The sequence below is a fragment of the Dermochelys coriacea genome, chromosome 12, assembly GCF_009764565.3.
Source record: "Dermochelys coriacea isolate rDerCor1 chromosome 12, rDerCor1.pri.v4, whole genome shotgun sequence".
Taxonomy (NCBI): Eukaryota; Metazoa; Chordata; order Testudines; family Dermochelyidae; genus Dermochelys; species Dermochelys coriacea.
In genome coordinates, this window is record NC_050079.1 from 20,218,666 (window position 1) to 20,507,023 (window position 288,358).

Here is a 288,358-nt window from a genome sequence, read left to right on the forward strand (position 1 = left end):
CTGCCACTGTGCACAGGTGGGAAAATATGCAGGAATGAAGCCAAGAAGATTAACAGAGAGCAGAGTGGAAAACAAACTGCTCCTAGCTTAGTGGTGCACTTTCTTTTCTCTCCTGCTAACTGTATCATGTTACCAATCTACTCCAAGTAAAGGGACTGGAAACAATGTGAAACTGGAAGAGTTGCGCACTGCACATGGTGTACAGATGGGTGCAGCATATCTGGCATATGACTGTTGCTTTCCAAATATCCAGGAGCCTGTTTGGGTTTTTTGGGTGAGGTGGGAGGTTCAGACATGGTCTTTCTAAAGAAAGAGACAGTGATTCTCCTGCTTCACAAAGGCTGTGGGCACAACATGGGGACGGATCCTCAGCTGGTGTAAATTGTCATAGCTCCATTGCCATGACCATTTTATACCACCTGAGGATCTGATCCTGTCTCTTTGTGAGTAATGAGCTTGATAGAACTAACAGCTGGTTAGGATGGTAGTGCTTGATTGGCTGTGAGGTGCGAGTTTAGCAAAAGGATGAGTACTACAATGAATCAGCCAGTAGCCTTGACAGCCTTTGCCAGTGGGATGTTCAATGGAGTCCTGACTACAACCTAAATCTTTCCTCCTGGTGGAAGGCAGGGAGGTTATGTAAATCCCCCTGGGGTGCCCCCAGGATATGCTACTTGCACCCTTGGGCCATCTCAGGAGGGTCAAGACCCCACAGCATCCGAACTGTAGGATGCTTTCTTGAACCAGACCTCAGAACCTTTTGCGGTTCAAAGGCTCAAAACTAATCTCTGCAGTACACTTAGGGCCATTCACTATCCTGATGTGGTTTGCCCAGGGCAGCTTGCACTTCCCTGAAATAAGCAGGTGCAGCATTATAAGTGTAGATATATCTCCTTCTCCAAATGAGATTTTACTTATTGACATTTTTGTAGGTGTTTAGTGCTCATAAAAGTGAACCCAGACATAGCACGGCAGGCGCCTAGCAACTTCCTCAAACTTTCCTTACTGCTTTCCTGCCTCATCCCTGCCATTCCGGCCCTGAACCTCTCTCTCTTCAACAGAGATTGCCAGTGGTAGTTTAGTGATGTAGAGAAACAGAGTTCTGTGAACCTCACGTTATTTACTTACATAATATAATCAAGCTATGTTGATTTGATCAGCAGTCTCCATCAGTGCAAAACCATTGTGCAAGCCCATTAGGGTGTTTAGTCAATGTTTAAAATGTAGAAAAAATTGTTCAGAAAGGACCGAATAATTTAATGTGAGGGAGGGACATTGGGGGTGTGGGAGGGGGGTGTGCATAGGCACGTTTAAATGAAAATAATCGCATCTACCTGAGATTGATGCCACCTTAACTCTTCATTCATTTAGGCCTCTTATCTTCTCATCATTCTGTTGGTAATTTCTAACCCGTCTTGTGCATTGTGCTGGCTCTGAGCATCAATCACTATTTTCTCCGCTTCCTACTGAAGTGTACGGATGTGTGGTTGGGGTGGTTTCTTAAATGGGTGGGAGAACAGAGGGAAAAGAATCTTTGGCCTCAGATGGTTTAATTCTACATACAGCCATGAAATTCTGAAAAGGACAGTTACTTCTGTGAGGATTAATTAATTGATCTTTAACTATTCATGCTAAATAGGCCCAATGGCCTGTGATGGGGTGTTAGATGGGATGGGATCTGAGTTACTACAGAAAATTCTTTCCTGGGTATCTGGCTGGTGAATCTTGCCCATATGTTCAGGGTTTAGCTGATCGCCATATTTGGGGTTGGGAAGGAATTTTCCTCCAGGGCAGATTGGAAGAGGCCCTGGAGGTTTTTCACCTTCCTCTGTAGCATGGGGAAATGGGTCACTTGCTGGAGGATTCTCTGCTCCTTGAAGTCTTTAAACCACGATTTGAGGACTTCAGTAGCTCAGACATAGGTGAGAGGTTTTTTGCAGGAGTGGGTGGGTGAGATTCTGTGGCCTGCGTTGTGCAGGAAGTTAGACTAGATGATCATAATGGTCCCTTCTGACCTTAGTATCTGTGAATCTATGAATAAATGAGTGCATGCAGTTTTCCAGGTAATCTGTGCACATGAATCATTTTTGTTAGACTCTACAGTAAAAGACATGAAGGAAACCAGACAAATGGAGGTTGACTTGATAAAGGACAAACAGAAAAGCATTGGCTATTTCAGTCAACTTATAAAGCTGAGCTAGAAGTTGTACGGTAGGAACTAGGCTGAAGGAAAGCCAGCAAAGGCAATGATTGAGATTGACCAAAGAGCTCCCAGGGATGGAACAGTCCTTCAAGATTTGTTTAAAAGAGAGTGTCCTGAAAGGACAGCCCCATGCTGGTGTAGGGTAGAACTGGCTGAGTGTATGAGCAGCATGTTATGGCCATGGTGCGGACTCAATTTGCAAACTCCCCCTCCTCCTCCCCATCTCTGAAAAGAACAGTTTAAAAAGAGCTCCTTTAAAACACTGTGGGCCTGATCCTGTGTCATTAAAGTCAATGGGAATTTTGCCGCTGACTTGTAGGGAAGCAGGACCACGGCCTATCTGAGCGGTAAAAAGCAGTCATCCCAATGCAGAGCACTTAAACAGACTTCAGTGGACTAGCCCTGAGAGCCTTGTGTGCCCTTTAATTAAACTTTCTGTTGGTCCATCTGTGACAGCATCAAAACCAGTTGCTTATCACTGTAGCATTCCTATTCCTAAATTAGCTGCAACCACATCTTTGCGGGTGTGTTTTATGGGACCATGTGAGTTGCTTGAGCCTATATGCGCCCAGTATATGAAGCATCTATATTGTTTGCTTCCCCACTGTAGACTCTGTTGGAATAATCATTTTGTTGAAATTTAAGGAGATGGAAAGTGGGGCCGTGTTGTGCAGAGTTCTGCACGCACCTGCTGTGGGGTGCTATATGACCTAAAGTAGCATTGAAGTCAATGGGAGCTGACTGTAATGGGCACCTTTTGGGATCAGGCTCTTAATCTGTAGCTTGGAAACAACAGGAAATGAGCTAAATAAACACAGAGAGAAAAAATATTTTCATTAGAAGGAATAATGCTGAGTTAATATAGAGAAATTGTCTGATTGATAGACCAGTTTATTTGCTTTTTTAGAGCTATACATTTAAAAACAAACATACAACATCTTTGGACAGTTTCAAATGTTATATTGACCACCTTTGTCTAGAAATAACTTATTTTTTAGAAGGTGTTGCAGCTGTTTCACTCATCATGAATTGCAGCTTGGGGATTTTAAAGTGTTGAACCGATTATTCAAACTTAATTGGATCAGTGCTGTACATAGGTATGGAACAGTGGTATGTTTTTCCTTTCTGTATAATTAACCTTAAAATTTCTAAGTACTGTCTCTATGTTCAAAATTCAGTATCCATTTTGTTATCAAAGTGTAGCACAGACTTGAAAGAGCATAGTGTGTGTCTTCTACTTCTGGAAGCTCTACTTTGCTTTCTTGCTTTTGTTCCCTTAATCTAAAATAAATGTTGTTCTGATAGAAAGTATACAGGGACTTTTTGTGTTTTATCTGAAAAAAAAAGCGCAACTGTTACAATGCACATTTCTTGGGACTACAGAATCAGGCTGGAAATCTTACCAGAATAGCCTGATTTATGAAACTTTTTAGGAATTTCCACTTCTTGGCCAAAGCCTGTTTCCACTGTTGTTCTTATTCTTTAAACTCTTGTTAATCTGTTGGGTTTCTACATGGAAATTAATCTTTTATCTTTGCCAGAGTCTCAGACCAAGAGTGTTCCCCTGATTTCTATCAATTTGTCCCCTGTGGGAAAATCAAATCAGCTTCATAGTCTTTCCACTTACTAAAAGATTATTTCAAATTAGCACCCTTACATGGACATATGACCCTACAATCACTCAGTGTTCAAAACCAGGTGGATGGTAATTTATATTTCTATCAAAATATTTTTTATGAACAAAAAGGGTGGGGAGGCAAATTGTGAATAGTTATTTAATTAATTGGCAGTACTACGGAGGCACCTATTTTCTGTCTCATTAGTTAAGTTTTATTATGGAAATTCTGATAAATACTTCTACTTTTCAGGCAGTTCTAACTAGGCTGTAAAATGGGTTTCAGGCATAAAGCTGGCGACTGTAGTCATCAGCTAGGAACAAACACTTTTGCTGTCTTCCCTCCTTCCCATTTGATGATATCACGTTGGTAACTTTTATATAGCAAAGGGGAAAGAGTTGTGTGGTTTCAAAAGCTGCTTTGATATCCAGTAATTAAGAGATGGGATTTTCTGAAAATATGGGATTAGAGTGGAAGGGATTGTGATGAGGATGCTGGAGACTCAGAAAAAATATTCAGTTACTGGGTCTATCACGGACTTCCTCTGTGACCTTGGGTGAGTCATTTATACTGGAGTTCTCCATCTGTAAAATGAGGATCTTATTCCTTCCTTTGTCTATCTAGATTATAAACTACTCTGAGGCAGTGACTCACTCTTACTGTATGTACAGCACCTTGCACAACCTTGGTTGGGGCCAATAGGTGATTCTATAACACCGCTAATGATGTGTGGTCAATATCAAGACCACGTGGTTCATTTATACTGCAGGATATAACCTGAACTTCCACCGTAATGCATAGAGAGAAACCTATTTTTAACTTATTCATCTTCCCCGCCCTCCCCCAAAGTAAGACTATCATCAAGCATAGTGAACTATCTCAACAACTCATTTGCTTAATAATAGAAATTGCCCATTATTATTTTCTGAACTAGCTTATTGAGAAGCTTGCAAAAAGTTGTCTTCAAACAGATTTGTGTACTGTTGGTATTCTTGACCCACTATAAGTCAGGACACAGAACAGACATAGAATTAGCACAGCAGATGGTCTCAAACTATTCATGAATTAAAGGGCAAATATCCATTCTCAGTCTCCTGGTCTTCTCCATAGCATCCAATATAACTGATCGCTAGCTACTTTGAGAGGTGTTGCAGTGCTCCAAGAAAACACTCTGAAGTGGCTTGATGTCTTTTTGGAGGGTCCATCCCAGCAATGGTTGGAAACTGCTGCTCTGCCACCAAGCCCTATCTTGAGGAATACCACAAGGATTAGTCCTTCTCCCCCCCCCCCCCACCCACTACAAATAGTTACTGCAGCCACTAAGCTTCATGGGATCAAATGTTAACCATATGTCAAAGACAAGCAAGCTGTGTCTGTTCATAACTTTCAACAGTACCAGTCACCGAGTTATCCCGGTGTCAGCCCAGATCAGCACTTGAAGCAGGAAGTACTGGCAAGTTAAATCCTAGCAAAAACAGAGGTAATATCTGTGGGGAAAAGGTAATACGAGAGAGCTTGTGGCCATGGTACAGTCCTCTCTGATCAAGGATTTATGCCCAGACGTCTTCAGGCAGGTCTGTCGCTTAGGTGTTCTTCTGCGCTGCTTACTGATGCAAAGTTCTCATTCAGCAGCATCCAGGAAAACACCTCCTACTATCATTGAATAGCTAGGAGACTGCATCTCTAGTGATGGCCTAGCAAGAATGAGATGCATGCCACCTTCATCTCCCATTCAGATTATGCCAATGAAGTTCACTTTGAACTGAAAGTAGCAACCCTGAGAAAATTCCAACTGGTTAAGATGGCAGCAGCACATCTCATCAGAACCACAGGTTATTGAAAGCACATTGCCTCTGCAATCTGCTCTCCACTGGTTCCCTACAGAACACTGCGTTAAGTTTCGGTGCTCATTTTTAAAGCGCTAAACAGTCTGAGCCAAGTATACCTAAAAAATCCACTTCATCTTGAGCACCGTCAACAGCTCTGCTTGTCAGACACAAGAATTGTCTTCCTCGGGTGAAACTATCTCCCTCAAGTACTAAGAACTGCTACAAACCTCAGTATGTGCCAGTCTGAAAACAATGCCCATTTCTTCGACCTTGCCTTCCCTTAAAAGAGCACAAAGCACATTTTACCTTACTAACTTAAAACTAACACAAGCTTTTCCCACCTCTTTGACTGATATTAGTTGCCTTGTTTAATCTTCTCTGGAAGAATTTCAGATAACACAGTGATAGATGCAGAATAAAAGTCTGAATAAAATAGGATTATATTTCTCATGCAGATGTGTTTTTCTCCTTGGCTGTGATTTTTACCTTCATAGGAATTGATTGTATGTTTTTCTGTGTGCAAACTTCATCTGTATTTTTCTTAATGAGGTCACTGTTTCCCATAGCGTTCACTGCAGTAAATAGATCGAAACCCACTTTATTGTGAATGCTTTTATAATTACTTTTATACTTCTAACCTAAGTAACTATGCTTACTGTCCTTTAGTGCCTTCAAGTAACTGTCAAATCTTTAAGATATTTTTCTGCAGCTTACTGAAAGAATTATGGTGGTGCTAATGTAAAATATTGAGTTCAAGCTAGGTTTTCATGCAATTCACATTTTGACACAAGCCATTTGTGGATGTCTTTTCCTGTCTTGCTAAAATAAAAGGTCATGATAGTTCAAGAGCTTTCATGGGTCCAATATTCACTGTATTAACTAATAAAAGCACATGCATAAGAAATGTTAAGATTTGAATAGCCTATATTACCAAGGGACACCATGGCTATCTACCATAGACTAATGGCCTCACAGTCTTCAGAAAGTTGACATCTAACTCAATGTAAAATATTCTGAATCTTTTAACCCATTATCTCTCTGTATAATAGGTTTTTGTGTGTCTGTGTGCATCACCAAGGGTATGTCTACACTATGAAATTAGGTCGAATTTGTAGAAGTCAGGTTTTTAGAAAGCGTTTTTATACAGTCGAGTGTGTGTCCCCACAAAAATGCTCTAAGTGCATGTAGTCAGTGGACTGTGTCCACAACACCGAGGCAACCGTCGACTTCGGGAGCTTTGCACTGTGGGTAGCTATCCCACAGTTCCTGCAGTCTCTGCCACCCATTTGAATTCTGGGTAGAAATCCCAGTGCCTAATGGGGCTAAAACATTGTCTCGGGTGGTTCTGGGTACATATCGTCAGGCCCCCATTCCCTCCCTCCCTCAGTAAAAGCAAGGGCAGACAATTGTTTTGCGCCTTTTTTCTTAAGTTACCTGTGCAGACGCCATACCACGGCAAGCATGGAGCCCGCTCAGCTAACCGTCACTGTATGTCTCCGGGGTGCTGGCGGACGTGGTACTGCATTGCTACACAGCAGCAGTTTATTGCCTTTTGGCAGCAGACAGTGCAGTATGACTGGTAGCCGTCGTCGACGTAGTCCTGGGTGCTCTTTTAACCGGGCACCTGGGCAAACATGGGAGTGACTCAGCCAGGTCATTTCCCTTGTTTCGTCTCATGGCGATGGAGTCCTATCGGCAGTGCACTGTCTTTTAATCTGCAGCTAGCAGAAGACGATGGCCAGCAGTCATACTGCACCGTATTCTGCCGAGCACCCAGGAGGTGACGATGGCTAGCGGTCGTACTGCACAGTCTGCTGCCAGCATGATGTATAAAGATAGATGAAGTGGCGCAAAACAAGAAATTGACCAGATTTGTTTTGTATTCATTTTCTCCTCCCTCCCTCCCTCCCTCCCTCTGTGAAATCAACAGCCTGCTAAACCCAGTTTTGAGTTCTATCCTTGAGGCGGCCATTGAGTTTCTCGCAAAGCCACCCCCTTTGTTGATTTTAATTCCCTGTAAGCCAACCCTCTAAGCCATGTTGTCAATCGCCCCTCCCTCCATCAGGGCAACAGCAGACAATCGTTCCGTGCCTTTTTTCTGTGCAGATGCCATACCATGGCAAGCCTGGAGTCCGCTCAGATCACTTTGGCAATTAGGAGAACATTAAACACCACACACATTATCCAGCATTATATGCAGCAGCCAAGAGAAACCGAGTGAGTAGGCGACATCAGCGCGGTTACGAGAGTGATGAGGACATGGACACACACTTCTCTCAAAGCACGTGCCCTGGCAATGTGGGCATCATGGTGCTAATGGGGCAGGCTCATGAGGTGGAACGCCAATTCTGGGCCCAGGAAACAAGCACAGACTGGTGGGACCATATAGTATTGCAGATCCGGGATGATTCCCAGCAGCTGCAAAACTTTCGCATGCGTAAGGGCGCTTTCATGGAACTTTGTGACTTGCTTTCCCCTGCCCTGAGGCGCAAGAATACCAAGATGAGAGCAGCCCTCACAGTTGAGAAGCAAGTGGCAATAGCCCTGTGGAAGCTTGCAATGCCAGACAGCTACTGATCAGTCAGGAATCAATTTGGAGTGGGCAAGTCAACTGTGGGGGCTGCTGTGATGCAAGTAGCCAACGCAAACAAAGATCTGCTGATATCAAGGGTAGTGACCCTGGGAAATGTGCAGGTCATAGTGGATAACTTTGCTCCAATGGGATTCCCTAACTGTGGTGGGGCCATAGACAGAACCCATATCCCTATCTTGGCACCGGAGCACCAAGCCAGCGAGTACATAAACCACAAGGGGTACTTTTCAATAGTGCTGCAAGCACTGATGGATCACAAGGGACGTTTCAGCAACATCAACGTGGGATGGCCGAGAAAGGTACATGACGCTCGCATCTTCAGGAACTCTGAACTGTTTCAAAAGCTGCAGGAAGGGACTTTCATCCCAGACCAGAAAATAACCGTTGGGGATGTTGAAATGCCTATAGTTATCCTTGGGGACCCAGCCTACCCCTTAATGCCATGGCTCATGAAGCCATACATAGGCAGCCTGGAGAGTTGTCAGGAGCTGTTCAACTACAGGCTGAGCAAGTGCAGAATGGTGGTAGAATGTGCATTTGGACGTTTAAAAGTGCGCTGGTGCAGTTGACTGACTCAGTTAGACCTCAGCGAAACCAATATTCCCACTGTTATTACTGCTTGCTGTGCATGCCACAATATCTGTAAGAGTAAGGGGGAGACATTTATGGCGGGGTGGGAGGTTGAGGCAAATTGCCTGGCTGCTGGTTACGCACAGCCAGACACCAGGGCGGTTAGAAGAGCACAGGAGGGTGCGGTGCACATCAGAGAAGCTTTGAAAACCAGTTTCATGATTGGCCAGGCTACGGTGTGAAAGTTCTGTTTTCTTTTTCCTTGATGAAATCTCCCGCCCCTTCGTTGAGTCTACTTCCCTGTAAGCTAACGACCCTCCCCACCTCCCTTCGATCACCGCTTGCAGAGGCAATAGTCATTGTTGCTTCACATTCATGCATTCTTTATTAATTCATCACACAAATAGGGGGATAATTACCAAGGTAGCCCAGGAGGGGTGGTGGAGGAGGGAAGGACAAGGCCACACAGCACTTTAAAAGTTTAAAACTTATTGAATGCCAGCCTTCTGTTACTTGGTCAATCCTCTGGGGTGGAGTGGCTGGGTGGCCAGAGGCCCCCCCACCACATTCTTGGGCATCTGGGTGAGGAGGCTATGAAACTTGGGGAGGAGGGTGGTTGGTTACACAGGGGCTGTAGCGGCGGTCTGTGCTCCTGCTGCCTTTCCTGCAGCTCAGCCATATGCTGGAGCATATTAGTTTGATTCTCCAGCAGCCTCAGCATTGAATCCCGCCTCCTCTCATCACGCTGCCGCCACCTTTCAGCTTCAGCCCGCCACTTACTCTCTTCAGCCCGCCACCTCTCCTCCCAGTCATTTTGTGCTTTCCTGCACTCTGACATTGTCTGCCTCCATGCATTCGTCTGTGCTCTGTCAGTGTGGGAGGACAGCATGAGCTCAGAGAACATTTCATTGCAAGTGCGTTTTTTTTGCCTTCTGATCTTCGCTAGCCTCTGGGAAGGAGAAGATCCTGTGATCCTTGAAACACATGCAGCTGGTGGAGAGAAAAAAAAAAAGGGACAGTGGTATTTGAAAAGACACATTTTATAGAACAATGGGTACACTCTTTCACGGTAAACCGTGCTGTTAACATTACATACATAGCACATGTGCTTTTGTTACAAGGTCACATTTTGCCTCCCCCCACTGTGTGCCTAACAGTGGGGAACATTTCTGTTCAGCCATAGGCAAACAGCGCAGCAGGAATGGGCACCTCTGAATGTCCCCTTAAGAAAAGCACCCTATTTCAGCCAGGTGACCATGAATGATATCACTCTCCTGAGGATAATACAGAGAGATAAAGAACGGATGTTGTTTGAACGCCAGCAAACATACACTGCAATGCTTTGTTCTACAATGATTCCCGAGTACGTGCTACTTGCCTGGAGTGATAAAGTGTCTTATCGTGGTGGATGGAATAAGGCTGCCCTCCCCAGAAACCTTTTGCAAAGCTTTGGGAGTATATCCAGGAGAGCCACGAATGCCAGGGCAAATTAATCATTAAACATGCTGGCTTTTAAACCTTTTATAGTATTTTAAAAGGTACACTCACCAGAGGTCCCTTCTCTGCCTGGTGGGTCCGGGAGGCAGTCTTGGGTGGGTTCGGGCGGTACTGGCTCCAGATCCAGGGTGAGAAACAGTTCCTGGCTGTCGGGAAAACCGGTTTCTCTGCTTGTTTGCTGTGAGCTATCTACAACCTCATCATCATAGTCTTCCTCGTCCCCAAAACCTGCTTCCGTGTTGCCTCCATCTCCATTGAAGGAGTCAAACAACACGGCTGGGGTAGTGGTGGCAGAACCCCCTAAAATGGCATGCAGCTCATCATAGAAGCGGCATGTTTGGGGCTCTGACCCGGAGCGGCTGTTTGCCTCTCTGGTTTTCTGGTAGGCTTGCCTCAGCTTCTTAAGTTTCACGCGGCACTGCTTCGGGTCCCTGTTATGGCCTCTGTCCTTCATGCCCTGGGAGATTTTCACAAATGTTTTGGCATTTCTAAAACTGGAACGTAGTTCTGATAGCACGGATTCCTCTCCCCATACAGCGATCAGATCCCATACCTCCCGTTCGGTCCATGCTGGAGCTCTTTTGCGATTCTGGGACTCCATCATGGTCACCTCTGCTGATGAGCTCTGCATGGTCACCTGCAGCTTGCCACACTGGCCAAACAGGAAATTGAAATTCAAAAGTTCGTGGGCCTTTTCCTGTCTACCTGGTCAGTGCATCTGAGTTGAGAGTGCTGTCCAGAGTGGTCACAATGGAGCACTCTGGGATAGCTCCTGGAGGCCAATACCATCTAATTGCATCCACAGTACCCCAATTTTGACCCAGCAAAACTGATTTCAGCGCTAATCCCCTTGTCGGGGGTGGAGTAAGGAAATTGATTTTAAGAGCCCTTTTAGTCGAAAAAAGGGCTTCATCATGTGGATGGGTGCAGGGTTACATCGATTTAACGCTGCTAAATTCGACCTCAACGCCTAGTGTAGACCAGGGCCAAGACTCCTTTGTATTTCAGTGCAAAAATATGCATGTTCACTATTCTGATTCTGAGAAATAGAAATCAGCTTTTCACAAGGCAGGAGGTGAAAGGGAAGTTTCATATCAAGATTCCAAAAAGCCTGGTGTTTTCCTAGGTACCAGCTACTTTCCATAACAAACTAAATAGTTTATGTATTCTGTTCAAATCTACTTTACAGATCTGTTTTGTAAATATCTTATAAGATATTTACCAGTTATCACAATATTTAAAATAGCAGCCAGAGGTTGCTGTCATTATTTATTTCTGACATGTTGGAAAGAGAAGCCAAACAACTTGCTCAAGGTTGTACAAGAAGTCTTTGACAAAGTTAGGAATAGGCACCATATCTCCTGACTACTAGCCCTTACTTTAATCACTAGACCATGTTTCCTCTCATAATAAGAAAACCAGCGTGTGTAGTATCTTAGAGCAAATACTATTACATTTTATTCAGAATCTCTTCTTTTCCATTACTGTTTTGATTTCATGCACAACTGTGCCAGCCACTCTGAGCCTAGTTCTCAGTGAATGCCAAACTAAAGTAGAATATATTGTTCGACATTCTCACTGCTTAAACACACACATGCCCCAAGAGCATGCAATATTTATATATCAGCTCACATCACAAAAGCAACTTAGCTTAGCAGTAATATTTTCTCTCTTTTTCCTGGGAATTAGAACATCTCAAGTTTGTCTGCCTCTGATTGTGCTCTATATAATTAGGCTTACATACAGTCATTTATGTACCTTGTTTGTTCATAGAATATGTTATGTATGAGCACAACAGGTGGGCACCCACTTTTAAGCATGCAATCAGCTGTATGCAAATTCAAAGCATAGCTGAACATTTGGTTTTAACTGCTAGATTTTTAGCCCTCATCCTACACTTGTGTGCACATATTTATACCTGCAATTGTGTGCTAATATTTTTATGCATCCATATATTTGCGTGCACTCAGTTGTTAGCAAGTGGTCATGTGATGGACATCATCTTGGTCAACGCACCAGGAAATTCCAGACTAAAAAAACAAGCTATTACAGCTTGAATCAAAGAGTCAACGATCTCTATCTATGGCTGTAAAACTCATGTCCTTTGCAGAGTAGCACAGAAGAGGATCTGTAACACCCACTCACCAGTGGGGGGCATACACATGTGCACTCTCTAACATATGGGTTAGACTACTTAAATAACCATGTGCAAGTCTGGGAACTTTTTAGACGAAATTTGTCCCTGCAAAGTGCAGTGTATATGCATACGTATATGTGTGCACTTGTAATCTTGTGAGTGGCCAGTTGGAGCCAGATAGAGGCTGGCTAAAAGTTTACCCCTAAATGTGTGAATGTTAGAGGTGAATGAACAGTGAGAACTTCAGTTCTGTTATTGATCACTCCGGCTCCGATTCCCATTCCCATTAATATAGGTGGCAAAACTCCGCTTTCCTTCACTGGTGAAAAGTCAGGTCCTAAATTAGACAATTTATAGAACCTGAATCTAGTGTAGTCCTCCCGATTTTTCTAATGGGCTATAGAGTGCAGGGCTCTCCTTGGGCAGCTGCAGAGAAGTCGATATTGACTGAGGCAATGCCCTCCCACAGCCAATACCTGGTAACACAAGGGGCAAAATAATCTCTGTCCTTTTAAGCTTTCAGCTAGATCAATATGTGGTGGTGACACCTCTGCCAAAATCATTTGAAAATGAATAAACTCTAATAAAATTGGAGGAGATACCAATTCAGGTTGTGATCTTGTTTGGTATTACAATCTTAGGAAGGATAGGGCGGCCTAGTCTGTATTTGAATGGGAGACCTCCAAAAAATATTCTGAGGGTGGCTTTTTCTGTCCAGAGAAAATAGCCCTAAGGTAAAACTTTAATACCTCAGTCCCATTTTCAAAACTGACTTTTTAGTACTTAAGAGCCTCAGTTACATTGAAAGTCAATGGGGCTTAAGTGGCAAAGTCATTTTTGAAAATATGACTGAAGTGTTTTTTCAAAATGTTTTCCCCACTCTAATGACTTTGAGGGTATGTTACAAAGGTCATCCCCCCCAGGCATTTGAAAGGGGAGGAATTGTAAGGATGCAGAATTTTGTTTGAGGAGGAAAAAGACTGGTGTTTAAATTGCCTGGCTTAGTGATGGTGAGTTATCTTAAACTGAACTGCTGCACTTGTATTTTATAGTAAGGGCAGGGTGCCTAGAGTATCTGGATAAAATAGCACCTTTTCACAATTGTAGTAAACCTAAATAAAATAAAGGTAGGGTGTTTAAAACTTCTATAGAAGCCAAAATATTGATAATTCTAAAGGAGCCATGTTACTCCTAAAAATGTGAAGTGACTGGGGGGTTGGATACTTCATTTTTGTATTGAAGCTCTTAGAATTATCTCTGATTTTGGTATGGATTTATTTATGCTGTTTTCATTTCAAAAGTATCAAAACTTATTTCTGGACTAAATGTAAATAGGAAACTGTGAAATCAGTATTACAGGCAATCACAATAGGCAGAGCTCTGTACTTATCCAGGGTGTTTATAAGAGGAGACGTGTGTCCACAATGTGTGTCCACAGCTTCTGTCCCAGATTGACCTTGGCATATTTGCTCATCTGTCTGAAGAGCATTCCTGGCATGAGATTAACTGCAGATCCTGTTGTTTAACCCAGCTTCTGAACTGTCCTATATTAATAGCACGAGCGGTTTATTTAATAATTATGCAGTGTGAAAAAGTACATCTTGAAATTGTTGGTTCTTTTTGGAAAAGATCTCATCTGGCAACCTAAGCAAGAAAATTCACAAGGCCAGTCAGAGTAAGACGTAAAATACAGTATTAGTGCTCTCTGCTTTTAAATGTTAGAGCTGTCCCCTTTTGTGAGCAGTTGAAGAGGAGGAGGGGCAGGCAATGTGTAACATAAAACTCATTAAATGTGGACAGCAATATTGGCTGGGAGTAAAAATACTATTTTAAAAAATACCAGGGAGTAATTTTTAAAAATGGAGGGCACAAATATAAATCCTTTTGTGTAGAGCCAGTGGGAACTCAATATAACTTTTGTTTCTTGTGATACTGGTCAAAGATGTCCTCTTTCTCCATTCCTCTCTGCCTTCTCCAAAGTGCTCTTAGCTCAAGAAATTGGACAAAAAAGTATAAGATAAGAGAATAATGGTGGTGATTGAAGATGATGCAATAGGGCTCTGTATTGATACCATCCTACTGATTATGTCTAGCCATCTTAGTTCTCTCTCTGTAGTAATGTTGGACCTGCAAAACTATAGAAATATGCCAGGCCAAAAAATAAACAGATAAAACCAAGATCTTGCACATTTGTATCACTAAAATAAATAAATAAATAATATTTTTAAATCAAAATACATTGATAAATACAGGAGTATATTTTTCAATAATCTATGGCTAAAAATATCAGCCACCAAACAAAAACCCTTCAGTTGCAGAAAATTATATATTTATTTGACATGTTGTAACCAGGTCCTCAAAATAAACTCCCTTACTAAATTGTGTGTGTGTGTTTCTGTGTGTGTGTGTGTGTGTGAGAGAGAGATGCTTATTTAATTTTTTTTGGCAGAGAAAACATTTTGAACATTATAAAACCCAAGAGCTGAAATTAAATAGCTTCTGACTTTTCTGTAATGAGAATAATAGAAGAAAATGTTCTTCATCCAACCTCTAATGGTATCATGGTTTGACTTCCCTGAATGTTTTTAGAGAACAGTGGTGGTGGTGATGGTGGTATTCACCAAGGAATGGAAATTCTTTAAAGAGCACAGAAATAGAAAAAATTTAAAATGCAGTGATCCTAAAATATAGACACCAAAGTACTCAAACATCAGCTGCCTGAACTGTATTTTTTTAAAATATATTTAGGGCACCTTTAAAGCAATTGAAGTATTTCTCCACGATAAACCCCATGGCATCTAAGTAGCTGAAATTCAATCTTGTGTGTATTCTTAAGAATCCACAATGGCTGAAAGCTCAGTTAGGGTTACTGACTGTTCAGATTGTGTGGAAATAGTGAAAAAAAATAGACATTTGAAAGAAATGTGTGTTTAATTATAGTAATATTGTATTTTATATACAGCCTTTCATTCAAAAGTGCTTTACAACTATGTTCACGCAACACTATTGAAATGAAGCCATTTCTGAAGCCAGAGGGGGCAGCCAGCTGGCACAGAGCTCACTGCACAACACTAAAGATAAGGGAAATTCTTGTTTGAGTAGCTGCAACTGTGTATTCCATATTGGTGTGTGCGTGCCCAGCACACTGAAGCTGGAGAACTTTGCCTTGCAGAACCTGTAGGGGCAGCACTCACACCCTGTGGCCCAAGCTCCTCCCTGGCTATATAAAGGTGGCACCACCCTGATTTCCCTCTCAGGTCCTTCTCACCGCCCACGGCGAGAGTCTGAGCTCAAGGTGGTGTTTCCACCTCACATTTTCAGCCTGTTTCCTGAGAGTTTTTTCCCCTCTGGGTATGTTAGTTTAGTAGTATCTTAGGTTTAATTTAGTGTTAGCTACAATAGTTGTCTGCCTGTGTGATGCCATCCCCTGGCTTCAAGCATTGTCCATCATGTGTGGTGGTGGTGGTGATGGGAACCATCCCCAATAGTGATCGCCACACGAGGTGCTTGTTGTACCTTGGTGAGGGTCACATTAAGGAATGGTGCTCCATCTGTAAATTGTTCAAGAAGAAGACTGGGGGCAAGAGACTTACGGATGAAGCAGCACCTTCCAAGAAGGCCACAAGGCCCGCTTCCTCACTGAGGCCCTCATCTGCTCAGTAGTCACCTTTGAAATCTGCAAGTGATGGCACTCCATGTTTGGACCCTGCTGTCTCTTCCAAGAGAGAGAGGAGTCATTGTCCCTCCTCTGGTGTGGCAAGGAAGAGGTCCCAAAAGGCTAATCAGGACTGCTTCAGGGCCTGGAAAAACCATTCCTCATCTTCTAAGAAGAGTGCTGCCTGGCACTGTACTCCTTCCAGCACACTAGATGAAGCAGCTCCATCTAACCACTCCCCAGTATTTTGCCGAAATCAGCAAGAGCTTATATGTTGACTCCAGTTCCAGCTGTGGGGCATCCATTGAGTCCTGTGCTGACTGTCTCCATGGCAGTGGCCTATTAGGTGGCTACAGACCTGTTTTGCTTCTCAGTCTGTGTCTGTCCACTAGTTCTGGAGTTTTCCAGTGCTGTATTTTCTACTGCTTCATCCTTCATTGCCCCCGATCACCTGGTGTTACAAAGCTTACAGGTGTATCACCGCCCACGTCTCAGGCTGTGGAATTGAATTCGATGCTGTGCCCGGCACTGAAGGCTCCCTTGGTGTGGGAATGCCCCTTGGCATTGTCATTGGCCTGGCAGCAGATCCCATCATTGAGCTCAGTACCAGAGCAAGATCACTGGTGCTGTTGGTGGTTCCTGTTCCTGAAACACCACAGTGACAAGCGACTGCTGAGCCTGTTCCATATGGGTCTCGAGGGTTATCTCGACCAGATCTTGTGATTCAAGAACAGGATCCATCATTGGCATTGCAAACTGCTTCTTTGTCCTCTTCCAGCTGACCCTTCCGTACCAGCCTCCTCCTCTCCCTCAATGCCCAAGGACTTTAAGGCATATCAGGGCCACCTTAGGCATATGGCTGCTACCTTAATACCTCCTGAATTTCTGCAGGAGAATATGCATAAACTGCTGGATAGTTTCCAACTCTCAGCTTGAGGGAGAGTAGCCCTCTAATAAATGAGTCTTTCACGGAGGCTGCAAATGCCCTCTTGAATACTTCCACCTCCTAGTCTTCCACGTCAAAGCGTGTGGAGAAGTGATTTGTTCTTGAGGGTGTTATAGTCCGGACTCCCGGACTGGTGCTTTTCACCTGAGCTGGGAATCAAGACTTCTGTATGCCTTTCCTCCAATTTCAATCATCCCACAAGCCACTCTCAAGCTGAAATTGGATCATGTTAGGCCCATTCTTATTGCTCCAGTGTGGCAAGAAAATGTTGTTTCTCCAACATCCTCACATTATCAGTCTCCCATATCTTTTCCTTTTGACCCCAACCTCCTTACACAGCATCGGAGTCAGATTTCACATCCAGCACTCAACTCCCTGTATCTCACAACATTAATGCTGCATGGTTAGATGAGGAGGAGGGACAATGTTCAGAGATGGTCTGGCAAATCTTGTTTAATAGGCCGCTCTGGTGGACAGTTTTCTATTTGGCCAAATGGAAGTGTTTCTCAATGTGGTTGTTGGCCTGAGGAGTTCAACAAAAAATGGCTTGTATCCAAGACATCTTGGAGTACATGTTAGGCCTTCAGTCTTCTGGTCTGGCACTTGGTATGTTGAGCGCACCTGGCAGCGAAGTCAGTGTTTCATATACCCATCCATGGGAAGTTAGTACTTTTAGTGCATATAGTTTCATGGTAGTGAGATTTTTGAAACCAGTTACTCGTCTCCATCCAGTATCATGACAGCATACAAAGTAGCTCAGACTGTGCCTCCACAAAAGCTGTGAACTCATTCCAAAAGAGCTCAGGTGACATTAACAGCATTTCTAAATGACATTCTTGTATTGGACATCTGCACAGTGGCCACTTGATTCTCTGCACGTATGTTTACTTATCACTATACTATTCTACTGCTTCCAGATCAGCTACAAATTTTGGGAAGGCGATCCTGCAGTTCTAGTTTAAATAGATTATGTGCCTCACTTCCTCCAAGTATTTCTCGAGAGTCCCCTTCATAGAATACATGGCTGCCTCTACTTGAAGAAGGAAAAACGATTACTTAACTATATAGTAACTGATTCAAGACGTGATGCAGACGTGTATTCCACAATTCACCCTTCTTTCCCTCTGCATCAGAGTCTGTACTCTTGACATCCAGTGCAAAGGAACTAATGGGGGCTGGAGCAGCACCACCCTTATATATCCAGAGGAGGGGCTAGGACCACCGGGTTTGCATGCTGCCCTCACAGGTACTGCTTGGCAAAGTTCTCTGGCTTCAGTGTGCTCAGCACACTCACACCTACTCAGAATACACATCTGTATCACATCTCAAAAAACAATAGTAACAATAGGTTAGTAACCAGCCTTTTTTTGTTGACTGTAGACAGCAGGGCAAACACTTATTCTTCAAAAAGATCTCACCTAGAAGATGCACTTTCTTGTTCATGGGGAGTAGAATCATAGAATACCAGGGTTGGAAGGGACCTCAGGAGGTCATCTAGTCCAACCCCCTGCTCAAAGCAGGACCAATCCCCAATTTCTGCCCCAGATCCCTAAATAGGCCCCTCAAGGATTGAACTCACAATCCTGGGTTTGGTAGGCCAATGCTCAAACCACTGAGCTATTCCTCCTACATCTTCTACAGAATATCGTTGGAAGAAGAGTTGAATTGTTCATGATGGGACTTTCAGTCCAAGGCAGATTTGTGAAGTTGGGCCATGTGTACCTGTACATGTGCATTTGTGTGTTAACAGATGTTTAACTACCTATGACCGTGTATAGACAGTGAGAATGAAATCCTAGTCCCATTGAAGTCCATAGCAGAACTCCCATTGACTTTAATCAGGCAGGATTTCACTCCCAATTTGTGCTTACATGTTAGACACACAAATGTGTATGCAATTTTGTTTGCTTTAGATTAAAAATTCTGACTTGTGGGGTTTAAAGCCTGAAGGTTAGAGAATAAAGCTACCCTCCAATCCATCTTCTGTACTTTTTTCTCTTGTTTTAATTAATTTCTTCTTCTAGCTCAAGCAAACCCCAGTAATGAAGACCAGGATTTAATAATTTAGACGTGGGTAGAAACAGTGTGGGCTGCAAAACATTTTTGCCTTATTTTTAAATAGTTATTTTCCAAGGGCAATTTAAGTTACTACTTCCAGCAGCAACTTGGTATCAGATCCACTGTTCACTCATCACTAGTTATTTGAAATTTTTCAAATAAAAAAGTATTTTTATTGGAAAATGGTCCTTGTTGAAAAATGGAAAAAAGCTGCAAAAAATTGACTTAAAAAAATTCCAGGGAATTTTGCTGAAGGATCTCCTACCTCATTTGCCATTCTCTAATAGGCCTCACTATTACTGCAGCATCCAAAAGGTCCTCTTCTTCCCTCAAGGGAATCTTCTTGTGTGTATCCCTGCGCCCCGATGAATCTTTGTCCTGATGGGGAACTTTCCCTCCTTCTCCCTGGATTACATCAAAAGAGGTATCATCCAGGAGCAATTCAATAAATGTATCTGCTATCCACTTTTAAATTCAGCTGAAGAAGTCATTCCCATGTCGGGATGTTATGTGACAACCTGAATATGGAGAACTCCCTGGTAATTCCCAAGATCCCAGCTGACCAGAGTCAGATTCCAGAACTGGGAAGGGATGGTAAAAGAATGCAGTATTGCAAATCCTAAATACTCAATCATGTCAGGACAAAAATAAATAAATCATGAGCTTTTAAAAAAATAAATGGTGAGGGTCCTCTTTTGATGTTAGGTCTTTAGCTGCAACTGGAACTTGAAGAAAAACACAATTTTGTGAGACTTTTGTGATTCAAATAGTGAGATTTGGTGACACTGAGAATGCTAATGTTCTACAAAGCTTCAGTGTACTGCCGCTGGGACTGGGACTGGGCTTTAAGAAAATGAGATGGCATTCTATAGTTAGGAAATGTCCTGCTGAATGAATAATAAGTTATGGGTCTTCTGTTGAAAATTGTACTCATGTGAGTAATTCTTTTAGATTCACTGAGCTAGGCCAGTGACTATGGGCTGCAGAATTACACCATACATTTGAATGATTTTAATTAGTGACTTTTGGTGCATATCTACATCTATATAAAATTTAAATATACAAAATGCAAATTTTAGAGAAATATTTCAAATATCCCAATTATAAATCATTTATTGTGGTGAACCCCATTGCAGTAGAAATTATCTTAAAGAACAATATGAGGAACATTTTGTAATGAAGGATTCCATATAAATGTCTTTCCATTTATCTTAGCCCTGGGTGCATGTCTGAGCAGAATGTCAAACGGCCAAATTGATGCAGAAAAGCTATATTATAAAAAAAAAAATTCATATTTCTGAAGACTCCAATGTAGGCAAATGATTTTTTTCATCAACAAAAGTGGCAAAAGTCCTTGTAACTCTTCTTTGTTATATGTTTTGTGTGACATTTAACTTTTTTGCATCATTATATTGTATTTTACATTCCTCATTCTGAATGATGTTATATAGAAACTGCAGAAAACCCATATTTCTTCAGAGAGTGACCTTAGGTGGTGAGATTCAAAGTAATGAACATTCAAACACAATTTGAACTTTAACTTATAAGGATTGTGAGTTAATCAATATCACTTTCCAGAAAAGGTCATGAGATGAGGCAGGTGCTTGAATAAAATAAATGCATTTGGGTTAGCTGTATCTCATAATAGTCATACACTCTTCCACTTCTAGGGATTTTGTTAACATTTTTTCTAATAATCATAAATGTTCAGTTTTAAAAATTGGATCCTCTCTATGCCATTATATTATAGTGTTTCTGTATAACAGTGTGATGCTAGATAATTTAAATATTGTAGTTTCAGTTCCCTGCCTATGATCATCTGAAGATTAAGTGCAGCTGGAATTAAAGTAACATACCACAGTGATAAGAAATAGGTCTGACTTAATTTTTGTGTGTGTATTAAAAAGAATTCCATGCGTTTTATGATGCACAGTGATTGCACAGTGGGGGTGCACTCTCCCCAGTGTAGAAAGTCTGCACAAACTTTTGTATATTTTTATTCACAGATGTGTAGTGGTTTAGGGTAGCGCATGCCAAAACTCAAGTATTTTGGCTCACCAGAAGAATCTGCATTTTTGTCTGCCTTATTTTAAACCAGGGAGAGGAATCTGAGCAAGGAAGATGTGGAGACCAGTAGCTTCACAACTAGCCGCAGAGGGTGATCTTTGACCAAGCTTCCTAAAGCTTCATTTGACCAGTGTGACAGGGTGGGGCCAGATGGCTACAGGAGAGTAATTTTTATTTATTTATTTATTTTACAAACTGGTGGAGTTTTATTACTCAATATACAATAGCACATTACACAGTCAGAGTCTCAGCCCTGCCCTGCCCCCCACCCTCCTCAAGAGAAACAATTATAAAGTTCGTGGAAGGAAAAAAAGGAGAAACGGTTCTGTTCTGCAGTGTTGTAATGGCCGAAGCAGTTACCTACGGCTTTCCTCACAAGCTGCCAGTGGAGGTAACTGGAACACCGCCACCCGCTCAGTGCTTAGACACCCCTCCTCACCCGCTAAATGCAAGTGAATGGCGCTTCCCTTCCTCCCAACAGGCCCCACTGGGACATGGCACAGGCTCCGCTTCACAAGAACACATGCAGTTGGGTAGGATGGTTAGCATGAAAGTGCCATCTAGGCAATGGAAGGCAGGAACACAGCTAGTGCAGGTACCTGAAGAGTCCTCAAGGTTCAAGTTCTACCAGATAAACACACAGATCATTTAAGACGAGGTCACAGTGGGGAGGAAAAAAACCAACCCAAAAAACTAAACTAAACCCAGCACGGAGATCCCAGGTAGGCACGACGCTCGTCTGGTCTGTGGGCCGGCTGGCCCCCCACCTAGCACTTGGAGAGCTCGTACCATAGCCATTCCAGTCCGTCATAGAGACCAGTGCCCTAGGTTGCACAAGTTGCCTGTACATACCAGGTTCTGCTGTGGAGTGTCTGCAGGCCCAGCAGAGTAATAGAAGGCAGATATATTAGCCCCAGGCTAAGTAGGTCCCTTTTCCTTGGGTAAGGTAACAGGGAATGTTCCAGAACAATCAGGAACCTTCTGGAGACAATTAAGACAGGCTCATAAGAACACCTGCAGCCAATCAAGAAGCTGCTAGAATCAATTAAGGCAGGCTAATCAGAACACCTGGGTTTTAAAAAGGAGCTCACTTCAGTTTCTGGTGTGCGTGTGAGGAGCTGGGAGCAAGAGGTGCTAGGAGCTGAGAGTGAGAACGCAGACTGTTGGAGGACTGAGGTGTACAAGCATTATCAGACACCAGGAGGAAGGTCCTATGGTGAGGATAAAGAAGGTGTTAGGAGGAGGCCATGGGGAAGTAGCCCAGGGAGTTGTAGCTGTCATACAGCTGTTCCAGGAGGCACTCTAGACAGCTGCATTCCACAGGGTCCGGGGCTGGAACCCGGAGTAGAGGGCAGGCCCTGGTTCCACCCAAATCCTCCCAACTCCTGGTCAGACACAGGAGGAGTCAGCCTGGACTGTGGGTTCAGAAAAACAGCCAAGCTGAGGGCTGCAGTGAAGCTCCAAGGTGAGCAAATCCGCCAATAAGCGCAAGACCCACCAAGGTAGAGCAGGAACTTTGTCACACCAGACACACAGACTTTTTGGTTTGGACTTCTAAATTAGGGGTAATCAGTACCTGGGCTCTGAGGTAAGGGCTTTTAAACTGTTGTCTAAGTGCTCCTTTCATGGGGCTTTATTAAAGGGAGACTTACTTATGTTTTGGCTTCTGTTTGTGCTGATCTAAGTAAGCAAACTTGCTAAAACCCTGTTTGGGTAAAACAAGGTGAGATGCACAGGAGTGCCCCATCCCATCAGTACTTTATAAGGGCCAGCACTTACTCCCATTGTTGACAATTGGCCTCACTGACTTTAATGGCACTGTTCAAGGTGAGTCACTACTTGTAAATGTGAGCAAGGGGTTGCAATCTGGCTCTAAATGTTTGCTGGTTAATAGCCCTGAATGTAAAGTATGCTTGTTAATTTTTAAATATAAAGGGTAATCAAGTGAACATTAATAGGCTAATAAGTGTTGATAATATGTTTGCCATTTATCAAGTTAGTAGTAATGGTGTGGTGCAAAGAGGAGACATGCATATTAAAAGTCAGATAAAAGGAAATAATCTTCAAAACACTGTGTAAAGTCTATCATTCTGAAGAGACTATGATTAAATTCAGGACAATATATCTGTCACTTAGTTTTCTGTTGTATAAGCCTTCTGCACTTGGTGAGTAAGTATTTTAGAGTTTAAAAACAGAGACACATTTCGGAGATATCATTTTGGAGACTGTCAGCACATTTCGTCTATTTAATAGAATAATTCAGAAACATGCGTTATCAAAAAGTATATTAAAGAGTAAAAATCAGTGTAAACAATGCCCCTGATGTGCCTTGGCATGTTTCTTTTTTCATTATTGCAGTCTTGAAATACACTAAGTAATTTAATTCTTTCAAGCTGCATTGTTTAGATAGGATGATTGCATCAGATATTTTCTTGCCTTTAACGGCCACTGGGATTGCCATTGCCGAAGAGAACAGCCGTGCTGCCTGTTAAACAGTTTTCTTACAGCGTCTAGCTACCCACATGGAAAAAGTGTGTGTGTGTGTGTGTGTGTGTTCGTTCCTGATCTTTCAACCTAATGCTGGATCTGCTTTCATCTTCGAGCATGAATGCACAGGAACAAAATGAAATGTTTAACAAAAAGGTATTTTTTTCTTTCTAAAGCAAATTCATTCATCCATTTTCTTCTTCCTTCTCTCTCTCTCTCTCTTTGTATATCTCTTGTTTTTGTACCACTGAGAAGGAAAGGTAACATGCAGGCAAACCAATCCTATTCTTCTGATATTAACAATTATTAAAATGATTCATTCTAGTGCATTGTGTGCTCTTTTCCTTTTTCATTCTCTTATTTTTCAAACCTCTGAAAATCAATCCTTTAGAAAAATATTGAACACGACAAGTGAGACGATTCAAGAACTGTTAATTCTGATTTTTTATTTAAAGAGCCATTTAGTTCAAAATAGAGGGGAACCTGGTAGTAGTTGTTTACCTTTTAATGAGCATTTCTATTGGGAGCAGAGAAATTTAATATCCATCTTTGCTTTATTACTGAGGGAAAACAAAAGGTATTTAAAGTTTGGGTTTTGTGGGGTTTTTAAAGGATGTCACAAAAAGTGACAAAAGGACTAAGGAGCTCAACTGCCATAAGCTCTTTCCCGCTTTTAATGCTCATTTTCCTCGTATAATAAGTATTCATCATTCAAAGTATGGTAGAGGCTGAAGTGAAAACAGTAGAACATTCTAACACTGTCACTAAAAGGCATAGTCTCCGGTAGAGGGGAATTAGCATGTTGGGTGATTTTTGTTTCAGTTTTTAGTACACTGAAATATTACTACAGCTCCAGTTGTCAGGCAGCTTTGGACATCTGTCCCCTCCCTTCATGTTCAAGCACCAAACAGGTCACACAGAGATGGCAAGTAGAAAAGAAAACTTGTACCTGAAGTCACTTGAAAAGCGAATCTTGTAGCCCACACCTCTAATACAGCTCTCTGGCTCAAGAAAAAAGAATGGTTGATGAATTACCTGTGAGGTAGGCTGGGTGGGATGTTCATACGTCATTCATTTGGAAAACCTTAGCCATGTTGAGACAGCAGGGCAGGTTGTTGCAAATTTTTGCACTTGAATTTGGATTCCAAATAAATCAATACTTGTAATTGCTATCTATGAATGGGAAAAAGGGCAAGTGACCAGAAAGGAAAGATCCTGTGTTCCAATGCACTTGGCATCATTTTTGCTATCATTCGTTAGGGTATGGTAAATAGAAACCACTTGGCCTCATCACATTAAGAGACAGTTTGTGCCTTGATTGCGGGGAGGGAGGCATAAGAGGCAACTTTCTGTCTCGGAGCTGGCTCCTGCACAGAGGCACAAAGGTGCTGGAGTACTTAGGCCCCAAAGGATGTGTCTACACAGCCCATGGAAATGAGTCTCCTGGGCTCAGTCAACACCTGTGGGCTAGCAGGGCTAACGTTCTTTTTTTAAAAAAAAAAAAAAAAAAAAAAAAAAAAAAGCTGTGTATACAGCTCTTTGAAGTTGCAGTTCTGGCTCTGAAGTCTATGGAGGGGAGTGGGCTTCAGAGCCCATGCCACAATGTCAAAGAGTTGTCTACACAGCTATATTTTGAGTACTAGCACAAGCCCTATTACCTTAAGTCTGTTGAGCCAGGAGTTAAGCAGAGGAGTTGGCCAGATGCAGGGAGAGTTGATCATGCTGTACCCTCAGCAAAGCTGATGTGTTGCCCAGGAAGCTGCAGGAGAAATTGTCCCGGATGTGTGGGACAAAAGACATGAGGCAAGGTATGTGGTTTAATTAGGCTGCAACTTTAACTGAATTAATCGGGAAGTTAAATGTCAATAACTTGCAGAGAGCAGGCCATCATGTCAACTTTATGGGTTTCTATGTGGTGGAGAACTACCATCAGCTCCTCAGTCCTCTACACCTGGTTTTCAGCCCATTGGAGGGGCCCTATAGGAAGGTTAAGGACAGGGAAAGTGGGTTGTCTCCTCACTGTATTAGACATTAGGAGCCCTAGTCTTGTTCCCCAGCTGCTTTAGGGGATGACTTTCCCTTAGTTCACTTCCAGTTCATCAGGGACCCTTATCACATCTGTAATGAATATCTGTCCTGAAGAGGCCCCAGTAATTAGCTTGGCTCTCTTTCTGCCCCTCTTCCTATAGCCTCCCTATCCCTGCTGGGTTCCCAAATAGTTAATAATTTCCTCCATAACATCAGTCAAAAATCTATGCCATCCCTGGTTGGAAAAGTATAACCCATCATCCCCGCTTGGCTCTGGTACCAAATGTGATATTTTTGGTGGGTAATAACTGATCTTCCCCCTTCTGGGTGATTCACACCTCTTCTGGCCTCATCAACCTGTGGAGCCCTGTTGATGCCCCACTGTATCCTCTGCTGCATCATCTCAGACTGTTCACAATCACCCTTGGGGAAAAGGTCCTGGATCTGCCCTAAATCTCCCTGGGCCTGATGATTAAGTCAACCCCATTACAAAATCCCAAACATCACTTCAGATGGCTGCTTCATGGCACGCTCCCCTTGCCATGCCAGCTCAGAATTGCCTCACTTCTGAGGCCCGGTTGTAGACCTTCATGGGAGCTGGAGTGCATGATCCGAACACTGATGCTCAGGCCCTGTTCTCTTGTTCCTGAAAACCAGGAAAATGAGCACATTCACATGGCTGGACTCTCATTCTCACCTGAAGGCCTCATACATCCTGTATATATTTGAATACCAGGAATCCAATTACCTGTATCCCTCAAGCATGTGCAATTTCATGATGGGCTGTCACCAACCTTTTCCACTTGTGTAATTTAGCTCCTAGCCCAGGGGTGGCCAACCTGAGCCTGAGAAGGAGCCAGAATTTACCAATGTACATTGCCAAAGAGCCACAATAATACGTCAGCATCCCCCCAACAGCTCCCCCCATTCCCAGCACTTCCTACTCACCGGCAGCCCCGCTGATCAGCACCTCCCCCCTGCACCTCCCGATCCGCTGTTTCATGGCGTTCAGGAGGCTTGGATGGGGAGGGGAGGAGTGAGGGCATGGCAGGCTCAGGGAAGGGGATGGGAAGGAGTGGGGGCAAGGCCTGTGGCAGAGCCAGGGAGAGCAGTGAGCACCCCCCAGCACATTGGAAAGTTGGCGCCTGTAGCTCCACCCTGGAGTCGGTGCCTATACAAGGAGCCACATGTTAACTTCCAAAGAGCCGCATGTGGCTCCGGAACCACAGGTTGGCCACCCCTGTACTAGCTGATTTACCCATATCATGGCATTGTCCATGTGGCAAGGCCTTGCTGCTCCCCTGGGCCCGACTTCCCTTCTAATCTTTGTCCTACCCCTTTCTATTACAGGCAGCACCTTAAGGCTGCTGCATACATATGTTGGGTGTTTCCCACACTCAGACAGGAATCCCTCACTAGGCAACACACAACAGTAACTAATAATACCTAGATCTTGTAGCACTTTAATCAAACACTGTACAAAGGAGGTCAGTATCATTATCCCCATTTTACAGATGGGGAAACTAAGGTACAGAGGGGTGAAGTGACTTTCCCACAGTCACCCAGCAGGCCAGTGGCCAAGCTGGGAATTGCACTCAGGTCTCCTGAGTCCTAGTGTAGTGCTGTAATCACTAGGTCACACTGCCAGTTCCTCAATTTTAGCTGGGGTTTATCTGCAGCAACATTCAGCTGTGCCACAGTTTGCCCAAATTTGGTTGGGGTCTCCAAGCATGAGAGAGGATTCAGGCTGAAGATACACGGTTTATATACCTTCCTCGGATGCACAGAGACCAGTGGCTTTACTTGAGCCCTTCAGGCCTACCCACTGTTCAGGTGATCCCCCCCCCACCTCTTTTCCTCCCTCACCCACCCTGGCAACCCCTTCTCCCAATCACCAAAATCGTAAACACTTCACTACTCTTTTCCCCCATCTATATGGAGAAGGCCCCTCCTTGGTTATTACTGTGGGAGTCAGGGGAGGAGGATGCAGTCTGGGTTGAGTCAGCCAGAGTTCCACCTGGAGATTCCAGCCTAGCCTTTCCTTGCCCCCCACCCTGCCCCTTCACACACCTTTTTTAACATACCTGAGATCACCACTGCAGTTTGCATAATGGCAAGATGGTTTTAGTTTTAAGCAGAACTCCATAGATACAAGTGCATACTTCTTCACACTTGGAGCTACCTGGAGTAGAACTGTTGTTCTAATCTAAGTTAAAAAGAGTTTGTCTGGAATTGTTTAGAGGTGGACTTTTTGTGTAATGAGCAAGCCCACAAATATAAAAAGTCAACTTGAAAGCCTGAGATAAGGAGGGACACTGCTGGGGCACATTATGTGACAGGATATTTGAAGTGTACTTTTCTACAACATGCTATGCTATTAGATTTCAAGTTTCTTATACAAAGAAGGGCTGGGGAAGGAGGCCTGCTTTGAAGCTATTTCAGGTCAGAGCAGGACAATCTACTTTGAGCCTTAGGATACCCCTTTGAAGATTTTTGATCCTTCTGGTTGATAATTTATCATCAGCCTAGAGGCAGATGGAGAAGATTTTCAACTTAATGTTTCTGTTCCAGTCCAGTACTGATCCCTTTCAATCATGCTGCTGGTTGACGATGAAAGCTCACCATTTCTCCCTTGGATCTGCTACAGACTCTGTATCAGACACAAAGGGAACGGGACAGGCCTGGCATACGGTGTAAAGGGATGAGAGCAGTCCAACTTTTTAGGACAGCCTCAATATTGCAAAAGTAATTATGCAGCCAGATGGAACCTGGAAATGCAGTCAGACCGGTAGGCAGAAGTAATACTATTTGTTAGCTGTTCTTTGTTAAAACTCCTGTAATCCAAATGAAAACTTCTTCAGCAAACATACCTTCCAAGGATCATTTTGATTAAATACAGAATACATTGGAGAGCTACTCAACTATTGGAAAATATTTTAAATGTTAAAAAAAAAACCACCACAATTTCAAGGAATCAACTCCTAATTGATTGCTTAAAGACATTAGCATTAGTTTTGTTCATATCTACGGCAGTGCAGCGTATAATGGTGGGGTATTATGGCCACACAGTCCTGTAAAATGCAGTATTGCTAGCTCATTCACAGTGGTCATAATATTAAAAGGTGTACAAAATGGCTTGTTTTTTACTGTGAATTTTATGGGCCTTATTTTTCTTCTTAGATGAATCGAATGTTAATCATCAGTGACCTCCACTGGAGTTGGTACACAGGTGTGAGATGTAAGTAGGACTGGGGTCAGGCTCTATGTCTCAGGTTGACAGAATGGAATGAAACAGAGCTTCATCCTATACTATCAGAAATGTTGTAACCATCAGGAAAATAGTGCTTTTTTTGAATGTGTAAGACAATAGGCAAGGCTAGAGGTGATGCAGTGATTTAACACAGAAACCTACATTTTGGCAGAATGAGGTGTACATTTCATTTAGGTTACAAGTGAAATAAGTATATCATCTCAGTCTAGAATGTAGGTATTGAAAAACCCTTTACTGATATTTGATATTTTCCTGTTCTGTGGTGCATAAACGGCGCTAAGCTTTGGAGACGTTGTTTTACCAAGTTGTAAACAGCTTGTTGCACCAAAATTCGAACCTGCAATATCCCTGATGGGGCATATTCTCCTCTTCGTTACACTGGTGCACCCTTTTTGTCTTCACTGGAGTTACACTGGTGTAACTGATCAGAGAATTTGGCTCAAGGGGGGCATTTTTTGTTTGCACAGAAAATAAAAGTATATTCAATTATATCAGACATAATGAAATACAGTACTAGTATGACTACATTAATAACAAACACTGCAGCACAGAAGAAATATTACCTAACTCGATCATGCAGTGACAGATGGCAAAGTGATGTATTTGTTAATGCATATTATGAAATAGCAGTCTGTTTGTTTGTCCTAATGTATATACCTCATGGGAATAACTGTAAAATACAATTTAGAATTCCATTTTTACTTATGATTTAAAAAAACAAAAACCATGATATTTAAAAAACACATTTCAGTTATGTGCTGTTAAAGATGATGATGATAGCAGTAGATACAGTTTGTTGAGCAAGTGGAGATGGGGCTAAATAAATTGAAATGATGTTTGCGTACTCATTACTTCAATTTACCTCAATGAAAGAGGAAATATACATTGAAAAAAGGATAAAACTATGCAATAGCTGGATAAATTCCACACTGATAACATGTGATGTATGGGAAAGGCTTAATTAATACTGTAGAAGTTAAGAGCTAAAGACTTATAAAGAAAAGACTTCTAAGTAAAGATTGTTTGAACTATAAATTAATTGGTAAGCCTTGCATTAATTATTTCAAAATATGCTATTACTTTTCCAGAGCCATCATAGCAATAATTTTAGCATCTCAAACATTGGAAATATTAATGAATTTAGCTTCACAACACTATTGTGATGGTAAACTCCTTTTACTGATGAGTGAACGAAACATTGAGTGTGTGACTTCCCAAGGTCACTACACTGAGTAAGTGGTAAAACCACGAATAGATCCCAGTTATCCAATCAGTTGAAGTAAGTGAAAGTTAATTTGCATGCAATTGATCAGACCCAGGGGGACACCTGATCTCCAGTCCCTTTGTTCTAAGCACTAAACTACAGGGGAATGAGGGGAAAAAAATGGATGAAGAGGGGGACAAATAGGTGATTTAGTTGCAAGTAGGGGAAAAACAGTGATAGGGTAAACTGTAAAATCTTAAATCCCTAGGGGGAAAGACACCCCAAGAAAGAAAAATAGAGGTGAATGAAGAAAATAGAAAACCTGGACTGGTCCAAGGGTGTCTTTCCACAGACTTCAGCTGCATTAGATCAGGCTCAGAATAAGTTTAAAGAACAACAAACCCCAAAACAAAACCATAAAAACTATTGTTACATAGAATGTCTGGTGCTAAACTTTTTACAACATAATATACGTTGCCAGGGAGCATGGTTGCATAGAAAGAGAACTCTTGAGAGACCTGGTTATGGATGGTAGATGGACACAAGAGCCTAGTATTCTTACATATAAGAAAGGGAACAATCTGATTTGGTTTTATGAAGCTTTTAACATGATTAATTCTGGTTTTTAGTGTGTTTATAAATGTTTGCATTTATTCAAAAAACAAAAAATTGTCCAATGATGATGTTCACTTATCCTCAGAAACCATGAACCAATTGATGACACGACAGTAAGGAGTGGGTGGGAAAGGAAAGACAGTGGTGACGTTTCTTTTTGTTGTAACATGATTGAACATAGGCCCTGATTCTGCTCTGATGCTTGGACAGAGCCTTATAAATGTTACTGAAGTTTGGCCGGATATAACTGTTTATCAGTCATGGACTATAAGCTTTTTGGGGTAGGTAGCTGGGCCAAGATTTTAGAAAGTAGCTAGTAATTTTGAGTGCTCAGCACTTTCTGAAAACCAGGCCCCATTTAAGTTGTGCATACAAAAACTTAGGCGCTCAAAATCACTCATCTCCTTTGAAAATCATGTCCAAATTTCTTTCTCTGTACTGTAAGTTACCTGACACGTTTCTGTGTGCTACAAAATAATAATGTAATTTTAATATGGATGTCAGATAAGAAATATGGTGGGCTCTGGGCCTAGTCATTTTGAGACTTTGGTGCATAAAATCTGTGTTCTCAAATCCCCTTTGAAAGTGCAGAAAATGTCAAGGTATTTCAGAATTTCTGGCAGTAAACTCTGGACCACATATTTTTATTCCTTGATTTTTACATCAATCCACATACACCTTACTGGTCAAGACAACATTTGTAGGGGTGGGGAACATCAGCGGTGTGCTATTAAATAGTTCATTGTGCACATGAGCACATAGATGCTCTTGTTTGGTTGGCTATGGGTCTGTTTGGGAACATGAACCCTTGTTTATAGATTTCTATTCCCCATAGTCTTTCCCTGTTTTAAGTCCAAGAATCACAAGATGTCTACCTATATGCTGGGAAATAGTGGTAGCACTGGTGGTAGTTGTAAAGTTAGGCAGGGCTGAAACTTTGCTTTAAAAAAGTGTCATCTAACCCTAAAATGTCTGAGTCTTGTGTAAAACTATAGATGCTCCTGCAGCTGTCCCCAGTGTGCCAGTGTAGATGCAGAGGACAAAGCAATGTTATGTCACTCATGACAGTGAGAACCACTGTGGTGGCCCCAGATCTGATGCATTTTCCCTTCTGTATTTATCTGCTTTAATCATTGGTTATAGGTTTTTCACTTTGAGAACTGCTGTTGCTCCTTTCTTCCTTGCTGCATTACTGAATAGCTAAGAGGAAGGTCATAATTGCCCATCATTTACTATATAGCTATTCCACCAAGGTGTCCCCTTTGGAGATGTTTTGTACATCTGTACCATCCACTACAGCTCTTTTGTAACAGTGTCTTATGACAATAAAAAGGGGAGAATAAGACTGGCCAATGAATCAAATTGCAGAACACTGAAAAGGTCAAAGTAGTGTACTTTATTATTTTTCATACCATGTATGAGGCATTAAAATTCTGACACCTCATTCTCATGAAATAAGCACTAACAAGCATTGGAAATGACTCACAAACAACTAGCTCTCAACACAGCCTTAAAACTGCAATCTTGTAGTCAGGAGCCATACCAAAGAAAATGCAATAAGGATGGACTGGTGGGTTACAAAAGCCGTTTGATACAGTATGTGGCTTACCCAGCAATTTCACAAAAAGAAAAGGAGTACTTGTGGCACCTTAGAGACTAACAAATTTATTAGAGCATAAGCTTTCGTGAGCTACAGCTCACTTCATCGGATGCATCCGATGCATCCGTTAGTCTGTATTTTTGCGAATACAGACTAACACGGCTGCTACTTTGAAACCAGCAATTTCAGTTATTGTTTAATCTTTGACAGTAATGACACCATTTTGAGTGCAAAGAAAGATCATCGCTTCTCTTATACATAGCAATGAGATTTTTGCCTATTAAGTAAGGTGGGCTTATCTCTCACTGTACTTCCTGTGACAGCTACATGATTAATGAAAACACTGCCCACTTTGCCTTTTTTGAAGAGCCTGCTTTAGATCATCAGATTTGAAATCAGAATGTTACCTTTTTGATACATATGATGACCTGAATCGGAAAGCTCTGACACATCAGAATGCAAGTGGGATGGAGCTTTTGCCAGTGCTCTGGACTGGAGGTCATGGATTTCACCTCCCCATCCCACTCATACTTTGCTCACTTAGGCCATGTCTAAACTGGGGATTTGTCCTTATTTTAGCCACTGGCGGGCAGGCAGTAGTGTGACTGCACAAGTAGCCCAACTGAATGTAGATGAGCGACTGATACTGGCAGAGCCTTACCCTGTTTTGAAGCAGGAGTAGAGTCTACAGTACCAGTTGTGACTGCCTTTGTCTGCTTGTATGGTTTTGCCCTGATTAAGATACATTGGTATCGTGGCTGAAGCTTGGCAAATTTCTACAGTAGACAAGTCCATAAAGCCTGTTTACTCATCTTACATGCATGTGAAGTGAAGTTACCTTGGGGACCGACCTCCAAGTTTCAAACTGTACAGTCTAGATAGTTTCAACCAGGCATAGTCAAGCAACTGCATGTGCATCTAATCAGTTCAGACCTTACTTTATAATTCTCAAAGCAACAGTGATGAAGACATCTTTCCTTTTTGGTGTTAAATGTGATAAAAGAAAAGCACTATAATTATTGTCATTGGACAGAAAAGAGATTCTTTGACCTACAAAATGTGCCTTTTTTGTAATCTAAAGAATAATGTTGCTAAAACAGTAGTTATAAGGAAAGATCATTGGATTTACAGACAAATTAAAATTATTGAAAAAGGTGCTGTTCTCTGCCAAGATGCTGCCTTGCAGTGTTCACTTTACGTGCACATTTATTGTTGCACCTGTCAACCAAAGTATCTCTAATCTCTTTAGAAAATATTCCTTACTTTTCAAAGAACAAGCTCCAAAATGCTAATGTTACTGAGCATTCCTTTTTCTTTTGACCTTTTGTCAATGGCTAAACTGTGACATGTTGATACAGCCTTATTGGGATAATAGCATGGTGCTGGGGAAAACACTACACATTCTTTGCTGGGATGAAGGACAATTTCAGACAGCCTTTTAGGAGATGGAAAATATTTCACCTGCCCTTCTTGCTCCCTTCCTGTTGAGATGATCTCAGGGTGTCCCTGTGCTCTTGGATGGCTCTTGTGCAGGCTGTTCAAGGGTTGGATGTAGGCTTTATATTTCTGCCACCTCCTCTGCACAGCCATGCTAGGGCAGGGGAGACAAACTGGCCCTAAAATATAATGCATCAATATGCAATTACATATCTGGGAAGTGCCAGTTCCTGTTTTGCAGTTTTGTGTCTGCATGCGAGTGCACACCAATAGAGATCTTATTATTTTCAGTTCAAATTACTGCAACAAGTCAATTATTTTGATCTGTAATCTGGTTTGCTTCCCTTGCTATTTTTCTTTATCTTGAACTTGCTTGGTGAAATGCTTATGGACCAGAAAAGTGAAAGGCATCTTGTCATCTAGAGGTCAAACAAGTAAAGTTTTTATATCTCAAAACTTTAGCATTTTTAATATTCCACAACTCGAATACCTTTCTGTTGCTCTCGGTACTTTCAAGCATCCTTTACTGCTAACTTGAGCTATGTGATGGCGGCTCTTGAATAAAAAGTACTTAAGATGCCCAATACACACAAACTTACTTGAAACTAAGTGGCCATGGGATAAGGGGGAATGCTCATGGATCAGTAAATGGTTAAAATTTAGGAAACAAAGGGTGGGAATGAATGGTCAGTTTTCACACTAGAAAGAGAAACAGTAGGGTCTCCCACAAATCTGAACTGGGATCTGTGCAGTTCAACATATTCATTAATAGCTGGAAAAGGGAGTGAACAGTGGAGTGGCAAAATTTGCAGATGATACAAAATTACTCAATATAGTTAAGTCCAGAGCTGGCTGTGAAGAGTTACAAGGGGGTCTCACAAAACTGGACAATAAAATTAGTATATGAAATTCAACATTGATAAGTGCAAAGTAATGCACATCGGAAAGAATAATCCTAACTACACACATACAGCGATGGGGTCTAAATTAGCTGTTACCACTTAAGAAAGATCTTGGAGTCATTGTGGACAGTTCTCTGAAAACTAGCATATAGCTCAAGTTCATGTATAGTTAGGTAGAATTGAAACTGAGATTCACTCTGATCCCAAAACTTAAATTGTGCCCTAGTATTCTTCCTGGCAAACAGCAGATGACAAGAGAAAATGTAAACCAAGTTATTTATAACATGCAGTTATCTGTCCTCATGTCGCAATAGGAATGTTCCATCACATATACTACTATGTAGGGGAAATATTAGACATGCCAATTATAAATGATAAAATATCCATTTTAATGAATATAATTAAATCCTTATGGCCCTAATGTATAGGGAGCAGATGTGATTGCCATTCTAGTCTGTTACGTGGTGGGCTGCTGCCACAAGGATATGTGCTGAATTGGGTATTTGCGCTCAGAAATGAATAAGCATTTAAATAGTCTTTTGTGTATATGATCACAGGAACTGCTGTGCATTAATGTGAGCTTAAGTTTACCTGTGGGCTGTTCACTTCCTTTTGTGAAATGTTGATCTGTTATGTTCTTCTGATTCTTAGTTTTCATCATTTATTAATAAAGTGATTTAGGAACTCCTCCCTCCTCCAAAAAAAAACCCCAAATGGTTCTAAATATAATAATCTTTGGACTGCATTTTCTTTATAAAGTTTCTGAAAGTGAACATGTACAATGAATGCATTTCTTTTAGTGGATTAAATTGTATGATTGCTAATTAATGGAGACATTGCTTTCTCCTTCATGATATGATGGGTCTTTCCTGAACTCATAGTTAAAAAGGATTGTGTACAGCTAAATTCCCTTTAAGCTGTGTGGCCACCCAGCAGGCTATCAAATGCCATGCACCTTGGGTGCCCCTCCCTCCACTACCATGCTGCTCCTGCCCTCTGCCTTGGAGCTGCTCTCGGGAGCGGGGCACTGATGTCAGGGATGTCTCTCTTCTTCTCGCTCACCTTCCAGTACGTACTTGTGGTGGTGGTGTTACGTCTTGATACTATCTCAACTTCATGCTTATCCATATTCTGTGGTTGTTCACGGGCCTCAGGCTTGCTCTGGGTTACGTTCAGCTGATCGCAGCCCCAAGAAGTTACTGCAGTCACTGAGACTAGCCACAGCATAGTGAGCTCTGACTACGTACCCTTTTCTGAGACAGGCTGTTGGCATAGTCCTGTGCAGGGGGCATGGTGTAGAACCATCATAGCCAGTTCTGCGTTACCTGGGGGAAGTTCCAGTGCTAGGGAATCTGTGAGCAGATTTTTTTGCTTTTATGACACCTCTTATGCCCTGGGAGTGGTGTTGAGGTGCCCCAGGGCAATGGAAAATTGGGTTCTTAATCTTCCTGACTAGAGGTTTCACCAAACACACTGCAGTGGCGCAGCTGCAGCCCTGTATATGTATACAAGCCCTGGGTCTCAACTGTTGGAAAAAGATTGCTCCTTCTACAAAACGGTTTTATTCTGTTCCTATCAGATGGCCCAGGAAGCTCTTCCTCTCTATGAGAAGGGACCTAATGTTGCTGAAATCTTTTGAGAATCTGGGGCCAATTTTGGGCAGTGATCACTTACGAAAATCTGTCCATTGGTCAACAATGAAGCTTGAAGAACTTGCATCTCATAATTGGAGAGGTCTGGCCATCTCCATTTCTACACCAGCTGTTGTTTTTGATTTTATTCTTTTGTTCTGAGCTAGTTGAAAATTTATGAGTTGAATTAAAACCCCATTTAAATTAATTGGTGTAAACTCATCCTCCAATTAACATAACTTTAAGCATAAGCTCCCACCTAGACAAAAGGGGGGTGTGAATTCACCCAGGAGCTATTGACTGGGTATTGTTTTGGGTAGCAGCATGGGGATGTGGAAGAGAGAACACACACAAGCTGAGAACAGAAAAGAACAGAGGAAGATGGAGAGGCAAGAAAGCCGAGTAGGTACCAGTAAGAACAGTGACCATGCAAAAAACTAGAGAAAGAGCTTTTGGTGTTGGCTGAGGAGGCTTGAGGCTGTAAGCCAAGAAACTGCTCCTTTTATTCTTGGTCTCTTCTGTTTTCAGAGACACAAGACTTCATACATTTGCATAAAAGAGAATACCAAACTCTATCAAATTCTACTTCCAACTGGGGCATCCCCAGGGCCCTGAATTTTAACTAGCCCCATGAATCGAAAAGGGGCAATGATGTATTTTTTTTAACTGGTCCTTAGGTTTGTCAAGAGTAACTTTGTCCCCTCACCAAAGGTGGTTGAGCACAGGGGTGACTCCAGCTTCTTGACTAGGGTACTCCTTCATACTGCATGACCTTGGCTTTGTTTGTGACATTATGGAAACTGATAGGTGAGAGATGATTGCATAGAGTGGGAAACAGTATGTATGTGTACCTGAGCTCTCCTTCATGTTCCTCCATAACCCCATGGTGCTCAGAATTTTCTTTTGGATTCTCTGCAGCAGTGTGATTTGTCTTTTGAATATGCTGGCCTGCTAAAGAGCCAGCATCTAGCCTTCAACAGACTGAACGGCTCAGAAGGCCGTTGTACATATTGTGCATCAAGTCTGTCGTTAACATAGATGGCATTGATCCTACTCTCATTGAAGTTAATGGGAATTTTGGGAGCAGACACAAGTTCTCAGAAGGCCAAGTAAAACCCTTCTCGACTTGGAACAATAAAGAAATCCTATAAAGAAGAAGCATTACTTAGTGAAAGCTTGTTTATAATGTGAAACTGGACTATGTTAATGGTGCAATCTCAAAATTAATGGTGTTGTCTAATACAGATGAGGTAGCCTTGATTCTCACAATTTTTCTGATGAGAAGGACCAAGAAAATGCATCTCTAAAAGAACTGTCATCAATTAAAGATTTTGAAAACCCCCTCTCCTGAAAACCTGCTGCCCTCCAACTCCAGCCCCATCTAAAGAAGATATTAATACGGGTTGCATAAAGGAGAAGGTTTGTTATTCTCAGGTTTTATCTGCAGCAGCAGTGGGAAAAATAAACAAAGCTGATGAAAGCTACCAGCACTGAATGATGTAAATGAACGTTGTTTTGGAAGAAGCACCCTAGCTAAGTAAATGCACTAAGACTAGAACAAAATTTGACAAGAGCCTCTTGTCCTGTGTCTAGGAGAGAAGCTCTCTCCAAATAGAACCAAACATTCCATGACAAAAAATCTCAATAACAAAGAATTAAGGCTAAGGACATCTCTTTTTAAATAATGACCTATCCGATTCTGGGCTCTGCTGAACAGTCTGCCCCTGCAAAGTGGTTGGCAAATCTGGCTCAACCAGCTTCTAAGCAAAACCCCCAGCATAAGTGCAGTGTAGAGTGGGTGCCCATATCCCTATGCCAGCGCTGCCCCTTGCAGTTCCCAGCTCCAGCTACCAGTTAGAGCAGCTCTGGGGCGGGGATTTATGTTGGCCCCTGCACCATACCAGAATCTGAAGGTGAAAGATTATACAAAAGTCACCTTTTGCCCATTCATTCTGGGCTATACCTCTGTGCTGTGCTTTCTACTAGGGTCAGCACTGAATACGGCCCAAGAGGCAGAGGTTGGCTCCCAACTCAGGATTCTGAGGCCTGGGTAGATTCCTTAGCTGGGAAAGATTTCGTTGTTCTTTTCATTTGTTACTTTGTTTGGTTTGTGTTTATAAAGATTCTCTCCTGCTGAGCAGTCCTGGCTTCCTGATGCTGCTCTTCATTTCTCTTTCACCAACCCACCAGTTCACATAACTGAATTGCTCCCTCCCCGTCAACCCTACTAAACTTATGTTGGTGACTCTCACTTCATATGACATTGAATTATCAAGTAGGCACAAGGGACCTAAATTCTGCAAGATGCTGAGCACGGCTGGCGGTCAATGGGAGCTGAGACATCTCATCAATTTGTAGGATAGAACCCTAGTTTGGTTTCTGTTCTGAACTGGTAGCAGTGACAGATCCTGAAACAATATAAAGCAGCCTGCAATTGAACTGGGAATAATGTTTTGAAAAGAGAGCACAGTCTGGTACAAATACTCTCTATTAACATTTCCCTGAAAGTGCCATGCAATACAGTGTTTTAATACGTTGCCAATTTGTATCATGTTGTTGTAAGTGCCACAAAACCAGGAAGTGAGCTGTGAATTCTGTGACAGCTCCAAGATCAACAAGCTAGTTGCCTATACACTGTATATCAAGCCACTTTTTCTGAGGCCTGGACCTTATTTATTTATGAAGCATTAACACAAATTCTCTCTAATAAGTAACAACATTGCACAATGCTACTGACCATTGCATCTCTCTTCTTTGTAGTTTAATCTTCATGTGTTTTTCTCTGACAGCTGCTTTGTACATCACGCAGAAGGAAAGGAAATATAATGGAAAACAATATTAATTTTTCAGCACCAGTTTGTTTTGTGGTTGGTTTGCTAGGTAAAAGTTTCTTGTGGAACAAAGCAGAAAAGAGTTTTTGGACTGAATTCAATCTTACACCAGGGATGAATTATGCCTTTTGTCACTAAAATCTGGTGTATTATTCATTCATAAAGTAATCCTCTGATGTGACTCAGATCTTGTTTACATGCTGTGCTTCTCCTCCCCTCCTCCCCCGACAAATCCAACTGATTGTAACAAACAAGACATGCTTGATGTACATTTAATAATACAGAACAAACACCTGAAGCTATTCGCAATTTGAGGCTGGCGGTTTTGCTAATCACTCACGGGAGAGATTATTCCCCCCTCTCTAAATTTCCTTCTGACTCATTTAAAAATGTTTTTCTAATTTCTGATGGTTAATTATTTAACATGTTGCTGCCATTCTCTGTTTACTTTAGAACACTTAATTTAGAAGCACTTGAATGGTGTTATTTTTTGCAATCTAATTATGCTAGGATACATTGCGGCCGTCAATAATTACATAGTAATTTGAAAACGCATCATTCCGTGGGATACTTTCCCTTTGGGATGAGGCTGTTGTTGAAGCAGTGCCTGCTAGTGTCACTGTGGTTCAAAGATTTCCACTATTTTAATCTCTCTACCAAGCAGTTTGAATGCAATTAATTTTGCATTTCTTTTCACATTTAAATACATGTGTATTAGGACACTTGTGAGTGGTCAAATTGCAAAGAACAGCCATGCTGGACATTTCTGGTGACTGTCCATTAAAGGAAACTATGCTCCTCCAAGCTGCAGTTTTGTAAAACAAGTCCTACAAGTAGATAGAAGAGCCAGAGTCATGCAATTTTATACTAAAGGCTCCAGACATGTTCAGATGACAGATCCCAAATGCTCTGCATAACTTTTGGCTGTGATTATTTCTCTTACACCAAAGTCATCTGTCCTGCCTCTCATGCTCTCGCCAGCCATTTCTATATATTCCTAATACATATCTAAATGAACAGCTTTTCATTTTCAGAATTTAGCTCAGCTGATTACTTTTCTTCCAAACATCTAAACTTCTTGAGGTTTATTTAACTTGGTTTGTAATAGTAGTAATTATTATGCATTTTAAAGACAAAAATAGTAACATTTCTTTTCTTCAAAACTTGATCCTAATAATACCTAGAAGTTAGCCATTTCATCTGCAAAGAGGTTTACAGATAGTTTATTGTTATTTATAGGGCTTTCTATATTTTAATCTTTATAGCTATCACAAGATTCCAGAAATGGTCAGACTTCTTGGAAACTCAGAATTTTAATGTTTTTTCTTGTTAAAAAAAATTAAAACTGTTAAGTAACTAAATGGTCTCCAATTTTTGGCCCACCCTAATTATTGTTCCTATTTTAGAGATGGGGAAAATCCAGACCATGAAGTCAGTGGCCTGATTATAAAAACTGCTGACTCTCCAATTGATTTAAGTGGGCATTCTGAGCTCTTGGCACATCTGAAAACAAAGCCATACCTAGTGATGAGCTCGAGGCTACAAAGGAATCATTGCCAGAGATGTAATTAGGATTCAGAAATTCCTAGTCTTTGGTCTGATACTCAAGACCACAGACCTTTCTAGTATACACAAAGTAAGGTCCTGATTCATTCCCAGCTTGTGTAGTAGAATCATAGAAGATTAGGGTTGGAAGAGACCTCAGGAGGTCATCTAGTCCAATCCCCTGCTCAAAGCAGGACCAACACCAACTAAATCATCCCAGTAGTTTACACCTGTTCAAATTCTGATATGACAGAGATTTACACCAACTTTGCACCACTATAAGTGACTGCAGAAGTTGCAGGTAGTGGAGAATCAGTGCTTTTTGGATTGTAATACAGTTTGTTATGCTTCTGCATTCTTTGTGATAAAGTCAAAAACCTCATTTCACTTTGGATTTGAATTACTTGTGAAATGTCACATTTTCAACCATTCAAGTTATACAGGTTCTTAGGGTGAACAAATGCTGCCACAATGGAGAATGAGAGTCTGGATAGACTTTAAACTTTCTTTTTTAGTAGTAGTTCTTGGTCTTTCTTTAAAACCCTAGGATACTAGGTTGGCCAGTTTTTGGGTGTTTTTCTAAAGATCTCCTGTTAGGACCCTATATTGATGACATAGTGTATCTAAAGGAATAAGACTTTACATAGGCCATAACTAAGGGCCAAATTGTGAGCCCCTTTTCACAGGAGTAATTGCATTGGAGACAATGAACTACTCTTTTGAACAACTGCTCACCACTGTGAGTAAGGGGTTCACCATCTGACCTAAGGGAGGAGTTAAACTAAAAAAGAAATACCAGATTGAGGTAGATTGGGCACCTTGTAAAGCAATAAAGGTTGTCACTTTTTTTATTCTTGTCCTGCTATTGCAGCATCTCCTAATCAGAGCAGAGAAGGACATCACAGTCACTCTGAGTCAACAATGTAATGCTGTTACCGCCCCCCCCCCGAAAAAGGGGGAGGCAAATATAAGTCTAGGTTGCATTAACAGAGGCATAGCATGCAAGTTACGGGAAGTGATAGTACCTGTCTACTTAGTACTGGCCACATCTCAGCTAGAGCACTGGGTTCAATTTTGTATCGAATGTATAGAAAGGATGTAGAGGAACTGGAAAGGATCCAGAGACAAGTGACAAAGATGATCAAAGGGATGAATGCAAGCCATATGAGTGAAGGCTGAAGTAACTAGGTATGTTTGGTTTGAAAAAGAGGAGATTAAGGGGGGACATAGCAGTCTTCAAATATTTGAAAGGCTGCCATAAAAAAAAGGGAGAAAAGTTGTTCATTCTTGCCACAGAGAGCAGGACAAGAGGCAATGGGTTCAAACTACAGCATAGCAGATTTAGATTAAATCTCAGGGGAAAACTTCTTAACTGTAAGACCAGTAGGACAATGGAACAGGGAGGTTGTGGAAGCTCCTTCACTGGAGGCTTTCAAAAGGAGGCTGGATAACCATCTGTCTTGGATGGTTTAGATCCAACAAATCCTGCAGCTTGGCAGGGGGTTAGACTAGATGACCCTTGCGGTCCCTTCTAACCCTATGAATCTATGGTGCCTGAAGCTATAACGTTACATTTTTAGTTGCCTAACTGGCCTGTGGGAGAGGAAATCCACTTTGTCAGGTCAGCTGGGGAGGTGGAAAAAAGTGAGAGTTTCTGTGCTTTTGTGTATGAGAAATCATGAGAAGACTCCGTAAGAGACTAAGATCAATGTTTTTCTATTTTAATGGAAAATTAACTGATGTGCATCCATTTGTGACCTAGCTTATCTTTTATTTAATAATAAAAAATTTGTTATCTGAGTAGATTATGGCTGGCAATTTTTGTAGGGGTGGGAGTGAATCTACAAGTGCTGTAACATATTTACATTCGTCCAAAAGTTTTGTTTTTATGTTCTTGATTTTTTTAATTTAACTGCTTATTTCATTTAAACCGCTTGGAAATAAGAAATGCTGAGTTCCATAAAAGTTTTCATTATGAGGAATGAAAAAGGGTATCTGTTCACCTTATGTTCATCTTCGGGCATTCCATTGTTAGTAGTAAATGAATGGAATGCCCTACTCCTTTCTACTTATAAAATCCTTGTGCATCTAAGTGCAGGGCTGTGATAGACCCAATACTCATTTGTGCACCACACCAGCAGTCACTGGCGCCCCGCCCCCATCAATTTCTGCACAATTTAAGCCGTTTTAAAATTAAATTTCCAGCTTTGTGGTTAAAAGGCAGATGTCTGAATGTGACTCTGTGGAGTGCTGTCCTACTGACTCTTTCAATAGACCAAGCCAACTAACCGTTTAAACAACTTTTTTTCTTATAATCATCTCACAGATTGAGCTCAATAGAATGCCCACCCCCCACTTCTTTTCTGTGTCACTCCTTCATTCACATGCGGAAGGGAATGGAGTGAAGAAAGTTATAATCCCTTGATATGATAGCAGTAAAGAATATCAACACACGTTGTTTGAAAGTGTAAGGTAGTTTGAAAGAGGGTTAAGACTGGAAGGATGTTTGAAGCTTCAGTTTGCAAGGGTAAGTGCCTGAAAGTTAAAATAATGATAATTCCAGCTCTACCTTTTAATAAAGGATTATTTGAATAAATCAGTTAAATGTATTAGTGTTTAATATTTCTACTATCTGTACAAAAATAAGATTCTTTAGGAAACACTGATGCAAATAAATTACAATACCTTGCAAACAGGTGTATGCATCTATGACTATCTGAGTTTTTAAATAATTTCAGTGTGAGGAGAAAGGCAGAGGAGCAAGACTGTTACAGCTCACTTCATTCTAAATTCCTTCTGTGCACTTAGATAACCTTCTGTGAATCCCCAACATTACATCTTGTGATTTAAAAAGACATCTGTCACATTGATCTTTGTGGAAAATCTTAATAAACTACATTGTGTCACACACTGTACACTCCAATCATCAAACCTATAATAGAGTATTCACTAGCTTGTCAGTTTCACAATACGTGGCATTGCGTCCCCATTTTTTTTGTTACATATGGAGTCTTTTCTACCATAGAGATATTTACCTTGCTAACAACTGTTTGTACCTCCTCCAAAAGATTGTAACACACCTTGTGTCCAGATGCAGAAGGGCTCTGCGTGGTTTACAATGATGTTAAATATCCTTTGGAATAGACTGTGCTTCACTGGGGATAAATACTAATTGAATTTGAATCATTTTAGTTTATACTATTTTAGTGTCCGTGCAGGTACAGATGAGCTGAAATGGGGGACAAGAGTGGATTTGGTAACCTTTTGAAATCTCCTAGAATCTACTGCTTCTGGATGCTGTCCTGGGAACTATGAGAGAGGTAGGGTACCTAAGAGGCTTTACAGCTGAAATGATTGAAGACAGTGCTAATGTGGATGTAATTCTGGAAGCATTCTTAAAAACATTCAGCTGGAGTGGATACACTAAATGATTTGCAATAAAAAAAACCCAAACAGTGGTATACCAGTGGTTCAGTTCTCTGACAAGATCAAAATGATAGTGCTTGTACCTTCCAAAACAGAGCACACACTAGACCCCATATATTAATATGTATTATTCAGTATTCTAGTAGTTCCCAGAGGCCTCACTTAGGACAAGGTCCTATTGTGGAATACACTAAAAGGGACAGTCCTGACCCAAAAAGCTTAGAATCTTGGTGCAAGACCTTCACAGCGTTATCAGAACAAATGGCATTGTTTAAAAAAGAGGTTTGCGTCGATATTTATGTCAATACAGTGCACAAAGTATTAAGCTAGTTTTACTTTTCCAGTGCAGTTCTATGTCCCTTGTTAGAAAAATCAGTATTATGTTCATTGCTATGGAGTTCTGAGGTTTTGCTTGACTTTAGTAATTTCTTCATGCTGCCTACACATTTCTGTACTTTCGTACTCTGGGATAAGTCCCATGGGTCCTGGACACTGATTGTGAGTGTGTCATATTTAATATCTGCCTCACTAATTCTGAAGTGACTGAGGATGGTGGCTAAAAAGCCAATGCCAGGCAATGTGTGTTAGAGTTCTCCCAGTAATAACATTTGAGTCACTTATGTAATGTTTTATTTCTAAAGACATCCTTGATAATGTTGCTGTTCATTTCTCCCTGCAGTATTGTAAGTTCCTTCCTCTATGATTTATTACTCTGGGAATTCAGTACTAAAAATATTTCTTTGGAGTTACTGTCAGTAGCACTCACAACTATATATACACTTCTGTTCTGAGGTCATTCTGTAAGAGGAGGGTGCAGATATTGTTTATTGAGGCAATCAAATACTTCATTCTCTTGAGCTTAATGTAAATGTCAGTAAAAGCTAGGATTGGAGCTAAAAGTGGCTAATGTAGGCTGACAAAATTTGAAGAGATCAATATACAGATGTTTCAATTTTATAGATTTGTAAGATTTGTCTACACAAGGGTGCATAATGCAGGGAGGATGCTGATTGCAATGCTTTACACATATGTGAATCAAACAGAATTTGGGATTGGGCCCTGTAAATTGGTGTCCAGAAACACCAGATGATGAGTTCATATAAAGTCAAAATTCTAGAGAATTCTTGTCCCTTGCTTCAGGGCAAGCTTTATTTAACCTAAGGAAGATTCGAACTCCAGGCCCAAGCACTGGACAACCTGAATGCACACTTCCCTTAGAGTCCTTTGCAACTGTTTACCCTTTCCTTTTATAGCCATTTGCAGATGACTCATGTAATGGTCAGGGAACCTGGACTCTCCTTGGAACCCTCTGCAGCCTGGAACTTAAGGAGCACTTTTATGTCTTTCTGCAGGCCCTAAGGCACTCAGCAATTTCAAAAGGAGAAAGTAGAAATAATGATGGGTGAAGTGGGAATAGGAAGGCAAATGATTACAAAACACTAAATGAAAAGATAGTAGGAGATTTTACAATGGGATAAGGAACCGCTCACAGATCACAAGTTAAAATCCAACTGTGGTCTGTAACCGCCAAAAACATTACTCTGTGATGGTGAAATGTAATTATAATCTTGGTCCATTGTTAATCTATGGGTCACACTGTGGTATAAAAACACCTGCTCTGTTCATACCTTTTTCATTTTCACCTTGGAGCTAAGCCCAACTGGCTTATCATGGGTTATTTTCTTTCCTACCGCAGTATTTCTAGAAGTGTAAGATAACCCTCCTTAAACAGTTGTAGCCACTGGGAAAAGTGGAAAAATTAGTATTTCAATATTCTGTGCTGTAATTTCTGAAACATATTTCTTCATTGCATTTATTTTATATTCATTAGACATCGGTAGCTGAGCAGTGTCAATATAAGACTCCCCTGTGATATGTATAAAAGTCACCATTTCAATCAAAATTTACTGAAACCATGGTATGTGTTATGGGAGGAAAATGAGGTGCTTTCCTGTCTCCTGTTAATGCATCCATATTTGAGCCCACCTTCTGAGTTAAACTTGCTAAAGTCTTAACACTAAGATTTTTTTTTCTGTATTAAGAATTGCTGATACGACAGAAAAAGTTGCTCTGGAATTAGTTTCTTTACATACCGATGTTAGGAGACTGTTCTTACCCCAGGATAAATTAACATGTAAACTTCCAGGAAAACAAATGTATATTGAAAAGAAATGGCTGTAGGACACCATGCAAAGTATCAAGCTGTATAAGAAAAAGTTTGGTAATACATTTAAATGAAGGTGATAAATATTATATGGAGTTAAGCATACTTAAATACAAATAGCTTTATTCCATCATAAATTATACGATGGATAACAACATTGACCTAAAGAAGTCAATGGGAGTTGCAAATGGTCAGCACCTCTTAGGATTTGACATAATATATTATATACACATAATGCTTTATATCACCAGATTGGCACAGTATTTTATGGGGCATTCCCTGCAAGGTGCTGATCATCTATAATTCCCATTATTTCATTGGAAACTGCAGGTGCTCACCATCTCTAAGGATTAAACCCTCTCAATAAGATATTTGTTTGTTTTATTTGTATTGTGGTAGTAGATAGAAGCCTCCGTTATGGACCAGTTTCAGAGTAGCAGCCATGTTAGTCTGTATTCACAAAAAGAAAAGGAGTACTTGTGGCACCTTAGAGACTAACAAATTTATTTGAGCATAAGCTTTTGTGAGCTACAGCTCACTTCATCAGATGCATTTGGTGGAAAATATAGTGGGGAGATTTATATACACACAGAGAGAACATGAAACAATGGGTTTTATCATACACACTGTAAGGAGAAAAGGAGTACCGGTGGCACCTTAGAGACTAACAAATTTATTAGAGCATAAGCTTTCGTGAGCTACAGCTCACGCTCATGAAAGCTTATGCTCTAATAAATTTGTTAGTCTCTAAGGTGCCACCGGTACTCCTTTTCTTTTTGCGAATACAGACTAACACGACTGTAAGGAGAGTGATCGCATCAGCCACACTATCAGAGGCTCGTTCACCTGCGCATCTACCAATGTGATATATGCCATCATGTGCCAGCAATGCCCCTCTGCCATGTACATTGGTCAAACTGGACAGTCTCCACGTAAAAGAATAAATGGACACAAATCAGACGTCAAGAATTATAACATTCAAAAACCAGTCGGAGAACATTTCAATCTCTCTGGTCACTCGATTACAGACCTGAGGGTGGCTATCCTTCAACAAAAAAACCTTCAAAAACAGACTCCAACGAGAGACTGCTGAATTGGAATTAATTTGCAAACTGGATACAATTAACTTGGGCTTGAATAGAGACTGGGAATGGATGAGTCATTACACAAAGTAAAACTATTTCCCCATGTTATTTCTCCCCCCCACCCCACTCCCCACTGTTCCTCAGATGTTCTTGTTAACTGCTGGAAATGGCCTACCTTGCTTGTCACCATGAAAGGTTTTCCTCCTTCCTCCCCACCCTGCTGCTGGTGATGGCTCATCTTAAGTGATCACTCTCCTTACAGTGTGTATGATAAATCCCATTGTTTCATGTTCTCTGTGTGTGTGTATATAAATCTCCCCACTGCATTTTCCACCAAATGCATCCGATGAAGTGAGCTGTAGCTCACAAAAGCTTATGCTCAAAACAAATTTGTTAGTCTCTAAGGGGCCACAGGTACTCCTTTTCTAGTTATGGACCAGAATCCCATTTTGCTAAATGCTGTACAAACAGAACAAAAAAAAGATGCGCCCTGGCCCCAAGAGCTTACAATCTGTGTCCTCTGCCCTAAAGAGATTGCACAAGTGTTACCTTAATTTTTCAAATACTACTAAAAGAAATGAATTTAAAAATAGTTAGTGCCTGATGAAAAGATAATTGAAATCAGGAGGAGTCCTTCAGTGGACTTGGGATCTAGCCATCAATCATCCCTATCCTAAGTATCCCTTAGAACAAACTAGTATCAAACTAAAGAAAGGTGAAAAATGAAGATGTTATATTTCACAGGGCTGACATGCACTGACACTACATTTCTCACATGCTACATCATAGACCGAATTCTACCATCCAATATATGTGCACAACTGCCCTTAGCTTCAGTGGGAATTGCGCCCATATATCTGAGTGCAGAATTTGGCTTTCTCGGTATATTTTCCACATCGAATGTTGATACCTTTTTACTTATACTTATACTTCTTGCAATGCTGCTTCCTGTAATGTTCATACAGCTTCATTATTGTTTCCTAGCCCAGCAACACTCACTTTTCTAATCCATTTTTTTCCTTTTCTGTTCCTTCCACTGCACTTCCATTCTCTCCCAAACATCAGAGGTCATGGATTACAGGAAGTTAGTGGGTTACTGAGGATTTATACACAGAATCTAACATTTTCTAGAAAAGTTCAATTTTGTGAAAAATATTAACTTTTTGTTACAAAGAATGTTCTAGATTCTGGCTTGTTCTCACAAGTATTTCACTAAAACTTTGAGGGAAAAATGTTATCTTGTTGTTGAACTATTTTCCATTACTTAAGCCAATCCACATCTACTAATTTTAATTAACACTGCCTATAATTTTTTTTTTTGCATTAAGAACCATGGACCGATTATAGAGAAAGTAATTTCTTTCTCCATTGATTCAACATACAAAATTATATTTTTACATTTAACTACCAATGTTGATTAAAATTCAGCTCAGCTGATCAGTGTGAATAGCATATAGCTAAAGACATTTATATGGATATGTTGCAAAGTTACTATGAAAGCTTCCCTGTGGAAGCTTGGTTGTACTCTTGAAAGCTCAGTTCACTAGATGATTCTGCAGAGTAGTTTTGTTTTGGGTTATTGAAACGGAACTCGGGAATTCCTGTTGGCCATTCTCAAGCTCAGCCAACTAGACAATGCTATAAACCAATGTACATCGAGGGTGTGATTTCAATAGAGCAAAGTAGGTCAGTGCTCAGCTCTTCTGAAAATCCTATCCATAGTGTGTGTGTGTGCATAGACTTCACAGTCCAATTCTGGACTTATGTTTATGACATTCCTAGTTTGTGGTCTGATTATTTGCTTGCTATTGACATGCTGTGTGGTACCTGCTTATAGGAAACATAGTGCCTTGCATAATGACAGGTTTCAGAGTAGCAGCCGTGTTAGTCTGTCTTCGCAAAAAGAAAAGGAGTACTTGTGGCACCTTAGAGACTAACAAATTTATTAGAGCATAAGCTTTCGTGAGCTACAGCTCACTTCAATGCATCCGATGAAGTGAGCTGTAGCTCACGAAAGCTTATGCTCTAATAAATTTGTTAGTCTCTAAGGTGCCACAAGTACTCCTTTTCTTTTTAGGAAACATAGTGTAGCTGACAAAGTTTGGGAAGGGAAGCCTGACACTTCTGAGGTCTAATCTGGGTGTGACGCTGGTATAGTCGTTATATGTGGCAAGAAATGTGTTCCCTTTAGAGTGTCAAGCCTTGTCTGCACTAGGCACTGGTTCTGATTAGAGCTCTTTGTGGCTAGCCATTGGTGTAGATGTCCTGGAATAGACAGCCAAAGCCACTGTTGGCACTAATTTAGCTTACTCTGATGTCAAGATGAGTGCACATAGTGGCTTTGCCTACATGCTCTGGTGAAGGTGCAGCTATGTCGATGGCTGTAACTGAGGCAATGTCTCAGGCAATGTGTAAAATTTTCCAGTTCCTGTATCCTGTCTGTTTTCTCACTCCCCCAGACCCTTTACCTGTAGTATGTATATAAATGAATGCTCAGTCGGTGATTCTGACTTGCTGCTGATCAATCTTCTTTCAAGTACTCTTTTTCAGTTCATATTGTGTTTTTCATCTCCAAATGGCCTAGAAAATGTCCTCTAGTTCAGTTTTATGCATAAGTTATTAAAAGTTTTAAAGGAAAGAGCGCTAAAGCTGAACTATTTTAACTTAAAACAAACCCTGCAATCTCTCCAGAACTGTAGAAATCTGTGTTTAAAATGACCCCAGTCATTTTTTAAAAGAGGTACTTACTAATATAATGAGGAGTAGGTATTGGAAATTTCAGTTTAGAGTATAAAGGAGCTGATCTGTTGTATTTTATTTGTGAGCTGAGCATGGAACAATAGCTTAGAATGTATTTAATAAATAAGAAAAAAACCAGGATTGATGGGTTTCCTTTGTGTAAAATGTTAAAACTTTCTGGTACAAAGAAATTTCTTTTTTTGGTTTAAGGTTGTATTTACCTTTTTGTGACATCACAAAACCGCATTATCTTTGTCTCTCACAATCTCCTCAGTAAAACTGAGATAAGGCCATCTACAAATGAGGTATTTCTCTTGGTATGCAGGAACAATATCTAAAGCATTTTTTAACAATACAGTCTTTAACCAGCAATAGTCACTATTTTAGTGCTGTATGATAAGAATACTTATATTCATTACACTGTAGAATGCTAAAACATATTTTGAAATAATTTTCCTTGTCTAGAATTCCACTGAGTGGCATGTTCAAGTGAATTTTTATTAGAATGATTGGGCAAACTACTGCATCAGTGGGATAACTCATATTTTATTTAATTTGTTATTGTTATGGTATGTAGTGACAGCTGGTTAATACAAGGAAAACTTTACTAATCACTGCTTGTGATTTTAAACCCAGCTATACACAAGATCTTGTTAAAACAATCTCTTCCCCGACCCCAATCTCATTGAAATAATCTCTTCCTCTTCTTTCCCTATTTTCCCCCCTGCCCCAAGAACTGGAGGGAAAGTGCTTAGTTTATGAGTAGCAAAAAGAAAAGGAGTACTTGTGGCACCTTAGAGACTAACAAATTTGTTAGTCTCTAAGGTGCCACAAGTACTCCTTTTCTTTTTGCTTAGTTTATGTAACACATGAGTGATTTCTTCTAGGTTCTGTCTTGTCTCCTTCTGAGCACATATGTTTCCTTTATAAGCATTCCATATTTCTTAACTAGCTAGGGTGGAAGGATCATGACAGTGCCAAATCCTGCAGTTCTTACTCAGGCAAAATTCCCACAGACTGCAGTGTTTCTAGAGAATGCTGCAAAGATAAATTCCTGTCCATTTCAATATCACTAGATGGTGTTGCAGAGCAGGGAGATGGCTTTAGTGGGAATTTTGCCAGAGTAAAGAGTGCAGGGAGAAGCCCTGACACAATCCCACAGATTATTTTTTTTCAGAGTTTCCAGAAAGTTTGGTTAATATTTTAAAATATTTTTTAACATCTCTGTATTTGTTTGTGTCTTGGTACCAGCCGAAGAGGTTTCAAAAATGCTATGCAAAAGGTCTCCGTCATATGATTTCCAACTTGATTTTGCAAAGCAAAGAGGTTTGATGGTTTGGATAATGTTCATACCAATCTTTGGAGTTTCACACATCACAGTTTTTGACCTTCCCAAATACAGAGCCAGATACCGAGGTGCAATGTGGGCACTTTGCAGCAGTGCTGGTGTAATTTGGCTGAAAACTCTGCCTAATCAGCTCAGACCCAGTGCAAGACTTGACCCTGCAGTGTCACCGAGCTGATGTGGAGATTTGTTACCCCTCCTTGCTATCAGCCGAGTGCAGAAAACACCCCTCTTTGTTTGGTGTAGTGTAGGATTAATCTGTCTCCAATTGTAAGCTGTTTTTTCAACCACTGTTAAAGGTTGGGATAAATTAAACCAGTACTGCTCTAGCACAGTGCGGGGGACGAACATGCACAGAGCAGGATCAGGGAAGTACATCTCTGTGCACCCCTTATGATCTCTGAGCCTTTGGCAGTTTGGCTGTACCTGGTGTAAATCCAGATGACCCCACTGTTATATGATGCAGGTGGTGTATGTATTGAATACATTCAGTACAAAAGGAATTTACTACCCTTAGAGCTGATGTGCAACTTTATCACCCAGAATTAGTTTGGATTGATGTCATCAATATTTTCTTCTACAATAAAAACCACAGGTTTCAGAGTAGCAGCCGTGTTAGTCTGTATTCATAAAAAGAAAAGGAGGACTTGTGGCACCTTAGAGACTAACAAATATTTTCCTAAAGTGGTTAGGACTCAAATCAATGAGTTTGGTGGGGGTGATTTAAAATATAACCTTGCCCTTGTTGCTGTAGGGGTAAACTAATCCCATGGAAGGACAAGTGGTCAGTGTGACTCTTAGCATATTTCTCAGTCTCCCTCTGATTTCCATTTGGGGAAGATAGCTTTAAATCATGCTGAAGGTCTATAGGAGCCCTACCAGGACATGCTGCTAAGGCAGTACCCCTCCCCCCCAGCCAGCACTATCCATATCTGAAAATCTGGCAAAGGATAAGTTTTAGCCACTTCTTCCACCATAGTCACTGTTCCTGGCAGACTTTCCACTGCTGCTGGCCTCCAGGATCTATGCTGATGGAGGTATTTATAGACCATGTGGTGAGTTTAGCCCCTACGCTTTTTATTACGCTAGTTTCATCGATTAATCCAGAGGATAATGATCTCTTCTAAATTATTTGCTATACAATATTTTGAGGAAAGCCTAGTTTAAAAAAAAAGAGTCTAACTGGAGTTGCATATATTTTCACCTACTTTAGCTGGCAGTTCTTTTCCTCTTTTGATATAACCCAACACTTTTGATATCTCCTTCACTGTTGCTGCTCAGGGCTTTAGGGATTTTTCTGTAATAATTCCTGAATCCTTTTCTTGTTCATACTATTGAGGCTGCATTCCATTTCACACAGTTTCCCTCTCTGGGCTTTTTGCTCCAAGACTTGCGATCCCGTGCTGATCAGCATAGCAGAACATTTCGCTCTTTTCCTCCTTCTGCCTAGTCTGACAGTTTAAAAATCTGCACTGGCTCTTTACAGAATTGGGATTACAAAGAAGAGAAGAGAGCAAACAGAGAAAATGACACAGACAGAACAAGACAAAAATATAGCCATGATTGTGCTTTATAATTGTGAGATCTGGGAGAATGATTCACAGTGAATAATTTACTGAACAAAATTAACCTCTTTTTGCACATAGAGGGGTGTGAGTGTCTGAGAGAGCAGTTCATAGTTCCCTCAGATGTATTAATTATAGAGCTGTCAATTAATCGCAGTTAACTCACACAATTAACTCAAAAAAATTAATCGCAATTAATCACACTTTGAATTGCACTGTTAAACAATAGAATACCAATTGAAATGTATTAAATATTTTTGGATGTTTTTCTACATTTTCAAATATATCTATTTCAATTACAACCCAGAATACAAAGCGTACAGTGTTCACTTTATATTATTTTTATTACAAATATTTGCACTGTAAAAATGATAAAAAATAGTATTTTTCAATTCACCTCATACAAATACCGTAGTGTGATCTCTTTATTATGAAAGTGCAACTTACAAATGTTGGTATTTTTTGTTACATAATTGCACTCAAAAACAAAACAATGTAAAACTTTAGAGCCGACAAGTCCACTCAGTACTACTTCTTGTCCAGCCAATCGCTAAGTGAAACAAGTTTGTTTACATTTATGGGAGAAAATGCTACCCACTTAATTACAATGTCACCTGAAAGTGAGAACAGGTGTTCGTGTGGCACTGTTATAGCTGGCATCACAAGATATTTATGTGCCAGATGTGCTAAAGATTCACATGCCTTTTCATACTTCAGCCATCATTCCAGAGAACATGCTTCCATGATGATGACGCTCATTAAAAAATAATGCATTAATTAAATTTATGACTGAACTCCTTGGGGGAGTCTTGTATGTCTCCTTCTCTGTTTTACCCGTGTTCTGCCATGTATTTCTTGTTATAGCAGTCTCGGATGATGACCCAGCACATGTTCATTTTAAGAACACTTTCACTGCAAATTTGACAAAATGCAAAGACGATACTGTGATAGGGTCAGGCCAGATGGCTACAGGAGAGTGACAGAAGGTAGATGTATTAGCCCCAGATTAAGCAGGTCCCTTTTCCCTGAGTAAGATACCGGGCTGTTCCAGAAGAATCAAGACGTTGCTGGAACCAATTAAGGCAGGCTAATTAGGATACCTGGAGCCAATCAAGAAGCTACCAGAATCAATTAGGACAGGCAGGCTAATCAGGGCACCTAGTTTAAAAAGGACTTCACTTCAGTTCATGAGGCACGTGCGAGGAGCTGGGAGCAAGAGGTGCACAAGAAGCTGAGAGTGAGTAGATGTACTGCTGGAGGACTGAGAAGTAAAAACGTTATCAGACATCAGGAGGCAGGTCCTGTGGTGAGGACAAAGGTGGTGTTGGGAGGAGGCCATGGGGAAATAGCTCAGGGATTTGTAGCTCTCATACAGCTGTTACAGGAGACACTATAGACCGCTGCAATCCACAGGGCCCTGGGCTGGAACCCAGAGTAGAGGGCGGGCCCATGTTTCCCCCATCCCCCCAATTGCCTATTTGACATAAGGGGAGTTGATCTGGACTGTGGGTCCCACCAGAGGGGAAGATCTCTGGCCTGACCCATTAGGTGGGCCAGCAGAGACTGTGGGGATTGTTCTCCTCCTTTTCCCCATGCTGGCCAGTGATGAGGTTAGCCAAGTGAACGGCAGGTTTGTGCCACTAACAAAAGGAGCAAAACTGAGGATTGCCATGAACCTCTGAGGCGAGCAAATCCGCTAGTAAGCGCAGAACCCACCAAGGCAGAGGAGGAACTTTATCACAATACCAATGTGAAATTTCTAAATATAGCTACAGCACTTGATCCAAGATTTAAGAATCTGAAGTGCCTTTCAAAATCTGAGAGAGATGAGGTGTGGAGCATGCTTTCAGAAGTCTCAAAAGAGCAACACTCTGATGCGGAAATGGCAAACTGCAGCCACTGGGAGCTGTGGGTGGCCGTGCAAAGGTAAACTAACTGTCTGGCAGCCTGCCAGCGGATTACAATGACAGACAATGTGTGGCCCGTGAGCTGCAGGTTGCCCACCGCAGCTCTAATGTTTTACATTGTTTTATTTTTGAATGCAGATCTTTTGTACATAATTCTACATTTGTAAGTTCAACTTTCATGATAGAGATACAGTACTTGTATTAGGTAAATTGAAAAATATTATTTCTTTTATCATTTTTACAGTGCAAATATTTGTAATCAAAAATAAATATAAAGTGAGCACTATACACTTTGTATTCTGTTGTAATTGAAATCAATATATTTGAAAATGTAGAAAACATCCAAAAATATTTAAATAAATTGTATTCTATTATTGTTTAATAGCGCGATTAATCGCAAGATTAACTTTTTTACTCACGTGATTAATCTTTTTAATTGATTGAGTGCCATAATTAGTTATTTTAATTTGTATTGAGAAACATTGCTATCTTGAATAATCTCACTGTTAAAGTTTTGGGGGTAACCCTACTGGATCAATGGGAATTTTGCCACTGACTTCATTGTGACCAGGATTTCACCCACTGAGACTACTCATGGAGTAAGGATCCAGGACTGTGAATAAAGGTATCAGAATATGCCTCTTGATGACAGAGAGTACATGCCCTTCCCTTTTGGCTCTGCTGAGATGTGGGGGGAGCACTCCATCAGGCAAGTGCAAGATTCATAGATTCCAAGGCCAGAAGGGATCACTGTGATTATCTAGTCTGACCTGTATTGAACTTCCCCAAAACAATTCTTAAAGCAGATCTGTTAGGAAAATATCTTATCTTGATTTTAAAACCTCCTATCGTGATGGAGAATCCACCATCATGCTTGGCGTGTTGTTCCAATGGTTAATTACTCTTATTTCCAGCTTGAAACTGTCTAACTTCAACTTTCAAACATTAGAATGTAGCTGAAGATAATTAGAACCATAAAACATCTAGCCTTGAATGTGAGCTGGTCTACACTAAAGCTGTAAGTTGACCTAAGTTATGACACTCTCCCACTGGCTTACTTTTATCATCTCAAATAGGATGATGAATCATACGATCAGTGCAGAGGCTCCTATGTTGTTTATTTTGAAATTAAATGTAATTTATTTTACTCTTTCTCCCCACTTTTAGTTTTCAGTACACCACAGAGTTTTGCTCTCCTGGTGCTTAACTGCACTGTCCAAGTTATAAAGAAAAAGCTAGAGGTATTTACTGCTGGTCTTTTCAACACTTGGGGCAGCACAGAAAGCAGCTTGGGGTTATGGGATAAGCCCACCAGCTGACTCTTTCCACTGGTTAAAGAGCAATGAAATAGCTAACTGTTGGGATTGAAACCTGTAGGCTTCAGAGTGAACAGCGTACTGAGGTGAATGGGGCTGTTTATATAGTCTCAAAGCTATGGTTTCTGGATTTTTGCAGAACCAGGTAGATATCACTGCATTAGCTCTTCTTAACCTTGCAAATGCAAGCTATTTCCACAACCCAGAAGTCTACAAAGAATCTTGAAGTCTAGAATTCTGAAGAATAAGGCTGAGGTAAGGAGTGAATTCTGTAACAAATCCTACAGCCGTGTAATTGCCAGAGTGTGCAGAGCCCTGGGAATAATGGAAGAATCCTGTGATGAGGTTGGGCCCCTTTTGCTCTCTGTGGTGAACAGCTGGAGGAGCAATTCCATTAATTCAGGGCAATTCACCTTCCCCTTGCTCTGACATGTCAAGGCTACTTTAGCAGATGGGGCGAGACACTGTACTGCTGGTTGAGATTTACTCTTCAGGGCCTGGTCTTCCTCTCTTCTTTTTCATTATACAGGATTCGTCTTCTTTTCAGTGTCCGATGTCTTTCTGTCCATAATTTCCTTTTAATGGTGACTCATCTGTTTTCTCCTCTACCCAGATAAGGAAATAGAAATGTTGTCATTATAATCTAAAAAAGGGAAAAAGAAATACTGGAGTAGAGAGACAAGGAGCAAAGCATACAGTACCCAATGCGTAAATACTGTGGGTGGCTTGCAAGACACTTTCCTTTAGCTTTCTCTCAGATGGCTGTTGTATTACTGTCCATGGAGAGCCTTGTTCTGACACTGGGCATGATTCTTCTTCAAAGAAGGGGGAACCTCATGCCCAGAAAGGGAGGGCCTGATACCCTGTGAGATTCCATCCTTCGGACTCGATCCCCAGCTATGTCAGAGCTACCTGTTTACACTCCTGCTCTAGGGGTGCATGGATGCCACACCTGTGCCTGGAAAAAGTTAGAGAAATCACAGGGTCCAAACTGAACTGAACTTTTAATTCTTTAGGTCTTGTCCAGTCAGAAGTCTGTTGCTTTGAGGGCAGGGTGCCAGATAGTAAATATGTACCTCCAAAATGAATAACACTGATGAAGGGTGCCAGCACCGTCGTTAACCTGTGGTTTTCATGATCAATTGATATCTCCTTAAGTAATGGATATTGTAATACCCCAATGAACATAGAATTGAACTCTGCGTTCACTGAAATCATTTTGTATTTGGTAAAGGGCATTATGTTGGTAGTTTAAAATGAGCCAAACAGCTCCTTCCCTTCCTCTTTGCTCTTTGGGTGAATTAAATGCAGTGCTTTCAATCATTAAGTAGATTAAAAGGAATTGTATTGTTTCCTTTACATTAGAAATCACTGTCTTTCTAGGTTTGGGCCAGTTGTTTGAGGAGCGGTAGCTTTGCAATTGCCATATTGCACATTCTTTGGTCTGGGTTTGTTTGTAGTTTAACCATTAATTTTGTTTTCTTCTTGATTTGTGCCTTTGTTCAACTGTGGTACAAGTTGGTTATTTTCTCTCTCCGCTCTATTAAGAGATCATTACAGCAGCATTTCCTCTTGAGGTCTTTTTACCCTCCTATGCACTTGCTATAAATTCATTAACTCCAGTTTCACTTACAAAGATCTTTACATCACATGCACCATTTTCCTGTATAATTGAAATGTAAAGACAAGTTCCAATGCTAAGTGCCCATTTCCAAAGACCTGCTGTAGTTGAATGATTGCTGTACTTCTCACAATTACTGCCACTGAAGCAATGACATCATGATAGCAATAGTACTTAGACTAGAAATCTCAGTAACAGCAAAAAGCCTGAAGGGGAGTTTTGCTTTTCTGAACCTTCATTGATTTAATTTAATTTAAAGTTAGTTTTAATAAACAGTTTTGAACACAAAACAGCACTCTTAGTAGCAGGGCAAGCTGTACAAACAGTGCAGGTTCATTGTCACTGTGAATCCTATCCAATGCTCCTAGGGTACTCGTGCAATTTCTCACAAGTTAAGCAAAGTTGAGCCATGATCAGAATTTGGATGGGAGGTGTCCAAGGAAAACAGATTGTTGACTGAAGCGGTGCTGGTGACTCAGTGCAAGGGAGATAGTGTGGTCTAATAGCTAGAGCACTGAACTGGGACTCAGGAGACCTGCGTTCTATTTTCTAGCTCTGCCATTGGCCTTTTGGGTGACCTTGGAGATGTCAGTCCCCCTCTTTGTGCTCAGTTTCCCCATCCATACAATGGGGCTAATGATATTGACCTACTGTGGGAAATGTTTCGAGATCTATGGATGAAAGGTGCTATATGAGAGCTATTCAGTAATAATAATGTCGGTTTCCCAGCATGGTGTCAAGTAGCATTTTGCTGCTAGAGATGTTCTCTTCCAAGGGGCTAGCCACTAGCATCATTGACGATCATGTGGTACATTATGCAAGAACCATCTTTTACTGGCATGAATATTTGTGGAAAGTATAACTATGTAGAAAACAGATTTAAAATTTGTAAACATGAGTATTTGCACCAGAAATATTTGTCACTTACCCAGTGGTGGTACAGAAACAAATCCTACTCTGCTTCTCATGTAGCCCAGTTCTTGGGGATATTCCTTACTGCTGACAACAAATCCATAATGAAATGCAAACCCTAGCGTCCAGTTCCACAGTTCATTCGTGGTGACTGTTTTTCCTTCTTTCAAGGAAGATGTCCCGCTGCTCTGCAGAATACCTTTCATTTTGTGGACGCTATACGAATGATACATAGGAGAAATCATTATTAATAATTAATTGCCATTACAATCCTTAGAGCCAGTCCCTAGACAGACAGCGTTATGCAGTGCATATCGGTAAGGGCCTGATTTGGCCTGGGCACCTTTGTAGGTGGCCATAAGTTAGAACTTGCACAAGGAATGCTAATGTGGCTTGTCAAGGTTCCTTCCCCACTCTGAACTCTAGGGTACAGATGTGGGGACCTGCATGAAAACCTCCTAAGCTTACTTTTATCAGCTTAGATTAAAACTTCCCCAAGGTACAAACTATTTTACCTTTTGCCCTTGGACTTCCACTGCCACCACCAAACGTCTGGGTTTACTTTTGAGAAAGCGTTGTTTGGAAATGTCTTTCCCCCCAAAAATCCTTCTCAAAACCTTGCACCCCCCTGCCTGGGGAAGGCTTGATTAAAAATCCTCACCAATTTGCATAGGTGACCACAGACTCAAACCCTTGGATCTTAAGAACAATGAAAAGGCAATCAGGTTCTTAAAAGAAGAATTTTAATTGAAGAAAAAGTAAAAAGAATCACCTCTGTAAAATCAGGATGATAAATACCTTACAGGGTAATTAGATTCAAAACCTAGAGAATCCCTCTAGGCAAAATCTTAAATTACAAAAACAGGAATATACATTCCATTCAGCACAGCTATTTTATCAGCCATTTAAACAAATCAGAATCTAATGCATATCTAGCTAGATTACTTACTAAGTTCTAAGACTCTGTTCCTGATCTGTCCCCAGCAAAAGCATCACACAGACGGACCCTTTGTTTCTCCCTCCCTCCAGCTTTGAAAGTATCTTGTCTCCTCATTGGTCATTGTGGTCAGGTGCCAGCGAGGTTATCCTAGCTTCTTAACCCTTTACAGGTGAAAGGATTTTTCCTCTGGCCAGGAGGGATTTTAAAGGTGTTTACCCTTCCCTTTATATTTATGACATGGCTCTACAGCCACATTTACTAAGTGAAGCTCAGCCTGACTTGAGCATCAAAGCCAGAGTGCTCAAGAGTGAAAATCTACGTGCACTCACAGAAAACCAAAAGAAGCTGTTTGGTGTCTAGTACCAAAAATCCAGAAGATCATGTAATAGGGACCGTTATAAATATTTTATAAAGGGTAGTTACTCTAAGCTATTTTCAAAATGAATAAAATCCTCTCTAATTAATGGAGGCCAATAAGAAAACAGTGGTTTAATTCAAGTATTGTTTCTTTTTGTGCCAAGGAAAGGATTGCTTGAAAATCAAGGCTTTTAGAAAGGAATAAATACCCATTGTTACTGAAACATGCAGATTTGCCTCAATTTAAAAAGGGACAGTGAAATCAAGATTGTAGAACACTTAGTCTGTGATACTGTACTATGGTGCACACTGGGAGGAAGGAAAAGTCAATAAATGAAAGAATAATAGCACATTGATCAACTCTTTATCACAGCAGGGTAACTAAATCTGCTGTTGCCAAACGTCATCACATAGCCACTCAATTAAATTCCTGTAATAGACAGGGATGGATGCAAGTGTTTAGCTTTGGTCAGCAACTATGGACAAAGGAAGATAAGGGACACTATTGAAAATGAAAGGAGAGTTTTCAGCTAAAATGTTTGGAGAGTACCCCATTTATTTCTATAGGGGATTAGGTTTTCTGCTGTTGCTTTCAATATTAATAGCATAAATTGTCATCTCCTTACACTGTACGTACCACGTAAATAGCATAAATCAGTTTTCCTTTTGCATTACATCCTGCATAGCTGATGGTTCAGGGGTTGCAGCCAGCTCCCTTTCTCAAAGTGTTAATGGGAATGTTCAAAGCCGGGCTGTAGTCGAGAAGAGATGTCATTCAAAGCATTTGAATGCCACTAGAAATAATGGTCCAGAATATCCATAGGAGGGAAAAATGTCCTTTGGAAACTCTGAGGTTCTCTCTCATTTTAGTGTTCTCTGCACCTGCTCCTCAAGGGTACTTAGCCAACAATGATGGGGAAGAGGATGTGGTCAGAATGTGTCTTCCTATCTGTCTCATTGCATATCCAGGGACATCTGCACAGGAAACCAGCCTCTCCACAATTCTCTCTTTCCCTCCTCTCTCCAGTAGCAGCATCTTTTTCAATGGAACTGTGCCACCACTGACCGCCCAATCCCCCTCCCGCCAAAGAATCAAACAGGCACAGAGGAGATTATGATGCTTGGAGAAAGGTTAACTCCTGTGTATATTTCCGCTAGTAAATTTTATGGGTTCCTGCGGGAGTGTGCCATGCAGAGCACCTGCTCCTCTGCTCTCTTCTACTTCCCATCCCAGGGAGAATACTGGCTTTGCAGATACATAATGCCCTTCTCTGGTGGGTGGTCCAGAGAGAAAAAGGACCTACTACTACTGCTTTTTACCGAGAGTTCTTTTAGCTCAAGTTACAATATGTGTTTCTGAAGCTGAAGGATCAGGTTTCTAGGTGTTAGTGTGGTTTATGCAATAAATGTCTGTTGCCTGAAACATATGGATTCATGGCCCCACACCTAAGGGCCTTCTATGGAGGCACTTCAGCCTGCTCCCAGGGAGGGGAAATCATGCAGTGGAGTTGCTGCTGCTTCCCTCTTTGACACTCCCTTCAGGTTTCCACTCCTTTATACTCCCCGCTGCCTACAAAAGAGAAGCAGCAACTTCACAGATTGACATACAAATGCTACTGGAGTAGATGGGTCCCGGGACTGATATAGCATCCATTACAGTAATTCCTATGTTCCTGCATTCCAACATTTCTGATTTATTTTCAGGTAGCCTGGTCATGCTATAAAATTATTTATTTTAACAATGATGTTTTGCTCTCCTGTAGCATCTTAAATCTGCAGAGTCCAAAAAAATTTCAAAGCATTCATGAAGCCTTACAAACACCCCTGTGAGATGAGGAATTTTTTATTTCTGTTTGTGTCTAAATCAAAGTGATCACTGCACCTTTAGTATAGCTTTGAAATCTTACAAATGCATGCAAAATATATCAAATCCAGTGACTTCTTTCCTATATAGCCTGAATTAAAATTAATCAGCTGCCCTCAGTGCCTCCTCAGACAGAGAAAATAGATTGCAATCATTGCAGCACACCTGAAGGTTAATTTATGTGGGCTATTTTGGCCCAATGTAGGAAGTGAATTCAGAATTTGATCTCACATAGAGAATGTCCTGTTGGCACCATCTTACTCATCAAACTGGAGTTCTATTAGGGAAATACATTGGTAGCTGTGGTCTCCTGGTCCAGTTTGAGAGTCTTTATACAACCTCATTCCTCCCAAAAAAGCATTGTGTACTAAATAGTTTGCTCCTCACTCAGTCATCACATCTCTGAGATATTGCAGTATACCACTAGGGCACCTTACCGGTGTTTGCTTGGCTACTGCAATAGAATTTCAATTCAGTGTGCTGTGGCTACCTTGGCAAAGCAATTTTTTAAGCAGCCTTAGTTGCGTAGCCTGCCGATATAGCTATATAAATCCCCCCAAATATACAAGTAGAACTGAAACTGAAATAGCATCTGTGTACTTTCTGCATATTGCCATTCGTAACCTTGATGCACTGCAGTATATACAATATAGTTACTGTGTTGTATTTGCCTGCTCTTAGGCCAGTGAATGTTCATCAAGTAGCTATTAAGCCAAATTTGTTTGCTTTATTTGAACAGCTGCTATGTAATAAAATTCATTACACTTGGTTGAGTTTCTCCATAGCTAAATGTACTGTTTGAAGACCTACACTGTTCTCAGAAAAACAACAACAACCTCTGATGGTAAGTATCACTTCTAGTATGGCAAGGTAATGTTTTTGTTTTTAAATAGGTTACAGAAGCTCTGAAAACATAAAAGCAATGAAACATGAGGGTACATAATTCTCCACACGGTTGTTTATGTGGAAAGGCACTGTAGGAATTATAACTGTCTTTATTTTAATAGAGCATTTATGTCGTAAAAAAGGGCCTTATCTGTGTCCTCTGAAATCATGGGAAAACCTCCCGTTGACTTCACTGGGCTTTGGATCAGACCCCAAATGCTTCCATCATTTGTTTGTATAGGAAACAGTTAAAGCAGTGGCTAATACACAGTATTTGTTCATCTAATCTTTATGTATGGTAATAGAATATTTTGCTCTTTGAAGAAGATATGATGTCCTGACAGCTCAGATGAATTATATTATGTTCCTTTTCCTTAGAGTAGCAAAACTGAATCAAATCTAAATGGGCTGGAAATAGAAATCTCTGACACTCTGAACTATTGGATTTTATTAACTGTTCTTCCAAAGGAGGTCTTCATACATGGGTGATGTACATATATGTAACTAATTCCTAATCACCAACAGTTGATAGCAGCTACTTAGGTTTTCACCATTAGCACTGAATTTAAGTTAGTAGGGTTACAACATAAGGACTTGTAAAAACCTATGTAACAAAAATATTTTGGAATTGATCCTCATACCCTTCCTTAAGCAAAACTCCCATTGATGTCAAGGAGCACAAGACCACACCCTTTGTGTGTTTAAATCAGAGATCTCAAACTCAATTTACCTCGGGGCCAGTGCCTGTCCTCAAATCCTCCCAGCGGGCCAATAATGTCACTGAAGATGGTGTTCAGAAAAGAAAACATTTCTGTTGTATTTTTTATTTCTAATTTCAAATTTTAGTTTGAATTTGAATGTCTTAGAAACTGTCAGACAACTTTATACAATTCTTCATCTGCCAGAGAGTTTTTAGTGTTTGCCAGGCACCTGCCAATGCTTCAGTTCTGTCAGTTTGTTGATGTTTGGCCTTAGTGACTGAGCAGTTGAAACCTTCCGGATTGCAGCGAGGTGGGCATTATATAGCTGTGTTCGGCATTTTGACTTGTTTATTTTCATTGTGGGAAAAAGTGACGCTGCCTCCATGGCTGACTCTGCCCAGTGACTAGTGATGGTATCTCGGTCTCTCTCCCCCAGCCAATGGGAACAGCAGGGGTGCCTGCAGCAGATGGAGCCGGCCGCATGTCTGCCTGCATCTCTCCTCCACGGGCTGCAGTGGGGAGATTCTCGGGCCACAGATGGCCTGCAGGCCGGGACTTTGAGACCCCAGTTTAAATGGTGGAATAACCACAGCTCATTTCCGACTCTCAGCAATGGATCACAAAAAATTCTAAATGTGCCTCCTTCTGGATATATAGTCCTTTCAAATAGCTATGAGACAATGACAAGATTCAATTGACTCTTAGCCCTGTGTTGCTGAACTAGGCATGTAGATTAGAAAATGCATGCACTCTGAGCATGTTTTGTTCAACTGATTGGTATCAGTAAGAGAATAGTAAAATTGCCTGGATGTAGACAGTAATTCATAGGTTTCTTTGCAGTCTTTTTTCTCAAGCAGGGAGTCTTCCTTTCCAAGGCATTCTCCTCCCCCGCACCTCCTCAAACAATGGCCTTCCAGGGGCAGATCATGCTTTTAAGCTAATGCTATAATATCAATGACGCATGTGATACTAAATATGGGATTTGAAACTTTCAGCCAATTTACTTTTGCATTTCTCCTTCTCTTCCAAACCCACCAGCCACTATTTCCCTTTGCCACGGTTGCAGTACTGTAGTTACCTATAGCTTCTGGACAAGCATCTGTTACAATGGGATCCAGCAGCATACAATAAGTACCTTCCTACTCTGTTGCCTCCCTTCCCTCCATGGTGTCTGATATAAAGGGACAGTATTAACTTAAAAATCCTCTTCTGTATGAAGATTTATGCCCTGTTGTTAAAAGTAGCCCTGGGCATGATTTCAGGTTTCAGAGTAGCAGCCATGTTAGTCTGTATTCGCAAAAAGAAAAGGAGTACTTGTGGCACCTTAGAGACTAACAAATTTATTTGCGCATAAGCTTTTGTGAGCTACAGTTCACTTCATCGGATGCATTTGGTGGAAAATACAGTGGGGAGATTTATATACACACACAGAGAACATGAAACAATGGGTTTTATCATACACACTGTAAGGAGAGTGATCACTTAAGATGAGCCATCACCAGCAGCAGGGCGGGGAGGAAGGAGGAAAACCTTTCATGGTGACAAGCAAGGTAGGCTATTTCCAGCAGTTAACAAGAACATCTGAGGAACAGTGGGGGGTGGGGTGGGGGGGAGAAATAACATGGGGAAATAGTTTTACTTTGTGTAATGACTCATCCATTCCCAGTCTCTATTCAAGCCTAAGTTAATTGTATCCAGTTTGCAAATTAATTCCAATTCAGCAGTCTCTCGTTGGAGTCTGTTTTTGAAGCTTTTTTGTTGAAGTATAGCCACTCTTAGGTCTGTGATCGAGTGACCAGAGAGATTGAAATGTTCTCCGACTGGTTTTTGAATGTTATAATTCTTGACATCTGATTTGTGTCCATTTATTCTTTTACGTGGAGACTGTCCAGTTTGACCAATGTAAATGGCAGAGGGGCATTGCTGGCACATGATGGCATATATCACATTGGTAGATGCGCAGGTGAACGAGCCTCTGATAGTGTGGCTGATGTGATTAGGCCCTATGATGGTGTCCCCTGAATAGATATGTGGACAGAGTTGGCAACGGGCTTTGTTGCAAGGATAGGTTCCTGGGTTAGTGGTTCTGTTGTGTGGTGTGTGGTTGCTGGTGAGTATTTGCTTCAGATTGGGGGGCTGTCTGTAAGCAAGGACTGGCCTGTCTCCCAAGATCTGTGAGAGTGATGGGTCATCCTTCAGGATAGGTTGTAGATCCTTCATGATGCGTTGGAGAGGTTTTAGTTGGAGGCTGAAGGTGATGGCTAGTGGAGTTCTGTTATTTTCCTTGTTGGGCCTGTCCTGTAGTAGGTGACTTCTGGGTACTCTTCTGGCTCTGTCAATCTGTTTCTTCACTTCAGCAGGTGGGTATTGTAGTTGTAAGAATGCATGATAGAGATCTTGTAGGTGTTTGTCTCTGTCTGAGGGGTTGGAGCAAATACGGTTATATCGTAGAGCTTGGCTGTAGACAATGGATCGTGTGGTATGATCTGGATGAAAGCTAGAGGCATGTAGGTAGGAATAGCGGTCAGTAGGTTTCCGATATAGGGTTGTGTTTATGTGACCATTGCTTATTAGCACCGTAGTGTCCAGGAAGTGGATCTCTTGTGTGGACTGGTCCAGGCTGAGGTTGATGGTGGGATGGAATTTCCAATTAACTTAGACTTGAATAGAGGCTGGGAATGGATGAGTCATTACACAAAGTAAAACTATTTCCCCATGTTATTTCTCCCCCCCACCCCACCCCCCACTGTTCCTCAGATGTTCTTGTTAACTGCTGGAAATAGCCTACCTTGCTTGTCACCATGAAAGGTTTTCCTCCTTTCCCCCCACCCGCTGCTGGTGATGGCTCATCTTAAGTGATCACTCTCCTTACAGTGCGTATGATAAAACCCATTGTTTCATGTTCTGTGTGTGTGTGTATAAATTTCCCCACTGTATTTTCCACCAAATGCATCCAATGAAGTGAGCTGTAGCTCACGAAAGCTTATGCTCAAATAAATTTGTTAGTCTCTAAGGTGCCACAAGTACTCCTTTTCTTTTGACATGATTTCAGTGTTTCAGCCTATCGAATGTGTGCATTTCACATGACTTGGTGTACAGTTATTCTCACTGTCTCCCTCATGTAGCGAGTGTCGGACCGTTTCCTCTATTGTTTGTGCGGGTCTTTCACATGCCAATAATTAAAATAGGGAAATGTGACTATAAAAGCTGCCTAAGAGCTACTATAACTTGTGCTGGGAGCCAATTGAGCCCCAAGATCTGGGAAGCCAGAAAGCAGGTTTAGAACCACCTTTGTCTTCCCAGCACAAGCTCATCTCCAGCCAGCTGAGGGTTTCACCAAGGGTTTATTGTCTGTACAGTGGGTTTATATATAAACACTTCAAGTGTATGAGGGGTCAGTGTCCCATACACATTCCCAGCTCTTTTCTCATCTTGCACCCAAGCACCCACCAAGGAAATCGAAGTTTTCTCCCTTGTTGCTAAACCTCAGTTGATTCTGTCTCTGGAATTTGGTCATGCCAGATGGACTGGTGTTGCAATTGGAACACTTCTTAGGGTTTTGCTAAGATTGATTATTGGGTCTCAACAGATAGTATCATCACTGCTTTGCATAGCATTCTTTTGAGTTGTAGCTATGAGGAAATCCACTAAGAGTCTCTCAGTGGTTAGAGAATTAGTAGGAAGTGTGACTAAGCTCTGTCCTTGCCTCCGTGGGTCCTGCGTTTTCTGGCAGATTTCACTAGCCTCAGAGGCTCAATGTGACCCTCCACACAACCCTTCTTTCTCTAGAGACAAGGGTCACAGTCTACTGAGCCATTTTCATCATAAGCCAGCGAGGGAGGTGAGGAGAAGTTATCCTTCCTTGCACAGTCCCTGTTGTCCCCCAGTCTCAGTGGTTAATCAGGGGCAAAGGTTGGGGGGGGGAGCCCGGGCCCACCCTCTACTCCAGGCTCCAGCTCAGGGACCCTAATAGTATCAGCTATGGTAGCTGACCTTTTAGAAACATGACAGGTACAATTCCCTGGGCTACTTCCCCCAAAGCAGCCCTCACTAACTCAAGCTCCACTTCACCCTTACCTCAGGGCCTCCTTCCTTGTACCTGATATGGTGTGTACTACACAGCCTCTCCAACAGCACAACTTCTTCCCACATGCACATGCACCCCCACCTGACTGACTGGGAGGTTTTTAACTAGTTTCAGCCAGCCCCGATTGGCTTCAGGTGTTTCAATCAACCTAGCCTTCTCCCTGCCTTCTGGAAAGTTCTTAATTGGCCCCATGTGTCTTAATTGACCTGGAGCAGCTGTCATTTCACTTAACCTGGTACCAGGGATTTGTTTAGCCTGGAGCTAATATATCTATCTCCCACTACTCTTCCATAGCCAGCTGGCCTTGCCCCGTCACATATCCCCTCCCTCTGCTCAACACCATAGAGTTGGGCAACTTGGGATGCCAGGCAGTATGCTCGTGACAGACCATCAGCATTGCCATGGTGGCATCCAGCCCTGTGCCGTATGTGGAACTGGAATGGTTGGAGGGATAAGAACCACCTGGTGACCCTTGCATTCTTTTCCTTATTCCGCTGCATCCACTGGAGGGGTGCATGGTCCATCACAAGAGTAAATCGACGGTCTAAGAGGTAATAACTCAGTGTCTCCATAGCCCATTTGACAGCAAGGCATTCTCTCTCGACTACTGCAAATTTCTGTTCTCTTGGGAGAAGCTTTCTGCTTAGGTAGAGGATTGGGTGTTTCTCTTCTCCCACCGTTTGCGACAGAACTGCTCCCAACCCCACCTCGGAAGCGTCTGTTTGTAAAACAAATTCCCTGTTAAAGTCTGGGGCTATGAGTATGGGGTCATTACAGAGGGCCGTCCGAAGGTCTGTAAATGCCCCCTCTGCTGTGTCGGTCCACTTTACCATGTCTGGACCTCGGGCCTTCACCAGGTCCATTAGGGGACTTGTCCTGGTGGCAAAGTGGGGAATAAACCGTCGGTAGTAGCCTACCACACCAAGGAACAGACGGACCTGCTTCTTTCGGGTCGACCTGGGCCAGTTTTGAATTGCCTCTAGCTTATTCATGTGGGGCTTCACTATGCCCTTCCCACAATATATCCCAGGTACCTAGCCTCTGCTAGCCCTATGGTGCATTTAGCGGGATTAGCAGTGAGGCCAGCCCGTCTTAAGGTGCACAGTACTGCCTCAAATTTCTCCAAGTGGGTTCCCCAGTCTGGTGTATGGATGATGACATCATCTAGGTATGCAGCTGCATAACTAGTATGGGGGCGCAGCAGCTTATCCATGAAGCGCTGGAATGTGGCTGGGGCCCCATGTAGCCCAAAAGGGAGGATGGTGTACTGGAATAGCCCATCCGGGGTGGAGAATGCTGTCTTTTCTTTAGCTTCTTTGGTCAGAGGAATCTGCCAGTACCCTTTTGTCAGATCCAATGTAGTCAAGAATCGGGCACTATCCAGTTAGTCAACCAGTTCGTCGATGCGTGGTATGGGGTATGCATCAAACTGGGATATTTCATTCAGTCGGCGAAAGTCATTACAGAATCTCATGGTACCATCAGGTTTAGGAACTAGAACAATTGGACTGGATCACTGACTGTAAGATTCTTTCAGTAACCCCTAATTCTAACATTTTCTTTACTTTGGCCTTGATTTCCTCTCTTTTGGCTGCTGGGATTCGGTAGGGTCTCAATGTTACCTTTGCTCCGAGGATCGTGCAGATATGGTGATAGGTCTCAGTCGTCCGCCCTGGTTTTGTAGAGAACACCTCTCTGTTGCGATTAATCATGTCGGCTGCCTCGATCTTTTGGATCGGTGTCAAGTTGGATGATATCCTCACTTGCTCATGTAAGTTATCCTCCTGGGGAAGGGTCTCCAGCATGACTAAGCATGTCTCTCAATGCTGCCAAGGTTTTAAAAGATTGATGTGGTAAATTTGCTCCGCTTTCCGGCGGCCTGGCTGCCACACCTTATAGTTCACCTCTCTCACGGCTTTGATTATTTTGTAGGGTCCCGGCCACTGGGCCAACAGTTTACTTTCTGCTGTGGGCACCAGTACCATCACCCGATCCCCTGGTTGGAACCATTGAAGCTTCGCCTGGTGGTTATAATGGGTTCATTGGGTCTCCTATGCTCTCTCCAAGTGTTCCCGTACAATGGGCGTAACTCGGGCTATCCGATCTCTCATCTGCAATACATGCTCAACTATGTTCCTTCTTGGATTTGGCTCCTCTTCCCAGGCTTCTCTGACTATATCCAATATGCCCCGAGGGTGGTGCCCATATAGTAGTTTGAATGGAGAGAAACCCGTGGAGGCTTGCAGAACCTCCCAGATGGTGAACATGAGGTAAGGCAATAGGGTATCCCAATCTTTCCCATCCCGGCTCACCACTTTCCTGAGTGTCAAGTGTTCCTTGAGGGTCCTATTGAACCTTTCCACAAGGCCATCTGTTTGCGGGTAGTATACAGAGGTCCGTAGGGCTTGTACATGGAGCAATGAACAGAGATCTTTCATCAACTTGGACATGAAAGGTGTCCCTTGATCAGTCAATATCTCCTTGAGTAGCCCAACCCAGGCAAAGATCTGTACTAGCTCCTTAGCTATTGTCTTGGAAGCTGTGTTGCGCAGGGGAACAGCTTCCGGGTACCGGGTTGCGTAATCCAGTACAACAAGCACATGTTGATGGCCCCGAGCTATCTTCTCTAGGGGCCCTACCAGATCCATGGCTATCCGTTCAAAAGGAACCTCTATTATTGGAAGAGGTACTGAAGGATCCCGCAAGTGCGGGCGAGGGCTATGTAACTGACACTCGGGACAAGAGGTGCAGTATCGCCGGACGTCTTCATGTACTCCCGGCAAGAAGAACCTCCGCAGGATCCGTGCCTGGGTTTTCTCTACCCCTAGGTGTCCTCCAAACAGGTGACTGTGGGCGAGACTCAATATGGCTTTTTGATGTTTTCGTGGCACCAGAAGTTGTTGTATCTCTTGCTCCTGCATTTGCACCATGCGGTACAGGAGATCTTTCTTCACTATAAAGTAAGGTCCGGGGTCCCATCCACAGGTATCCCATCAATCTCGGCCACCTATTTCCATGGCGTTATCATATCTGCGGTCCTCCGCCTGGTCCTGCCCAAAAGTCTCTCTCCCGGGACTAACCTGCCCAAGCTCCCAGGGGCCGGCTTCTGCTTCTTCCAACGGCTCGCCGCCGTCATGGCTGGGGACAGCTTCTGGCTCACCTTCTGTGGTGGAAGTTTCTCTGTTGGCTGCTCGCGTCCATCTGCCTACTAGGGAGGTCTTCTGGCCCTGGGTAAGGATCTGGGTTCCCAAGGCCTTCGCAGCCTTCCTCTCCTTTTTTGTCTTCCAGGTCTTTTGGGGGGCTGAGAACAGATTCTGAGAAATCTTAGCGAACACCAGTTGACATTTCCCCAGTGATGAGTCGATGTCCTCAGGGTCCCCACCTCCCTCCAGCCTCTCCAGGGGGAGTAGATTATCAAACTCTGGATAGTCCCTCCCAATAACTACAGGGTATGGGAGTTTAGGAACTACGCCCACGGTCACCTCAATGGGGTTTCCCTGAACCTCTATCTCCACTGGGATGGTGGGGTAATGGCTCACGGCCCCATGCACGCATGTCACTGCTACACGTTTGGCTTGTAGCAGCTGACTGTTTTTTACCAGCTTACCCGATATGAGGGTGATAGCTGTAGTCTCTGCTCCATTTATCCTCACTGGCCTGGTGTAATTATGCGGGGCTAATGCGACCCCCGCGAGGTGGATAAGGGAGCATGGGACCTCCCAATCCCCCAAGTTACATTGCATAGGCTCCTCGGTGCTGGGACACTGTGCTGCTATGTGTCCCCACTCCCACATGCATAACATCTATAATTGCTTTTAATCACTCCTCTATCCCGGGGCTCCCCCCACTCAGGCCAATCCCTTTCTTCTGGGATCCCCGCTGGTTTTCGGCCCCCCCTTCTTCCACCTAGGACTCCTCAGGGGTTTGGCTGCCCAAACTTCCAGAGTTGGGGTCAGGTGCTTGCTTCGAAAGGGGCCTTCCTTGGGTAGTCGGGTCAGTCCCCTGGCTGTCATCCGTCTTTCTACCAGTGTTATCATCTCGTATATGGACAGATCATTATGGCCTACCCATTTGCGGAGATCTGGCGGCAGTCCCCGCATGTAATGGTCTATGACCAGGGTTTCCAAAATCTCCTCCGGCCTGCACACCTAGGGTTGTAACTACTTCCATGCGAGGTGTATGAGGTCGAATAGCTGGGACCTCATGGGTTTGTTGTCCTGGAATTTCCACTCATGGAACCTCTGGGCCCTTACCACTGCCGTTACCTCTGCTTGTGCTAGGATCTCTGCCTTCAGACGGGTATAGTCAGTGGCATCTGTGGCACGCAAGTCAAAATAGGCCTTCTGGGCCTCTCCACACAAAAAAGGGGCGAGAATGCTGGCCTACTGCTCCTGGGGCCATGCCACACACTGAGCAGTCCTTTTGAATGAGAGGAGATATGCCTCTACGTCATCTCTTGACGTCATCTTTGGCAGACAACCAGTGGCCCTCGGGGTTTGTGTCCCGTCGGACCCCTGGGCCTGGGTGGTGAGGATCTTCAACTGGTCCACCACCTCTCTCAAGAGAGCACGATCTTGGGTCATCTGGCTCATCAGTAATTGATTGGTTTCCTGCTGTAGCTGCATAGACTCCTCTTGTGCCATTGCCTGAACCCAGGTGGCCTCCTGCTGAGCTGCCGTGGCTTGTACCAGAGCTCTTACCACCTCCTCCATTGTGGTACAAAGCAAACAAACAAAACCCAAAACAAACAAAAAAATCCAAACCCCCAGTGCACTTTTTTTTTTAAATACCTCTTTTTTCCGCCACGCTGCGAACGAAATCCCACTCCTGACACTGGTTGTGACAAAGCTCTGTCCTTGCCTCTGTGGGTCTCGCGTTTCCTGGCGGATTTCGCTAGCCTCAGAGGCTCACTATTACCCTCCACGTAACCCTTCTTTCTCTAGAGACAAGGGTCACAGTCTACTGAGCCATTTTCATCATAAGCCAGCGAGGGAGGTGAGGAGAAAGTTATCCTTCCTTGCACAGTCTCTGTTGTCTCCCAGTCTCAGTGATTAATCAGGGGCAAAGGTTGGGGGGTGGGGAGCTCCGGCCCACCCTCTACTCCGGGCTTCAGCCCAGCGACCCTAATAGTATCAGCTATGGTAACAACATGACATGTACAATTCTCTTGGCTACTTCCCCCACAGCAGCCCTCACTTCCTCAAGCTCCACTTCACCCTTACCTCAGGGCCTTCTTCCTTGTGCCTGATATGGTGTGTACTACTCAGCCTCTCCAACTGCGCAACTTCTTCCCACAGCTGCTGACATGCACACCCATCTGACTAACTGGGAGGCTTTTAACTAGTTTCAGCCAGCCCCTGATTGCCTTCAGGTGTTCCAATCAACCTAGCCTTCTCCCTGCCTTCTGGAAAGTTCTTAATTGGCCCCAGGTGTCTTAATTGACCTGGAGTAGCTGCCATTTCACTTAACCTGGTACCAGGGATTTGTTTAGCCTGGAGCGAATCTCTCTCTCTCTCTCCCACAACTCTCCCATAGCCTTCTAGCTTGGAGGGAGGTGGGAAGCTGCTACTCCTGCTGCTAGGCCCTAAGCTCTCCCTGCTGCTCCAGCTGCTCCCCTGGCTGGGCCAGACACCCCTTGTTCTCTGCTACCTGGTTGCTGGACCCCCCACTCTGGGGGCTGCTACTGCTCCAACTGCAGCCCCGGGGGGAGGGGGGCTGCTAGCCCACTCCCCAGAGAGGAGGAGTGAGGGACCCCAGCCACTGCTGTTGTGGATACCGCCACCACCACCATCACCTGCGAGGGGTCCTTTCTGCCTGCCTGGACCACCACCTGGAGTTCCTGGAGCTGCTGCTGCTGTGGAGTCTGCTGGCTGGAGCTGCTGAAGCCCGAGGAGGAGAAGAAGAGGACCATCTACCAGTGGAGGAGCACCTAGAGACTTTGCAGACCACCGTGGAGGGGGCCTAAGACTGAGTAATTTTCAAACTGTGCTCTTGTGGTGGGGGTCTTGACTGTATTTCCAGGGACACAGGGGGTGTGGCGTGGAGCTGCCCCCCGATCCATCTGTGTGTCCCCCCCAACCCCCACCACTGCTACCACCACCGCTGCCCACTCCACCACCCCCACTCGCTCTATGCCATCTGCCTCAGCTCCTGCCTCTGGATTCAGCTGCTTGTTTGGCTTGCCACGCCCTATTTCCACCCTTTGGGCCAGAAGCAGCAGCCAGCTTAAAAAAAAAGACTTGTGGAAGTGCCCGTGGGCACATGTGCCCCCCCCGACTGCCTACCCCCCAGCTTTGCCCTTTATTACCTGCCCCATTTGCCACTTGTAGCTTTGCCCTCCCTTTTGTCCCAGCCCCCCAACTAGCTTCAGTTTGTTTGCCTTCCCCGCCCATTTCCTTCTGCAGCCTTTGTTTGTTTGCCCCGCCCCAGCCTCTGAAGCTAGCCCCTTGGTTTCCCTGTTGTACCTCCAGACTGCTTAGCCCCTCACTCCGTGTGCCCATGCCCCCTCCCATGCGCTTGTGCAATTCCCCATTTTAGTTGCAACCCTCTTCACTGCACCCGCAATGTTGTTGTATCCCCCCCTCCCCTAGTGCACCAAGAGGAGCTGGAATTCCACCTTGTGTCGGTGACTGACCCCTAACCCCTGATTGCCCCCCGTCTAGTCCACCCCTTTTGGCGCCCTCCTCCCCTGCCTGCAGCCTAGCGGGGAGGAGTGGTCGACCTGCTTCCCCACTCCCCTCCTCCCTCTGGTGTTCCCCCTTCCCTCCTTGCTCATGATGGCGGGGGATGAGACGGGTGGGACCCCTCCAGGAGCCCGAGCTCCCCCTCCCCCGCCTACCCCTCCGTCACCCCCCCAGGCTTCTACCTCTGCTGCTGAACCATCTGCCATCGCCTCCGCTGGGGCACCAGCAGCAACGGGCATTGGGGTGACCTCCACTGCTGCCACGTCTCTCCCCCCCTCAGATTCAGGGGGAGCCCCCCCAGCCGGCGGGAAGGGGAAAGGCCCCGCTAAGAAGACCAGGCCCTCCATGGCAGGGGCTGCCCCCAATGCCCCAGCCCCATCTCCAGCTGGGGCGCCCCTCCCCGCTGTTCCCTCCACCAACTCTGCAGGTGTCCCTCCCCCGGCCCCCAGAGCATACGCACAGGTGGCGGCAGTCCCCCCGCCTGCCGCTACGTCATTTCTCCAGCCCACCGCCTCCGCTACCATCTATAGCGGCCGGGGCCCCTTTCCCACCATGACCAGGAAGCACGGCGTCCGTTGCCTCCTGGTGCCCACCTCGCCCAACGTGGAGACCTATGTGCGGGCGTTGGCGAGGGTGGTGGGGCCCACGGCCATTGTGGCGGCCTCCAAAATGTATGGCAAGGTTGTCTTCTTCTTAACATCGGAGGCCGCCGCCCAGGAGGCGGTGGAGAAGGGCCTGGCAGTTGGGGGCGTGTTCGTCCCCTTAGAGCCGCTAGAGGACCTGGGCGTCCACCTGGTCCTGACCTCCGTCCCTCCCTTTCTGCCCAATGCCGCCCTGTTACCCGCCCTTTCTACCTTGGGGAAGCCTATCTCTGTCATCAGCCCTCTCCCGTTGGGCTGCAAAGACCCCGCCCTCTGTCACATCCTCTCGTTCCGCCGGCAATTGCAGCTTCAACTGCCGCCGGCGGCGCGTGACGGAGAGGCGCTGGAGGGGTCCTTCCTAGTCCCCTACCAGGGGGCCCGTTACCGGGTGCATTACTCCACGGGGGAGGCCCGGTGCTACCTCTGCCGGGCGATGGGGCACGTCCGGAGGGACTGCCCCCTGGCCCGGGAAGGAGGGGCATCCGGGACCCCCGAGCCCCGGCAGGGCACCGGCCCCGTCATCGCCAACACGCCTGGCTATCCAGCACCCGAAACCATCCCTCCTCCTTCCCAGTCCACCATTGCTACCGCTCGGACCCAAGGGGCACCTCCCCAACTATGCCCAGACGAGCGGGAGAACCCCGCCCCCGCTGTTTGCAATCTGGCGAGGCCTGTGGAGGAGGGTGTGGCAGAGACACCGCCAAGCATGGGAGAGGGCCCGCCCCAAGGGGAATCTTCCCTCCCTTGTGCTGCCCCACCGTTATCCCCTCGAGTCCCTGAGCCATCGCCTCTGCCCCCTGACACAACCCCTGCTAGCCAGCCCCTGGATGATGCCATGGAGGGCTGGGCCCTAGTCCGGGGAAGCGGGGCAAGTGGAAGGCTCGAGCTCCGTTCCTCCCATCTGACGCGGAGGCCCCCCCGAAGACCAGGAAGGGGGGCACTGATGCCGAGCCTTCCGCTCTACCCACGGGTGTGTTCCATCCACCAGAGCCGGCTGGGGAAGACGTGGCAGCACTGGAAGGCAGTATCTCCCCTCCACGGGAGTCCCTCCCCTCCAAGACCCCTGAGGCACCATCTGAAACCCCAGTGTGCCCCGAAGCAACTGTCGCGTCAGGTGCCGGTGGGGAGAATCCCGGGGTAGCGGAAAACAATTTCTCGTCTATATATGAGGAGATCGAGGCCCTGGGTCTGACCCCGGTCACCCAGGGGGAGGACGATCCTATGCCAGCGGGCCTCGATCTGGGCAACTTCACTCCAGCCCCCCTTTCCCCATGTTCCCTCCCCCTAACCGTTGCTTCTGCTCCCACCTCCGAGGAGCCCCTGGACTCCTCCATCAACCCGGCTGCAGAGGGCACCCCGCTGAGAGCCGCCGAGCCAGTTGAGGCGACGGCCAGTGCCACGCGGCTGGAACCTGAGCCACCAGGGGCATCCCTCGCTGGTGAGGAGCATTCGAGCTCCTTCTCGGGAGAGGACCCTACAGAAGAAAGTCCACCTCCTGATGCCGTGGCTGCCAAATCCACCAGAGAGCTTGCGCCCGGCATCAGTGAGAGCCCTCTCCCGACCCAGACTCTCACCTCTACCCCTGCCCCTGCCCTTATCCCGCCCACCTCCCGAGATATTATTGCCACCCCTGGGACTGTCTCCTTCCCCTTTCCAACAGATGACTCCCAGGGAGTGGCCTTTGTGTTTACCCGTCCCGACCCACCAGGGGCTGCTATCCTCCCTCCGCCGCAGCATTCAGGTCAACCCATTAGGAGCCCCGTCGGGGGTCCGCACCCTGTCTGCCCGTCTCGCTGGGCCACGGGGCTGTACCAAGGGCCCCGTCGGGGAGTAACCAGACCATAACCCCAGCCCCCTATACGCTGCGAGAGGAGTTGCGGGAGTTTCTAGAAGACGTCTGTGGCTCCCGCAACAAAGTCCAGCTTGCCCTCCAGCGATGGGGGGACTTTAATCAAATCCTCCGGGCCGCAAGGGCCCTCATGGGGGAGGGTAAAAGGACTGGGAGGCAGGGCGCCGCAGCCTATCAGCGGGTCCGCCACTTCCGTGACTCCTTACTCACCTACGGGATGGGTCACGGACTGCTGCGCGGCCCGCCGGGAGCCACGAGCATCCCTGCCGGCGAGGATCCCCCCCAGCCCTCCTCATGGCACCCTTTACCATCGCAACATTGAACACCCGTGGCTGTAGGATGGGTCTCCGCAGGTCCCAGGTGCTCTCCTTCCTTCGAGAGGGGAGGTATTCTGTGGTTTTCCTGCAGGAGACCCATACGGATCCGACCGCCGAAGACAGCTGGCGGCTGGATTGGGGGGACAGGGTGTACTTTAGCCATCTCACAGTTCGTACGGCTGGAGTGGCGACCCTGTTCTCCCCCGACCTACGGCCCGAGGTGCTGGGGGTCACCGAGGTTGTGCCGGGTCGCCTGCTGCACCTCCGGGTCCGCATGGAGGGGCTCATAGTCAACCTCGTCAACATCTATGCCCCAGCAGCGAGCCCGGAGCGGCTGCAATTCTATCAGCAGGTGTCCGCCTTCCTCGGCACCTTGGATCCTCAGGAGTGCCTGGTCCTGGGAGGGGACTTTAACATCACCCTTGAGGAGCGGGACCGCTCAGGGACCGAGTAGAGCCCGGCCGCCGTCGCCGTCCTCCAGGAGATAGTCGAACACCACTCCCTGGTGGACGTCTGGCGCGACCACCACCCGGATGACACTTCCACGTTCACCTTTGTCCGGGTGGAGGCCCATCGGTCGCGCCACTCCCGGTTGGACCGCATTTATTTATCACGCTTTCGTCTTTCACGAGCCCACTCCTCCAGCATCCGGCCGGCCCCATTTTCTGACCATCATACAGCCACCGTGACAGCCTCCCTCTGCGCAGAGAGGCCGGAGCCAGCCTATTGGCATTTTAACAACAGCTTGCTGGAGGATGCGGGCTTCGTGGCGTCCTTCCGGGAGTTCTGGCTGGCCTGGCGAGGGCAGCGGCGTGCCTTTCCCTCGGCGCGGCGGTGGTGGGACCTAGGGAAGGTGCGCGCCCGGCTCTTCTGCCGTGACTACACCCGGGGCGCCAGCCGACGGAGGGATGTGGCGATAGAGCAGTTGGAATGGGAGGTCTTAGAGCTGGAGAGGCGTCTGGCCGCCAGCCCCAAGGATCTACCCCTCTGCGGAGCATGCCGGGAGAAGCGAGAGGAGCTCCGGACCCTCGAGGACCATCGGGCCCGGGGTGCCTTTGTTCGATCCCGCATCCGTCTCCTTCGGGAGATGGATCGCGGCTCCCGCTTCTTCTACGCCCTGAAGAAAAAGAGGGGGCCTAAGAAACATATCATCTGCCTCCTGGCAGAAGATGACACCACCCTCACGGATCCGGTGGAGATGTGCGGGAGGGCGAGAGCCTTCTACGCAAGCCTTTTCTCCCCAGATCCAACCGATCCTAACGCTTGCCGAGTGCTTTGGGAGGAGCTCCCGACGGTCAGCACGGGCGACGGAGACCGGCTAGAGCTGCCTCTCACTCTGGCCGAGTTCTCGGAAGCCCTCCGTCGCATGCCCACCAATAAATCTCTGGGCATGGATGGGCTGACCGTGGAGTTCTACCGCGTGTTCTGGGACGTCCTGGGCCCAGACCTAGTCACTGTCTGGGCCGAGTCTTTGCAGAGCGGGATCCTCCCTCTTTCGTGCAGGCGAGCCGTGCTCACCTTATTGCCGAAGAAGGGGGACCTCCGCGATTTACAAAATTGGCGTCCCGTCTCGCTCCTCAGCACGGACTACAAAGTCCTGGCAAAAGCCGTCTCCCTGCGGCTAGGGTCCGTGCTGGCGGACTTGGTCCACCCAGACCAGACCTACACCGTCCCGGGCTGCAGCATCTTCGACAACCTATATCTGGTCCGGGACCTATTGGAACTTGGGTGTAGGGATGGTCTGTCTTTCGCCCTCCTGTCCTTAGATCAAGAGAAGGCGTTCGACAGGGTGGATCACGGGTATCTCCTGAGCACTCTGCGGGTGTTTGGCTTTGGACCCAGGTTTGTGAATTTTCTCCGGGTGCTGTACGCTTCCGCAGAGTGTCTGGTCAGGCTCAACTGGACCCTGACCGAACCGGTCAGCTTTGGGCGAGGAGTACGGCAGGAGTGCCCCCTCTTGGGCCAGCTGTATGCTCTGGCTATCGAGCCCTTCCTCTGTCTCCTCCGAAGGAGGTTGACGGGGTTGGTGCTGCAGGAGCCGGAGCTGCGGCTGGTCCTGTCGGCGTACGCCGATGACGTGCTCCTCGTGGTCCAGGACCCGGGTGACTTGGTGCGGGTGGAGGCTTGCCAGGCCATCTACTCGGCAGCCTCCTCCACGTAGGTCAATTGGGTCAAGAGCTCTGGCTTGGTGGTAGGGGACTGGAGGCAGGCGAGCTCTCTCCCACCCGTGCTTCAGGCCATCCGGTGGAGCACGGGTCCGCTGTTCTATCTGGGTGTTTACCTTTCTGCCATGCATCCCTCTCTGCCGGAGAACTGGCAGAATTTAAGGGCGGGGTGATAGAGCGGCTCCGGAAATGGACAGGACTACTGCGGTGCCTCTCCCTTCGAGGGAGAGCGCTGCTGCTTAATCATCTAGTCCTGTCCATGCTCTGGTACCGGCTCAACACCCTGGTCCCGGCCCCGGGCTTCCTGGCCAACCTCCAGAGATCGATTCTGGAGTTGTTTTGGTCAGGACTGCACTGGGTCCCTGCAGGGGTTCTTCATCTACCTCTGGAGGCGGGAGGGCAGGGCCTAAAATGTCTGCTCACTCAGGTCCATGTCTTCCATCTCCAGACCCTGCAGAGGTTCCTTTATGGTGCAGGTAGTCCGGTGTGGAGCATACTTCCTGCGCCGCTTCCGAGGGCTCTGATACGACCGGCAGCTCCTTTATCTCCATCCGAGAGGTCTTTCGCGAGACCTCTCTGGGCTGCCGGCCTTCTACCAGGACATCCTCCAGACCTGGAAACTCTTTACAATGACCAGGTCCGTGGCGGCCACCGAGGGGGCAGATCTCCTCGCAGAGCCCCTGCTACACAACCCCCAGCTCCGTTTGCAGGTGGCGGAGTCCCGCTCGGTGCGCCAGAGTTTGGTCCTGGCAGAGGTGTCAAGAGTTGGAGACCTCCTGGACTATGACCGGGGAGACTAGCTGGATCCCCTGATGCTCGCTCAGCGCATGGGGCTTTCCAGACCTTGTACTCCCCGGCACATACTTCAGGAGGTGAAGGCCACTTTGCTGCCCGCTGCTCGGGTTCATCTCGACTGGGTCCTGCACGACGGCACGCCCCACCCACCCTCTACCCCAGGCCCGCCGGATCTTTTAATTGGACCCCTGCCCCATGGACCCAACCGACCCCTTCACTAGAAGCTGGCTGCACGAGATGCAGCCGGTCTGCTTTCAAACCGCGCCAAGAAAACATCTGTACACACCCTTCACGCCTGCACCCTCGTGTCCCGCCCTGATACAAAATGGCGGGACCTCCTGCCACCTTTGGAGGGTGAGGAGCCCCAGTGGGCCAGCCTATATTCCACCTTAGTCCCAAGGCCCGCCGGGGATGTCAGTTGGCGGCTCCTTCATGGAGCCGTGAGCACGGGCGTGTACTTGGCGTGGTTCACTTCAATCCCAGACACCTGCCCCTTTTGCGGTGTGAGGGATACCCTGGCACATGTATACCTGGAGTGTGCCAGGCTGCATCCCCTATTCCGGCTCCTCACCAATATTTTATTACGTTTTTGGTTGCACTTCTCCCCTCACCTTCTCATTTATGCACTCCCTATCCATGGCCCCACAAAGTCACGGGATCTCCTGGTCAACCTCCTCCTGGCCCTAGCTAAAATGGCTATCTACAAAACCAGAGTGAGGAGGTTGGCCGATGGAGTCTCCTGTGACTGTGGGGCCTATTTCCGATCCTCAGTCCGTTCACGTATCCGGGCAGAGTTCCTCTGGGCGGCGTCCTCTGACTCCCTTGACGCCTTTGAGGAGCAGTGGGCGCTGTCCAGGGTTCTCTGCTCGGTGTCCCCGTCCGGTTCCCTTCGTTTGACCCTTTGACCGCACTCCTGTCCCTGTTATTTTATTAGTTGTCCCCCGGAATTTTTTGGCCATCTAGGTCCTGTGGATCCCCCTTTTAGGCTGGGGGGGATCCTTTAGCGGTGGATGGGCTTCGCCCGCCCACTTCCCGGATCCCAATAAGACTACTCTTCCATAGCCAGCTGGCCTTGCCCTGTCACAGAAGCTAAACTCCAAAGTCCAGATTCTGATCTCAGTTATAGCAGTGTAAACATGGAGTAATTCCATTGGAGATTTACACTGGTGTAGCTGAGATCAGAATCTGGCTTTGTCATTGGCTGTCCAGCAGGAGTTCACTAATCACCTGATCTCTATGCAGTCCACAATTTAAATAAGTGGGGTATGGACTGAGGGGAGAAAGCAAGAAAAATGTCCTAAATTTGTATAACTGAATCCAACAGTGAGGTCAAAGGAACTGGTTCAGAGCTGTTCAGTCCTAAATTCTTCCCTCCCTCCCTTGTTAATGGTTGGTTATGTTCAGAAATTATATGTGCTGTAAGAGGTAGAATGTCTAATTCAACCACTTTTGCTGTACACCATAGCAATTACATAAAGATTAATTAACAAAATCCCCAAACAGTAGTAAGCTGCAAAGTAGTTTAATTAAATATTATCTCTCGAATCAGTAAGTTAATAACAGTTGCAGCATAGCAAGAAACAATCCGACCAACCAAAACAGGAGATTAAAATAAGTAGTTTCTCACTTCGTAATTTTGCTTCTCAAGCTCTCATGTTTGCCCGTCTGGTTCATTTAATGGGTAGCATCATTCCAGCCAATGAGACAACAGTTGATAGGAGGAGTTTTGCTTCTTTCTATCAGTTTCTCAACTATTGAAGCAGCTGAGTTCCTGCTGCAACTCTGTATTCTACCAGTGAAATTCCTCTAACCCTGGATACCTAGATGGCCAAAGCATAACAGAGGAAAATGTCAGAGGAGATGCAGAGAACATAAAGCAAAGAACTGAGGCCCATATTCATTTCTGTGCTAATACTGAGCTTGGAACAACGACCAGAGGGGAAGAGGAAAGAGCAAAGGCCATCATTAATTATTCTCTATACTAGATTCATAGATTCATAGATACTAACGTCAGAAGGGACCATTCTGATCATCTAGTCCGACCTCCTACACAGCGCAGGCCACAGAATCTCACCCACCTATTCCTACAAAAAACCTCACCTATGTCTGAGCTATTGAAGTCCTTAAATCATGGTTTAAAGACTTCAAGGAGCAGAAAAGCCTCCCTCCAGTCACGCATGCCCCATGCTACAGAGGAAGGCGAAAAACCTCCAGGGCCTCTCCAATCTGCCCTGGAGGAAAATTCCTTCCCGACCCCAAATATGGCGATCAGCTAAACCCTGAGCATATGGGCAAGATTCACCAGCCAGATACCCAGGAAAGAATTTTCTGTAGTAACTCAGATCCCATCCATCGAATATCCCATCTCAGGGGATTAGTCCTATTTACCCTGAATATTTAAAGATCAATTACTTACCAAAATCCCATTATCCCATCATACCATCTCCTCCATAAACTTATCGAGTAGAATCTTAAAACCAGATAGATCTTTTGCCCCCACTGCTTCCCTTGGGAGGCTATTCCAAAAGGCTTCACTCCTCTGATGGTTAGAAATCTTCGTCTAATTTCAAGTCTAAACTTCTTGGTGGCCAGTTTATACCCATTTGTTCTTGTGTCCACATTGGTGCTGAGCTTAAATTATTCTTCTCCCTCTCCTGTATTCATCCCTCTGATATATTTATAGAGAGCAATGATATCTCCCCTCAACCTTCTTTTAGTTAGGCTAAACAAGCCAAGCTCCTTAAGTCTCCTTTCATAAGACAAGTTTTCCATTCCTCGGATCATCCTAGTAGCCCTTCTCTGTACCTGCTCCAGTTTGAATTCATCCTTTTTAAACATGGGAGACCAGAACTGCACACAGTATTCTAGGTGAGGTCTCTAGGGCTGCTGGTTGCCAGTTTGACCTCTTGTACAGCTCAGACCAGCATTAAGGACTGCACTCACTTGTGCCCAACTGCCTATAGCCCCTATGGATCATTCTGATGGTTGGGATATAGAAACACTGTGGGCATGCCTGCGGTGAATTTCATAGATCCAGATATGCTGGCCCAATGTCTGGTGGGGACTCAATATGTGAGCTGATACAGTGAGCTGACTGCCTCTTTATGTGTGGTAGCAGGCAGGGAGTTAGTACTGCACTAATTCTAATCTGTAGTGTCCAAATGTACTTGTGAAGTTTCCAGCAAAATCCTTTAAGAGGTGAACTGAAGTCAAGATTGTAGGGATAGCCATTCACCACCTAGCCATGTTCTCCTCTGGTTGTTCCCCTGGTCGCTACCCCGTGCGCATTTTGTCTTTGTAGAATGTAAGCTCTTTGAGGAAGGGACTGCCTTTCATTAGGCTTGTACAATGCCAAGCATGTTTTTGGAAACAAATTATAATTTAAAAATAAACATAGAAAGAAATTAAGACTGTAAATAATAAATTGAACCCAGGGATAGACATGAGTGATTAGTTAACGCATTTCAAGGTATTTGTACATGATTTCTTTCTGTATCAGGGTTCTGTGTTTCTCTTGTTAGGGGAGGTAATTTCATAGGCACTTAATCAAGGCAGATAGTTGCATTCAGCCTGGGCTGTTGAAGTGTGCAGCCTCATCAACTCTTGCATGAGGAACACAGAATACAGATCTTGTCAGCTTGGCAAAACAAAATAGAACAACCCACCTTGTGGGCTAATTTTTAAATTGTAGTTATTTGTAATATTAACGGGTGAGGAGGAGAATTTCAAAGGCACAGAAGACAGGCACCTTGGGTGCCTCATTCCACTTTGAAAGTCTCCCCTTAAGTGTATATTTGGATAAGATTCTAAGCACCTTTCCATGTGTATCAAATATTTACAATCAAATCTCAGTCCCTATTCTAGGCAACCTGAAAATAATCTTTTCAGAGGATTGTGGGACCATAATCCAATCCACAATCTCCACTACCTTGCCACTTTCTCTGACTGTATTCAGATACCTGGTCTGCAGGCCTACTGCCCATATGAGGTATGGTGGATCCTTGCATGTTCTCTCTGAGCCATGCCCCTCCCTGTTCAGTGAAACCACGCTGGTTCTGCTGCATTCAGAGACTTCCATAGCTCTCACTGGAACAAAAGAAGTTAAAGCTTTCCAGTTCACCCTTAAAACAGACTGATATGGTCCTTGAGTTGTGATCTCTGCTTTAGTGTGTGCTCTCTACATATCTTCATGTTGTCTTTATTCCTAGAGGTTTGAATTCTTTCCCTATAGTAATCCCACAGTTTAAATCTGGCATGGCCCTGAATGGTAAATCGGTGGTGCGTGTTTTATGTTGGAAAGATTTAAGCTGGTTATGGATTATAAAGTTTGGTAAATCTTCCATTTGGGATAATAATACTTCTCATTTCTTAAATTGTTGACTGGTTTTTACACACATTGGCAAACAATGTAATCTGAAGTCTCGGTGGATATGCAAAAAAACTGTGTTAAGTATGAGCTTCAGTTTGCTCACTAGGAAAAAAATGCATAAACTTAATCAAAATCACTCAGCACTCAAACAGGCATAAACACACAAACAAGAACACAGAACTGTAGTTCTGGCATGAGGATTAGGAGGAGGAGGAAAATGCAGATATTTTGGCATCAGATAGTACAACGCTTGGCAGAAATAGTGGAGGTAAGTAACTCATTAATTTGGTTGCAAAGTTTGCTTCTTGAATGATTTACAGGGGCATCATAGGGACCGTTTTCAAAAAAAGGTTCATGGGAATCACCTTGTTGATGTCTAAAAGATGTATCACCCCACCCTAGATCAGAGGCTTTATCCTGGCAAGCCAAGCAAGAACGGCTCCAGAGGGTCAGATCTGGTATGAGTGAGAGGAAAAACTCTGAGGTTATAAAATATCCAAAAAGCTAGAGATATTTAATAAATATTATCGACTTTACAGACTTATGGATCAATCTCAGCTAAAGCATCTGCCTACTCTCTGTCCCATCTAAAAAAACTTACTGGACTTTCTCCCTATAACTAATAAGATATTTGCATTGTACAGCACCTTCCATCCATGGCAACCTGGAGCAGGAGGGCAAAAGGGGCCCCCTGTTTGATAGTTCCCCATAAATGACAGAGGGGCAGCCAGATCAAATTTGAGTGAGTGGTATTGCAATCTGCTGCATGGGGCTGCAGTGCCAATCAGGTTTGGTACCCACCATCAATAATACAGGGAGCAAGATATCTGCCCCAGATCCCGCTATTGCAACCGCTGGCTTCACCTCACTGGGCCCAAGGTGACCTACCAGGTTGAGGGCTTGCAAGTGGAGTGGGGTCAGGGCTTGATTATACCACTCCCATGGAGAGTGAGGCCTGGAATCAGGAGTAACCCCCAAGACACACCAGAGCACCACCACAGGGAGGGGAGTGACCCCACAGGCTTGGGCCCTCTCTCACCTCTCCGTGACATCTTTTCTTAAACTCTCTTGTCTCTGTGGTCATTTTTTTTTAAGGATGTGGGTCTTCAGTTTCAGATTTTTCCCCAGGCTTCCAAAAACCTCTATGCTGTCCAGCTTCCATCTGAGGAGTTTAGTGCTTTTCGCCATGAATCTAGCCTTAATTAAATCTGGTGTGTTTGGGGTTGTTTTTTTTTAACCAACTGATGCTCTACATGTAGCTTACCCTACAACTTATTGCACAAAACTGTTTGGTTCACATTTTATACACTTGAGAGTGGTGTCTTGTCTTCAAATGTGCATATATGGCCCCATTGTATTTGTGGGCATTATGTGGGTGTAACTGAGGGCAGAATTGGACCCAAGGTGCTGGAAGGACATATCTAAGTTTCTCCCTGAAATTTCTGCTGTGTGCAGAAGGTGCACCCATGCAACAGAACTGTAAGAGTAGCTGTACACTCCCAAGATTTTCCCTGAAATTTTATGAAAATATTTTGTAAATAGACTCATAGATTTTCACACACTTGAAGGTTAGTAATCAATAATGTTTTAGTCTCTTTTGCGGGACAGATAATGATTAAGGGGGGCTAGTTTTAGTAATCCACGTACACTGTTTGCAGTGATTTCAAATGAAGACATGCAAGAGTCTTAACTGATTTAAGCCTAATGAAAACGTATTATTTCCTTCTAAAGAAGTCAGGAGAGTGGTCTAAAGGAATTCACAGTCAGAGTATACAATATATCTGCAGTAGCCTAGACTTGATACAAGCACTTTAAATATCACTAAGTTTTGACACATTCAATTTCAGTAAATTGATTTTCACAACTTTTAAAGGTGACCTGCAAAGGTAACGTCACCGCCATATAGTGCATATCCCCAATAGCCAGGTCAAGAGAGACAGTCAGTACATTATCACCAGAGAAACCTACTGTTGAGTAAAACTGAAAAAAAAATAGCAAGTTTTGGTGAAGAGAACCAAAAGCTCTTTTTTTTTAAGTGCTTATATACATTTTCTTAGACTCTTGGAAACTCCCTACTTTCAACCAGGCTTCCTCCCTACACCATCACCCCCAGACCAAGGCTCTCAAGTCTTAGTGTAAAGATTTCAAAATGAACTTGATATGAAATGAGGTTTTTGCCCCTGGGATTTTTTGCCCAAGATTTGAATCCTTGCCCCTGCTAATTATCTGCCCAATAATAATAGATGGCAGAAAAATGTTTCATTTATAAAGTGACCTGTCATTCAAGCAACACTTTGAAAGAAATCAAGAGTTAAGCAAAGATTCTGGTTAAGAAGAATGGTTCTGTGGTTAGGGCACTAGCCTCAGACTTTCCTGGGCCCCTCTTATGTAGAGACGAGTTACTTGGTCACAAACTATCACACTGAGTATTGGACACAAGTGCGGCTGAAGTACAATAGGAAGCCAACATCCTATGGTGCATGTTTTGGATATTCCTTCTGCAAAGAAGGAAAGAGGAGAGACCAGTGCCTCTAAGGAGGCAGAGTTAAGGTCATTTGGCTATCAAAGTCAGATTGGCCCAGTTCGTCAAAGGTATTTAGGTGCCTACCTCCCTTATCTCCTCTATGTCTCAATTCTCCATCTTTAAAATGGGGATAATAGCACTTTCCTACCTGACAGGAGAGTTGTGAGAATAAATACATTAAGGATTGTGATAGGCCCAGATGCTCCAGTAATGGGGGCCATAGAAGTACTTAAGATAGATAAGAAAATAAACAAGCCTAAGCTTTCAGCCTCTTCTTACAAGTATTGGTTAAGTCAGTCTCTTCTAATGTTAATAGCTGAATCCAAAAAAGAATGCCAATGAAAGAGTTCATTCGTCTATGAAAGACGTGATACCCTTAATGGAAGACATTGATTCTATAAGTGCAGAATATCTACAATATATAAGAGCTTTAAAGATATGACCAAACTTATCCTCATGCAAGGCAAAATGATCAAAAGGATCTGAAAATGAATTTTTTGTTTCACTCTGACAAACTCCCAGTGCTGTCATTATATGATTACGTTCCTGAGTGCTGGCGAAGCCCTTGGCTGCTGCAGTATTGAATAAATTGCATCTACTTAAATTATTTTTCTATCCTGGGACCCTCAAATAAAGATTTATAATAATCAGCATGGTCTATAATAAGGGCATATTTTAATGTGTCTTTGAAATATGGTGGTTCTCAAATGGGTAATACTTTACACATGCAAAATGATTCACTAATAGTCACAGATAGTTCACAAAATACAACTAGGGATGAATATAAAGACTAGTCAATTTCTGGTTGAACTCCTAAATGCTGACATTTACCATGATAACATTGTTTGACCTTGCTTCTGACACTGACTGGAGTTTAGCCTGAATTGATTTAGACTGAAGTATTTCTTATTGGAAAATGTGGAGATTTTTATCTGCTATTTTCCCCTATATTTTTCCCATCATTTCCATGTCCTTGGCAAGAAAGACCTATGATGGGTTGGATCACAGAAAACCCCTTGGGACTGCCAACTGATGTGCCAAGAATACTTCTGCCCCGCTTTCCCTGTCAGCTTGGGACTCCAGCCCGGTCTTGTTGAGCCAGACACACCAGTCTGCTCCAACATAGACCCAGGGTCTGAACCCTGTGCCCCAAATCTGCAGACTTGTATATATTTCATAAGCATATTTCCATAAAGCCTTATGGGGGCACCGTCACAAGACAGATCAAAGGCTTTGAACCATACAGAAAACCCAGTGTACACAAATGTGCCCAACTGCATTCTGTCATTTTCCACCATTTTCTTTATTTCAGGCAAAACAGGAACATCAAAATAAGGCTATGGCTTAAAGTTAAGTGCAGATGAAGAGCTGTCATTGGGTTTTATCCTGCCACTCTGACAATTGAATTACTTGTTTGGGTAAGAATGGCAGGATCAGATCTATTATTACAAAGAAATACATTTTGGGGAGGAAAAGCTTTTATCAGTGCAGATGGATCTCAAGATACAGGTTTATATTGGGCTGGTCAGAAGAAGCTGTTCCCTGAACTATTCTTCTCTTTGATCTTTTGAGTCAATATAGTTCTTTAAGGAAAAGGCTGCAGAAAGATACAGTAAACTTTTCTCCTGGTGAAAGGTATGAAGAAAACAGTACTGTGTATATTTTTTTTTCTCAAATTGGGTGGGGGTGGGGAAGAAGAAAAGTAAGTTTGCATAAAGTAAAATCGAAGAAGCTGAGTGAAATTCTGAAAGCCCTTTTTTCCAATGAGCCCCAAGCGATCTCTCCAGGGCAGCACTATCATGGAATAATTTGAGACTCTTGCAAGAGAGCTAATATTCTGGGTTCTATTTCAGCAGGGAAGGGAGAGCTTCTCTCCCCTCCACATTTGGGATGGGTGAAGAGAGAACGAGTCAGATCCTACTGTGTCTGTAGGTTTAACAGAATTGGCCCCAAGGAAAGGAGAACCCCCTTTTTAGGCTCCATGGTGTTATCTTTGCTGAGTTCCATCTCCACTTATTTTTTCACATCTCTTCCCTTCTGGGCTGTGCTCTGGACAGGAAGCAGGAGCGCTCTGAATCTCCTGAGAATCCCTGTCCTCTACTGAGTTTCCCATCTCCTTATACAGATGCAGGAGCTAATACCAGTTCAAATAAATATCATTCAAATTTCTGGATTATCTTATCTGTACTGAGCCCCAAGTGTTAGCCATCATTACTCAGGAAAACCGGCATCTAAGGAACAGAACAGGAAAAATCAGAATCATTCCAACAGAGGCTGGACAAACAGCCTGAGAGGTGGGGTTCGAAGTGCTCTTCATCAAACTTCAAACATTAAGGAAATGCACACTGGATCTCCCCATGTAAGAGGTGAGACTACTCTAGATACTAGTTCCCTTAGTATCTGAACACCTGCAGCGAACCAGAACATTACAGTATTAAACAGCTCAGAGGACCCTATAGCTACGTTTACTTTCTCCCATTAGCCTTGCTTTAAAAACAATCTTTTTGCAGGACATAATGACAGCTAATTTTTTTGGCTGCCTACTTTGGCAGATTGGAGCTTCTTGTCAGTGTTGTAATAGTGGGGAGGCTGGCTCAGAATCTGTGTGTTGTGAAGCAAAAGGAAGAGGATGCAGCATAAATTTAGTTTTCTTAGTTAAAGAAATTTAAAAAGCTACAACATGGGCAATAGTCTTACCCAGGGCTTCCTGTTAACAAGTGGAATTGTAATAGTGTCTGACAGGCATGGAATTAAGCCAGTGCTTTAAAAGGCAAAAGGATTTTTCTGCATTCACTTTGGCCTGTGCCAGAAGTCAACCATCTAATCAAGCATCAATATCTCTGTTTAGGATAGGGGCACCAGGAAAAACTGTAGAGAAATGTTTACAGCCAGGATCATACAACCATTAGAGGGAAACAATCTAATTTAAAGGCTTTTGTACAGTGCAGTAACAACATCAATTTAAATTGGTGGCACATTGGTAGCACCTTGACTGCTAAGGTATGGGGGGTGAAATTTTGTTTTCATTTTCCATTCCGTGGGCTTTAAAAATAATAGATATGGTGACACCGAGCATGATCAGACAGCTGATTTTTGGCTATTATCACCAGTTGTAAACATGGGACAAGATGACTTCAGAAGAGCAGTTTGGTTTAAAACAGCAGTTTGATACTAATGCAGCTGGAACTATTTGAATCATTCAGAATATGATGGTTCCAAAAAATCAAAAGTTCTGTGCTTACAGGCGGGCATCCTGCACTTTGTTGGAGTGATTGCCGCTCCTGAAGAAGCATGTAGGTACAAGAGTATATTCATGATCAGAGATGCATGCTCTTAAAACTACCAAGCTTCGGGACAGCCATATTAGCTACTGTACCATAGTAGCTAGCTTTATAATACCATTTATAAAATATTTCTGATATCTCAACACAACTGAGTGAGGCATAAGGTAAGTACATGACATGGGTAATGTAGATCATCATAAAACCTGGTATTTCTTTTCTAATAGTTCCCTATAATAAAAAAAAATGTGATATCTCAGTGTATAATATAATAACATATTTAAATGAATAAAACCATTTTAATTTCATTCAATAAATGAAATCCCTTGACATGTCTGTTTTTTACTGTGAGCTTGATTCTCCCTCTGTCTGTCTCCACCTGTTGTCTCTGGTTTTATACCTAGATTATAATCTCTCTAGGGCAAAGTCCACCTGCTCATTCTGTATTTGTGCAACACCTAGCACAATGGGGTCCTTGTCCACGATCAGAATAATAGTGGCAATGAGTCAATGTAAAGATCCCCAGGTCCAAAGCAAAGAAATGTTCCCGTCATGGGGACTCGTACAGTGAACTCGCTGCCGGTTGTGCTTCTTTCTTTCTAGACGTGGCCAAGTTTTACACCACTTTTATCAACGGATTTCTATCATGATGTGCAGATTTGGCTGTGAGAATGATTCGTTGATCTGTACTTGAGAAACACCTGGTGATTGTTCCAATGCAGCGTATCCTGTATCAGGGGTCACGTTGATCATGAATCTGTTTATTGGTTCTCATTCTGAATAACAAGGCAAAAACTCCCACTGACTTCAAAGGGGCAAGATTTCATGTGGGCACTAACTTTAAGATTTTGTGGAGCTTTGTCAAAGCTATTCTTGGGCCTCCTCCACAAACCGTCTCTAAACACATTGCTTATATAGTGCTGTTACTTTACCACCAAAACCCAGATTTAAATAAACCATCATATACTGTTGTATCGAAAAATGCTTAACTAAACAACCATGTGTTAAAACCAGCAAGTTACAAGTGTGCATTGACTTTGAAAAATCAATAACACCCGTAGTGCGTGGTTTTCTGAACTTCAGTCGTGCACCCAAGGGCACAATTACCATGGCTGCATGTGCAAGTTAGTTAACTACACATGTAGGTCACTAGTTAGAAACTGAACAGGTAACGTGTGCATGGAATTGTAATTGCACACCAAAATTAGGCAGACAATTGCATATGAATGTGGGTGAAGTATAGGAACCCTATTCTCTGATTCTTAGAATCCCATCGATCTAGTTAGGATCACTGCTAATTTCTGTTTCTGAATGCGTGTGTATGTGTATATGTGGGAGAAGTGATCCTTGGATCCTGAGAACAATGGGATGGCTGTGGTGGCATGTAGCAACTGTAAGGAACGCAGAGGTTGGGAGAAATAGGATTTTTCAAACAAGATCCGCTTCTGGTGAGGAAACGTTCCCAAGCAGGGATTGAATTTTGTTTAGAAACGACTCACCGTGGATTTGGGGCTGTACTGGAACTTTTTGCACAGGCCTAATACTCCCCGTATGTGATCAAGAGGAAAAAGAAATTAACATTAAAAACATTTCGTACATGCACGCACACACTCACACTCACATGCGCATGCACACACACACGCACACGCACAGTTTTCCTCAGAAAAATAGCTCTGTTGTTCTATTTATTGCAAGTGAAAAGGGGTGTCAAAGAAAAGTTACATAGTTGTGTACTATTCTCATCTTTCTGACTTGCATTATCTCCCTGTGCCCCTTGGATATTCCACACAACTTGAACATTTGTATAAACTGTATATTTTGTATTTCCTCTTCTTTGATGTGCTCTAGTTCAGCAAAGAGCTATGGGCTTGATTTCACTTGGTGAGAATTCTGTGACTTTGTGTTATGCACGTGGTGAGAGTAGATAATCATAATGATCCCTTCTGGCATGAACATTTATGAAAAATTTCTATTCTAGGGCTACAATTAATAACTCCAGGCACCTGTACAAAACCATTTTCATCCCGTTGTTTCTGCTAGAAATTGAATTTTTTACTCTGTGCTTTGTTTCTCACTTACTACATACTTTCACCTCATCTTCGAGATAATGTCTAGTTCTGCATTTTCTTTGTTATTTACTACTGATAATCTTTGACCAACTGTAATTGGGGTACTGTTGTGCTAGGTGCCGTACAACACAGGGGTAGGAACCATAACTGCCTCAAAGAATTCACAATTTATTGCCATAATCCTGAAATGGACTATAACTGAGTGCGCTCCTGTATCCTCATAGAGCCTCACTAAAGTCAATAGTACATACGGGCACAGCCAGTTGCAGGTTTGGGGCCTAAGCAATAAGGCAGCGAGAAGCAAGAGAGGCAGAAATGCAAGACTACAAAAGACTTCTGCTAATGAGATAAGAATATAAGAGCTGCCATACTGGGTCAGGCCAATCATTCATCTGTCCCAGTGTCCTGTCTCTGACCGTGGCTAGTAGCAGAGCTTCAGGAGGAGTGTACAAAATAGGGCAATTCTGGAGTGATCCACCCATGTCTTCCACTTCTGGCTTCTGGTAGACAGAGGTTTGGGGTTGCCCCAAGCATGGGGTGGCATCTCTGACCATCTTGGCTAATAGCCATTGATGGACCCATCCTCCAATAACTTATCTAGTTCATTGTTTTTTTTTTTAACCCAGTTATACTTTTTGCCATCACCATATCCCGTAGCAATGAGTTCCACAGGCTAATCATCCACTGCGGCATATAAGTACCTGCTCGTGAATGATAGAAGAGCAGATTCCTGAAACAAATTGATGTAGTTTACCTTTTTACATATGTTGTCTGAATCAATTACATTTGTTCCTGTTCTCTGTGTTTGTGAACGCAATATGGTTTTAGGTGTTGGCATGTAAATTCTAGTCCCACATAACTAGACAAAGCAAAATATCCTGTAAAAGAAACTAGAAGCATAGAAAATGCATGCTCAGTAAGTAAATAATGCATGATAGCTACACAGATGAGGTTCTCTAACAAAGTCCACAGTCGATTTTCTAGTGGACAGGTGGATTTCCTAGTGGACACAAAAACTTACACCCAGAATTGGCCCTCATTTTGGCAGTCACTGTAGAGAGGCTATGGATTTGAATAGGCATAGAGGCTGACCTTGTCCCCTCCTAATAAGGGTTTAGGGGAGGTAGGTGGGGGAGTGGATAAAAATAGTGTTTTTCAGTTCTGGGCTGTCAGACCAGGAGCTTTCACAAACACAGAGTTTGCAAACAGTGTCACCCATGTATTATACTAAACACTAAGGTAAAGAAGAATAATTGGGGTGGAGGCAAAGTGGAAAGAGAGAGATCACTCTCTAGGGTAGTACCTTCTTCTGGTCTCCCAGTGCCCTTGATGTTGGTTCGATGGGATATTCAAACCCCTCACTGGACAACAAAGTGTTAAGAACCTGCTTTGGGCTCAGCCAGCTTTGATCTGCCACACCTGCAAGGCATGTATAGGCTAGAAGAGGAAGAGCTTGAAGGGAGAGCAGAACAGCTCACTTGTGGGCAGACCAGGGAATAGGATGACCAGATGTCCTGATTTTATAGGGACAGTCCTAATTTTTGGGTCTCTTTCTTATATAGGTTCCTATTACCCCCCCACCCCATCCCGATTTTTCACAGTTGCTGTTTGGTCACCTTACCAGGGAAGAGAACAGATCTTTAACCCTCACCTCTTGAGGAAAGGGCTGACTGAAGGCAGGAGCTTCCCAGACAACACTGACTGAAGACCCACCCTGAAGGAAGGGAAGACCAGATCCTGATGCATTCTGAGAGCGATTCATTCCCCTCTATCCCTTATTAATTCGGTTTATTTGCATTCATTCTTCTTGCTTTTTTTTTGGCCACAGACTATCACAGAAGGGGAGAGACTTTGCAGTGACCTGGCCAGAAGGCCAAGTTACAGGAAGAGGCAGGCCACTGCAGAGACTAAGCAACCACTGGCAGTGGACCCTCAACAAAGAGAGTTGCTACACCACGCCCAGCCACAAGGAGGCACCAGCAGTGAGTTGACCTTTCACAGTTGGCCATAGAGTGAATTTAGATTGCAAACATTTCTGGGGAGGGGCCATGTCTCTATTGTTTAGTACACTTCCATCGCTAACAACCAACACCATATGTGCAGTGTTTTTGAAAGAAGATATTAAGGGTTGATTCTCATTTCATGCTTGTCTAAACCAGAAACAACCAATTTAGCTCAATGGATTCATGCAGGTATAAAAATAGTGTCTGTAACAGAGAAATGGCCTATGCATTCTAGGTCTCTGATACCATTGGCAAAATGAGGCTTTAATGCCTCATACCCTCTGCTTTCCAGTATCTTTGTTTATAAAGATTTTGGTGACAAGGAGTGGCCTTCCTTTTACTGACACAAAGATTGTTCTATTGACAAAAAGAAAAGGAGTACTTGTGGCACTCTGAAACCTGTCATTATGCAAGGCACTGAATTTAGCCGTATTGAGTGGAAATCTGTCAATAGTCTCTAAGGTGCCACAAGTACTCCTTTTCTTTTTGCAAACACAGACTAACACGGCTGCTACTCTGAAACATTGTTCTATTGAGTGTGACTTCAGTGGTGAAAGCCCTTTCCCAGACTAGAGAAGCTTGATTCTCATAGTGTGGATACAGCCAGTGTGTGATTCATTACAGGAGCTAAGTCAATAGCATGTCTCTGAAAGGCTAGTTGCAGTCTTGCTTCATTTGAGCACAACTTTCAAAAGCAAGAGAAAACGTCTGTTCCAAAAGCAAGTATAGCAGGCTGATAAATAACTCTGGGGGGGAGGGGAATGAAGGAATAGAAAAAGGCCATTTCATTTTAAATAAGAACTAAAAGTTTAGAAACTAATCTGAACTGTTTTTCTGAACACTCTGAAATTTTTGAGTCTGTAAAACTCAGGAGCCTGGTCTGAACCAGAATAATAGCTCCAAGTGCCTCCAGACTCTGGGCATGTTCAAATCTGGAGGCTGACCCAGACCTTGCAGCTTGGCCCATTTTCTATAATGGGTTGAACCAAAGCCACAGATCTCAAATCCCCAAACAATGGAAAATTTGGATCCAGATCTGGATTCAGAGCAGAACTTTGTGGCTTGGGCCCATCTCTAATGACAGCAAATTTTCTCATTAGATGTCAGGGCCTTTTCGCTTTTACTCAGACAAACTTTACTAATGGAGAGGACTCATTTCATTGAGGTATTTTGGCATTTGTACTTCTGCTTCTGACTGGAACCTGGAAGTGCCTGCTGCAGTTAAATCAAACTTTTTCAAACTTCAGAAAACTTTTGGTCTGAATTCAGGGTGAAAGTTTGACAGAGGTTCAGATTTTATCCTAAGTTGTCGTCTCTAGTGAGTGCAGAGACATTATTATTGGAGTAGCTTTTTACATTTTGTTTTATTTTTTTTTAGGCTAGGGTCCTAAGGGTCCAAAGCTACATGAAGTTATATGTAAAGTAATCTTAGATTAAAGCAGATTATGTCAGAAATATGAAAATGAAAGGTACTGTAGGCAAGGAAAATGCAAAAAGCTCCTTCTGGCTGTATATGATTTCTTTCCAATTCCAGAATCATTTGAAATGCACATCATAATTTATTATATACAAAGAAAAACGCATCTCATTGACATGTATATCTCTGCAAGCTGTTTACTTAATCATTGTTTTTCTTCAGGTCTACTTTCTGTTGAATAAAGATAAACAGAAAATTTGCTAAACTATCAAGAAGTAGAGTAGTTGGAAGAGTTGGGAACAGTGTGTACTTGTCATTAGTTTGGGATTCATTCAATAGTTGCTTCTCAGATGACTCAGAAGACCTGGAGCACAGGAACCCATATCTCTATTTCCATATCCCCTTTTTGAGAAGGTCAGTGTCATTAGCATCCATGCTCCTGTGGGAGGATTAATGAAGGGCTGTTCTCACTGCCAATCTCATTTGGCACACAAATAAGCAGTACAGTGAATATGTCAGGACTGTGAGTTTTAGGGCCTCATTCTCCACTGCCATGTACCCTTCACTAGCCCTTTATACCTATGCAAAGGGAGTGCAAACCCTATCAAATAAGAACGATGGCATTTTGCATGCACTTGGCACTAGTGTGTCTGATTACAGAAGAGGCAAGACTGCAGGCCTTGAGTGTCCATGGTTTTTATGGATATTTTAAAAATATCACAAAGAAGAATAAAAATCTGAGCTCTTTAACATATCTGTATGGTTCCTTCTATATGTGGCAGATAGACAAGACATTACATTGTGAAGCCATATTCTAACTTTAGAAATGTGCTTGACGTCTGTAGGTGTTATGCATGTTTACTGGAAGGCAGAAATTTGTTCATTGTATTTATTGATCATTAATACCCTAGCAGAGTACAAGGTACGTAGTCATCAGTTTCCAGAGGAAAGAAACACATATCCTGGAAACCCTTGCAGAGCCCTAGAATTTGCTGGTTTTCCATCCTTGTGAAACCTTATTCTTCTCTAGTATATCCTCATCAGTGCAACAAGGCATGATATGGTCAGAAATGTACAATAAAAGGTGCCCAGTCCCCTAGAGCTGTGCAGATTTGAAGATGATGTTACCAGGTAAATAAGGAAAGCTGGTGGGTGATGAGTATGCTGCAAAAGCTTATACAAATATTGCCAAGGATGACAGTCACCGATGGGAATCATAGGCGCCGACCCCGTGGGTGCTCTGGGGCTGGAGCACCCAGGGGAAAAATTAGCGGGTGCTTGGTACCCACCGGCAGCGAAGCTCCCACCGCCCCCACCTTGCCTCCTCCCTCCCTCCCAAGTGCACCGCTCCTCCCAGCTATTCCTACCCTCCCTCCTCCCACTGCCCAACAGCTGTTGGGTGGTGCTTAGGACTTTCCCGGAGGGAGGGGGGATGTGTCGCGTTCAGGGGAGGGGGCAGAAAAGGGGCGGGGACTTTGGGGAAGGGGTGGAATGGGGGCAGTGTGAGGGCCGTGCAGGAGCAGGAAGAGGCGGGCCAGGGTGGGGTCAGGGGCGGGAGGGGGTTGAGCACCCACTGGGCAGAGGGGAAGTCGGTGCCTATGACGGGAATGGAATGTATCCATAGAACTGGCCCAACAGTGAACAAGGAGCACAAGTTAATCCTGTCTACCCCCTTTGAGCACTACTGTGGCTGTAAAGAAAAGTAGGGCTAAGCTACAATGCCCCATCATACCAAGGCACCACAAGAGCATACAGTATGTTCTGCATACAAAAGACATTTACTCTCGGGACTGTGGTTATTGGCAGTGACAAAAAGTGATGTGTAATTATATCGCACTGTTGAGGTTACCATAGGACTGATTAATTACCAGGGAGCTAGGCCACAGACCACATTCCAAGATGCACACATTCCATTGTGGAGGATACTGCTTTGTAATCAATATCACCACTCATTGGCTGTGTCCTGCACAGGAATCTGCCTTCATGATTGATATTTCCATGATCAATGTGCTTCACACTCTTCTAGCCGTATATGGTAGAGCTGCCAGGGGCTGCTTTAATATATGCTCTTGTATATTCTTCCTAAGGCATGCTTACTTGGTGGAAAAGAGCACTGACACCCCCTGTTCTTGCAGCCATGCCCTCTTTCTTGGTGTACGGGTCTGACAATACAGTTAGCTGCACACAGCAGGACATTGTAGTGATGAAATGGATTTGCCATAGGTTGTACCTGTTTTGCTTTTCCCTAGCACATGTTGTGCCTTTTTGCTCTTGGGTACCATATGTGATAGGCTGACAGAGAACTATGACTTTAATTCAATCTCTCAGAGCTACGTTGTGACATTTAGCCATAGCTCTGCAGTAGAGATGTTGTGGAGACGCGTCAATCTAGGAGGTGCCTCAGAGGTCACTGCCTCCCAGAGTTCCCAATTATGTGGAGAGCGCAGTCTGCAGTATACTGCAAGGAGTGCAGTTTACCCCCTGCTCCCCCACATACAGCAATCCAGCTCCGCTGATTGATTGGTGCATGGCGTGAGGGGAGCAGAGCCCTATTTCCCCCTACTCTTTGCCTATCTTGACCCACTGTCAGGGGCAAGCAGCACCATTTCTGGCAATTCTGGTTATTCCCTAGCCCTACTGTGCAGGTGCATGAAAGGGAAAGCAGAATCTGGCCCTAATTAGTATGGAGTGTTCTGGAAGCCCTAGGGTCTCATTCTGATCTCACATCAGTTACACTGACATAGTTCTAGGGCTTCAATGAAAGACTCTGATTTACAGGGCTGTGAGAGTGGAATCGGGCCCTTTTCTCTTAGCAGATAGGGGTATTTTTTTATAAATATAATCCTGCCTTCTCCCTAACATGAAGTCAAGCAGAACAGAAGCTAGAAATCTGAAGGAAGGGAGAGAAGCAAAAAGAATGGTGGTAATTGTGTATCACGGTAAAAGTACACCTAGTATCACTTGCTCTATGCATAAATGTGATCTGATTGTGCGAGAAATGGAGGATTCAAGAGTTTATATATTAACAAGATGCGGGGAGGAGTTCTTCAAATGGGATTTTAAATATGCAAAATTAAGATCGAAAGGGGTGTATTCTGACATCAGTGCATAATTATCCTCCATTTACATTAATAACTGTTACTCCAGTGAATCAAGGATAAATTTTACCCTCAAGAATATAGTAGGATATCCCAAGGATATTACAAATACTATTCAACTAATTAATCCATTAAGTGAAAACTAATTAATATTTAGCCAAATAAAGTACTAATGATAAGGGAAATGCAGCAAAATGCACCTTTCAAGAACTAAGTCAAATGGAACTTGCCTGTATTTGAATGTATTGCATTGTATTTTCTTGTTCTTATAACATTTGTTTTTCAACTTCCACTTCAAAAAACAACAGGGAAATTATAAAATTCAAGTACCAGCTACTTGTATAGGAAATTCACTGCTTTTTTTTTATGGCAGCAAATATCTTTGTTACATAGCACATTTTGCTAATTAGAACATATAAATAACTTGGGATATGTAAATCTTTGCACACCAACAATGAATTCTTTTGCACTTGCATTTAAATATCAGCCAGGATGAAAACATATGATTCATCTGTTTCATCTACAATCACTAAATGCTTCCATGAATAATAATAATTAATAATAAAAAAGATGACCAATGCACAGAATTTGTTATACCTGTATTTGTTGCGTGGAGATACTCAAAAATAGCCAAGTGCAGTAGAAATCACTGGTTTTTTCAGTGCTGTTGCTTTTCCTTAGTAGGAAATCCATTGCTAATTATTGTATCCATTTGGGATGTATACAGAATGATTCTGAAACATTCCGAACCAAAGCTAAGTCTCCAAATGCGTAAGCAGGTAGCATTCTTATGCTGCTGACATACTAAACACATACCCTGAATATTATCCAAATTGACTGCTTTCTTGAGGTTATAATTCTTAACTTAAATAATGAGAAATATAGTTCTCAACCTGAACTTCCTTCTGAGCTTTTCTATTTTCACCATTTGCCCTACATTTCAGTCCCTCATCTTTTAGACTCTCCCAACTTTTTTAACACTTAATTTGGAGCTAAGAGGATCCACCTGGCCTGGCTTCCAGGGTGAATCAGAAAAATAACTATGTACAGCTCTAGAACCTGACACCCTTTTACAGTCCTCTTTCCACTTCTCATGAGTCTTCTCCTTAGTCTGTGTGTGCCATGCCTCATGTGGCACATGACCAGGATTCATCAATGAATGTTTGCTTGCCCGGCCCAGGTACTGACGGGGAGTATGATGTGAACGTTGATCCATGCTCCCCTTCTCGTGAATAAAAATCAGCTACACACACTGCATGGCTGGTAAGGGCACAAGAACTGATGCAAATTAATCCAGTCTCCCATGCATCATTGTTCATGATTCTCCTGATAGTCTCTCCTATACTTGGGGCCAAGCAGCCAATGGAAATTACTGTACCTCTGGGGCTGTAGTTAATTTCCTGCATGGCTAAGAGTGATTAGCTGTGAACCTATCCTCTGTTTTGTTGAGCTAACAAAAACTATCCCTGGGAGTGTAAACACACCTTTCCCCTCCACGTCTCCCCACAATTCATGGTTTGCTATTGGCAATGCTCTTCCATCATTGGACTCCTCATCTAGGTGAGTAGCACTCTTTCTTTTCCACTGACTCTACTCAGTGTTTTTGGTTGTAGGAGTGGAGTCTTCAGCCAATGGGTCCTTTTCTTTCCCTCTTTGGCTGACTGCTGTGATGGAGCTGTCAGATAGTAAGAGCACGATAACTTTGCCCAATTCCTTAAAACTCTTGCATTGCCTGGTTGATTGAAGGGAATAGTTGAGAGAGGAGATATGACTAAGAACTGACACAATACATGTAAAAATGGATGGTAAAGAAAAGGTTAAATGCTCGTTCCTGTTTGTGCTCTCAGAATTTATCAAATGAAATTGAAAAGCAACACTTTTAAAATAGAATGAAATACTTTTTCACACAATGAATAATTAACCAATGGAACTCACTGCCACAATATATCATTGAGGTAAATTGCTAAGTAGGATTAAAAAAAGAATTTGACATAGAGAAGAATAGTATATTCTCCAGGTACACAAGCTGAAATACAAATGTATAAGGGATGTCAGTGTCAAAAACTATAAATCTGACCACCTTCATGACAAAATGTAAAGCCCAGTTTTTTACTGTCTTTCTGTGATAAATAGGAAACACACAAAAGAGAGAACAAAACACCTAAACAAATACTTGTTATAAGATGAGAGGAAGCCATCTGTTTTACCTCTTTTAGTTTGTTAGATTTGGTATAAATAACTAAATAGATTAGCTAAAATCACCATTAACAGCCTACGATTAGGAAGAAACTTCCTCCCTATTCATTTGCTGAATATAATACCCCTTTCTAAGAGCTTGGCTAGACTTGCGAGTTAGAGCCATTAAAGGAGCCCCAGGCTGCTGGTACTCCACCTCGGCGAGTAGAATAACGTTTGCTGAGCCCCTGCTGGAGCGCCACGGCACCAGTGTGGATGCCCTGGTCTGTTAGTGCACTCTGATCATCCTCCAGAAGTGTCCCACAATGCCTGTTCTTGCCACTCTGGTCATCACTTTGAACTCTACTGCCCTGCCCAGCAATGATTCACCCTGGAAGCCAGGCCAGGTGGATCCTCTTAGCTCCAAATTAAGTGTTAAAGGTGACCAGCCATCAGACCCGCCCTTTAAATTCTCTGGGAATTTTGAAAATCCCCTTCCTGTTTGCTCAGCCAGGCGTGCAGTGCTCTCAGCGAATCTTTCCTGGTGACCATGCCTCCGCGAGCCCCAGTATGGAGCAATGGAGAGGTGCTGGACCTCATCAGTGTTTGGGGGGAGGAAGCTGTCCAGTCCCAGCTGCACTCCAGCCGTAGGAATTACGATATGTTCGGGCAGATATCAAGGGACATGATGGAAAGGGGCCATGAGTGGGACACACTGCAGTGAGTGTTAAAGTGAAGGAGCTGTGAAATACCTACTGCAAAGCCTGCAAGGCAAACATCTGCTCCGGTGCTGCCCCTGCAACCTGCCGTTTCTACAAAGAGCTGGACGCGATACGTGGGGCCGACCCCACCTCCACTCTGAAGACCACCATGGACACTTCAGAGCCCAGTTCAACAAGGCAGGAGGAGGAGGAGCAAAGCAAGAGTGAGGGTGCTGAGGTGGAGGAAGACACCCCGGAATCCCTAGATGCAGGCAGCCAGGAGCTGCTCTCAAGCCAGGAGGAAGGTGGCCAGTTGTGGCGGCAGGTGCTTGGGGAAGGACAAACACCAGAGAAGGTGCTCAGTAAGCGGCTTTTATTTTGGGAAGGAAATTATTCGGTGCGGGCTCCTGGGGTGAGGAGGGTTAGGGCCCCATGCATGCCTAGATGCGGAATAGGGCATTGATGTGCTCTCTCACATCATGGTAATCGGCCTCCGTGATCTCTTCAAAGGTCTCAGTCAGAATTTGGGCAATGCGCTTGCGCAGGTTCCTCGGGAGAGCCACTGTGGTCCTTGTCCCAGTCAGGCTACCTTGTCCACGCCACTGTGCCGTAAGGGGCGGGGGGGACCATTGCTGCACACCGAAAAGCTGCATATGGGTCAGGGCAGAATCCACATTGCAGTAGAAGATCCTCCCTTGCTTCCCAGGTCACCCTCAGCAGCAAGATATCTTCCAGGACTAACTCCTGTGGAAAATGTGGGGACAGTGTTCAATATAGGGGCCCCCTGCCTCTGTTGGCTCTCCCCAAGGCACAGAAATGCAGAAGACAGTACAGCCGTGAAACAATCAGTCCACTTGACCCTGTACTTGCTCACCATTTTGGGGGTCCCGTGGGTTATGTGTGCTTGCTTTGGCATGGGTAAATTATGCTATTGTGTAGACTGTACTTTCCCTTAAGTACAGGGGAATCATTGCTCTATCTGGTGTGAACAATGCTGCCTCTGTTAAGTGTTGCATTTTTGCCTTTACAGATGCAACCTTGAGATCTCAGCCGTCCATGTTATCACCACCTGAAAGACTCCAAAGAATCAGAAAGAGGCCACATAGAAGCAAGGAAGACATGTTGCATGAAGTAATGCAGCATACACGTAATGAAAATCGAAAATCGAAGGAGTGGCGGGACACTGAAAGGAAGATCTGCCAGCAGAATGAGGAGCACTGGTGGCAAAGCCCAGAGCTCCGGCAGCAAAGCACTGATTGGCTGATAAGCATAATGGAGCGCCAAGCAGATTCAATCCAGGTGCTCATAGCCATGCAGGCGGAGCACTATTGTGCCCAACCCCCCCTACAGCCCTTGTTCCAAAACTCCTTCCCTTGTGCCCCCATGTCACCTTCAACCCACTTTCCCCAACATCCAGGTTCTTACCGCCACCAGCTGCCTCCAACATCTGTAGCTTCACCACCCAGCCCTGAAAACTACAACCCTTACGCACTGCACTCAACCCCCATCATCATGCAGTATAGCCATCCTGAAGTGCAGCACTCATTGCACAGAATGCCCCACCCTCCCCGCCCCCTTTGCACAAGCCACAGTGCCAGAATGGGAAGAGGTGCTCTGTGGGATAGCTGCCCATAATGCACCACTCCCAATGCCACTGCAAGTGCTGAAAATGTGGCCACACCAGTGCGCTTGTTCCTGTCAGTGTGGACAGACTGCAGTGCTTTACCTACTGCACTCTCCGAAGGTGGGTTTAACTCAAAGCCCTCTACATCTGCAAGTGTGGCCATGCCCTAAGCTTCCTTTCAAGCATCGGATATAGGCTACTGTCAGAGACAGGATCCTGGATAGATGGTCTACTGATCTGGCATGCTAATACCTATATTCCTATATCATTCAAATATTTTAAGGTATCTTGGTAATAAAGAGCCAGATCCTTGAGCCTGATATCATCTCTGCACTGATGCAGCCATGCAAAGGGGAAGTGAAGTTGTGGTAACAGGCTTCCCAGACTGGAGGCATGTCTGGAGCATTGCTGCAATGTGGTGATCTAAGGCTGGCACAGCCCAGAGCAACACTGAGGCTACTTTAAGCTGTGCTGGGGACCAGATCAGCTCCTGGCAAAACCTAGCCTGGGGCCTATAAAGGTGGCAGAGAGCCACAGCTAAGGATTGAGCCCACTGTTTGTTGGAAGTGCTATGATAATTTAGGACTCCATTCCTTTTAAAAGCAGACACAAATTGATTCTTAAAAAAACCTCAATTTCCTGTACTGTGCCTGAGCACATTGACATGCAGGGTCAGCATAGATGATTGAAGGATTTGCACAGAGATCCCTGAATTTAGGACTGGGTGTCAAAATCCATACAAGAAGTGATCTCATTAACAGCAGCTGGAGTTATTGGCTTCTCATTTAATTATGTATTAGTAGCCATTCCCCGTTGCATTTTGTTAACCACTCCAAATGGTGGCTTACAGCAAAACTGTCACAAGAGATCATTCTACATGAGACACAGCAACCCTCTCTAGTAATTAACGAAATTTTAGCAGACCCTAAAGTTGTCAAAGTCTTCACAAAGTTCATCTGAAAGTAAGGATCTCATCAGACAGCCAGTGTCTCATGCCACAGACTTATGTTCTCCCTGAAAGCATTGATGAATCAATTGTATTCACTGACTTCCATGATTATTTGAAGGAATTGGCTGTCAGTAACATCCAGCACTGCATTTGCTGTAAGCCAAACTCAAGGTGGAAGGAAAGGCTTAGTGAATTATTTTTAGAGCTATGTGATTATTCAGAATATGCACTGGGAACAAAATATCATAAGCAATTGCTGGACTCTTTCAAGATCTACAGAATCACTCTGATCCTGGGACAGGTAAAATTCCAACTAAGCTCCTGCACAATGGGATTGCACTCTAAAGACTCTTTGCATGTCTCAAGACACCCCAACATCCTGTTCAGTGCAGAAAATCTCAAAATTATAACAGAAAAGTCAGCAGCACCAATATTTTGCTTTCTAAAGGTCTAAATCCAGACACAGACTGCCTTGTCTCATTTACTTGTTTCTGATTGTGGGGATAGACTCTAATGGGTGTAATCTTATCTGAGAATCAGGGTGAATTGTGAATTATCTTCAACTGTTAAATAGGTGTCATCTATCATCCAATATGTTGGACTGGAAACACCAATCTGAGGTAAAATCCTAATGAAGAAAAGACAGGTTGTAGTTTTCATGAGTTAGCAGGTCAAGGTAAACGCTATGGGGGAGTCTAGGGATTACCTTGACTTGCTGACACATGTTAATAGTGCAACTGCTTGTCTTCACCAGGATTTTATCATGTATTAGCTAACACAACGTAAGAACACGCCATTTTTCCTAGTGAAGACAAGGCCCAAGGGTGTTAGGCACCCAAATCCCATTAAAAACTGCTTACAAATCACTTTTGAAAATCCCTGCCTGGATGTTTGTTTGATTTACCTTTAAGGGCTTATCTTCACTACCGTGCTAAATCAGTGCCACGGACAGTAATGCTGGTTTAGTGTGTCTGGTGAAGACATATTATGTCAACATAGCATCTCCTGCCAACATAGCGCGGTGTAGACACTGCTTTAAGTTTATGTCACTTACGTTGCTCAGGGGGGTGGTTTTTCACACCCCTGAGTAACGTAATTTACATTGACTCTAGCGGTAGTGTAGACAAGGCCTTATAAAACAAGATGCCTTCACATTTCTTTTTTCTCCCCATACAATTCACTCAGCCTTTTATCAAGTAGATTATCAAGAAGTGACTAGTTAGTTACTGAAACAATCATTTTATGTGTGACTGATTACCATGGAGTTTTGGGGCAAGTGTTTTTACATCAGTGCACCGCATGTTAGCACTTCGTGGCTTAACTGAAAAAGGAGCTGCTCCTACTCGTTAACTGGAGCTATGCCACCTGATCATATCAAAATCACTAGTGTTGGGTTTTTTAAAGCCACTTGTAGCTACCAAAGGTCAGTCATGTATGAAATCAGCAATTCTTAAGGCCAAATCCTGAACCAAGGAAGCCAAAAGCCCACAGACAAAGATGCAAGTGGAATTGCACGGTGTACATTTTACTGCAATTGTTCATGCAATTGCTACTGTTGCACATGGGTATATAGATGTCCTATTTGCATGTGAACCAGTGATTATTACATGTGCAAGTATGGTAAAACATGCACACAATTGCTCATACATTTTGCAAATTGGGTTCTTTGGACTAAAAATATGACCCTTATTGTCTACTCTAAAATCTATATCCTCCAGGTAGAAATGCTGAGGTGCTTCTGATCCCCAGAAGCTTGACTGGATTTGTATATTCTGGCCAATTTTTCATCAAGGAAAATTAATAAGTAGAAAATTTATTAGAAATTCAGTATTTTTCAAATACCCAATGAACTTATTTTGTGTTTTTTCACTTACAGCACAATCTTTTCTAAGTGCTGTTATCTATTGTCTGGGATTTGATTATTTAGCTTAAGTGCTCCCAAATGATAGCAAAGAAAATACATAATGATCTCTCTCTAAATATTGGTTTAGAGTTCTGCAACTCTTTCTCTCTCCGCTTCCTCAAAAGCAGCACACACATTAAAGGCATCTTCAGCAGTACTGGGGAAGAGACATATATTTTTTTACAACTATATATATTTTTCATATAATATATTCTTAACAACAAGACTGCTTGCATAGGTTACAACAAACAATGTGTATTTTCTGTGAACAGTCTTGTGTAATATTGGCCAGACTGACCTCTCATTTATACCATGTTGAGTCAGTAAGCATAATTCCATAGATTTCAGTACAGTTGATCATGATTTACACGTTCTGGGTCTCATGGACCAGATTTTCTCCTGCACCAAGAACAACTCAGTTCATGGGGCAAATGGGAAGGTTCTGTTAAGGAGCTGATCCTGATTTGTTGAGTCTCTGGCTGATTTTTGTCTAGGGATTGCTTTAACCTACGGCTGCCTGAATCCTCCTATGCAGAACAGTAGCACTATAATGGAGATTAATTTAGAATGGATAAATGGAAGGGGCCACTACATATAAAGGAAATTGAGTGTATGGCAAAGCATTCGATAGAGAGCTCCTTGTCTTGGAAAGAACTTGCACCTGCACCAATTCAGTTTCTTCTAGTTCTTCATCAATGCTACCACCAGTTTGACTACTTAGACCTACTCTTTGACCCATCTTGTAAAGCGGTTGCCAACCCACCATCATTGGGGGTGCTTTAGAGATTTTCCATGTGACCAGGACATTGTTGGCCCATGACATAGAGGTCTCTTATATTTGAGAAAACCAAGTTTTTAGCAACTATGATATTCTTGAACAATAATACTATCAGCCTTTTGAGACTTCCCCTTCCCCCTCCACCTCCCATGATTCTTGCACAAGATGCTGTCCTTTGTGACATACTGTCATTCTGTTTGGAGAAAATGTAATGCATGATCAGTTTAACCAAGCAGCTCATCTGCACAGCACTTCTCAAGGGTTCATTTGGAACACGTCTCCAGCACTGCTGATTGCTAACTTGGTAATTAACTACAGAAATTAAATTTGGAGAAACAGAATGCTGAACACTATTTCATTTCTAAACTAAACTGAGCAACATTTCAGGACTACGTATATTTGTTTTCAATCATTTTTGACATGCTAACAGACAATGAGAATGACTGGTATGTTAATGATGCTCTAGAGCAATGCCTAAATAAAACAGCTAGTGAAGCTGATGCTTAATTGAAAGCTTATGGTATTGGTTGGTTAGTGTAGTAAGTAGGTCACTATTTTTAGCTTTAACCTTAAGTAAAATGAAGTAAAGTGAAATAAAAAAGTAAAGTATAGATAATACAAATACTATCTTCACAGTGTTCTAATTACAGTGAATCATATTTTCATTATGAAGTCTTTTTCCCCTAGGGGCTGTTAAATTCAAAATGTAGATATTCTCAAAGTATTGCATCAATATTTAATTCAGTCTCTGTTATGGGCCAGATTCTACTTTCAGATGTGCAAGGGCAGCCCACTGAGACATCAATGGGAACCAAAAGCACACAAACTTCACTACGGAAACATCCATAATTATGTGCCATGATTAGTAGTGACTCTGTGGGGAAGCCCTAATTACACTTATGCATTCCAATTCATCCTGGCTCAGAATTTTACTGGGCCAAAGCAGCACCACTTACACACTATGCTACGTTTCTAAAGTCAGTGGAGCTGTGCTGAAATTGGACCATAAACTATAAACCTTCATAAAAATGTATGCATAAAAATACCACTGGAAAAAATGTTGAGATTGTGACATAATCTGACCAAGTTCATGAGGTACCCCATTAAGTGAAAATATACCATATGTCCTCAAATACCTAGACACAATGGGGTGCCATCTTAATTACTTTTTAGTGAGCTCCATTCTTCCCTGGCACTGGAGGACATATGATGTACTTGTTGCTTAAAAGTGCATACCATGCTTTGCTGCTTTTGGTAACAACCTGTACTGTCTGTCAGTATAATTTCTAGGTGTGAATATTAAGACTTTTTAAATCAGCATCAGTTAATTATCAAAGAAAAAAGAAATGGACTAAATTAACTGTAGAAGTCCCATTGCCAGTAATGATTGATCCAGTCAATTGATGAGATCTAGACCACATCTTGGGCACAAGTAAAATCAGTGGGTTTGCAAGATATGACTGAGGGCAAAATTTGGCCCCTTACCAGTAATTTTCACTCTGTGAAAGTACACAGTGGCGGATATTCCTCCACGACCCTTGGTAAATTGTTGCACATTTGCTTTCTGTAGAGATCGTTTGAAAAAATAATAAATGTCTACATACTCCTGGAGATACCCTGGTATCTTCTTTTCTAGATACAGCAAATTCCAGTAATCAAGCCTAGAGGTTACAAATGTGTGGATCACCATGGTCAAGTCTGTATCTGATAGAATAGGGAGCAGATGATAGTTAGTTTTTTGCTGTTATTGCTAATTTGGTCATCCAGTTGTGCTGAGGAGTCCAAAGACTGAGCATCAAATTAGAAATCTGAGGACAGATGTCGTAAACAGTTATAGAGATGGCAGGCTCTTCACAGTGTTTGCCATGTCTTACCAACAACACATCAATCTTACCTGGAGACAGCTGCTCCTCATCCTATTTTAGCTATATACTGAGAGAATTGGGAGATGCTTCACCTTACAGTTGACATAAAGGAAATGGAGAGCTGAATGTTGTCTACTGGCCTTTCTGCCTGTGTTGTATCACCAGCTCCCCCAATGGCTTAATTATAGATTTTGAATAATGAGCAAAGGATTGAACCTTCTGGGATGCTACAAGTGAGCGCTCTGATGGTGGAGGGACAGTTCCCATTATGTTCCTCCAGGTTGAGTCTGACAAGTAGGACCCTGAGCCATTTGAGTCTTTCTGTTCACCACTGAAAGTTATTGGAGGTGGGACAGGAATATCTGGCAATCAGTAGTGTCAAATGCCACAGAGTGGCCCATTGGGGGAGCACAAATGTCCTTCCCTTTGGACAGGAGGAAGTCATCCATGAGAACAACAAGTGCTAGGTCTGTACATGCCCCAGCTTGAAGGATGACTCAGAGGGATTCAGTATATAGGGAAATGATAGGTGGTTTGGGGAGCTTTTTTTCCTAGCTTAATGGTTGGTTTGCTTAGAGAAGGAAGACTAGATACTGGGTGGTAGTTTTATGAGGGCTCTAGCATTGAGCAATGGTTTGTTTTGTATTGATAAGATGACTGAATATTTTAGCAGGAATGGGAGATTCTCTCATCATCAATTTATTTTAGTAGGACTCCCATGTGTTCTTTTTTTTACCATCCAGGAAGGCAAAGGGTCAGACCCATATATGGTAGCTCTTCTCATCACCAGTTTGTCCATGACTACTGTCTGTGTGTATACGCTGAATTCTTGGAAGGAGGGTAGTATATTCATGGCTCTCTTCTTGGCTTGTTGCTCTTGGTGGCCTAGAAGATTAGGACCTCCTTTGAATTAACTTTCATCAACAGTTTGTTACATTTTTGTCACTGTTTTGGGGCATCTGGTTTTCTAGGAGAACTTATTTGTAAATGGCAACAAACTATCTATTAGATTATTATCAACCTTACGTGCATTATCAACACATTTATTTTCCCAGGAAACAAAACAGGATAGCAGTCTACAAGAGTGAGTTTTGCCCAGGGCAAATTATTTTTCAACTATACAAAATATCCATGAATCCTAGTCCATCTGTAGCTGAGGACTTCCATTTCTATTATTAAACAATGGACTAGGTTCATAGATTCCACAGCCAGAGGGACAATTCTGATAATCCAGTCTGACCTCCTGTATAACTCAGGTGACAGGACATCCCCAAAATAATGCCCACACCAGATCTGTTAGTAAAATATCCAGCCTTCATTTTAAAAATTGTCAGCTGTGGAGATACCTCGATGACCCTTGGTAAATTGTTCCAGAGGGTAATTTCTCTCTCAGTTAAAAAGTTGGGAGATTGTATGATGGAATCAGATGCAACACATTCTCACCTGGGGTAAGTCAGTGTTGTTCTATTGACTTCAATGGAGCTGGTGCAGTTTACCCCAACTGAGAATCTAGCGTTATTTATTTTACCTTTTATGTTTAATATAAGCAAAACTAATGACTGTTTTTCTTTTGTATATCAAAAGCCTTGCTGGAATTTGAAAATAATAAACACTCAAATTAATAATTCTTTGGTGTTCTTATTTATTATCAATGAAAATTTCTCACAGTGTGAATTACTTGCTCCCTGTTCTGACAAGAATAAATTATTCTCGAACAATTTCTCTGATCTAAGAACAGCCATGCTGGCTCCATGCTATTTTGTTGACAACTCTTTTATTCTTAATCGGTCACATTTATGGTATCCATTGCAAGGAAAAGATGTCTGTTAATTTTTTCTATACCCCACATATGGTATTTTACTGTACACACAAGACCAGGAAAGATGGTTTCATGGTTAAAGTATCATGAGAACTGGATTTTATTTCTGGCTCTGCTACAGCCATCTTCAGATGCCTTGGGCAGGTTGCTTAATTTCTATAGGACTCAGTTAACCTATCCGTAAACTGGGTAATAATACTAATCTACTCTGCTTCAAAGGTCTTGTGTTTTGTGGCTTAGTTCATTAATGTTTACAAAGTACACAGACCCTCAGGCTGAACGTCTGTCGACATCCAAGTATTATTATATCATTGTTATCATTATAATGCTTATCAAGATTCCAAAGTGATAATTATTAGTCATTTTTTGCAATCTATTGGGCTAAATTCAGGGGGTGATAAAAACAGTATTATTATGATGGAGGTTGGCTAAAACATCATTGAAGCTGGTGGGCATGGTAGCCACCTTTCATTTGGGACAAATACAAGAAACAGCTAAGTTCGTTTTTTGAGTAACCTTGTGAAACAATAGGAGCCATCAATCAAAATACTGTCCACATGCAAGGCCAGTCAGAAAATGAGTATGTGATGAGAAGTGTTTTGCTGAGTAATTTTTGATGGAGAGGTCTGTGCATCTGGTAGAAGAGCAGCCAAAAACCTAAGCAGACCGAAAGAGAAGGGCTGAAAAGTATGACTTTGAGAGAAAGCAAAGCAAAGGAACTGTTTTGCTAGAACTCTGCCTAGAAAGAGGCTTGGAACTGTGAACAAAGAAACTGCTTTCTTACTGTGTTCAGGGAAACAGAACTTTGGGTACAGTCTTTGTAAGTGGACCAGATTGTATCCAAGCCTGACTCCATCATCAGTTTCTGCTCCTAACAGAAACAACCTGCAAGATCCTGAATATCGGCTAACTGCTTGGGCCAAAAGGGGTAACAGTATTAGACTGCAAGTTACATATTGCCACATGGGTGTAAGGGGGTCTGTGCTGGTGTAACGGACAAACCAAAAGGCTGGAAGAAGGTATAGAAAGTGTGAGTTAAAGTGCAGGGCAATGATAAATTAAACCTTTCTATACTGCCATTTTAGTTGCTATTCCATCTCCTCTGGGACTTTGGCATGCAAGACTCCCACCCAGTCACTTAGACTTACATGCACTTACCTGCATGTAACTTATATCACCTCAGAATTTGGGCCTGTTATTCTGTTTTATGCGAAGCCACATGAACATGTAAACTAAGGGAGTGCACAGTTGACTATCAATAGATGATGCCTGAGTGCAGATGGCCTGAAGTTATTTCCCCCTGAATAGTATAAAACCATGTTTTTCAATGAATAGTGTGCAGTGAATTCACCTGTCCTCCCACACCAATAATTCAAAACAAATTGAAGATACACCCACACAGTTCAAATATTATTAAATTAGTTTCCTCTGGTTTCCACCTTTTAATCCTCCTTTGAATAAATAGCAGCTGATCTCTTTCCTTGCCTAATCTGACAGTTTGTCCATACAGCTGAAGCAAGATGCTGAAGTGTTTACTACCTGTCAGTTGCTTGACATTAAAATGTCCACTTGTGACAGAACTTCCTCCAAATCAATTTATAGAGTTTTGCATGAAATGCTACAAACATAAGAGATGTGTCTTCAGCTGCTTACACTTCTGATTCATACACTCTGACTAGCAGCTTGTTCTTCCATCTGCTTTATGTTAGGTTTCTCCCCTTGATATTCCCCCTCATAGCTGGCAGTGCAAGTCAAAAACTGTTTAACTCTATAACATTGTTGTGGCGGTTGTTCTATCACCAGTCTAATTAGTCAAGGACACCTAATGCACAGCAGTTTCACTGCATTTTTGGATCTCTTGTGTTATCTGCAATGAAGTGGGAGTTTGTTAAACAGAAGTTTCAGAGTTCATTTGGGTCTGTCAGTTTCAGTATACTAAAGTCTTTCATTTTCTCTATAATGAGTGTCCGAAAAAGAACAGCTATAAATTGTAGTGATGTGCAGCACATTGTTCAGAAGGATCCAAAGCACTTTCAAATGTAATTTTTCAGGAAAGTTTGGAACTCCAGCACATACATTCTCACCATACTCTGGTGGCTGACCTTGCCATAACTGAAATTGAACTGAGTGGTTTAGGCTATGCAGGATGATAATATGTTTAAATAGCCAGTGCTGTCTAAGTTTAAAAGCTTTGTATAAGCATAATTTCTCTTAAATATCAATATGCAGTTATGACTAATTGGTTTTATGTTGTTTTAAAGGTGGCATGGGTGTACATTCCTAATATGATTTACTGCAAATGATGATAGATTTATGCAGATGTAATAGCACATGGGTCAGTATAGGCAAGTCTGGATTTATTACACAATTAAGGAAGGTCATGGCAAACCTTTATTTAATCATAAAATGATTTATTATTTGATTAGCACATGGACTTTAAATAGGCATTACTTTACATTACAATTATTAAATATCTGTATTATTTTTTTAGTATTGTTCCAAGAGAGCAAAGCAATGGCTCAAAATAGGAATCAGCCACTTTTCACCATCTTCCTCAAATATTTTGTTTTAATCTTGCCTTTTAAGGCTTGATCCTGCAAGATGGTGAGAGCTCTGGGCCCAATCCGGCATAACCCCTAATCGTGTGCTTAATTTGAGGCATATGGGTAGTCCCAGTAAATCATGTTTTGCTTAGAGAGGGGACCTCTGGCTGGATTGAACCATTGTGTTATATATATTTTTAAAAAAAGCCTGGGAGAGACAGTTCAGATACAGATCTGTGTCTGATCTTCCCCATGCATTTGTGGGGTTTCGATGTTTCATTTCAGGTCATGCTATACTTAAGTAAAGAATAGATTGAAAAATTCAGAATGGTGTGGATGTCTGAAAACATGGAGAAAGCCATCACATTATGGATATTTTATTCTAAAAAATCCCCACATATATCTGGCCCTTGTTGGGGGCGGGGGAGGAGGGAGAAGGAGAAGGGGCTTGTAGCCATCCCATAAGTAGCTGGGAAGTGACTTTATTCAGGGAGAAGTCTACAAAAGCTTTCATGTTACTTTTATTTTCATGGGTTAAGCTGTGACTCCAGATTCTTTCTGTGTTCATAGGTTTACACAATTAATAAATAAAAATTAAAAAAATTAAAATCAGTTTGTCTCCAAAATAAAAACATTCTCCCATAGTACTTGATGGAAAAATAACCAAGAACACAATTTCAAGGCCATTAAAAAAATCATGTGCTAAAAGTTAAATCCATATTAAAAAAGAACTAATGATGGTGTTCTTAGTAAGGTGTTATGGAATCCTTTCTGTCTGTAGAACATGCTATTTGCTTGATGTGGGACAGACTGGAGAGGATCTTTGTTGAAGGAACTATGCCTGATCTAGAGCTATTGGATTTTCCTTCTGAAAAATGTCAACTTTTCCCTTTTTCCTAATTATTTTCTACTGCTTATATACCACCTTTGATATATCCCCTCTTTCTCTTGGGCATCCAATATTTTTATGAGGCAGTGACTCCTTTTACAAATGGCTCTAACAGCAAGAATTGTATATATGATTTCTCTCTTTTGCAAATAGAAGTAGATGACTCCAAAAGGTTTGAGAGTTGGAAGGTTTGAGAAATATCACATTACCATTTTAAATCCATATTGATCGTTGCTAATCGAGCCATTTTAGTTAGCTATTTGCTGATTTATTTAAAATAATAATGGATTGTTTGAAGGTGTGTCAAACTTCTAATTTAAATTAATAATACTGTTTTAATGAGCTAGGCCATTTTGTCAGATGGTGCCATTCAAGATACCCAATAAGCAGAATTCAGTCATTTTATTTATTTTAGGCCAGTGGAGCAGGAAACTTGGAGAGCTAAATGGTTAATGCTTTTACCAAAACACTATAGAGCACAATTCCACAATAGCTTCTGTAGCTGCTGTTTATATCCGCCCCTGACCAGCAAGGCACATAAGCATGGGATTAACTTTAAGGAGAGGAGTCATCCTACTGAAGTCAAGGAAGATGTCCCATTCTGTCAGGTGGTATCATGCAAATCTGCCAATAAGTAGAATTCTGTCAATGGACAACTCACATGGCTGGCTAAAGTTAAACATGTTAAACTGCTTTGCTGGATAAGGGCTGTAGCATCTATTAACAAGTCAAGGTAGGGATATAGAACCATGGTGCAGGAAGCCTAAATTTATGGGCATTCCTTTTCAAAGCATTGATAACATTTTCTGTAACTTCAGTTCCTTTGTGTGGATCTGGACTTTGTGCAACATTTCCCTGACTGATGTGTTAATTTGTTTTGGAATTTACACAAGTCAGAAAATGTAAACACCTCACTTGTGTAAATTTGGGGGGAATGAAAAGCACGTATATGCTTCTCGTATTGTATCTAACAGGAAAACTAGGCCCTTGGGATTCAGTAATATATTGGTAGGCTTTTTAAAAAGGTGTTTACCTGTGAGAGAAAATTGTCTAAACTATTGACATTTTTTTCAAACGCTTTCTAAAACTAAACCAGACACTAACAGTCTGATGCCGTTTGCCTTGACAAAAAGTAATTATTCCATATTAAAGATAATATGATTGTTATAGGAGCACTAATTGAGTTTGGGTGTAAGAGATAAATCTAATTGTCATGTAAGTGACTAAAGTTAAAGAATGAAGAATGTTTGCAGAAGATTAAAAAGATTGTCCAGGCAAGTTAATGCAAGATCAATTACTTTCTAAATATACTACTTCCCATGTAGTGAGAAAAAATATGCTTACAAATGGTAATAAGAATATAATTATGGTATGCATTATTAAAAATTACAAATAAGTATTTTGCTTTTTATATTTAGATTAGGTTCTTAACTTGGTGCCTTTTTAAAAGTAGATTATGACAATGACTTTAGGACTGAGAACAGGGAAAACTGTACTTTTGTTCTTTGCAGTCCCACAATCTCCTTTGTTTGAAAGCAAACATAAATTTAAACTGAATTTTCTTGCAATTTCTTTTAGAAGGTAGTACAGTAAATATTCACATGTTTATACCACGTTATAATGATTCAGGGGGCAATTTTTTATAGTTAATGGAGCTAAACCAAGGATAATTCTGACCCATATTTTCAAATACAACCCCTGATGAATCTTTCATGATTAGTATTTCTGTATGACTTTGTGGTACTATAGCTGAATTTAACTATCTTGAGTAATTTTGTATCTTCTGCAAACTTTGCTACCTCACTGTTCACCCCTTTTTCAGATCATTTATGAATATGTTGAATAGCCCTGGTCCCAGTACAGATCCCTGGGGGCCACCACTATTTACTTCTCTCCATTTTGAAAACTGACTATTCCTACCCTTTGTTTCCTGTCTTTTTAATCAGTTATTAATCCATTAGAGGATCTTCCCTCTTATCCCAGGACTGCTTACTTTGCGTAAGAGCCTTTAATGAGGGACCTTGTCAAAGGCTTTCTGAAAGTCCAAGTACGCCATATCCACTGGATCACCCTTGTCCACACGCTTGTTGACCCCGTCAAAGAATTCTAATAGATTGGTGAGGCAGGATTCCCTTTACAAAAGCCATGTTGAGTTTTCCCCCAACAAATCATGATAATTCTGTTTTTTACTATAGTTTCAAGTAATTTTACCTGGTACTGAAATTAGGCTTACCAGCCTGCAATTGCCAGGATTGCCTCTGGGGCTTCTCCTCCCCTTCCTTCCCTCGTCTCCCCCTCCAACTTGGCATTACATTAGCTATCCTCCAGTAATTGCGTATAGAGATTAATTTAAGCAATAGGTTACATACCACTCGGCTGCTGTGCAATTTCATATTTGAGTTCCTTCAGAATTCTTGGGTGAATACGATCTTGTCCCCTTGATTTATGACTGTTTGATTTATTTACTTTGTTCTAAAACCTGCTTTATTGGTACCTCAATCTGGGACAGTTCCTCAGATTTATCACCTAAAAAGAATGGCTCCGGTGTGGGAATTGTTGTAGGAAGATAGCCTGAAACATAAGCCCTTGTATCAGAGGCCTGGTATGAGGCCTGAGGCCTGAACTAAAGTAATGGTCAAAACTTAGTGTGGTCCGATGTTTGGCTGCATGCGTGTTTTCCTGTGTGTTGTCCCAGCTCTGCGCAGACAGCTGGTACTGCAGTGTGACCACCCAATAAATCCACAGATTAGGCTCGTAGCAAAGGCACTTGGTCAGGTTTATTGCAAACAAAGCCCGTGCTAATGCCCCAGCTAAGTGGTTACAGGTACACTAACACATGTATGCCCCTGACAAGGAACCAGCTCAGTAAATGGCAGGACTTTCCATTCTCCCCTCGGCCAGACAAAGACACTCCCTCTGAGATACATCTTTATATACCAATACAAACAAGTTACACGTCACCCTTGACGTATCAGGGTGCCACCATTGCCTTGTACCTGTTGGTTTGATCAAAACATCTCTATTCATCATGCTGTCATCCAGACCCTATTGTTAAGATGGGTCAGCATGTTCCTGTTATCTCCTGTTGTTTATTGGGTTGTTCTGGTACCACTCTTCTGAAATGGATTTACGTGAGTGTTTTGTGCCTAGCACCTCTTAGGAGTATGTGTTTTTGCAATATCAGCACTATACTTGCCAAATTCTGTGAACAGGGCCTGCCTCTTGCTCACACCTTAACTTTGCTTTATATTAGCAAGTTTTGACCATTGCTTTAGTTCAGGCCTCAGGCTTCATACCAGGCCTCTGATACAAGGGCTTATGTCTCAGGCTCTCTTCCTATTACATTCCCCTACTTTTTGTCTTTTTATGGGGAAGATGTTTACCCATCATCCCTGAAAAGCATAGTGCATGGACTAAAAATGACCCAGTGGGCTAAACACTATTATGTGGCCACTTTACTTTACCATCCACACATTCCCTTAGTCTGCACATTCCCTCGTACGACTGATGGACAGATTTTTTTATTTTCCAGTTGGTTTTAGTCCCTTATGGTGGACCTGGACCTGTTAGGCCTGGGACCATGACTGATGTGGGGTCTAGAGTTGTGCTTTGATAACCTTTGATAACCATGAAGAGGCCTTTATACTTTGTTGGTTTTTGATGAGAAGGGCTTTGGTTTGGATTACAAATATATTGTGTTTACCTTATAAAATAATGTAGATGTGTATATATACTGACATATATGATGGATTATATGATCATTTTCTTGAATGGTTAAATACCAAATAAGTTTTTTTGAATACCTTGTGATGAATAATGTGGATAATTGACACACACATGCATATTATCTACATACATATATCAATTATCCACAAGTAGTGGGGGGAAAGAGGTTGTAGATTATTACAACAGTCTCCTCCACCTTGTATTTAGCTGTACAACTCTGACTACGTTTCCCAGACTTGAAGAAGAGCTCTGTGTAAGCTTGAAAGCTTGTCTCTCTCACCAACAAAAGTTGGTCCAATAAAAGATATTATCTCACCCACCTTGTTTCTCTAATATCCTGGGACCAACATGGCTACCACAACTACATACCATAAATTCTGTCCAGCAGTGAGGAAGGCCTATTCGGTGACCAAAAAATGTTTTTTTGGTTGTAAATTGTTACTGAATTATGATAATTGCATCATTTTAATTAATTTTTTTCTGGCTCATTACAGATCATAGAGATAAGGTGGGTAAGTAATATCCTTTATTGGACCAATTTCTGGGTGGTGAAAGAGACAAGATCATAAGAACAGCCATACAGGGTCAGACCAAATATCCATCTAGCCCAGTATCCTGTCCTCTGACAGCAGGCAATGCCAGATGCCCCAGAGGGAATGAGAAGAACAGGTAATCATCAAGTGATCCATCCCCTGTCACCCATTCCCAGCTTCTGAAAAAACTTTAGAACTACACAGAACTCTTCTTCAGGTCCTATTACAGATCACTTTATTACATTCATCCAAGACAATCCCAGATCAGGACTAGTTCAAGTAATTGTTAATGCTATCCTTCTGCTAGTTGAACATAAAGCCAGTCCTACTCAATCCAGCCTCGTGGTATCTTCTGACTTGATTTAACATTACTATGAGGCTTGGTGGGGAAATAGTGTTTTGCTGTCTCTGGTTATGTGATACACCAACAACAGATAAATGATGTTGTTCTCCCTCCCTTACCCAGCTCATGATTTTGGAAGATCATATTTGTATTGCATTGTATATAATGTCAACAATCAAGAGGCAGAAGTGAGGGAGTTAAAAATTTCAATTCAGCATGATATCAGGAGCTGTAAACCATTTCTGCAACAGTGCAGTGTAAATCTTAAACCCTCACCCTTCCCCTTTCCTATACTGAGAATTTTCAGGGAAGATTTCTCCCTTATGAAACACACTGAAAAAAATTAACTAGATACATGTCAGAAGAGCATATGACAGTCTATTCTTTATAAAGCGACTTACTGCTTGATTGGCTAGATATTATCAAGGGCCATTGCTGGGCATGAACGATGAGAAACTGAGGCACAAGTGCACCCAATTTAGGCTTAATCAATTTTTGCCTTTATTTATACAATTTCACATAGAATTATTGTCATGTATAGTGTCTGTACATGTAATTATACCAGATGATAAAATGGGGCCCAAGTTGCTGCATTCCAGGTTATTGGGAAGTTCTCCAGTACGTCATGATGGCTGTTGCTGTCTCTGATCCCTGGTCTAGTCCTGCATTCCCATTCCTTCAGTTACTGGTCCAGTGTTTCTCCAATTTGGGCTTTCTTCACTTCAGGTTTTTTTTATAAATTTCCACATTACATATTAATTAACCTTTATCCAATCAGCATTGGACACATTATGCATCTGTTTTCTGTTCCCTCTACTATATGCATGAACAAGTTTCAGTTTACACCACTTTTGTTGTTTATATAATTTCTATGCCTTTCTGTTTCTCTGCCACCCTGCTCCTGGGTTTTCCCAGCAAAGGGGACTTTTTTCCATTACAAGTTTGTGTTCAATTTATATAAAATCTTCCAATGCAACACATTAGCTTTGTCCTTTCTGCAATAATATCTTATGCAAATCAGCAAATCTATGTAAGAGAAGAATTCGCAAAACAACACTTATGCCAGGCAAGGCCTTGGCCTAAGTATTACCTCATCTAAACTCATTCATTATCCATAATTATAAGGTATAACTAATAAAACTCTTAAAACTTGCTAAAGGCGAAGCTTCATTTTTTATATTCCAGTAATTCAGCATGTATATTCTAACCCATAATCTAGCTGGGGTGAGGGAGTCTAAAAAGTATCATGACCTCAAAATGACAATATTCCCTTTATCTTCTTCAAACATGGGTTTTCAAAGGCCTTTTTCATTCAAAGTCTAGCTTTATGTTTATGAATCTTTACAAAAGAAAACTTGTTTGTTAGTAATTTTCCCTTGTTGCATTTTGAGGAGTTTCTTAATTTTAGGGGCTTAATAATAATCGTTGCATAACATCATATTGTAATTATGGTCTCATACTCCTTTCTCCTCTGGATATCTGTCATTATAGTCTGCATTAGTCTGTCTTATCATGCTTTCTTTTTTTAACAGTTAAATTAAATTTCAAAAGGAGAAGTTGTTTCAACTCAGAAAACCGGATTTTTTTTCTTTTGAAAATGTCAAAACAAAATGTTTCAACAATTTCAAAACTTTTTTGCTTGATAGTTTTTGGAGTCAGAAAATGTGTTGAACCCAAGTCTGGTTCATTAATAGTTTTGGTTTTAACAAATCATAATTGTTTGACCAAAAGTTTTTAAAAATCACCAAAAAATTCCTAACTGGCTTTATTCCACAACTCTATGAGGAGTTAAAGTGAGAGTGAAGTGGGGCTGTAAAATGACTTAGGAGGCAAAGGGGAAGATGGTACTTTTAATAATCTTACTAATTTTTTAATTTTTTCTTGTATATTTCCACTACAGTTGCTACTCCTAGTATCTCATAGTGTACAGCAAAGGTTACCTATATCTGACCAATATATATTTGACTGTAGGGTCTTTGGCATCTTGTGGCCTATGATGTTGCATTTGGTGAAGGAAAATATATCACCTGCTGTTTGTGGCATATGTCCTAGCTGAATAGTTATCTTATGACATGAGATGCAGTAACCTACTCTCTCTCACTGAGGCCTGGTCTACACTCAAAAATTAGATCTGTTTAATTATGTTGGTCAGAAATGTGAAAAGTCCAAACCCCTGAAAGCATAATAAAACTGACAGAAGTTCCCATGTAGACAGTGTTAAACCAATGGAAGAATTGTTCCATAAGCCTAGCTACCACCTCTCAGCAAGGTGGATTATCTCTGCCAATGGTAGTGACTATACTGAAGCGCTAGAGTGGCACAGCTGCAGTGGCGCAACTGTGCTGTTATAGTGTTTTAAGTGTAGACAAGCCATCAGTAACTTCCAATCTGTTCTCTCCCACATAGGTGGAAAACAGTAAAGTAAAATGAAAAATATCAGTGAATTTACAGGTGATGTTTTGCCACTCTGTAGAATGGTCTCTTGTTTACTTAATTGTTTATGTTAAACAACATAGATATTGGCATGATGGATTGGATCATAGAAACCCTCTTGGGAACTGCCAATTGATGTGCCAAGACTACTTCTGCCACTGCTTTCCTGCCAGCTTTGGACTACAGCACCCTGTCTTGTTGAGCCAGACACTCCAGTCTGCTCCAACCCAGACCCAGGGTCTGAACCACGTGCTCCAAAGCTGCAAGCTTAATTGAAAGCAACTTAAGACGTGTTCCTGTCTTTAACACTCAGATACCCAACTCCCAATGAGGTCCAAACCCCAAATAAATCCGTTTTACCCTATATAAAGCTTATACAGGGTAAACTCATAAATTGTGTACCCTCTATAGGTGAGGGTGATAGAGAGATATGCACAGCTGTTTGCCTCCCTTGTCATGTATTAATGCATACTCTTGGTTAATTAATAAGTAAAAAGTGATTTGATTAAATACAGAAAGTAGGATTTAAGTGGTTCCAAGTAGTAACAGACAGAACAAAGTGAATTACCAAGCAAAATAAAATAGAACACACAAGTCTATGACTAAGAAAACTGAAAACACATAAAAACCTCACCCAGTAAGCTTCCTTTTACAGACTAGTCTCCTTCTAGTCTGGGTCCAGCAGTCACTCACACCCCCTTAATTACTGTCCTTTGTTCCAGTTTCTTTCAGGTATCCTTGGGGGTGGAGAGGCTATTTCCTTAGCTAGATGAAGACAAAATGGAGGGGTCTCCCAGGGGTTTAAATAGACTTTGTCCTGTGGGTGACACCCTCCCCCTGTGTAGAATCCAGCTACAAAATGGAGTTTTGAAGTCACATGGGCAAGTTACATGTCCATGTATGCCTGAGTTTCTTACCAGCCAAGCCACATTCCTGGGAAAGCTCAGATATGGATTGGCATCTTCAAGATCCATTGTCCGTTAAGCGGTTCTTGATTGGGCATTTAACTTGCACATTCCTTTCTCAAGAAGCTGACCAAATGCTTACTAAGGCTACTTAGAAATCAAGCCAGTACACAGCCAATATTCATAACTTTGAATACAAAAATGATACATGCATACAAATAGGATAAATACATTCAGTAGATCATAACCTTCACAGAGATATGTTACATGGCATATATAGCATAAAACATATTCCAGTTATGTCATATATATGTACATTCATAAGCATATTTCCATAAAGCCTTATGGGGGGCTGTCAAGGTTCCTTCCACACTCTGAACTCTAGGGTACAGATGTGGGGACCTGCATGAAAGACCCCCTAAGCTTATTCTTACCAGTTTAAGTTAAAAGCTGCCACCACCAAAGTGTTGCACAAAGAACAGGGGAAGTGCCCACTTGGAAACATCTCCCCCCCAAAATATCCTCCCAAGCCCTACACCCCCTTTCCTGGGGAAGGCTTGATAAAAATCCTCACCAATTTGCATAGGTGAACACAGACCCAAACCCTTGGATCTTAAGAACAATGAAAAGGCAATCAGGTTCTTAAAAGAAGAATTTTAATTAAAGAAAAAGTAAAAGAATCACCTCTGTAAAATCAGGATGGTAAATACCTTACAGGGTAATCAGATTCAAAGCCTAGAGAATCCCTCTAGGCTAAACCTTAAGTTACAAAAAGACACAAAAACAGGAATATACATTCCATTTAGCACAACGTATTTTATCAGCCATTTAAACAAAACCGAATCTATCGCATATCTAACTAGATTGCTTATTAACTCTTTACAGGAGTTCTGACCTGCATTCCTGCTCTGGTACAGGCAAAAGCATCACACAGACAGAGAGACTCTTTGTTTCTACACCTCCCCCCCGCAGCTTTGAAAGTATCTTGTCTCCTCATTGGTCATTTTGGTCAGGTGCCAGGGAGGTTATCTTAGCTTCTTAACCCTTTACAGGTGAAAGCATTTTTCCTCTGGCCAGGAGAGATTTAAAGGTGTTTACCCTTCCTTTTACATTTATGACGGGGCACTGTCACAATTGGCACCATTAACAAATCTATTTAATTATGGTATATAATGAGGAGTATAATTAAAATGATGACCTTTGTCTCCCACAGTGAAATTAAGTTGTGCCTAGGTTTGTTTCCTACCTGCTGAATCAATGCTGATCAATGAACAGCATTGGCTGTGCATAATAATGTATCTGTACTCCTTTAAAACTCTAGAGGAAAGTGAGTCCATCCAAAAATGCTGTTGAGTGTCAGGGGATTATTTGCTACAGAAAGTAATGGAAGCTGATACCAACTGCAAGTAGGGAAGCAAAACTGACTTGTGTTGCTCAGAGCAAATTTACAGTAGCTGGTGAAGAGAACACTCTCTGGCTCAAATCTGGCTCTGGCTCAAATCAAGTTGCACAAAGGCTGCCTTGAGGAGCCTCGCCTGGCTGGAAGAGAAGACCAAATCCTGGTCAGAAATCAAGTCTGAGTCAGTAGGACTGATGAGGTCTCTCCATAACAGTCAGACAGAAGACTGAATCCTTCCCAAGGAACCACTTCTTGGCTTCTGCAAGTCTCCCTCCGTTTTGCGGTGCATGCGTGAGAGAATAAAAACAATGGGTGAGCTCAGTTGTTGGTGCAGTGGCCCCATCCTCTGCCTCATTCCCTAAGCCTCCTGTGCACTGATGCAGAAGGAGCATTCCTACCTCTTGGTGAGCAGAGGTGTGTGAAATACAAGGGCTGCAGACAACCCCATGGGGTCCCACCCTCATGCTGTGGAACAACACCAATTTAGGTGTGTCTAGAGCTTTCCATGTCTATGGAGTAGTAATATTTACCTCAGAACAGTTTGTATTTGGGTGTTGTTTCTGAAACTGGCAATAGATTGTGCTGTATCAGTTGTGATCTGATTCTGCATGATCTCTATCACTGTATCTAGTGGTACATTAGGCAGGATTAAAATGTAAGAGAGATAAAAAGGCCCATGCTACTTCACATCAGTCAATCATTTATCAACAGTTAGGGAGAAACTTCCCCTAAGGATAGGTTATTCCATAATTGTCCATTAAGGTGTTTCTTGCACCTTTGCTGAAGCATCTGATATTGGTCACTGTCAGAGATTGACTCCTGGATGAGGATGGGCCACATGTCCGATCCAGCATTGCAGTTCCTGTTTCAAAGCAGTGATGTAATATGCACACAGACATACACAAAACATATAGTAATAATGTATGTATATACCAAGATGTAGAAATAATGGAACATAATGGGCATCTGAATATATTTGTGATTTTATTGTGTGAATAAATATTCATATGTAACTAGTTAGAAAACTGTCCTTAATTTTCTTTCATAGAATATCAACTCACCAGCCAACGCTCAAAAACTGATTGGTTACTTTTCCTGAAAAATATATTTCATCAAGAATATTTTAATTATATAAGATGCTGATATACTTTCTATATAAAAGAAAGGGCTAAGTGTGCATGAGGGAGAAGCAAGGCTGGGTTGGCTTATTGCAGCTAACTAATAAACCAATTTTCCAAGCAGCACTTTGGGTATTAGTCAGTCTATATCCAGTGCTACCATAACATGGAGTATGACCATATTACCCACATTTTTGTTAATAATTCTACATTTCTTTTGGGAAAACAATTTCCTTATAGTAAAGGGACTGATCTTGCAGCCCTCCATTATGGAAGTAGTTCCATATTTTGAGGCTGATTCTGCTCCCACTGAAGTCGATGAGCATTCTTCAGTAGACTTCTGTGGGTGCCAGATTGGTCCCGTGAGAGGGTGTTCAGCACAAGAATTTTAGTTGCACAGCCCATAGTCACAGCCATTTGATCAGACTCAGAGCCCCCATTGTGTTTCACAATGATTGTCACTAATAGGATTTAAGGGAGCTGTTGACTTTGGGTGTGTTTTGCAGAATTCTTTTAGCATTTCATGGGGTATGGTGATGGGGGGAAGAAAGCGAGAGCCCAGGACTTTGTGAGAAAGACTTTGCAGAACACTTCATGGTTGATGCAGATGGGGAGGCATATTGGAGCTTTTTTTTTTTTGGCTTGGCTCGATGCCTGAGAAACTGAACGTTAGAAAAAAAAATCTATCCACCAGCAACAAATATAATGCATTGGAGCATGTGTGTGTGCTATCTGACCTGGTAGCATAATTGCTGGATTGTCTACAGTATTTCCTTGGGTAGGCTTGGCCTTATCCACAATAAGAATAAACTTTCCAATGAGTATAATGAAAAAATTGTAAATAAGGAAAGAAAGAGTCCATGCTGCATAAGAGCTGCAGCTAAGATAAATATATATTTATTTCTACCTGGTGAGAATGAATGGGCAAAAATGCAATCAGCAACCATACAACATTTGAATGGGCACCTCTGATGGGTCAGACCTTGTACTCATTGAAGGCAGTTGGAGAATGCTGGTTAACTTCAATGGGGGCAGAATCAGCCATAGGATTGAAACTACTCACAAAAGCAGCAAGGTCAGTACTCTTAATGTGTGAAAATTGTATAAAAGCAAAATAACAGAAGTATGAATTTTCTCCCTCAGCTGAAAAGAGAGGAAAGGAGGTTTGGTTTGGTTTGTTTGTTTCAATTTAACTTCCTGGTGCTGTACAAGGAGGAACCTGCTGTGACTGGGGTCCCAGTGGGAACCAGCTATGGTCACTCAATTAGGGTGAACTGCAAAGAATGGGGCAGACAAACCCCAAAGCTGGTGGATATTCCAATATTAGATTTACCAAGCCATCATAAAACAGCATCTTTGTTACCATAGGTTTCAGAGTAGCAGCCGTGTTAGTCTGTATTCGCAAAAAGAAAATGAGTACTTGTGGCAGCTTAGAGACTAACAAATTTATTTGAGCATAAGCTTTCGTGAGCTACAGCTCACTTCATCGGATGTCTGTTACCATCGGATGTTTTGTTACTATACTGGTTACTCAGAAGTCCGTTCCCTTAAAGTGATCCAGCCTCAGGCCTCCATCCAGGTACCCACTCAAATATGATGATTTCTGAAAATCTTATTTCATCATATAAAAGAAAAGGTTCTACCAGTCCCAAAGGATTGGACACATTACCTCCCAGGTTATTGAATATTCCAGATCTTACCCAAATACACGCTACAACCAATTCTTATTAACTAAACTAAAATTTATTTAAAAACAAAAGAGACAGAGAGTATGGTTAAAAGATACAGACATGAGTTCAATTCACTGAGGTTCAGATTCTTAGATGGTGAGCTTTATAGTTGCAAAGAGTTCTTTCAGAAATAGTTCATAGGTTGTAGTCCAATATCATATTCAGGACATACCAGCATAACTGGGACCTCAGTCTTGTGACTCATACTTCCCCTGATGAAGCTTAAGCATATCTGAAATGACAGAATTAGTACCCCAGGGTCTTTTTATACAGTGTTCTAGCATCCACTTGACCACACAGTCCTGGTTAATCAATAGGCTTTTGATGTAACCTTTTGCTTTCTAAACACCACCAGTAATTATTTATTCAAATTAACATAGGCAATTTATCCATTAGGCAGTCTATTTCAAACTTCAAAGAGACATATAGACAATGACATTATTTTACCCAAGATTCAGCTAAATGTTAATATTCCCTTTTGATCTCTGAATCAATAACTATAGTGACAGACTGGAACTGTCTGTTTATGGGTAGCATCAAAGATACATACAATTAGTATTACTTCTAACAATATAGGTTTGCATTTCAACATTCTAGCCTATTTAGCATGAATCATCATTCCCATACTTTTCTAACATGACTTTAAAGGTAGGCTTTGGGACATTCAGCCTGCAAACTCTTTAACCCTCGCTAGCCATGTGTCAATATGTAAGAATCTAGAAGATAATAGAATAAGTAATAGCCAGCATGGATTCATCAATTACAAATCATACCAAACCAGCCTAATTTCCTCCTTTTAACAGGATTATTGGCTAGTGGATGAGGGTAAGCAATAGCAGTAAATGTGATTTGATTTTAATAAGGCTTTTGGCACAATCACATGACAGTCTAATAAGCAAACTAGGGAAATCTGGTCTAGAAGAAATTTCTATAAGGTGGATTCATAACTGGTTAAAAGACCATACTCAAAGAGCAGCTATCAATGGTTTACTGTCAAGCTGGGAGTGTTTATTTAGTGGGGTTCCATGGGGGCAATCTTGGGTCTGATACTATTAAACATTTTCATTAATGACTTTGATAAAAGGGTGGAGAGCATGCTTATAAATCTATGGGTGACACCAAGCTAGGAGGGGTTGGAAGCACTTTGGAGAACAGGATTAGAATTCAAAACAATCTTGACAAATTGGAGAATTGATCTGAAATCAACAAGATGAAATTCAGTGAAGACCAGTGCAAAGTACTTCATTTAGGAAGGAAAAATCAAATACACATCTACAAAATGGGAAATAACTAGCTAGGGAGTAGTGTTGCTGAAAAGGATCTGTGGTTTATAAATTGAATGAGTCAATGATGTGATGCAGTTGTGAAAAATGCGAATATCATTCTAGGAGGTAATTGTCCTACTCTGCTTGGCACTGCTGAAGCCTCAGCAGGAGTCCTGTGACCAGATCTGGGCGCCAAACTTTAGAAGAGATGTGGACAAATTAGAGAGAGTCCAGAGCAGAGCAACAAAAATTATAAGTTTAGAAAATTTGAACTATGAGGAAAGGTTAAAACAAACAAACAAACAACAACAAAAAACAGGACAAGTACATGTTACTCCATCAGCACCATCATCAATGCCCCATTCAGCACCAGAGCTGTTGGCAAGATCTCCAACTCCCTTGGTACTGCCAGTGGCACTGAGTCTGTTAGTACCACTGGAATTCTGGTACCTGAGAGACCTCTGTGTATCTGATGTACTGCAGTCTCATCTTCTTGGTACTTGGTACTGAGACCTCCACACTGAGTCTTCTTCTGGCATGGAAGTCTTCCCCGCTGCCCTGCCATGCTCCTCCACTCTCTAGTGCCAACTCAGACAGTGAACCAGAGGAGGATATGTCACAATACTCCTTCTAGGCTCCCTATGGTGCCCGATACCAACCATAACATACCCAAACATACCCTCAGATATACCACCATAAACATACCACCTTGGTATGGCCAACCATGGGCACCACTACCCCAGTGGCCAGGATGCTTGGGCTGCATATCACCCCTATGCCTCTTGGGCTTCTAATCGCATCTGAGAGCCTCCAAGATGCTCCCCCTTTGGCCATGGTATCCAGAGCTTTGGACCCTCTAGAACAGATTGTGGAAGAACAGGAAGGCAGCAGTGTGGAAGAGGTGACCCCAAGGAGCAAGATATCCTCTTTCTCCCCATATGAGGCCTCATACCTCTGCCACTGTCCCTAGCTGATGGCTTCTGCCATTTCCCAGGACCTAGCAAAGAGAAGGCAGACACTTTCTAAAAATACCATTAGAAGAAGTCAAGGACACCCATCACAAGGTCCTTGACATACTTCACTACTTCTCATCCTCTAAAATAGATCTCCCTATCAATGAGGCTCTCCTGGACCTCTCAAAAACTATATGGCAGACCCCAGCATCAACCATATGGCAGACTTCAGCATCAGTGGTGCCTATCTGCAAAGAGGCTGACAAAAACTATTATGTCCCAGCAAGGAATACAAAATTCCTCTTCTCCCGTGCTCCACCCAACTCTATTGTAGTGGACACTGTCAACTCTTGTGGTTGTCAACATCAAATGAGGTCCACTCCTTACTATACGGACTGGAAACGTTTGGACTTCTTTGTGGGGAAAGCCTACTCCTTGGCCACATTATAGTTTCAAATAGCTAATTACCAGGCCCTAATAACAAAATGCAACTATGTTATCTATTTGAAACTTAACAGTTTTATTGATGAGCTGCCTGAGACACACTGCGACCAATTCAAAGCCATCATTCAGGAGGAATAGTTAGTAGTCAAGACATCGCTACAGTCTGCTCTCAACACAGTGGCCAGGACCATCTCCACGGTGGTGGTTATGCGATATGCATTATGGCTACACCTGTCTGATTTCCCTAAGGAGGTGCAGTCAACCATTTAAGACCGTTCCTTTGAAAGCACCAAACTCTTTGTGGAGAAGACTCATGCCTCTCTTCATATCATAAAAGATTCTAGGGCCACTTTCTGTTTACTGGGCATCTACATGCCAGGACAAAAGAGAAAATTTACTTCACAGCCCCAGCACAAACCACATACCTCCCAATACCTGACTCAGCGCCAATTTTGACATGTTGGTTGAGGCGTTGACAAACTACTCCCCCCAACTGTTACAGCTGAGCACTGCTTCCCACCCATTTGTCTACCATGTTGCAATGTTCCTCAGCACCTGGTAATGCATGACATCAAACCGATGGGTTCTGAAAATTGTACACAGTGGGTATTCCATTCATTTCACCTCTCTATGTTCTCTACAACACCCTTCCCCAACCCTCTTCAGGGTCCCTTCTCACAAGAGTGTACTATGACAAGAGATAGATCATCTGCTCCAGTTAAGAGCCATAGAACCAGTACCTCAACATCTACAAGATTGTTTTTCAGCCCTCAACCTTCACAACTCCTACTTCCATATCTCAATCGTACCGTCTAACAGACAGTTCCTCAGATTTACCCTAGGATAAGACCATTACCAGTACAGAGTACTCCCCTTCAGGCTATCATCTGCTCTGAGAGTATTCTCCAAGGTTCTCTCAGTAGTGGCTTCGCACTTATGCTCCCAAGAGATCATGATTTACCCCTACCTGGATAATTGCCTCCTCAGAGCCCAGTCTCTCCAAGAAGCTCTTGAAGTCACCAGATCTGCAATAGACTTATTCATGGAAATGGGCATAGCCCAGAAACGCCCAGAAATCAACCCTCACTCCAGTGCAGCACCCAGAATGAATAGGCGCTGACCTCAACTCGTTACAGGCCATAGCTCTCCTACCTCAACACAGATTCCTCTCCTGGGCCACACTCATAGAGATATTTCAAAACAGCCCACAAATATCATCCAGACACTGCCTTCAACTCTTGGGGTATATGGCAGCAGGCACGGCAGTAATACCACATGCCAGGCTTCACCTGTGATGCCTCCAGATGTGGTTCAGCTCAGTTTACAGACCAAACAGACAGACTAGACAAACCTCTTTCACTACCCACTAGGATCAAAAACTCCTTAGATTTGTGGAAAGACCCAGAAATCATTTGTAAGGGGATCCCCTTTTCAGAAGCCTCACCATCCTTTCTTCTTACCACCAACTCATCACTCATAGGTTCGGGTGCACACCCAAACAACCTCACAACAAAAGGCAGGTGGTCATCCACAGAGGTATCCCCTCGCATCAGCCTCCTCAAACCCAGAGTGGTCAGGAATGCCTGCACCCATTTCCTTCCGCTGATCAAGGGATCATACACGAGAGTCCTAACAGACAAAATGTTTATTTATGTAGTGCATATATGCTATGTGGGAATCACCTTCCCTCTGTGTGGAAGCAATGAGACTATGGAACTGGTGCTTCTCCCACAATGTCACACTATCAGTGGCTTACCTTCTGGACACACAAAACTCAATAGTGGACAATCTCAGTCACAAATTTCCACACAACCATGAGTGGGAAATAAACCAACAGTACTTCACAACCTATTGAGGCAGTGGGGGATGCTGACCACAGACCTGTTCACCATGTTACCTGAACAAGAAACTCCCATGCTGCTGCTCCAGAGCAGGAATAGGACAACACTCCCTGAGCGATGCTCTCCTTCTCCCCTAGGGCAGGTACCTTCTCTATGCCTTTCCTCCATTTTCCCTATTGTCAAAAATCTTGTTAAAAATAAAGAGAGAAGGAACACATGCCATACTGATTACTCCTACTTGACTGAGACAGACCTGGTACCCTTACCTGTCACAAATCGGCGATGTGCTCACCGATCTCTCTCCAATCCACTCTGTACCTCCTCTTGCAGAACAAAGGATGCACCTTACATCCCAACCTGGAGATTCTTCACCTCAAGGTGTGGCTCCTTCATGGTTCCAATACATAGAGAGCTCCTGCCCAAAGGAGTTACAAGAGGTATTACAACACGCTAGAAAGTCTTCAACATGCCTTATTTATCTGAAAAAATGGCCCAGGTTCCAGATTTGGTGTATTTCCCAACAAATCTGCCTAGCATCCATGACTCTTCCAAAAGTCCTAGACTATGTACTGACTCTAAAAAGATCAGGACTATCTCTCAGAGTCCACCTAGCAGCTAGAGCAGCCTTTCACCATCAAGTAGGTGTTACTCAGTGTTATCACATCCAGCCACTAAAAGATTCCTCAGGGGTATAGTAAACCTTTTCCCACCACCCCAACCTCCTACTCCCACATGGGACCTAAACCTGGTACTGAAAGGACTGACTAGACTTTTGAACCCATGGCCACCTGTTTGCTTACATGCCTCTCCAGTGAGAACAACCTTCTTGATAGCAATCACCTTGGATAGGAGAATAAGAGTAATAGTGGCTCTGATGGCACATCTCCTCTACACAGTATTCTTTTGGGACAAGGCCACATGCTCAGGCCACATCTCTACAGTAACCCTTCCACATGTACCAATTGATTCACCTTCCAACCTTCTAACCCAAGCCCCACTGCGACAACAGGGAAGCTATATTACACATATTAGATGTCAGGGGAGCCCTAGCCTTTTACCTGGACAGGAAGAAGGCTTTCAGGAAGTCTCCTAAGCTTTTCCTCTCTATTGCAGAAAGGTCCAAGTGCTTAGCAATATCAGCCCAGAGAACCTCCAAATGGGTCTCAAATTACATTAGACAATGTTATCAGGTTCGCAACATGACACCTTCAGATACTATTCATACACACTCCACAAGGTCAATCTCCTCGTCCATCACCCCATCTCGGAAATCTGTAGAGTGGTGACATGGGTGTCAGTCCGCACTTTCACAGAATGCTATGTGATCACTAAGAACTCCCCTCTGATGCCACCTTCAGCTCCACAGTGCTGTTATCAGTAACTGATCTGACTCCAAAGGCCCAGCCTCCCACTGGGGATACTGCATGGGAGTCACCTACGTAGGGACACTACTCAAAGAAGAAGTTCCTCACCTCGTGCAATAACAATGGTTCTTTGAGCTGTGTTCCCCTATGGGTGCTCATAACAGTGTACTCACTGCACCTTTACTTAGGATTCACAGTTGTGACCCCTCTCCTGGAACTAGGTGCCTAAGGTGTTCTTTTGTTAGAACCACTGAAGGATCAGCAGCCCTGGGACACAAGCAAACCTACAGTGGAGCACCCATGGGGGACACATCTTGAAGAACCACTATTACTGCACAAAATGAGTCTTTTTAAGGACAGGTTAGACAAACACCTATCCGGTATACTTGATCCTGCCCCAGTGCAGGGGTCTGGACTAGATGACATCTTGATGTCCCTTCCAACCCTTGATTTCTATGATTTTGTGCGCAATGAAAAATGCAGTAGGCTTTCAAAGTTGGAGATTCAGAGGATTTATAGCATCAATAAACAATTAGAATAAATCAAATAGATTCTCCTTTTGGTTTGTTTTAGGTTACTTTATAATTAACTCATGTGCTTTCCTGAAATCAGTTATATGTTATCCTAATGGCTACATAATGAGATCACCAACTAAATGACTGCATAACCACAGGGAATGTTAATGAACTTTTAGGAAGTGTTACATTACCTCAGGCTGAAAAATGTTCATGCTGTAAATATAATAAATTACTGAAATATTAATTAATGAAGGCTTTGCATAAATATTGAACGAGCATACATAATAAATGAAACACATCAATATCCTGAAATACCATTAATAAATATTTATTTTATGCTGCTAATGCTGTAAATGTCGGGAATCAAACATTGCTTTTAGAGTAGCAGCGGTGTTAGTCTGTATTCGCAAAAAGAAAAGGAGTACTTGTGGCACCTTAGAGACTAACAAATTTATTTGAGCGCTGTAGCTCATGAAAGCTTATGCTCAAATAAATTTGTTAGTCTCTAAGGTGCCACAAGTACTCCTTTTCTTTTTGCAAACATTGCTTTATTTATTTATTTTTATTTTTTTATTCTTTCAAGCCCTTGAGCAGTCTTTCAGGTCCCAATCCAGCAGTCCATCTCTATTCAGCAAAGCATTTAACCACATGTTTATGCCTCACTGGGGCAGTCGTCATAGCTCCATAACTATAACTATTTACACCAGCTCAGGTGTAATGCTTAAATGCTTTGCTAAACTGGAGCCTCAGGGAGTTAAATGTAACTTGTTAAGTGACTTGAGAGTATGATATTGCAAGGATGTTATAGTGACATCATTGTTTGTTCCTGCTAATTTGGGAAAAAATACAATGCACAAAAGTACACAAACAGACGTTGCCTTAGGAGATAGAACCCTTTAATTATTAAATTTACTAATGATCGAAAATGTCTCATGCTAAATCTCTTCTTTCACTTTCCAAAATCAATGGTTTATAAAGTAAATACAGCTCTGAACTATCAGTCCATTTAGTAGACCATAACATGTTGGTTTTTCTTTCACACTGGACAATGTAGTTTTAATTAATTATGTAGGACATTATTGCTTTTGTTATTTATGATAATCGAAAAGCTTGGGCCACTCAACTGTAATGTGTTTCTTTTAAATATAGTTGCATTGTATTACTACTTTCACTAAAACTGTATCCTGATAGCAATGCATTTAGAATATTTACACTGCTGATCAATAAACTTCCTGTGGCGGATGATAATCTGAAATCTATTTTTCAGGAACAGCTTCAGGATTGCCAAATATTTGACACAATATTTACAGCAACAAAATGTTTCCTTTTTTTAATTGATCAGAATTTGCAAGGACATTTTAATAGATCTTTATAATGTTAGAAGTGAAAACTCATTACAAAACAAAACAATTTGTGCCAAATGGCCTGTTTGTGTTTTTAACAATATGTCTTAGTCAACTGGTCCATCTAAGGCAGAGGTGGCCAACCTGAGTCTGAGAAGGAGCCAGAATTTATCAATGTACATTGCCAAAGGGCCACAGTAATACGTCAGCAGGCCCCCATCAGCTTCCCCCATTCCCAGTGCTTCCGGCTCACCAGCAGCCCCACCAATCAGCGCCTCCCCTTCCCTCCCCACACCTCCCATCAGCTGTTTCATGATGTGCAGGAGGCTCGGGGGCGGGGGGAGGAGCAAGGGCACTGCAGGCTTAGGGGAAAAGGTGGGAAGGGATGGAGTTGGAGTTGGGGCTGGGCCTGTGGCAGAGCCAGGGGTTGAGCAGTGAGCACCCCCCGGTACACTGGAAAGTTGGCGCCTGTAGCTCCAGCCCCAGATTCGGTGACTATACAAGGAGTTGCATATTAACTTCCGAAGAACCGCACGTTGCTCCGGAGCCACAGATTGGCCACCCTGATCCAAGGAATAAAAGGCACATTGGGCCACAACTTCAGTTGATCAGTCATCGTAGCTTCATTGAAGTCAATAAAGCTATGCTGATTGGTACCAGATGCCTGATCCAAAGCCCATTGAACTCAATGGGAGTCTTTTTGTTGACTCCAATAGAATCTGGATCAAGCCTTAGGTGACAATCTGACACATTGCATCTTGGACACAAAGATGTGGGGAGGGGAAATCTGTGCTTCAAAGTAATTTGCAACTAAAATTTGGAAATGATGTTTATAAATGTCTCGGCCCACGTTTGTTTTGCACCCAAATTTGGGGGCTGTTTGGATGTGTAGAGAATGCAGGGTCATGCATAAGGGGATGTTAAACTAAATGTAAGCATCTATATCTTCTTTTTAGAGAGCTTTTTTCTCTGGGTGACTTGGTATGAACTCTGATATTAATTGTTTCTTAGAGTCTAAAGTACATTTATTTGTATAAAAATAATGAACCGTCAGAGGATCTGGCACTGAAAATGCTTTTAAGGTTACAGTGCTGTAAGAATTCGTCGCATGTTCTTGGAGCAATATATTGTTTTTCATGACTATTGAGCAGCAGCAGCAATGTGTCTGTATGATTTATAGGGTAATTGACAGTCCTAGGATAGTTAGCTGGTTGTAGACATTGTCTTACTGTTTCATGAATGTATTATTGATGAGTTATGTGTTGGGCACTCATATTCTTTGGTTGAAGTGTAATGGAATTTTCTATGCAAGTTTAAGTGGGGGTGAGAAGTTAGAGAGAAGAATAAGGTATCTTAAGAGTAACTTAGAGGGTCAAATTTTCAAAAACACTTAAGTGATTTAGGAGCCTAAGTGCCATTTTCAAAAGCGAGGTAAGACTAGAGTCACAAAGGAACTGAGTATTGCAATACCTAACTTTTAAGCACCTTTCTGCCAAGTGGAATCCACTGATTTAGGCACCTAATACAATGCATGGGGAGAGTTAGGCACTTAAAAATGGGTTTCACCAAAACCAGCACACTGAGTGGGGAGCTGTCTAGCAAGTAGGAGATTGTAAGGAGAGGGCTGTGGCTTAAACCCTGCTCCTCAAAGGGTGCCTAACTTTACTTAGGATTCACAGTTGTGACCCCTCTCCTGGAACTACGTGCCTAAGGTGTTCTTTTGTGAGAACCACTGAAGGAGGAGGTGCTGGCAGCCGCACAAGTTGCATGCCCCCTCCCCCTATTATAAACTTTAACCTAATGGCTGGGGTACTCATTCAGGATGTGGGAGACCCACATTCAATTTCCTCTTTGCTTGATATAGAGAAGGGATTTGCACTTGGATCTCTCACATCTCAGGAAAATGCCCTGACCGCTGGGCTATGGGACATTGTGGGGCAGGACACGCACAGTCTCTCCTGTTGAAGCTTTTCCACTATGTATAAGTAATTAAATATGCATTGGACCAGCGAGGGAGAGTGAGAATGACACACTAGCCCAGTGGTAAGGGCACTGCACATGGAAGGTGGGAGACCCTGCTCCAACAGAATGGGCTGGAACTACCCTCTCAGCTCATCAATGAGGGGCAAGGCTAGCTCATTGTAGTTCCCATATTACCTGTTTCTGAGATTCAGGTGATAAGAACTTCTGGGAAATGTAGTCCCCCTCCTTCCCCCCCCCCCAAGTAGCTATGTTATATTCCTGTCTTGGGGGATGGTAATCTGGGAGGTGAGAAAAGTATCCAACCCCTGCCCTTTTCCCAAGTGGAGAAGAGTTGTGGACATTGTCAGTGGAGCTATGACCACTTACACCTGTTGATCTACCCCATGGAAGGAATCAAGTAGACCCATTTTCTTTTGTTTGTATAATCCATTATTTATTTATTGATTGATTGATTGATTGATTAATAATGGGATTCTAAGTCAGACACATCTGTCGATACTGCACACCAACGTCTGAGGGACCCTGGGTACATTTTACTGCTGTTTGGGTTTTATCAAATTCAGATAAAGCCCTGGACAGGGGAAAGCTGTTTGTTTGTTTGTTTGATCTTCCCACAACTGGAATAATGCTAAATTGCAGAATATTATTTGAAAATACTTCAGCTATACTCTGACTATATCAAATGCAGGCTATTCCAGAACTTTGGAAGATTCCATTCCAGGCTAAGACAATGATTTGAAAGGTGAACCTTTGAATAACAGCAGCAGGGAACATTTCTTCCTTGTTTTGTTGCTGTTATAACATTGCCTTCCTCTTGCTATTATTAACGTGTCCCTTCATGTGAGTGCAGGCTTTATCTGCTGCCAGTTGCTTGAGTAAAAGGAACAGTGTAGGAGCAGCACAGCGCTATTTAAAAATCTTTTATCACTAAAAAGATCAAATACTGCACTTCAGTCATGCCATTAAGTTTCAGCCTCAGCTTTTTAAACCTTTCAGTTGACATCAAACATTGAGGTGGTTCTCAATGACTTAAAGAAAAAAGTTTATACTTTAATAAGTGTTTCAAAGAGTGTATCCAAATAACCTTATTGTCCTGGTGGGGGAAATGGGTGGAGGACTGTGCAGTCTCCAAACTGCAACTGTATGAATTGTAATACTACTAAAACAAGCACTAAACTCTCAGAAAATGCAATGGGAGCACATTCTAACAAGAGAGCAGTCAGTGCTGAATTTAAGGGAAAACTAATCTCTTTTTATTGCCATATAAAACTGTACAGAGCAGGACCTCCATTTTGATCTAATCATGGACTTCTTCAAGGAAAATAAAAGTATCTTTACTTTAAATTCTGTGCTACTTTCTCCCTTGTTAGAGAGTGCCCTTGCTACATTTTCTGAGAATTTAGTGTTTCCCTGGCTTCTCTGGGGGGAAAAATGAGGTTTTCAGATGCACCTTATTACCCATATGTATATAATCACCCATACAGATGATTCCAATTTAAAATGCAAGCTTATATATTTTTGATCCACATAAAAGCAAACAAGACCCATTTTTCATCTTCAGAAATTAGAGGAATGCCAGTCAAGATGCTGCCAGATGTAGGAAAAATTGCAAAGGAGTAGCAGTGATGTATTGCATTTGACTTTTACAATGAAAGAAAGAATTGTGGGCACAGAGTTTTAAATCCATATATTTGTTAAAGCAAGAAATACATTAGGGACAAATTCATCTCTGGTGTAACCCCAGTATCCCATAATATGTAAAAAGTAGAGAATAAATATTACAGCTTGTTTCTAACAAAACACATAAATGAAGTCAAACATGGATATTGCAAAACATTTTGTGCATTTCCCAAGTCAGAGAGGATCCCTCAAAATCCTCAGAGGAAAATTAAGGAACTTTCTCACCCCAGTTAGAGGATATCACTAGTAAATCAAAGCAATATACTATTCTTAGGAATTTTCTATGATGAAAATAAAATATGGATCAATAATATATGGGGGTTTAGTGGACAACATGAATACAACTGTTTTACCATGTGTTGGTTTGTGGAGTAGCCCATTCATAAAATACAATTTGACACACTGTGCATCTCCATCACATGCTCTTCTGAATAAAAGTGGATTGGAGAAGTTTCTGCAATACATCACTGCTACTCCTTTGCAATTTTTCCTACATCTGGCAGCATCTTGACTGGCATTCCTCTAATTTCTGAAGATGAAAAATGGTTCTTATTCATGTTGTCCACTAAACCCCCATATATTATTGATTCATATTTTATTTTCATCATAGAAAATTCCTAAAAATAGTATATTGCTTTGATTTACTAGTGATATCCTCTAACTGGGGTGGGAAAGTTCCTTAATTTTCCTCTGAGGATTTTGAGGGATCCTCTCTGACTTGGGAAATGCACAAAGGTACCAAAAATGTTTTGCAAATAAAATATATTATATTGCCACTTGTGCTGGATGAGTTACTTATGTAAATCATCCAATCAGGGAACAAAACCAATATACATCACACTTTTCCTTTGCAAATAATTCTTGTTCTGTAGACTGTTGTGGACAGTTTGTCAATATTCAAATGTAATAATTCCCAGTGTGATGTTTATGCAAGTGATGTATATTGGTTTTGTTCCCTGATTGTATGACTTACATAAGTAACTCATCCAGCACAAGTGGCAATATAATATATTATTCAAAATTAACTTTTAATGAAAACATGGGTTTAAAATTAATTTTTCAGCGTATTCTTGCTGGCAAAGCCTAATCATTCAAATATTTACAGGAAGTTTACAAAGAAGAGTCATATAGATGCAAATAAAATTTGCTTTTGAATTGTAACCAATATTGGTGGTAAATATTTTCCCTTATTTGCTAAGTTCTACTTCTAGATGTGGTGGTGTCCTCTACTGATTAGCATAGTGCCTTGCTTTTTTCTAGAATGTCCTAATGGTTTTCATTAGTTCTTATATTGTGGTGTTTCTGCTAGGAATGGATTGCTGCAGTACATGCCAATCCAACTCTATCAATATCAAACAAAGGAATCTGAAGTAAGGCAATCAATGTATAGCACAGTCATCAAGCTGAACTATGCTGGAAATGTTGTGGTTCATTGTATTGTACTTTAAAAAAGAATTACCTACGTGAATAGGATGTACATATAAGTGAGATATTGCTTATGAAAGAGAGGGCCCTAGCCAGAGGAATCAGAAGTATTTTAAATGATTGTGCTCGATCTGTACCCTGTGTAAATCTGAAGCAACTCCACTGAATTCAGTAATTTATTATTTGTACTACGGGAGTGCCTACGTGCTATTGTCATGGACCATGGCACAGCACACAAACATAGAACAAAAAGACAATCCCTGCCCCAAAGAGCTTCTCGGCCTTTTGGCTAAGATCAAGTATAGTCTATGTAGTTCAGTTTCTTTATCCCATTGATATTGTGGTCAGAATGTGGCCCATTCGTTTTGCTTGGGGACACCCTAGAGGAAACAAACCAGAGCAGACTAGGAGATTACATAGCTCCAGCTCTGACTCCTTTCAGTTCTGAAGATATTGTTTCCAGTCCTTGCTTGGTTTAAAAGTTAAGTTGATCGTTGGTTTCATTTTACTCTCTGTTTGCACGAATCACAAAACCATTGAACAATTCTGCTCGGTAAGGGCCCACTATTTGAATAGCAGGAGTAAAAACTGAGTTTATTCTGGGAACTGGTCTATCTGTTGTATATTGCATTGTCATCTAGGCGACTACAAATCCATAGCTCAGTCTTTTGCTTCTGAACCAGCAGGGCCTTGTATTTCTGCAGCAGCTCTTGAGCTTTGCTTTGCAACGATCTGGCTCTGCTGACTTGTGAAGAAACAGTGATGGACTTAGGAAGGAGCCTTGTCCAGTCAGTGTACTTGGGAAAAATAAGGAAGTCCCCGGGACTGAAATAACTAGAAGAGCTGCATGGGGACGGCTGCATGGTGCCGGTGCCTGTTCACTCTGGACCAGAATCACTGTGGGCTGTTATACCAGTGCAAAGTGAGAGTAAATGTTACTAAATCAGAATGTCACTGTTTTACACTCACTTTGCACTGGGATTAATGACTACACATGCTGCAGAGTAATAGTGAATCAGGCCTGTGGTGTCTGGCTCCAGCAGTTTCATGGACACTAAGGCAAAAGGCTGTGATATTAAGTAAATTATACCATCCTGGTTCAGTGTGTGTCCATCCGTCGATGCCTGGGAGTTCAAGCAGGCCACAAGACCAACATACTTGCCATATAGACAAAGAGTGAGGTTTGCTCATTACTCCAGTAGGTATATCTCAAAGCACCACTGACACAGTGACTTCTGAAGAGACTATTTACCTTCCTGTCAAGGGAGAATGCATTGATTATGGCTTTAAGAAGAGGAGCAAGCAGTGATATGGTGACAATTCTTAACTCTTTTTTTCCTGAAAATTCATCCACTGTTCATCAACATAGGCAGAAAAGCACTTCCAATCCACATCTGAGAGTCCAAACCAGTGCTTTGATAAATGCAATGAAGATCAGACTTGACATTCTTAGTATTTCTAAGTAATCAGTAAATAAAACCCCAAGCAGAAACAAAATCCTTAAACACAATTCAGCTCTTTTTTTAAATAATTAAAAATGAACAAAGAATGCAAGCCCAATTTTCAACATTTCCCCTTGTAGATCTTCTTTAAATCTGGAGATGATAGATCAGTCCTTTTGGGCCAATAGAAAGTGGTTGTTTTAAAACAGTGTTTTCATTCCTTAATGATAGAAAATGCTAGGCAAATTAAGATCAAAAGAAGCTTTTCTGTAGGAAAAGTGGCAAATCTGTAAGAATTGGCACTAGCAGAAAATAATTGTGTGTAGGGTTTAATGAAGTTGGGAGCTAATGTCCAGTTTATATCTTATGTTCTTATGGTTTTAAATATGCATAGAATGTACTCTTCTAGGCACCAATGTTCCTCTTTGGTCTGTACAGACTCCTAAGACTGCAATGAGAATGTAAAGACCTGCTCATGGGCAGAAAAGAAAGCTCATAAGAATAAAAAGGACTTCATTGATTCTGTATTTATTTGTGATGAAAGAGCAGAGGACAGCCATATAGAGCAGTTCATTAGTGTGACCATGCAAATGTAATAGAGGGAAGGGACAAGAAGTGGCTTCAAAGAAGTTGTGGGGGAGATAAGAATAATATTAGACTGACTAAAATAGAGTGGGGCTGTGAGGGATGAATGACAGTCTATTCGAGGGGTAGCCAAACTTATTGACCCTCTGAGCCGCGTATGATCTTCAGAAGTTCGAGAGCCGGGCGCACCTGCCAGGGCTTGGGGCTTCTGAAGCCTCAAGCCCCGGCAGGCGCCTCCCAGTGGACAGAAGCTCCTAGATGCTCTCCCTGCTGGGAATAAGCCCCTAACCCCATCAACCTGCCATAGGGCAGAAGACCCAAGATCCACCCCCACCCACCCCCAACTCTGGTAGGCAGAGAATGCGGGAGCATGAAGGGCTCTGCGAGCTGCACTTTAACTGTATCTCAAGAGCCACGGTTTGGCCATCTCATCTATTTATTCAGATCTTGAACTTCCCAGGGCTTTCATGGGTGAGGATATTATTATATGCCATAATCAGGACAGTTTATTCCAGGCACTAACTAACAGTTTCCCATTGCTGGATCAAGGCCAAACTGCTCAGCAATTTGTAGGATTTAGCCCTAACATCTTAAATAGAGATTTCCAGATCTTCTGAATGCTCAAGATGAATTTAATCAAAGGTAGGAGACTATCTGAGGTACAAGGTACCTCTTACCCTAAGTAAAGCATTCAGACTTGATCTGAGTTTGGGATTTGGACTGAGGTTCTGGCCAGTCCTTATTTTGTTCCATAGAGTTTTCCCATTCCTAGTACAGGTGCCTGGGAAGGACTGATTGGTGAGCCCAGGGACTCTTCAAACCCTATAGGGCTGAGATTAATCATCTATAACTAACTGTTTGAAGAGAGCAAGCTGTTAAATTGTTCTATCATTTAGTGTTAAGTCAAGTAAAGGTTATTATATTGAGCATAATGAAAGCAGTTAGAGGCCAAGGAAAAAAAGCATTAACGTTTTTCAAAGTTATAAAATTAGCCTGTGAAAGTAAAAGATTGAGTCAAAATTAAGATATAAAAGAGTGACAGATGATCATTGAGTCAGAACTTGAATATAAAAAGGATGACAGATGATCTGTAGATTAATTTAATGCAAATCCAGCTCTACAAGCTGAATCCATAGCCATCTGAGTGTTTTGGTGCTCAAGTAAACTTAGATAGCTATGCAAATACATTATTGTATTTGTTTTTTTATAACAGAAATAGAAAACTAGTAGGCAAAGGAAGTAAGAAGTCATGACTGTGGGGTTATCAGAAGGCTATATTTCTTGGATGTGCAATCGTAATCATGAAATGCAAGTTTATACACATGGAATCAAAACAAACTCTCCAAGCCTCATACAATACGCAGGTATTGATGGCATGCTGATTTAAAATATTGGTTGCCAGTCTCTACTAGAGCTTTACCGTTATTAGTGCCATGATCGGAATGGTGGGAAATTTTAAGAAAAGGAGAGTAGCATAGACATAGACAATGTTTGCAAAGCAGTCTGAAATTCTGGGAGGACAGATTTATTTATATATAAACGGGCTTGATAATGCAAGGTTCCGAGCAGGAACTTAGGGATGATAAACATCTCACAGGAATTCTCAGCACACTGCAGGAATAAGCCCTAAGAACAGAGAATGTATTTATTATTATTATTATTTTATTTTATTGTGCAAGTTCCCTCTAATGTCACAATGTCACTTAGGAGCAGAAGAACCCAGAAGAAATCTCAAGCTGTCAGGAGTGGGAGAGACCTCTCACTCCCAGGCATTGGACTGAATCTATTTTCGTGCAACTCCACCAATTACAATAGCCCTACGCCAGCAAAACTTTAGGCTCCTTTCATTTTGTTTTTAAAATGTCCGGTCCCAGACTGATCCTGAGTCATCATATTCCCCACTTGCTGCCAGGGGGCCAAATATTGATACTCTCATAGTGGGCTCCTCAAATAGTCCTATTGAAGTCAAGGGGACTCCTTCCTGAGTAAAATACTACTCAAGGTGAATAAGGCTATCTGAATCTGGCACATGCAGGGGTATTACCGCTGCCCTGGGGGTGATGAACAGTATCTCCGTCAAGCTACAGATGGGGGGACTATGACTTCTCTGAGACTTGTATGCAGTGTTATTGTAGCCGTGTTGATCCCAGGATATGAGAAAGACATGGTCAGTGACGTAATAGCTTTTATTGGACCAACTTCTGTTGGTGAGAGAGACAAGAGCTCTGGGTGGCTTGAAAGCTTCTCTCTCACCAACAGAAGTTGGTCCAATAAAGGATATTACCTCATGCGCCTTGTCTTCCCAGAGACTTTGCATGAGGAATGGAAATGAAATGGGGTGACTGAGATTTGGCTTAGAAGATAGGTGGAATGTTCTTTGGGTTACAGCAGTTATCCACAGATTGACCTGGGCTTGCACCATTCAAATATTTGGCACTGAATCAGGTACTATACGTTTAGCTAGCTGTAATTATTTGAAGCTTTCAACATTTTTTAGCCTGCCCTCAGATGCATATGAGCAACTCTCTCTATTGCACTCTGATTAGCCCATTCTAGGATCTAACTAACATGTAAATTACAGTGATTTCAATTTGTGTAAATTTTTAACATAAACCCGGTAATGTATGAAACATTACACCTCCTCTGTCGCAATGTTCCCAAGTTATAAATATTCTTTACCCATTGGGTTTATCATTTGACACTCCTTCTCACCTAAAATATCCCAGCTGTTAAAGCCAAGCTATCTGTGTTTTCATTCACTTTCCTTGCTCATCATCACCATTTACGACATTCATTTGGAATAGCACATTAAGTTTATTGACAGCATTCTCCTTTACCATGTTTGACGTGTCTCATGACAAATGCTGCCTTAGTCTCTTTAGATTAAATAGATTTATAGCCTTAGCTTTTCCAAGGCATACTAAAGGGAGAAATAAGTAGGAAATAAATAAAACAAGACAGTGAATAAGGAAGTTTTAGAATAGTTTGGCAAATCATCTCAACTGAGCCTTTCAGGCACAGTGAACTTTAGGACTGGGTAGTAGAAAATTCATGTCCTATATAGCTATCTTGTCCTGTTTGAAACCATGTCTGTCTTCTAAAAAGGACATTTTAAAACCAAAGATTATTTGCTCTATTTCAAAGGTCAAAATCTTGCAGTCTTTTCTCAGCTAAAGTTCCCACTGCCCTCAGAAGAGTTTCATCTGAGTAAGGCTGGCATCTATAGTGACTTGATTTCTCTTCCCTTTATAGTGAGGAAAAGTCTTAGCTGCCTAACAGTTGCATTCTGCTGAAAACTGGACCATCACTTACAAACTAAATGTACTGTTAATATTAAAGAAATGGTTCATTTTTTTAGCAGCACAGCTCCTTTTAAGGTTATTAAACTAATAGTATAGACTGTCATTCTCTTGCTGTCCCAGATGAAGGATAGTTGCCACCTGTTAGGAGGTGAGGCTTACAAATGCCCGTTTAAATATTTTTATTTCACCTAGTTTTCAGTTTGTCAGTGTTGGGGTGGGGCGGGGGGGGGGGGGGGAGTTGCACCACAGGGACTTGCAGAACACTCTGCATTTTGTAGCTTTTAAAACATCATTTCACAGAAGTGTTTCTAGCACCTAGTACTAGAGACTCCAAGGATGATGACACCTCAAGCCTTAACTGATTCCCATTGTTATTACAGTAGCACCTGGAGCCCCCTAATAAAGCTTGGGGCTCCCTTGCACTTGTATTAGGCACTGTACATACCTATAGTAAAAGACAGTCTTTGTGCCTAAGAGCTTACAATCTAAATAGACAAAAGTTGTGTGAAACAGAGCATTATTACAAGGGTTTCCATATAAGTATATTATATAGCTCGTCTGAGGGCATTTGCAAATTCCCCTCCACCTAAAGGAAAGCTGCCTGAGACAGATTCTGCAATTGTTACTTAAACAAAACTTGCACTAACTGAAATAGAAATTTTGCCTGCATGAGACTCGCAGGATATGGCCTAGTATTTATATTATTTATTATTATGACTTATCAATGAGGCTACTCATTGTTATACACTGCTTAAGAGCTTTGCTGCATCAGAGCCCAAGAATGTGACTTTCTAGTACGAGGTATATACACATAAAGCCCAGTCCCTGTCCCAAAGACCATGAACATATGAAGACAATGAACATACGAAGGGTAGGAGAGGAAAATAAAATCAAAATATGAACCAATATAGACATAATCTGAATTTGTAGATTTTTGATCTTAGGGTGTATGGGTGTTTATAATATATATCAACTATACTCTACCGCTGCTCAATATATCCTTAATTACTTTGGTAGTAATGCTAGTCAACATTGCTTAAAAGCCCGCTCATCACCAGATCAACAAATCAGCTTTAGATGCAGGTACAGTAGCATGTGCCACCCTGAGCAATTGAACGAGTAGAAGTGATAAAGTGGAAGTAACCTATCAGATGTCTAGATGCCATTTAAATTCAATACAAAGGAATGCAATGAAAATTAAGGTGTGTTTGCAGGATGGAGAGGGAAGAAAACCTATCATGGTTTCTGATTTCACTATTTAGCCAGTCTCTCTCCCTCTACAGATGTGGCAAATGTTTCTTATAGCAAAACTAGTTAGAATAACCTGTTCATCAATCATATGTAAAGGGGATGGAGATAATTCACCTTCTGCTGTTAGATTTTAACCCAACAATGAAAATGGTTATTTCCACTGTTTCCAGTAAAGGTCTCAATACCTCTTTGTTTATTATTTCATTTTAAAGTCACAAGGCAATGAATAGGTGATATTTTCTGTGATCTGAGTATTCCTTGGAATTTGGATCTCTTGAATTCATCACTAAAAGCACATCCAGTATCATGCATGCTTTAAAACATAGTCTTTAAGTGATGTATTCCATGAAAATAGATTTAAATGTCTCCGATTGTGAAATAAGGATTCTATCCTATATGATGATACTCTAATTAAATCTATTTATTTGAATAGATTAGACTTGGAAACTCTCACTTAAGAAATATGCAGTTTCTATTTAAAACTAACGGGAAAGGAATTTTTCCTCCAACAAAGTGAAATGTTTCCAAAATGCTCAGAATTAGCAGCTGCAGCATTTGCAAAAATCTAAGGTAGCTGGATGAAATGTCACTAAACCCTCACTTCATAAGTACAAAGTAGTTTAAGCATCGGTAGTATAGATTAAACAAGTAGTATTTTAAAAGTGACCCATTCCATTGAAGTCTTTGATGTTAAACTGGTGTAAATTAGGGAAGCCTCAAGCCCATAACTTTGTAGAATAAGTGATGAAATTTCTTGAGTGAACTAAACAGACATCCTTTAATCATATGTCAACAATGTAGGGCAACATTTTCCATGAAGTTTCACACTGGCCTATGATAAAATAGCATTCTCAAGGTTTCTGAAGTCCGCCATTTTCACACACGAACCTCACATTTGTGCACTGAAATCGAATAGTTTAGTCTTATTTGATTATGTGCACTTGGAGTTTTGCATTGACACATTTTACACATGCAAAACTTGCAGGCACAATTTTTACAGGTTGGTTTTGAAAATTTCACCCAACCGGCACAGAAAGTGGATATGAGATTTTGCTTGCTCCTGTTGACGCTAAACCTACAGGCTTGTTCATTAAGAATCTGAATCAGCTTTCTGCATGATGTTGTCGTGACCTAGTGAGTGGCAAACAAAGTAGTATCAGATCAAATCAGCAGGTGGTCCTCGATGAAGAGAGAGGAGAAAAATAGCTAGCTGTGCTGGGAGCTGAACAAAAGGGGAGGATTGAACAAACTGACACTTACAACAACTCCCTAATGATGGGTGTCCACCTAATAATAACCCCCTGTAAATCACAGTGAAACAGGGCTTTGAAAGAAGTAACATAGCAGCAGCATGCTGCTGGCAGCTGATGATTTGTTTTCCTATATTTTAACTATTCTACTTTTCTATGAATAAGGCTACTAGGTGCTACAGCAATACAAACAATATGTAATAATACTAGTAACACACCCCAAAAGGTATGTAACTAATAATTACTAATTTATGATAGCCAACTTAAGCAGAGACTCTCCTAGACAACCTATTAGAACAATATCTTTAAAAATGCAACTTATCTTACTATTAAAGCATCTCAAGGCTCTCTGTAAACGTTAATGGATTAATCTTTGGTAATGGAGGGGAAAAGGTGGTATTCTTATTTTACAGAGTGGTAAATTTAGGTACAGAGAGGTTTGCCCACAGTTACACAGGAGATCAGTGGCTGAGACAGCATCAGAGCCCGCGACTCTGGCTCCTAATTCCTGTGCTCTAACAATTAGATAAAAATACTTCTTGATAAAGACCTCATGTTCCATATGCCCATAGTCAAGTCATATGTACTCAAGTAAACATGACAATATGTTAATTTGGGTAGGTATTGCATTTGTCTCCTATTTTAGATTTATGAAGTATATATTATAGGTATATTAAATATTACCACAGGGACTAGTGTTCTATTGGAGTCAAGAATACCAAGACCAAGATAACTTTTTTTTGTGGTGGCTGTAAAAATTTCCCTTGCCTCAAACTTCAGCATAATTCTATCCCATTTAGAAATGTGGTAATATCCCTCTGGTTTAGTTTTAGCCTGTTGGTCCCAAACTTGAAATTATAGTGGAAGTATTGGATAGATTATGGCTGCAGCTGCTAGAGCTGTGATTTCTGCTGAACATATTCCTCCTGCTTCTGTGGCTTTTGCTATAGTAGTTTGCCTGCAAACAATTTTGAATCTGGGCCCTTACCCAAAACAAAAGAATGCAAACCACTTTTTAGCCTATGAAAGATAAAAGCACTTGCTTCTAGGCTCACCACATCATTTATATTCTGCTAGAGTACAAAGAAGTATTTTTTCTCTGGTAAACACATTGCGTAGAGAAGGAGACCTGGAAAACACTAGCGAAGGTGTTTCAGGTCTGGTTAATTAGCGCGTACGGCCACCAAGTTAACATAGCAACATGTGGGCAGCATTGTGTGGCGGAAAGGCATTCAGCCGTTTAAAAAATGGATGAAGAGAGAAGATTGTTGTAGGAAAATGGAGTGGAGAATTAATTTTAAAAAATAAAAATGACAGTGAAGCTTCATGGTTGCCAACAAGGGACCACTTAATAGAACGTGATAAAGGCTCTATCTGGACTTAGAGTAGCCAGGCCACTTCCAGTTAGGTTTGAGTAAGAAAGGTAATGGGCAGTGATGAGCTGCCAAAATCTTAACAACTGGTTCCCTCCTCACCCTATGAGGGGGTCATTGCCCACCCCTGCCCCCCGGGACCCCTGCCCCATCCAACCCCCCGCATTCCTTGATGCCCCCCCAGGACCCCTGCCCCATCCACCTCCCTCCCCTGTCCCCTGACTGCCCCCAGAACTGGGCAGGAGGGTCTCATGGGCCACTGTAGTGGGTGCCCACCCTACCCCACCCCTAAGAGGGACCTGCCGGGAGGCGAGATGGGGAGTCCCGGTGGTGCTTACCTGGGGCAGCTCCCAGGAAGCATCCGGCAGGTCCCTCTGCCTCCTAGGGGTGGGGGAGTGGCCGCTCCCCACACTGATCACATCAAAAGTGGCGCCCTAGGTGTCGACTCCCTGGGTGCTCCGGGGCTGGAGCACCCACGGGGAAAATTTGGTGCGTGCAGAGCACCCACCGGCAGCTCCCCGCCCCGTGCCCGGCCCCAGCTCACCTTCGCTCCGCCTCTGCCTCCTCCCCTGAACGCGCCACCCTGCTCTGCTTCTCCGCCACCCCACCCCCCCCCCGGCTTCCCGTGAATCAGCTGTTCGGCAGAAAGCCTGGGAGGGCTGAGAAACAGGCGGCGGCTTCGCACTCAGGCTGAGGATAGCGGAGGTGGGCTGGGGCAGGGAGCGATTCCCCTGCGTGCCCCCCCCCGGTTACCTGCTGCGGCACGGGCGGCCCTCCTCGTGCCCCCCCACCCCAGCTCATTTCTGCCTCCCTGGGCCTGAGTGTGAAGCCACCGCCTGCTTCTCAGCCCGCCCCGGCTTCCCGCACGAACAGCTGATTCGCTGGAAGCCTGTGGGGGTGGGGGCGGAGAAGCAGAGCGGGGCGGCGCGTTCAGGGGAGGAGGCAGAGGCGGAGCGGAGGTGAGCTGAGGCCGGGGGTGGGGCGGGGAGCTGCTGGGGGGTGTTCAGCAGCCACCAAATTTTCCCCTTGGTTGCTCCAGTGGTGAAATCTTGTGCTCAGATAAATTTGTTAGTCTCTAAGGTGCCACAAGTACTCCTTTTCTTTTTACTGAGTATACCGAATACTACAGCAGGTTCAGCTGTTCATTGCAAACAATTCACCTGACAAATGTGCATGAAAAGCAAATACAAAAGACTGCAGGTATGGCAAATTCAAATTTGGTTCTCATTTGCCTAAATGTTTGCAAATAGCTTTTTCTCACTATTTGCTCAATAACAGCAAATACGTGTAAAGGCCTGGAACCTATTCAGCAGTAGCCTTGGTCCAGAGCTGCTTGTATTTCTGTTACTTCTTTCTTTCTCTATTTCAGCTTGCTACCAACAGAAAACCCTCTTCAGTATCTAGAGCTTTTCAGACATTGCAACATTGATCACCTAAGTTTTAACAGGTTTCAGAGTAGCTGCCTTGTTAGTCTGTATTCGCAAAAAGAAGGAGTACTTGTGGCACCTTAGAGACTAACAAATTTATTTGAGCATAAGCTTTCATGAGCTACAGCTCACTTCATTGGATGCATTCAGTGGAAAATACAGTGGGGAGATTAATATACACAGAAAACATGAAACAATGGGTGTTACCATACACACTGTAAGGAGAGTGATCACTTAAGATGAGCTATTACCAGCAGGAGACTGGGGCAGGGGAAGAAAACCTTTTGTAGTGATAATCAAGGTGGGCCATTTCCAGCAGTTGACAAGAAAGTCTGAGGAACAGTGGGGGGGTGGGGAAATAACATGGGGAAATAGTTTTACTTTGTGTAATGACCCATCCACTCCCGGTCTCTATTCAAGCCCAAGTTAATTGTATCCAGTTTGCAAATTAATTCCAATTCAGCAGTCTCTCGTTGGAGTCTGTTTTTGAAGTTCTTTTTGTTGAAGAATAGCCACTCTTAAGTCTGTAATTGAGTGACCAGAGAGATTGAAGTGTTCTCCCACTGGTTTTTGAATGTTATAATTCTTGATGTCTGATTTGTGTCCATTTATTCTTTTACGTAGAGACTCTGATAGTGTGGCTGATGTGATTAGGCCCTATGATGGTGTCCCCGAATAGATATGTGGACACAGTTGGCAACAGGCTTTGTTGCAAGGATAGGTTCCTGGGTTAGTGGTTCTGTTGTGTGGTATGTGGTTGCGGGTGAGTATTTGCTTCAGGTTGGGGGGCTGTCTGTAAGCAAGGACTGACCTGTCTCCCAAGATCTGTGAGAGTGATGGGTCGTCCTTCAGGATAGGTTGTATTTCCTTGATGATGCGTTGGAGAGGTTTTAGTTGGGGGCTGAAGGTGATGGCTAGTGGCGTTATGTTATTTTCTTTGTTGGGCCTGTCTTGTAGTAGGTGACTTCTGGGTACTCTTCTGGCTCTGTAATCTGTTTCTTCACTTCAGCAGGTGAGTATTGTAGTTGTAAGAATGCTTGATAGAGATCTTGTAGGTATTTGTCTCTGTCTGAGGGGTTGGAGCAAATGCGGCTGTATCGTAGAGCTTGGCTGTAGACAATAGATCTTGTGGTGTGATCTGGGTGAAAGCTGGAGGCATGTAGGTAGGAATAACGGTCAGTAGGTTTCTGGTATAGAGTAGTGGTTATGTGACCATCGCTTATTAGCACCGTAGTGTCCAGGAAGTGGATCTCTTGTGTATACTGGTCCAGGCTGAGGTTGATGGTAGGATGGAAATTGTTGAAATCATGGTGGAATTCCTCAAGGGTTTCTTTTCCATGGGTCCAGATGATGAAGATGTCATCAATGTAGCACAAGTAGAGTAGGGGCATTAGGAGACGAGAGCTGAGGAAGCGTTGTTCTAAGTCAGCCATAAAAAAGTTGGCATACTGTGGGGCCATGCGGGTACCCATCACAGTGCTGCTGATTTGAAGGTATACATTGTCCCCAAATGTGAAATAGTTATGGGTGCGGACAAAGTCACAAAGTTCAGCCACCAGGTTAGCTGTGACATTATTGGGGATACTATTCCTGACGGCTTGTAGTCCATCTTTGTGTGGAACGTTGGTGTAGAGGCTTCTACATCCATAGAGGCCAGGATGGTGTTTTTAGGAAGATCACCGATGGATTGTAGTTTCCTCAGGAAGTCAGTGGTGTCTCGAAAATGGCTGGGAGTGCTGGTAGCATAGGGCCTGAGGAAGGAGTCTACATAGCCAGACAATCCTGCTGTCAGGGTGCCGATGCCTGAGATGATGGGGCGTCCAGGATTTCCAGGTTTGTGGATCTTGGGTAGCAGATAGAATACTCCAGGTCGGGGTTCTAGGGGTGTGTCTGTGCGGATTTGTTCTTGTGCTTTTTCAGGGAGTTTCTTGAGCAAATGGTGTAGCTTCTTTTGGTAACTCTCAGTGGGATCAGAGGGTAAGGGCTTGTAGAAAGCGGTGTTGGAGAGCTGCCTAGTAGCCTCTTGTTCATAATCCGACCTATTCATGATGACGACAGCACCTCCTTTGTCAGCCTTTTTGATTATGATGTCAGAGTTGTTTCTGAGGCTGTGGATGGCATTGTGTTCTGCACGACTGAGGTTATGGGGTAAGCGATGCTGCTTTTCCACAATTTCAGCCCGTGCACGTCGGCGGAAGCACTCTATATAGAAGTCCAGTCTGTTGTTTCAACCTTCAGGAGGAGTCCACCCAAAATCCTTCTTTTTGTAGTGTTGGTAGGAAGGTCTCTGTGGGTTAGTACGTTGTTCAGAGGTGTGTTGGAAATTTTAACATTCACTTCTTTCTCTCTTTCTGAATACAAGGAGTCCCAGTCATCTTAACAAGCTAACACATTCTGCTCTGTGAAGGTGTGAAATTCATCTGCTCTGTTAATAGCACTGTGTTTATTAACATCACTGAAGGGGACTTAGCACTAAAATACAGACACCGAACCTTCACCAAGCTTGTTGGGTAGTATGCCAAGCGCAGAGTGCCATGAACATTCATCTGGGTCTAGGATGCCTTCTTTCATACCAAAATGTTACTAAGTCAATGCTTGTGTTATATATGTATAGCCACACAGCCTGTTTAGTCAGAGTAATTAAACGAGCATTGATCATATTTATAAAAATACTTCTTTTTAGGGTTTTTTATGCAAGATTGTATTATGAAAAACATTGTTTTGTTATACAGCAGAATATGAGTTACAAACACCTTGGGAATGGAGGTTGTTCGTAACTCTGAAATGTTCACAACTCTGCACAAAACATTATGGTGGTCTTTTTAAAAATTTACAACTGAACATTGATTTAATACAGCTGTGAAACCTCACTATGTGGAAGGAAAATGATGTTTTTAACCATCTTTATCTAAATGAAACAAGCACAGAGTTTCCTTACTCTGTGAAATTTTTCTTCAACTTTTCCGTTTTTTATTAGTTTACATTTACCACCATATTGTATTGTATTTACTTGTTGTTTTATTTATTTTTGGTCTCTGCTGCCTCCTGTTTGCATACTTCTGGCTCCAAATGAGGTGTGTGGTTGACCAGTGTTTGTAAAACGGAGGTTCAACTGTAACTCACTGCTCAGCATTTGTTACACATTCCCTCTATGCTTAATCCACAAAGCATATGGGTTTGTTACAGCTCTGAATAGGAAGGATTTGCCTCTTTAGCTAGAATTGTAGATATTCTTGCTTTCAGCTCTTGAGGGCCTCAGGTCAATCCCTTTTGTTGGCCAAAATGTAATATTTGCAGTTGTATTAATTTACAGAAACGATCCAGTGGTTAAGATGGTAGCCTGGGAGTCGGGAGATCAGGGTTTAATTCTCTGCTCTGCGATAGACTTTTTATATGACTTTGCAAAACCATTTTAAGTTCAGATTTTTAATGATATCTAAGTGCCTAAAGATGCAGATAGACACCTAGTGGGATTTTCAAAAGCAGTTAAGGGTCTGACTGTCACTGAAATCATTGTTTTAGGCTCTCTTTGTGCCTCACTTCCCCATATGTAAAATGGGCACAATAGAACTTCCTACTTCACAGGCTGGGTGGCTAAATACATGGTCCTCAAAAGCTAAAGTGATGGAGGGTCATCTAAGTAGCTTAGATAACAGATTTACAAATTTACTAGTATTACATAGTTTATTAATGTACTGCATGATTTACCTGCAATTTTTTTAAAAAATTCTGATTGAAATTTGCACCCAGGAAAATACCACTTGTATTACTGAAGTTCAGTAACAGCAAAAAAGTCTCATCAGTATGTAAGGTAAAGAAATTATGTTTTCCTGCTATGTTGGTGCTTAGATTGCAAAGTGTTCTTTTAATTCAATTCCAGAAAGTTGCATACTTTGAATTAACACAAAAACATTAAGATTCAAATTATTTTTTTTAGAACAGCTCTTGCCTAGGAGAAGCCAGAAATTCTGTACGGTGCAAAGGGCCTATTATGTTCAATTCATGATCAACATGAGCATTTTTCTCAAAGGCAACTTGCTGAGTACAATTCCCCTTTGTTTACAAAACTGTGAGACCTTGATTTTTCAAGTTTAAATGTACAGTTAAGCAGCCCATTTTGATTAAATAAGTATTCCTGCTGAGAGCATTTTTGTTAGTATTATTTTGTGAAGGATTTAAATGTCTTTAACCTGCTAATGTGGAATTATCACATTTATCATGCTAACAAATCTGTGCTAGCTGGAGATATGTATTTAGTAGTCACCCATCAACTCTTATGAGATCCCCTTCATAACTCACTTGTGGGTTTGCCACTCACAAGCTACTCAGCCATCATAAACTCATGTCAATGAGTTTATTCCAAACCCTTTATTCCACACTGTACCATATTCTTTATGAAGCAAAAGGGGACTATTAGAGTAACAATAATAAGATCATGCGGTTACATAGGCTAACTAGTGCACAACTGGATGGTTCTGAGTTATTTGGAAGTTTTATATAAATTTGGCGATGCTAGACCTTTCTTTTATTTTCAAGAGCTCTTAATGGTTTACATTTTGTGTATGTGGGGGTGTGTGTGTGTGTACACACATACACTTTGATGTATGAATTACGCTTATTATGTTGGATTTATAATGGGACAACTGACATAATTAATTTCTGTGTTTTCATTGAACTTGAAATTGGATACATTTATCTTTATGGACATTGAATTCAGGCAGTTTTCAACATTGACCTTTCAATTAGATGTCATCAAAGGTTTTCCTTACTGGATTTTAACCATATAAGTGCCCTTTTGAGCTGAAGTCTGGTATTTTGGTTCATGCATTAATCATCAACTGCCAATTATAGGGAAAATTGAATTTTGCTATTTCTATCGTAGATTGTCAGAGTAAAAATTTACAGAAATTAAATTAATTCCTTATGTGAGGGAGGTCATGTCAGGTAGGAGGCATCCAGTGAGGATAAATTAGTTATCCTAATTCTATTTAAGAGATTTTAGCAAACAAAAAAGTTGAAGGTGAGGAAGTGTACTGTAGGTGATGCTGTTGATAGCTTGCCCAAAGAGAAGATCATTGCTAGCATGTGTTTGAGTGAGTGAGTGAGAAAAATATGGTTGGTAATGCATTTTCACTGCTATGCAACTTTTTGCACATTTTCTCCCATATGTTTTTCCTAAAATATGATTTCATAGTCTCTTCTTCTTTCACTCCTCCCTTTTTCATGGCCTCACCCCGTTTTGTATTAATCTTAATTACCTTAATTCCCCACACAGTTCCTGCTCTTTTCCCTATGGCACACAACTTGAGACCACAGGCTCCAATCTGATGTTCTTACATGGTTTTAGCGATTGTTTTCAGCTTAACATTTCCTAATTCCCTTAGTTTTCTCTCACTAAACATTGATGCTCTAATCAGATGGCCCTAGGAATGAACTATAAACAATTGCCCTGTCCTTTACCCCTCTTTGCTTTCAACATTGCCATTTATAAATACCTGAATAATTAATAAATACAATATGTTTACATTCTTCTAATTTCTTCTCCTTCTCTTTATTTAGAAACTCACCTTTGTGTGTCTAGAATTTTCAGATTTTCCTTGCTTCAAGAGTTATTTTTGATAATTTACCAGCGTTTGATATGTATATGACCATTTTCATTAAAATGTTTTTTGTCTATGTTCGGATTTTACTTTCTTCCCATCGGAAGTTTAAATCTTGTATTCTTTTTTTGTGCTCTTCTGCTCGATAAAGCTTATTACCTGGATATGCTGAATTTTATAGATTTTTATAAAAATACCTTGGCAAATCTGTCTGGTCTGCAGGTTTCAGCTCCTTGCTATTTGGCAGATACAGCATTTTCTTTGTATTCTTTGCTATCAGATTTATTATTCTATATCTAGAATACTTTCAATTAATTATGATTGGATTGCTTGTTCTTGTGTTTCTCACAATCCCAAAGATTTTTCCTATCCATCCCACCATCTAAATGCTCAAAAGCTGGGTATCTCAGCCTAACTCCTTTGCACCTGCTGCTGCCAGGTGGGAATAAATGCAAATTAAGGATCTGCTCCTGTTGAAGTCAATGGTGAAATGCCCGTTGGTTTCACTGTAAGCAAGAGAAGGGCCAGTCCTACAAAAGCTTGAAGCTTCTCAGTACTTGCCGTGAGGTTTTAGAGTATTACAGTTATCTGGTCCCAAGCTGCCATTTGAGGCAATCCCCATTCGACCTTGGAAATTGCTGTCAGAAAGAAAAGGATTCTGGGTATGCATCCATATTCAAATAAGCATATGGTAACCAATCTATGGCCACTTAAGATTTCATGGTTTTCATTACACTCTATACCATGGCCACTTGGAATGATTCAGTGACAGTGGGAATAAAACTCCTACTCCAGAGCCTCCCACTCTGAAAGCACAGGTGCCTACTCCATCAGCTAAAGGACAATTACCTTACATACTAGGTGGCATTGCTCCTCTATCCATTCAGCTGCAGTTTCCCTTTGGACTCAGAATGTACTCAACATTTCAAAGAAAAGTTCAGTTTCAGTCAAAAAAAAGTTTTGCCTGGCTCAGTGTCAAAATCAAATATGACACATTGAGCGAAATCCTGTCCCCATTCAAGACAATGGGAGTTCTACCATTGACTTCAGTGGAGCAGGATTTCACCCATGGACTTCATGGGACTTTAGTGCAGGCTGATGTATCCTCCCTCCATGTAAAGTAAAGCTCCCTCCATGAGATTTAGAGAAAGTTTTCACTCACCTATTCTGAGCTTTACAGCTGTAAAATAATAACCAAAAACTAGGCAAGGTTCATGTGGTTTCATGTTTTCTGTGTATCCTTCTCCTAAGTGTATTCATGGAGTCTGAGAAACCTATCTTAAGGGACAAGTTTCTGAGTTGTACATTAGAGGCTTGAGCCTGCAAGGTGCTAAGCACTCTGTCCCCTCTCAAGATTTAAATATTTGCTTATCTTTAAGCACTTGAGCAGTCTCATTGATTGATCCTCACTGCTACACCGCAAGACAGGAGAAAACCTTCTCCGGGGGCTATTACTCCAGTCTAATAGCTGTTCTACTACGACATTAGCATGAACAGTCTGACCATCCCTTTTCTGTGTGGGATGGGTGGCAGGAGGGAAGGACAAAGGATCCACATTCTGGCTCTGTCCCTTTCCCAATCCACTCCTGCCCCATTCTTAATATCCTAGCATGTCTGAAGTCTGCATGTCTGAAGTCTGCATGACGCAGCTTGTGTGCACTTCTTGTGCTCTTCGCAGATTTTCTTACCTCAACTTGAGCACTGGACCCGCACCAATTCCAGTGACAGAGGACCGTCTGCACCCATAGACCACAGGATAGACCGCAAATGAGAAGCTTGGGGGTGGGGTGGGGGGAAGAGGCAAATTGTACAGAATAAATTATTTGTTACACACTATCCCCCCCGCTTGTTGAAAACCACATGAGCATGGACAATAAAACAGACTTATTATAGGCCTTAATTGAACAAACTGGTGAACATACAGGTTTTTTTGTTTGTTTGTTTGTTCTTCCTAATCTAAATTGAATCTGTGAGGGAAAGGATTACATGATGTGAGAGGAAACAGTAACACAATTTTGAATGTAAGCATGGCTTCAGGGAATCTTACTGATCAGAATAACACTTCCAATGGACTGTTTGGTGTTTTTTTTAAATGGAAGAGGAATAAAACTGTTACCAGTGCTTCATGACCCAGGTGTCCCTAATTTATGCAGCAGGATCTTTGAATTGTGAGGCACTTCCTCTTGCCAAGTCTCTTCCTCACCATCTCATTCCCCTAGGCCAGTACAGTGCAGTACTCTTTATTGTTTGTATATATTATGCTGCTTCCAAATTTTCATCATGTTGTTTGTGTTTGTATTGAAAATGAATAACTACATCTTAGAAGTTGTCAGTTCAACCGCTCGTTGATGTCTGGCATGAAATGAGTATTTTACATATGGAAATTTGCGCCTTATGTGACAGCCACCATCTTGGCCCACATACCCAGAACTGAACAAGAGAACTCCAAAGCTGCTATAGCCAAGGCTCACTAACTGGAGCTGTAACAGACTCATATCTTGTGTGAATCAGGCACAGTGGGGGGACCTATAACACACACTGACCAGGAAGGACTACAGGAAGTTAAGTGTAAGGAATTTACCTACCATACTTGGTATTTGTTCTGTTTAACATAAAATTACACTGCATTCCATAAGTTAGAATTAACTGTACCTCATGTGTTCACTCTCCTTAAAATTCATTGTAAGGGAAATCCTTCTTGACTTGTACTAAATGAATATGAATAAAATGCCCTAATTATTAGATGTTGTCTGAAATCTGGCTAACTCTCTGTACCGTTTTGTTTTGCTAATCTAAATTAAATCTGTGAGCGAAAAGACTACATGATGAAAGTAGGGGAAAAATCACCTCCTATTAATCAGACACAGTGATATGAACTCAACTTGATCAGGATCAAAGTTTGTTTTGTGTATAAACTGTTGGGGCCGGGGGAACCTCTTGCTTTTCTACAAGGGCAGAATCACCGTTCAGTTGCTTAGATACATGATGAGACAAATTATATACACTGTACAGGACTGGAGGCTTGTTCTGGAGTGAGGCAGAGCTGCATTGTTTATGGGGTTCTCAGGGAGGGATTGTGCCTCCAGGAAGCATAATCCCACTCTTGGAGAGCAGGTGAGCAACAGTTGCATGTTAGCTGCCGCATCCTGCTCATCCCAGTGTTTGGTCAGTGCAGAAGGGTTAATACCACATCCCCATTCCTGCCGACCCATTCGGGAATTTCTGCAAACCTGGGTCCATGCACAAGAAGCAAAGACCAAGCACAGGGGCTGTGACTGGCCCAAGTATGTAGAACATGGAGGTGGAGCATGGCTCCAGATGCCAATCCATCCCCTCTGATTCATGTAAGGGCCAGATTCAATCTGGCCTTTATTAGTTTGCTTACTTTGGCTGCTGCTTTTAGTTGGCTGAGTAGTATCCTGCTATTTTATACATTGGATTAATATCTATTGTCGTTTCAGGCATGGTAAGTGTCTCTAATGAACACACTACTCTATATTTTTGAGAAGAAACAATCAGAACAAACACTGGTTTTTTATCATGCAAAAAGCCCATGAGCACAATTATTATTAATTTACTTTTAATAGAGCAAATTGATCAATCATGCTTTTTGCTTTGATGTTTTGGGGTATGTTTTCAAAGTTGTTTCAAAGCTGGGAGATGGGGGAGTCCATGAGCATAAAAGGGCATATCAGATGCACAGAGTGCTGGGGAGAAGTGTGTGGGTGAAAAAAGTAAAGTTGGTTGGAGAACTTTGAAGGAACCATTTTCCATTGGAATATGCAGTTCTGTCAAAATCAAAACAAAATTAGGTCAGTTTTTCTAGAATTTCATTTATGAAGAAAAGGGGGATGGGGGGAAAGCATCCAACAGAATGTCCCATTTTGACCTGCATAAAATGAGATGTTTGAAATTATCAAAAAAAAGTCAGGTATTGACTCAGCTGACTGAGCTGGACGACCACTCTCGTAAAGAGAGAGAGAGAGATTCAGAGCTTGAAGGAATTTGAGTAATATGAAGTTGATTTAATTTAAGCTTTTGAGGTATTGGTTAAAAAATGTTTAGATCCACTGATTTTAGCTTGTTCACTATTCAGAACTTGTTTTTTCAGATTTCCTGTAGGCTATTTTGGAATAATTGGACTGATAAACAACAAATGCTGTACAGCCTTGTAAAATGAGTAAAACAAAACACGCTTTTGGGTAACACACAGTGACATGAAAAATATAATTTTTTCTTCTACCTGACTTAAGGTAATTTTTCCCTTAAAGAAGTTTAGATCAGCTGCTTGGTACCATGCAAATATCGTGACAGGAATTAAAATTCCAGATACACATTTCATGCACCTAGAGAAAGACTAATTCATTTTCATTTTAATGCTGTCACTGTATTAGATTCCCTTCCTTGCAAATTCCGTACCATCACCCAATGCATGTATTATAAATGAAGAAAATTGATATTTCTGATAGTGGCAGACACATGAAAGTTTTTTGCACCTAGAGTCAAAATATGCAAATATGTTCATGTGCCCTTCTGGTAAAATAGATTGAATAAAATCTAATATAGTCTTTGATGACATGGACATAAGAAGATTGATTACCTAGGCTAAAATTTTCAAAAACAGCCTTAGATTTTCGGTCTCAGTTTTTGAATTCCCAACTTCAGAACCGCTCACGTGTATAAAGAATTTTCACACAAATAGGGTTTGAAGGATTGGGTTATTTTCTCAAACTCCAAATGCTGAACTCTTAAAGTATTATATGTTCACTGTCCAAGTATTAATTGAGAAAGACGAGGTGGATGAGGTAATAACTTCTGTTGAATTAACTTCAGGTCCTAAAGAAGAGATCTGTAGAGCTCAAAAGCTCTTTCACCAACAGAAGTTGGTCCAATAAAAGATATTGCCTCACCGACCCTCTCTCTCTCAAATCCTGGCACCAACACAGCTACAACACTGCAAAAAAATATTCATTAACATTTAAGCTCACCCCAAGAACAAAAAAATCATAAAAAAAAACAAAATGGCAAAAAACAAAATATACAACTTGAAGGTAGAATTCAGAGTTCACCTTTGTGACACCTTTGCTACATAGAAGTCCTTCCAACAAAGATAAGCCTTGATCTTGCACATGTTTAACTTTTCACATTTGGGTAGCGCCATTGAGTTCACATGTATAAGGTTAAGCACTTGCATAAGCATTTCCAGGTTTGGGGCCATAGTACCCAGTCTTGCAATCTTTGCCACACCAGTAAAATGAAATCAGTTAAATCTACTGATGTGAGTAAAAGTTGAAAGATGGGGTCTTATTACACATTTTCATATACTAATAGACAACCCTTCAACATAATCTATACATGAATTCAAATAAATCTCCCTTCTAAATTTTATAAATGGTTCACTCAAGGGATGCAGTATGAACAAGGTTTGTAACATACATTTTTATAAAACTGTTGGGGAAGGAGCAATGGTGATATTGAACTAGCTCAGTTTGGATACGTTTGTTTTAAAATATACTGTATGATGCTTTGTGGCTAAATGGGGAGTTAAAATAGTAGTAAAACAGAAATAGTTGAGATGCCTGTAAGCCACCCCTCCAGAGAAAATGTAATTCTAACAGTTGATCTTAATAGGAAATCGAATGAGCATCTGTTGTGTGTCACTTTCTATTCTGTGCTACCTCTGACTAGTGCAAATTACCTGTTTAAAATTCAGGGTTTTCACTAGTAAACCAGCTCCAACTTCTCTAGTGACAATATATGATGTTATATATATTTGTATTACATAAGTACATTATTATACCAATATGTATGATGGAAAATTATAATACCCTGGCTGTTAGTCCAGTATATTATTTTATTGTATGTTTTGATTTAGTTGTAATAGAATTATTACCCAACATTCAGGTTCATATGAACTAGCTATAAAAAATAACTCTTACATTTCCAAGTAGAAGTCATTTTGCTCTAGAATGGTTTTAAGTGAATTTAGCTCTCATGAAAAGTTCAGAAACCTGAGGACAGAAGTCCTGTGTTTATACACAGAATAGGTACAGCCTGGTTAGTAGCAGTACAAGGTTCCCCCTCCAGTCCTTATCATAAAATTATCACAGAGAGGATCATTTTTAATAGTGAGAAAATTGCTTGTCTCCAGGGCCATCCACTCTTTGGCTTTTCCAGTGAAACTGCCAGAGTTAGTACTAACTTTAGTGGTGCTGTTCATTAGGAACTAGGGCTGGGACTTTAAAAGAACCAGTGGGAGTTAGGTGCCCAACTCCCATCTGGCTCCTTTGGAAATCTTTGTCCAGAATGAGATTTGACTTCCACCCAGGCCATCAAAGAACAATCACCAAAATTGGATTGGAACAGTGAATCGGAGGATTTAAACAGGCCTTATTAGCAGGCATCCAGTCTCCCACAGTAGCTTTGATCCTGTGATGATGTTAAGTACCTATAACCCACTGGTGAGTGTATGTAACAGATCTGCATCCATTGCCCAATTTGCAGAGCACATCAGTCTGCTACTGGCTAAGTAGGGAGACATGTCTCTTCAGATCAATCTGTATCAGTTTGTTTTTATCTCCTGGAGGTTCCTGGTTCAATCTGCAGTGTGTCAGCCAAGATGGTGACCATCATATACCCTCAACTCCTGCTTACCTGGGAGTTGAGGGAATTCAGCACACTACAGCATCAAGGGTTTTTGTTTTGTTTTGTTCTTTGCGTAAGGTCAGTAATTTTTAAATTCTCCTGGTGCTTGTATAGGTATATTTAGCAGAACCCTTCCCAAACATCATATGATTTGAGTGTGGCTGTCTCTATATCAAAGGTCTTTATAATTTATAGCCCCACTTTCGGACAGTTTTTTTATATTATCTATTAATTATTATTTTTATTAGAGATTTCACTGGTAAAAATATGAGGTTTATTAACCTTATCTTTAATTTCCTCCTCGAGATGTCTTGTTGTTATGTGTATAGTGAATTATAGAAAAAGAAATGTGCTTCTTAATCTGTGAAGAGGCTACCATCAAACGTAATCAAGTGGTTAGCTTCATCTGTGGTAATTACCTAGCCCATATACTACAATATATACTTGTTTTTCAAGTTCAAAACAAATTAAGGTCTCCCTTTTGCAAATCCTTACTCACCTGAAAATCCTTCCTCAAAGGAGTAGTTCTACTGAAATCAAGAGGACTAATCCTATGAATATGAAAAGGAGTACTTGTGGCACCTTAGAGACCCTATGAATATGGACGCTCCCAAGACTAAGGGTTTGTAGGAAGCAGCCCAAAATGAGATGACTCTTGGACAGCTCTAGGAGGCTTCTGACAAGAAAATCATAAAATATGTGTCATAGTGTGCTGAAGTTTCTCTATAGATTTTCTGGGCTTGTGGAGAGTATTGGGTTTATATTTCTATGTTCTCTTCACTTCAGTTGCAGAACAGATATACTTGACATCAGCAGAATTGTATTGTATTTTGTTGTGATCCAATAATAGCAGAAGTATGAAAGTTTGCTATGGTTTGTTTTCTCTTTCCACAATGTAATTTATAGATTTGATGTAAACTTGAAAACCTTTCCTTGAAGTAAGATTTATTTTAAATGTATACAAGGGCTGCCAGAGTTTTGTAGCCCTTTGATACTGTAAATGAAGAATTGCGGTATGAAGAAAAAAAGGGATTGTTTTGTTACCACTTTGGCTTTGTTAGATATCTTGTTTGTTCAGCTGTAAAATAAAATCTGCTGAAGGAATCTCATTTTATGGACAGAAATGCTAGGAAAAGTATTTATTGAAGTATTCAGATTGTTGAGCTGACAGTCTTACAGCTCTAGTTAATAAAGACCTGCTTCTGGTATGGAAAGTCATCTTCTGGTTTAATCAATAAAAGATATATAAAAATACTATGGAATTGTATCCACTAATAGAGTATTTACACATTCTGGACACAAAGATAAGGAAAAGAGCTACAGCATAGGAAATCGTGAAGGAAAGGGGCTGGTTTGCTTGCTTTTGTGCCTTCTATTTACATCTCTTCATAGCCTTAATTTGTGTATCTCGGGTGGGGGGGAATTCTATTCTGGAATGGAAGAAATTGTGAAGCTCCCCCTGAAATGAAGAATCTGGCTCCCACACTGCTCTGTATAATACAATAATTCCCTCTGTGGCCTTGTGTAGGGTATTTAAGCCTTGATCCTGCACTGAAGATAATGTGATTCTGAGAGTATGTCTACACTAGAGAAGGAATCTACAATTTCCAACTCTGGTAGCACTGATAGAGCTAGCATTACTGCTGGGGGAATTCTGCACCAAAAATTAAAAGTTCTGCTCATAATATTTTAAAATTCTGCAGAATTCTGCATATTCCATTTGTCAAACTAACACAATGCAATCATGTTGGTTTCAATTATGTTGGTAATTTATTTAAACTACAATACAATGGATGGATAATGGGAGTGGGGAGCATGGGAGGAAATTCCCAAACCCCTTTGTCTAATAGAAATGTAGCTAGGTTTGACACTTTACTTCTAATTTTTTGTCAGCAAAAATATTTGCAGCCATATGCTCAGTGTTACATTATAGGCAAGTGAAGAGCAAGTGAGGGCTGGGGAATCACAACTCACAATTTATACTGGCTACTGACCATCTCCAAAAACATCAGCAGCAAACAGTTCATGGAGCACATTTTGATAGGAAATTTCTTCAGTCCAAAAATTTAGACCAGTTCTAATCACTAAAGCACCATAAGCATTAATAAGGCCACACTGTCCTTTACAATAAGGCTCCTTAGACCACTCTGGCAATGTAAAGAAGCCTTAAAACTTTTACACCTGTTCTATACTCATGGGGGAATTGACTAAGAACAATGGGTACAATTCACTAAGCAGGCAGGCTGCCTGAGGGGATAGAGCTTGCCCCATGCCTACCTGTCCCATGCCTGCCCCTCCTCACCAAGTGTGCTACAATAGCAAGTGAGAGGGACAGAATGTCTCTCTCTCTCACACACATGACTGCCCAGCCTCCCTCCCCCCGACAGTGATTTATATCTCTACTGGCTGCTTTGGGCACCTGAACTAATGTGTCTGCACTGCTGGACAAGGGTGTATGCCTACTGTTGCAGCGTCCCTTTGCTTCCCCATCAGAAGTCATTTTTCTGTGGGGAAGCAAAAAAATCTGAGGTCATGAATTCTGTGCGTGCGCAATGGTGTAGAATTCCCCCAAAAGTAGCTAGCATGCTCAAAATAGAAGTCTAGCTGCACTAACATGAGTGGTGTGAAGGGTTAGCTGCCCAAGTTTGTACTTTGGATCTCAGATGGGATCATACTCAGGATGGCTTGCCCCTCCTGCTGCTTCTACCGCCAGAGCTACACTTCCATTTTTAGTACTGATTTGATCAGATCTGTGGCAGGCATGTCTACATGAGCTGGAAATGGCACCAGCCCCATTATAGACATACCCTGAATGGCTGTAAGAATCTGTCGATATATATCCCTTTGTAGGATTGGAGTCATGGGGGCAACTTCTGTGCAGCCCAGTAATGGGGGGGTCAAATGTAACTTTATCATATTTGTACTGTCTGGATTGTGAGCTGCTGCAGGACCAAAGTGGTGACTGGTGCAAGTTAACATAGACCTGGGATATGTGAGATGTTTTAAAAAAAATGTTAATAGAATCACCATACTGTTATTTGCAATTGTGTATGGAATGATGTCAGTTATATCTATTTAGATTTTGAACATAGTACATTATAATAAAAAAGGGGAATAAAAATTCTGTGGGTTACACTGGCAATGTGGTCTTCCTGAATAATGCCATTACACAAATTATTGCTGTAACAACTACTTCCATCTGTCTGTCATACACACCTATCTCTGCAGTGTGTAACTAAGTGCCTTCCACCCAGTGACCTTCACTTTACACTGACTCACTAGGTAGACAAGTAATAACACAGAGTGTAAACCTGCAAACTTCCAGACTCCCAGAGCATTTCCAAACTCTGCAGTATGAACATATAGCTCTGGAAAATGCAAATTTTTCTTATTTGTATTACAGGAGTGCCCAAAGGCCCCAGATGGAAACCATCACAATCCTGAGTTGAGGTCACATGCTAAGGTGAGAGAGGGAGCCAACTATGCAGGAGTAAAGGGGCTTGGACAACAAGCCTGATGGCTCTCCACAACCCCAAAAGGGCATGACTCTCTAGCTTGGGAGATGGTCAGGCCCACAATATAAAATGCTTATGTAGCATACACATGCTGCATTTGACCATAGGGTTTAAGAGGGTTTCAGGGGGCTCCATTTTTCAGCAGCAGTATGGTGTGTTGCTGAGCTATCTTATGTTATCCTGCTCTCTGCTGTCAGGATGGTTCATGGAGTTTCTGCTGTGCCAGTCCTGCTCCATTCCACTCCCCTCTCCTACCCCAGTGCATCTTGGGAAACTTACTTTGGAATTTTGTCTTAGGCAAATGAAAACACTGCATAATGTTAATCCTGTTGTGGATAACCAAGATAATAGTCGTACCAGCATATATCCACTGTGATTCAACAAGTAATTGACATGCCATTACTTTAAAATATTACCTCCATATAACTCTGTCATGATTTAAAGTCACCGAGACTGATGCATGTTTTGGTTACTAGTCTAAAATGATTAACAAATTTAGAAATTTCATTCAAAAAAAAAGGAAATGCATATTTTAAAGATTTGGAAAATCTGAGGGTTTTGTTCAGGAAACAGAGAAAGGCCATCTGTACTGTGAACACTGCAGCTATAGTGAAGAATGCAGAAAATGACAACTTTAGTCTTTTTATTTTACAAAATCAATTAAGCCTTTAGTGAACAGAGATATATTTAAGTACAGTAGATAGATGGCTTAGTAGAGAAAACACAGTCCATTCATCTGTGGGACCAGAGAACTAGTGCTAATGAGGCCATCACTTACCTAGCAACATCACTAAACAAAATACATCATTTAGATATTGGGGAAAACTGACAGTTTTCAGAGGCGGCATAGTGATAAACGTGGGATAAGCATGCAAACTGAATTTATTCTCCAATGCTTAGGTCAGAGTTCATGTCAGTGGTAGAAAAGGGATAGTACCAGGCACACGTTCTGTAGCTCTATAATCAACACCGTTCCAGAAGCAACCATCCATGTGCTTAGCTTTCCTGGTTCACAAAGACAGTCTATGTTTATTTTTTCTGTTTTCTTGAGACTAAGCCCTTCTGATGAGGTATTTAAACCAGTGACATAGGTGGCTGGATAGATGGAATAGTCAGCAGTTGAATTTCTCCAGTGAATCTCATTGCAATTTCAAGTGCACAAAATGTTAACTACTGAGGCATCTTGTGAAGTATTAAACATTAGACTCGGAGAATTTTCTTTACAGTGTATTCATTAGAGCTCAGAGAACCCACAAATATTGTTAGCCTTATGTCACAGCATGTTTGATTTGGACAGCTTCTGAAAGAATCAAAAGCTTTGGCAATAAAGGAGTACAAAAATATACTAAACAAATAGCCTTCGTCTAGCTCATCAGCTTGCAAGTTACATTATTTTAGTACTTTATGCATTGCTTAAGTGGATGTAAGCAGGTGTAAAGGAGACTCAGTGGGGGGTTTTCACCTTCCTTTGCAGCATAGGGCATGGGTCACTTGCAGGTTTAAATTAGTGTAAATGGTGGATTCCCTTGAACTTGAAGTTTTTAAATCATGATTTGAGGACTTCAGTAACTCAGCCCGATGTTAGGGGTCTATTTACAGGAGTGTGTTGGTGAGGTTTTATGGCTTACAAATGTGCAGGAGGTCAGACTAGATGATCATGATAGTCCCTTTTGACCTTAAAGCCTATGTGTATAATGGTTCTAACACTATTCCAGATATTTGCTGCCCACCTTCTGGGCATACCATGTAGCATGAAGATGTCCTGCTAGAAGGCAATAGCAGAAAGTTCAGACCACTGTTGCCTAGAGAGGCCTCCCATGATAAACTGCAGGCAGAACCAGTGAGAGTTGGCCCCTGGCACCTAGAAGGCTGGGAGCAGGCAGAGGCCAATCAAAACTCAGCAAGTAAGATTAAAGGAACTGATTGCTTTTACTAGCTGCCAGTCCTGGGTGATACCAGGAGAGGAACTGGGTTTAACCTTGACTGGCCTGGGATCTCTAGGTAGGTCTAGTGTTTATAATCTGGACTTTAATGTCTAGATGGCAATTTTGAGTTAAGACTTTGTTTTCTGTTAACCCTGGAAGGGGACTGGACTGACAGTTGACCTAGTTGGAGCAATAGGCCATGGAGATGGCAGACTGTTGCAGAACCAAGACACAATAGGGTACTAGAGAGTTAGAGTCCTTGCACTGCCAGGTCCTGACACAAGGGAGTGCTGTGGTAATGGGTAACAAAGCCTCATTCTTCACTTCTGAATAGAACTGATTGAAATTTTCTAAGGTTGGATTTTTTTGAAGAAAAAAACTAAATGAATTCTTTAATGAAAATTTTCATAACAAATCATTCCCATTTTTCAACCAACTTTTTGCTGATTGAAAAATTCCAAAATTTGAAATGTCAACCTAAATATGGGGCCCATTTTGTGAAAATTTGTGTATTTTCCTGATTTCTTAAACCAGTTCTATTTCTGTCTATGGCCCCCATGTGAATAAAGCAGGCAAAATCAGAATTATGGCCTTCAAATCCGATCCAAATAGACTTTCATACAACATTTCAGGTACTTCTTGCTTCCTGTCAGGCTGGAAACAGGAAGTGCAAAGGTATAAACAAACAAAAAGTAGTTTTTTAAAAAATACTTGGGGAAGTAGTATGTGAATTGGGGATACCTTGTGAATTAGTAATACCATATATGGATGTGAATTAAGGTTTTTTTTGGAAATACTTCACAAATTTTAAACAATGGAAAAACATAATATATCTTATTTAAGGTGAAAAATCAGTGGCAGAAACTCATTGAAGTGTCAATTTGTAAATTATATTAATTTATACATTATAAAACAATTAAATTACCTACATAGGTGACTTTTTTAGGGACAAATTGAATAAGTTTCTCTGGTACATGAATTGCAACTCATAAAGATGAATTTAAATATGTAATTTAGATCAATTAGAAGTCTCTTCTCAAGTTTAAATCGTGATGATAGAATTTTAAAAAACAAACTTTGGAGTGGTTAGAATTAATTAAGAGTGAATAAATCTGGGAAAATTAAATTAGTGCCATAATTTTTAAATGTAAATGAGGTAAAAAAAAGGTTACGTTCATGTGCATGTGTATAAATACTAGCAGTACCTAAATAAAGAAAAAGCTAACTAATGAAAAAGATTTAGAGTACTTCCAGAGCTATATGTAGTGAAACATTGATCAATAATAATTTGCTTTTTATGCCAAGTAGAGGCACAATGGTAAAAAGCAACTATAGCTTCGAAAAGAAGATTAAACTAACACTAATTGAATTTGAAAACTTGCACAGGATCCAGTCCTCCCTTACTTTTGTTCCCCAAACTCCTGCTAAACTCAACAGACCTAGTTCTTGTCCATAAGTGGAGTTATTCTGGATTTACACCCAAATACATTAATCAAGCGCATCTCCCTCCAATTCTTCTAAAGTTTCCTGTTAGCTGTTTAATTTTCTGATAAAGTTGTAAGGTTACCTCTTTGGCTAACATCTTCAGCCTCTTGACATATCTCTTGTAGCACACCTTTTTACTTCTCTATCTAGAGCACTGTATTCTTCTTGTCACTTGCTTGTCTCTTCATGTGTCATAGTATTCATGAGTTTTTGCTTTACTTTTCCATGGCTGCTGAAGTAGCATCGCTAATCCATTTCCTTTTTATTAGAACTGTCTTTGCACTTTCTAGATAACACGCACTGATGTTTTCCAATAGAGTATCGATGTTTTGTTTTTCTTCGTTTAACTTCTTTAGAACACTGAACATGTTCTTCAGTTCAAGTTGAAAAGTGCTTTTTATGTTTGGATCTTTTAGTTGTGTGTTGTTGGTGCACAATTGTCTTTTAACCTTCTTCATTCTTTCACTAGATCTTCAATTTAGTGATACAAAGGTTATGGTCCCTGCCCACATCAGCTCCCTTGTATGCATGCATCTGCCAACGAGCTGCAAAACATTTTAGGGAAGGGATCTATCTGATTCTTTGCAGTGCCATCTCAGGAGTTTCATGTCACTTTATGGGTATTTTATGAGGAAATATTCTTCCACTTATCAATAGGTTCTTCAGACTGCAAATTTCTACTAATTGTTCATGTCATTTTGGTCCAAACTCCTGCTCCACTTGCCCACAACTTCATCCTACCCATCATTGTTCCTTCCAACCTTTGCATTATATCCTATAACGAATTATAAAAAGCATCGCTTTCTCATATGGCTTTTGGTTGGTTGGTGCATAGCATTATAAGACTATTCGTCTAAAGAATTTAGTCTGAATGTGAGCTCTAATGATTCTTTCATTGCCTGAGTCCCACTCAGTCAGGGCCTGCTTGGCTTCATTAGACATTAAAATTGCTACACCAGCTTCATGTCTGCTCTCCACATGTCTGGAGTAGTTGATGGTCTTATTAGTTTCTCTAAAGTGTAGTTTGTTTGAACCTGTCCATCTACACCTACTGATTCCAAGGGCATCAAGATCTATCAATTTCTTTAATTATTTGAGTAGTTTGAGTAGCTTCATACTTTGTTCTCACATTCCAAAATCTGATTTTCATTACTGATCTGGTCATGAGCAAGGGCATGGGCTTGGACATGGGCTTCTTTATGGGTTTGACTAATGCCCATCATATTCTCCACATGAAGTTGATCTCTTGTTCAAGCCTGGTGCATACTGATATGGCTCCTGGCTATGATTTCTGCAGAAAGCTTATTTTTACAAGGTGAGGTTTCCAGCCCCATGAACATTATGTCCACATCTCTTTATTCATTATTTAGAGCTGTCCAAATGTGGAGAGTCCCCCACCCACCACCACCCGAGGGACACACTTGGTACTTCGGATGTGTGTTAGCATGATCCACATGGCCAATTAGCAGATGGCATGCTAGTATGCTGTAGATCTACACCCCAGCTTGCCACATACTAACTTTCTATCTAGACAAACCTCAAAAGAGTGCTTTTTTTCAGAAATTCTCTCATGGCTTTAATTTGTTTTTTCTTTTTATTTCTAGATTGTTATCTGATGTGTCCAAAAGCAAGAGCTTTTATGGAGGAAAATAATAGAAAGAAAAGGAGAAAAGTCTCCATATGCATGCATGCATGCATGCACGCACACACATATTCTGAGTTCTTATTGCTTATACTTTTGCATTATCTTTAAATGAGGAACAGTTGCAATGCTCTTCCTTTACTACCAGTGAATAGGCTAACAAACCAGTTTATGTTGCTTGGTTTTTTACAGAAAATAAAAGTCATTACATTTAGTGTGAATTACATATATATTGTCCCCTGCTTCAGATAATCCAAATTTACATGTCAAGACCTATTTGTAAGAAACATGGAATGTAAATTAGGCCCAATTCCAATTCTTCATTGGAAGTTGTATGTGTATATTTGAAGGACAGGGTCAAGCCTGTTGTGTGTCTTCTTTAAAATTAAAAAAAAATAATCAATAGAACAAGTTAGAGTCTGTATAGAATCTGTATAGAAGAGAACAAGTTAGAATCTGTATTTTGAACCAGGATATTTTGCCTGGCAGCTTTATATGTTGCTGTTATGCCATTAGGTGTATTGAAATATAATTATTCAAATACATTAGTACAAAAGGGTGGCAAACCTACAGAGTTCATTTAAGAAGAGACTATCATAATTAAAAATACAGATTATCATCTATGGAATTCAGCTTCAGTTAATTTAAATCCACACTAATTAATACTTACTTCTTCATGCTGCAGGCAAACCTGATTAAAATCACTCCTGTAGAGAAGTTTGTTTAATAAACTAAATTGCTACATGTTTATGAGAATACAAATGTTTACAATCTACAGCATGTGTATTAAGTGTGACTATAACTCCAGTTGGCCTCTTGCCCTCAATTTAAAAGCATTTCTTTTGGAACCATGCAGTACAGTGTTTTAATATGTGTTTGAACTAATCATTAGGATATCAGAATGACTTGTACCTGTAGGGTTCTTATTGCTTGTTATTATTTAAACCACAGTTTATAAAAAAGATATGTTGTTAGAAACAGAAAAGGAATTAACCCCTATTTACAGTTGTGAACTTTCTTGAAGACATAGAATAAAGAGATCATTTTTATACCATTGTGTTATCATGCTCATGTTAGCTTTTGCTTTCCAACTCTCATTAATACTAACCTTCCAAACTAGGTTCTGGAAACATTCAATCCATGTTACATAACCAGACATACTTTTATATAAGATTTGAAGTACTTTTTAAAGTTTCTGTGCATAGGTACCAATCCAACATAGCACGTAAGCACTTAACTTTAAAAATGTGTGTAGTCCCACTGGCTTAATTTTAAGCATGGGCTAAATTAAGTTGAGGCCATAGCGAATATGTCCCATCATCAGGTCTCATGACAGTGAGAAGGAAAATTTCTGTAACACTAGTTCCCAGTTTTCCTTTCTTAGTCTAGAGAAATCTATTGATGAGTCAAAAAACAGGTAAGTACAATACGTGCTACAGACATTCAGTTTACACCCAGGGTGATATATCACAGATTTAAACCCCAAGTATACTAAGTACAAGGAAAGGAGGTTGAGGACAGTTTCTAAGCCCTGGTCTACACTAGGCGTTGAGGTCGAATTCAGCAGCGTTAAATCGATTTAACCCTGCACCCGTTCACATGACTAAGCCCTTTTTTCGACTTAAAGGGCTCTTAAAATTGATTTCCTTACTCCACCCCCGACAAGGGGATTAGTGCTGAAATCGGTTTTGCTGGGTTGAATTTGGGGTACTGTGGACGCATTAGATGGTATTGGCCTCCAGGAGCTATCCCAGAGTGCTCCATTGTGACCGCTCTGGACAGCACTCTCAACTCAGATGCACTGACCAGGTAGACAGGAAAAGGCCCGTGAACTTTTGAATTTCAATTTCCTGTTTGGCCAGTGTGGCAAGGTGCAGGTGACCATGCAGAGCTCATCAGCAGAGGTGACCATGATGGAGTCCCAGAATCGCAAAAGAGCTCCAGCATGGACCGAACGGGAGGTACAGGATCTGATTGCTGTATGGGGAGAGGAATCCATGCTATCAGAACTACATTCCAGTTTTCAAAATGCCAAAACATTTGTGAAAATCTCCCAGGGCATGAAGGACAGACGCCGTAACAGGGACCCGAAGCAGTGCCGCGTGAAACTTAAGGAGCTGAGGCAAGCCTACCAGAAAACCAGAGAGGCAAATGGCCGCTCCGGGTCAGAGCCCCAAACATGCCGCTTCTATGATGAGCTGCATGCCATTTTAGGGGGTTCTGCCACCACTACCCCAGCCGTGTTGTTTGACTCCTTCAATGGAGATGGAGGCAACACGGAAGCAGGTTTTGGGGACGAGGAAGACGGATGATGAGATTGTAGATAGTTCATAGCAAACAAGCAGAGAAACTGGTTTTCCCAACAGCCAGGAACATTTTCTCATCCTGGACCTGGAGCCAGTACCCCCCGAACCTGCCCAAGGCTGCCTCCCGGACCCGCCAGGCGGAGAAAGGACCTCTGATGAGTGTACCTTTTAAAATACTATACAAGGGTTCAAAAGCCAGCATGTTTAATGATTAATTTGCCCTGGCATTGATGGCTTTCCTGGATATACTCCCAAAGCCTTTGCAAAAGGTTTCTGGGGAGGGCAGACTTATTCCATTCACCATGGTAGCACATTTTACCACTCCAGGCCAGTAGCACATACTCGGGAATCATTGTAGAACAAAGCATTGCAGTGTATGTTTGCTGGCGTTCAAACAAAATCCGTTCTTTATCTCTCTGTGTTATCCTCAGGAGAGTGATATCATTCATAGTCACCTGGTTGAAATAGGGTGCTTTTCTTAAGGGGACATTCAGAGGTGCCCGTTCCTGCTGGGCTGTTTGCCTATGACTGAACAGAAATGTTCCCCGCTGTTAGGCACACAGTGGGGGGAGGCAAAATACGACCTTTTAACGAAAGCACATGTGCTATGTATGTAATGTTAACAGCAAGGTTTACCGTAAAGGAGTGTACCCATTGTTCTATAAAATGTGTCTTTTCAAATACCACCGTCCCTTTTTTTTTCTCCACCAGCTGCATGTGTTTCAAGGATCACAGGATCTTCTCCTTCCCAGAGGCTAGCGAAGATTAGAAGGCGAAAAAAACGCACTCGTGATGAAATGTTCTCTGAGCTCATGCTGTCCTCCCACACTGACAGAGCACAGACGAATGCATGGAGGCAGACAATGTCAGAGTGCAGGAAAGCACAAAATGACCGGCAGGAGAGGTGGCGGGCTGAAGAGAGGGCTGAAGTTGAAAGGTAGTGGCAGCGTGATGAGAGGAGGCAGGATTCAGTGCTGAGGCTGCTGGAGGATCAAACTAATATTCTCCAGCGTACGGTTGAGCTGCAGGAAAGGCAGCAGGAGCACAGACTACCACTACAGCCCCTGTGTAACCAACCACCCTTCTCCCCAAGTTCCATAGCCTCCTCACCCAGATGCCCAAGAATGTGGTGGGGGGGCCTCCGGCCACCCAGCCACTCCACCTCAGAGGATTGACCAAGTAACAGAAGGCTGGCATTCAATAAGTTTTAAACTTTTAAAGTGCTGTGTGGCCTTGTCCTTCCCTCCTCCACCACCCCTCCTGGGCTACCTTGGTAATTATCCCCCTATTTGTGTGATGAATTAATAAAGAATGCATGAATTTGAAGCAACAATGACTTTATTGCCTCTGCAAGCAATGATTGAAGGGAGGTGGGGAGGGTGGTTAGCTTGCAGGGAAGTAGAGTGAACGAAGGGGCGGGGGGTTTCATCAAGGAGAAACAAACAGAACTTTCACACCGTAGCCTGGCCAGTCATGAAACTGGTTTTCAAAGCTTCGCTTGTGCGCACCGCACCCTCCTGTGCTCTTCTAACCGCCCTGGTGTCTGGCTGTGCGTAACCAGCAGCCAGGCGATTTGCCTCAACCTCCCACCCCACCATAAATGTCTCCCCCTTACTCTCACAGATATTGTGGAGCGCACAGCAAGCAGTAATAACAGTGGGAATATTGGTTTCGCTGAGGTCTAACTGAGTCAGTAAACTGCGCCAGCGCACTTTTAAATGTCCAAATGCACATTCTACCACCATTCTGCACTTGCTCAGCCTGTAGTTGAACAGCTCCTGACTACTCTCCAGGTTGCCTATGTATGGCTTCATGAGCCATGGCATTAAGGGATAGGCTGGATCCCCAAGGATACCTATAGGCATTTCAACATCCCCAATGGATATTTTCTCGTCTGGGAAGAAAGTCCCTTCCTGCAGCTTAGGAAAAACAGACCAGAGTTCCTGAAGATGTGAGCGTCATGTAACTTTCCCGGCCATCCCATGTTGACGTTGGTGAAACGTCCCTTGTGATCCATCAGTGCTTGCAGCACTATTGAAAAGTACTCCTTGCTGTATGTATGTATGTACTCGCTGGCTTGGTGCTCTGGTGCCAAGATAGGGATATGGGTTCCATCTATGGCCCCACCACAGTTAGGGAATCCCATTGCAGCAAAGCCATCCACTATGACCTGCACATTTCCCAGGGTCACTACCCTTGATATCAGCAAATCTTTGATTGCGTTGGCTACTTGCATCACAGCAGCCCCCACAGTAGATTTGCCCACTCCAAATTGATTCCCAACTGACTGGTAGCTGTCTGGCGTTGCAAGCTTCCACAGGGCTATTGCCACTTACTTCTCAACTGTGAGGGCTGCTCTCATCTTGGTATTCTTTCGCCTCAGGGCAGAGGAAAGCAAGTCACAAAGTTCCATGAAAGTGCCCTTACGCATGCAAAAGTTTTGCAGCCACTGGGAATTGTCCCAGAACTGCAACACTATATGGTCCCACCAGTCTGTGCTTGTTTCCCGGGCCCAGAATCGGAGTTCCACGGCATGAGCCTGCTCCATTAGCACCATGATGCTCACATTGCCAGGGCACGTGCTTTGAGAGAAGTCTGTGTCCATGTCCTCATCACTCTTGTAACCGCGCTGACGTCGCCTACTTGCCCAGTTTCGCTTTGCCAGGTTCTGGAGCTGAATATACTGCTGGATAATGCGTATGGTGTTTAATGTGCTCCTAATTGCCAAAGTGATCTGAGCGGGCTCCATGCATGGTTTGGCGTCTGCACAGAAAAAAGGCGCGGAACGAATGTCTGCTGTTGCCCTGATGGAGGGAGGGGCGACTGACAACATGGCTTACAGGGTTGGCTTACAGGGAATTAAAATCAACAAAGGTAATGGCTTTGCGAGAAATTGAATGGCCGCCTCAAGGATAGGATTCAAAACCTTAAGGATAGAACTCAAAACTGGGTTTAGCAGGCTGTTGATTTCACAGAGGGAGGGAGGGAGGAGAAAATGAATACAAAACAAATCTGGTCAATTTCTTGTTTTGAGCCACTTCATCTATCTTTATACATCTTGCTGGCAGCAGACTGTGCAGTACGACCGCTAGCCATTGTCACCTTCTGGGGACTCAGCAGAAGACGGTGCAGCATGACTGCTGGCCATCATCTTCTGCTGGCTGCAGATTAAAAGACAGTGCACTGCCGGTAGGACTCAATCGCCATGAGACGAAACAAGGGAAATGACCTGGCTGAGTCACTCCCATGTTTGCCCAGGCGCCCGGTTAAAAGAGCGCCCAGGACTACGTCAAAGACGGCTACCAGTCATACTGCACTGTCTGCTGCCAAAAGGCAATAAACTGCTGCTGTGTAGCAATGCAGTACCACGTTTGCCAGCACCCAGGAGACATACGGTGATGGTTAGCTGAGCAGGCTCCATGCTTGCTGTGGTATGGTGTCTGCACAGGTAACTCAAGAAAAAAGGCGCAAAATGATTGTCTGCCCTTGCTTTTACAGAGGGAGGGAGGGAACGGGGGCCTGATGATATGTACCCAGAACCACCAGCGACAATGTTTTAGCCCCATCAGGCACCGGGATTTCTACCCAGAATTCAAATGGGCAGTGGAGACTGTGGGAACTGTGGGATTGCTACCCACAGTGCAAAGCTCCAGAAGTTGATGGTTGCCTCGGTACTGTGGACACAGTCCGCCGACTGCATGCACTTAGAGCATTTGTGTAAGGACACACACACTCGACGGTATAAAAACGCTTTCTACAAAACCGACTTCTATAAATTCGACCTAATTTCATAGTGTAGACATACTCTAATACAGTGCAACAAAGCCACATGTGACAATCAGACCTTCATTTTCTATTGCCAAGTGTGCCGTGTAAAGATTAGTGAATTTGTATCTCTCTCTCTCTCTCTGGTCTTTTTGTCCGACATAATCAGCTGAATTGTAACATTCACAAAAATCAATGTGTTTTCCTATTTCAGCCACAAAGATAGACATTTTATATAATAAATCTGAATTATTGATGGAAAGCTAAAGTGTAACCAAACCTAAGAAAAATCTTTAAGTAAAATCCATAGTACATTTTCTATGGAAAAAGCTTTTCGTTAGCATTTATCCTAGAAACTCTTTCATGAAAAAGTCAGCCCCAAATGCTAGTCTTGCTTATCACACTATAGCACATTTACCTGTGTCTAAAGGATTTAAATTTAGAATCTCTCTTCTTTCCTTTTCCTTCATTATTTAGTGTTAGTGATTTTACAATACCAAAATGTTCCAGAAGTCAATTTATTCACTCATTCAGCAATCATGATAAATAGACCACATTACAAAACGTATGACAAAAATGTTTGTTTTTCAAAAGTTTCCTTGTGGATTGAAAATTTTGTGGCTGAAGTGGATTTGTCACATCATGGACCTAATTGTCTATACCCAGAGTCACAAGAAAAACCCTAACTCTCACTAAAATTCCCACTGGAATTCTCATTGAAGTCAATGGGATTGTGTGTGTGAGTGCAGGTTTGAAGGATCAAGGTCCTATATCATTGCATTTTCAGTGACCATTATAATCTCAATGTGTAGCTACCTAGCTCCTCACATAATCTTGTTCTGTTGCTCCTGGCTGTACTACTCATACAGTAGTCCTTAGTAGTCAGAATTAATTTATCTCCCCGTGCTGTTTTTGTCTTCTTCAGTTTGGTTCCCTATCTCAAGCTCATTTAGGATTGTCAAAATTAATAATTATACCTACCCTTCCCCATCTTCTCTTGGAGCATCTTGTACTCCTCTTGTCCTTCTGTTCAACCCTGTAGTTCAGTTTCTGCCATAAACCCTACCAGCAGCCATTATTGAAAGCCTTTCTTCTCAAACACATTGGTGGGCTGGTTTCATGATTGCATTAATCTTTCCAAAATGTTGCCAGCTGACTTGCATCCCCATCTTAATTTTCTTTCCATGATTGCCATCCTGCAAAGATTATTTTAAAGCTTTTCCATGTATTAAGTTATTCTCTTGATTGTGCAAGCTAGGATATGAATAAAATTAGTCTTCGACATACTCATCGTCTCTACAAAAAGGTCAAATTATGCCCCCAGATATATGTATCTATAACTCCCTTTTAGTTAGATGGGAGTTGTGTGTGTTAATTTCTGATGAGAGAATTTGGCTCAAACTCATTAAGCATTCTCTCCGATCCTATGAAATTTTCAGAAAAATACAACCATGCTATCTGTAGGTCTCTCATATATTTTTTGTTTATCTCCATTATAGTATCACCCATCGCCAATATTTACCATTCAATATTGTTCTCCGGGTATTCAGTGGACAGTTGAGGCAAGGTGTCATCTTGATTAATTTATTTCCCCTTTATTTATTTTCCCATTTCCTTTAAAATCTATTCTCATTTGTATCGTTGGAATCCTAGATTTCACAAGTGTAATTCAGATACTCTTCTGTACTGCAGGTGTTTTCAGATTAGTCTGTGATTCCACTCAGTTAAACCATGGATCATCCATAAAATCAAGGCAGATGCTTTCCCCACATTGAATTACAATGGTAGGCCTCGATCTTGAATTGTGTAGCACAAAGGTTGACCACTGTGTCCGTGTGGCATGCCATTCACTTCACAATAGCAGGCCTGTGGCACCCTTCTCAATAAAAGAATCCCTGCCAAAGGAGGGAGGGAGAGGACTGTTTGTCACCACCCAAATGGAGATGTGGCTGTTAGCCATTCTTATTTTATCCCAAACTATTACCCTCCAGAATTGTCCAGTTTGCAAGTAGAGACTAAAATAAATTCACCAAACTAATTTCTACTTGTGACCTAAATTAGGATTTCATTTTAGTTCTTCTAAGGTAAAATTCAAATGCAATGCCTTACTCTGACAGGTAGTCTCCAGGTTTCAGGGGAGTACCTGCCAGTAGCAGGTATAAGACAGCCACCACCCAGACATACTGTGATAAGGGGACAGGCACTGCCAGTGAAGATAATTTGATCATATACTGTAGCCATTGCTGGACAATTCATATGGGCCACTGGCCTTTTCTTGAACAAGTGGCTCTCCTGCCGTTATACAGCTGTAAAATAATAAGAACAACCTTTGAACTTGTATACTATAGTTGGACATGTTGGCTATGTTTGTGGTTTGTATATGTGAATGGCTGTTTCTTCCTAGGATCCTCACTAAAGGCTAAATCTACCCCATGATTCACAGGAGGCAAAATACAGTTTCTTTCTTTCCTTTTGTCCCTGGCACAATATCCCTGTGCAACTGCAGGATCAGACACCCTTCTAGCATGCCTTGGAATGTTGGGTGGCATATATGGGTAACAAGCTTGCTGGTTATCCATAGTTCCAAGGAGGTGTGGTCTACCATTTGGGGGCCATGGCTAGCATCCCTGTGTGCATTCTATGATTGGCAGTATTTGTTAGGGAGGTTAGTATTTGCTTCTCTTTTGTGAAGCAGCAGTATGGTGCGCTTCAGACATGGCTTCTGACCCATCCTAGTCCACCGTGAGCTATCCTCCTTTGTACTTGGTCAAGACCAGCAAACGCCATTCAAGAACTTCTGTTGCTGGTGATAGTATGGGCTGGATTTTGTCCTAAGTGACTGAGACCTGATGAAACTGCCATTGAAATCAACAGGAGTTTTTAGATTGACTTCGATGGGAGCTGGATTATACCCTTGAAAAACACTGTCTTGAAATGATTGATTAAACATTACTTGGATGTGATATGTACTAGATTTCTGAATATAGCACATAATTTAGAATTAAATTTGAGATCTTAACTGTGATCCCAGTTATTATTTTGTTAATCATTTCTAAATACAATGAATGTTTTGCTTAAAATTACAAATATAAACTAGGGACTGATTACTGCTGAAATGTGGCAAATTTCTTTTATCTACCATTCTGCAAATCTTTTATAGCAATCTGCAGTCATTACAAGCTAAATAGAATCTTCTTAGTGTCCTATCTGTCTTTCTAGTCAGTAGGGCTACTAACATGATCCATGGCAGAGAAAATAGGATGTGAAGTGCTGCCGTCTGCTTTAAGGAAAATTTATTTGTGTAAGCCATACTTCTATAAAAGGTGGATTTAAACCCACTTCCCTGGCCAACCTTACTAGATAAATTTCTCCTCAAAGAAACAGACACTTCTTAAGAATACTAAAATATTATCATGGTTCATAATGCATCCGTATAAACACACTAGGCTGATAACATGAAAGGATGATGTGCTTCATTCCTTAGTCCTACCTATTAATTCTACACAATATCAACATAATTCTATGGGGGACATCTCTAGGTATGATGCAGTAGTCTTGTCTAATGGAAAATATAGATTTTAATGTATAAACCAGGTCTATTTGAACCATACAATGCAACACATTCTTAACTATTTCACTAGCATTTAATTTAAACAGTGAAAATGCATTGTCTGGTTTTTGTTTAATTGTCCTAGGCCCAGATTGTGAAAGGGACTTAAGTAAAGGAGGCAGAAGAGTGCAGAAGCCTCCCTATACCTTTCCAAGGCCTTGTTTTGAAGGATGCAGGGACCACTCCATTGGAGTTCCTCTGGGATACACAGTGCTCCAAAGAGGGAAGAGCGGGATGAGCAGGACGCAAAGCTATTTTCCCTCCTGCTAATCAACTGGGAGCTTGGGGTCCATCTACCTCTGCAGTCTCTTGGTGTGCTGGGCCCCTCAGGAAAGAATGTGCATGTTAAGAAATGAGCTCCCCAAGGTGGCGGTGGCGGTGGCTCTGTACTGCCCATGACCAAATCCAAAGTTTGTACCCTGAGATATTGTTATTTGGAAAGTGAAACTTCTGAGACCCCACCAGAGGAGCAAAATTTAAAAAACATGAATAAATTGCCTACCTCTGAGAATGTGACCATAACCCAGGGGAATCTTTCCACTCCAAGGTCTGTTCCATTCTTCTCTCTTCCTTTAAACAAACTAAATTAATGTAGGTTTCAGAGTACAAAATAATGTGCTTTGCTTTTTTGAAAACTAACAAACCTCCATGAGATTTTTACTTTATTATGAAACTGGGAAAAAAGTAAATTCCAACATTTTGACTTGTCTGTACAAGAAGGGTTCTGTGCAATTCTCCTTTGGGTGCTACAGTTTAATGATATAATCTATGTAACTGTAGCAATTTACTTCCCTGGATTCTGCACAGACACGATATGCACCCTGTTGATTCTAATGAGGCAGCAAGAAGTGTGAGTCATTACAGAATTTGACCACAGAATGCGACCAGCTGAGTGGTCTACAACTTTGCATATAGGAAGCAGAGGGTTAAAATCCTGTCCTTTACACCCCAGGTGCACCTGGAACAGGAACTAACCCTCTGCGTTGATGCAACCACCTGATACACTGGCTGCTAGCAAACAAATAGAAAGGCCTAATTGGTTAGCAGAAAACCTGTATAAGAATGCTGATGAGTTTACTAGGCAGGAAACAGCTGATCAGCAGGCAGTACTGTAAAAAGCAGAAGGGCAAGTTCTTCAGAGAATTAGAAGAGAAGAGAGGTAGGCTTTGCACCATAGGCTAAGTTAGGAGCAGCCTTTGTTCCTTTTATGTGCAGTTATTGTATGAGACATCTCTCTTCCTTATCAAAACCCAGCTATATAGATTCTTTTCAGTCTAGGTCTTCTGCTCCTGTCAACCCTTTCACACAGAGCATAACTCTGCCTTTGGCTAAATGGATTTTTTTTTTAAAAGCTCTGCAAGATGTGGTGGGGCAAGCTAATGCAGGGTTTAAATGGTAGCAGAGGAATTGCTTTGATCACAAATGAAAATGCATCATGTTGTAGGCTTATCTTCCTCAAACACTAGTTCATGTCACAAATCCATCACAAAATGTGGCATTTAGGAGGAGCACCATTTGGGTAAACCAGGTGCTCTGTGTAGTTTAGGGTTGAGGTGCATTGCTAGAGCTGTGTGTGAATGCTTACCAGACACGTTCAACAACAGAAGTCTCTCACTTCCACAAGTATGTATTTTACAACAATATTTTTATTATGATAAACCACCAGCAGCTATTGATGAGAATTAAGGATACGTGTAACGTAAACACAGTTCTTAATCTAATAGCTACAGCAGGAAAGATCTTGTACATGAATCCATAGAATATTTGATATTTCATAGATTAATAAATTTTAAAGCCAAATTATGGAGTCTGATCTTCTTTACCTTTTATTTCCCCATGGGTCAGTAGCATCTCTCTGAAAATCATATTAAAGGTACTTCTAGATGTTCACACACTGCACTGAAAATGGTGACTTAGTGGTGCAGTTACATGGTTTCTAGAAGAACTGCCTTCAGAAGCTATTCCAACACTTATAAATCTGGAATCCTTTATACTGGGAAAAGGGGCAGCATTTGAATCGGTTCTAGTCACTGAAGAACACAATCCAGAAGCCCAGCCAGAAATGATTTCTTAATGCCAGAAAAAACAAGAACAGGAACACATATTTTAAAACCTTGGCATGAAAGTAGAGATTTTAGCTTGGTGATATTTCTAAAATGATAAAGTACAGATTTAATAACTGCACTAATGTAGCATAAAACATTAAATTATAATCCATAATTAGCTCATGGATTTTACCAATGGACATGTATTAGAGCTGAATATCTTTTTAAGGGCAAGTGCTTGAATCAGGTGTTATGGGACAGTTCTGACAGATCAGCAAATAACAGCTGTGATTTATGAGTGTTCTGTTTTAGTCCAAATAACTAAATGTCCTTTGTGATTTAATCTTGGATACAAAAGACTCGGGGGTAGAATGTGTGGACAAATCTAAAAAAAACCCCTAGATTAGGGTTTGCAGAGCTGTGTATCTTGATGCTTTAACAATAAAAAATCTCAGTATTAACTAATGCACATTGAACCAACAGAACATGGCTCCCAAATGTGAACCAGCTGAGTGAATCTAGGGAAAAAGTATTTACCCAGGCCACAATAGCTTCCTGGTCCATTCCTGGGGTTCCCAGGTCCTACAGCACTACAAAGAAATAATAATAGTTTAACCGAACTAATTGTGCTAAAGCAATTGAACTAGCAGAGGTCATGAACTAGAACGATTTGAAACTGCTACTTGATAGCTAGTCAAGAAGTTACCAGGATTGGTAATTTCCAAATCAGTGTGTCAGCTGTGTAATTCCAATAGGTTTGAAGTGTAGTAACAGTTTACACTGAACATATTGTGTGCTGAAATGCCAAGCAAACTTTTTTCAAATAACTGTTGTCGGGAATTTGTTCATTTCATCATATTCCTTATAATAGGGGCAAGCAAACTTTTAGGCCCGAGGGCCACATCGGGGTTGTGAAACTGTATGGAGGGCTGGGTAGGGAACACTGTGACTCCCCAAACAGCCTGGCCCCTGCACTCTGACTGCCCCCCTCAGAACTCCCAACCCATCCAACCCCCCTGCTCCTTGTCCCCTGACCACCCCTTCCCGGGACCCCCCACCACAACAGCCCCCCTGGAACCTTACCCTCTATCCAACCCCCCCCGTTCCCCATCCCCTGACTGCCCCCCTGACCTCTATCCACACCCCCAACCACTGACAGGCCCCCCGGTACCCCACCGTCTAACCAACCCCCCCTGCTCCCTGTCCCGTGACTGCTCCGACCCCTATCCACATTCCTGCCCCCTGACAGTCCCCCAGGACTCCCACGCCTATCCAACTCCCCCTGCTCCCCATCCCCTGACTGCCCCCCCAGAACCTTCACCCTATCCAACTGCTCCCTGTCCCCTGACTGCCCCCTGAGACTCCCTGCCCCTTATCCAACCCTCCCTGCTCCCTCACCATGCTGGTCAGAGCAGCAGGAGCTCGCAGCCCTGCCAGAGCCAGCCACACCGCCACGCTGCCTGGCAGGAGCGAGGGGCCAGAGCACTGGCTGCGCAGCACAGTGAGGTGAGGCTGCGGGGGAGCAGGAACGGCAGGGGAGGGGTCGGGGGTAGCCTTCCCACGCGGGAGCTCAGGGGCCGGGTAGGACAGTCCCACAGGCCGTAGTTTGCCCACATCTGCCTTATAAGATACTTCCCAATTGTATGAAACAAACACTCCTGACAAGTCATATATGACCCGACAAAGCAGAAGAGTTCCACATTCATGTCTCCATGGGTATGCGTACTCTGGTCAAAATGTTGATTATATGTCTTCAGTAGCAATTTTCCAGTCTGATAGCTCACTATATCAAAGACAGAACCAATACAGCAGCGCCCATTACAGGAATACACAGTATCATAATGCAGTGGTTACACAAAGAGCTCGGTTTCCTGCCTAAGTCTCTTTGATTTTTTTCACTAAACATTTGTGCCACTATAGATATGTCCATCACTGATTTTTTTCTTCCCATAATTAATGGGGCAGTAAAAACATACAGCATTAGGCTAATTTTTTTTTAAACTTTAAAGTAAAATGTTACTCTCCTGCAGGAAATCTGGTAAATAACTTAAAGCAGAAAACATCTGGAATGCTTTGGAACACCTTTTATGGAGCAAATCCTGCTATTTTTTGAGAGCATGTACAATATTGTGGGTAGGATGGAGGAGGGTAAGATGTTAAGAACCCACCCAGTAGAAATCTACACAACTCCCGCTCCCTCAACCCACATAGATCCCAAACTGTCTAGCACTGCACTGGGGCCCCAGATGACCTGGCTTTGGTATGTTAATAGAGGATGGGAGAAAAGTGGACATATGTTTGTGCTTCCTTTTATGCAAAAAAAAATTGCACGTCAGCTTTGGAAGACACAGCCCCTTTTACTGGCTCATCGCTTTGAACACATCCCCTCTCTCTTTGTCTTTCTCTCCATTAGTTCCTCCATCTCCAGCACCCTAAACACAAACGGCTTGTCTTTTAAAACCCTTCCTGGCCTTTCTTTGCCCTCCCTATCACCTCTGACACGCCACCAAGTTGACAACAACTGACTCAGCTCTGCCAATAATAGCCAGACTTCATGGACCTATTTTTTCCCCTTCTCATTCCACCCACCCTATACATGGGAGGACTCCCTGCAGACATCTGCGAAGCCACCTCATTGGCCTCCTTCACTCCCTCCTTAAGCTGTCAAGTGGCATGATGTTTGTTTTTTTTAAAAAAAGGGAATGATTAGGCAGCTAATGTGTTGTGACCATTGCTTGTCATACTGACTAGTATCATCATCCCATTGTTTCCTTACACATTCCATTTGTTTGCTGCATTCACCTGCTGTGTCTCGGCTTAGACTGAAAGTTCGCCAGGCAGGGACCATCTCTATGTTACATGTTTGTACAGCACCTACCACAATGGAACCCTTCTCCATGACTGGGAACTCTAGATGCTACTACAATACAGTAATAAATAATAATAGAGTTTGATTTGAAGTGTGTGTGTATTCCAAATATTCTACTGGTTTGTGCCAAAAAGTGCAACATTTGATTGTTTGCTGTTTCTGTTTATTCAGTTATTCATTATCTGCACAAAGAGTCATGGTATTGCTTCAGCTCCCTGACTGGTTAATGGAGTAGGAGGAGGGTTTAAATAAATAAGTCACCCGGGATGAAAACATTTGTACAAATGTGTATTCACACTGCTGGGCCAAATGTGCAATACTTGTGGGATGAACGCCTATTCAGATTAGTATAAGCAAGGCCTTTTCTTTCTGCAAAAATTATTGCAAATAGAAAAAAATACTCCTATAACTTTTCAGAGCAAATAAAAGGGGCTGCAAACACCATCAGGGTGAATGTTCATGAATACTTTCTTTCAGTAACCATTACACTAGTAACAAGTAAGATTTCCTTGCTCATATTGGTCCTAATCCCAGAGTCCCTACTAAAGTTCTTATTGAGTGATTTTCCCATATAGTATCTACCAGCAGTGTTGCTAAAATGGTCTCTTTAAAAGAGAGTGACTTTTATTTTGTTAAAACAAGTAAACTCTTCAAACAAGTTCTTTTCCTTGCATGGCTCCAAAGTAGTTTTGGGTCATGTGCCCCATGAGTGTATAATGAGTGACAGAGAAATTGAACATAATGTTTACTTCTGTAATGTATGCCATAATTTACATGAATTTGTCATTTTCTGAGCATAAAGGATGTGTAGAACAGTTTTGTGCTTCTGTATCTGTCCTTTAGTCAGTAATTAAGTATGCACTGATACAGATGTGTTGTAGACAGATATTATCTAAGTCCTGACAAAGAACCAAAGTTATTCATGTCATTTATCATCATGGCCATCTTGAATACTAACTAGAACATCCTTGATTAGAATTGTCAAAAGGCACTTCCATTGCTGTCCTATAAGGGAACATTTTTTCTGACAGATACAGCCTTTTATATTAACTACAAAGAATATCTAGTGCTTCATTCTTGCATTTTTGCATTTGCCCTGGCCCTGAAGAAACATAACATAGTAAATGTCTTTTTCCCTCCCTCTTCCCAGGTTTTGATTAAAGGTCTTTCATGAATATGTTAACACTCTTCTCTTGACAGTATCCTTTTTAAATCAGTTAAATTTTGAAAAAAAAAATCTACACGTATTTTTACCCACTTTGTGGGAAAATTAGGAATAGAAGGCCTAATTCTGTTCATGGCTAAACTGGATTCACAATGTTGTAACTCCATTGATTTCAAAGGAGTAACTTCTGACTTACACTGGTGTAACCAAGATTAGAATCAGATCAAAGGTGTAATTACAGTGTGTTCTGATATAGCTAAAAGCCTAATTTTGCTCTTGGATATGTGTATGTATATGAGTTCCCACTGAAGTCATACGTAGAATGAATATCCTAGGGGAGAATTTGAACCATAAAATAAGTCAAACCACCAGATCACTTGGCTCTTTTATATAAGAATTTTATCACACCCAAGGGTTTGTGGCTTGTCGTATGGGAGTAATGTGATTTGTATCTTCTCTGAAAGATACGAATTTATAAACTTGGAAAGAGTCTAAGCAAACATAACAAATTACACACAAACTTCTCAGAATGTGGTAAGCATTTTCTACCTAACTTTAACTATACTTGAAACCTTTGAATATATATAATATGGTAAAACACAAATCAATTTGTATTACACAGCTTACAAACAAATTTTGTTTATAAATCCAATTAGTTTTAAATCTTATTATGACTTATTCTTATTTTATCTACAGAGAAATTGAAAAAGGTAAATTAGAATAAGATAAAGAACAGAAGCAAAACTTCAGAGGAGAGGGAAAGAGAAGAGTGGGGAAGGAAGTGGGTGGAAAAGGGGTGAGGGACAGGCATTTAATAGGATCATTCAGGTACTTTCAGGAAAGCCTCCCATATCTCTGAATTTTTCTTGGGTATTTGGTGTGGTATACAATTCTTTCCATGGTAGCCAGGCTTAGGATGTTTTTGCTCCAATCTACAACTGCTGATCACTTTTTAGATTTCCATTTTTGTAGCTTTGGTGTTTTTAGCAATTAATAGTACTTTGCTGAGCCAATTTTTTAATTTATTGACCTTGGTTTAAAAGTATAGGATTAGCTTGTAACACAATTTTATTTGATAGAAAAAAAAATAACTGCAATTAAACTTTTTTCAAACATACAGGTGAAGAAGGAGCATTCCCAGAGCACATGGGTTAAATTAGCACCTGCTCAATCACAAAGTCAACATTTGTCTGATTTAGCAGCATGTGGTTTGAACCATTGGTGAGGGATCCAATGCATTCTGCATATGATTTTCTCCTGGATTAATCTTAACTGGAGGTCCAAGGAGCAGTTCAGAGCACTGGCAAAAAACATTTCCCATTGGTAGCAGAGAATAATTGGCCTAAGTCCTCTTCCTGTTTCTCTTTTAGGGAATCTGTGTTTGATTCAAATTTTCTGGCCAACTAGGCATATGGTGTTGCTGTAGTAATATGGGTAACATTTGAAGAAATGAAAGCAGTTCAACAGGTCTGGAGCAGTGCATGAATGGGGGCCAAACTAATGGGAGATGGCATGTTTAAATGGAATAGATTGCCACTCTTTTTTTATTAGACATAATACACCAAGTATTTCTGGCTGTCACAATAATTGGTAATGGCTCTTTAGGGGATTGGTAGTAGTCTGAGAGCAGCACATTAGGAAAGGGTAAAGGAGCAATCAATTCTGCTTCTAGCTGGAGCCAAACCAAGGCTCTAAAGTACAAGTCTCCAATGTTTCTATCCTGATTCACTATCCTGGGGGGAAATATTATCCGTATGTTTGAAGAACGCTTGGAGAATGATCTATTATGTGTTCAATTAGCTCCTGCAGCCCTTCATCAATTTCCAAAGTCCTGCTTTTAATCTATGGTGAAAACTACATTGTTAGTATAGTATTTTGTGGTTGTATTAGATTTTCAAAAATTAAACATAAAGTTGTTATATAGATTTGGAAAATGCTTTAAATGTGAATATTCCTAATTGCTCTATATTTTGAATAAATGAAGTTTCTTGTGGAAAAGTGTCAAGACTTAAAGAAGCGATACTGAGTAGCACATAACTTCACCCCAGTTGGCAGTAGAATCATTTTAATTGTATGAAAGAAGTTCTGCTGCTCTCTATCAGCCTTGCAGCTAACTCTTGAAGACATGTGCTGTACTGCATGTTGCACAACCTTCAATCTGAAGAAGCACTTTCTATAGGCAATGAAGCCAAGCAAAGCAAGGCATGAAACGTGAAGGGATATACAAGAGCCTCCAAAAATGCACCCACAGTACTTTTGAGAACACACATTTGTACATATCACCAAAAACTGCTGTTGCATAGGGGAAATGTGTATTCAGATTTCTGATGGAATTCACAGTAATATCTTTCTACTGCATAAAAACTGTTTTCACAATCTCATGGATGCACATACCTTTTGGGGGGCTCATACATTGCCACCTCTTTTAAAAACGGGACTCTAAACCATAGTGAGATATTGCACACAGCCCATTCTCAGAGACTCTGCACTGACAAAATATGCTGTACTAAACCAGCATTTTATTTTAGTGAAGAAATTGAGGTTTCTTAGAGAGGGACTTGAAAACAAGTGGTAAAGCCGAATTCTTTCTTCTGTTCATGTTATAGATCCTGTATGCAGTACTGGAGTTAGAGCCAATGAATAGAAAATAACTACAAGTATGTAAATACTTATTAGAAAATAAATTAATCATTACACTTTAATATATTCAGATGTAATGGGAGTTACACATGTTAATCCCTGCCCAGTGACAGGAAAATATACTCTACAGCATTTAAATTTTGTTGGATACATTAATTGAACACTTGATACTAATGAAAATATTTAACTAATCATTCATAGGCACCTCACTATATGCTAAATAATGCTGTCTATTTACACTATAGCACCATCATTCAGTACTAGAACCATGGGGCTGCCATGTATGCACTTTGGTCATCAGTGATAAACAGCGGGTATCATATTGGTCAGGCCTCTACCTCCACAGCCGAGCATGAGTCACCTCTGCAATATCATGGTAGTGCTAGAGTTACAGATCCTCCTTGCCCTTCCATATTAGTTCCATTGGAACTGCTTAAATGGTTGTGGTATCACCTCTTAAAGGAGGAACACAGATGCCTGAATCCCAGCATTCAGGCCCTGACCAGTAGAAAGCTTCATGGTTTTCCCTTTAAGATATACTTATGGTATTTTTCATCCGAAGTGTTTTCAGTGTTAATGTCAATTATGTAAAAGAAGTGATTGGATAGCAATGTCTGACTTGATTTTCTGTGGACCACAGGATGTGCTGGATGGTGCCTTTGGGAGGTTGTAACAGGGTGGCTTGTCCCTTAAGGACTGAAGGCTGCAGGACCCCCAACCCTGATTAGTAAGGAGCAGGTGATTTCCCCGTAAGGAGCTGCAGCAGGCTGCAATGAAGGGAGAATGCTCAGGGAGATCAAACACTGTTTGGGACTGAGACTCCAGGCAGACAGGGTCTTGGAGTAGCCCTCTCTTGGGATCATTAAGTAGCATCGTTTTTTGGTGTCACTTGCATTCCGTTTGAGTGGATTAGATGTACTGTACAAATTGTCAAATTCATGCTGTGCACTTGAATGCTGTGTGTTGTCTGGAGCCCAATTATCCAACGTGACAAAACATGTCACCCAGGAAATGTGATGAGACATCTCTGTAGTATCCATTGCCTATGATTACCCTAGGTTGACAACTACCTAAATTATTAACATATTATATCTGTGCAGAAACGAACATAGATATAAATATTTAATCTCAAGTAAAGCATTCACTTCTGTGTCTAAGTATATAAATCAGGGTATCAAATATACCAAATTCAGTTTAGAAATAAAGGAATATAATTATGCAAATTTTAGTCATCATAAAGGACCTGTTGAAAATGACTTAAAAACCTTTTCCACCAAAATAACAGTTTAACCTGTAAGCCTTCTTGTGAGTCAAAAGTCACTTTGTCCATGCATCAATGGTGAGCCCCTGGCATAATTTACCTTTAAGGCTCAGTTGTATGATTTCTAATTAGAACTGAACAAATTCTACAAAAATGTTTCACTAATTCATTTTTCCTCCACTTGATTGTCGGGAATTTCACACTTTGCTCCTCTCTTTCTTCCCCTCCTCCCCCAATATAATTGTCTGCTGTTCATTTTCTGAGTTCTTTTTATTTACTCCATACATCTCACCTAACAGAGATGAGAGAGAGAGAATAAAATACGGACTTTTCATTGTTCTGCTCATTCCTTCTTTGTTTTCACTCCAAGTATTTGCATATGAAACCTGAGCTTTTCAAAAGTATTTACAAATCTGATCCATGAATAGTATATACCCAGTTGTACAAGCTTGGTTTAATGTATGTTGGGTCATATTGAAGGTCATGGGGTTTCATAGATTTAAATGAGGGAAGAATCTTATCCCTTGTTAAGATGACACTATTTTTACTCAGTTATGTGGTTACATGAAATATTGCAATAATGGCAATGAGTAAAATTCAGATCTTCTAAGTAGCGTCTTATGATGTTTAAAATTCAAACTACCTAAGGTCCCCCCCCTTTTAAATCATGAAGGATGGAAGAAAACCAAGCACAGTTACTTCACTTATTCTGGGCTGCTGTTGGGAGGACAGAAAAATAATCAGCAACTAACAATGGTCATAAGTAAAACACAGGGTAGCCCAAACATTAATGATTTAAACCTCCAAGCCCTGTGATATAGGAAAGTGTTGTTATTCCCACTTTATAGATAAGGACATTGAAGTACAGAGAGGTTATGAGAAATGACCCAAAATCACTTAACAGGTCACTGGCAGAAGTAGGAATAGAATCTAGGACTCCCAAGTCTTAATATCTGTATCATGTCTATACCTTTCAAATGTGAGATTCATCCACACCGTTTTGGGGAAGTAGTTGTATTATATGTATAGTATTGTAAAAATCCTAATTTAAAAAAATATGAAGGTTGCAAAATCAAGCACTCAAAACCTGGGAAATGCCAGAATTGAGGTTGTAACTTTAATTCAGCCCCCTTGCACATATGCATTGGATTTAATTACAAGATCACACACTATTTGTCCAGTCCTATTTCACATACTCTTGTTTTTATTTTTGCTCCTGGCCCAGCTGCCAGCCTCTACTGGGCGTGTGTGAACTGGAGTTTTTTGGAAGCTCAGAACTTGACCAGGTTTAGAAGAATTTTCATGAGGGTGGCAAAAGGCACTTCCCTGACACCAGGGCAATTTCTCTACTAAATTTCAAGTCTCTGCTCAAAAGGTTGGAGAAATTAGAGCTTCTCAACAAAATGGTTTATGAATTTTTTAACAGGCAAAACAAAAGGTTTGTTCTAGGGTTGCCAGGAGTCCGGTTTTTTACTAGAATGCCTGGTCGAAAGGGACCCTGGCAGCTCCAGTCAGCACAGCTGACTGGGCCACTAAAACTCTGGTTGGCTGTAGCAGGGCAGGCAGGCTCCATGCCTGCCTCTGCGTGGCTCCCGGGAAGTGGCCGGCATGTATCTGCAGCTCCTAGGTGGAGGGAAGGTGGCCAGGGGGGCTCTGCGCCCTGCCCCTGCCCACAGGAGCTTCCCTGAGTGCCAGCTCTGCAGCTCCCATTGTCCAGGAACCACAGCCAATGGGAGCTATGGGGGTGATGCTTGCGGGTGGGGGCAACATGCCGAGCCCCCTTGCCATACCTGTGCCTAGGAGCCAGCACGACATGCTGCCACTCCCCGGGAGCCGGACTGCCTCCATCCCCAGGAAATGTCGGGGCCACCAGAGGTCAGCGCCTCCTGGAGCCTGCACCCCGCACCCCCTCCTCCACCCCAAATTTGCATCTCTGGCCCCACCCCAGAGACTGTAAACCCCCCCCCAGCTGGAGCCCTCACCCCGTACCTCAATCCCCTGTCCCTGCCAGGAGTCCCCTTGCACATTCCGAACCCCTCAGTCCCCGCCCAGAGCCCCCTCCTGCACCTCAAACCCCTCATCCTCTCCCATATCCCAACCCCCTGCTACAGCCCGAGCCCCCTCCTGCACCCTGAACCCCTCATTTCTGGTCCCTGGAGCCTGCAACCCCAGCCCAGAGCCATACCCGCCCTCCCACACTCCAACCCCCTGCCCCAGCCAGAGCCTGAGTTTCAACCTGAATAGTTAGTTTTGCAAAGTTATAAGCAACCCAAAACAGGATCCGATGATGGAAAGTGTTCGGCAATTTTAAGTATAGGTGCTACTGCCACCTCCACCTGTAGTTAGTATGAAATATATTTCTGCTCTGCAAACAAAAGATCTAGTTATATAAAATATTTACACATATGTTTTCAGCAACAACACAGCTCTAAGGTTGAAGGCGATTTAATCTTTCAAATACACCATCTCTGGATGACAGTCACAAGCTTCAGATGAAGAAAAGGAGTACTTGTGGCACCTTAGAGACTAACAAATTTATTAGAGCATAAGCTTTCGTGAGCTACAGCTCACTTCATCGGATGCATTTGGTGGAAAAAACAGAGGAGAGATTTATATACACACACACAGAAACATGAAACAATGGGTTTATAATACACACTGTAAGGAGAGTGATCACTTAAGATAAGCCATCACCAGCAGCAGGGGGGGGAAAGGAGGAAAACCTTTCATGGTGACAAGCAAGGTAGGCTAATTCCAGCAGTTAACAAGAATATCAGAGGAACGGTGGGGGGTGAGGTGGGAGGGAGAAATACCATGGGGAAATAGTTTTACTTTGTGTAATGACTCATCCATTCCCAGTCTCTATTCAAGCCTAAGTTAATTGTATCCAGTTTGCAAATTAATTCCAATTCAGCAGTCTCTCGTTGGAGTCTGTTTTTGAAGCTTTTTTGTTGAAGTATAGCCACTCTTAGGTCTGTGATCGAGTGACCAGAGAGATTGAAGTGTTCTCCAACTGGTTTTTGAACGTTATAATTCTTGACGTCTGATTTGTGTCCATTCATTCTTTTACGTAGAGACTGTCCAGTTTGGCCAATGTACATGGCAGAGGGGCATTACTGGCACATGATGGCATATATCACATTGGTAGATGCGCAGGTGAACGAGCTTCTGATAGTGTGGCTGATGTGATTAGGCCCTATGATGGTATCCCCTGAATAGATATGTGGACAGAGTTGGCAACGGGCTTTGTTGCAAGGATAGGTTCCTGGGTTAGTGGTTCTGTTGTGTGGTGTGTGGTTGCTGGTGAGTATTTGCTTCAGATTGGGGGGCTGTCTGTAAGCAAGGACTGGTCTGTCTCCCAAAAGGTCTTCAGCAGGTGGGTATTGTAGTTGTAGGAATGCATGATAGAGATCTTGTAGGTGTTTGTCTCTGTCTGAGGGGTTGGAGCAAATGCGGTTATATCGTAGCGCTTGGCTGTAGACAATGGATCGAGTGGTATGATCTGGATGAAAGCTAGAGGCATGTAGGTAGGAATAGCGGTCAGTAGGTTTCCGATATAGGGTGGTGTTTATGTGACCATCGCTTATTAGCACCGTAGTGTCCAGGAAGTGGATCTCTTGTGTGGACTGGTCCAGGCTGACGTTGATGGTGGGATGGAAATTGTTGAAATCATGGTGGAATTCCTCAAGAGCTTCTTTTCCATGGGTCCAGATGATGAAGATGTCATCAATGTAGCGCAAGTAGAGTAGGGGCATTAGGGGACAAGAGCTGAGGAAGCGTTGTTCTAAGTCAGCCATAAAAATGTTGGCATACTGTGGGGCCATGCGGGTACCCATCGCAGTGCCGCTGATTTGAAGTGAAGAAACAGATTGACAGAGCCAGAAGAGTACCCAGAAGTCACCTACTACAGGACAGGCCCAACAAAGAAAACAACAGAACGCCACTAGCCATCACCTTCAGCCCCCAACTAAAACCTCTCCAACGCATCATCAAGGATCTACAACCTATCCTGAAGGACGACCCATCACTCTCACAGATTTTGGGAGACAAACCAGTCCTTGCTTACAGACAGTCCCCCAATCTGAAGCAAATACTCACCAGCAACCACACACCACACAACAGAACCACTAACCCAGGAACCTATCCTTGCAACAAAGCCCGTTGCCAACTCTGTCCACATATCTATTCAGGGGATACCATCATAGGGCCTAATCACATCAGCCATACTATCAGAGGCTCGTTCACCTGCGCATCTACCAATGTGATATATGCCATCATGTGCCAGCAATGCCCCTCTGCCATGTACATTGGCCAAACTGGACAGTCTCTACGTAAAAGAATGAATGGACACAAATCAGACGTCAAGAATTATAACGTTCAAAAACCAGTTGGAGAACACTTCAATCTCTCTGGTCACTCGATCACAGACCTAAGAGTGGCTATACTTCAACAAAAAAGCTTCAAAAACAGACTCCAATGAGAGACTGCTGAATTGGAATTAATTTGCAAACTGGATACAATTAACTTAGGCTTGAATAGAGACTGGGAATGGATGAGTCATTACACAAAGTAAAACTATTTCCCCATGGTATTTCTCCCTCCCACCTCACCCCCCACCGTTCCTCTGATATTCTTGTTAACTGCTGGAATTAGCCTACCTTGCTTGTCACCATGAAAGGTTTTCCTCCTTTCCCCCCCCTGCTGCTGGTGATGGCTTATCTTAAGTGATCACTCTCCTTACAGTGTGTATTATAAACCCATTGTTTCATATTCTCTGTGTGTGTGTATATAAATCTCTCCTCTGTTTTTTCCACCAAATGCATCCGATGAAGTGAGCTGTAGCTCACGAAAGCTTATGCTCTAATAAATTTGTTAGTCTCTAAGGTGCCACAAGTACTCCTTTTCTTTTTGCGAATACAGACTAACATGGCTGCTACTCTGAAAGCTTCAGATGCCAACCTGTGGGAGGTACTTTCCTAACAAAGGCACCTGGCTCATTTGCAGATTCCTCAGGCAGTTATGTTGGCAGCTTGGATTTGCCTCCAGGTTATTAATGTGGCTAGGTTGCTAATAGGCTTTCGGGGCTGTCTTATTCTCCTGGCACCATTTTTAATATGTTTTGGACTCTGAAGAACCTGTGCATTTTAATTTTGTTTGTGTATGAGGTCTTGCATTAATTCCCCGATGAGACTTCTACACCAATCTTCTTCTGGATTTAAAAGCACTATTTCCTGTTGTTTCTGTGATATCTTTTCAGAGTACTAATACGTGGTCAGATACTCCTCTTAAAGTCCCCCGTGTTCAAAGTCATTGCATTTATCTTTGACCCCAAAGAAACGAGCATAGACAGAGCTCTTCATTTCAAATGGTACATTTTTATACAAGTCGTCCACTACTCAAAAAGGTCCTAAAGATGTAAATACCATACAATAGTATATGAAAATATATTTAGTATCTTTTTCCTTATTCTCTTTTTGTACTCTTTCCTTTATTGTTTAGCTCTCTGAGTTGTCAACAGCCCAGTTCTCTACTTTATAGTTGGGGAACTCAGTTTTTAAGCTTCTATGTACAAATCATGTTCTGTAGATATTTTACTTGTCATATAAAGAGCAGATTCTACAGAGGAATTCTGAGGAAATATTATAGATTTCCCAGGTGTTCAGGTGCTTCAAGATCTTTCCTCTAAGTCCTCCTCATTTTTATCCTCCTCCCCATCCCCATAATGGCAACTTTAGTATTTGCTGAGAAGGATGATACGCGATTCCTTCTACAGCCTCCTTGAATCAACCAGCAAGATCAACTGAAGTCTATCCCACCCACAAGGATTCAATGGACTGCCTTTGGAGGGCTCTCAGCCCTTCCCTTCCCAGATATCAAAAGGCCAGGCATGAAACTGAAACTCAGATCTGGTGCATGGCATGTGCAGTCATTCCTCCAGCCAGCCAGAACACCCATTTCTGAGCAAAATGAAATAGTTGGTGAGAGAGGATAGAGAGAAAATAGATAATCTTAAATAAATTAAGGGTTCAGCAGACTAAATATCTCTAAACATATTATTCTGCCTATAAAGGTCCAAACTCTGCTCCGTCCCACCACCATTAATCTTTAAAATAAGTGAATTGAAGCCAGGGTTCACTCTGTTGTGACTATCAGAACCAGGGCCAGAATATTTGAAAAGAAATCTGAGTGGGGAATAGTTTTGTTGGCTAAAAGAGTAATGAAATTCTTCCCTAAATATTTTCCAAACGCATTTCATCCTAGACCCAGCGTCCTTGAATGTCAGTATTTTATTTTATTTTATTTTATTATATTATTTTATTTTTTATTAATACTGTAGCTTTAGGAACATCTTCTGCATTCTACTTCTCTGTTGCCCTGGTGAAATACAAAGGAATAACTTGTGACACTTCTCAGGTGCTATATGCCCCTGCAATTTATTCTATATTTACTCACATCCATAGCGTAATCATCCAAAGATGCACTAGGTAACTTCTTCCCTCTTTTTCTTTCAACAGGTAACCTTTACAAACTCTATATCATCAATGCAATATATTACCTTGTTTTTGTTGACTAATGATTGCACATCTTAATCCTGTTATTTTATGAAGATCTGTGGTTCTAGATTTAGTTTTGGGCTGCTTTCCTCAGCTTTTCCTTTGTGAGTTCTTTAATGACTGTGCCGTGGGAAGTTTAAGACCTGGCTATTATGTAATGGTTTTGGGGCACTTTCAAGGGATTCATGGTGTAGAGAGCAATGCCAACCAATATCCCTTGTGGTTATGATGCTTTACTTTAACACCTTTTGATGGTCTGTGCAGGTTTTACAAGAAATTCCGAGGGTTTAAAAATACTAATCAAATATTAATGAAAAATCCTCACATTACTTTGAATAGATAAGGCAGAGCAAAGGGAAGGCTCTCTGGAAACATTCCAGTTTAACAGAAGTATGATTTTCTTTATGACTGATATTATTACATCTGAGTGATGCCAAACGTTAGACAGACAGGGCAGCAGAGCAATAACATCAGCAGTTCCAAGGCATTATGGCAGCAGTAGCGTTGCTTCAGAATTCTAGGATGGCACCAAATCTGCAGCAGCTTTGATATTCTGGTTTTGGAACATTATTCTAATGAAAACAGCATTATTGTAACTGACAGAAGAAATGGGCCCTAAAATTCTGTTTCCATTTTGTTGATCTCAGGTCCGTGTGTCACGCAACTTGCGTCATCAACAGGGAGACTTCAAGTACAAAAGCACAGGCCTGTACCATTTGAGTTAAAGAAGCACCTCAGTTAGCTAGCAGCAGTATTAGACTCTTCCTCTGTAAGTGGACCAACCACTAGAGGGGGACTTGACAGACACTGCGTGAGTGTTATGCTTCATTGTCACAGCCCTCCGTTTCATTACAATGAAGCTGCTTAGTAGCACGTCCTCTAGCTGAGTCTTGCATGTCCATGGAAAAGCTGTAAAACCAGCTCTGTTCTAGTTTAATAATTTTAATTAAATTCAGTAAGCAATACTTGAAAATGCTGCTTAGGAAGGCTTGTCGGACGAGTGCCATATAAATAAAATTTAGGTTTATTATTCCACAAGCAATTAATTACTTTAATGTGTGCAAGCTGTACTGTATAGTGTGTGTGTGATAATTACTTCCACGTTAAGTCATTCTGTAGTATTTCAAAACTTGATGCAAAATGATTTCTCCATTTCAGACATCAATGTTTCTTGGTTTAATTACAGGATGTATAGTAATCAGTTCTAAAATGACTAACACTCATATTATTGCTAATGTGAACAGATGACTATTGCTTTATGATAAAGGACTTGCACATGGAGATCTATGTCTTATTACTAGCTCGGCATTTATGTGCCTCAGTTTACCCTTCTTTTCAGAGATGTTGGGAACAAGGATTGAGAGGTGTTTATCCATCAGAAGGGGTCTATTTTGAGATTTCATTTTGAACAAAATGGGGGAAGGAAGCATTTAGATAAGATTGAAACATTCCATTTCAACTTTTTCAGAACAAAGCTTTTGGGGGTTGTTTTTTGTTTATTTAAGAAATGATTCTTTGTTTAGATATAGTCAAAATCAGAAAGAAACATTTTGTTCTATCAAAACTGAATGTTGCAATTGTCCCAAAACAAACATTTTTGAAAATTTTCCCACAAAACAACATTTTGTTTTTCGTTCTGAAACAAAAACAAATTTTTGAAATTTCAGAATTTCCCATGGAATGGCAGCACCTCTGGTTGGAGGCTTAATTCATTAATTTTTGTGAAAGCACTTCGGGCTTCTCTCAGATGGAAGGAGCTGAGTAAATGTAAAATATTTTTATTATTATTATCATTATAATGTAGGGAGTATTACAGTCTCAGTAGGTTTTTCACCACTTAGTATATACTCTACACACTACCACCTTGACTCGTACAGAGAAGCACAATCTACCCTCACGAAAATAAGGCCTTGTTTACACTCGAGGTGGCATGTAGGATACATATAGCTATCCGGTGCAGTGAAAGGCAAGCTGCATCCACACTGCAGCATGTAGCTACACACAACAGTGATAGATTCTGGCAGGAAGAAGGCAGTAAGGAAAGGGTGCCTCCCTCCGTCAGGGCCTTCATGCACTGCAGGTGTTTTTCACTGTGGCAGGGAAAACTCTGCCGGAACCTTTTCCCAGATCCCACCACAGTGAAAGCCCCACTGCAGGAGCCATTCTCTGCTGCCTCCTCCTGCCAGAGCCTTTTGCAGCAGGGAGATAGCAGTACGCTATGCTGCTTAAACTGGCAGTGTAGACCTGGGAGTCACTGCCTCGGAAGGTAGGGAGCATTCCCACACTGTATTCATCTAACAGTGCCTCACCCTTTTCGCTGCTATTTATTCCCATGCTTGGGGGCGTACAGTAACAAGAAGGCATATCCTGGACCTCCCTTTGCTAACCAGTCCAACTTCACCCAGGGCTATTCACCTGAGATGGGGCAGTTGGCAGTACTGCTCCCTCATTTCCCTCTGACTGTCCAGCAAGAGGGATGGCCTCACTTTCATCTCCAAAAAGAAAAGGAGTACTCCTTTTCTTTTTGCGAATACAGACTAACACGTCTGCTACTCTGAAACCTTTCATCTCCAAAGGCTCCAATGGGATGTTAGGTGGCAGAATTGGCCAATTGGCAGCTGCTATAACAACTCCCTGTCATGCTTTTCAGGTGGCAGTGGCTGGCTGCAGGCTCCACAGCCAAGTAATAGGGTGGACATCTTGAGTTACCCCAATTCCCCTCCTGATGAGCTCTGCTTTTCCAGGTCAATCCTGTGCCAGGTCTATGACAGTGGAATCAAATCGTGAACCTTCTTAACTGAAATAAATATGCCTTTATTTACAATAAATGTTCTTAAGGGCAGGTGCTAACTGTAATAGGGACAACCTACCCTCAATGCTCAATTACTGAGGGACAATCTACACTCATTCCTATATGTGGCTTCTACAACCAATCCTCTGTACAACTTTTCATGAGTGATGTAAACTGTATCATTAAATTTATGCACCTAAATTTGGGTTATTGCAGATTATATACTGTATATATTTTATGACTTTTAAACCAGATTTTGTACTTTTGGATAATCTAAGCACTACACCCAGATGTACAGACACTCTTTGCTTAACCTGTGTATTATATAATTTTTAACATTAGCTTTGAGCAAACAAGGAATCAAGGAGGCATGACTATGCTGCCTCAATAGCATGCAAATATAGAATAACCAAGGTAAAAAGAGTAAATAACAATGAAAAATTACATCATTAGGTACCATTTTCTCTAATAAATCATGAATATTCATAAGTCTGCATGAACTATGGCTCAGCATCCATGCTGGGACACTAAAAACCTGAAGTAATTTAACACCTGCTTCGCTTCTGTGATAATATTAAAGGAATTTTATCTTAAATATCTGAGGTGTAATTTTGCTTCCTCATGCATATGCTAATGAGTTATGTATTGTACACCTGTTGGAACAGACTTTTCACCTGTTGGTGATATGTGAGATTACAAAAGTGTTTCATACAGTCCAGTGACTATGATCCAGCCATTATACCTTTCATAGCACTCATACACAAATACTATCTGAGTCAGTGGTCAGCCATTTCATGCCTTAATGTTTGAAAAGTTCCAGAACAATTTTTGTGGCACTTAACTTGCCAAATATAGTGTTTTACCTCCTACTCTACCTAGGCTAGGGATTACAATTATAATTAATCTTCTAGTTCTGTACAATTAAACATTTCTATAGACTACATTGTATTCCCTCCAGAATTAATGACCCGTTCAGATTTTTTAGACTAAGTTACTTGTCACTTCTGCACATGGAATTCCTATTGACATCAATGTGATTTTGTGTGCATGCCACTACCTGATCAGGCCTCTAAGGTACGAACTGTGCTCCCTTTACAGCATCCTGTATTTAACTAAGAGTAAGTAGGCAGTTACCTGGAACTAGTACATCTCTGTAAAAGCGTTAGCAGAAATGGTTGATATGATAGTGGTCAGAACCGTCCCAATTAAAATGTGAAGGTGTCACCAGTGAAGTGTGAGAAACCTGTAATCCTGGCAAACAGCTGCCCCAAAGACAGGTCTGTCCTTACATATGAAGCAGAAGCTAAAATCACAGAGGTACATGATCACTCGTATGATGACCCTGTTTGTTTGTTTTTAGTCTGTGGTGCCCAAAACATACCATGTTTTATGAAGTTTTTTTGGGTTGTTTTTTGTCTATCTGGTCACCAAAATATTCCAGTTGTCTGAATCCACCCAAACACAAGCAGGGATAACACATCTGAGCAGAATCCAGTGCTCAGGCTGGTGATGATGAAGTATAACTGCACTTGGACGTAGGTTTAAAAAGTAGCACTTGGAAAAGCAGTTTCCACTTTAGACAAACTAAATGTGTGTTAAGACACATGTCCAGCAACACTTGAAAGTGCTAACTGCCAAGGTATGGTCTGCTTGTGCTTCCAGATCCATTTGAAAAATGTAGTGCAAACTAACACACATGAAAGATGATGGGTGCAAATTAACAAAATAGCACCTGCTATCTTGGGAAGTGGGGGGAAGGCCCTGATGAATTTAACCTTGCTGCACATGCACATTTGATTGTTGCAAAGTTACAGAACTCCAATAATGTAACAGTGCAAGGGGGTACACCAACAAAGGGAATGTAAGACAATTTGCATACTCAGCACATCCCTTCACCTCCTGCCAGTTATTACAGCAGGGCATATTTTTCATATCATTGTCCATGTAAAATCTACTTTTATTCTGTGGTTTCAAAAGCAAATATATTTTTATAGAAACTCATCCCGAATTGTAATAAGTCATCTGGATCTAGTAATTCCAGTTGCTGTAAACCCAACTTTGTTGTTTCATGCTCAGTTTCTTGTTGAGAGGAAAAGTTACTGTGGTAATTTGTTCACATGATTGCTGTGTTGAGCCATACCCTTGGGTGATATTGTACCTCAGTACATGAGTTCAGAGCTTTCCAGCTGTTTCTGTTTCTATCTAAGGTATTCATATGTCCCCCATTAAGCACCCCACAGTCTTTAATGTGTTTCTCCTCACAACATCCCTCTAAAGCAGAAAAATGCTATTATCCCTATTTTACAGATGGATCACTGAGGCACAGTTCTAAGCTTAGTGCCCTGATCATTGGCCCATCATTCCTCTTTATGGTCTGTTGGGACCATGTACACACTCTTTTTGATACCATGCTCTTAAAAATAATAAGCAGTAGAAGTAAAGGGCCATGGCCCAAATCCCTCTTTCCTGACCTCTGCTGGAGCAGCAAGCTGGAAATGAGCAGTGCTGGCTGCTTCCTAATGTTAGTATCTTTTCAGTGGAGTTATGGCAGTGCAGCAAAATTCCTGACTCGTAATTATTAGATTTATTATTTAAACACACACAATAAAGTTGACCCTGTTGGATCCTAAATCTCCAAGTGTGTTAACCTTCTGCTCATGCTAACATAGACTTTGTTGAGCCTACTGAGGCTGTCCCACAGTTTGATCTGGGTTGTCTGACACAGCTATGGGAAAGAAAAGATGGACCCTCATCCTTACACTCAGCTGCCTGAATATGAATTTGAGAGCCTAATTTTAGGGTTTGAAATTTTTGGCTCTGGTTCTTGAAACCAAATTTAGTAAACTTTTAATTTATTGATGATATTTGGCTAGAAGATGAGGTAATTAAAAATGTTTATCCATTCATCAGCTCCTCAAAAATTCCAGGTATGGACAGGTTACAAAGCTTTGATTGTACTCAGAAGTTGACTTAAAACACTGGCATTACAAAGCTCATTTGGCTGCCTTTATTTTTCATTATTGGGAAATATGAGAATATTCTAAAACACAAATCTGTCAGGTCTTGAATTGTATTCCCACAACATAACGTTAAAGAGGATATCTCCAGGCTCAGATAAATCCACCATTTAAACACTAGAGATGTCTAGAATAGCTTATCTACCGTTTTTAACTTCCAGCTTTGGACAATGCAAAAAAAAAAAGTCTTGCTCTTACAGGTATCAATGGTGTAATCACTCACTGAAATTTGTTAAGGATCCAGTAGCTATTAGTATCATATTATATCCAGCAAAGGATATTTCTTCAGAGAATCAGACATTTAAAACAATCATCAGCTCGACACTTCTCCTTTACTTTGGCACCTGTTATTGTAATTATTTTGCGGGGAATTAGTGCAAACAGGGATTTAAAGTTACTCTGAAAAAAAGCCCCAGCATTATTTGATCTACAGCTCAAATACTCCGTTCTGATGAAAACAGGGAGCAAGGAACAGTTGGGGAAAAGGTGGTGTTGAAAATGAAAAGTGCTTATGTAAAGGGAACACATTAACTTTTTCTCATTGGACCAGCAACTCCTATCCTTCCTTTACAATGTGACTTGAATATGATTTAGCTAAAGTGGGCTCTCCATTCTTAAAAAGTGGTGTTTTCCAGTTTGATGCTGAAGTACTTTCACAATGGACATATTAAAATAACATGAAGTGCTGTAGTGTGAAAGCCATATAAACAGAACAACATAGGACAAACCTGATTTTTGCTCTTGACTCTGTCCTTGTATGAGGAAGAAGATGAGGAGAAAGGCTATTTGGTATTATATGCTTGTATGGTGGTCCAAAAGATGGTGTATGTGGGGTCTGAATTTCATACACATAGGGTTTGATTTTTGTACTCATGTGCACCACTATAAGTCTAGAATAATTTGATGGAGTTCAGTGGAACTATATCAGTGCAGAGCAGTCAACTGCATTGAAGTCAGTCTGGAGGGTCTTGTATTTGGCAGATTAAAACTATTAGTAGATTTACATTGTTGATTTGTTTATGTGTTAATAAATGTCAGGCCAGGGCCAAATAATCATATGAGTTTGTTTCAGATTGCTTTCTTTCTTTCTTTGGACATGTCCACCATTAATCACATGCAGCTTCCAGTGTTACTGTCTTTCCTCTCACAATCTCCATCAGTATTCTCTCTTCTTTCCTGGACTGTTTATGATGTTAGTCCAGTGGATCAGACATCAATCTGTTTTGAAATATTTGTACCAAAGGCAGAGGCTTTATTGGCTAATTACTCAAATCACGCTATGGTAGTTCCATGTTTAATCCAGTTTGCATTTTAAAAGATGTCATATCTAATTGCAATTATATGAATTATTGGTTTGACTTAGCTTCAGAGATTGGCTGGTCATGGATATTTTTACCCCTTTTAATTAGAATGAGGCTTAAAGAAAACCCTTTTATTCCAAAATCAGTCCCAATACTATAGGTAACAGTTCTGAAGAGCCTTATTGATTCCTCAACCAAAGAGCAGTCTACAACCATATGGTCTGGTTTGAATCTGACCATGGGTATTCATTGTTCAAGATTATTCCCTTCCCAGCAGTCCTGGTGATAGACGGCATTCTGAGAGAGCTACTCATACTCCTGAAGAATATTGGGGGCTCAGATGTTGCTGTCTCTTTTCTTGCTCCTCCCAAAATTGTTAAAAGACCAAGACAAACAGGTATCATGCAGCTAATTAGAACTAAAACCTTGCAGTAGATGGTATCACAGATCAAATAGTAGTCCAAAAAGTCTGCTACCCAATTGTGGAGAAGTGAATATAACTTGATGTTTATTCCAAGCTGGAAGAGGAGGGTAATGAAAGTGTAATATCTTTGAAGCAACCATTAGCTCTATTGTACAGGATTAATCGTTAATATTTTATTATTGTATGTGTTATTAATGCCAGTAGACATGGACAATTCTCTTTCAAGAAAATATTAATAGATGTCCCAAAAATCTGTTTGCTATCTGACTAGCAAATATATATCCAGACACTTTCCTGCCAGACTGTTGTAGTGGGATTTGTTCCAGGGCTGATCTATGTTGAACACAGCTCATGCTAATCACCACAGAGGGCTCGGAAGGGGATCCTTTAGCAGGAAAATAATTGTCTTATAACTTTGCCATTTGTTCTCTCCTATTTCTGTTCCACTTCATTATTTTTCACGTTTACCTTTTGTCTATTGTAAATGTATTTTGAGAGCCCTTTGCTGTTATCTGAAATAATCCCTATATATTTACTCGTTTAGTTTTGCACTTCTGTATATCTGAACAACTTGGCACTGCATATGGTTGCAGTGTTGAAATCCTCTTCCTTATTAGATTGCTTTAATATTTATATATTTTTTTCATTTTTGCTTTCTCTGTTGCTTATACTATTCTTTAGTGAAATTCACCCACTGCAGAAACCCAAGGGCTGTATAGTATTAAATCCTCAAAATAGGGCTTTTTTAGCCATCTCTCTTCATAGAAGAGAATTTCAACTTGCACTTTTACTTTGCCAAGCTAGCCTTAAACTGACAACCTTTGTCTGACTTTACTGATTTAAATTTTATCTTCAAACTTGCTAATTATTTCTTAAATATATTATTTTCTGGTTCCCTTGAAGTGATTTCCCACGTGCTACAAAATTCCAACAGAGCTGCCTGAGATGTTTTTGCATTCCTCAAAGTCCGATTGCCTAAAGTCAAAAACTTTTGCATGGCTTCCTCTTAAGTATTTGAGATTGAATGATGAAATGCTTAGTGGATGATATATTCTCTTTAAGTTTAACAATATCACCTGATAACAGCCAGGTCCATGACAAGTTGTGGTTGCTGCTCCTTACTGGCTAGAAATTGTGCACACAGCTAGTTTGTGCTAAACCATCTTATTATTTTTGCCACTTCCCCACCCCGTCCAATGCCCTGTTCACTCGTTTGTTTTAGCCACCTGGTATATCTTGGCTGTTAAGCTCTTGGGGCAGGGACAGTCTCTGATTATGTTTGCACAGTGCCTAGCACAATGGGTCCCAGTCTGACTGGGGCCTCCAGGTACTACCATGCTAAACATGTTAAAAACTATAGGATGTTCCTAGACACAGTTCCTTCCTCAATTTTAAAGTTAAAAAAAATAATTTGCCTGTTAAAATCTGGAAACATGTTTTACAATTACAGTCAGATTGTTACTGTGGATTAGGATTTAAAACAATAGACTTTATTGCTTCTTGAAGTTCATGTTTTTATAAAACTCAGTAATCCCCATAGGAATAGATCACACCCAGTTGTTTAATAACTGTGTAGTTTTGAAAATCATTGTCATTCTGCCTCTAAACTCTAGCTGTTCCATATGTTGCAGTGTTTTCCTCTGCAGCATCTTTCCTGTGTTAGCCTTCAACAAATGGCAGGTACTGCTAGGGGTAGTGCTGCATTTTAATTACTTCGGTGGCCAGTGATGATTTGCTGGCTTTGCTAAATAGTCTCAAAGGGTTGGACTGCTCAGTGGGCCATATATCACAGAGACGAAAGTCTGAGGAAAAACTTGAAACCTTTTTGTCTCTTGCCTTTGGCTTGGGATTTTACTACCTCTCCTTGTGAATGGACTAAGCCAGGATAGAAATCTGTTCTCTCATATTCAAGTCACATTCCCCTTTTCTGTAAAAGAGACCATTGGGATATGTTGAAAAAATTATCTGGTTTAACTAGGATTAACCTGAATAAACCATTTTCCTCATTTTGATTTACCGCGGAGATTTTGTCAGACCGATTATTTCCTGTAAATTATGATCAATGCTCCTGTACGGTCTTGTATTTAATTAATTAACATGGTTTGACTATAATTGCTGTCTATAACCTTGACAGCTTATCCAGCATTTAAGGCATCATGGATCTGATTCTCAAAAGGCTTTGCAAGTGCCACAAAAAAGTCCTAGGCCTATTCTTGAAAGAATCCATAGAATTTTACAAGAATTGTGATGAGCAACTGCACTCTAATTTGTTATCAATTATGGAAACAAAAAGTGGATTTCAGAGAAAGACATTTAAATGTGATTTTGTTTTGCTGCTTGAAACAAATATTTTTTATACATAATAATCCCTTAGCAAGCATCCCTACTCTCCGGGTGCTATTCTTTACATGAAACAAATTTTGAAGGACCATATTCCCAGGCCAAAAACAAACAAAAACTGGATTTAAGGAGGATTAAGTCTATCACTCCAGCTCAAAATCACTTCAGAAAACTGTGCAGTTTTCTCTACCTTAACTCCACTGCCTTCCCTGTCCACCTGGGTTCAATGGAGTTCCAGAGGGATGAATTTGTTTCTGAATCTTAACTTTATCCATCCGTCACACAGGGGCTGCATGTTGGAAAGTCTGTGATTTCTAATGTTTTCATTTTTTGAGAGCCTGTCATTGTGATCTGAACAGTTTATTGGTTGGAGTGAGTGATAGATATTTCCAGCCTTAATTCCAGGATAACTTACGTTTAGCTGAGGAATTTTCTTACATTTGGAAAAAAAAAAAAAAGTTTAAGAATTGCTCAGCAGCAGGGCCTTGCAAGTCACACACAGATGGACAACATTTGTCCTTAAACTGTAACTTCCTCCTGCCATTCCCTATACCAGACCTCTTGTCATCTCACTCCAGGTAGCTTTCCCATTTCTGCTCCTTCCAGACTGAACACCCGTGCCCCAATGAACCCCTGTGATATCCTGTCACCTGTTGCCTGGACTTGGTTACCTGCATCTGGGCTATGTCTGTGTTACAATGTGCTTCTGAGCCCACAAACACTTGACAAAAGAATACATCAAAATGGTATATGCATAGAATGTATACATCCAAATAGTGTTTGTAAATAATACAGATGTATGCTGGTAAGTGCATACTAACCATTTTGATTAATTACTTGATAAAAACTTTTAATATCTAAACAACTTCTAGATGCACTGCCTCAAAACTGGTGAGAAGCACTTCTACTTGTTAAATAGTACAGGAGAAGAGAAGTTCAGAGTTTACACATAAGCTTGTTTCAGAGAGCTGAAAAGCAAAAAAACCCCAACAAAACAAAACAGAAATCTTTGAAAATTAAACAAGAATTTCTGGAAATCTCATATCTCTGCATTCCTTGGATTGATTTGCCCAAACCTTCCAGGACAGCTCTCCCTTGGGATGAGAGGTGGCATGTAAAGTTTAAGATGCATTGGTTTGGTTTTGACCAAGTTAGGAAAGGGGTTGAAACTGTAGTTTATAATGGGAAAACTTCACACCTAATTACTGAGAAAGTAGTACCCCTGCATAATTATACAGTTGGTAATTGCCGCATCCTTTCTTGCTGAATGTTTCTAAAGGTTTCCAAGAAGCAGTTATTTGTTATAAATGATGAGTACAGGATCCTGAGATCTTCAGAAGGATTCAGTCTCTCCAAACTGACTGTTCTGGGCCAACGTGCTCGAAGCACCACAGGCCTGGCAGGAGTACTCTGAGAAAAACGAGGCTTACACACAGCTGTGAGTTATTGGCTTTATTGAAGGTTAGTGACCCACCCGCAATGGTGACTCCAAGCGTTGCAGTCACGGAGGCGGGGAACCCAGCACACCAGAGGTCTGCCTGGGACGGAGTCAGACGGAGGGGCAGACAGTCAGCGTTAATAAGCATTACACAAAAACAGCTCATGAATACAAAGTTAGGTGCTTCTTAAGGGGGGGCTTTCTACTACCTGGCGAAGGGCCATGCAAAGCAGCTGTGTCCTTCAAGAACTATCTCTTACAATAACAAAGCAGCTGTGTCCTTCAAAAACTATCTCTATCCCACAATAACGAAGCAGCTATCTATGTCCCACAGTAACCTCTCAGCTCAAGAAAGCGGAAATTCCCTGGCTAGGCCGTAACAAAGTCTTCCGCAGTCCCTTACACTGACCTTATTCAGAATTTCACCAGCCTGATGCAAAATCCAAAATGGCAATACTGCAAAGGAGGAGAGAGTAAGCTACACACTCTGAATTCACTTCTTTCTGGGAACATTAGAAAGTGAAATGCAGACACTTATTTCAAAGAAAAGGGTGATTCTCCAAGTTTGCAGGGCCATAGACATGAGGGAGTGCTGCTGACCCATTCAGTTTCCTTGAAAATCTGATAGGAGGGAAAAAACAACAATAAAACCTGCAGGAAAATCAGTCTGACAAGCTGATTGTCTTCTGAGTTTCTATTTACCAAGCTAGCTATTCAGAGGCAAAGACTAGCCCCTTGTGAATAAGGTCCGTGAGTCCAATCAAAATGTTCTATATCAGTTGAACCTGGAATCAACGTCAAACTTGCATGCTTCAGTCTGTGACATGTACATTTATATTACTTGAATGCTCGGGAGCATTTTACAACATTATTCACAATAGGCCCTGCAGTCATGCTACGCTGCCGTATATTCTGAAGTGTTTCCAGGGAAACATATTTTTCTAGCTGAATTACTGGGTCAGGAGAGATGGAAAATTGCTGTTTTAAATGACACAAAAATAAAATTTAATGGTGAAAGAAATATGGCGTTTTGAAAATGTGAAAATAAACATCCTGCAAACTCTGGATATGAAGTTGTCGAGAGCAGTTTATGAAAGCAGCTTTGTCAGTGAATAAGAAGTAAAGCCTAATAATTTTTAATAAGACTGTAAATTCCCTTGTGATATTCAGCTACTGTAAACACTTTTTCCATATTTTTTCAAGTATTTATGTAGTGTTGTTAAATGTGATTAAAGAGAGATGATTTTATTGATAACTCTCTCCCTCTGAAGGAATTGTCAATTCACTCTCACCAGAGGCTGGGGGTGGGAAATTATCTGCAATGGAAAAGCACAGAGAAATCTTTGAGGAATGGTAGGTAATTTTTGTGAAGACTACAGATAATGCATCCACGTCATATGCATTAATTCATGACTGCATGGGAGGAATTCAGGGGGTACAGAGAGGGGGGGAAAGTGAAAGATAGAGAGCCAGATCCTCTGATTATGTTTGTACAGATCCTCAGCTAGTTTTAAATCAGCTTAAATCTGTTGAAGTCAATGGACCTATGCCAATTTCCACCAGCTGGAGATCTGGGCCACACCTTCCAAAAGTACTTTATAAAACAAAGTAATTGTCATGTACTAGATGCATGTTAACAGACTCATGCGACACAGCATTCCTTTGGCTACCAGAATGTTGAAATCCCACGGGTATATGAGATGTATCAGTTTCAGAGAGAATGCTGCTCCAGTTAGGCATAAGAAACCAAGGTGTTTAGGATGGAAGGGTTTGTTTAATTGCTGAACTGTTGCAGATGTGCAAAACCTTAACAATGGTCCTGTGGGAGAAAGAAGAACAAGGGGAAAGAGGATGTTAAGATCTACGATACTATGGAGGGGGAAAAAATCTCACTAACTGGAAACTCACTAAGCCCAAAGATGTGTGTGCTGAGGTGCTGCCTAAGGCCTGATCCAATGCCCGTTGAAGTTAATAGAAAGACTCCAATTTACTTTCAGCAGGCCTTGGATTGGGCCCTAAAAGCTGTTCCAAAGGAATAGTAATATATGGAAATGAGGCTTTAAGCCCCAGAAACTATAGGAAGTATTAAAAACTGTAGAAAGAAATTAAGCATTAAAAATCCCATTTCTGTCAGCTCTTTTCACCATTTTGGAGAGTTAATCCCAGCTCAGTGAATTTCTTTTTGTTTTCTGAGAATAACCAGGCTGACAAAAATCTACCTTCTTTGATGAAAGAGCTAAAATAGAAAGTGTTTGCTCCTGCATGCAGGATGCCATTGTTATTGTCCCAAGCTTTGATTGTAACAGCATTCACAAAGGTGTACAGAGCTTCAAGAATGAGGCAGAAAATGTCTATATACTCTGCTGCACTAATGTGGGCAGAATCTTGGGAGCAGAATGGGGAATAGAATGGGATGGGGGGGGCAGCATTGACTCTGCTGTATTCTCCCCTTCCTTTAATTTGACAGAAGCCTTATGTCTGGAGGCCTGGGGTTACATGTTTTGGGAAGGGTGATGCTAAGGAAGGAGCTATTCTCCATGGCATGCTCCCCTCTAGGCTAGGCACTATGCATGCAGGGAGCATGCAGGGTTGTCTCATAAGAGCAGGGTTTCTGGTGACTTTTACACAGCTGCCTGTCTTCAGTTGGTTTGAAAATACTGGGAGGAAACATTTGGGAGTATTTCCATTTCCTTGTCTTGATCCAGCTGAAACTTAGTAGCACAGAGAACATGAAATTATAGCAAAACCAACTAAACAAAAAAGTTTGCTGTTGGGTTTTTTCCCAACTCTTAAATCAGGGTTGAGTTTGGTTCTGTTTGAAAGATGTGGATATGTTTAGATTAGGTCTTATATTATCCAAACTACTCTGTCTCTCTTTAACAGTAGTTTGTACTTTACACTGTGCTATTGAACTAAGAGATGCAAGTGTGTCAAAAATGCTTATGGAACTTAAGTTTGTAGCGGAGATGGCAATGATCTAGAACACTTGATCTGAACCCCACAAATCATGGGCTTACCAAAGATGTAATTTGCATAAAATGCATTCTCTCTTAGGGATTCATGTATTGAATATTTTCAGGTAATGATCTAATGGGAATACCTGTTATAAGCGAGGAATTCTTTTTTATACCTGCAGAAAGAATCTGACAGTGCATGTTTTGGGGCCTGAACAATGCTGGTTCTAAGGTTGATTTAAATTTCATGGGCTTTAGAGATGGATAGAAAACAAGGACTGTGGAAACTTACAACAGAAAAGCAAGTTATTTGGTGAGTAGTAGAAAATGGTTAGAACAGTAAAGGGATTTTTCTAATTGTGTAGGAGGCAGTTTTTCTAGTTTCATCAGTTTGAAAAAGCAAATTGTTGTTGCTTTGGTTGTTTATTAGGAGGCATTGTGACCAAAAAGACTGGACCAGACAGAGTTTGGGCTTGAATCACATTTGTATATTAATTCCTTGAATTATTTTTAAATATAAAGATGTTTAATATTAATCTCTAATTCTGTAGAGTAGCATCTTTATTCTTCATTATCGCACAGTGCTTTGCAAACAATATAAGTAATTGGGCTAAATCCTGTAGAAATGCAGCTGTCACTTGGTGGAGAGTGACCACCATGTGGAAAATTGGCCAAAAGTACACAGTACCTTGAGATGGGGGCAAGACTTCATGACCATGAACCATGGGATAAACCTTTACTCTTGCAAAAAGCATCAAGTATAGGACCAAGTTACTGGCAGCTAAATTATCTCTGCAGAAATCGAAAACTGAAATATTGTTCACATAGTACTTACATTTGTCTGGCATCTGCATTTACAACCAGGAACTCATGCATTCATCCAGATTTGGGTGTAAGCATGTCCATGCCCACTGGGTGGTTTTAGAATGTGTGAGTGAGGGTGAAATTAGCTCCTATGTACAAAGCCTTTGCACCATTTTGCACTTTAGTGGGGCTTAAGTTATGACATTGCTTTGAGCATTCCCTTCTGCATAAGGGTGAATTTCACACACATTTTTGTAGGCCCAGTTTGGTCACCATTACCTGAACATTTGGCCCTCGGTGTCCAGGACAAGAATTTTCATGTTCATCTGAAAGAAATTCTGAAATCAAGAACAGGGGCATAAATTACATTATGAGCTTCTGTTAGCAGATTCATGACTGACATTAAGATAACTAAAGCTACCCTTGCATTATACTGTAAATGTTGCTTTCTCTTCAGGTTGTTAACCAAACAATTAATCAGATCAATTGGAGAAGCTTATGGTGGAGAAAAGTGGAGATTAGTCTTATTCCATTAAATGGAGTTCCAATCCTCCTTTGCCTACTTCATTTGTCAAAACCCAATAAGGAAAGAGCTGTGAATGGTAAATGAATTTTATATGCACTTTCTGAAGAGAAATGACATTCATGTTGCAAAAGTTATTTACACACTTCCTGAACAACTTAAAAATGTAGATGAGCCCCATGCTGCTGATGTGTTTGGAACTAAACACAAAAAGCAGGAAACAAGCTCCACTCACATGAGAACTTTAAACACAAATTGTGATTCAGACAAGAAGGGATCTAGGGCAAGATTTAGAAAATCTAAATTAATAATAATAATAATAGCAAACATTTTAGTTTAAAAACCCAACTGAGTGGCTTTCTCTGAGGAAAATAAAATAACTAGTATATTTGGGTACAAACCAGAGCCTCAAGTAGGAGCAACCTCAAGTTTGAGGTGTATTTGAAATGCAAAGCAAGAAACAATCTTCATAAATGTTGCCAGCTTTACATCCGAAACCGCAGAAGTGAAATTCTGGCATCAGAACGGAGGTGTTCAAAATCTAGATCTAAATGTTGCAGCTTAGTCCATCTCTGATACTATGTAAGGACATTGCTGAAAATTGTTTGCAAAATGTAGCCATTTTCATAATTTCAGAAATAGAATTTTAAAATACAATCCATGCTCATTTATCCAAATAGCTTAGGGGACATCCAAAAGTTCAGGGTAATGGGGCATTCGGATAAACAAAATTGCTAACACAGGACTGCAATGGGAGGGACACTGTGTATTTGGGTAACTAGGATTTTCAGATAAAGGGAATTCGGATAACTAGAATTATACTGTATCTAAACCCAAACAAATCTCAATGTGGAAGAGAAACTAATTCTATACATGAAAATCAGGCCCTTTATCATTTATACAGCAAATCTGCCTTAAATGTAATACTAAATGTATTAAAATGTATCTCCTTTACCCTGCCACATGTGGCATAAATCACATAAGCTCTGTTTTTAAACCATTGCCAAATTTACTACTGTCTGTCTATCTTTATATATCATGTCTGGCACCATTCTCTGTTGCAGTTTTACTTGGCCATCAGGGGTACAGTAAAAGCACTACACTTCCTCCTGAGAAATCAGCTGCACCTGTATCACTTCTGATACACACAATCACCACTCGTCAAAGAAGTAAGCTTCCCCAAATAGCTTGTAAAGATGATAGAGCTGTTCAGGAAAAAGAAAATCCATCCTTAAAAAGAAAATCAGCCCTCTCAGCAAGTTCTAGCCTGAATGAAAAATTCCCTTCTCTTCTTTTACATAAAGCATCTTGCACCAGCCAGCTTTTCAACTAACCAAATCCAAACGTGTGCCTCAGCCTGCAGGTAGGGGGAGCTTAAGGACCACCATCAGTTTCTGCTTGTTACATCACTGGTCCCTACTTCTCAAAGCGTTGCACAAGGTGGGAGCCAGGAGGTGCTGCTGAGGTCAGTGTGTCACACTACTAGGCTTTATAGACTGCTTTGACCCATGTCCTGTTAGCCTTGGTGTTTATAGTCACTAAATACAACGGAGGGGAAGAAGATAGGCCCCACTCCTAGTCAGTGGGAGTACTAGCCTAAGGATATTTTACCCACTCCATTTATCACAAATGCTGGAACACACAAATTCCAACCCCTGCATGCTGGGTTGGTTTATAACTTGACTATACAACTACCGTATTATGTTCTTTAGGCTGCTGCAGAGCACAGCGGTTGTACTGTACTTAGAGACGCCTTCTCTCAGAATTGTTTTTTTCACTGTTGCCCCCCGACGCGCCACCCCCAACAAGTAGCCCAGACATGAAAGCAGCAGTATTTTCTAACACTGAGGAGATCCTGCTCCTGCTGAAGCCAATGGACCCCATTATTCAAATTGTGTGACAATTCTGCAACCTTTACTCACCCTGATCCGCCCGCCTTTTGGTTTGGGGGTGGGAGAGATACAAGGGAAGTTGATTGTTGTTGTTGTTTTTAATATTTTGAGCTTTTTTTTTTTTTTTGCATTTCCAATCTGATTTGCTTCTGGTTTGGTAAAATATCACGAAGAACTAAACCTGCCTCAGACCTCACACTAATAGCACAGCTGCAAGATTTCTGCAGAACAATCATTTTGGTTGAATCTGAAACCCTAATAATTATTAAAAAACATGCTGGCCCTTAATGAGAGCTACACTAGAGGGTTTTGATAGAATTAATGATATGCCTACAAATGTCAACAATGTAGAAGGAATCAACGGTTTGCTGCTGAATGGTGCTGAAATGGAAGGCAAACCAAACAGGGAAGGCAGGGGGAGTTGAGCACACAGCATTTCACAGGATCATTTCCTATGTCAGGGTATGGCCCTATCAGTTTCTAGAGAAATAAGACACACTTAGATCACATTGTGTCATACCTTTTACTGTCGTTAATGTCATTACTGATCTAATAAAAAAAAAGTTGCATTTGAAGAATTTAGCAACCACTTTATGGGTAATCTTAATTCTTAGACCAACAGCTCAAACCAATAACAAATGGACAGTCAATGAAATTTTGAAAGGTTGCAAATTCAAAACTGATAACAGGAAACACTTTAGTACACAGTACACCGTTAGCCTGTGGAAGTCATTGGTACACAGCTGAAGGCAAGAATGTAGTACAATCCACAAGGGGATTATACATTTGTGAACATTTCAAGAATATCCAGAGCTGTAATAGTAAATATTAAAAATACCCAACACATTTGGGCTTGATATAAACCCTTCATGCTTCAGAGTTTGATCCAGCCTCTCTAACTACAGAGAGTTAGAGGAAAATTTTCCCCAGGGGCACATTATCCTACAACTTCCCACTGCAGGGCTTCTTGTACCTTCCTTTAAAGGTAGAAATGGCTGTTATAGGGAACAGGATAATAAACTACATGGACAACCGGTATGGCAATCCCTACGTTTCCTATGTAAAAGACCTTCTGTAAATACGGTAAGCCATTTTGAATAATTCTAGCAGATTGTGCTATTGGATTTTTTTGCTTTATTTTCTTCTGAAATTCACTGCAGCCACAAATAAACTGGTAAACAGACGAAAATTAATTGAGTTAATCCAAGGAAGCTCTGGGGCTGCATCTATCACAGTAAATGTAAAAACAATCTTCATGCAAATGCCTTACTCTATCAGAGTGGATTATTTACTTATTGTCAACCTTCCTGAGGAGTCTGTTTACTTACAACTGATACTTACAGTATCATGTCCCATTATTACAGGGAAGAATCAGTTTATTAACTTTTTAGGCTGTGGTTTGAAGCAATAATATTTACTTTGTATGCTGTGTAAGACGTATTTAAAGCTGCCTCATACAAACACTGAGCAGGATGAAAGGGTTTTTTTTATAGATCATTTTTACAATATATTTTGAAACTTTAATGTAAAGGCAAATTAGAAATCTAGAATAAATATTATATGAATGCACTAAATTAATCTGCCTTCTGTGTATGGTAATGACTAGGGTTGCTGTTTTTCAACATTTTAGTTCATATATTTGTCATATCAGAACCTGTGTATATCTGTTTTCCAGGTTAGCTAATCAGTTTCACAGACCAGTCCAAAGAAGTAGAGATGATGCATTGTCCAATATTACCTCATTTTCACCTCCTTCTGCACCATCTTAACATCTATTTTTGACCAGGAAGGCTAGCAAAATATTATCCTCTGGTACCCCAGTTCCCAGGCAAGAAAACCCTGAGGGTGGGTGAGTAATCACCATCTTCTTAGTCTTCTAAGCAAGACAGGAAATGAACCATTGAGGAAAGACTCCATCCATCCCTACCAATGTCTGTAACTAGGTGGACAACACCTTGTGCATAACAAAAGCAAAGGCAGCAAAGAGCTCTAAAAGATACAGAATGAACATTTGGTCCTTACTGACTATGCAGGAGAAGTCACCGACAGGAAGCCACTGTAGTCGCTGAACAGTATCAAGACTGAGGTCAAGGAAATCTGAGAGTGCTGGGTATTGGCAAGGTTGATTAGACACCACCCTGTCTGTTATAACCTTCCCTAAAAGGAAGGTTACAGAGCAAACAGTACCTGGCAAGACCATTAATAACTTTTCTTAAGCTTAATGACCACCTTCTGTGAGAGACCCTGGTACCCTATCATCCCAAAGGGAGTCTCTTCCATAAATGTGTCTCCACTCATTTTCACCTAATAAGAGGATCATGGGTCAAGCTCATGGTGACTTGAAGCACCCCCGGATTCTCCACACTGGCAGAAACACATAGAGAGGCAGCTCTGTGATTGTCCCCTCCAGAACTGGCCATGGAAACCAAGAGCTGCTCCTCATGCTCTTCAACCTTCAGCAGGCTGGACTGGGCATCAATTTAGCCTTAGCCCAGGGCCTCAGAAGTGGTTAATCTTCCTCTGGTTGGGAGAGATAAATAGGGGGAAAATGGGTGGATTCAATGAACTAATAATTATATTTGCCTTCCCCATATTTTAGGAAGCCCTCTCTTACCACAGTCTCATAAACAACAGAAGGCTGAAAACACCATGTTGATAAGTTAACACCTTATGCTTCCCTCTGCTACACATAGTGCAACATATTGTCAAAAAGCAGTGTAGCCCCTGCAGGCAGGAGAAGATTTAAGCAAGGAAACTTGGAATTTGAAGCTCCATGCCAGAGGAAGCTTGGATTCAGCAATGGACAGACCAGCAAATGAGAGAAACAATAGTCGAAGTAATATCATTTATTGGAACAACTTCTGCAAGGGGAATGTACGAGTGAGTGACCTGAAAAGAGCTCTGTGTAGTTCAAAAGCTCCTGGAAGCAACATGGCTACAAAACACCATACACAGCTATGGAAGAGTAGCAAATGGCAGTGTAGAGCACACAGACTGCTAGAGACTACCTATACGCTAGGGTGGGAGATGCTGTCTTGCTCGGGAGAAAGATTTAGGTAGTGGGAATGCAAGTGAGGCGGGGAAGCATTCACTATACTGGAGGAAGGAGGATTGAGAAAAAGTGTGTTAGTGGCTGAACTTTTGGTGGATCCATGCTCAACTTAATCTTTATTCCATCCGGCCTCCAGAGTTGAACAATGCCTAGTTAGTGCATCAGAGTTAATACTGCTGTGTCTTCCTACAAACCTTTTAATATAATCATACTGCTTTCAGCTGGATCAGAATGACAAAAAAAATGAAGTAACATCAAAATATTCAACTTCACACAGCAAAGTCCTTTCATATGTACTCTCAACAAGGCCTTTGGGCACTACCAAACTACAAATAATAATTAACAATAATATAATAACCAATCATTAAAGGGATACTAAATAAAAACTTACAAGCCATTCTCTTTGGGATCAAATCTGCAAGCTGAGAGAGCGCATGTGACTTTCCCTCTTTGAACCCTTTAGGCCTATGTCTCCTGTTTAAGTGAGTTTGTCTGTTTCACTAGTTTAAAATAGAGGGGTCCTCCCTTTCCATGTTGGGAATAGAGGGATCCTCTCTTTCCATGCATTTTAATTAGATTTAGAAGCATTTTCTCCACTCTTCCTGACAATCCAAAAACCACCTTTGATTGCAAACTGCATTGTGAGCTTTTCAGTAAATTAATCTCTATTATTATCATTACTTATTATATTTACTGCAGTGGCACCCAAAGGATCTAATCAGGATCCCATTGTGTTAGGGCATTGTGCAAACATATAGAAATTCAGAGTACTTGCCCTGAACATCTTACATTCTGTGCTAATCTGAGGCCTGGTCTGCACTTGAAAGTTTTGCCAGCACAAAAAAAGTCCTTTCGACAGTATAGCTTACTGCATTCAGTTAACTGGTATAAACCAAAAGAACTTGTCTTACTTATCTATTTTGGACACCACAAATCCTGCATCTTGGCAGGGGGTTAAACTAGATGATTTGTGGTCCCTTCTATCCCTGTGGTTCTATGATTCTATGGGATAAGCAGTATCTTCATAAGGAGGGTTTGCCTGTATATTTACACCAGCCAACCTTTGTTAGTGCACATGACACCCGACTTTCGTGCCAATTGTCTAAATTTAAATAGTTCGCATGCCAAAATTTCAACCATTTTACCGCACTGAGTCAGAGCTTAACCCCGTCTTTTCAAGTTTTCCAAACTCAAAAAGATTACTTTTATGCAAAATATTTGCAGAGAAATCTTAGGTACTGATCCTGCAATAAGCTTTGAGCAGGCAGAAAAATCAGGGTAATCTAATGGTGCTTTCCAGGAGTCTAGGGGGTTCTCCTGCATGGTGCTTATTGCTGGATCAGGCCCTTATTCTGTCACTCTATTCTATGTCCAGTGACTGTTGAACAGGTGCATTACTGGTCATGAACAGTGTGGCTCCTACACTCCTTTATTACACATTTTGGTGGAGGCTGGCTTCATCTGCACTGATCTGTGTTTGCCAGCTGGAACTTTTCTCTCAAATCAATTTTCCGTTTTATAGTTTTTGAATTTTTTCATGAAATTGTATTGATTGCAACAAAATTTCCTGTGGAAAAAAATTGAAATGATATATCATATAAAAACAAAACTCGATAAACTAATATATAATTTGACTGTTATGTCATAATATGACACATCAATAGTAGTATTAGTGCATAGTATGACTTATCATGATGATGTTTCAGGTTATGCACTAACAGAGATGTCATAACTTGATGTAAAAATAATATAAAATGAAAAGAATAGAATAAAATACATTTCAAAACAATTTGAAATTCAATGTCATTTTTTCTGAAACAATATTTTCAAAATATTTTTCCTGAATTTCCATTTTTCAGGAAATTTTAAAAATATTGAAAATTTTCCACAAAATGAAAATTCCAAGTTTTGACCAACTTTACTGATTGGTACAAAATGGGGAGAATGCAGCCTCTAAGAGCCAAATGTCTTTAAGTCCTTCAGAGATACAAGTTATGTGAGGTAATATCTTTTATGGGACCAATTTTTGCTGGTGAGAAATACAAACTTTTGAGTTTAGAAAGATATTACCTCACCCACTTGTCTCTCTAGTATCCTGGGACAAACACTGCATACATTTATGTCCTTCAGTCATTAACATCAATCTTTGTTCATCCCAAGTATTCACGTTGTAGTAGAGAAGCAAACCCAGTTCTGTAATGTCTTTTTGTATAATTTAGTACAGTATATGGCATTGTTAAGTAATTTTTAGCTCATTGATTGATATGCAAACAGGTAAAATTCTTTCTGAAACTGACATCAAAGGTAAAGCTAGATCAAAAATGTTTAAAGGAAAAAACCCACAGATAAGCTACTAAAAAATGCAGTGGCCAGTAAGTGGCTGAGAAAGTTAAAGGATAGATAACATTGGTATGCTAATATAAAGCTGTTTACTTGAGGAAATACAAAAACATCAAATTGTCTGAAGATGCTATTAAAGCTCATGAATTCCTTTCTCAGATGAGAAACAGATTTCTATTGGAATGTAAATATATATTCATGAGAGGACTCAGTTTGTGAGAAGAATTTTGCCATTAATAACATTGTTTCCATTCGAGATATAACAGGCTGGCACCCCTACAATGAAATAAAGGTTGGTTTTCATCATGTGAGGAGGTGAATATTCATAGCTCTCTTTTCAGGGGTATATTTATCTTAACAGCTCAACAAAGACATTCCTTATCTCTGTCTTTTTGTAAAAAATCAGGGATGTTCCATAATCCATTTTTGTCTTTCCTTGGAGCCAAGAACAAAGAGCATCTCAAATTATTATTTTCTATCAGCATAGATTTCATCTGCGCTTCAAGGCAAAGGAAAGTTTTCACAAAACTAAGATACATAGTATTTATTTAAATAGCTAAAGAGTTGAAAAAAACATTTTTCCAGGAAAATAAAAGCGGGGGCTCTGGGCACAGGCTTCCTGCAGTGAATAATGTCTCATGTGAACAGAGTATCAGGTATGAAAAGAAACATCATGTCCTGAGCTGCCTAAAGAGAACTCTGGTTCCCTTATTTTAATTTTTAATAAGTCTTGGAATACCAGTGAAATTCCAGAATACTGGAAGTGTGCTAGACAATATTTTAAAAGGGCATGCACAGTGACTCAAGTAATTACATGCCAGTTAGCCTAACATCAGTTCTGGGCAAAATAATGGAAATTCTCATATGGGATTCAATTGATAACAAATTCAAGGATAGGAATATAGTCAACATGGTTTTGTGGAAAATAGGTCTTGTCAAATAAATCTGAATTTATTTTTTGAGGAGATTACAAGTTTGGTTGACAAAGGTAATTGCAAAGATAAATATCCTTAGACTTTTGTAAGGCATTTGACTTAGTACTGCATGACATTCTGATTAAAACATTAGCACTATACAATATCTAGAAAGCACACATTAAATAGATTAAGAAGTTGCTAACTGACAGATCCCAAAAAGTAGTCAACAATCAGGAATCATCATCAAATGGGGATCTTTCAAGCAGGGTTCCAGAGGGATTGTTGTTATTGTTATTAGGCCTGACATTATTCAACATTTTCCTCAATAATCTGGAAGTAAATATAAAATCACTGCTGATAAAATTTGAGAATGACACAAATATTGCTGGAGTGGTAAATAATGATGATGACAGGGCATTCAAACAGAACAATGTGGATCTCTTGGTAGCTTGAGCCCATTCATAGAAAATGTGTTTTAATACAGACAAATGCAAAGTTGTACATATAGGAACAAGGAAGGCAGGTCATACCTATGGAATCGGGGACTGTGTTCTGGCCAGCAGTGACTCTGAAAAGGATTTAAGGGTCATAGCAGATCAGCAACTCAACATGAACTCCCAATGCGATGCTGTGGCAAAGGGGTTAAAGAAATCCTGGCATGTATAAACAAAGGAGTAGTGAGTTGGAGTAGGGAGGTTTTACCTTTGTAGATTGTACTGGTGAAACTAATATTGGAATACTGCATACAATTCTGTTCATGTTTTTTTAAAAATATGTTAGAAATTCGGAAGGGTGTAGAAAAGAGCCACAAAAATTATTCAAGGGCTGAATAACATACCTTGCAGTGAGAGATTTAAAGAGCTTAATCTGTTCAGTTTATCAAAAAGTAGAGTGATGAATGATTTGATTACAGTTCATGGGGAGACAATACCGTGTACTAAAGGGCTCTTTGATTTAGCAGAGAAAAGTGTAACAAGAACCAAGGGCTGAGAGCTGAAGCCAGACAAATTCAAATTAGAAATTAGACAACACATTTCTAACAGTGAGGATGATTAACCATTGGAACAAACTACCAAGGGAACTGTGGATTTTCCATTTCCTGATGTCTTCAAATCAAGCCTGGACCCCTGTGTTTAAGGTATGCTTTTGTCAAACACAAGTCATTGGGCTAAATACAGAGATAACAGGGTAAAATTGAATGCCCTGTGATATACTTTAGGTCAGAATAGATTAGGTAAACTCTGTGGACCTATGAGGATGATGACACTTTGTGATGAGGCATCCGCTCCACACTGGCCAGTAAGGGGTTAGTAGAGCCCTCAGAAACTACGCGAAAAGCAGCCAATAGGAGAGGGGCTGTAAGGAGCAGCCAATCAGGGCCCAGCAGGCCCATATAAGAAGTGCCTCAGAGCAGAGCAGGGTCAGTAGCTTCCTGGAGCTTGAGGATTGTGCCTGGAGTAGGATGCAACCTGTTGCACTTTGGACAGGGCAGTATAGGCAGGAACGTGGAGAGAAAAGGCACTCTGGACAGGCTGCTGAGACTGAGGGTGTTGTGGCCATGGGAAAGTAGCCCAGGGAAATGCAGAGATAGTAGTGGCAAAGGAGCACAGGCACCAGAGTAGTAGGTGGGCCTGGGTCTCTCCCCCACCACTTGCCACTGGGGAAGTGGCAGGACTAGGAGCTAAACTCCCCTGGAAGGGGGGAACATGGATAGTGACATGGCTGGAGGGCTGAGCAAATAAGATGACACCAGGGTTCCTGTTGCTGCAAGAGGGGATGCAGGGGGACTGTGGATAAGGAGTGATGGGGTGCAGACTACAGATGGGGTGTCAGCCTTGAACTAATCCCCAGAACTACCAGAAGGAGGCGCCAGTCTGGCAGTGAGTGACATGCTCTGTGACATATTTCTGTTGATGGGTGAATTTGAAGCATGCATTAAATAATATGGGGTGAAGCAAATAAGCAATCATGTAACTGCTATATATTTTCCTGGATTGGGAAATCTGAAATATATCAGTTGATGGAATTGTTTTTGAAAATGTGGTGACATAAGTAAAATCTCTGCTAAAGAAAGGATTGCTGTTTCTTGTAGGTAGCAATTATAATTGTCTATTATCTGACAAATAGAAAAATGGTATCAACTTTGGGCATGCCCAGTTATAACACTGCTGGCTGACATGACCATCAGTCCATGCAGGTGAAGGTTCTGCCTTTAGGGCACTCAGACCCACTGGAGGTGGCATGGAGAGGCTGGAGCCCCATTAACCAAAATTCCTCCTGAGTGTTGCACAGTTGCCCGTACTGGAGTGGTAGAACCAGAGGCACTGACTTTCTAATGCACTGACCCCCACTCTGTCCCAGCTCCCCCCACACACACTCCACTCCTTTCCCCAAGGCCCCGCCCAGCCTCTTTCTGCTTCATTCCACCCCCTCCCTTGTGCACGCTACACTTTCTCCTCCCCAGCACCTCCTGCACACTGCAGAACAGCTGATCATGGGGGGCAGGAGGTGCTGGGAAGTAGGGGGAGGTGCTGATGGCTAGGCCCACTGGTGGGAGGGAGGTGCTGGTGGGGATGGGGGTGCTGATAGGGGGGCTGCTGGTCGGTGCTCAACACCCACCACTTTTTCCAGCTCCGGAGCACCCATGGAGGCAGCGACTATGGGTAGAACTGTTAGCTTTGGGGATGGCGGAGCTTGATCCTTGTTTTCTACCCCGCCAGTCTGTGGAGGAGAGTGAGAAACAGAACCAGCGCTATGCACTTACCCTGCTTCTCCCTTGTCAGAGAGCTGATACCCATAGAAGTGCTAGGAGGAGGGCCCAGTGGGATTTCGGCTGGCCCCCGTGTGGGCACAAGAGGTGAGTGCCTTGCTCTTTTCCTCCTCTCGACTCCATGTCAAGAGCCAGCTAGCATCTAACCAAGGTTTCTATCAAAGACACAATTATAAAACTACTTCTGCCCCAGTACAATTCCTGTAGAATTGAAAATGAACTAGAAACCAATACTACAGGAGTGGGTAATAGATATCCAGTGAGCGAGCAGAGCAATTTCCTCTGATCAGACAGAAAGAGAAGTTAGATGAATACTTTTGAAACTAAATAGTGTGCACAGATTTCACTGGACACACACCAGGGTTTTCAATAAGAGACTGCTGCTGAATGACTAATGTTTGGGCTGCACTGTAGAAGGAGCAGCAGGATAGTATGCACATTTATGGTCCTGTAACAAGCTGACTAACTTTTAGCAGTCTTAATAGTGTCTGATGTTCTGAGTCAGAATATGGCCTCAACATTACAGATAGCAATTTGAATGATTTGGGAGAGAGATGATTTGGGATGCCTCCAATCCCAATTCTAAATAGGTCATTAATTACTGTGCTGTGAGTGCTTGATTGCATGACAGTGGAAATGTACAGTAACCTGTGGTGATTGATTTTTATTTCTGAATTCCAGAGACAGCAGCTTTTCAGCCAAATATTGATTCACAGGAGGTGGGAGAGAATTCTCCCCTTTGCAAAAGATCACCAGGGTTGCCCTTAAATCTTATTTTGAGGACTTCAGTGATATGGACAAGCAGTGCCACAGGTGTGAATTTCATCCTGAAGGCCTAACATGGTTACAAGGGGCTCATAAGCCCCAGTGGGCTGTGTAAACAGGCTCTGCACCAGGCTTGGCTGTTCCTGAAGATGACGGGTCCTGGTGTAATCAGCTATGGGAAGCATCTCTCTTTCTACTGGGTTAATATTTTGCTCTTTTAAGCTGCTTCCACTGGTTGTTTAACCCTGAAACAAGCACCTCTATGCTTTTCTCTATGCTTTTTCCTTATGCTTGGAAGGAGCTCCCAGTAAACATCTGCAAAACTTATTGTCCTCCTTCAAATTCCTTCTTAAGTCTCCTTTTGCACAACGCTTACAAAAAAACTGACAACAGTTGCTGGTGTGCTTGGACCACTCCACAAAAAACTGACCAATATTGTCTTATTTTTGACTTGTGCTCCTTCTGTCTCCACCTGTTCTGTCTTATACTTAGATTGTAAATTCTTTGGGGGCAAGGACTTTTTTTTTGTGTTAGTACATCACCTAGCACGATGCTCCATGCTGGGATTCCAAGGTACTACTGCATACAAAAAATAATAATATAATTCTGCAGGTTGGATCATTCTCAGGAAGTATCTTTGATCTATGGGCAGTGCTGGTGGGCCTGATAGCCACCTTCCATTCAGGCTAAATAAGGAGCATTTAAATGCCCCATTGTTTAGTAATTGCTGAAACAATAAAAGCCACCACCCAAATCACAGACCAGCATGGCAAGGATAGAGTAGGAGTTGAGCGATGTGGTCTAAGGAAGTTTCCCTGTGGTCTGAATGCAAATAGAGAGGCCTGGGTATTTTTTGATGGAACTGTGTGTGTCTGTGTGTCAGAAGCAGCAGAAAGGACACCAGAGAAAGCCAAGGAGACAGCAAGAGAAACAATTGCAGCATTACCCTGACAGAAGGCCGAGAGAGAGATTTTTGGACATAGTGCTCTCTGAATAGAGGCATGGCAATGTAAGCAAAGAAACTGTGTCCTGTTACCTTCTGTGTTCAAGGAAATAGGACTTTGTGTGCATTCTTTGTAAATACATAGGATTTGGATCAAAGAAAGAACTGACTCTATCATCAATTTCTCATCCTAAGAGAAACCACCCATAAGACCTTGAATATTGGCTATCAGCTATGGCTAAAAAGGGGTAACACTAACAATGATTTAAAGAAGTCATGTTGGAAACTAGCCTTGAAATAATTATCTTCTTTTATTCTCAGTAAAGAATAGTTAATTTTTGACTCCAAACTCCCTCCTTCTGAAGAAGAGTCTCAAGTTTCAATATATTATTAGAGACAACTAAAGATTTTTTCATATTTTCTAGAAGCACATGTTGTTGGTCTGGTTGGTTTTTTTTTTTAATGGAAATAAATATATTAAAGTGATTAATTTACAGAGAAGAAACATAATGCAGCAGGTTTCTGAGATTTCCAAAGTAAATAATACAGACACAGTAAAGGCCAGCACTGTCATATTAATAATTGATGTTTGGCTGCCTCCTATCTATTCATTGTGCTTTCTAAAAGTCAAATTAGAGCTGACTTATAGTAGTCAATAAAGCAGCAACATTTCGATCCAAAGAAGACAAACACAGGCATATTTTGTAAATAGGACGCTTTTGATGCATGTGACAAAAACTAATCTAATCCAAGGAGATTTTAAATGAGGGCAGTAGGGATTAGTCTAACATGAGATGGACAATTTCAAATATATTATCTTTTTAACCAAGGCCATGGCTTAACGGCTTCCACACTAATGACAGTTCTCTGACCCTTCCCGCAAAGCAGCTGAGCTTTGGTAGTGAATAGATGGAAAAATAGTGTCGGTGGAATGAAGAGAAGTAGTCATTGGAAAGTTGTGAGGCAGATTTGGCCTGGGGGTTGTAGAGACGAGCAAATGAGATTTGTCAGTTTAGAGCAGAAGGATGGAAAGAAGTGTTCTTGTGTCCCATCTGCAAAGAAAGTGGAGTCTGGTGGTAGAAAAGCAATCCTGACAGAGTATAAAGAATCAGTCATAGAGTTTTAAGGCCAGGAGGGACTATCAGATACTCTAATTTGACCTCCTGTATATCACAGGCCACCAACACACCCAGCATCCTCACACTAACCCTAACGGTCAAAATTAGGCCAAAGTATTATGCCCTTAGGAGACGAGATTAGGTGTGATGGGCAGAGATTAGGAGAGACCAAGGCTAACCTAGTGTCTAGCTCTGAAGAGAGAGGGCCTGACCACAGTTACAGAAATAAGACTAAAGGGTGGATAGAGAAAAACATTGGTTATGTTCAGATTTTGCTGTGAGGGAGAGAGGAGGAAGTAGAGAGGGAAAGACCTTGCAAGTACATAAGGGATTGTCTACACTTAAATCACTACAGCTGTGTGGTGTGTCATTGTAGACACTACCTACCCCAATGGGATGGGTTCTCCCATCAGCGTAGGTAATTCACCTCCCTAAGAAGCAGTAGCTAGGTTGATGGAAGAATTCTTCTCTTGACCTAGTGCAGTCTACAGGGGGACTAACGTCAGCTTAACAACACCGCTCAGGGGTGTGGATTTTTCACACCCTGACTGACAGTTAAATTAATCTAATTGTCTAGTATAGACCAGGCCTAAGTAAGACTTTCCAAACAGCAAAGGAGATCAAGCTGTCAAAGCACTGTAAAGAGACTGAACCCTGGGATAGGGTGACCAGATAGCAAGTGTGAAAAATCAGGACGGGGTGGGGGGTAATAGGTGCCTATATAAGAAAAGCCCCCAAAATCGGGACTGTCTCTATAAAATCGGGACAACTGGTCATCCTACCCTGGAAGCACAAAGTATAGTACCATGAAATGCATGACCTACAGCTTGCTATGGCTTGCATAGAAATATTTCTTGGAGTCTCTCAGTGTTATCTCAGGTGTACAGTACATCTGAAGCTAGTGCCTTGGGGATTTTCATAGAAGAGGAGAAGCAGGTCATCCATTATTGGAACATTATCATCGATTCTCTCTCTTTTTGCCTTCACTGGATGTCATGCCTTCTTTTATTCCACTCCATATGTGTAGAACAACCTCCCCCTCAGTGTTCACCAGGCCCCTTTCTTGTTCGTAAACATCTGAAAACCCACCAATCCTCTGACGCCTCCTATCATTAAGCTCTATACTGGTTCTTTCTACCCTGCACTGCACCGGCTCAAGCCCTCCAATCACATCCCCTCTGGGACAGGCTTTTGTTCCTCAGTATTTGTTTTGCACAGCTCTGCTAGGGTGGAAAGGGCTGAAGTGGTGCATGAGCCTTGTACTAGTCCTCTGCATAGGGCTGAATTTCACTCTGCATACTTAGGGTCAAATCCAGCCTCTGCTCCTAAACTGCAGAGGCTCCCCTGGCAGCAGTTCCACTGCCCAGGGGCATGAAGGAGACTAGGATTTCAGGGCGTACACCTGCGTGACACAGGAGTTCACCTGCAGCCTCTAGGAAGCAGGAGGGACTGGAATCTAGCTGTACCCTGCACTGATTCTCCCTCGTTGTAGAGGGAAGAGACCAAGTAGCTTGCTCCACCCAGTGACTTCAGAGGGACATTAGAGAACACGTTAGGAGTGGGGGTTTGCAGTTTCAGTCCCAGGGTCTGTGAGCCTGATTCCAGGCCCAGTCGGTGGGAGTCTTTCAGCATCTAGGTACTGCACTATATTTAAGTGGCTGATGTTATTACTAGTATTATTAATAATTATATCTCATTTCTCCAGTGTGTTGTGACGTGTGAGGTGAAGCTGAATGCTTTCAATCACCCAGGAGATGTGTAATGGCTCAGTAATGCATTCCCAGTTGCGTCTTTCAGTTTTTATGCAATGGCAATAAAAATATACAATGTGTTTTAATTAAAGAGAGAGACTTGTTTTAGTGAGAAATGTACTGAATAAATAAACCAATTGTAGCATTCAAAGTAGGAAGGTTTTTTACTTTATTATAGCAATGGAATTTAAAAACAACATTTTTCAATCAATGCAGTTATTTTTAATTTTCATGAGTATTCAATTATGAGTTTCTCAGAGATATTACAGCATGTGTGAACTGGCAAATGAGTTGTAAGGAACGTACCGTTTAAAATGAAGGGGGAGAAACCATCGTTCTTTCCACTAGGACTTAGTGTATTTAAAAGGTAAACAAGGAAATTTAACATTGAAAGCAACGTTAAAATCTAGTTGCCTGGGAAGCCTTAACTAATCATTGTTTTCTTGCATTCATTGCTGGGCATGTTTTTTTTTTTTATTTACTGCATGATGAATCGCCCCTTGTAATGTAATGCCTATTGTCTTTTAATGTACAATGCACTATAAAGAGTCTATCTTTGAGATTGTCTTGAAATACCAATTGGCTGTTGGAAAGCAGAATATACTGTAATTATTTCCCTTTACTTTCATAGCGTAATGCACATTGGATTCATCTGCAGCTTGTATTGTACAGTCCGCTTTCATATAGTATTGTAATGCTTATTGGTTTTTTTTATCAACATAATGAAATGATCCCCTTTCACATCATCCAGTAGCAAATGCCTATTGATTTTATTGCTGTAACTATTTAGACTGGCTTATCAGAAAAGTGCCACCTTTGTATATTAGCACATTCCTCTAGTAATAGCATAAGGTAGGAGATGCATGAAGTGCTCTGTTAGGTGAAAATGTAAGACAGACAGTTTACAGAGTTTAATTATTTTACTTATGTGCTATAGAGAACCCCACTTACCAGAGACCATACAGTGCTTTCAGGCCACAAGGAGAACTCTCTCTCTGACCCCTTTTCCTTACAGCTGACCTATCCTTGCCAGGCATGGGAGTTCATGAAGTGCATCAGCCTAATTTTCTACCCCTGCTCCCTCATCCTCCCCCAGCCTACAGGTAACTCCTGTTGACCTGAAGCAAGCATAAGTCAATGGTAATTACTTCTATGCTGTTGAGGTAGAATCAGACCCTGGATTTGGGCCCCAGATGGGAGAAATCACTAGACATCTATTAATTTATAAGTGGGAAGGCTTGTCTGTTGTGGCCCACCTTCATCCCTCTGCATGTAGACTGTCTGAAAAAATAATTAAAAAAAAAAGTTAAGCACAGGAGTAGCAAATCAACAATCAAGTTGTTCTTAGAATAAATATATTTTATTGAACTCGAGCACAGGGCTGTAGGTTACAGAGGAATGAATAAACTGATGATAATAACAGAAGCTGATTACATTCTGATGGGTAATAGCAGCAAATAGGCCTTATCTTGCAAAGTGAAATAGAAACTCACGCCAAGGAAATAAGGCTAGATTCCCAGAGAGAGCAATTTACGAGCAATGACCCTCAACGCTGTGTATGCAAAAACAATATATTTTCAGAAGTGCAGCCGAAGCCCCTAGTGCAACCAAAAATTATTTGTGTTGCCCAATTGCACGTGCAGCTTATCATCAGATTTACATCCAATTGAGAAATGTTTGTGCTTACAAGTAGATGCTGTGCAGGAGCTCTTTGCTCATTAGCACACATGCTGTCATGCTCTCATTTTGACTATCAAATAAATAATAACCTTTTACAACCAAGGAGAAGAAGAGAGAGAAAGAATCCTCCACAGCAGCTGAATGCTTATTTTAATGACATCAGGTCCAATCTGTAAGGACTCATACAAGTAGTCAACACTCCCATTAGATTCGATGGGACTACTCACCTGAGAAAGGTTACTTGCATGAGTCTGGTTTGCAGAAGCAGGAGATTGGAGACAATATTGTTATTGGGCTGGAAGAATCAGATTTTCAGAATCTCTGAATTGTTAAGCACAAAGCTTGATTTGGCCTGCACAAACTCCTGCTAGTGGGGAAAAAATGGGGTTTGGCAAGTGCAAATGATTGTGTATAAAACGTTTAAAGATCAAGATGATGCCAGCTAACATTTGGCCCAGAATATGAACAGTTTTCTCTCCTGGTCCCCATAAATCAATTTAGAACCTGATTCAACATTGCAATCAATCATGTGTGTCTGCCCATCCCTACTGAGCAATGCCCTTGAGTTTTAAGCATATCCTGAAGTCCTATCCTACATGTTAGTGATTAGCTATTTGAATTTGGTTAGCTAGCCCCATTGGTTCCAATGGGACTTAAAGACACGCTGAATCAGGGCCTAAAGCAGTGGTGGGCAACCTGCAGCCCACAGGATGCATGTAGCCCGTCAGGGTAGTCCACTGGCAGGCCGCCAGACAGCTTGTTTACATTTTCACACCTACCCGCAGCTCCCAGCGGCTCCAGTTGGCCATTCCCGGCCAATGGAAGTCGTGGCCAGCACATCCCTGCAGCCTGCACCGCTTCCCGTAGCTCCCATTGGCCGGGAACGGCGAACCGTGGCCACTGGGAGCTGTCAGTGGCCATGCAAATGTAAACAAACCATCTGACGGCCTGCCAGCGGATTACCCTGATGGGCCGCAGATTGCCCACCGCTGTCCTAAAGTCTATCACAGTACTGATATATTTTTTCCTACAAAAAAAATTTTAAATGAACCTTTTGGCTGTATAGCCTATTAAACAGTTTCAAATGTCTTTGCTCCATTTTCTCACTTTCCTTTAACAATGTTTTATTTATTTACTTACTTTCCTTTTAACAATATTTGATCTATCCATTAAGGATCTATTAATCTAATCTATTTTGTGATGGTGTCTAGAAGCCCCAGTCATGGGAAGGACACCATTGTGCTAGGTGCTGTACAATCACTGAACAAAAAGACAGCCCCTGTCCCAAAGAACTTACGATTTATTGCAGTCACCTGAGTTGTTTTACATGCTACGCCACAAAAAAGAAAGTGGAGTTGTCATAAATATAAAGGGAAGGGTACACACCTTTAAAATCCCTCCTGTCCAGAGGAAAAACCTTTTCACCTGTAAAGGGTTAAGAAGCTAGGATAACCTTGCTGGCACCTGAACAAAATGACCAATGAGGACACAAGATACTTTCAACAGCTGGGGGGAAGGAGAAACAGAGCCTCTCTCTCTGTCTGTGTGATGCTTTTGCCAGGGACAGAACAGGAATGGAGTCTTAGAACTTAGTAAGTAATCTACCTAGATATGCGTTAAATTCTGATTTCTTTAAATGGCTGAGAAAATAAGCTGTGCTGAATGGAATGTAGATTCCTGTTTTTGTGTCTTTTTGAAACTTAAGGTTTTGCCTAGAGGGATTCTCTATGTTTTGAATCTGATTACCCTGTAAGGTATTTACCATCCAGATTTTACAGAGGTGATTCTTTTTACTTCTATTAAAATTCTTCTTTTAAGAATCTGAATGCTTTTTCATTGTTCTTAAGATCCAAGGGTTTGGGTCTGTGTTCACCTATGCAAATTGGTGAGGATTTTTGTCAAACCTTCCCCAGGAAAGGGGGTGTAAGGTTTGGGAGGATTTGGGGGGGAAAGACGTTTCCAAACGGGCTCTTTCCCAGTTATATACCTGTTAGACATTTGGTGGTGGCAGCAATAAAGTCCAAGGGCAAAAGGTAAAATAGTTTGTACTTTGGGGAACTTTTAACCTAAGCTGGTAAAAGTAAGCGTAGGAGGTTTTCATGCAGGTCCCCACATCTGTACCCTAGAGTTCAGAGTGGGGAAGGAACCTTGACAGGAGTGTTAGTATTAATATGAATTAACTGAAAGTTTAAGTGTCCAGCAAATTCTTAAAGAAAGCAAACCAGAGTCTGGGAGAATATTATATGAAAAAAGACATCACAAGTAGGGTCAGATCCTGGCCCCCATTCCACTGGCTTTGCACTACTCCACAACGTAAAATGGGCAGAAAGCCTACTTCACCAGATAGTTGGGGATTCCCCCAGCATAGGGGAATCACCAGCTGGCATAGAGCTGACACATCCTCTAGCTGAGGTCAACTTAGTCCGGTGTCTACTTACCTTATGCTCCTTGTTTCGGTGGAGTATCAGAGTTGACGGGAGAGCAATCTGCAGTCGATTTAGTGGGTCTTCACTAGACCCATTAAATCTACTGCCGATATATCGATCACCACATTGTCTATTCCCGGTAAGTGTAGATATGCCTTCAGTTTTCTCTAGAAAGAAGTACAACCATGGGTTAAATCCTGCCCAGTTTATTCACATTAGTTTGAATGGTTCTGACAGAGGAAGTTTTCGGAAAATGGTATATATCTTGGGTGAAATCCTGGCCTCAGTGACTCACATTGGCTTCAGTGGGGCCAGGATGACACCCTTTATTCCTTGGCTAGAGAAGATTTAGTAACTTTTAGGAAATGTTTCAGTAACTGGGAGCTCACTAGTTCCCATCAAGTTTAACTTCATGATTATAGTTTTTAAGCTATTCTTCCCCCTCCCCAATTATTTTCTTCACATATCTCTGTGGCAGTAGAAACTGCTTCATATAAATGCATCCGATGAAGTGAGCTGTAGCTCACGAAAGCTTATGCTCTAATAAATTTGTTAGTCTCTAAGGTGCCACAAGTACTCCTTTTCTTTTTGCGAATACAGACTAACACGGCTGCTACTCTGAAACCTGCTTCATATTGTGTTTTTCACCTGCTCCTTCCATGAAATATACTACTTTCATTCACCAGTTGTCCATCAATGTGTTTGTTGTGGCTGACCCACAAACAATAAATCATTTTTTGGTAGGTTGTTTTTTTTGTTGGTTTGGGGAGGGTTTTTTGGCTGCTTTCTGGCTGTCTTTTCGTGAGGAAGCTTTAAGGGTTGTATTTAATTGATCTATATTGGTGTGTGTAAAACACATGCTTTCCTCCTACCACTAGTGTTTTCAACTCTGTCTTCCTATAAAGTAAAACCCAAACATTGCCTGTATTAGTCTTTGTGCTGAGTTGCAAAGTCATTTTGGTTTCTTGTGTTATCTAGGAACATTCATGTTTATCTGTTGATATTTGAAAATCATTTACAACAAACTCATTATATGCTAATGTCATTGAATGGTATCATTTTTAGCAACTTAATAAATTAATGGTTTTTAAAAGTGCTTTGAGATCCTTAGATGAAAGACTCGTCTTGTTGTTTTTCCAAACTCTGTCCCAGGTGTACTGTAGTATGTAATCCTGAATGACCTTTTGCTTTGAAGTAGTTAAGCTAAACAAAGTCACAGCTTACAGCTGATTGTAGTTTTTGATAAAAATCTTCCCACTCCTTTCCATCTGCTCACTCCTGTGAGAATGTCTCAGTAATCTATTATTCTTGATTCATATTTTATTTAGGACAATATTAGCTTGTCATTCACTTGTTTCAAGTCACTGGCTGTCCTGGCAATGCCCTTCAGTGTAACCACAGCAACCCTGCATACATGGTATAATGTATTTCAACTGATCTATGCAGTGATTTTTGATGTTTTCTTAACCGCAAACATGTCCAACTCAATTCACTAATTCTTTATATTTAGATGTATTTTTTCATCTGTTTTGATTAAAACATCCACATTTTCTGTCAGCTATGTTCTACTCTCATACCAGTGAATAGGTACTAACCATTTAACTATGGCTCTCGGGACTAGAAAGGTTATGTCATCGGGGAAAAAAAGGGTTCCTGATTACTCTAACCACAGGAGAGAGACTGTCTAGCAGGAACTGTCATACTCATTTGGGATGTAATTAAAATCATTGATGAACAACACAGTTTACTTGGACAATTTGGGCCAAATTCAGGAGTTTACATGTTTATAGGAGATCTAAATTGTTCTTCTGGCCAGCTCATATTCATAAGTTATGGAAGGGGATATTCCCTATGGACTCCTTGTAGACTCACACATGCTTACCAATGTGTAGCTTACCCAGCAGACCCCTCAATGTGACCCATTGAATCTAAATGCATTTATGGAAGTGTAAGTAAATCAAAAACAATGTATCTCACATACTGAGGAACAAGAAGACAGGAATATAGCAAGAAAGTTAACAGGAAGCTGTAATAATAAGTAAACTAAAAATAGGTCACATCTTACTTTAGCCTCTCACTTAAAATGCTTAGATTTCCTTCTGGCCTCTCAGCTTGCAAATTATTGCAGTTTAGACTTCCCTCCAGGAGTAAGTGGTATAGGTTGTTTTGAGGGAATCCAATCAAGGATTGTATGAAGTGATTGTGCATAAGGGAATCTAACTTGTATCACTGAACACATTACCTCAGAATATGGCCCTCTGAATGTTCCACTGGTCCTCTGACTCATTGTAGGATATAACAATTATGATGGAACTACATCTACCAATTTAAGTAAACTAAATGGTGGGTCATTTTCTGAATTCAGTATGAAAACTTTCATAATATCGATTCTAGTCAGCTACCTGTTAAAGATTAATCTCATTGATTTAACACCATATAATTTATTTGAAGACTTCTTAGCCCTGCTGTTCTTGAGTATATTTATTTCCCTTTCTGAGGATGCTCTTTGGAGCAGCTCCAAAGCCAACAAAAGAGAGGGTGAGGAGAGAATGAGTGGGAAAGAGGCACAGAGAAAAGCTCAGCACTGCTGGCAGTTTTTGATAAATTTGAGCAGTCAGCCTTGATTTCCATATTATCCGTGGTGAAGCAATAGATTTCTGTGGACTTCTTTTGAGTTCTTTAGATGAAGCACTCTATACATGACAAGTGTCAGTTACTGGTGTTATTATTTTAAAGAAGATTTCAATATGGAAATCTTTACAAAGCCTGATTTCACATTGTAACCATGTAGTATAATATACCCAACTATAAAGAAGACTACTATATTTCAGTAAGGTACCCTTGATAAAGAGGCTTGAATTGCAATCATAATGGTTCCTTTAGAGCCAAGCAGACTAGCAGAGTGACTAGATAGCTCACATTTTTATCTCCCGGATGAGATAGGAAGAAGCCAGTAAAAACATTTTTCATAAGCAAAAAGGTTTAAGCCTTGAATATAGACTTTTAATACTTGCATATATTTCAAGTTATTTGTACTTGGCTGCTCTGTAATGAAAGCTGTGGTCAATAAATATCCCAGGGCAAGAGTAGACTTATTTCAGGTAAGAAGAATGTCAGACAGCCAGGAAGAAATAATCTATGCAAGGAGTATTACTTTGGTATGCACCAATTCTTCACTCCTTCTACACTATTTGGACCAGATTCTGATCTCAACTTATTCAGGGTAAATGACTTCATTGGAGATGCACCTGATGTTCGCTGTTGTAACTGAGATCAGCTTCTGTCCTTCGTGGTTCAGTTTAATTCTTTAATTTTTTTTTTATTGAGATACTCACAAATATACCTGTGACAATCAGGGTCCAGACACCCTAAAAAGAGAACAGAAGGTTTAAACCTGCAAAAGAAAAGCAGTTATGTCGATTGTATATGACAATGCTACTATGCTGTAAAAATATATTAGATCTTTTATGAAAGCTTGTAATGTTCTAACTTTAATAATCACTATGAGGTATGGATACAGGCTAAGGTTATGAATTTGTATACATAGAGAACTGTGCTCCTAAACTTCAGCTCTGCTTCATAGTAGGGAGTGATCAATCAGACAGGGAGAGGCACCTCCCAAGCCACATGTTTATCCAAAACTGGACTCAACAAAGGATCAATTGTACAACCCAGGAAAAGACAATGATGACTATTAGAGTTAATGGAAAGACATTGAGACAACTGGAGATTTTCCCACTTTGAGTATCTATAATAATTGAAGGAGGAAAAAAAACACCCTACAAACTCTTCTTAAAATGTAAGCGATTTGAAGTGAAAGACATCCAGAAACTGAGGGACAGCCTGGAGGCAGGAAGCTGTCTATTGCTAGGGATACACTGGGGAAACTGATCAAAAGCAATAGGTAACTTGTTTTCAAAGAGGGATTTTATCTAACATGGAAGTGTAAAGCCTGAGGTTGCATCTTTTATGTTTATTTACTGTGTAACTTGTGTTACACTGTATATTTGCTTTCCCTTACTATTTCATCTTGGAATCTATAGTTTTTCTATTAAATACACATTTTGTTTATTTTTATCCCAAGCAGGTCCCTGGTGTGCAATCTGCGCGGAGTGTGTGTCAAAGTTGACTGATAACTGGCATGCTGGTTTCACACCTTTTGGGGGTTAAGAACCACGGGGAATGGTCCAACTGTCTAGTACAACTCCAGGAAGATGGGTTTGGGGAGATTTGGGCCTAGAAGGGCTATTGGCATCACACAGCTGGGAGTAACTAAGCTGGTGAGACCCCAGGGAGACCTAGTGCTTGTGGGCAGGCTACCACGGTTAGGCGTCTGAGTCCTAGCAGCATGGCACCAAGCCCTCTCCTCCCCCACAAAGTTACAGGGCTGGGTGGCAGAATCCCTTTACTGGTCTGGGTGGTCCCCAGAATGTCACAATACTCTTTAATCAAACAAGCTAGGAAATCATTGGCAGATTTTGCTTAATAGCTGCTGAACTTACCTAGTTCTATAGCTGAACCATTGCATTTATCTGATTCAGTTGACTTTTCAGTCACAAACCCTCAGAGAGGAGAAAGGGCAGTTAGGCTGATAAAGTAAACAGGTCAGTTTAAGGAAATGATGCAATGAAAACCTTTAAATAATAGTGACCAATCTTGGGAACACAGCTGGGCACTAGGTTAATTGGGATCATTAATGGTAGTTAGCTCTATGCCTGGTAGTAGGAGTTTCTGGGCGCAGGTCCAATGTTTTGAATGTAAAGCATGTTTTCAACAAACTGGGGTGGATATTAAGCAGGGACTCTGAAGGACTCACTCAATGTGCCAAGCCATGGAATAAGTCATGGTAACCTATACATGTGTGAGACACTGCAGATTTCAATGACATAAAATTCCAGTCAGTTGCATAAAATTCATGTTGTTTTCTATGGTGCAGAATCTGACCCGTAGCATGTTCTAAAGATCTCATGTATTCTCAAGAGCTGATAAGATGGCCCAGATTCTCTGTAGTATCTAGTCTTCCCTGGAAGGGGGAGTGCAATGGAGCGAGTTGCACTTCCAGATTCTCAGGCAAGCTCTGGGCTGACTACAACTTGAACACAGTTGAGCGTCCCTGGGGTATGTCTACACTGCAGCTGGGGATCAGCCTCCCAGCCTAGCGAGACAGACTTGTGCTAATGGGGCTCGTGCTAGTGTGCTAAAAATAGTGCTATGGATGTTGCAACTCAGGCTGTTAAGTCCCCCTAGTTCCCTAGGCTTGAGAGTCCAAGCTCCAGCCTGGGCCACAACGTCCATATTGCTATTTGTAGTGTGCTACCCTGAGACCCACTAGCAGAGAGGTGCGTTCCCAACTGCAATGTAGACATATCTTTGGGGTCAATGTGCCACACCCTCTGTGAGCCCTTCCAGCACATTCTTTGGAATTCCCCACACTGGGAGTGTGAATCCTCAGCAAAGGAAATTCATCCAGTTTCCAACCCCTTTTCACAAAGAAAATGGAGTTGGCCAGAGAGCTTGGCCACACATGGCTATCTATATTTTGAAATTAGTGAACCAAGATCAAGATCCACAACCATTCAACCATAGAAACTTGTGAGCTTTCCTTGGCTAACAGTTGCTTGCTTACACTTATTTTTCCTGACTAAAGCTTCTATTCATTAAAGAATACTCCCTGCTTATTTTAGCATAATTATCTGTTTATTTAAATCTTGCAGATAGTTATTAGGTATTGAAATAGAAATATTAAATATTATGTGGTTATCTGGCTCCTGTCAATAAAGTATTAACTGAAATTTACATTTTTCAAAATAATTAGCTATGAACAGTAACATTGCATTATCAAATAATTCCTCAAAATACCCTCTAATTGTAATTCCAAAGTTTACATTATTTTTGAAACTAGTATTGGCTTTAGACAATTATAATAAAAGCAAATGATTGTACATTTTAAATAACAGTTCTTGAAGAAAGCAAGTCTACCACCAGACTGACTAACCACAAAATAACAATTCCTCAAAAGCTAATTGACAGTTGCTTTTCTTAAATACCATAAGAATTAATCATGATTAACATCATTACAATGAAATCCAAAGGAATTAAAAATGATTTACCACTAACTGAACATTTTTGCAAATATTATGACTACTGCAGGCACTACTAAAATAGGTTAATAATTCAACAGCCTAGAATTCCCTATTTCATAAACACATCACATGTAAATTGCACAGTAGTAGCTGAAAGGTACATTGCTTGTTCATGAATATGACATGGCTTATGTATGAAGTAAAAACTTGGTTCTCTTACTGCTGAAACTTCCTCAACATGCTCGGCACTGAGACCATGACATACTTTATGTAAATTCTTAAACAGATTTAACCTCATGCCACATATCAATAGAAAACAATTTAAAATGAAGGAAGAGATAAAATTATGGGGGAGAACCACATTAAAATAATATGTAACCCTTTTGCCAGGTGAAGACGGCAGCAACCAGGGCCACGTTCAATATCTAGGGGTTCCTTTTCAACAATACAACACAGAACTGGCTCAAGCCCCCACCCAGTAACCAAGCCCCCACACCACCCCGGGGCACCTCTGAGGGGCAATACGTCCCCACTCGCAAGCACAGCATCTGAGTGTAGAAAAGAAACTTTAAATGAAAGGAGGGAAGTGACCCAACATTAATTAGGGAAAATGCCACAAGCAGGATTCATAACCATAAAACTGTGAGCAGGATACTCACCCCAGAGTGCATGGGGCAGTGCCTTCTGCCTCATGTTCTTGAGTTCTACAACCAAAAGTTCCTTTACTGTGTCCCCCTCCGCTCTCTCACCATCCCACACTCACTGTGGTTGTCCTTGGTCAGTGAGGACGCAGGGTTCAGAGGTGCATCTGTGTGAGTTCACCTCCGAGAAAGAAGGCACCTTGCTCGCTTCACCATCTGAGTCCTTGCTCTGGCTGATTGCCCCGCCAGCTGCCTACTTGCCACTTTTGCCAGCCGCTCCTGCCAGCTGATTGCTCGCCATTTTCGCTGGCCGCTCCCACCTTATGCTTCCACTTTCCTCTTTGCTGTGACCTCTGTAGGTCAGTCTCTTAGTGACTTTTAGCTCTCAGCAGGCTGGGCAGAAACACTGCCCCACCACAAGTGATTTCAGCTCCTACTGAGTACTTCAAATAACAAAGAGCTAAATAGGCTTCATTTGGAGCCTTATCTTTGAACAGTGAGGAGGAACGGGTTAAACCAGACCAGGGACCCTTAGGGAGAGTCTACACCTCCTGGCTGGGACACCTGTCCCTAGACCACTTACTTTTTCCACAGGGGTCTGGTGTTTGAACCCCTGGCTTAATTAGGTCCTTTCAGCTGAGGATGACCCCCTCATTTGGGACAGGTTCAGCACAGTTCTGCTCCCCTTTATTCATACAATAAAGACAACACCACTGATAGCATTTCACTACTCCTGCATTCAGTACTGCAGTGATTTGTAACACAAAACCGCTCTATCTGCAGGATATCTTGGCAGAGTATGTGTGTTCATCTTTTTTTTTTCCACCAAATGCATCCGATGAAGTGAGCTGTAGCTCACGAAAGCTTATGCTCTAATAAATTTGTTAGTCTCTAAGGTGCCACAAGTACTCCTTTTCTTTTTGCGAATACAGACTAACACGGCTGCTACTCTGAAACATGTAAATACAGTTTGCTCCTGAAGTCTCTCCCCCTCCCAGCTAGCTGTCAGTGAACAACTCATTCAGACCCTGCTTACATAGAGATATGAAGATAATTTTCAGGGGTAATAAACTTTCCCATGCTATATGAAATAAAAGAAGAAAGGTGGTGATGGAGATGATTACACACTAATGTGTGCTAAGAGCTTTAAGTACTAATAAAAAAGACAGTCCTGCCCTGAAGACCTTGTAGCCTAGGGGCCTGATCCTGGAACGACATCTTAGCTCAGTGGTTTGAGCATTGGCCTGCTAAACCCAGGGTTGTGAGTTCAATCCTTGAGGGGGCCATTTAGGGATCTGGGGCAAAAAAAAATTGGGGATTGGTCCTGCTTTGAGCAGGGGGTTGGACTAGATGATCTCCTGAGGTCCCTTCCAACTCTGGTATTCTATCTTGTGGGCAGACTCTTATGACCATGCAGAGCCAACAGTTCTCTGCCCACCTATGTCATTACAGGATTGTGGCCCAGATGTAAGCCTGAGACAATGAGGAGGGATGGAATAAAGCAAGCAAGGTCAAAGGTTACTACCACAGGATCAGGTGATTATTCAAGCTTGTTATGTACACTCTTCAGGCATAATTCTGTGCTGTGCCTCTAAAAGATGCAGCACAGAATTCATAGTCCAGGGACTGGAGCTGTTAAAGTGGCTTTAAGCCGCCTTTGCACCCTTCTGATCCTGGGCTGCTTCAGAGGCTGGAGAGACTTCCGTGTACCTTAGACAACCCTTGTCCTACCCAAAGCTGTTGGTAGCTCATTTTAAATCTTTTCCTGCATTTAAGTAAAATGATTTTGCACTCCTTCCTTTACATGCCCATTTCATCCCCTGCTATTGCTAAGTCAATTTATCTTCCGTAACGCTAGATTCTCTGTATTTTTGGATTATTACTAAATAAAAAATAGGATGCTAGACATAAACCTAACCAAAATCACTCAAAAAAATAAGAATCAAATGTGATTTTTCTACCATTTTCACCGAAATATGGAAACAGAGCAAAAGCTGAGTCAGATAGGGTGGTAAGACTTGGAAATCGCTCTTTTAATTTAAGATGGATATACTAGATGAAGGAAGAGTTTAACATTAGGTGGAGAGTATTTAAGTCTCTCTCCTTCTGAATGGATTTACTAGAGGCTTTACCATGTAGAAGTAAATAAAATATACAGATGCACTGCTAGCTAGATTAATATATAGGCAACAGAAGAGAAAATAATTTGGATTAATTTAGTACCGTTGATATTTTGGGTACTCCAAGGCACTGGTCATGCAGGGAAATCCAGCAGTCAGATGCGCTCAGCAATAGCTTACATAGACTTGGATGACACAATCTATTTAATTTGTGGGGGAAACCTGATCCAGACAGACAGGTTTACCTCTGTGGTCATTTCAAAAGTGCCATGGAAGTTTTAATGATTTCCTGGGCAATTAACAGCAATGTCCAGAAGTGGCTTTGGTGTTAATATCTCACCCAACCATTGGCAATTCTAATATAAATAATTCCACCTCTCACACACCTCAGTCTACCTACCTTTGCATTAGTCTCATCCCAGAACCAAAATTATCTTGGCCCTTAATTACTATAACCTCCATCTCGTTTATTCTCAACTCTTCCTCCAATCAGTCTATCCACAATGCCGCTGCAAAAGTCATCATCTTGTGCTGCTTACATCATTCCCTTCTATATATTCCTCCATTGATTTCTTTTCTCCAACACCGTACAGTGAGCACTTCTTGTCCTCACATACCAGGACTTACAGAATCTTGCCCCACTTCCTATATTCCTCTACTTGTATTTCCTTCTCCTCCTGCCACACTCCTTATGCTCTTCCTAATCATTTCACCACCCTGCTTTCTTAAGGCTCAGTTCTGTAATCTGGACAAAGCCCTCTGCAGGGGGCATGCTAGAGTGCAGTGAGACATTGACAGATGCTGTGCCTCCCAAAACTGTTTGAAGGGAGGAATCCATCACAATTAATATATATTACTTCACCATCTCTTCATAATATTCTGCAATCACCTTCCACAAGCCAGTCAGAACCCAGTAGCCATGTTCCACATTAGTATGTACAAACACATCAAACAATACATTATGGATGAGGACATGACATAAGCAGTAATCCAGTTCCATTTTTTAAGATCTGATAAAACAATTGTTTTAAAAGAAAGTAATTATTCAGCAAGATCAATCTCAATGTGTGATTTTGAAATAGCAGATGAAACCCATATCAGAAAGAACACTGTTATGTGTCAAAAAGAAGTCTGCTAGGAAATGAGTGAAGGGTATTTGAAATATAAACACTTATAAAACATATAAAAATAAGTACTTTTAAAATAAACACAATATAGACATTACCTATGGAACTCACTGCCAGCTATTAGTGAGACATACAGATGAATTTGGAGTGAGTTTAACGAATGCATGTCATGCATTGAATGAGAATAGTGTGTATAGTTACATTCAATATCACAAGGACAATCAAGCATCATACTTCAGGACCTAAGCTGATCAGGTCAGATCAGGAAGACACTGCTTTTCTTTGTATTACAGTGCACAATAAAATAGATTATGCCACTTTTATACTTCCCTCAAACTCACAGCACTGATCACTGTGGGAGCCAAGAAAGCAACTATCTGGAACTCCCTAGATCATGTTCCCCACCTCCTCACCCTAGGTAGCATCTCCTATATTCCTGTGTTTTATCTGAAACAGAGATTCTGAGGAAAATGTGTGATTAATAATTATTTAAAGGGCTTCATTTTCAAAACCTGACAAATCTGGATCATGTTTAGTTGTGTGCCTAACTGAAGATATATTATATATACACATACACAGACATGAATAAGCAATTTAACTCAAATAGTCATTTGTGCGTAAGCCATGTTGTATTAGCATGGTGCTGCATGTGGCTGCAAACATGGAAATCTCATCTGGGTACACAATTGAGGGAACTGCATAGAGATTTTTTGAATGCAGATTTCTAACCTGTTGAAAAATCAGGCTGAGCATGTCACATGAATTACATACGTGACAACAGTCTGCATTCCATTTTCACACATATATTTTGTTTTCATTGTTTTTTGTAGTTTTTCTTCTGGCTATAATTAATCACATTTCAAAGCAATAGGATAATTATCTGCCCATCAGATTAGCTATTTTGAATGAAAAACCATTGCTACTTAATTTTCCCCTTCTTTATAGTGGAGCAGTGATCCCCAGACCTTTTATATCATTTCTCTGTGAACATCAGGATCAGGTTATGATAAGAGATTTTTTGAACCACTGCTTAAATGCAATTTATTTTATATAGCTTTGCACAATAAAATGGCATTTTAGATAACTCATTCAAAGGGCAGATAGTAAGTCTCTGTAGACTTCATTAAATCATTCTTTTTATGTTAAATTAATGTCTTAAGTTAATTTTAGAATAAACAAACCAAGATATATAATTGCTTTGTTTGTGATAAATATGCCCTTCTTTGTTATGATTTTATTAAGAGGCTTTGTATTTCAAATCTGTCTATATACAATCAAACACATCTTTGCAAGATTTCACTTTATTGTGATAGTTATTTTGTACTGTGCAGTTCCCCGAGATACAAAGGAATCAGGACACAATGGGTTTTCTTGGAAGAGATTTTCACCTATATTAAGGCAAAATTCAAAATAAAAATAATCAATACCATGCAACATAACATAAATTAGGGGTAGGAAATAGCTTCGATGTATATCATGGCAGCACCCACAGGCCCAGTTGTGGTTGGCACAGTACAAACACAAAGTAAAAGAGCATCCATGCTCTGAAGAGCAATGTAAACAAATAAGGCAAACAAGTGATGGGCGAAATGAAGGATTATTATCTCTATTTTACAGAAGAGAAACTGAGGTACAGATAGTGACCTGGCCAAGGGTATTCAGGATGTTTGTGATAGAGCTGAAAACAATGCATTTTTCCTGAGTCCCAGCTCAATGCCTTAAGCCACAAGATCATTGTTCCTCTTTTTCCTTAATTAAAACCAGAAGTCCACACAACAAATCGAGCACTTTAAACATGAAATATAATGGTTGAAAAATTACTGAACAGTGCTACATCATGTGTCTGAGTTTCAGGAAGAGGTCCCGTCAGCTCTTAATTCCAAGAAGTCAAATCAGAATGTAACACAACCTCTATTTATTCAATTCCCAATTTTTAAGAGCCACAAGACATTTTATGTAATTATTTCATCTCTGATGACAGAAGTATATCTTTCCACTGTATCATATTTCAATGTGTACCATCAAGTAGACAAAGCCAATGCATCAAGATTTGTGATTAGATAGACAATAGGCACTGTAACACAGTATTCCATGCACCAGCTTTACAAGTAAAGCTTATTAAAACTGCTTCTCAGAAGTATTTCTTCTGAACAAGCTGCTGGTTCATCACCAATGATTGACTGAAGACTAATAACAAGGAGAAACATTTAAATTGGGATTTGAGAGTTTTAAGGCACCTTTTGCAACCATCACTAATTGTTGTTGTTGTTATTATTATTGCTTTAACAAGCAGAACCTTCAAGAGATGCCATGGCTAAGGTATTAACACCTAACAGACAGGTCAGTACATGTTTTTATACTTTCTTTGCAATAATATTTTATATTACAGGTAGGGTGTGTGAAAATGCACTAAAAAGACCAATGATTCATGGTGGTTTATGAGAGCATAATGTTGGAATTAGTGCTTTTGATGTTTCTTTTGATAGGGTTGTAAAACACTCTTAGGACACTTTTAATATCATTTTCAAGAAAATAGAATCATACTAAGCTGGAAGAAATTATTAAATTTCTTCAGTTCCCAATAAATTAGTAACAATAACCTCCACATTTTAAGCAATTTTTAAAATATGTGAGACAAATTGAAACGATACTGCACAAATAGATCTGTTAGGTTATTTGCCATTTTTATTATTTTTTTTTTAAAAAATAAGTAATTATTTTAACAAGTTGCATATAAGAAGGAAGTAAAACTAATGTAGGAAGCAGGCTAATTTTGGGGTATTGGGTGTGGCAATCTATGTATTCATTGAATTATTTTTCTTGCTTCTGAGTGTAAGGTTCTGACCAGTCGTTGGATTCAGGTTTTGTGGGGGCAGGATCTAGGAAATCTAGGCAGGATCCAGGATCCCTTCCCTTGTAGCAAGCTTTTTTCCCCAGTCATGACCATTTCCAACCATAGTTGGTAATGGGTAATGGATACAAGATTTCCAGTCAGAGCGCACTGATATGCAATAAACATATTGAACAAACAGATGATGCTTTAGAATACAAATCTAGTATGTACCTCAGGCTAGTGGAAAAATTTTCATTTAGGTCAAAACTTTTCAGTAAACATTTTTGGGGTTTGGTTAAAATATTTTGGTTTTTTGGTTTCTGAAAACAAAACATTTTTATTAAAAACTGAACATTTTTGCCAAAAACAGTTTTCAAAAAACTAAAATTTTTGGTTTTCAGTTTGGGATTGGTTGAGGTTTTTTTGTTTGTTTTTGTTTTAATTAAAAACAAAAAACATTGCAGCCAACAGTTGCCAAACAGTGCTATGTAAGATATTTCAGGTCTTTTCCTATGTGTAGGGTAGGAGTTAACTATATGAAATATTTTCAACATATTAACTGTACCTTGCTTCTCCCATGGAAAAAAAACCACTAGTTTTGGACAGTACTATCCACTGGCTGACCACCTATGGATTTAAAACCTTCCCCACCTTGTACAATTGTTTGGTAGGAAGGTCTAGAAGATCATACACTGAATCTTGTAGAAGGGGGCCTAGTTGAATGACTTTACGTGGGGCCTCAGATATGGCTAATCTTAATCTGTTCATATGCAAAGGCTAATAGATTTGACTGAGGAAATACTTGATGCTCAGTTTCATAAATGCCTAGCCTATTGGCACTTGTGACGGGGTATATCTATCCCACCCTGATCTAGCAAGGGTTAACAAGCTGCTGAGGGCCCACTCAGCCTTGCCCCACTGCACCTTAACTCGCTGTCAGGTAATGAAGGGGTAGTTAACAAGAGAAGAGGCTAGCTCACTGGTGGGCTGATCAAGCAAGAGAATAAATGTCCTGTCTACTGCTTCCGGAGGAAAGGACCAGCCCAGAACCTCTGCATAGACTATTGGCTGCCGACTCCCTAGAGCCCCTCCAGAGGAAGGTAGGTCTGGCACAGGACTGCTGAGTTGGTTTGGGGACTATTTCTTTGTTTTAATTACAAAAAAGACTATTGGGCTGTCTGTGCTGCCTAGGATAGGCCTGAGGGGTCTAAATGAGACTGTTGTAGGGAACCACTGTGGGAAGAGGAGCTGCCTCAATAAACTCCATGGACTTTGCGCCCTAATTGAGTCTGCCCTGTAACTGTCTTGGACCCTGAGAAGGGCAATCGGAGCTCTTTATGGGATTCAGTTCTTCCAGCAAATGAAAGATACAACTTCAGTGAAGAGAACGGGATTTTTAACTGTTTACTTAATATTAATTTTTGCTTAATACTTCATTTCTTGGGGACTCTTCCCATCTACCTAGTTCACTGCTTGTATTTTACCTCGATCTGAAAAGTGAGACTGAGGTGAAGGGCCCCAGGTTTACATCTGCTCCAAGAGCCCAGGAACTCCTGATGTCACTCATATCAATGACAGAAGTTAATGAATTGGATCTCTATCACTGGATGGATGACCTATTGAAATAATTGAATGTATATTTGCCTGGGAAATAAAATGGATTGAAAGGGTAGAAGTGAGAACAAAGTTAGAAGACAAATAGCACTGGCAGCAGTGACCTTTATGACCCCAATAAAGCATCTGGAGATGACAAGAAATCCACACTGAAAGAGGTTGATGATTATATGCTCATATGTCAGAATGGCTCATTCCTATGGATGTGAATCATAAGCAAGGGTAAATTAGATACCAAGGAGGAAACTATCTTAAACATTTGTGTTTTAAGAATGACTGACAGAAGGTGAGAAGACCTTTGTCAGATTCACTAAAATTAAATAATCAAGAACAACTCTTCCATTAGCCTCATAAAGAACAGTGGGCCAGACAAACTGGGGGAATGAGTGTTATTACAGATTAAGGGATGCATAGGATGGACACCCACTTGACCAAAAGCTGCTAAAAAAAGATGCCCTAATGAGGATAAAACACATTCAAAATTGTGCTGTTTGCTATGGTACAATATGGAAGTATCTTTCGTTTTTTGAACATTCTGACCCAACAGTTGTTGTCAGTGTGACCAATCTGAAGAATCAGTCTGTGTACACAGTTACGAATTCTGGTGGTACTAGGAAGTAGTTTATAAAATTGTTGTATCAGGGAATGCCTTTAGGTGGATGTGGAATCCACCAGTTGCTCATGTGGTTTGCAGCATGTATCAGACCAGGGACAATGTAGAGTTATTAACTGTAACAACTGTGTTCTGGACTGAACAGCTAAGAGGTTGGCTGGAGCTGAGAGACACTACTTCCTCAAACTTGTCTGCAAGGAGCAGGGGTTGGGAGTGGAGAGTAGAAACCTCCCAAACAGAATAAAGAGAAAGAGGTGACAAAGCAGGGAGTTAAAAAGGATTCCCAGGAGGAACAAAAGTGGGGGAAGGCTTTTTGAAGGACAGGAAATTTTGGGCAGAAAAGGGGAAGAGAAGGGCAAGCTTTTGTAGCAATAGAAGCATGGGTCTGATTTAACTGCAGGACCAACCATGCTGAGAGAAAGCTAGCTGGACTGGAAAGGCTCCTGGTCTGAAGAGAAATCATGAGCTCCAGGAAAGAATCCTGGATACTGCAGAGGACTCTGCCTAAGCCCAAAGAATGGTCTGGAGTGGAGAAGAACCTGAGGCAAGCAAATGCTCATTTTAAATAGATATTGCCACTTCTTGTGGCAATAAGTAAACAGCAGTGGTGTTTATGTAACCCACACACCTCCTGGGTGGGGTGCTCTATCCCATCTAGTGGCACCAAGACCACTTAGAGAGAGCATGTTAAATGAGTCTGCTCTACAGCCTTAGTTAACAGCCAGTTGGCTTTTCTTAGCTCATGTGGCAGAGGCTCATGCACTAAGGTCTAGAGGCCCCAGCTTCGATCCCGATGACCGCAGTTTGTTGGTGTTACATCTAGAATCCTGTGCAGTCTATCTGTGTCAGTGCTCCTGAAGAGGTAAATTGTAAATCACACCTTTGGGATACTGGATTGTGGAAGAGCTGCTGGGGAGGCTTGGTGGAGATGGCACTAACTTCAGGGCCTAGACCTTTGGGCTATGGAAGTCCACACTGCCAACAGGAGTGTCAGACACAAGGTCTACACCTGGTGTGTGTGCCTAGAGGTCCAAAGCCAGGAAGAGTGCCTAAACTCTGCTCAGCCCCAGCAAGCTAAGACCTTGTGGGATTCAGTGTTTGGATCACCTCCGAGAAAGTCTGAGTGTCCAACAGGGGGAGCTCAACCAAGTCTGTGACAGTTCACCTAAAGATACATAGATATGTGCTGAAGGGCTAATTTTCTGTTTTTATTGGCTAGAAGTAACATGATGCAGCTTCCTGTGCCGTCAGTGTGTGTGTAAAGTATAGAACCCTGTTGTTTTTTTCATCTTTTTAAGACTGTGAAGCATAGGGATTAGTTTGCTGGACAGGTCTCTACATTCTGTACTGCAAAGTAGAGCAAACACAGAACACTAAGAAGCAACCTCTACTTATTAAATATTAAGGGCCAAATACAGATGTGATGTCAGCAGGAGCACTGCCTGTCAGCAAAGATATTGACATTTAAATATGAGAGCACTTAACATGAGGAATTTTTTCTATTTCCTTACAGTGTATTGTAAACTACTCATCACCACAGGATCTGGGCACCTTACAGCTCTATAAATAAAATGACTTTGTCCCAAATGCATAGATATTTTATCAAGTAGCCAAAATAGATATCATGCAAAGTGGCCAAAAAAAAGTTCAACAGATCAGTGCTTGTGACTATATTAATAATACCATTACACTTAGTGGGAAATGTAAAGCCAACTTATTTGGTTCTATTCAAGCAAAACTCCTATTGACTTTAGTCTTCTGGGATTCTGCGTCTTGTTCAACCCTAGGCAAACTTCCAGGAAAGTCACTGAAACTTCACATACTTTTGGTACCCATTTCAAAACTAGTGAATTTTGAGCTTTGAAACCAAAGATAGAGGAAAGCTTACCTAGAATCTGCAACAATAATTTGGTCCTGTCCATAGGGTTGTAAATGTTCTAAGGTTGAAACTGTCAGCTAATGTCTTAGACACAGTTTGATTAGGTTCTCTGGACTCAAATGGAGAGCGATTTTTTTCCTCTCACCCCCATCCTTCCCTTCCCCAGACAATTATGGTAGCTACATGGTGTTATAGACAATCTGCTATACTGTGCTAAAGAGAATAGACATAACTACAAGATAAATCACACCTACCCTTTGGGAACCAGGACTAGAACCCCTAGCCTTCAAAAATGCAGGCCTCTCACACGTGATCCCATGATGCTGATATTCGCCATTCCCTTATTTTCTCTGTGGGTCAGCCATGAGAGGGCAACATAACACCCACAAATTCACACAACAAGACAGCTTCTTTTAACAACAAAATCCTCAAAGAAAAACATAACCTGCCCAGGCTTGTTAGTGTTGCAGTTATGGAAAATGTCATTTAAGTACAATATATGGCATGGAAACATTTTCAGGATTAAAAAAGAGTACTTACTGTTGCAAAAAATTGTTTTAAAGATTGCTATGCTATGTTCTGAGGTCTTGAATTGTTTTGTTTTATTCACCAGTTTGGCTTTTTGTGTCTCTTTCAACGATAACATTCATTATAACATGGCAAAAAATACTGTTTTAGCTACATTTTCCATCGCAACCTCTAATTATCACAAGAGTTAGTGAATAATATAATAGCTTTCAATTATTTTTTTAAAGAAAGCTTTTAAATATCACTGCTAGAATACAAGGTGATGTCATAATTAATGTTAGAATGTTATTCAAATGATTATGCTAAATAGCTCAAAGAAAACTTATTACATTTGCGACATAAACCAGTTACTATTGTACTGAGATAATTAATGCCAACAATTCTATGCATGCTTCAAGTTGACTTATAAACTACCTGATCTCCTCTCTCTTGGGTTTATTTAGCTGTTAGTAAAGCTTGAAATACGAGAATTGATTTGTAAGGAGTAAAAAGTGATCAATTAAAAATGTTACGAAGCAGACCTGTTCTTCTTCTAGTTAAAATAGAGTGAAGACATAGAATTAAAAGGTGTAAAAACTGAATGTATGCCTCAGTTGATGAAAGAAATCAAGAGCTACATTTCAATATTAACTAAGCACAATTGTTCACCCGAATCACCATTTAGATATTACTGATCATTGTGGCCATTGTGCTTTGCAAATTAGGGGCACAACTGTTCTAAATTCCATCAGCTTGTAACAGTAGCATAGGAGCCATTATACTGTCAAGAAATGCTAAAAATCCCTTCTGGCAGGGAGTTGAGAAGAGGTGGTTTGTAGATCTCACAGAGAGGGTTATAACGAAGCCAGGGAATTCTCAGTGCCATTAGACGAAATTTATGGCCCTCTTGTGCCAATGGAGTGGTGCAAAGAGATTCAAGAGGAAGCCCAGGCCTGGCCCAATGCATTTATGAAAACACATCCCTGTTCTCCGTTTGATGTAGTATGATGTGCTACCCACTCTTTCACTGGAAAGAGTTCAGCTGCTTATCCAGGTAAACTGATAAGGGAGGAGAAAAGAGAAATAACCCTTCCTTTAAAAAAGTGGTTTGCAATTTGTAACCATGTTTAGCACTAATCAGCTTCTAAATTATACTAGGAATTTGCAGTGGCAGGCAAATACTACTGTGTAGCCATCTACCCCATTCTTTCACATCATAGTCCTTCTCTGGAGGCATACACTCTAATCCTCTACTTCCTCTGTCCCTTGATTATGATTAGTGAGTGAATTTAGCTCTCAGAAATAGCACAGTCATGAATCAGACAACTGCTGTTTATAGTCTTGCCAACCCTGTTCGGCTATATGACAGGTTTATGCTACCTGTATGTACAACAAAGCGGGAGAAGTCCACCATGCTAATTTTTTACCATGATACATATGTAGTTACACTATAGAATTAGTGTCTGGATCCACAAATTCAGCATCAACTAGGAATGGGCTAGACATTGGTCTAAGCCTTATCTGACTTAGATTAGTGTAAATCAGGAGTGACACTGTTGAAGTTAATGCAGTTACACCATTGTGAAACTGCTGTGAGATCAGAATAATTTCCAATATATCCACGATTTGTTAGGTAGAATTGTTGTGGAATGTCAGAACTTCCAATAGGATGGAAATTCCATTTCTGATCAACCCTACTGCTGACCTAGCCTGTATTCAAGTGAGCTATAGGTGAAAGGTTCTACAGTTCATTATGTATCCAATGTATCATTCATTCCTCTCATCATTATCTACATCCATATTGGATACATCTCTATATAATCTATGTAAGAATTTTTTCAAAATTCTGAATTCAACTGTACATTAATTTCCGTGAACAAATTAGGTATATGGTGATTGTGATACCATGTTCAGAGCCAGTTAAATATATGTGACATACACCATTGTGAGCCAGTAGTGGTTTATACATAACTCTTTAGGGTTAAATATGTCCAGATTCTTCTCTGCCTTCTGGCTACAGAAGTGAAGGGTTAACCCAAGTTCATCTCCTGTCTTACAATTTAGAAAATATTTCTAAATGCAATTAAACGACATAGCATAGGCTACAGACTGAATCTAGGAGGAAAAACAAGCTCCCAGGATAGCAAAATCATTGAGCAAGCTCCCAGTGTGAGAAGAGACAAAAGACAAGGTAGGCAGTCTCTTGTTAGGGTTCTGTTAACCCTAACAATCATGCCAGGTATTCCGCTTGGCCATCTTTCGACTGTCAGTAGTGGTTTTGCCCAGGACCTTTATGCTGCTTATGGCTCACTAAAGAATAACAGCTAAATTATGACCATTCTAAAAAGGTGATGTATATTAAAAACTGCATGGGGCTTGCAGACACAAAACCTTTGGGAATTCAAGGCAATTAATCCTATGTTATTGGTTCTGACATACTGTGTGAAGAATTTTCCAAGATTCACTATGCTGTATGCATACTGCTAGTATCATACAAAAATACTTTGGTCTTTCATCCACAAAGTGTGTTGTAACATCCCCAAATGTTTAGACCACAATGATCCTTCTTGGAAACAGTGGACAATATTTCTGCAGCTCCCAGGAGCATGAGAGAGGCCATGGAGCAAGTGAGTGGTACAATAGGCTGAGTAACTGCAGAAAGAGATATCAGACCATGTAGCAAGCTGATCCTCAGATGGGGCAGTAGGAGGCACCAGAGCAGTAAGAGGCAATGCCTTATCACAAGCTGATGTACATATGAAGTTTTTGAGTAAACCAAACCTAGAACCTAATGTTTTCAGGGCCTTTACATTTTTTGAGGAAAGTCTGAGGGATTTCAGGGTCCTGGATGCCATGTTATTAACCGCTTTATGATGATTTCAGTGCAGCATCTCACTTTTTGTCCAAATCCTTTTGGAACAGTACTACTGCACGCAGAAGGCTATACTTGTGTCTACACATTAGCTCAGATCTCCTGTTTAGTCCAAAACTGTTTTGGGGTGGGTCTTTTGAGGTGACAGCTTTAGTAATAGTCACTTTCTTCCCTGCGTGAGCACCACCATCATCCAGCTGCCACATTTATTAACGATAATGTAGAGGCAGCAGAGCTCACTGTGTAAGGCGGGAGCAGAGCTAGCAGATCCTCGGACAGAATACAGTGAGGAGCTGTAACAGAGCTAGATTGAGGATGCTAGTCATCCTTATCCCACTCCTGGAGGAGTAGCATGTGTTCCATTCCACAGCCCCCTAGATCTAGCATTGGCTCTATGCTCCCCAATGTACAGTAAGTACCAGCACCCATAGCATCCTTCAGAGCTGCCCAATGGCCACCTTCTCTGCCTTTTCTTTGGTGCTGTGGTGCAGATGGCCATTATTCAACCCACATGGTAGCCACACCTATGAATTCTCCCTTCCACTCTTCAACAAAGGCCATAATTAGGCTTTCTCCCAGAGTACTGCCTCCTCCTTAGTGCTCCTAGCACAGTCCTACGTGCCTCCTCAGTGTGGTCAGATATATCTCCCTGCCAAAAGAATGTCTCTGGCAGAAGAAATGATGCCCTCTATCCCCTACTAACATGTAAGGAGGCTAGAAGTGGCTGGGAGCATCTGTACACGATTCCATGTAAACCAGGGAGTGCCAGTCCCTCTTTTAACATAGGTCACCACCAGAAGGCGCATCCTCTGGTTTGCTGGAGAGGAGATGCATGAGGATCAGGAGACCAGTCATGGATATGGAAGTCTTGGATGATGGGACAACTTCATACCCTTTTAATGACCAATGGCGGTAGACATGCCCTGAAGTGGAGTGGGAGGGAGGGAGGACCATCTCTCACACCTGCATGGATGCACAGATGCTGCTGTGCCACACGATCTGGGGCTCCTCACAGCTCATGAGCCTGCGTTGAAACCCAAAAGCTGTGACGGAATGAGGAGAGCTGTCCCCTCCCAAAGGGGATTGCCTAGCCAGTTTCCTGCTTTGTGATCCCCACAGGGCTTCTTTTGTCCCCCTGTGAGTCTCCTTCTGATCTGGTGAGTAAAAAAGTGAGAATTGAACCTATGACCCTTTTTTGTAAGCAGTATGTAACTGAGGATGAGCACTGGTTTCCCTACATTTATTATAGCTTATCCTTAATAACTATACTACTAGCATGCTCCTAAGGCATGTATTGTGAGGGACATAAGGATGGTATATCTGACTCCTTTGGCACCAGAGAGAGGGAGAAGTACTGATCATTGGCAGGCAAGCAGCATCACTATCAAGACTTCTGATCCCCAAAGTAAAAAAAAAGCCCCCCCAAAAAGCAATTATAATCCTGATTTGTTTCAAATCCTGTAAGGCATATTTATTTCTGTCAACATTTTCTCAGAAAGATATGTAAAGGTATATGGTGCCTGAAATCAACGAAGAGGCAAAAATGAAGAAGAGACTTAAAGTGAAACCAAGTGGAAGAAGACTGTTACAGAATCTACAAGTGATGTTCAGATTTCTTTTAGTATACTTTTTGTTTGACATCCTGGTCCATCTCCTGCCTACCACTTTGAACTGTGGCACACAGCTTCTATTAACACTGCCTAGGTGTACAGCTGGTGTCCTCCACAATGTAGTGAAGAATGAGAAGGGTTCACCAAGATCCTCATTGTTCCAAGCCTTGGAACAGAAGAGTGGTTTCCTAATGGCATTAAATAGAAAAGAGGCGGCTTTATTTTTTTTATAACTGGCGTGGGTCAGAGCTTTAAACAAAGAGGATCAGCAAGCTCCCAAAATGGAAAGAGTTAAAAAAAGAAGACTGGTGCTTCTTTTTGAGGTGGTGTTGGCTTCAGCAACTTTAGCAGGCGTTCTGTTTTTGCAGCACTGGTGGGACAGCTGCAGTGAACATGATTTTCAAGCTTCTTGTAACCTAGAAAACAGTAGCCATAGTAAGGCCATTCTAATGGAATGGGAGTGTGTCAAAGTGGAAGAGTTCAAACACCCAGAGAATTTTTGGGAATACGAAGTGTCTGAGCCCAGAAATTCATTGTTTCTTAGGAATGGAATGAAAGTCTCTCCCAGACTCCAGCTAATGTTGTTGTTTAGATTATACAGAAAAGTGTAAATATTTCATCCACCATGTGTTTCATGGCCATAAAAAAAACGTAACCACCAATCCTGTACACCTTAGAAATCCTAGTTGGCAGCAGTGGTCAATATTTCTGCTCAATTGCATCTCAGCCCACCAGCTAATTGCAGCATTTGATTGGCACTGGTGTGCAGCACTATATGAGAACAACTGGATATATCCTTTATACCATATGTGGCTTCATTTGGGAGTTTCTCTCCCGCAGTTTTTGGTCACAGAGGTAATTAATAACTTTCTTACAAATTGTGGAACAATATTTGGAGGCTAGCAGTCACTAAATTCCTTTCTACCTTGTAGTACTTCATTGGTCCTCAGCTTCTGGAAGACCTTGATATTTTATTTATTTATTTATTTTTTTACTAACTGTTGTACGTTAGCCCCATTATACATGCTTTCGGTGTGGTTTAAAGTTGGTAATTGAAAGGAGGACTATGATTGTCAGATATCCATTTGCTGAGAAATCAATACCTGAGCCTTCCCAGACTCTGAACCCTGAAAAGAAAGAATGGTTTCCCTCTCATGTTATAATAAAAGCTGCTGCTTTGTTCAGAAATGTATGCAGTGTCAGGACACTGCCTTATTTTTATTCACAAGGTTTTGCCATTAAGACAGATTTGATGTAATTTACGTAGTAGTTTAATTAGTACCGAAACAAGGTCTTGTTGTTTTATATCTATCTGATAGAGCAAGGGGTTAAGAAACAGGACTTCTGGGTTCAATTCTGTATTCTTCAATGGACTTTGTAAGTAACTTTGGGAAGATAAATTAACCTTTTCTGTATCCTGGTATCACAACTATAAAATGGGTATAAAACATAGGTGTTTTGAGACTTGTTTGGTTAATGAATGTTAAGTAGTTTGAGAGTCCAGCCGCAGTGTAAACATTCTGAATATGATTATCCACCAGATGCATTTTTGAGCAAACAAAATGCTAAATAGACATATCTTGTGCATGGGCACATGTAAATCCCCAATTTAAAATTTTGGGTGCCCAAATGCCAACATGTTATGTACTGAAAATTAGCACCTTGTTAATTTGTAGTGACTAATCTGATACTCAAAATAATGAGCTGAGCAGGGAATAGTTTCACATCCCAGGAAAATTTTCAAGATTTCCAAAACTTTTTCCCTGCCTGAGTCTGGATGAAAAGTTAAAATCTCTAAAACGTTTACAAACCAATCAGCTGAAAACAATTTTGGTTTGGCTCAACTGAAAATTTAGTTTCATTTATGACATTTGCTGTTTTTCTTGTTTATAGTAAAAGAAAATGTTTTTCAAAACAAAGTCATTTTGAACTAAACCAAAGTTTTTTCTGTTAATTTGAAAATTTTGAAATTGGATGTTTTGACAATTTCAAAACTTTTCCCAAAAAATTGACACAGGAAATTTGTCCAAAAAAGTCAGTCTCATGAATAGTTTGTTTTGAATTTGGCATTTTTCAACAGAAAAATACTTTGTAAAAAATTCCAAACCATCTCTACGAAATATTCTCCTCATGTGTTCACTACTAATTACGCTAGACAGGTTAGCAGAGGATCCCTATTATGAACTTAATACCCCACCACCCCCAAAAAACCCCACATTCTTGCTTCCAGTTTATGTAACTATTTGAAATTCAGTGTAATACATAACTCACTATGTGGTTGGACCTACTTCATGCTTTCCAAAGAAGCCATTCTGGCCTATCCATGATAACTATGTAATTGGGGAGTTCTTATGGTGTGTATTGTGAGGTAGCATGGTTGTCACTGATGACTTGAGGCATCTAACTCACTTGACATCACCAGGAATGGGCAGGAGGAAGCTGCCACTGATCATGGGGACTGAAGAAACATCAGTTCTGTAACACCCTGAACACCCAGACTTCTGAGACCAAAAATCCCTTTCCCCAAAGTGGAGAAAAAGATCTTTAACGTCTCAATCTGCACAGGACCAGAAGTGTATGTGAGCCAATAAGTACCTTGTTTGTCTTCCCATCCTATAAGCCAAAATTACTTTTAGAAAGACTTTCACTGTAAAGAGAATGTGGTGTATGACATCAGAAATCAAGCTAAGAACAAAGGAGGAGATGAAACTTGCAAAGTGAAATGAGTGGAAGAGGCTGCAGGAACTGGCAGTGAATACTCTTGCAGATGCTGTTGGATAACACACAAAAGTTATTTCCTGATGCCAATAAAGGGAAAAGAGAAGTCAGCAAAACTGTGGCATAGCCCATCTTCTTAAGGAGAAAGGTGGAGTCAGCTCCCGAGAGGGCAAATGCAATTCAGCAAGTTCTCAATATGAGAAGAAATAGCAACCAGTGATGTGGGCATGTTCTCTTAGGGGTTACATTAGCTTTAACAGTTCTGGAAGGTGTACTGTTTGGTCTTTGCTGGAGCAGCAGCAGTACATCTGCACAGGATATACATGTTCCTCAGGGTCTAAGGAACAATCGCCACAAGAAGGCCAGTGTTAGCTGCAAGGAAGTGATCGCAAGGTCATTCTAAAGATGCCAAAGCATGTGAAAATAGTATGGGTCAAACAGCCACAAAATCTTTGGGAATACAAAGCAGTTAACCTCAGAAAACTGCTTTTTCAGATGAGCTGGGCGAGAGCATACCCAAGATTCACTATGCTTCATCTGGATTTCTTTGATTATACTAAACATTTCTACCTTTCCTCCACTCTGTGTGTCCTGACTGTGCAGAGGATGTGACCACCAAATCCTTAGACCTGAAGGATCCTACTAGGCAACAGTGGACAACATTTCTGCTGAAGTTCATCTTAGCCCATCAGTTAATTACAGAGTTTGCATGGCACGGGCGTGCAGCACATTATTGGACAACAGTCTTTATTATTATTCAAGCTCTGAGTTTATCTGCTCTGGAGTTAATATGCTTCTGGAGATTTTGGTCCAAGAGAGGATGGAAAGCTTTACCTTTTTACTTGTGGGGCCAAGTTAATGCAATATTACTTTATGGAAATTTTATTTTCCTATATTATTCCATTTCACCCGATTTTTCTCCTCAACTTTGATTTTTACTGGATGTTGTATGTTGAGCCTCTTAATAGTATAGAATCTGTCGTGAGGATAGCACAAAGTCTGTAGGTAGAAGAATGGACTGACATTGCAACTTCTGCATTTCTGTTGAAATCAATCCCTGAGTCTTCCTGAACGCTGACATTTGGAAAGAAAAAACAAAAAACCAAACTTGATTGCCCCCTTATCTCACAATAAAAGTTGCTTTGTTCAGAAATGTATTAATGGTCAGGTGTTGTATTTACATTTGAAAGCTTTTGGCAGTAAATCAAAATCAATCCAGGTTAAGCAACCTGAAGGCTGCTCTAAGTGGTACCTAATGGTAATAGACTTGAGAGATGTCATGGCACCTGGGAATCACCATGATGATCAGGGATGCCCTAGTCATAATCCATTATACCATCCACATTTTCAGTACTGGCCTCATGAAAAGGAGTGACACAGAGCAGAACAGGGGCTCCTATCTCTTATGCAAAAGGAATCCTATAGTGGCCAACTAAATGAACTTTAGGGCAGTTTTGTGTTGGGGAAACATCACAAAGTTGACCTATTGCAGCCCAGGATCTGGCCCATGATTTGAGTCCATTCTGTGCTCTTCTGCAGATTTTGACACTGGGCAGATCAACTTACCAGTCCCTCTCAGTTTTCCTTTCTCTGCAATGGACTTGATCTAACTTAATCATAGAGTTATGAGACTGATTTTATTGGTAAACAAAGATTGAAATGACAGCCTCAAAATTTATATGTAAATATTGTAAGAATAATTGTAATTATTTAGTCTGGTGAGATATATATAGTGTAGCTGGATGAGAAAAAGCTGCCCATGATAATTTATACTGTTTAGTTTCTTGTTAACACAGAAGTATTTTTTCACTTAATTTATGATTTTGGACATATTGTGCAAATTGCTTTGATACCTTCTGAACAAGTCAGATATTGTAATACCAGTTGTTTTGTTTTATAGCCATCTTTATTGCTGCTGTTTTGTTTTTTATTTCTCTTTCAGAAATATCCCAGAGGGTAGTATTGAGCAACTGCTCTTCTACCCCAAGGGTGCTCTCATGTGGGGTTCGATCTTGCCACCCCCTTATTGTTTTATGTAATTTAAAGCTATATAGAACAAAAGGAGAAAGACATCACAAAAACCATGAAACCAGTAAGATGAAAAACTTAAACTAAATATCCTTCCCATTGCCCCCACTCAATACTTATTGTGTTAGAGCCTGATTTTGCAGGGTCTTGAATAGTTTGATGGAACTGCATGGTGATCAAATACATGGATGGTGGATATAAAATACTACATAAATAGAAGGATGGAGATCCATATTTTTGTTAAAGAACTCTGAATAGGGTCTTACTCTACAAACAACCTTTTCCAGTGGCAGTCAAACATCATAGACCCTCTTCCCTTCCTTTTATTGACTAAATTGATCTTTCCTCCAATAATGAACATTACTAGTCCTAGCTACTAAGAACATCACAGCTGTACTGGGTCAGACCAAAGGTCCATCTAGCACACTATCGTGTCTTCTGACAGTGGCAAATGCCAGGTGCCCCACAGGGAATGAACAGAACAGGTAATCAAGTGATCCATTTTCTGTCACTCATTCCCAGCTTCTGGCAAAGGACCTATCCCTGCCTATCCTGGCTAATAGCCATTAATGGACCTATCCTCCATGAATTTGTCTAGTTCTTTTATGAACCCTGTTATAGTCTTGGCCTTCACAACATCCTCTGTCAAAGAGTTCCACAGGTTGATTGCATTGTGTGAAGAAATAGTTCCTTTTGTTTGTTTTTAAACCTACTGCCTATTAATTTCATTTGGTGACCCCTAGTTCTTGTGTTTGAGAAGGAGTAAATAACACTTCCTTATTTACTTTCTCCACACCAGTCATGATTTTATAGACCTCTATTATATCCCCCCTTAGTCCTCTCTTTTTGAAGCTGAAAAGTCCCAGTCTTATTAATCTCTCCTCATACAGAAGCCGTTCCATACCCATAATTTTTGTTGCCCTTTTCTGAACCTTTTTCAATTTTTTCACTTAATTTATGTTTTTGGACATATTGTGCAAATTGCTTTGATACAACATCTGACTTGTTCAGAAGGTAACACCAGTTGTTTTGTTTTATAGCCGTCTTTAATTTCTGTCGCTCATTCCCAGCTTCTGGCAAAGGACCTATCCCTGCCTATCCTGGCTAATAGCCTTTTTCAATTTCAGTATGTCCTTCTGGAGATGAGGCAACCTCATCTGCACGCAGTATTCAAGATGTGGGCGTACCAAGGATTTATATAAAGACAATATGATATTTTCTGTCGTCTTATCTATCCCTTTCTTAATGATGCCCAATATTTGGCATTTTTGACTGACGCTGCACATTGAGTGGATGTTTTCAAAGAACTATCCAGAAACACTGCAAGATCTTTCTTGAGTGGTAACAGCTAATTTTACCTACTAATAATGAACCTGCAATATATTTGGCTTTACATCAGTCAAAACTAAGTTTTGTCTAGATAACAAACTGTTAGGCGGAGAGAACTTTGTATTATCCCTAATGTCCTCATGGTGTTTGGCCACCACTCTCCAGACATTGCAAACAGTTCCAAATAACATACATGAAGTCATCAGTCTTGATCTTGCACATTTATCACTACTCTTTGTGCCTCTTTTATTGGTTCTTTCAGGATTTTATACACTCTGTGAATAAAGTTTAATAGTCCGAATCTTTGTTACTTCAAAAGGCCATTACCATCTTCTCCTTCAACTCTCTCTACAAAACCAATCTCTGTCATGACATCTGTCAGAAATCAACTGATCAGTGATGGCTAGGTTAAGGGATTGATGAAGACTGCATTTCATTTATCTATGTCCAATAAAAAAGAAAAGTGTGCAAATCATATCTGATTGTGTCCTCTTCCCCATAGCCTTTTGACTTCTTAAACCCCAATCTTGTAATGACTTATGCATTCATGTACAGATTATTCATGTGTAGGTCTCTGTGTGAGGGTCTGGAAGGTAAAATTTTCATGGCCTTGAATTCATATCTAATTGTACAGAACCTATCACAAGAGGGCCATTGTCCTGACTGGCACTACTAGGTTCATAAATATTGAAATAAATTCTAAAATACAGAGGCTTAGGTTTAGTTTTTCAAAACGCCTCATTTTTCAATTGCATATCTATAATTTGCCTGTGTCATTACCATGACATCAGCTCTGAATTGTCATTTAAATGCATGTAACAAATGCTCCATCTCTCCCAGTGTGTGCTAAGTAACTGTTCAAGCTCAGGGTGTCCCTTTCTGTAAAGAGAAATTAACATGCAGGCCTATGATTTCACAGGAGGCCTGTTTACAATTATAACATCTCCTTGGTAGCTATGTAACAGGGAGTTGCAAAGAAATACATTGTGAGGTTGCATGGTTGGTATGGATGATGTGTATAGCTAACTTGCCACCAGAGAGTTAGAAGGGAGAAAGAGCGTATGGATGTCTAAGAAGGTGGGGTAGCATCTGTTACTTGGCATTCAATATCAAGACTTGAGAGAGAAAAAAATCTTGAGAAAGGACCAATACCCTTACAGGAATATCAGTTATTTCAATTTCTGTGGGACCACAGAGTTTAAAACAGAGTTAAAGGAATGGTTTTTACTTGCACTTCTTTATGGCACAATTATAGCTGCAAACAATTTCCCTAAAGAGAGAGAGTGGTTTGGGGGCAGGGGGACTAATTTAAGGCAAAACAAAATAAGGTAAAACCTTCAAACTGATTTAAAATGGCAGAAACCTACAAACTGATGTCTAACCACTTCTTTATTTCTCCTATTGAGTTTTCTTGCTGTTATAGCTGCAGTTTTGCAATTCTGTTCAATCCCAAAGATTTGAACTTTAGGCACAGACCTGTTGACACACAGGTTCTGTGTGATGTGTCCTGACAGAAAGCAAATTATCCAAAAGGCAGAGAAGAATCTGAAGGGTCCTCTAAGTTCAGCATTTTCTGGCTTGCAATTATTTTGTGATGCAATAAAACAGAATAGAGAAGGCATTCGGCAGAACAATAGCATAGGCTACTTTTAAGGTTCCTTCCCCACTCTGAACTCTAGGCTACAGATGTGGGGACCTGCATGAAAACCCCCTAAGCTTATTTTTACCAGCTTAGGTTAAAACTTCCCCAAGGTACAAACTATTTTATCTTTTGCCCTTGGACTTCCACTGCCACCACCAAGCGTCTAACAGATACATAACCGGGAAAGAGCCCGCTTGGAAACTTCTTTCCCCCCAAAATCCTCCCCAAACCCTATACTCCCTTTCCTGGGGAAGGCTTGATAAAAATCCTCACCAGTTTGCATAGGTGAACACAGACACAAACCCTTGGATCTTAAGAACAATGAAAAGGCAATCAGGTTCTTAAAAGAAGAATTTTAATTGAAGAAAAAGTAAAAAAATCACCTCTGTAAAATCAGGATGGTAAATACCTTACAGGGTAATTAGATTCAAAACATAGAGAATCCCTCTGGGCAAAACCTTAAGTTACAAAAAGACACAAAAACAGGAATATCCATTCCATTCAGCACAGCTATTTTATCAGTTATTTAAACAAAACAGAATCTAACGCATATCTAGCTAGATTACTTACTAAGTTCTAAGACTCCATTCCTGTTCTGTTCCCGGCAAAAGCATCACACAGACAGAGAGAACCTTTGTTTCTCCCTGCTCCAGCTTTTTAAGTATCTTGTCTCCTCATTGGTCATTTTGTTCAGGTGCCAGCAAGGTTATCCTAGCTTCTTAACCCTTTACAGGTGAAAGGGTTTTTCCTCTGGCCAGGAGGGATTTTAAAGGTGTTTACCCTTCCCTTCATATTTATAACAGCTACAGTCTGGAACTGGAAGAAAAAACAAGCTCCCAACATGGCAAAAATAATTCAGCAACCTCACAGTGCTAGAAGAAATAAAAGAAAAGGCATGGTGAGCAGGCTATCTTTGGGGTTCTGTTGATCTTAGCAACTCTGGCACATGTTCTGCTTGGCCATCTTTGGACGGTTGGTAGTGAGTTTGCTCATTATCTTCATGCTCCTTATGACCCATTAAAAAATAACAGCTACATTAAGACCATTCTAAAGAAGTTGACGTATATTAAAATGTGGGGCCAAGAGCCACAAAAAACGTTGAACACAAGGCAATTAATCCCATATCATTGGTGCTGATGGATTGTGTGAGGGACTTTCCTTGGCTCTCTATGCTGTATGCATACAGAAATATTTCTGCCTTTCATCCACAAAGTGTATCCTACCTATGCAGAGGATATCTGCACTAAACTTTTAGACCACAACAATCCTTCCTGGAAACAGTGAACAATATTTCTGCTCAAGTGCATCTTAGCACATCAGTTAATTACTGAGTTTGCCTGGCATTGGCAGGAAGACCAATAATGGACAATAAGATTTCAGACTGCGAGTTTATCTCTTCTAGAGTTATTGACTTTCAGAAGTCTCTGGTCAAAGAGGGAATGGAAAAGTACTCCTTACAAAATGTGGAAACTTTTTTGGACAGCTCTAATTGACATAGCATTTGAACTAATTTTTTCTATTTCACCTTACTTTATCCTGAAAATGTTTTATATTGTATTGTACTTTAGCACCATTTTACATATTTATTTACTGGTGAGAGAAGTTCAGTGCATGAAGACGGAAGGGCTGCTTTGACTAATGTTTATATTCCTTTATTCCTTTATTAAGAAATGAATGATTGAGTCTTCACAAAGTCTTCAATAATAAATAAAATAGGCTTTCATGTTCATATATTCATGTTCACAGTTTTATTATTTTTGTTCACTAGATTATAAGCAGAATAAAATTTGATTCAGTTTAAGTAGTGGGTTAACTAATTCCTAAATTAGGATGTGTTTTCTCCTATATATTAGTTTAGGGAGAAGGTATGAGAACCAAATCTTATGGATTTTATTCTCAATTCTGCTATCAGCTTACTCAGAGTCACAAGGCAAATCAGTTTATTTCTCTGTGCCTCAGTAGCTCCATCTGTCATGTGGATAAAATACTTTCCTACCTCCATTAAGATGCCAAGAGATTTCAGTAATTAGATCCTTACCCTTCAAACACTTTAATACTTAACTTTAAACAGGTGAGTTGTCCCAATGAGCTAAGTGCAGGATTGGGGCCCTAATGCTTATAAAATGCTTTACTTTAAGAGTCATAATGTGCACCTGGATGGGTAAGGCTGCACCTGGGAATTGTACTGTTCAGTTTTCTTAAATTAATAGAATCTGCATAATTTTTTATAATCAGTAAAATTGTAAAACATTTGTGAAAGTTAGCTAAGATTTTGTTGCATTAGCTAAGGTGTTGGCATTCAATACTTGATTACAAATGAAAATACACAAAGTACTATCTGTTTATAATTATCTAATCTTCAACAGTAGTATAAGTTGCTGCTTTGATGTTAAAACACCATTCTCTCCCTCTTATATACCATTACAGAGACATTCTTAAAGAGAAAGGTGTGGCAAGTTCCCAAGATGGCATATGGGTTTGTAATTCAGTGAGTTCACAATAAAGAAATAATAATAACTGGAGATGTGGACACAGTGTTGAAGTTGTGTTGATGTTAGTAGTACTGGCAGGTATTCTGCTTGGTCATCATTGGAGCAGCAGCAGTTAATCTGCACAGACCTTCATTTTCATTATAGGCTAATGAAGAATAGACAAAATAGAGACATTCTAATGGAGTATGTCAAAACAGCAGAAGTCACTTGGCCATAAAATCTTTGGGAATACGTGCAAGTTAATGCCACTTAGTCTTTCTTTTTGGTGCATGGAATTGGATACCATCCAATTGAGTATGCTATGTGATTAGCAGTTTAATTACACAGAAACATTTCTACTTTTCATTCACACCGTGTATCCTCACCATGAGTAGTACAGCACCACCAAACCTTTAATGCTCAACGATCCTAAATGGAAAATATTTCTGCTCAAGGGTATCTTAGTCCATCTGTTAATTACTAAATTTGCTTGGCATGGGCAGGAGACACAATATAGAACAATGGGATTTATCACTCCTCATGCCATAATTTCCTATATCCAGGAAATATTGAACTGCTGGAATCACTAATCAACAAGGAAACAGAAACCTACTTGTCAAAAAGTGGAGCCACTTTTGTAGTATAAGAATTTTATTAAGACTTCTTTTCATTTTGATTCCTTATTTATTGCCATTTTCCTCTTGACAACTGGCCTTATCTGCACGTTATACATTGACCCCATTTTAAATATTTGTCATTTCTCATAAAAGAAGATCTGTGGCTGAAAATGGGAAAACATTTTTCAAGCCAGAGCCATTATCTCTCTATTCCTTTTTTAAGAAATCAAATTTTGAATTTTCCAAAAGCCTGAGCTCTGGAGGGTTTAAGGTTAAAACAAAACTGAAAATATTCCACTCATACAATTATAAAACTTGCACTTCATTAAAAAAATCTGAGTGTTAATGTGTTATATTAATTTCTTTGGCAAGATTTTGTAAGGTGAATTTAATCCAATTGACAGGTTTCAGAGTAGCAGCCGTGTTAGTCTGTATTGCAAAAAGAAAAGGAGTACTGTGTTGCACCTTAGAGACAAACAAATTTATTTGAGCATAAGCTTTTCGTGAGCTACAGCTCACTTCATCAGATTGCATGCAGTGAAAATACGTGGGAGATTTTTATTACCAGCATGGGGGGCGGGGGGAACCAAAACCCCAACCTTTTGTAGGGATAATCAAGGTGGCCATTTTCCGCAGTTGACAAGAACGTGTGAGGAATGGTGGGGGTGGGATAATTAAACATGGGGGAAATAGTTGTACTTTTGTGTAATGACACGTGTCAAAGTAAAACTATTTCCCCATATTATTTCCCCACCACACCATACTGTTCCTCACACGTTCTTATCAACTGCTGGAATGGCCCATTCTTGATTATCACTACAAAACGTTGGGCTTTTTTGTTCATGTGCCCCCCCCCCCGCCAGTAATAGCTCCCTTACCTGATCACTCTCGTTACAGTGTATATGGTAACACCCATTGTTTCATGTTCTCCGTGTATATACAATCTCGCCCACGTATTTTCCATGGAAGCGATGAAGTGAGCTGTAGCTCATGAAAGCTTATGCTCAAATAAATTTGTTAGTCCTCTAAGGTGCCACAGGTACTCCTTTTCTTTTGAGCCAATTGAAGCATCATATTCAGTTAACATCCAGACTGGGCTTTGTGTCATATGTATAAGAGAAGGCATGCGTCTAGTGGATAGACTTTGGCATGGGAAGCAGGGGTTCTGCTTCCCAGTTAAGTGACGACCTGGTGATGATGACTGTGCAAAAGTTATCCTTCATTTAAAATGTGTTTTGAGAATTAATTAATGCATGAAAGAATATTCTGAAAAGTCATTACAGTTATAGCTCAAATTTGGAGTAACTTCTTCAGTTAATTGTATATGTTTGAAGACATTGTGAAGTTGGCTAGGCTGCCTGTTAAGAGTCAATACCCTGAACAACTGTGGGGTGGAGGAATCAGGTCTGGGCATCTCATGTTGCTGGGTTGTGACAGGCCACCACAGCTGGGTTGTGACAGGCTACCAAGGTTTACAATGGGTCTTAAGCCCAACAAGGCTGAGAACCACTGATCTAATCTGACCTCCTGCATACCCAGGCCCGAAAATTAAAAGAAATGAAACCTTCCATTCAGTAAATCATTCATATCCTTGGGGTAAAGAGTAACAGAAAGAGGGATTAACATACCAGGACCCTGTCAACTGAAACTGTCCAATTCCTAACAGTAGAGTTAAAAACATTAGGAGATAAGTCTCTCTGCAAATTTCTATAGTTTTTACATTTGAATCTTTTTAATGTTTTTTCTGCCTCTCAGTGGACAAGAGCTGGATGTGAGTCACAGTGTGCCCTTGTTGCCAAGAGCTAACAGCATTTTGGGCGTATAAGTAGGAAGCACTGCCAGTGGATCAAGGGACATGATCATTCCATTTCTATTTCAGCATTATTGTTCCTCTGGAGTAGTGTGTTCCAGTTTGGGCCTCACACTACAAGAAGCATCGCTGCTTGCTTGAGAAGATTTTGTTTTATCTACACATCTGAGCGACAGTAGTCAGAGAAGTCAGGAACTGTGACATCATTGTGGACATAGCGAACATTCTAGTTGGAGCTGCAACAAAAAAGTAAATACTATTAACTGCAAGCATCTTTATATAAAGACCTAGTACTATATTGACTATGATGCTGTTTTGTTTTGTTTGAGGAATTCAGTTGAAATTGGAAAGAGGTCCGTAAGACTTTCTGAAACAGTAAATCTGATAACTGCATATTGTTAAAAAAATAATAGTTACCACCTGATGTGGAAAATTGAGAGTCCAGTGGAGGGCAATAAAATGATTTGGGGCTGGAGCACTAATTTATAGGAGAGGCTGAGGGAACTGGGATTAGTTAGTCTGCAGAAAAGAGAATGAGGAGGGATTTGATAGCTTCTTTCAACTACCTGAGAAGCAGGTTCCAAAGAGGATGGATCTAGACTGTTCTCCATGGTAAGCAGGAATTACAGAACAAGGGAGTATTGTCTCAAGTTGCAGTGGGGTGAGATTTAGGTTGGATATAGGAAAAAAATGTATTCACTTCAGAGTGGTGAAGTACTGGAATGGGTTACCTAGGGAGGTGGTGGAATCGTCCTTCTTTAGAGGGTTTTAAGTGTTTGAAGGTTTTTTGTCAGGCTTGACAAAGTCCTGGCTGGGAAGATTTAGCTTGAGATTTTCTGCTTTGAGCAGGGGTTGGACTAGATGGCCTCCTGAGGTCCCTTCCAACCTGATATTGTGTATGAACGCTCACTAAACACAGAAATTGACTATGCCAGGGAGAACAATATATACTACATATAAATTATTGTCAATGCACAAGTGAAGAAACTGTAAATAGACTTTTTTATCTTTATTATAGGGATTCTCATCTACCTTGTAAAAAAAAACGTAGTTAATATCACATAGAAGTATGATTTTTAAATTGACAATGCCCTCAAAAGGACTAGCAGGTGAAACTGGTTTATATATTACTTTTGTATGGCAGGACTTCGCATGCTTGCACAGCATAGTCTAGGATTTTATACATGCACAAACATGACAGAATTTGTTAAAATAGTCAGTGTTTTTGAAGGATCAAATGGCTTGTAATAATTGTGATGAATGTTTAAAACAAGAGAATCCATGGGGATTTTTAACTACTCTTTAATAGGCTAGCTATTTGCTGTTACACAATAGAAGATGTTCAGATAAATTCAAGGCTCAGCTTGGGAGCTCAGCCTCTCCTAAAAACAGGGGGTGGGGGAAGCTAAAAAACTTAACTTTTCTGATGCTATGTGCCCAACAACAAATTGAAAGATCATTTCCCCCTGAAATAAGTTTAAAACCAAAGTTCTTGAAGAATGCAATTTTGCATTTTCCTAAAAATAGGAATATGGAGAGAAGCTCATCACCAGGTGCTTAAAGAGCTGTAGCAGAAGGTAAGCAGGTCAAAGTGAAATGATTACATAAATGTGAAACTTATGAAATTTACCAAGGTGCCCTATATAGATCAGTTCCCAATGTTGAGGAAATCATTGCATATGTGTACACTGAAGGTCTTTATTTCAGGGTTTTAAATAGACACTTGACTCAACATGTTAGACTTAGGGCTTGAAAACTGGAGCCAACATTTGAAATGTTAGGCTCCTAAATAGAAACAGACTGGTTCACACAGAACTTCTGACAGCAGAATCTCACTGACAGAAACAGTAGCAGATGCAGCCCTCATTTAGACCTACATATTTACACAGTAAATAATATATTAAGAAAACTGGGAACAGATTTTTTTCTAATACTCATTGTGATACTTTATCATGCATAGATAGAATCGTTAGGTTTCACTTATGGTAAGATGACCGTCCGGGCTCAGAGTAATTATGAACTTGCGGACTCCAGGGGAGCATGGAAGCCCCAAGAGCACAAGTTCCAAGGCTCCCTCTCAGCTAGGTGGTTCAAGTTTCCCCAGCAGCCCTCCAGGCAGAATATAGTTAAAGTTATAGAAATTAAATATTTAGATTTGTTTCAAAGAATTTTGGCTGTTCAAAATTTCAAGAATACGTTTCAAAATCCTCCATGAAACAGAATTACCATCTCTTGCCCAGCCTTATATGGTTTTGGCTAGTAACTGACATGAAAGATTAGACTACATCAACTGACTGTTCTGATATCACAATTCTTATATGTGACTACCTAGTCACAGGGGAGTTATGGATTAGCAAGTGTTCATAAAGTAATGTTATTTCCCTTATCTCCTCCTTTTCCCTCAGTGTAAATGTAAGTTGAAGATAACTTGTTATTGCTAGTGAACTTAAACAAGTAATTTGTTTTCAACTGTCAAGGAAAATCCAAGCAAATATGCTTGTGTATATGTAAATTAGGCACTCAGGTCCTGGCATGCTGCCAATGCAGGTTTTTTGGCATCAAATGAACCTAGCTAGATTCTGTGAATATCCATTATAAAACAAGGTGTTATCACAGAAATTATTACAAACCCTTAATTCTAATACAAGCCCCTATTGCTGCAATACTCAACTAGTCTTGCTTTCTCTCCCCCAAAGCCAGAGACTGACAAGAAATATAGTGACTTGATAAGACTGGATGCAATTTAGAAATGTTTATTAAAAAATGTAAAATTAATAGAATGGGATCCATACAGTATAGGTAGAGGAAGCCTTTGTGCGTTTTTAAAGACACCAACTTAGAGGTATTCAGCTTAATGCCAGACAAATGTTGCAAAACTGAAGTAAATGTTTTTATGTTAACACTTTTATAGTTTCATACAGAGGTTGAAGAGAATTGCAGAACTTTTAGAGGTGTTATGAGGTTACATAAGTCATACATGGAAGAATTATGTACTCAGATATGGCAGACTGTTCTTAAAGCCACAAGAGCCAGGAGCACAGATTTCTAATTTTCCTATTTGTTATGCATATATTATATAAAAGCCACAACTGGAAACAGCATCTCCTTTTGTGGTAATGTTAGAATGAGGTTTTCAGATTTAAGTGAAAGACTAACTCTTCCAAAATACACATGCTTGAAAAAGGAAAGGATCATGACTCCGTCTCTCACATTATAATGATTCACCTAACTTTATGGACTGAAATTGTGTGAAAGCACAAATATAAATATTAGCAGTTCTAAAGCATGAATAGATGAATATCATCACACTTCCTGGTCAGAATTTGCCCATGCTTTTTTTTTTTTTTTTTGTATTTAGAAAGCTGAGTTCCCCTCAGTAAACTTTATTTTGTTTGCTAGTTAACTGCTTCTATTTAAGAAGTTAATGAGATTAGAACTTGATTTTTTCTGGCATACAACCACATATAGGAGTCTCACTATGCTTGAATTACTTGTTTTTATTTTTAAATCAACAGTTTAATCAGTGTTTATCTCCATCTACCATCAAAGTCAAAACTGATGTATACTGCTGTAGAAAGCAAGATATTTCAAACTAAAACAACATGTCTATAATGATGAGTAGGGTTTTTTTTATTTTATTTTTTTAAGTATGCCTCTTGGAGATTAGTTTTATCTGTTCCCTAAAACAACTGAGTTGTTCCCAGCTCAGATTTTCCTTAGTATGCAAGAGTTTTCTGGAGATTGGGACTGAAATGACTAGGGTTCAAGTATGGAAAATTCTGGCTTAAGTTTTCTGTTCCAATGCTACATCACCCCATACTTATTACCAGGGCATCCATAACTTTATTAGGTAATGCCATCAGATTTCTTCAGTAATCAGACACTAACAGCAAGTAAATGACAGATCACTCGGTTCAATTCTTTATTGGGAAGCATTAAAGCATACTTCTTGATAAGAGTGATTTTAGACAATTAGGTACATGTTTTAGGATCATTTAGGTTTATACCACACCAGATTATTAACCCTTTTTCACAATGTTCATACAGCAAAAGATGAAGCAGACAAATGTCCAGCTATTTAACCAACAACAACTAAGTCATCAGAAGCAAATTCATAATATGGAACTTCAAGGTTGGCTGGAGCAGGACCTTTTCTAATTCTGCCAGATGCATCATAGTGCGACCCATGGCAAGGGCAATAATAGCCACCAAAATCTCCAGCATTTGCAATGGGTACACAACCAAGATGAGTACAGACACCAACCAGTATAACCCATTCTGGTTTTTTTACTCTGTCTAAATCATGCTGTGGATCTCTTAGTTCAGTCAATTGTACTTCAGCTTCCTGACTGATCTCCTTCTGGGTTCTGTGACGCACAAAAAGGGGTTTCCCTCTCCACTTGAAAGCCATATTCTTCCCTTCTGGAATTTCAGACAACTTGATCTCAATTTTTGACAATGCCAACACATCAGCAGAAGCACTCATGCTGGAAACAAACTGGGTGACAATATTCTTAGCAGCATATGCAGAGGCTACACATGTTGTTGCGGTCAGAAGATAGGAAAACGCTTTCCTAGCATCGCTGCTATCTTGAGAAGATTTTGTTTTATCTAACACATCTGAGCGACGGTAGTCAGAGAAGTCAGGTACTGTGACATCATTGTGGACGTAACGAACACTAGTTGGAGCTGCAACAAAAAAGTAAATATTAACCGCAAGCATCTTTATAATAAAGACCTAGTACTATATTACTATGATGCTGTTTTTTGTTTTGTTTTCAGGAATTCAAGGTGAAATTGTAAAGAGGTCCATAAGACTTTCTGTAAACAGTAAATCTGATAACTGCATATTGTTAAAAAGTAATAGTTACAACCCTGTTGTGGTAGTATAAGACAATTTGGGAAACCTAACAAGTTTCTATCAAGAGACTGCCACCACCTACCAATATCTGACACTATAAGCCAAGTCTATCTAAAAAGAAAAACTCTGACTGTATTATATTCACAACTGAGCTATGTAATGATTTAAAAGAGCCTTGGCACAACTTAAAATACAGCAATAGTAAAGGACATTTTAAAATTCTATATCCTCTTAAAAGCTTGAAATCTGTTTCCTTGCTAAGTCTTCCCTTCCTTACTTTTCTTACTGAAAGACTGCTTATGAGCAATGGTTACCACAATTTTAAACTTTAAAAAACAAACTAACAGAATTTTGATTTTTAGAGACTGGTAGGTTAAATGGCAGCCTATTATACATGTTAATGTTTTACACTGAAGAATACCATGGGCAGCAGGGAGGGAAGACTATGACAAATTCTTAGTGATTTTTTTTCATTTTAAAGTTCCCTGGAAACACTGGGATTAAGAAACATGGATTAAAAAAGCATTTAGACCATGAACCTGCAATTATTTATACATGTACTTTACTCTGACTTCAATGGAACCACTCAAGAGTGTAAAAATAAGCATGCATGTGTTTGCTGGATTACTGCACAAATTTAAGAGGTTTCCCTCAGGTCTTCTATTCACACTCCAGTGCCAAACTTTATTGGTTGGATTCTCAGTTTCACAATTATTATGCCAAAATGGTCCACTGGGTCAGCACCAATGCAAACTTGTGTGGTAATTTTTTCAGAAAAAGTGAAGGCTATTTGTCTTAACAAAAATTGATACTCAGTTAAAGAATAAAGTAAATAACTTAAACTGAAAACACTACCTGCCAAGATTCTGTTTTGTACCGAAATATTTAGCCTTATATTGCATATTTAATTCTTGTTTTTCTAGAAATTCCCATTGGTAACATAAAAGGTTAACAGAAATGTCCCCTCAAAGGATTTATAAGAACAAGATGTTATGTGCAAAGAAAGTCATCATGCAGGGGATTGCACCAAGCTAGAATTAATGGAGGATAGAAAGTGCATCTATTTACAAGGAACTTTGCAAAGAGAAGCCATTTTCTCTGTCTTTAATTGCAGAGAAATTAAGCAGTGATTTTTAAAATTCTGTGGTAGCAAGTACTTCTAATTTACTCATTTACTTTAAATGGTTAAAGGTCAAAGGTTAAACAGAAGAGTTTACATCCAGTAAGGACGTAATGATGCAACAGTTTTAGCTTAAAAATGTTGTGTTCTCTTTTCAATGGAGAAGTGTAATTTAGAATTAACCCTCACGTATAGCATTGAGTATAAACTGTTTCCTATTACTTGCACTACAAGTATTTATCAAATGCATATCCTGTTATTAATTTTACAGCAGAATGTCAGCCTCAGATATTTATGTAATTGTGATCACTACAAAAGCATCTTTCTACAAGGAATAGTAGTTCCCAATATATGTGTAAACTGTGAGACCACACAATGAAGGCTATTACTACATGCCACTGAATTGGGAGATTTTGATGGCTTCTGTACAATGTAGGAGCTCACAGGACAGTTTGAATTAAGGATTTTAAGTGGGGTTCTTATGCTGGAATTTGACTCTGAAAATTGTAGTGTAGATTTCAATGTTGGTATCTCAATTACATCAGATAAAGCCCAAAATTTTCAGAAGCAGCTGCTAATTCTGAGTGCAAAACACTGCATGAACTGGACAACAATGAGGCTGATGCCATGAGCCTCCTGGTAAGATTAAAACTATTGTTTTTGGAACCATAAAGAAGCCCCTCACTTTTGGTCTCTGATGTAGTTCTTCACTTGTAGTTAAAACAAATAAGTACCATTAACATGCTACATGCAGCGTTTTCTGTTCTCTCCCTATTCTGGAGCTGTGACGTGAAATCCTGCCCAGAATACCTCCCAAGGAGCCAAGCACAAACTCTTGTCTAAAATCACTGCTTGTGATCACGCAGTTTGCACTGGAGTAGAGTCAATTACTTCCTCAAGTATGGAAGGCACTCAAGCTGTCCACATTTCCTAGGGGCCCTCAATCCCGCGCACAGCACCCCTGCCCCAGACCCTATGTGGGCTGAGGCGGCTTCCTCCGCCGGGGACAGACGCAGACGCTTCCTGGGGTGCGGCTCAGTCGGTAACTCACAGCGGAGCTGTAGGAGAAACCCGAGCATGAGAAGTGCAGCCCCAGCCCCAAGGTCAGTCCCAAGGCCTGGCCAAGCCTGAAGTGCGGCGGCAGAGGGGCCAGACGCAGGCCTGGATCATTCCCCACTCACACGGTGACCCGAGGCGGGGGGGGGATGGGGAGGGGGTCACTGGTGTTGCGAGTCTTCTCCCGGGCTCCCTCCCACCCCCGACGCCTCGGTGACCCGGGCGCTGCTCCCCCGGGCAGCGAGGCCCCAATAACGCTCCCGACCCTGCGGCTCCATCTCAGCGTCCCGACCCCAGGCTGCCCCCACCGTTGAGGCTGGCGGTGGCGACGAGGCCTCCGCGGGGCGCTCGGCCGCTCAGCGATTCCCGGCACAGCACAGGCCGCTTCGGCTCCAGCGGCAGCTTCTCGGCCTGCAGCACCAGCCCCGGGACCACCGGCTTCAGCGGGCCCGGCACGGCGTGCGCCGCGGCCGACAGGTACGGAGCCAAGGGGCCGGCGCGGGCGGCCACGGACAACATGGCGGCGACTGCGTGTCGGACGGATCCCCTCGGGCCCTGGCGGGCGCAACCTGCCGGTAGGCGTGGCCTCGCGCGGCTGACGTGCCCCGCCTCCTGCGCCAACGTACGTGCGCACGCCCCGCCCCCTTGGCCGGGTGGGGGCTAGTCAGGCGGCGCTTGCCGGTGGCGCTGCGTGACGTCACCCCGGCACCCGCCTCGGCGCGCGGGCCCGGCTCCGTCCCGCCCCACCCCCAGCCTTGGGCTCTGCTGCCCAGTGGCCTTAGGTAGGCTCCGTGCCAGACTGTGTGTCCTTGGGCGCTGCCAGTGCAGCACGGTGACGTCATTCAGAACACCACTGCGTCCCCGAAAAAAGAACAGGGGGACTTGTGGCACCTTAGAGACTGGCATCAGCTTTAGTGAGCTCCAGCTCCCCTCACCGGATGCATTGGGTGGAAAATTCAGTGGGGAGATTTATACACCCAGAGAACATGAAACAGTGGGTGTCACCAGACCCACTGTAAGGAGAGTGATCAGGGAAGGTGAGCTGTTACCAGCAGGAGAGCGGGGGCGGGCGGAAGCCTTCTGTAGTGATGATCAAGGTGGGCCATTTCCAGCAGTTGACAAGAGCCGTAGGGGGGAAATAAACAAGGGGAAATAGTTTTACTTTGTGCAGTGACCCATCCACTCCCAGTCTCTAGTCAAGCCTAAATTAATTGTATCCAGTTTGCAAATTAATTCCAATTCAGCAGTCTCTCCTTGGAGTCTGTTTTTGAACTTTTTTGTTGAAGGATAGCCACTCTCAGGTCTGTAATCGAGTGACCGGAGAGATTGAAGTGTTCTCCGACTGGTTTTGAATGATATAATTCTTGACGTCTGATTTGTGTCCATTTATTCTTTTACGTAGAGACTGTCCAGTTTGGCCAATGTACATGGCAGAGGGGCATTGCCGGCACATGATGGCATATATCACATTGGTAGATGCGCAGGTGAACGAGCCTCTGATAGTGTGGCTGATGTGATTAGGCCCTATGATGGTGTCCCCTGAATAGATATGTGGACAGAGTTGGCAACAGGCTTTGTTGCAAGGATGGGTTCCTGGGTTAGTGGTTTTGTTGCGTGGTGTGTGGTTGCTGGTGAGTATTTGCTTCAGGTTGGGGGGCTGCCTGTAAGCAAGGACTGGCCTGTCTCCCAAGATCTGTGAGAGTGATGGGTCATCCTTCAGAATAGGTTGTAGATCCTTGATGATGTTGCAGATACAGACTAACACAGCTGCTACTCTGAAACCTGTCAGTACATCCCAGTGACATCATGCCATGTAATGCCCGAGGTCACATGGGGCCTTATAAAAATGAGATACTGTGCCATTAATGATGTCACGTCACCATGCGAGAATCACAGAACTGCAGGGCCCTCCATGGGTCACCTAGTCCAGTGGTTCTCAACCAGGCGGGCCACCAAGCAGGGCTGGCATTAGACTTTTTGGGGCCAAAGGCAGAAAGTCGAAGCCCTGCCACATGGGCTTGAAGCCCAATGATCCAACCCCCGCCACTTGGAGCTGAAGCTGGAGCCTGAGCAACATAGCTTTGCAGGGTCCCCTGTGGTATGGGGCCCAGGGCAACTGCCCTGCTTGTTACCCCCTAGCGCTGGCCTTTGCTCTTATATCCAGAAATACAGTAGCTGTGGGCCGTGGAGTTTTTATTGCATGTTGTGGGGCCTCAGAAAGACAAGGGTTGAGAACCCCTGATCTAATTCATTCATCTCATCTGGCAAAATTAAGTATACCTGTTTAGAATGTGTATGTTGTATCATAACATTGTGCCTTATATAAATGACATATTGTGCCATAATGACAAACTCACATGAAACCATCACCCCATATACCAAAACACCCTAATTCTGCAACACAGATTACTGAAGTACCAAACTGCTTCAGATAAACACCATCAGATCAGTGCAAAATGCCATCACAGCACAGAATCATCAGGTCATATTGAAGTGCTGTCATATAGCGACAAAATGTCATAATATCACAGCCCAAGTCACTGTCTTGCCATTACAGTTTGTAAAAGATGATAGCACTGTCACATCATAGACCCATGATCATGCTTGCCAATAGGTCATCATAGTCATAACAACTTTGTCTTGTTGCTACCCAGTGTCATTATGTTACATCTACTTGCTATTTAAGCAGATCCAAAATAGCAATCACATAAATATGTCACATGAAAACACTATCCTGTCACTCCAAAATATCATCACATCATCCCCATCTCAGCATGATGACAGTTTACTGTTTTGTTTTTGGAATGCTCTTTTTTATTCTATCTGATCTTTAGACATTTATATTACACTTATGGTCCTGGTAGCAAAAGCCACAATCCTACAAATGTGCTTAATTTTATTACCATACTCAGGGTCAGGCCTAGAGTTCTGTGCAGGCAGACACTAGCATCTAGACAAATAAATCATATAGATATACAATAGGAGGCACAAGGACATATACAACTTTTTTATTTTATCTGGGGAGGTGTGAAGGGACATGCTCTCACGCTGACAGGCAACTAACAAGCCCCTCTGGGACTTTTCAAGGAGAAACACCTGCAAGATTTGTTCTTCCTGGAGGGAGGAGGAGTTTAAAAGGGAAAAACCTGCCATGTGCTGGGGTGGTGAATTTAATTGAGACAGGCCTGGGAAGAAGGAGCTAGCTATAAGCCTCACAGGATCTGAGCTATAGTCACCGTGAGGGGGAGCTGGGGCTGGGGCTGGAGCATGTGTAGACTAAGTTTAAAGGGCTGCCACAGGAAGACTGCCTGAGTTTCAGGTCAGATTTGTTTCTTTTTGATTTCCTATAGATTTTTCTTTTCCATAGGGGAGAACAGAGGGGAGAGGACTTGTCTCTTCTCCACTCCAAGTGGAGTGGACCTGAAGTGGAGGCTGGAGTGGACTCCTGGTCCCCCAGGGTGCAAGAGTTAAAAAAAAAATAGCTGTTGAATATTCTCTTTACACTATTCATGTATTATAGCAGGGGCAGTTCCCCCTGATAATTCAGTTTGTTTCATCAGCCCAAGAGGGGCACAGTCGTCAGATGATCTTGTTTGAAAGTCCTCTCATTGCCCTGGGGGATTAGCTGGCATTTGGTAGCGAGGCTGGGTTGAAGGTGTCTAATGCACCAAGTTCTAATTCCTTTCTTTTCTGGCAGGAAAATGGCTCAGCAAACACAATTTCTTCCTCTTGAGAAGGGCACCTTTCTGCATCTCAGTGAGGCTCGTCACCAGTCTATGCTTCTCCTACTCTTTCTGCAAGCAAGCTGGCTGTTTGCCTCCCTGTCTCACAAAGGCTACTATCCTTTTTCTCCTCCTGTGCATGAGGACTCTGAGCTCTGGAGACCTGGTGTCCCTAAGGAGACCTGATGTCAGTCCAGCCAGCTACAACTCCTCAGGGTCAGACTGCCCAGAGTGTCATGCCTGGTTCTTCCAAAGGTCGTGCAACTTAGGAAGCCCCCCAGGCTCTAAGTAAGTAAATGGAAATTAGATTTGCCACCTGTCTGGAGGATTTTTCTACTCTCTTGTGGTTGTCAGTCCAGAGATGTAATTTGCAGGGGGGTTTTATGGCGTGCATGTGTAGTCACATGTGTATTGAATGTGTAACTAGCAATGCATGTGTCCTGGCTGGCACACAGGCCACACTGTGCATGCACAGCATGCAGTGTGCTGGGCTCTCACCTGCTGGCTGCTGAAACCATAGTGGCTCCTCTTGGCACTGGGGACCAACTGAGAAGATGACCAGACTGGTCACCCAAGGGCAAGGCTTGCCAGCAAGGAGGAGTAAGATCAGGAGCAGGGTTGGGGCAGTAGGGGCTCTTGGGAGGGCAAGGTAGGGGAGTCCCTGGAGAGCTGAGATGCCTGGGAGATAATGGGTGTTGGGGCCAGAGGAGGTAGAGTTGCTGTTGGAGAGTGGAGGAGAGCCATAGTGGGGGGGATAATGGCCAGATATGTGGAGGACAAATCTATGGCCTCCCCACTTTAAATGGCACTCTTCAGCCCCGGGCGCTTCTTCTTTCCTCCCATCCTGCACAAGTTCCATGTGGCCTTCTTTGAAAGGAAGGGAGAAGCTAGACATCATGGAGTTTGTGATCCTTTAGCTATGCTTTTGGAGACTCTGACACCCCAGCATGATGAGACCAGCATCTAAGGCCTTCCAGCTTCCACCTTATTTGTTGTCTGTTTCCCCCCACCCTCCTTGTCAGAGTCTCTGAGGCGTGGTGGGTGGGGGCTTCGGGGAGTGGGGGGTAGAGCCTGGGGTGGGGTGGGGCAGGGAAGGGGGTAGGAACTTGGGGGAGTGGGGACAGGACCTGGGGCAGAGCAACGATGGGAAGAGGTGGGGTGTAGCTTGGAGTGGGAGTGGGGCCTGGGGCAGAGCAGGGCTGGGCAGGGGGATGGGGGCTTGAGGGGAATGGGGGCAGGGCTTGGGGAGGAGGAGGAGGAGGAGGGTTGGGAAGAGGCAGGGTGGGGGCTTGGGGGAGTGGGAGTGGGATCTGGGGTGGGAGCTTGGGGGAAGGAGAAGAAGTGGAGATGGGATCTGGGGAGGAGGAGCAGGGATGAAAAGAGGCGGGGTGGGGGCTTGGGAGAAGGGAGGGAGTGGGAGCAGGGCCTGGGATGGAACGGGGGTCGAGCAACCCCCAGGATCTGAGTAAGTCGCACCTATGCCAGAGAGGCTGAAGAAAGAGACTCTTCTGGAGCCTACCCAAGCCAAGGGAAGCATGAGCCCATAGATCTACTGTGGTGGGACCTAAACATAGCATCCTGTCAAGTGTCCAGCAGGGGATGCTTGATTAGAGCTGTGACATTGTTTGGAACCTTTTCAGATATTTAATGAGGAATTTTATATCACAGCTAAACTTGTCCACTTTTAATAAATGAGCTTCTGCTCCAAACTCAGTGTTTCCTTTATTTATTCATGCAATCCCTAAATTGTTTGAAGGAGCTAAAGTCTCCACAACTAGGGTGACCAGATAGCAACTGTGAAAAAACAGGATGGGGGTAGGGGGTGAAAGGTGCCTATATAAGAAAAAGTCCCAAAAAATGGGACTGTCCCTTTAAAAATGGGACATCTGGTCACTCTATCTCCATGGAGGAGGCAGTGTGGTATAGCAGATGATCACTGGAATGGGGGTCAGGAGAATTTGCTTGTATTTCCTGCTCTTCTGTTGACCTACTGTGTTACCTTAGACAAGTCACTTCATCTTTCTTAGACAAAAGGTGAAGAGGAAATAGAGGCAATCTTGCTTATTTAGAGTGTTAGGTCTTCAGGACAGAAACTGGCTCTCAGTATGTTTGTACAGTGCCTTGTGCTCGGGCCTCTAGGCATTACTGTAATACAAATTAATATGAAAACAAAACATATTCCTTATACAAAAAGGACAAGTCCCATGAACTGGCTCCAAAAATGTCAATCTCTCTCTAATGTAATATTACTGATTTTATTTTGATCATCCCTTGCATTAGTTTGACTTTTCCAGCAGGAGAAAGGTCAAACGGGATATGATTAGTACCACTCCAAGATCTTTTGCATTCCTCTTGCTCTTGTTGAGTTTATCCTGAGCCCTGCAAACCAGCTGAGCATTATTCACAAGTCCCCAATCATTTCTGGGGTCCCACTTTGAAATGTCATCACTCTTTTATTTTAATTTTTGAGAACAATGCAGTAATACAATATATAGAGGTCCACCTGCACTGAGGTCATTGCAGGATTGGGGCCTACCTACCTATCATCTCAATATCATTTTTACATGTTGTATCTTTAAGAATTATTGTATTGATCCTTACAAAAAATGTAAATAAAACATGAGGAATATTTCAAAGGGGGACTCAAAAAAAAAAAAAAGTAGAGACTTGTGAATATCCCCAGTTCTTTTGCAGGACACAGCTTCACGCTAACAAAAGCAGGATGAACCTACAACATCTGACAGTTAGAAATTTTATCCTGATTGACTTCTCTCATGACACTGTCTGGAGTTATTGAAGAAACATCTCTAAACATTATCTGAAGAACAATTGTAAAGTTTTTGAATCAAGTTATATGTTCTTTTCTTCCTGCATGTGCAACTTAGGGGTTTTCCTTCAGTTTGTACCCCCCCCGACCCCCTAAGCTGATCCAATTAATTTTTGTCCCATTTTTTAGTCATTTCAGTGCAAAGGAGGAAAAAAACAGTGATAATCTTGCAATTTATCTCTGGAAACTTGTGGGTCGTAAATTTTATATCCTGTTTGAAAAATGTAAAGCACGTTTTTTACCACATACTTGTTATTTTTATCGCCACACTTCTGTGACCAGGCTCCAGTTTCTACAGCTTCAGTCTCTCTTACATTGCTTACCGTCAGCACGTTCTGTCTGGAACTCAGACTCCTATGGAAGTCAAACAGTTCCCCAGAAACTCATTCTCATCATCAATGATTAGCAGGGTGGAGGAACACAGCAGCTGTAGTTATCACCAGAAGTATATATTCTCTCGTTTTGGGACCACAAATTATCCCAAACCTTAGCCTCAGCTGCACACATTTGGGGCACAATTCTCCACTCCATTACATCAGTTTTACATTGGTAGAGAAGAGTAGAGAGTAAGGCCATTTATTTACATTTTGAATGAAATAGATTTATTACTGCAGAACCTGTATTCTAGGAATTTTACATAGCAATGCAAATTTTATTTTTTAAAACCCATTGTCTTCAGTGGTATTTCTCTTGGTTTATGCCTAGGTGAGTGAGAGGAGACTCTGGCCCGTATCAGCACCTTTGATAAGCAAACTGTGATGTGTTCTTGTTTTCCTTTAGTAGAACTTCTAAGAGTCACCTGCCTTTTTATTTGTTTTAAACCCAACCTAAAGGACAGCAAAGAAACTGATTTCATCTGCCAGACCATTCTGAAACATAGAGAATATCAGTTTGCATGCCACTGTGGAGCTTTTCAGATGAGTGTGTGTAATCTAAATTTGGAAAAACTTCCTTATATATAAGGAAATGCAAAGCCATTAAAGGCCAAAATTGCTCAGTTGCTATTTAGATTTATAAGACCCCCAGAGATGCCTGTCTCAATCTCTTGGCACTTTGGACATGTACACCTCTATCCCACTATAACGCAGTCCTCGGGAGCCAAAAAATCTTACCGTGTTATAGGTGAAACCGTGTTATATCGAAATTGCTTTGGCCTTGAGCGTTTCCATTATTAATAGTCACTTTCCGCCCCGTGATTGACCCCTCGGAATCCCTGACCCATCCAACCCCCCCCCACTCCCTGTCCCCTGACTGCCCCAACCCCTATCCACACCCCCGCTCACTGACAGGGTCCCCCAGACTCCCACGCCCTATCCAACATCCCCTGACCGCCCCGCCCCCAGAACCTCCGAACCATCCAACCCCCGCTTGCTCCCTGGCCGCCCCCCTAGCTCTGCTCCTTATCCAACCCCTCGGCCCCGGCCTGGCACCCTCAACACGCTGCTCAGAGCAGCGTGTCGGAGCCAGACACGCTGATGCGCTTATCCACTGGAGCGTGCAGCCCCGCCCCCCCAGAGCGCTGCTTTACCGCGCTATATCCAAATTCGTGTTATATCAGGTCGCGTTATAGCGGGGTAGAGGTGTAATTAAAAATGCAATAGAAGTAGCCACCCCCAAGGTAGAACAATAACTTAATAAACCACACCCTACAGATAAATTACAAAAAGAAATTCACTCCCTCATCCTTTAATATTACCCTTCAAGCAAACCTTCCCTCCCTCAAAGATCCCTTTAAAAGTTGAGTTTTGCAGTGTGCCTTGAGGGCCAGCAGATGCGGGTTGTTTCAGACCGAGTATGGGGAGTACATTTGAAAGGTACGGCTGGAGAAGGCCTTATCAGTTCCCTCTTTTACAGCTAGGAGGCTCTAGCTTTGATGCTTCCATATATCTCAGCTGTGGCATCATAGTAGAGAGAGGCAGTAGCAGCTGCTCAGGAAAGCATATCCTATAGTCAATAACAACATTGCAAATTCCACCTGGAAATGCCCAGCTCCAGAAGGGATTTGTTCCTTTGGGCAGCGCTTCCAGCCCTTCTGTTTCTTAGGTTTCTTTTCAAAACTTGCACTAAAGGTTCATGAGATTTGGGAAGGGGAGGAGAATAACAGAACAATTTCAGATTAAAAAATTCAAGAAACTGGAAGATCCATCTGTCTTCAAATGATTGTGGAAAATAAAGTTTTTCATTTTACATTGTATAGCATCACTCTCACTTCTTGACTTTGTCACTGCATCTAAAATAACGATATCTGCTATACAGTACTGAGCAGATACACTAATTAAAGAATTTAAGGGCATGGCTACACTGGCAGATGTAGAGCGCTGTGAGTTAAACTCGCCTTTGGAGAGTGCAGTAGGGAAAGCGCTGCAGTCTGTCCATACAGCTGACAGCACACTGGTATGGCCACATTTGCAGCACTTGCAGTGGCATTGGGAGCGGTGCATTATGGGCAGCTATCCCACAGAGCACCTCTTCCCATTCTGGTCCTGTGGCTTGTGGGAAGGGTGTGGGGTATTCTGGGTTCACATCCCAGCAATCTCTGTGCTTCCATCCACATTTGGCGCCATCTTTCAACGTTTTTTGTACTGTGCGCTCTGTCTTCCCTTTCAGTCTGCGGGAATGGAGCCCGAACTGCTGAGGAGTATGCTGACAAATCTCACCAGCATGTCATGTTTGGCAGTCGAGTTATGCCTTGATCCAAAGTGATAGTGAGGGCTCCGACAATGATATCAACTCGAGTAACGCATCTTGCACGAGTTTGCTTGTGGCATTCATGGACATGCTCACCACCATGGAACGCCGCTTTTGAGCTCTGGAAACAAGCACTGAGCGGTGGGATGAAATCGTCATGCAAGTCTGGGATGATAAGCAGTGGCTGCAGAACTTTCAGATGAGAAAAGCCACTTTCATGAGACTGTCTGAGGAGCTCTCCCCCACCCTGCAGCACAAGGAAACGAGATTGAGAGATACCCTGACGGTGGAGAAGCGGGTGGCTATTGCAATCTGGAAGTTGGCAATTCCAGACAGCTACTGATCAGTCGCTAACCAGTTTGGAGTGGGGAAGTTGATCGTTGGAATCGTGTTGATGCAAGTTTGCAGGGCCATTAATCGCATCCTGCTCAGAAGAACCATGGCTTTGGGTAACGTGCATGACATTGTGGATGGCTTTGCACAAATGGGTTTCCCTAACTGCAGAGGGGTGATAGATGGCATGCATATTTCAATTCTGGCATCAGCCCACCTAGCCTCCAAGTATGTTAATCGGAAGGGGTATTTCTCTATGGTTCTCCAGGCGCTTGTGGATCACCATGGGCGTTTCACTGATGTTAAAGCAGGCTGGGCTGGAAAGGTGCATGACGCACGCATCTTTCGGAACACTGGCCTGTTCAGGAAGCTGCAAGCTGGGATTTGAGAGCAGAAGATCGCTGTAGGGGAAGTCATAATGCCCATTGTGATCCTTGGAGACCCTACTTACCCTTTAATGCTGTGGCTAGTGAAACCCTACACAGGGAGCCTTGACAGCAACAAGGAGCAGTTCAACAACAGGCTGAGCCGGTGCAGAATGACTGTGGAGTGTGCTTTTGGCTGTTTAAAGGGCCACTGGCACTTTCTGTATGGGAAGCTGGACCTGGCCGATGACAGCATCCCCGCAGTTATATCCACGTGCTGTACCCTCCATAACATATGTGAAGGGAAGGGTGAACGATTCACTCAGGCAGGGAACTCTGAGGTACAACACCTGGAGGCTGAATTTGAAGAGCCAGAGAGCAGGGCTACTAGAGGGGCCCAGCCCGGGGCTGCAAGGATTAGGGATGCCTTGAGAGAGCAATTTGAGGCTGAAAGCCACCAGTAATGTCTGGTGCCCTGCACGGGAGTGAATTGCAGTGGTTTCAATGTTAGTAGGAATCTGTTTGCTACGCCGACTTGCAGTGCCTGTTTCTTTCCTGGACTAAGATATCTTTTATTTTATGCAATAATAATGTTTTCAAACCCAAAATATCCATTTATTGAAAAGAAACACAACTACTTGGGAAACAAAGGGCAAGGGGGTAGAGTGGGGAACGGTACAATCACAGATTTGCATATGTCCTGTTCTCATACTCAGCCTTCCTGTCTGGAGTGCTGTGCAATGAGTGCTGCACTTCAGGGTGGCTATACTGCATGATGATGGGGGTTGAGTGCAGTGGGTAAGGGTTGTAGTTTTCATGCTGGGTGGTGAAGCTACAGGTGTTGGAGGCAGCTGGTGGCGGTAAGAACCCGGATGATGGGGAAAGTGGGTTGGAGGTGACATGGGGGCACAAGGGAAAGAGTTTTGGGAGAAGGGCTGTGGGGGAGCCGGGCGTGGTAGTGCTCCGCCTGTCTGGCTACAAGTGCCTGTATCGAGTCCACTTGGCGCTCCATAATGCTTATCAGCTGATCTGTGCTTTGCTGCTGGAGCACCGCACTTTTGTGCCGGCACTCCTCATTCTGCTGATGGATCCTCCTTTCACTGTCCTGCCACTCCTGCACTTTTTGATTTTCATTAGTTGCGTGCTGCATTACTTCATGCAACATGTCTTCCTTGCTTCTACATGGTCTCTTTCCGATTCTTTGGAGTCTTTCAGCTGATGATAACACGGATGGCTGAGATCTCAGGGTTGCATATGTAAGGGCAAAAATGCAACACTTAACAGAGGCAGCATTGTTCACACCAGATAGAGCAATGATTCCCCCCTACTTAACGGCAAGTACAGTCTACCCAATAATTTGCCCATCCCAAAGCAAGCCCATGGGAGCCCCAAAATGGTGAGTAAGCACAGGGTCAAGCGTGACTGATTGTTTCACGGCTATACTGTCCTCTGGGTTTCTGTGCCGTGGGGAGAGCCAGCAGCGGCTGGGGGCCCCATACTGAACACTGATCCCACATTTTCTACAGGAGTTCGTTCTGGAAGATATCTCACTGCTGAGGCTGACTTGGGAAGTAAGGAATGGTCATCTACTGCAATGTGGCTTCTACCCTGGCCTATATGCCGCTTGCCTGTGTACAGCAATGGTGCCCCAATCCCTCATGGCACAGTGGCGTGGACAAGTTAGCCTTACTGGCTCTCCCGAGGAACCTGCGCAAGCGCATTTCCTAAGTTCTGGATGAGACCTTTGAAGAGATTACTGAGGCCGATTACCACGATGTGAGAGCACATCAATGCCCTATTCCGCATCTATGCATGCATGCGGCCCTAACCCTCCTCACCCCAGGAGCCCGCACCGAATAACTTCCTTCCCAAAATAAAAACCACTTACCGGGAACCTCCTCTGGTGTTTGTCCTTCCCCAAGCACCTGCCGCCACAACTGGCCACCTTCCTCCTGGCTTGAGAGCAGCTCCTGGCTGCCTGCATCTAGGGATTCCGGAGTGTCTTCCTCCACCTCAGCACCCTCGCTCCTGCTTTGCTGCTCCTCCTCCTGTCTTGTTGAACTGGGCTCTGAAGTGTCCATGGCGGTCTTCAGAGTGGAGGTGGGGTTGGCCCCAAGTATCGCATTCAGCTCTTTGTAGAAACGGCAGGTTGTGGGGGCAGCACCGGAGCAGATGTTTGCCTTGCAGTCTTTGCAGTAGGCATTCCACAGCTCCTTCACTTTAACCCTCACTGCAGTGCGTCCCACTCATGGCCCCTTTCCATCTTGTCCCTTGGTATCTGCCTGAACATATCCTAATTCCTACGACTGGAGTACAGCTGGGACTGGACAGCTTCCTCCCCCCAAATGCTGATGAGGTCCAGCACCTCTCCATTGCTCCATACTGGGGATCGCGTGGAGGCATGGTCACCATGAAAGATTCACTGAGAGCACTCCACTGGCTGAGCAAACAGGAAGGGGATTTTCAGAATTCCCAGACAATTTAAAAGGCGGGTCTGATGGTTGGGCACCTGAGGGTAGGGCAGTAGAGTTCAAAGTGATGACCAGAGTGACTAGAACAGGCATTGTGGGACCCTTCTGGAGGCCGATCAGAGTGCACTAACAGACCAGGGTGTCCGCACTGGTGCTGCAGCGCTCCAGCAAGGGTGCAGCAAACATTATTCCACTCGCCGAGGTGGAGTACCAGCAGCGCTGTAGCCGCGGAGTCAGAACGCTCTACGTGCCTTGCCAGTGTGGACGCGTAGTGAGCTAGTGTGCCTGAGGCTCCTTTATTGCGCTGTAACTTGCAAAGGTAGCCAAGTCCTAACTCTGGCTCTAGTTAAGCTCCACCTGTCAGGTCAAACTCTTGACACTTCCTAGAACATAGGATAAATCTAGTATAGAAATGTTAACAAGATTGAAAGCTGTTCAGATCGACTACGATTCCAGCTCAAGCCACCTCTCCAATTGCAGTTCATCAGGCAATCAACCCACCCCATTCACAAATAAGTGTGAAGGATTGCTACTCATTTTAGCTGTATTAGAAGCTAGTGGTTTGAATTCTAGCAGTTGCCAGTGTTGTCATTAGTAAATTATTTTAAGATTGTCTATTGAGGAAAAACTGTTATACCAATTTGGGGCCCAATCCTGGTAAAACTTATTCATGTAGGTAATTTTATTCATGGGAGTAATTTAATAGGCATTTTTCCTCCAGTGAAACTAATTCACTTGAATAAAGTTGTTCATGTGCATAAGTTTTTGAGGAACAGCCTCATAATCTGAAAGTGCACTCATGTTAAGCAACTTTCCACACTGTCAGTAATTGTATTGATCTTACTATAATAGCCAATCTCATTTTTGCTTTTACAGAATACATGACAAAGCACAATAGCAAAAGCCAAACTATCTGCACAATCCAAACTTTACCTGTAAGTTCTAAAATCTTTAATAAAACTTCTTTACTTCAAAATCAATGACACTGGAGAGAAACTGAAAAATATTTTGTATATAAGCTGTATTTTGTGGTGACAGTTATTATTTATTTGAAGAAACCTCCTAGTTTCTACTCTTTATCTGCTGTAATATTTGTTTCCAAAATCTTATTCTAAAGGATATTATTTGTAATCATTGACTCCAAACACATTAGAATAATAAAATATTGTTTGTTAGCTTACTTCATGGAGTCTTAATTGAGCTTTTTCTTTGAGCAGAAGGCTGCAATAATTAAACAATATATCCCATAAGGAGATTTGCTGATTAATAGATTATTTGATTACTAGGTATAATAGGTGTGCCTCCAATCAATACAATCGCCTAAAAGCTCCAAATTAGAAATAGTGTAATAAAATTTAAATGAAATGTGCTGGGATTTGGTAGTTTTAATTACAGGGAATGATTAATTGATCCTTCAACTAGTATTGATCTACAATTTATTTAATTCTTAGCAATTTAATTTGTCAGACCTGAACTCTGATAACTAACAATTTGCCTAATTAATGTTTAACCTGGAGCACTAAAGTAACTGTAGTTAGGAGTGAAGAAAGATACTAAAGTCCTCTGTTCGAAAAGGGAAGACATATGCTGTGTGAACTACTGATTTTATGAATCAGCATTAAGTCAAGAACCAATATGATGCAGTTGCAAAAAAAGTAAATGCAGTTTTAGGTTAACACACATAGAATGCAAATCATGGGAAATGATAGTACTGCTCTGCTTGGCACTGGTTAGGCCTCAGCTGGAGTACTGGGTACAATTTTGGTCACCAATGTATAGAAAGGATGCAGAGAAACTGGAAAGATCCAGAGGCAAGTGACAAAGATGATCAAAGGGATAGAATTCAAGCCACAGTAGTAAAGGCTGAAAGAACTGGATGTGTTTTAGTTTGGAAACAAACTACAGCAGAGCAGATTTAGATTAAATGGCAGGAAAAACTTCCTAACTGTAAAACTAGTAGAACAATGGCACAGATATCTTGGGAGGTTGTGGAAGCGCCTTCACTAGAGGTTTTCAAAAGGAGGCTGGAGCGATCTGTCTTGGATAGTTCAGACTCCACAGATCCTGCATCTTGACAGGGGGTTAGGGCTTATCTACACTGGCACTTTACAGCACTGCAACTTTCTCGCTTAGGGATGTGAAAAATCACCTCCCTGAGTTCAGCAAGTTTCAGCGCTGGAAAGCGCCAATGTAGACCGTACACCAGCGCAGAGAGCCGCGCCCCTCGTGGAGGTGGGTTTTTTAGAGTGCTGGGAGAGCTCTCTGCTGTGACTACACACGCCACGTTAAAGGGCTGCCACAGCAGCACTTTAATGTTGCCAGTGTAGGCTAGCCCTTAGACTATATGACCCTCGTGGTCTCTTTAACCCTCTGATTCTATGAAAGTATATGGACAGGTAATG

At 41.6% G+C, this 288,358-nt stretch overlaps 1 protein-coding gene across 1 annotated transcript; it reads right to left on the reverse strand.

The window, feature by feature from the left end:
• Window positions 1-270,407: 270,407 nt before the first annotated feature.
• Window positions 270,408-274,209, reverse strand: LOC119841416 (cytochrome b-c1 complex subunit Rieske, mitochondrial). Its single transcript, XM_038368841.2, has 2 exons — window positions 273,859-274,209; window positions 270,408-271,202 (listed from the first exon to the last, which is right to left on the reverse strand). The coding sequence occupies exons 1-2, from the start codon at window positions 274,067-274,069 to the stop codon at window positions 270,592-270,594; spliced, it is 822 nt and encodes a 273-aa protein (XP_038224769.1). The 5' UTR covers window positions 274,070-274,209; the 3' UTR covers window positions 270,408-270,591.
• Between the last annotated feature and the right edge of the window lie 14,149 nt (window positions 274,210-288,358).

What these genes read in the sequence shown, in the direction of transcription:
- LOC119841416 (XM_038368841.2), bottom strand. Translation starts at nt 274,069, where the DNA reads ATGTTGTCCGTGGCCGCCCGCGCCGGCCCCTTGGCTCCGTACCTGTCG. An exon ending in CGCCACCGCCAGCCTCAACG is followed by an intron (nt 271,203 to 273,858) that starts GTGGGGGCAGCC and finishes TTTTTGTTGCAG; the next exon opens with CTCCAACTAGTGTTCGTTAC.